This window comes from Topomyia yanbarensis, chromosome 2, assembly GCF_030247195.1.
Source record: "Topomyia yanbarensis strain Yona2022 chromosome 2, ASM3024719v1, whole genome shotgun sequence".
NCBI lineage: Eukaryota > Metazoa > Arthropoda > Insecta > Diptera > Culicidae > Topomyia > Topomyia yanbarensis.
Genome location: NC_080671.1, coordinates 412118685 through 412352584, shown reverse-complemented (window position 1 = coordinate 412352584; position 233900 = coordinate 412118685). Strand labels below are relative to the sequence as shown.

At 38.4% G+C, this 233900-nt stretch overlaps 2 protein-coding genes across 2 annotated transcripts; one reads left to right on the top strand and one right to left on the bottom strand.

The window, feature by feature from the left end:
- Window positions 1-17781: 17781 nt before the first annotated feature.
- On the bottom strand, window positions 17782-45867 carry LOC131685080 (septin-1). The gene is made up of 4 exons (XM_058968508.1): window positions 45361-45867; window positions 26768-27219; window positions 26345-26710; window positions 17782-18324 (listed from the first exon to the last, which is right to left on the bottom strand). Exons 1-4 carry the CDS (start codon window positions 45382-45384, stop codon window positions 18090-18092), a joined length of 1077 nt encoding a protein of 358 aa, XP_058824491.1. The 5' UTR covers window positions 45385-45867; the 3' UTR covers window positions 17782-18089.
- A 7473-nt stretch (window positions 45868-53340) lies between these two features.
- On the top strand, window positions 53341-223641 carry LOC131685079 (tyrosine-protein phosphatase non-receptor type 9). Its single transcript, XM_058968506.1, has 7 exons — window positions 53341-54256; window positions 137759-137992; window positions 142551-142781; window positions 204327-204535; window positions 215948-216493; window positions 220949-221339; window positions 221408-223641. Exons 1-7 carry the CDS (start codon window positions 54242-54244, stop codon window positions 221840-221842), a joined length of 2061 nt encoding a protein of 686 aa, XP_058824489.1. The 5' UTR covers window positions 53341-54241; the 3' UTR covers window positions 221843-223641.
- The last annotated feature ends 10259 nt before the right edge of the window (window positions 223642-233900 follow it).

Here is a 233900-nt window from a genome sequence, read left to right as displayed (position 1 = left end):
TATTGGGCTGATTATGGGTATCTGGGCTATAATCGTAAGGAAGTCCCATTTAGATAGGAAATCCCGTAGAACATAGGACTGACTTGCGATTATGGGCAGAGTAGGAATTATACAAAAATGTTCAAGTTTTATCATCTTGATTTAGAGTACTTTTTTCAAGCATTCACACTGCTTAATAGCTATCATTTGATGAAGAAAATGAGATGATTGGAATGGTTGACAAATACCCAGCAATCATTGAATGTAGAAGCTCAAAATAAAGTGTTGGAAGTAATAGTCTAGCACACGTTTACTACCATCTCACCGATACATCGGACAAATCCTCCATTGTGCTCAGCGATAAGTTTTGATATATAGATTTTTTTTCTTGTTTCTATTTCAGACGAATACATAGAACTTCCACCTTAACATACTATTGTAATATTTTTCCATTCATCTAGTAAAGTATTCACTCACAGAATAAATCAACGGAAAAATCACTCTACATAATTTTCGAAGTTCAAAGTATAATAACAATTACCATAATCGTGCCAAAGGTAACAATGTCATCAGTCGACTTTTTCAAATAGATGTAACTTACCATGAGATACACTTTTTTACTTTCGCTTTTGATTATTAAACACCGTTAAAAAACTTTTCAATTATTTTCTAATGCATGTCGTATAATGATTGTTTTGGCTAGCTTATCACGCAAAGAGTTGAGGGCCCAACGTATACTGACTAAATAATAAACAAAACCAAAAAGTAAACAATGAGAGTAAGGGAAATTGCGGCAATATGGACACCCTAAGGCTGACGGCTAATATCGTTGTAGCAAAACAAACGGTTAATCCCAAATGTCTTCCTGTTGATGGAACATATTCTTCACATTCAGTTATCGAACGTGCTGGAGAATTTTCAACAGCTTTGAAAATGATCATTGTACTTTTGGATCACTATTTTATCGTGTGCGGCTACAAGAGCAATCTTGAGTTGCAGAATGATCATGTCGCATCACAGTTGAATTTTACAACAAAATTTAAAATTAGCTTCACCTATTTTAGTATGAATCTCATTTGCTATTAATTTAGTGACATTTAGTGGCTAACGAAATTCATGTTATAGTAACAGTTTTTTCGGAAATATTAGATCCAAAATTCCATATTGTTTAACGTTTTGAGTACTTTCATCGAGCAAATACTATTATTCATTATACATAAACTTAATAGATTTTTCGTTGAGCTTATTTAGCAGCATGTTGTGGAGTAATTTTTGAACTTTTTTGTAGAAAGTACAAAGCCTTGTTTGTTTCCACGTTTGAAATAGTTAGAAAGAAGTGAAATATTCTACGAGAGTAGGCTTTTTCATGCGAATGCTAATTTCAAATGACTTGATTTGTATAACATTTTTTAGTTTTTTGACATCCCGTCAGATTTGTGAAATAATAAATAAAGTTTACTATAAAATACTTTTCTTCATGTAAAAAATCTGAAAAATGGATTGCTGGTATTTATAATGATCATGGTATGCTAATTCCTCATTTCGATTGAGTTTATCTTTAAAACTGAGTAAATAGACAATAGGAGAGAGGCTGACGAAAGTTAATATTTCTTTTAAAAAGAAGTGCACATAATCTATTGAACATAGAAAACCCACCGGAACGCATGAACCCGCTTTGCCCCAGTTCTACTTATAACTCAAGTTTGAAAGTAAACAGGGGCTCTACAGCTCGGAAAGACGCTAAATGCGGCTGATCAAAAGAAGTTCTTCGTATGTAAAAAGTTGAAGGTATCCATTACAGTCGGTTAAAAAGATCGTACGGACCCGTTTTACCCTAAATCATTCCGTAATTCGAGTTTTCAATTAGCCTCGTGTCCAAACTCGCACACAGGCACACGAAATTTACTGCGCGACCACCCCTGGCTGCTACACCGTTATTCATCGGGACTAGCAGAAATTGCACAGAGAATCAATAGATGATAATGTCTGGGACTAACAAATCATCCTTCAATGTACAAATCCTGGGGTGGCATTGCGCATCTCGAAACGAAAGGATTATTCTATGCAAGCTTGTATGAAAAAGTCGATTCGAAATGGTTCCATAATGTCACCCCTGGTAATCCCAAATTGTTTATTGATCAATACCGGCGCCAGTCAGGCCCGAACGTAGATCGCAATAGGAAAGCGAAGGAATGTTATTCCAACATTTGCTTTTACTAGAGGCCGTATATACTACTGCGCACTCCACAAGTGACACGGGACGAGGGGGATTGTTAGTAAAGATAATGGTGGGGCCAGGCATGGGAAAAATCATTTCACGAAACGATCAATTTGAAATCATCCACCAACGTGCTCTTACTGTGAAACCCGATCTCGGCAACCCTTCTTGTGCAGAGTTACGCGTTCAAGCGAAAGCAAGAAGCAAAACACAAAACTGAAAAAAGTGACAGCGCCCGGCTATGATTCATTCTCCATCACATACGTAGTGTTTTGAATGAAAGCAGAAAGGATCGCAAATGATTGCATTCTTTCATTCACAAAGATTCATTTCAAAACATTCTCCGGATCGTTCTAATAAAAAAAAACTTGTTCTTGTTTATAGACCTATAAAATTTGCACTTGGTGGTCTCTTATTGTTGAGTAAGTAGTTTTCAATGTGCTGGTGAAAAAATAACACCTTAAAACGATTCCGTGCATATCAGAATATCAATTTCAAGTGGATTGTGGTGCAATCTACTTCTCAACATTGATTATAGTGTACATTTGCACTATAAATTTGACCTAACCCAACCAGAGAATACAATGTCACATTCATTTGTGAACTAAAAGTTGATTCACTTGTGAATGTTTACAGTACAATCTTCCGATTCAATCCGCGAATGAAGGACACGATCTTCTTCATTCAACATAGTACGTATCATTCTTTTACCTGGCTCACATCTTCGGAAGTTCATCTCTACCTACGTTCAGTTGTGTTCTTTTGGAGAGTTTTCGTCGGATCGTGAATGAACGACTGGCTGCTGTCAAAGCAATGAACGGATTCGCCAATAATCATGCGAATGAATGATAATTCCCATCCCTGGGTGGGACTACAACTAAGAAATATCGATTATTTTCGAGACAAGGCTATGAAAAAATGTTGTGCGGTGCAAAATTAACTGGTAGGTGTTAAGTCAGATCGGACTAAGTAACATTGCATTGATTTCGATAAAAACGAGATCAAAGTTTGAATCGTAGCATCCTTTACGCAATAACTGCAAATAAATTCTTACCATTTTTTAAGATTTGTCGACTTAGTCCGGTCTGAACTGAAAACCTTACTTTATTATTATCCCAACTACTAGCGAGAGAAGCGAGTACGTTTATCACGACTAGAAAAGAAGAATGATCGGAATAAATCTACTAATTTACTACAAAAGCATAAGAGAGATCGCCCTTTCTGCCACTTCGTTACTGACGAGAACCAATTGAGACCGCAAAATGTTCAAATTACTAATTTACAATTTAAACTAAAAGTCTAAAAGGTTCAGGAGATGGAGTAGAGAGAGTCCTGTTTTTGTCACTTCTTACGACATGTAATTGAAACCACAATATACCAAAACCAGAAGATGCAAGAAATAAAGAGGCAATTCCCGATGTTATCAAATTTTAACACGAAAATTAGGGTACCCAGGGATGCCAACGGTACCGATAAACTACATTTTTTTCGGTATATTTACATTTGCACAAGCCGTACAACCCGCTACATCGACGCAGCACTACAGCTCTTGCCAGAACGGTATCCAAACCGAGTACATTTTCCCCAACCTTCCCGCAACTTGACGTTTGGCCTAAGTTGCATGAAACCACCGTGTTTTGAATGATGTCGCCACCATAGAACTCCGTCCACAAATTGCGATACAGTAAATTTCTATGCAAGAAAATAATTCCGTGACGTCTTTTACGAACTTGTTTTCTTTATTTACATTCGGAAGCGGTAATCAAGATGATAATTTCAAAACAGCGTAATAGTTTAATATAAATACAAACAAGTTAATTCGTAATTTTGGAGTTTCATAAAAGGATTACAAATTGTGCCGAATGTAAAATGCATGATTTGATTTGAGTGCGCTTCTAGTTAGAACTTTTTCTTCTCCCGTCGCCCTTGAAATATCTTTCGCATATTCTCGAAAGTTTGTCGTTAATCTTAAATACATTTAGTTTTGTGGTTATCATTTTTCACTTCGTGTTTAACAAAGGCGGGATTGACTTCGATTGTTTATTTCTGACAGCATGCGACATTTACGGTGCAAAGGTTTCCACAAAATTCAGAACTGATGACAGCTCATTTTCTATCGGAGAGGGAGAAAAACAGTCCAGTATCATTGTGTGTGTTGTTTACATTGCATTGCAAATATTTCTACCTAATATCTTAAAACCAAATGAATATGCTCACTCACTAGCATAAACGCCGCTTGTTTGTATGCTGATGATTCCAAAAAATCATGAATCATTTAAAAATAATGCATCGGAATAAAGATGCATTATTTTTATAATAAAACAACACCAAACCCAAAAAGTCTTCAAAAATGAATTATCGGAAGTAAAAAATCTGAACAAAAAAATTTTCAATTTGAACAAGTTTACGCTTTTTTTAGAAATTGCTCTTGAATAAAAATTGATCCGCCATTTTAGACCCACAGACCCAAAAAAGTTGTTTCAACGATTTGTATAGGAGCTGTCAAGTTGTTCCCCCTCTGATTTTCCCGTACAGCAGTAGAATACATTTTTGTTTTGCTGCTGTACTCCGACTGCTCGGTGAGAGTGTGGCGTAGTAAAGTTTGTTCTCTCGCTTTGTACATTTTTCTCTACATAGTCGAAGGGAGAGGTCCGCACACGAAAGCGTTGATGCCGGCCGTGGCGTAAATGAGCCGCATCACTTGTCGTCATTTTTAAATAAAAATATTAAAAAGATTGAAAATATTAAAAAATATAAAATAAGGAAAGAGAAGCTGTACCGCTCGCGTCTGGTGGCTGTACTGGGGACAGTAGTTTTTTGTCATGTTACTGCTTTGTACACAGGCAGCCGTACAGCGCTGGGCGTCCTGCACTAGCGAATGACAGCAGCATCGAGAGAAAAATGAGAATGTAGGCAGAAAAATTACAGCCGTGGAAAAGGTAGGCATTTTGCATCCTTGAGGGTACCTATAATATTATTATGCTCACGAAATACGGTAATCAATAAGGTAGTACATGTACTACTCAAACTATATTAAAATACTCAATACAACCGAGAAAATAAATGTAATGAACATGATTTAATGAACTGCAAGCAAATTAATGAACATGACAATAAAACATTTGTTCTTCATGCTGATATGACTGAAGGAAATTGGTAACTGGTTTTCGATCTATCTCGCGAAACCTTATACATGATTGAAGTCATCATTCCACTCAGGCAAGACCATGCGTTTTACCCACGCATATTGAATGCTCTGTGGATTAGTTCCCCAGTTGATCAAATAAAAACTAAACAAATATAAAAACTTGTTTGCGTAGTCTAAAGAAATGTCAGTTCGATTGGCATCTCCCGACGGATACGTGTTCCTTTAAAATGCTATCAAATCAACGAACATCTAAAATTACATACGACAAAAATTGCATGTGTATAAATGCGAAGAAGTGCCCGGATTGCGAATTCTCACGAAAGGCATTCTGACAGACCCTTGGGGAGAGTATCGCCAGACACGTTCGAGTGAGATGTAACGAATGCGTCTCTTAGATTGTCCTGGTTTCGCCTGATATGGTCACCCTAGTTTTGTTGAAAAGAGTACTCATGAGGTGTGAAGTAGATGATGAAGATGTAGTTGTCACACTACAACTGGAAGCAATGTAATTACTGTTTCTGAATCGAATCAGTGGGCCTTCTGTCCTTATCGCAGGATGGTTCAGTGTTGGATGTTGTAGTTGTTATTCTACCATAGTCGATCAATTGGATTATTGTTTAATTGTTGCCTTTAGGATTAGCTTCCCAGGAAGTAGAAATTTTACAGATTTTTGCACTGCTTTTATGCAAGAAACTTGTCTACAACTATATTATGATATATTTGTATTATCCTTAGATGTACACATGTTTAGCCATGGAGATCAAATGCGATAGCTCTACTGTACATCCAACTGCCCATTTCATGAGTTCCTGTTCATACACGTACATGCTGTTTGAGGCTAGTATTTATAATAAGGAAAATATTTCGGTTAAATATATAAGCGGTAAAAAACAGCTTAAAGCGATCTCACCAGTGTGTTGCTCTGAATAAATTATTTCATGGCATTTCTACGAAAAATTCTCTTCCATCGTCAATCCATGAAACCGTTGCTTCAACTAGTCATGTTCAGACAGCGCTGCAGGTGCTAAACGGAAAGACCGGGCGCATTTTTGGCGGCTTGATTAACACAAATGCATGGCAAAGTTATTAAAGTGTGACGATAAAACCAGTACGTAAAATCTCACCATTCTCACGATAATCTAACCTACTAACACATAACTCAACAAGGAAAACGAACGATTGACTTAGATTTCCTGTTAAGTATACTGTAAATCACTGGATAACTTTGAAAAATATTGGAAGAACACAACGATACGCCCGAGCTATTCAGCAGTGCTACCAGTTCCTAATCAAGATTTTAAAACTGGAACAAGATTCAGCTAATTCTTTCCGGGGATAGGCGTTTGTGCCCTTTTCCATCCGGCTTTCTACGTAGTCAGTTCAGGGGTTGAAGCAAGTTCCTTCTTGGGGCGGGATGAGTGATAGGTTACTCCAATTAGAAGAGCCCGCCAGATCTCCTTGACTGTATCACTTTGTTGACATATTGCTGGGGTCCTTGAAGGGACAAGCATTATCGCCTTTGTGCGTCAATTCCGGTGTGGATGTAGTGTCCGCGCTGACGGGGCCACGGCTGGCCCGAGAGATATATAATGACATGCTGCTTTGAATCTGTATTGGTAGATTGGTTTGATGGTTTTAGCGTTTCCCAAAACCTTGTTGTCTATCGAGGTATCTTTGTAGTTGTACAAGATAGAACAAAACTGAGCGAAGTGCTTTCGGGGATAGGTAAGTGGGCTCTTTTCCGTCCTGCTTCCCATGTATACCGTCTAGATGTTCAAACAAGTCACTCCTGGGCTCAGGAGTTACTTACCTTACCGTTCAGGCTGGAGCCTTGTTGTCTCTTGCTGTATGCAGTAGCCGTCTCCACTCCACTCGGTCCATTGCTGCTTGTCGCCAGCCTCGCAGTCTTCGAAGGGTCCACAGGTCGTCCTCTATCTGATCGATCCACCGTGCTCGCTGTGCGCCCCGTCTTCTTGTTCCTGTAGGGTCGCCCTCAAAAACCATCTTCACCGGGTCGTCGTCCGACATTCTTACGACGTGTCCAGCCCACCGCAAATGTCCTATTTTTGCGGTATGCGCGATGGACGGTTCTTCCATCAGCTGATGCAACTCGTGGTTCATTCGTTTGCGCCACATTCCATCTTCCATCTGCACACCACCATAGATGGTACGCAACACCTTTCGTTCGAAAACTCCAAGCGTACGTTGGTCCTCTACGAGCATAGTCCAGGTCTCGTGGCCGTAGAGGACCACCGGTCTAATCAGCGTCTTGTGGATAATCAACTTCGTGCGGCGGCGAATTTTGTTCGACCGGAGCGTCATCCGGAGTCCAAAGTAGGCACGATTTCCCGCCAAGATCCGTCTCTGAATTTCTCTGCTGGTATCATCGTCGGCGGTTACCAGTGAGCCCGAGCAAATACTCATGGGTTCAAACACCACATAGCCCCTTGAAAAGACCTTAAACATGGTCCGTGCCTAAATTCACAACCATCAAGACACCATAAAATGGTCTCAAAAACCCATAAATACACCAACATATGGTATTTTATGATCTACCGGACCATGGGTTGAACCCATTTCAAACATCCATGTCTAACCCCATGAGCATGGGTGCATTATGGGCTTTTTGTTTGCTCGGGAGCCCAAATACACGGATTCGTCGACCATCTCGATTTCGTCACCGGTAATCCGAATTCGGGATGGGAGGTTCACATGGGAGGTCTCTAGAACCTCTTCCTCTCATGTATTTTGTCTTCGAAACGTTGATGGCAAGTCCACTCCAGCTGACTTCAGCTTTCAGTCTGATGTACGTTTCCGACATCGTCTCAAAGTTCTGTGCCATTATGTCAATGTCGTCGGCGAAGCTAAGAAGCTGGACGGACTTCCTGGCTCAGGAGTTACTGGGAGCAATAAGTTGCACCACATCAGGGAGACCATGCAGTCTGCTGACACAGTTCTGATCAGTGGACAATGCGTCGCTGTTATGCTATCTTATGACAAACATCATTTTGGAGTAAACGAAGTTAGATATGCCACATTACTTGTCTGAAAAATCTCTACAAAGTTGCGTTTGCAGAATTTTAAAATTGTGCTTGGTTACAGAGATATAGACATAAACGTGATGAGAAATTGTGAGTTTTTTGTTTGAATCACTGCATCTTGGGATTGGCTCAAGTTATGTGGAAGTTTCAGATGTTTTAATGCGTAAACATGTCTGAGAAATACACTAGCATAATAATTTTCAAAAGAAAAATACACGTATAGCGAGAAAAATGCAAAAAATTACATTTAAACTGTAATAATTGCATGTTTGGTAACACTGGAAACAAGAATTACTATTTTTCTTGATGCCTTCACTAATTTCCTTTAAAATACATCTCTCCGATTCTTCCTAGACCAAATTAAGCCGAACATATGAATAAAAGTTAAAAATTGTTGCATCATTTGTGTAAAAAATTTGCCATGCGCAATCATGCCACGCCATACAAAATTTTTTCATCCATGCACACTTATAACACGTGTTAGTGCGACTTTTGTTTACATTTTAAGCAAAAACTCTCAATATAGTCAATCAATCTTCGTAATCAGTCTACTTTCTACTTCTGCCGCAGTCAGACGTACAATCGAGCCAAGTGAACAACAGGCCTTTCGATCTAGTGTGCATTGTCTCGAGAACAAAGGAAACATCGGATTATTCTTGTCATCATGAGTAAAGTTGACGAAAAAGCTCTACTCCGACCCAACGCTGCGGTCGTTGACTTTAAATTTTGTTTAAAACGACCGAGTTATAGTGAAGTGGAATACCTTCTGAAGGTAAAAATGCAACTTAGACTTACCGAAGTGTTGTACCTTCAGTATCATCATCTTCGCAGTGCAGTGTTAATACCATTCAACACGTTAGCACGTTGCAAACTACGCTATGCACCCATGAGGGGCAAACTCCTACGTGCAAGTATTGTAATCAGACAGCTCATCATGGACAACCTTGCGCGGAAGATGCAGAGGAAGATGCATTTCAACCGACTACCAACTCATCTACGGCAAACCAACCCAAAACAGAGTTTTCATACCAAAGCCTGAACCACAAACGGTGGCCAAATTTGTGGCAGCAGTTGCACAGACCATAATGACAAAACACAAAAGAAGCATCCAGTACCGCAAAATCAACTGTAAGCAATATTGGCAAGGATAACAGTAACAGTGACGGATTTACGCTGGTAAACAATAAGTGCAAGAAACAGGGAAAAACATCTGATCGCGGACACCAAGCCGGCTTCGACCTGGACGTGAAAACAAAAAAGAATTAAATGACCCCCCAGATGCAGATTGCCAGCATACCCCGCGAAAGAAGGTCTCCGCTCGCAATAAAAAGTTGCGCGCGAGATCCAATATTGTAATAATATTTGTTTATATTTTTATTTTTACATTTGTAAACATATAACAGATCCACGGCTCCATTAAGCTACCGCTATGAGCCGTGTCAAATAAACGAATTATAAAAAAAAATCTTCGTACAAAAAAAAATATTAATACAGAATAGATAGAAGCAGAAATTGTCTTCTCTGAATTGTTTCTATCATTTATAAGTTTCAAGACATTCAATCTCAAATTTTAAAAACCATTTTCTTCGAAATGTTGTGACATAAGGGGGAGGGGGAGTTAGCTAGATCGTTACGTAACATGTTTTCACCGAAGAAAAAAAAAATTCTGGGAATTTGTTACGTAATAGGGGAGGGGATGGAGAAATTTGTGACAATTTGTTACATGGGGGGAGGGGAGAGTCAATTTTGGGTAATTCTTGCGTTACGTAATTTATGAATGGTCCCTTGTTATAAGATGGTACAACAGTGACGGATCTTCATTGTGTACGGAACTACGAATTACGATCATTTCCGGAAAATTCTTAAAATTAATCGAAATATGAGATCATTTCCAAATTTCGTTTTCGATTTACATTACGATTTGGTCTCATCAATATATGCTTACTACCCATCCGAATACTTTTTCTAGGAGAAAAAAAAATCGTTAGACAAAATGGTTACAAACATATTTCAAAAATTTTCCCACTGTTATCATGTCATATCGATTCATCCTATGAGGAAGAAGAGAAACAAATTATATAGATGTCGAATTATTCTAACATGATTAAACAAAAACAAAATTTTAAAAATTCACAAGAAAAACCAAATCCGTTGATCCGAACATCGGGAAGGAGCATAAAACAATACAAAAAACACTGAATGTACATTTAGTATGTAAGTAAATTTTGCCTTTATTCATTACGAGACCTTGCTAAGCAAAGCGCATCCTAGCCATGTCGTTATACCAAACAATAAACCTACAAAATATATAAATCAAACGATAATAGTAATCAAAACGAGAGAATGTGCTCCTTGTGCGAAAAAAACATTAATCGGACGTTAATCGGACATCAATCGCCACATACGCAATCGGACCACCCAGAGCCACAGAAAAAGCTCGCGAAGTGCTATTTATTCGCTCTTATCAATCAACTGCACAACTACGACCTGAGGATATATAGCTTTCGCCATTTAATCGTCATCCTAGCAATATGGAATAAGGTATACCTGTTTTAACAAGCATAAAAATCATTTTGATTACTTCGTAACACAGAGAACAGGCTACCATATTTCGAGCGTTTGAGTTGGGCAGGAACGAACACAATTTAATTTTAATGTGGTTTGAGACTTGGCGCCAGGTGCGCTACTGAGTTTGACGCCATTTAAGACTAATCGAATAGACAATTGAATATTGCCAACATAGTTGAGGAGTTTAGTGCAAGAACGGTTCAACTTAAAAATTTCAAACTGATTTCATTATAGGATTTAATGTACTAACGTTTTTCATAGCCACTTGTGTTAAAAAATCTAATTTGGAAATTTCATTCCAAATATGTCTTCATTTCGAAAAAATAATACATCAAAAATAAGATGATTGTAAAACATGAATTCTTGGTCTAAAGTACATTGGTTCCGCACTAATATTCAAACAGTGCCTACAGATAAAATATTCCAGCGATGACACATAAAAAATGCTACTTTCGGTCGTTTTCGTTTTTTCCTTATATCTCAAAACAAGCCTTTTGGATTTGGACCGTTCTTGTATTGGACCCCTCAGTTATGCTTTTAGTTGGGGATGTTGCTGCAGTAGGTACCGGTATGACGGCGGTAGTGTTGTATCGATGATTTTACACTTATTTGTTCGAACATGGAAGCCTGTTCTGCTGCGGCCGTTATAACATCTCTATGTACATATTGGCTAACAAACTAAAAGCGAAGCTAATGTTACTTAATAACGAAAAGAAAATGGAGACTGGAAAATAAAATGAATAATAAAACGATGTTGTTAGAGTACATTGAAGTTTCTTATCCGAAGATCCTTATTGAACTTTGCCATGGAAATATTTGCCACTACTTCTTAAATGTTTTTTCCCCTGTTAGGGGAAACTTCGCCACTGCGACCACAATTCGGGTTATCCTCTGTGGTTGCCCCTGTTTGCTCTACATGTTACAAATTACCCGAATCCAATGTAGTTGGAAGCGAGTTGTTTTTTTTTCCAAATGTGTTGTCCCAACCGGGTGGCACATTTTTATTTTTTTTTATTTTGGTTATAGAGGTTTTAACCATCAGGTCATTCGCCTCTTCGGGTTAGAAAAATCTCTTAACCCATTATTGCCCAACTTATTTTTCACACGCAGCACAAATTGAGTTTTCCGATTGGAAAAAATGATGTGGTCATTCCAGTGAAATTAATTTCCTACTAAGAGTAGCTGATATAATAAGGAACAACCAGTGAAAATTTCAGATTGATCGATTAATTAATTCCTGAGATATCGTGGTCGCCGCGAATGAACTTTTCAACAAAATACAATTCCGAGATAATCGAGTTTTATTGTCGCTGCAGCGAGTCAACGGTCTAGCGTATCAAACACTACGCACCGCCTACGAGTGGTCAATGGGTAGCGGTCTATGAATCGCTGTAACTCAAGTTTTAGTATTCCGATCTTAATGAAATTTTGAGAAAATTTTCCTCAGCGTATATAGTTTGAGAATATTTAATTTACAAAAATTCGATTTTTTTCATCATGACAAAAATGTGTAACCCCTTAAGGGAAAATTGAATAAAAACAAAACATAAACACCGGTTTAACCACTCTAACTTCTCTAAACGTATTCTATAAGAGTATATGAACAATATTAACTCATTGATAATGCCTGTTCTGCGTTATTCCTTAAGTAATAGGAGTTATTCTTAGCACCTACTATATATAGTAGGTTGGGCAATAATGGGTTAAGAAAAATCTCTAACCCTATATGCGGGGTTGAGTTGGAAAGTGAACTGCCTAGCTGCCTTTCTAAGTGTTGCCAGATTTTCGGTCCACCAAGGAACATCATGACATACAGACATCGTTACAAGAGGGCAACTGCATTGTAGGCGGTTATGATCCTCTTTCGTAGGTCGTTTCCCGCATTATCCAGATCTGCTGGAGATTGAATCTTATTCCCCGTTTTTTCAACTGTTCTAGAGTTTAGCGAAATACACACTAATTTGTGTTCCTTACTTAGCTGTGTTTTATTGGCTTCTATGGCGAACATTATGTGTCTGTGATCGGACAGACTAGGTTCGCCAGAAACGAGCCAACTCTTTATCTTTTTCGTTATTTAAGCGCTGTATACCGTGAGGTCCAGCACTTCGCTCTTAACTGCGTTCATAAATGTAGGTACAACTCCCTTGTTACATACATTGACTTCATTTGGCGAAAGGTATTCTAGTAGGCACTTACCTCCGGTTTGGGTATCCGTATTTATATCCGTGCTACCCCACGTTGCGTGACGTGCATTAGCATCACATCCAACGGTAACGGGCTTATTTATGCTTCTGCAATACTTTATGGGGGCATCGACTTCAGAAGGTGATGCTGTATCCGCATTGTCGGGGTGTAGGCAGATGCGATCACAATCTCCTGCTTACTCCTAGCCGTCGGTGCTTTCACTGTTACGACGGTCTCGGTAAGTGAATCCTGTAATTGGAGAGAATTTCATTGCTCTGTTTATCAAAACTGCAGCTCTTGGAGTTGGCTGGTCGTTACAATATACTAACTTGTGAGTTGATGAATTTAAACCAAAGATTTTGTGTTTATTTGCCCACGGCTCCTGCAGAAGAGCGATGACTAGGCGCTCTTTGGTGAACCTCCCGAGGTGAGGACGCTTGTGGCACCTTTTACTTGATGAAGGCACACTTGAACGCAACGAATGCTGCTCATTTTTTGATGTTTCTTTGCCGTCGACGGGCTATGTGATTTTCGACGTTCCTGTAGCCCCTCGACTTGCTCAGTGGGTGGTTGGAGGGGGATCATGCTCTCTACTGCTGGTATACATTCAGGGTTTTAGTTGTACTCACCACGGAACTCATTCACTTCGGGAACAGGGGAAACCGGACCATCAATCGCTGCTGCAACCAAGGTGGACAACTAAAAAGGTAAAGCAATATTTTAATATGCTCAAAAGCGATACCGTGAATGCTCTTTCAGCGGAAACATCCTAGGACGAGGACTGACGACTCCTTTCGAGTCCGGAAACCGATTCAAAGTAGTGGTGTTATTGTACGGACAATGTTATATGAGAATATACAGATGGTACAGAAATTTGATTTATACATACAATTTATTACCATACCCTAACTAAACTTAATGCTATGTGACGTCACGATTTAGCTACTTGCGGATCTTTTTATCTGGTGCAGGTTTACAGTGGTTGTGCGGCTGACTATTCCAGCCATGGCAAATTCTGGTGGTTCTGGGTTCGCTGGTGGCAGGAAAACGGTCCGGAAATTTGAAGGCGACAAACCTGCCGACCTCGTACTTGTACACCGTCAATAACAATGGCGGAGTTAGCTCACTGGCGGAGTTGCCAAAAATGGCGGCGAATCTCCCAGCGCGTCGGATCTAGGGTTCTTCAGCAAGGACTCTCGGTTCTCTAATCGGTTCGCTTTGAAGATTTCTGTTTAGCGTGCTTCCTGCGAAGAAACCCTTCGGACGTAGTCCGAAGCCAGAGAAAAAAAGGCCCGCTGTGGACCTGTACAGCGCAAATTAGCATATACTAAGGTGTTTCGAAACCCTATCCCGCACCATCTTTTAACCTGTTTTATGTAGCAATTTTACCTTTTTAACTTGATTTTAATTTGTATGTGATTCGTGCTTTTCAATTTCTTCGTTTTTTCTTCGTTTTGTGACACTGTTAAAATACATACAAAAATTTACAATTTGTTTTATACTAGGACAATACGCTATCACTATTTACTAACCGTACTATAACCGTTTACTTTTACTTTTAATCTAATCTATCTATATCTAAAACAAAAAAAAGAACATTATTCACACAATACACCACTTAAACTGTACAAGAAAAATCACATTGAATAATGAGCAAAAACCGCGCGCACTTCTGACTTCCTCGAATGTCGAGAACCGAAAGAACTATCTCGGCGACCGCCGAGCCTAACTCAGCTCGGATGATACCGAAAAACCTCAATTTTTGCAATATCATCCGAACTGACATTTAAATTGTCAAAACCTTGGCAGCCCTTCCAATGGCTGCGACAGCGATGGATAGCATGTTGCGCTACGTTATGCTCACACCGTTGTGATGAGACACCTTGGGTGAGCGCCTGCAACCCTTCTGCGTGAGTGACCCACCCGTCTCAGATGACAACCTGGACTTGGAAGGCCATCACTCACACATTTTGATGTTTTACACAGAGTAGGAGTTAGGGATTGGGAAAGGGAATGAGCAAACCTAGCGACACTTATCAATTTGGCAAAGCCAACTAACAACTGTCGTAACCGGTGGTTACATTCCAGTGGCCCAGTATGTGCTTCGGTTCTTGCCGTTTGCGACCTTCGCCTACAGGGAGTTTTCGATCATCTCCTTGCGTATCTGTTCGTGCGGTACACGGTAGTGTGCTTTTGTGTACAGCTCGTAAGAATGACTGCCACCAATGCACTCGTTACCGTTTCTGCAGGCTTGCTATGATCAGAAGTCCGCCGTGAGGTGTTTCGTGTTGGGTCATCCACAGGACCTTTTTCATTCCATGCTTGCATAGAACTTCCACATTGAACGAAGACATGGGTACCCTTCAACTGGCGCATTCTAGCCTTTCCGAATACGTAGTTCAGCTGGTTGTGTTGGGAGGTTATCAGTTTCACTGAAGCCTCGTCTACCGCCAACAGGAGCTCTACCGTTTTGAGGACTGTGCTTCTCTTCACAACCCTCCAGCGTCCGGAGCAGAAATTGTCGTTCTCATTCTGCACCTGGCGAAGGATTTTCCCCTCGAACCTGTCGATGCTGTCGGGGAAATACCCGATGTAAAGGAATTTGTGACGCTTCAACGGCTTGATCGCAGCTGTGGCATCCTGCAGCCACTTAGCTGTATCTTTGCCTACATGGACGATTGTTTGTAGGTGTACTTCCTTAACTTGGGTCTTGTATTGCTTGAGCTCTGCTCCATGACGCTATCGATCAGCGCGCATCAAGTAGCATTCAGCTGCTCGTGGCTGAGCTTATTCGCAGGGCACCCAACCGGGATGATGGCCATCGAGTACGACTTGGCCATTTCGTTGAAGGTTGGGCGCTGCTCAGTTTTAAGTGTCTGTTTAGGATCCTGCCCCTTGATCTTTTTCGTTTCGTTTCCTGCACCCACTATTCTGCCGTGATACGCATAACAGTCCCACCTGCATAGGAAACCCATAGCAAATGGGACTGTTATGCGGAACACGGCCGTATTGTTCGGCGCATCCGTGCCCGTCGAACGCTATCGCTTGTTTAATGCCTTCCCTTTCGGGATTTTTGCAAACTCTAGTGCTTCAGCGAGTTTGTGGCCGTTTCTCAGCAGCCACACATAGCGTTTCTTCGCCGCTCCGTCTAAGTGACGAGTTCTTCGTATTCCTTGTTTTATTCTCGTGGCCCTTCGACCCACCGGTTGCTCCGCTGGATTGGTCTGTGTCCTCCCTGGTCACTGCCCGACGCTCGCCTCTATCTGGAGAGTAGAGAATGCATGAGGGGTAATCACTTTATGAAGACAATCTTTTGTCTAATGACAAAAAAATCAAATTCCATCCTTTGCGTCAACTTTGCATGTTACACAATAACGAGTTGGATGTTTTACCAACTATTCTAAGGCTTCACCTTGGCCAATACAGTCTCAACCATTAACTACCACAGTTCATTTCGTTTTACAGAATCGCACGCTGCCTTTAAATTCCTGAACAGATGAAGAGTCCGCAAATTGTATTACCGAAAATTATCCAGGGTTTGTCGCAGAGTGAACGTCGTTAGTCGTCCTTCTCTAAGCCTGCTGACAATGGATTTAACCAATATGCACTGGGTCTAAAAGGGAAATTAACAATATAAACACTCTTGCGCTTTGGGTATTACGCAGTATGTAGGTATCATCTGAGCCATATTCTGGAAACAACGACAGTGTCACAATCACCTTACAAAGTAACCGGACATCTATCTAGACGTTTAGTAACATGCAGAGACAGTTTAGCCTTGAGTTGACCTTATTGGAAAAAAGATTTTAGAAAGTGAGGTGATAGTAACTTAAATGAGGACATTTTTCTACAATTATAAACCTATATTTCGTTGAATAGTAAAATAGTTACAATAATCGAAAACCAAAAAATATATACTGTTTCTTTATTCTGGATTTCTTTTCATATGCATTATACGGACTTATCATTGTTATACACATAAATTTCTTGGCAGTCACTCATTTGTGGTCCTGGATCTGTCGATATACTCATTGAATCCATGCGAACAAACGATACACGTTTCAAGAATCTTGTTTTAAGTACTACTAACAACTAATGATGTATTTGCCTTTCCTTAGAAAAATTGATTATAATACGCACATTATGTGTATCAATAGCAAACAAGCAGTTTATGTGAATGTTTCAAAAATACTACTTAGATACACTATTATACCTTAAATTCGATAAAAAGCTATCAAAAAATAAAACTTTACTTCTTCCGTTTCGTTATTATTGCTCTCGTGGTACATACTCTAAAAGCAGAAAAAAGGTGTAATGTAATAATAAAGACGCATAGGATGGGACTTAAGAATGATTAAGTTTTCCTGTATTCCTGTTGTACCTAGAGGTACAGTACACTGAAATCTGACCGGTCAACGATTGCCTCCCGGCTGTACTAAAGCTTACGCTTGGAGATTCGTTTTATTCTTTCCTTTCTGTTCCCAACAAACAGGGATCAACAAAAACAATGTTCGAAGATGGCACTCAAACTTGACTATGTGTTTGCTTTTCAAGCTGCTGCCAAACCTAGGGGAGTTGTGAATAAACAGCGAAAGATTTTTTTTTTCGTTTTGGTTTACGACAAAATTGTGTTACGTGCTGGATGATTTTTGTACTTGTTTTTTTATTCATAGAACAAAAACGATCCCTTGCAATGCAGAGAATGTATGTAATATCTAAACGGCGAGTAGCTGTTCTGTCATGCTTTTGCTTCGCTTTTTTGTGCACTGTTGATGCATAATGTTGCAATCGTGCGCGGGTAGGTTTGCAGATACGTTTGCAAGTATACTAATGGTAGTGATTCGCCTCTAGTTACAATAAAAAAAATCACACTCTTTCTTCTTCACTTGCAACGGAGTAATGATTTTCGTTTCGATAAAATTTCCCGATTCCATTGCCCACGCGGAACCACCTATTTCTGTGCCTGTATTTTCGCCTGCATCTGGGCCAGTTTCTCCTGCATGCGCCGGATCTCTTCCTCCTTCTCGCGTAGAATTCGATCCTTGTCGGAGTGCACTTCGACGGAACCGTTCTCGTCCTTGATGATGGGGGTGACGTTTTTGCGCACCGATTTGGCCAACCGCTCCGAGCGGTAGTTTTCGTAGTGGACCTCCTGCGTTACCTCCTGCAGGTCCTGCATGTGGGTGCTGTAAGTGCAGAAGAGAAAGGTTTGGTTAATATGGATTCGACGGTTAACTGTTGATTTTGACATCAATCTAAGGACACAGTAGCAATAAGGTTCTTTTAGGAAATAACAATGCGTGAATTCAAGCAGGTGGAGGAAATGCGCATTGAAGAAACTAATTTCAGTATGGGGCACTCCATTTCTATATATTCAATGAAAGTATGAATTTTAGAATAAAAAGCTCTTATGACGCTTGTACCATACTCCTTTCAGAAATGGTGAACGTATATTGATGAACTCCAGTCACAAACTTGCATCCGTCGACTTCAAGATGGACAATTCGTGGCTTGCGGCGAGTTTGCAGGCTTAGCAGACTTCATTAGCCATGATGATGGGGCTGGAAGTGGCATTGCTAACGGACGCGGTGAAAGTATAGATTTTACAATACGTGTTACTAAATCACGTTCCGGTCAGCTACAGCCCAGCAAGATGAGCTGGAGGTCTCACGTCTGACGTCTTCGTTAGCGGGCGTCATCGATCACATCTGGTTGAATCATAACTTCGGTTGACAGGCGTGAGCGTGCGAAGATTATGTTATGGTCGCACTTTTCGTAGAATGGATAGAGCTCTTATTGAATCGGTACAAGTCGCTGTTTCGAAGATCGACGCATTAACGGTTCATCTGGTTGATCCTTTTGCAGGAACTCTCACTGCTATTCGTTCAATCCTCCTTGTTTAGCTGGCGACGCCGCTGTTACAGTGGTTACGGAATCTTCAGACGGCTTAAGACTTCAAGGGCCTAAAATAATATCAACCGGAATGGCCCGCTTTTCCTGGTCTAGTACATACTCTAGTACATATCGTTTTCAGAGCTGATTGCTGTATGAACGGATTATTGCCGTTGGTTGGCGTGATTCGCCTCTAGTTACGAGGCGAGAAAGATGCTCATCCTAATCTTCTACTGCTTGAATTTTCTTGACAGTCCTTTTGAACGTGTCGATAAAACGTTCCCCATGCCCATAACTTTGGGGTGGCATGGTGCTATTTGAAGATACATGATCCTATTTGCCTCCTCTTCGACTCGAAATGATAGTAGTAAGAATTAGGTGTCGTTGATAGGACCAGCAAGATGCTCGTGGTCAATAAATATAACTACTTCAATAAATATAACAACCCCATTAAATATTGGCCAAAAATATAACTACGTGCTAATGACCGCATCCGATCGATACCAGGGTTCCCTCTGTGTAGTTGTTCGAGGACTCTCTTTTGTAGCTTCTTCGAGATGACAATCTGGTCAGCGTAAATCAAAACGTTTTGGGCCAAGTACAGCGAACCCCGATACGCAAATAGCTGCTGGATATTCGGTGTTCCGGAGGGAGACTTTGCGCCACTTGGTCCCCGTTTATGTGCGAACTCCACGACTTTCTGCTATGTCAAATCCTTGCTGCTCTCGTCGGATATCAATTTGAACGACACAGGGAGAAGCTCGATGGACTAGCAGATGATGTTGCAGATAACAGTATCGATTTCAATCGATGCAATGTGTTTCTTATGTTTTAATGTGCGAGTTAATTACACGTGAGCGAATATCTGCTAAACTGAAAGCGTACATGGAAAGGCAGCGGGCCATTTGACATAAGACTTTAGCATAACGGACAATTACCATAATTTTGCGGTCACACTGAAGGTTATTTGGCACAACGGACATTTGGTATAATTACTTGTATCTTTAGGGGATGATCCTAATTTTCATTGTCTGTTTGCCCATTATCCACAAACATGTCGGCTTTTTCACAACCGCTTGCAATTGCATATTTAGCAACTTTCCCCAGCACCAAAATACACACAGGAAAGAATTGATCCAAAGAAACATACTGGTAACTAATAACTTTATCAATAAATATAATACCCATGTCGAACGACCATTATATTAAATTATTGTTTTCCTGAACATAAAAATAGTTATACCAAAATACGCTCAGCAGTAGCAAGGCTCAAAATTATGCCAAATGACCTTACTTCTCGTCAAGTTTGAAATTGTGCCAAATTACCTTCACTTTGCGCACAATTAGAAATTATTCCAAATGATCGTTATGCCAAATGTCCATTATCCTAAATAACCTCACGCCACGACTTGTCTAAGGGCATGTACTAAATGCGGAAATCGTACAGAAGATTGCTTTAGGCCCAACACTGGAAACGGTTTGCTGTGTACGGCGCAATACAACGCTTTGAAACGCCTTCTGTAGATCATTCTGTGGAATTTTGTTACACCAGACCTATGGCTTTCTTCTCAATCTGACTGTAGCGGGACTCGACTGGAGTTGAGCTTCAGTATGGTGGATTATTTTCTCTAATCCGCCCAGAAACCGCGGCTGATTCCCACGTTCGATGCATTTGCAAACACAAGTACCTGATGGCGGGAAGGAGGATTTCCTTAACAGTTATGTGTCCAACAAAAAAAACACCTTTAACAGGCCAACGAGGGTACCCGGGTACCCACAAATTGAAATGCTAATAACTATGGCTTCTTTTAACCGATTTGGACACTTTTAGATATTTTGGATTCAGGAACTCGTCTACTTTTTGATTCTGCACAATAGAACCGGAATAATGGATCTGATTTTTGGTAATCCGGATTTTCCGGAGTAATGTTCCAGAACTAGGAAATGATTTGTAAATTTTAATAAAGTACTAGCAATATGAGTATCAAAACTCTTCAAATTGTCTCGGAAGTCTGTTTTTTATTATTACGGGACCCTATGGCAATTTGAAAAATGGAATTGGAATGGAATGGCCACTCACGGCCCCACGGGAACCTGTTTCGAAATGTCCGTTCCGGGGTCAAATCACCAAATGGTTCCAAAACCACGAGATACAGCCTACTGATGCAATTCCAAAAATTTTGATACCCATATTGCTAGTATTCCATTGAAGTTCGCAAATAGTACCCCAGCACTGGAACCTGCTTCCGGAAACCCGGATTCCCGGGAACCGAATGAAGTAACACGATTCATTTTTACCAAGTCCAAAAGTGGATGAGTTCCTGAATCCAAAACGGCCAAAAGTATCGAAATCGGTTGGATATTACCTTAGTTACGGGCATTTTAGTTTTGTGGGTACCCGGGTGCCCACGTCAGCCTGTTACGTAGTAAAAAAATTTAGGAGCCCCTCCTCACTCCCACCCTTACTATATCAACAATATTGTTAACCCAAAAGCTTGACTTAGTGAAGTTCTAAGATGTCACAAAGTTTCAATTTCCAGCTATGGATAAAACATAGGAATTTCATTAATTGAAACTTAAACAGGTACCCGGGTACCGCGTCGGACACCCAACGGTTAAAGCGATCAAAAGAACGCTGGAAACCATCATGAATGTGGGCATTGCTAGGATATTCTTCCCATAATAGTTAATCGCACTACATCATTAGATGGAAGTATAGTCGGTTGACGATAAACTCTACCTTGTCAGGGTCAGGGCGGATACCGTCCGTATTAAAAGCTAACCCAGGTGCTTCACTGCCCATAATCGCAAGTCAGTCCCATATTCTATGGGATTCCCTATCTACATGAGACCGACTTGCGATTATAGGCAGTTCAGCTGGCGCAAAAAAACAACACTCCTTGAACTTGCCCGCGAACTCCGTACTCTTTTATTCGCAGAACACGATACAGATTCTGGTTGTGCTTCTCGGCAGTGCGACTACCGACCAGGATGTCGTCTAGGTACGGAGATGTATATGAATGTCCTCTCAGAATGGCATCCGTGATTTGCTGGAAAGCAGCGCTCTTGACCCCAGAAAGGAAAGCCGGTTGAAACGCTAGTCCATTGTTGGTTGTAATCGTGATCAGCTTCCTACTTTCCTTGTCGACCACGACTTCAAAGTACGCATCGAACAGATCGATATGGTTAAACATCGTACAATTTGCCATTCGATTTAGAATGTCTTCCGGAAGTGGAAGGGACTAGCTGTGTGATCGAGTGCCCTCTTCAATTCAGCATCGTAAATCTTTCGAGATGCGTACCGCCGCGATCCGCATAAGTCCCAGGAGGTATGATGCCCAAATCTTCCATTCACTTCTGTTCGTCTTCGTCAACGGCTTCCATGTAGCTTGAATACATACTGAGCGTACGTCTTGAGTTAGTCGCACTTGTGTTGAAGTGCACAGTCCCATACTCACATCCTGGGACCTGGCATTTCATTAAAATATCTGCTGATCTGGTTGTTGTCTATCGATCGGCTTGCAGATTAACGAAAATGGTACGTTCCAGAGCCCAAACTTAACCATTATGTTGGAACCTAAAACATTCAAAGAAATGTCAGCACAACAAATGTAACAGTTGCCTTTCTGTTGGGTTCTTCTGATAGTGTTCACTGCTCGGAACATGACGTTTATGCCCAATCTATCCCCTGACCCTATCTACAATCCGGTGAAGATGTCGTTGGGACCCCGACAGTTTAAACTGGATACGTTGAATATATTTGAGTCAGAGTCCAGCTTCAGTTCAATTAGTACTCCGTTATTCGCTGTCTCCACATAGCGCCGCCCACGCTTCGAATTTCTGTCGGTTACAGTCTTGGCTGTGTGGTTTTTGATGGTTTTGCTGCTGCCCATTGAACGGCTTTGAGCGTGATTTTGACGTGAAGCGGGAACAGTAGCACTACTTATGGCCTGTCCGGCGCACGTACATTCACAGCATTTGTGATCTTTAAAATTTATTGCCTAGAGAAATGCATGCCACCGCAGGCACAACGTGGTGTTTTCGGTGTGTTGGATTTGTCACCACAACAGTTCTCTGTCTAACGACGCTTGCCGTACGGAGAACTCGTTCGGACGGGTCATCTTGCAGCGGCGGTGGCAAATGAAATGGACTGACTTCACTCCTCCACTAACTTCTCCAGTATGATATCATGCGTCTCGTTGATTTCAAAAAGCAGGTCCCTTTCGTATGCCCGCGTCCTCGGACGACCTCAAACTGCACACAAAGAGTAAACTGGTTCGCCTTCAGCTCTTGCAGCTTAAAATCGACACAATCTCGGTTCATTTTGCAGGAGTATGTGATGGAATCTCCGTTCTCTTCTCCTGCCGCTAAATTGTACTGATATCGGCAATGAAAAGTAGAAACTGGTCTACCGGTTTCACATGTTTGAATTTGAGAAACGTTTGCTCAAACCCCATTGAGAACTTTGGAAGAATGAACGAAGAAAGTTTACTTTCCATGTGCCGCACGATTGAGCTTTCGAAGCAGCAACCCTACCTTAGCTTCATCATCCAGCTGAGTTGTGTCCTTTTCGAAAAGATCTGCATAACTTGAGAAACTGGAGAATAAGCATCTCGTCTCGGGATAGTAAGCGAGCTCGGTAATATTGCTCGCTAAAGAATCTAGAACCAACTAGTTCCAACTGGTGCTCTGGATGTTATCTTGGACGCTCATCAGTTGCTCCGGTAATTCGGCCATCAGCATCTGTTGGTTGTTCAGGATCTATAGGATCGTCTCTTTGAATGGATGATCCGTGCTGAGGCCTGTTAATGATGCCGACTGTAGTGGGTTTGATAGCCCCGTCATAGCAAGCACGAAGTTAGCAAGCGACTCAACGTGTTTTTTTTCCTCTGAATGATTGCGAAAAAGAAAACAACCGGCATCTTACCGTATCCGTCTGAATAATTGCCAAGTGAAACGGTTACAGAAGCAATGAATCTTAGACTTACGGAAGTCGTCTTTATCCAGTTCCATCATGTAAAGCATTCACTACTGAAAACGTTCAACAGATTGAAGTGGCCGCAAAATAAATTTGGCAACAACAATCCTGGTACAACTACACGATCTAGAACCGTGATCCTGCAACACGTTGGACTGGTGTATTTCTTCCTACCTAGCAAATAGTGTTTATAGCAATGAACGTGACTAGTGCAATCTTTTTGCTCAGCAGATCAACGCAGTGTTGAACGACATCTGTGCAGATGTTCTCTGTCACTCGCTAGCAAAGATTTTCAACCTCACGCTGCAGCAAAGCTATTTTCCCGCAAGATAGAAATTCTCTTCCCTTTTGCAATTCACAAAAAGGGAGATAAACGAAATGTGTTCAACTATCGCGGTATCACGTCCTTATGCGCCTGCTCGACATTGTTCCAGATCATATTAAACGACGCACCTTTCGCCTACTGTAAAAATTATATAGATACCGAACAGCATGGATTCTTCCCGAATTGATCAGTCTCAACAAATCTAATACTATTCACAGCCCAATGTCTGCGTAACATGGATTCCTGCACTCAAATCGATGCCTTCTACTTGGATTTGTAGGCTGCTTTCGATAGAGTTGACCACGTGATTCTACTCGAAAAATTAAACAGGTTAGGCTCGTCTTCTGTTATCGTCACATGATTCAGGCCATACTCAACGAACCGCACTGTCTGCGTAAAAATTGAGACATACACCTTCACCTTTAACGAATCTGTCTGAAGTTCCACAAGGCAGCAACTTGGGACCGCTTCTGTACTTAATCTTCATTAATGATGCTACTTTGTTACTGCCACCAAGCTGCCGTTTATTCTTTGTTTGCGATACATAATTATTCAAGGTCATTAACAAAATACTGCGCTGCTTGGAGCTTCAGCGTATTCTGGACATATTCGTTGAGTGGTGTTCGTCGAGCTTGCTGACGTTAAGCATGGACAGATGTCACTCTACCTCATACCCTCGAAACCCAAACAACTTTGATTATACTATCTCTGAATGCTTCCTCAGATGCGTACAACACATCAACGACCCAGGCGTTATCCTGGACAACGAACTCACGTTTAGGTTTCACTACGATGACATCATTGCCCGAGCTAATCGCCAGCTAGGGCTTATATTAAAAATGCTGATGAATTCCGTGATCCGCTGTGTCTTACATCGCTGAGTTGCTCTCTTGTGTGTTCTATTATTGAAACTAACGCTATCGTATGTTGTTTACTTAGTCTAGTTACATTTAAGGATAGATGAACTTTCTAGTTGAATTGAAGTCAATCCGCAATCTGATGAAAACTCACTGAAGCCCGGTAACACCGCTGTGGTGACCGTAGTTGGTTCTCCTGAAAGTTAGACACAGAAGAGAGCTATTGCGGAGTGCTCGAATGCGGGCTTGAAGATGGCTTCGAGAAATGTGGAGCAATTCACTCTGGTAGACTGTAAGTCCAAGACGATTTGGGCATCCTCGATTCTGTCAACCCCAATCTAGTAGTACGGTTTCCAAACAGCAAAACAATATTCTAATGTTAAGCGGACCAACGCCCACTATGTCCCTAAAGTATTTTGCTATACGAAAAATAAGCTCCAGCTGCCCTGGTGCCTTTTTCAAAGTGTATGAAATATATGGTTAGAAAGTTAATGTCGAATTCAAGATGGCTTCAAGATCCGTAACGTGAGAGTCATCAAATTCTCGAGTCAAACAAACCGTAGTTCAACTGGATTGGATGACGTTTCGCGCAAACGCGATGAGTAAGTATTTGCTAGGGTTTAGATCACACCACGTACTGAAGCAGTCCAGCCCCTTGTTGTTTGATATTGACATAGTGGAGAAATATTACTGGGCCAAGGTGGCTTCTTTGCAGGATGCCGGAAATAGCAAAAAAATGCTGATTTGGAGTTGCCTTCCATACAGAGAAGGACGATACTAATTGGCCACTGTTCAGGCTATAACTGCTCCCAGTTCCTCCGAATTCATAATCAGCGCCATCAGCCAAAAGAAAAATGCCAAAGATGACAAGCTCGTAAACGCAAAAACAGCGAACTACAAGACGACATTAATAGTAGCGACACGGACGTGTACAACGTGAGAGAAAGCCAACAGAATCGAATATCAAGTGGCATGTGCGTAATTTGTCGGACGTCTCAAATAAACAAATTAAATAAAAAGAAATGAAACCGTCAGGATCATCTTAGAATTGTTTCGTTTTTCTCTTTATCGAATATGACATGAATAACGAAACAGGAACATCGTATGCATCTGAATGGGATGAAACATTTATAAAACCACAACATTCTACTCACATCAACATCGTCCGCAGCTTAATGAAATCACAATGTTCCGGATTCTCAACCTCCACCACACCCCACGGGTACAGCCGACCTCGAACCTTACGTCCTTTTACCTCCAGCAGGGTAGTCGAACCGCACACGGCAAACGGTACCGCCTCCTTCAGTTGCCGCACCTGTTCCTTGTAATCTTCGTCCTCGTCACTATCGCAATCTGGCAGTGGATAGATTTTGATCCCGTTGTCTTCGATCTCCTGCAGGATGCGGCACTTGTGGCGCTGAATTTCTTTTTTGGTCAGTACGTCGGCCTTGGCAATGACGGGAACGATGTTCACTTTGCAGTGCAGTTTCTTCATGAACTCGATGTCCAGGGGTTTTAGACTAAAAAAGAGTTCAGACAACTATTAGAAATAAAATCTGTGCTCTATCAATGCTTACCCATGTCCAAACGGTGAAATGAAATAGAAACAACAGTGTATCCTATTGTCGATAATGTTCCTTCGGTTTAGTCCACTTTCGTCCCGTAGAAACCGCTCGTACTGCTCGTCGATGTACTCCAGGATGGCACTGAAGCTGTCGCTATTGTCAATAGCGTCACCAAATCCAGGCGTGTCGACTACCGTCAGCCGCAGCTTAACTCCTCGTTCTTCGATCTCCACTGTTGACGAGTCAAGTTTTACCGTCTGATGCTGTTTCTCCACTGCATCCGGAACGACCCGTTCCGGATAGAGGTCACTCAGGAAAAGGCTATTAACGAGGGTCGATTTTCCTAGTCCCGATTCACCCACCACCATCAACGTAAACTCGAAGCCCTTCTTGACCGATTTACGATGCACTTGGTTCGGTAGATTGGCAAAGCCCACGTAGCCCGGCGTTTCCACATTCGAGAACTGTGAATAAATTTAAAAAAACATCATGTTACATCATGTAAACTACATTTTTCACTACAATTTGCGCACCAATATGTTGCAAAACTTTTTGATATCTCTCATGTTCATTGAATTTCATTGAATTCGTCAGCCCAACTAAACGAGATCAACTTAGCTGAGTGCTATTAGTCAAGGAATTTCTCTCTGCTTGCTTCGTGTCCGACCTGCACACCTGTTAGCCCAAAGAAACAATAACTGATACTAACCATACCGCTTCGCTAACGGCTTTCGCTGAATGCCGATGGCGTGGAATTCGCCGCCAGACGGCGGACGTGCGAACCTTTTACGCATATAGCCCAAACTAAATTCGAAATCCGTAAAAGCTGGTTGTAAAATAACCATGCATCGTAGAAAAGGGAACTGCACAAGTGAATACAAAGTAACACCGGTTTCTCTTTTGAACATAAGTTCCTATAAGCAAACATCATACCGACGGGCCCGAAAGGGATGGTCATGGTTTTGTAGCTGGGTTCTGTGAAATTGTATCTCTTGAATAACAAATTATTTTAAAGTACATTTAGAAGGATCAGAAGAGACACCTCATATTTATCACCCCTAATTAAGCAGCGTGTTACGCATTCCTAGCACGAACGCATATACCAATCCATCACAGCTTAATTAAGCGAATGCACTTTCGAAGCGCCCATAGTTAGCAGTTGTTCGTGAAGGTAGGTCATCACGGAGCAGCAAACATAGAAAACCACCAAACATTCGCCTCGAAGGCAAATCCAATAATTTGCCTTGATCAAAAGTCGAACCGCTCAAACTGCTTTGCGGCAGTAACAGGATTTTCGGTAGTTAACCTTCTAATAATATTCCGAACACGTACCTCGCCATGTTATTTTTCGTAGTGCGACCAGGTGAAGGTACCTAAATTTGCGGTGCCGTATACTATTGCTCTATAAATAGAGACGCTGCTAACATGCCGAAAAAAAATATTAGGGAGCACCGATGAGTTGATAAACGGTTTAATAACCGAGGTTCGTTGCATCCTACGGCTCATCCAGGTGGAACCGCAAAGAGGAGGAAGCCGCAAACATCATCGCATGCTATAATATACTTAACATCCAATCGAAAACATCATTTCACGCGTATCATCGTCGGCTTTGCTTTCTGGTTAGTTATAGTACACCAAACTAGGCAGAGGAAAAAAGTGGCCCATCGGTGATTGGGTTTGCTAAAATGGAACGCTGAAAAAATGCTGTTGCATCGTTGGCGTTAGGTGCGAAGTTGGGTGGTTACATAAACTGAAGTCTGATATGGATAGTCATTCTGATCGTGGATTCAACTGTCTTCTTCGGTCTACGACTATTTTCAATTGAAGGGTTCGCAAGTCTAGGACGGTTAAAATAACTGCACTGGGTAATTCAAACGCATAGTTTGATATTAATTATTAGTCAACAGGACCACTGTCCTAATGATCATAGATTGATTATTCTACTTAAGCATGGCCTCGGCGCGACGGAGTCGTGGGAATATTCGTTTTTATTTTTCGTGGAGTGAGAGATGAGGCTATGTGGATCTTGGTTCGTCCTGCGCGACATTTTTATTGTTCAATATCGAGTGAAATGATGACTACCAAGTAGTCATTGGTCCTCTAGAGGATAACAACGTTTAACGTAGGTTTGTCATAAAGAATGTAATGTCGTATTGACTAGTTTGTCTAATATTATTGACCATTCGATGTTAAAGTTGGTTCATCGTTGGATAAACTGACCAGATGTAACTCCTGGCTCAGTGGAAGGATATCCCTTGTACTTTTGCGTGATTGACGTTGTCTTTCCTCAGCTGGAATCTCCTTCTGAACTGGAAGATCTGGCAATTCTTCTGGAAAATCTTGGAACGCACAATCCATTTCGATTGCTTCGTTCAATGGTTCGGTTACCTGTTTCGTTGAAGGACCTCCGCTTCCAGATCATACTGCTCAAATTTCTTTGGAGAAGTACTGTGAATAGCTTTCCTTCATAATGCAATGATTGGGAAATATTGCATCCCGTCTGATAGTGATTCTGCTGGTTATTGTGTTCAGGAAACGAAACTACTTTCAGTTTACTTCATATCCAACGAAAATTATCTTTTTCGCCTTCATGTCGCACATGCATCTCTTTTTAACTGGTACGTGCACCAATGCTTTGCTACCAAATCGTGTAGATGTTTGTAGCAAGGCAATCGTAAAATCCGCAGCGTGTGGGACGTTCTAGTAACTGCCGATGATGGTAGCCGATTCTGCAAGAAATTGGCCGGCTTGCCCCTAATACTTCGTCAGAAGTCCAGACTCTGCTAGCAGATACCGCCTCATATCCAATAGTGACTGATTTTTCCGATCTGCTACATCATTCTATTAGAGACTATACGGCACAGTTTGCCGTAGTACAATATCATTCTGTCTTGGGAATTTTTTAAGATGCTCGCTCGAGTATTCGCCGCCGTCGTCGGGTCTGATAATTTGTGGCGTTTTGCGGAACTGCCTTCCGCTTCTGATTTATTATTCAGCAAATAACGGGAGTAATCGTCGATCATTGTCAACAAAGAACGATTTCCTCCAGAGGTATGATCACCCCTTGGACCACAAAGATCGGTCAGCATCAGCACGCGATTCTGAAAATGGGAAGTGCACTATTCATTTTGGCTTCACTAAACAGATGGTGCAAACAGATCTGATTCCCACAATCGACCATGGAGCGATCCGTTCCCAATATCTCATTAACGATACACACTTCAACGCTTTGGGATCTCGGTGGCCCTGATGCCGATGCCAAAATACTGACAATTATCCCGATGTTGAATGACCGCCTTTGTCGCTGCTTCAGGTCGCTTTAGTTGATATAGGTATCCCCTTCGATCACCAACCACTACAACATGCCCGTCCTTTAGAATCTTGCATCCGGCACGACTGAATAGAACAGTATAGCCTTCATCAGACATTTTACTCATCGACACCGACCGAATTTGCTTCAACGTTACATTCCTTTGGTCACCGTTCCTATCCACCGCAACAGTTTTCCAGAACCAGTTCCTGGCGATAGGACCTTGTTACCAACGTTGTTGTTACCGTCAGCCAAGGTGATGCTACTGATTGCCTACTTTCGTCATTTGAAATAGGACGCCCGACTGTAAATAACACGTATTATCACCAGACTCCACCACCTTAGCTTGAGCTTGCGCGACTGCCCCGGACTGCTGCTACTCCGTTATCGATCTGGACTAGCTGAAGTTGCACAGGGAATCAGTAGATAATAATGCTTGGGAGTAGCGACACAACTTTCAATATACAACTCCTTGTAATCCTAAACTGTGTTATTAATCAATACCGGCGCCGGCCAAGCCCGAACATATATCGAGAAAGGAAAGGGAAGGAATGTTAGTCCGATGCTTGCTTTTGCTAGAGGTCGTATGTATATACTACTGCGCGCTCCACAAGTATCACGGGAGGAGGATATTTATTAGTAAGTATAGAAGTTGGATTCTACTTCTTCATTACCAACGCCAGAGAGGTGACTCCACTATCTGGACTAGATATCGATCCATCAACTCATGGACCGGGACCAATGGCCTTATTTCCCTTCCGAAGGAAGACTTGACCACAAATTTTTTCGCCTCAGAAAAATCTGAACGACCTCGGTTGGGATTGAACCCAGACCAACTGGAATGAGTGGTGGTCACGTTTACCATTCAACCACCAGCGCCGTATATCACCAGACTCTGCCACCTTAGTGGTGGAAAAGACATCTCCGAAATGTTCACTGTCATCTAGCACAATTTTTACTTTATGCTATTTTCAAGTGCCATCATGTCGGTCTGTCGATGCCAATTTTCTGCAATCCTGGCTGTAGTGTCCCTCCATGTGGCAGTAATGGCAGACATTTTTTAGCCTTTCTGCAGACTTTTTCGATCCACCGAACGTTCTCAGAGCTTTATCATTTTCCACACTCCCCGGAACGGCGCTGCTACTCATCCCATAGTTTCCTTTTTATAAATTGAGTTATTCGCCAGGCCGACTCTCGAAGGCAGCAATCAGGTTGTCACAGAAACTGTGTAGAATCGATAAGTGGCTACAATCCAGTGCTTGCCAAGTGACTCACCCAAGCCTTCCAATCTATTAACCAACTCCGTCACATGTTCGGCTATTGTACCGTCCTAGTTCAGCAGCAAGCGAATTATTTTACCGAAGTTCTAATTAATCTGATGAGAATTAAAACAATAAATCCGCCTCCGTGTCCACAAGGTTCCTAGAAATCTCAGCAGCCTTTGGAGAACACCTGGTGGCTGCTTGCCTTTGTACCCCGACAACATGATCCACAAATGTCGTAAACGATCCGGAAGATACTATCGCGGATCAACACCACCGTCCATAACCGGAAAATCTTGCACAATCGGTATGACTCTGGACTGCTTCGTTAGTGACTGTACCATCCCGAAAATACAACCACAACTCCCGCTTCCTCTTATTTTCAATTAACCGCAGCTAACAACATGGCTCTGGGAAAGCTAACTAACCAGTAGGTGCACTACTCTGAGCAGTTGTACCGTCCCAAGTACTCCTACTTCCAACATTAGTGGAATACACTGCAGCTGAACACCAACGGACTAAAAGCCAATGTTGGAAACCTGCAACGGGCTACCGCTCACTAAGCACCTATTTACCTGCCTCACAATTCAGGAGATACAGGTTCTACCACGTGATCGCCACAACTGAGAGCCTAGGCCTGCGGCCAATATATCAGACAGTTGGTCTCGGAACTAGGTCGGACCTGATAACACGGTACAACTCAACACCGACCGGACCGCCGTAGCACGCCGGAACACTTACTTCTTCAATTGCAGTGTTATTTGGATCGATGTACCCCAGGAAGCTAATGACATTGAACTCCCCACCGCACTAGGCACTGCACGATAAAAGTCAGCCATGATGTAGGCTACCGTATGCTTCAATATTTTCTACCAGAGGCCTTTTAATGCAGCTGCAACTGGCTGGGATGACGGTAGTTAGTCAAGCATTACCGGTAGGTCTCCACTTAGACCTTGTCATACTAGATACAGTTAACTCTCTATGTCGATATTGAAGAGACTATCGAGATAGGGAGAGATCGAGATATAGAACGCAATGGTATTTTTTTGGGACATCATAATCCAAGCCAGGAAACGAAGATAGATGCTCGTCTTAGATGGTAATACGACGTGAAACGTACGGCCGAAGCAAACAATATTTACCCCGCATTCTTATTTATACGCTCCATCCAGTTTATATTTGTATAAAATTGTAATCGAAATTAGGTTGACCACGAGAACTCCATTTTCGTACTGTTAAGGACAATATGATAAAAATTTCTCTGCTGTAGACACTTGATGATTCGAACGTTTCCGAAATATTCGAAAAAAAGGATTTGTCCATTTACGCAAATATTGGAGATGTTAGTTTGCGAAGCTGTACGCAGCAAGGAATTTGAAAAAATCATTCGAATACGGTATGCAAATTCGTAGGCGTCTCAGAATAAAAGATTGGTAACAATATTTTCACTGATTGATCGAAGATCTTTTCGGTACAGTATTACCTATATGTTTTCTATTTCGGAGATATTATATAGCCAAAACTTCTTCAAAATCGATTCAAGATGTCATGTTAGTAGTAACTGTTGATAATTCCTTTAATTAAATATTTGTTACGAGATCGCAACACATTAACGAAATCTTTTATTTTTTACCTTTTGGACGATCCATTCTAGAAGTTTGAATGATTCCTTTTTTTCAGAAGAGTCCCTGAAAAACGGCAGCTTCAAAAATCTATTTCACAAGATTAAAATTTACATGCTATTTTTTATATTTTCAATAAAATATCTTGAAATGTGTTTTGATTTCTGAATGCGAATTACTTCTTCTAGGATATTCATTAGAGTACCGTTCTGGAGATCAAATGTTATATTTCTCCATGAGGTGCTCTCTGCTCATCTACCACAAAATCGACCAATTTAATATAAATATTTAAAAGATGTTAGAAACAGTTATTAATAAACTTATTGTGTAGAATATTTCGTTGCAGTGTAAAATTTGATAAAAATGCACGTCAAGCCCCATGCGTATAGTATATCTTACAAGCAATATCGATCGGTACATCGAGATAGGGAGATATCGAGATAGAGAAAGTATCGAGATATGGAGGATACTGCACAACTAATTTGAAGGGACTTAAAATAATCGAGATAGAGAGGAATATCGACATAGGGAAAGTTAACTGTATAGCGAAAGCCTACAACACTGTATGGCGGGAGGTTGTACTCCGCCAGCTACATCAGTGGGGTATCCGCGGCAGCCTTGGTCGATTAATTCAAGAATTAACTCGCAACCGTAGATTCTCCATGCTTGCATTGGAGGCAGTCGGTCCCACATCTTTCATGAGTCAAATGGAGTCCCCAAGCATCAGAGTTAACTGCGACGCTGTTTTTAATCAGTACGAATTCTTTATTCACTGACCTCTCCGCGGTTGTGCACATCTTTGTATATGCAAAATGACATAATACTGGTTGTGATCGGGAAGACAACGGGCCGTGCAAAAATGAAATTGCAGGCAGCGGTCAGTGTTATAGAGCAATGCACAGTGGGACGAGCCCGGACTTAAGTCCATATATGAAGGTTATGTGATATTCTCACTAGTATTTTTCTCGCAGATTTTAGGTGATTTGAATTTTTCGCGAGATTTTAGGTGATTTGAACGCAAAATGAATTTTTGACAGCTTTTTGAAGGGCATAACTCAAGTGTTTTTTGCATTATTTGACCATAGGAACTACATACGGTTATTCTCGTTTTTCAAAGAAACGGTTGATTTTATGAATTGCATTACTTCACCAAAATTATCCGCGTGATAAAATTACATCGTTAAATCGCCAAAAATAAGTCACTAGTTGGTTTAGTTAGTGTTTAGATAACTGTTTGTCATGAATTATTATTAAATTCGAACTTCTAAAGCGATAACAACAACGACGCCCGTGAATGCCCGCGATCACACTATGCTCATTCGAAAGCTTTTCATTTTCTCTTTAAAATGAGCCTATGCTAGTTTTGCGAAAAATTGCGATAAGCAATCAAAATTTGAAAAAAAAACTGTGAATGGAGACGCATGGTTATTACTGATATTTAATTTGAATATTCACTTGATAACTAAAATAATGACACTAATTTATGCAAAACTTTCAAATAGCATTTAGAGCATGATCTACAAGGGTTTTGCTAGTGATCAAGAGTAAGGAGCCGAGTGGGAAGTATGGTTTTTAAGTGGTAAAGGAATTAAGAATGTTTAAAATTCAGTAAATATTTTCAACCATCTGAAATGTGTCATAAAATGTTTCATGAACTATTTTTGCTAACTTACGCAATAACTGTCAAATTGAGTGAACACAGTTGAGTTCTGGTCATTTGGTGAGACTATTTTATCCGAGTTTGCGTAGCACTGATATAGTTTAAGGGTATGCGATATTATCCAAATAAAGTAAGACCATTTTTAAATGAACCATATACGCGAAAAAAGGATTTTGGATTTATTTTTATTTAAGGTATGAAATAAGCAATATAATTAACTTAAAACACACCTGCGAAAAAACAAAATCGTTAAACATCTTGTTGATTAGTGAATGTAAATCAATATTCTACTAAGACGCTCGAAATGTTTGTTTTGAAAATGAAAGAAAATGTAGTTTTCATACCAAGTAACCCATCAATGAATTAAACATTCCTAAATTAATCGATCACATTTTATTTGATCCTTAAATATAATATAGTCATTTCTGAAGCCCCATAATGAGAAGCCCCATAAGCTCAACAGAAGGACATCACTGAACATAAGTTAGACTTCACTTCACAGCATGATATTCCATGGTATCGAATTGACCAGTCGAAACTTTGAAGGCTTGGCTACCACCCTCGCCCTTCTATCACAGCGTGATTCAACAAGTAATCAACTTTCTTCCCAGTATAGCCGCCGAGACCACTTGTATTCAGGCCGACGTCATCCATGTCGATGGACTGTAGTGAAAACCACCACGAAATGGGTGCTCAGCTTCCTTGGAAAACCGCCGGTGACGATAGTGTCCTTTTGGAAAGGACCAGGAGTGGTGACACAACCTTCCCCCAAGAATCACCGATCTTTATAGTCAGGCTCCATACGCGGGCGAAATCTTGGCACCAGCCTTTCCCGTACTATTAGAGTAGAGAATGACAATACGAGCCTAATTCAATCAGCTAGTGAACCTCGAGTATTTAAATAACTACATCAGAATCTACATTGACGGCTCAAACTGTATGAAAGCGTGGGGGTGGATGCGAGCGGAATAGGAGCAAGACTTGCCCTCCGTGTCCCATAAGCTTGTTCAGTCTTTTCAACCGAAGCTGCAGCGATCGCTCTGACAGTCTCCGTAAAAAACTCGAGGATATCTTAATCGCAATATTCCTAGATTCATACACCGTCATAAGCTTCCTGGAGTCCGGAGACTCCAAACACTCTATCGCCCTAGAAATGGAGGAGTATTGCGATACCCTCACGATGATATGCTGGATCCCAGGACACTGTGGGATTAGTGTAAACGAAGACGCCGACGAACTAGTTTCACTCGGCCGACATTCCTGTAACTTACTAACACGAGAAGTTCCGTCCCCCGATATTTGCAAGGTATTCAAGGGCGTCATGGCCGAATATTTTGTTGTTCACTGTGGAGGCTCTAGGAGCTACCCCTACTGATGGTTCCGAGATCGTTGACGTGAGAGTGTCTTGGGATGCTCGAGTCGAACAACTAGATAGGTTGGTATTTGCGCGCAAACTTGACAATTGAAAATTTGCTCGGGATTAGGAAAGAAATCGGCATCGGTTGAATCCCGTATCCATCGAAAAATCTTCATGTCGTCGACGACGGAAAGACGAGAAACTTGTAGTTTGTAGATATTTGTAGATCATTTAAATAGGGAAGAAATATTGCTGGACCAAGAGCGAGAAATGTTGCAGATAGATAGTCCTTAACTTCTTTTAGCCAACTCTCATACAAATCCAGAAAAATCATTAGTTATGACACTTTTAATACTCGTGTAAGAATTCCTCTTCCCGTTGAACATGGACATTGTATTGCAGCAACTCCTGGCATCCACTCATAAAGACCCTACCGAAAATAATCAAATTTTGTGGGATACGAGCCATACGCAGGAGAACCCGGGGCTGTTCGGACCTACTTAAGTAAATCGCCCTTTTAGGTGGATAGATGTGAAAAAATTTACAGGTCAAGGTTCCTAATTGTTAGTTTGAAGCCTCAGCTACACTTTGGTGTCATAAAAGGTTCATTTACACCACTCAATGCAGCGCTAGGAAACATCTAAATGTACTATGAACTATGACATATCACTATTGATGAGTGATTGTCTTCATTGAGATACAAACTCCCAGCTTCGGATGAAGTTTATTACCTGTTTGGGATTTGCAGTCCAAATATCAAAAGGCTCCAGTGTTCCTTTACCGAGGACTCTAAGTCTGCATTGCATCAGTGCACTGCATTCTCAGAGCAAATGCTGTGATGTTTCATTTTCCGATCCGCAGATGCGGCATGTATCGTTTGTAAGTTTACCAATCTTCATAAGATGATATTTACTCGGACAGTGTCCGGTAAGTAATCCTGTTATGATGCATAGTTCTTTTTTATTTAATCTAGGCAACTCCAGGCTCTTTTATCGTTAGGTGAAATAAATTTCTTTGATTGTCGCAGTCCAGTTATGATACTCCAATTGTTGTTTATAGCTGTGATCTCCCACTTTTTAGCCCCATTTTGAGGGCACACGATGAGACTCCACAGAATGGCTCTAGTCCGATGAAATTAGTGGAAGATCCTCTTCTTGCTAACCCATCGGCTTTTTCATTCCCTGCAACTCCACAATGTCCTGGAACCCAGTACAAATTGACCTGATTTTCCTCCGACAATTGTCAGAGTGCATGGATGCACTCCCATACTCGTTTTGAGCGACATGTAGGAGCCCTTAGGGAATTTAGTGCTGCTTGACTGTCTGAGAAAATGCAGATATTTGCATACCAGTATCCTCTCTTCAGGCATACATAGGTCCATTCTAGTATGGCATATATTTCGGCTTGAAAATCTGTCGGCCAGTATCCCATGGGAATACTAGCGTTTATTCCTGGTCCTGTAATACCGGATCCCGTCAAATGGTTTATTTTGGACCCATCTGTGTAGAAAATTACTAAGCCTGGACGGAGAATAGGGCCACCTTGTTCGCAGCTTGACCGTTCAGACTCATTAATTTTATAGGGAGTTTCAAAGTTCGGCATTACCTGTAGCCAATCTTCGTTTGCAGGTGTCCTGTTAAGTCTCCAGATGATAATTGTTCATGACGAGTTATTTTCAATGCGCTTTTTACTGCTTCTAATTTTATCGTCTGATGAAGCGGAAGGGGGTGCAGCATTGCATCTAATGCTTTCGATGGAGTACTTCGCATGGCACCGGTTATCGCTCCACAAGAAAGCCTTTGAAGTTTACCTAACTTTTTTGAGTTGATGTCTCTTTTGTTTTAGGCCGCCAAACTAGCGAGGCGGTTCTATCACATTCGCCCGAATGACATTCACCCGAAAGTCATTTACCCGAATGACGTTCGCCCGAAAACCATTTACCAGAATGGACCATTTACCCGAATGTCATTAACCCGAATGGACCATTTACCCGAATGCCATCAACCCGAATAGGCCACTCGCCCGAATGTCATTAACCCGAATACCACATTCACTCAAGCATAATATAAAATCGGTAATTGTCTAGTTTAGTGACTTTTGTGATAGAAGTCCGACTTTAATGCGGTTTTTTTGTCAAAAGGATGTATTTTAACCTAAATAAACCAAATCCGAACGGGAAATGTGAAATCTTTAACTAAAGTTTGATAAACTGAACAATAACAAGTGAGCTTATACAGCTGAGCTAGTGTGATGCGGCTTGGTCGCATATCCGAGGCCAAGGATCCGAAGCGGCGCAAAGCCGCTGAGGTTCCGTTGGACGAGGCGTTGATCCACCCGTCGCCGGAGTTATAAGCAAACCTGTGATCCTCTTGTTTGCCTGGTTTACTCAAACATAGGGGCTATAGCTAGTTTAAAGCCGACTGAGCGGCAGCGAAGTCGGACAGTGTACCAGAAAGCGATGTGGCGTAGCCACATTAGTCAACCGTACACTGACCAATGTGGCTATGCGACATCGCTTTTAGGTGTACTATCCGACGTCACTGAGGTTCTATTGCCAACGCCACAAATGCTCTTCAGGTGCAAACTGATGCATATAGGATGCAGTTGTCAGCGCGAGCGGTGAAATCTTGTGATAAACCGGACAAAATAATAAGAAATTTTTCGGAAACACGACCGATCGAGGTAAATATATATTAAGATGTTCCGTTAACGAATTGATTCAATTAAATTAGTAATTATATCTTGCATGGTGGGAGTCCATTTGGCACTACACCGTTAGTAAATAGTAGCTCATAAATGTTATGTGGCGAAGCTAGTGTGATGCGGCTTTGCCACAATTACCGAGGTCGAGAAACCGAAGCGGAGGTCCCTACTCGGCAAACCTGTGATCCATTGGTATGCTTGGTTTACTGAAATATAGGGGTAGATTCCTTCTTTAAATATGAGCAGTTCTTTGAGTTTGTATACCAAATAGCCCTCGCAATCAACCCGGTGATCCACTCGTTTGCCCGGTTTACTCACACTTGGGGATTGATTCCTTCTTTTAAACATGAGCAGCTCTTTTCCCATAATTAGGGGTTGATTGCTTCTTTCAAACATGTCAAATCCTTGGATCTGCATGCCAAATAAGTCTGCAAAGAAACTGTTGATCCACTCGTCTGCCCGGTATACATAAGGGTTATTCCTTCTTTCAAAACAAGAGCAATTTCTTGAATCTATATACCAAATAGCTATCTACGTAATATTGGATTTCGAGACAGTTCAAGTTTTTTCAGAAAAATAAAACAACTTGGTCGTCAGACAAAATATTCGGAAGATCACCGAATACAACGAATTTACAAACAAGTTGTTGCCTTGGCTTTCTTGCCCCATCAAGGTATTCCAATGGCACTCGAAGAATTGAGGAAAAGTTGCCCAAAGGCTTTCGACGATTTTTTGAATCACATTAGTAAAAATTGTATTTTTGGTAGGAAGGAAACTAATCAAAAAGTTTCTCGATAACCCTCCTTTGCCCCCCGCTCCGTGGTCAGTTTTCGAAAATGTATCGACAAAGTTTCCTAGAACCACCAATAATGTGGAAGACTAGCACAATAAATGGAACGGTTCGTTAAGCCGTGGAAATTCTATGATGTGTTGAAGCAGTTGCAGCTTGAAGAGAAAAACCCTACTACGTATGTTTTACGTACACTACAAGCGGTGCCAACAGCTAAAAAGTCTAAAAAGAACTCACGAAAGGACTTAAAACTGGAAACCCTAGTTAAATCATACAAACCAGGTGATTGGATTAACTATTTGACTGGTATAGCTTTAGTGTTAATTTCTTCATATCATCTAATGTAATAAAATTTGTATTTCATCTTAATAAATTAAATTTTTTCGATTGACATTTCGATGTTTTTCGGGTATATGGAATTCGGGCGAATGGCATTCGGGTTTATGTTGCATTCGGGCGAATGTCTTTCGGGTGTTCGTGGCATTCGGGTGAATGACATTCGGGTTTATGTGACATTCGGGCAAATGTCCTTCGGGTAAATGGCTTTCGGGCGAATGTCATTCGGGCGAACGTGACAGAATCAGCGAGGCATATGTTATTCTTGGTTTGACAATTGTGGAGTATAACCAGTAAACCGGTTCTATCACATTCGCCCGAATGACATTCGCCCGAATGACATTCGCCCGAAAGTCATTTACCCGAATGACGTTCGCCCGAAAACCATTTACCAGAATGGACCATTTACCCGAATATCATTAACCCGAATGGACCATTTACCCGAATGCCATAAACCTGAATGGACCACTCGCCCGAATGTGTTTAACCCGAATACCACATTCACTCAAGCATAATATAAAATCGGCAATTGTCTAGTATAGTAACTTTAGTGATAGAAGTCCGACTTTAATGCGGTTTTTTGCCAAAAGGATGTATTTTAACATAAATAAACCAAATTCGAGTGGGAAATGTGAAATCTTTAACCAAAATTTGATAAATTGAACAATAACAAGTGAGCTTATACAGCGGAGCTAGTGTGTTGCGGCTTGGCCGCATATCCGAAGCCAAGGACCCGAAGCGGTGCAAAGCCGCTGAGGTTACGTTGGACGAGGCGTTGATCCACCCGTTGCCGGAGTTATAAGCAAACCTGTGATCCTCTTGTTTGCCCGGTTTACTCAAACATAGGAGTTGATTCCTTCTTTGAATATGAGCCGTTCTTAGAGTTTGTATACCAAATAGCCCTAGCAATCAAACCGGTGATCTCCTCGTTTGCCCGGTTTACTCACACTTAGGGATTGATTCCTTCTTTTAAACATGAAACTCTTTTCCCACAATTAGGGGTTGATTGCTTCTTTCAAACATGAACAAATCCTTGGATCTGCATGCCAAATAAGTTTGCAAAAAAACTGTTGATCCACTCGTCTGCCCGGTTTACTCAAACAAAAGGGTTGATTCCTTCTTTCAAAACAAGAGCAATTTCTTGAATCTATATACCAAATAGCTCTCTACGTAATATTGGATTTCGAGACAGCTGCGATAAACGTTGCTAGAAGAGTTTTTTCCCGGTGCTGCCCTTCACGGATGATTCTTCCATCTAAACCAAAGTTTTTTCAGAAAAATAAAACATCTTGGTCTTCAGACAAAATATTCGAAAGATCACCAAATACAATTAATTTACAAACAAGTAGTTGCATTGGCTTTCTTGCCCCATCAAGGTATTTCAATGGCACTCGAAGAATTGAGGAAAAGTTGTCCAAAGGCTCTCGACGATTTTTTGGATTACATTAGTAAAAATTGTATTTTCGGTAGGAAGGAAACTAATCAAAAAGTTTCTCGGTAACCGTTCTTTGCTCCCCGCTTCGTTGTTAGTTTTCGAAAATGTATCGAGAAAGAATCCTAGGACCACCAATAATGTGGAAGACTAGCACAATAAATGGAACGGTTTGATAAGCCGTGGAAATTCTATGGTGCTTTGAAGCAGTTGCAGCTTGAAGAGAAAAACCCTAGTACGTATGTTTTACGTACACTACAAGCGGTACCAACAGCTAAAAAGTCAAAATGAACTCACGAAAGGACCTAAAACTGGAAATCTTAGTTAAATCATGCAAACCAGGTGATTGGATTAACTATTTGACTGGCATAGCTTTAGTGTTAATTTCTTCATAGCATCAAATGTAATAAAATTTGTATTTCATCTTAATAAATTAATTTTTTTCGATTGACATTTCGATGTTTTTCGGGCTTATGGAATTCGGGCGAATGGCATTCGGGTTTATGTTGCATTCGGGCGAATGTCTTTCGGGTGTTCGTGGCATTCGGGTGAATGACATTCGGGTTTATGTGACATTCGGGCACATGTCCTTCGGGTAAATGTCTTTCGGGCGAATGTCATTCGGGCGAACGTGACAGAATCCAGTAAACCATACTAGGTCTGAGACCCCAACGTTCTACTGCACACCCAAAGAGCATTTGTTGCCTTGCTTATAACCTGCTCAATGTGTGCATTGCAGTTTAGTTTTTTTTTATCTAATATCAATCCCAGATACTTCACCTCAGAGGACAATTCAATTACTGTGCCGTTGAGCAATAGTGTTGATAAATATTTTCTTTTTCGAGTAAATGCGATTATGATTGTTTTATGGTTGATTTCTTCACCCTCGCTTAGCGCTTAAGCCAGGTTTAAACGTACTGGTAAACCTGGTTTAAAAGTTAAGCGAGGGTGAAGAAATCGGCCCTTAGAGGGATTTATGTTTCGGCCCTCCTTTTTACACCACTTCAAAGTGAAGTTTAATGCAGATTGCATTCTATTGGAGATAACAGTGTCAAATTTTACCCTCACGAGGATTACAACATCATCTGCAAATCCAATCACTTCGTATCCCGTTTCAGTTAATAATTTCAATAGTTCGTCTACAACCAATGACCACAATAAGGGCGATAGAACTCCACCTTGACGGCATCCCTTATTTGTTTTCACAGCCAGTGTCGTGTTTCCAAGCGTGCTAGTTACTTAACGCTTTATAAGCATCGAGTTGATCCAATTTATTGTGTAGATATCGAACCCATGTTTCTTCATAGCATTCCGCATTGAGCTATGAGATGCATTGTCGAAAGCTCCCTCTATGTCTAGAAAGGCAGCCAGTGAAATTTCTTTTGTTACAATAGTATTCTCCAGTTTTCCGACCAGCATGTGTAACGCATCTACTGTTGATTTGTTATTTTTATATGCGAATTGAAACTTGCTCAGAGAAGATTGTTCCAAAAACTCTGATTTAACATGTAGGTCCATCATTTTCTCCATTATCTTTATCTTATCCATTATCTTTAGGAGGTCAAGCTGATTGGCCTAAAAGATTTTGGAAGTGATTTATCACGCTTCCCAGCTTTTGGCATGTCTCCAGCTCGTAGGTATATAGTTTAGTACTAGACTAAGCTAAAGATTTGCGTCAGGTGTGGAATAATATGCTATTTGCTTTTTTGTAGCATTATTGGCAGTACACCATCCATACCCGGAGATTTGAATGGTTCAAAGAAATCAATCGCCCATTCAACTTTTGCTTCTGTAAATATAGCACTGGCTATTATGTGAGCTTCGGTATCAGCTTCATTTGAGTCAGGCTCTGCTTCCATTTGATTTTTCTGCTTGTGTATTATTTATGGAAAATGAACCAGTAAAATGTTTCTCCATCATGATTCTGAGTGTCATTCGACGTTAATCTTCTTCATATTCCAAAATATGCACCTCGAGCCAGCGGATAGGCGACGTAAGAGCTAGTGCTACGTTCCTACTGACCACTTAAAATCCTTTCTGACGGGGACCTGACCATACGAGATATTGAAGAGACCAGCCCGTACCTTTTGAAGCGCTAGAGCAGGATTGATTTATTACTCATCCCTAGTTAAAACAAAGCATGAAATGCGAAATAATGTAAAATAATTCTTCGACGCTTTGAACGTCGGTCATTTACATTTTCGTCATTCCAAATTCCATATTTTTCTCGATTTTTTGATTGTCCGTCTTTTAATGCAAATCAATAAACGTTACTTTTCCTGAATGATGCCCAAAATTTTTAAGAATACCGATTTAAAAGCTAAAAATCCGGCCACCCACATCTGAAAAATCGTCTCAGCAGTAACAATACAACTTCCTGCCAGAAAAGCTAGCTGAACTCTAATGCCCTCATCATGCTCCAAAAATGTTGAAACAAGAATAAAGTCTATCCTCACATACCACTGGAAAAGAGCCGCCTCGAATGATAAACGCTGCTTCTTCCATATACCTAAAACAAGATAGGCGAACAAACAGACCGAAACATAAATAAACCAGCTGCATTTGTTTGTTCTTCTCTACTCTACGCACCGTCTGAATGACGGAGGATGCATTCACAGGCGCATTCAACCCAGAACAAGGAAAAACAAACGGTTACAAAAAAGACACATGGACTGCACTGATTACAACCAACAGCAGAGAGGTTTATCTACACAACCCATGACAGAACGCACGCTCTGCTCCAAAGAATTACGATAGAAAATGCAACCAATTCTAATTACAACAAAAAGTAGCACACCAAGTTCAGCTGGAATGCATGCTCTGGCTGCAAAGCGTCGCCAGTCGACGCAATCGAAGAAAAAATGCACTGCCTGGCTCGAGGCCAAGCACGGCTTAACCATTAATATCAATTTCGTCTTCTATTGGCCGTAACATTTTTGCGAGTTTGCGACATGCAGCAGCAATGTAAAAGTGCAGTGCAATCGGTTTTTCGCACATATATTTACGGCGAACAATTTTCTTTTTCATGCTAATCGTTGGCAAAATATGCAACTGGCCGTTTTGCTTTTGGCTGTGTATTTGGGGTCTCATGGAAATTTGTCGTAACATGGGTATACGTGGTATTTTGTGCAATGTTTATACGATGCTTCTTCGGACCGAAACATCACTATGTAGGTACACTCAGGTTTTTTTTTACGCGGGGGATACGAGCCGCGTAAATGAAAACCGCGTAAATGAAAACCGCGTAAATTTCAAAATCCGCGTAAATGAAAACCGCGTAAATTTCAAAATCCGCGTAAATGAAAACCGCGTAAATTTCAAAATCCGCGTAAATGAAAACCGCGTAAATTTCAAAATCCGCGTAAATGAAAACCGCGTAAATTTCAAAATCCGCGTAAATGAAGACCACTTAAATTTAAGAATCCGCGATAAAGGGAACCTCATTGATGGATACCGCGTAAATTTCAAAATCCGCGTAAATGAAAACCGCGTAAATTTCAAAAACCGCGTAAATGAAAACCGCGTAAATTTCAAAAACCGCGTAAATGAAAACCGCGTAAATTTCAAAATCCGCGTAAATGAAAACCGCGTAAATTTCAAAATCCGCGTAAAAAAAAACCGCGTAAAAAAATACCGCGCAAAAAAAACCGCGTAAAAAAAAACTTGAGTGTATAATTATTTTGTTAGTTCACTTTCACCAATGTTGTAAATCACTGATCGGCCCAGCGATTGCATTGCTTTTTATGACAGGTTCATGAAAAACGGCATTAAAGTTGGTTCTGTTAGTGACCGTACTACTGGAGAACGGAATGCAAGTAATGCAACTAAGACAACATAAAAGCAAAACCGTAAATGACTCATGCTCAGACACTGACAGTTTCTTTGAACCGACGAGATTTCATGCATCACGATCTGGACCCCACCCCAATCATTCCAGAACTAACTTTTTTTTCTTGAACCAACAGACCACGAGATGTTATTGATTCAATGCCGGAAGACTACAAACAGCATCGTCTTGTTGGTGCCAGAGTTTCAAGTTCATTATTCGTCTCCCCCAAGCTTTCTCATCCCGGTGCCTCTAGGTATGTATCAAGTAGCATAATTTTTTCCCGGCTCACCACCAAAGCACTCACATTTTTTCCGGAATCTGTCGACATTTTGTCGTAACTCTCCGCAGATTTCCTAGTTCCAGCAGTTACCGAAGAAAAAAACAAGTTTTGCGATCCGTTTGTTGATAACAGTAGCGATGACCTACAACAAACACTGTCCTCGTTCAGAAGTTTACGATTGTCAGCAAATCATCAGCGGCGGAAGCAGCGGGACGGATTGCGGAGTAATTCTCAAACAAGAGATCGATTTTTTTTGTTAGCTTCTACGCGGAGCGAACAAGCGCTTGTGTTCTGGATTCACGAAAGCTTCCGAAAACGAGAAAAATACCACGCTTATCGAATTTACGCTAATTACCCGAATTGGATTGAATTAATAGGGAAAATTATGAATAATAACTGCAGCCGAATCGGTCTTTTTTCCTTATTTTCTCCGGTTTTAATTTCTTCGCACGAATACACTCGCACTGTACACCGACCGAAGTATGAAATCAGACCAAAAGCACACACGGCACTAACGAAACGAACGACGACCGACGATGAACTGCTAGCGCGGCGAAGTGCGACGCGATGGTTGATGCATGATGCGGCGAAAAGCGAGCGAGATGCAGAGATGCCAGGTACTTTTTTCAAATGTCTGCAATAATAATTTTAAAAGTCTGGGAAGAACAAAAATGTGAGGCAAGCTAGTGTAACCAAAAGCCTTTATATTCAAAAATCTGCAAATATCTGCAACCAAACTAAAAAATCTGCAAATATCTGCAACCAAACGGAAAAATCTGCAAATATCTGCGTCATCGAAAAAATCTGCAGCTTAAATTAAAAGTCTGCGAATTTGCAGACTTGTCTGCAAATCTGGCATCTCTGGCGAGATGTTTTGGTTTTGTTCTGCGGCGAGTTCACCCATTGGCAGAGCTGCCATTTATACAGAATCTGTATTATATAGAACTGCAAGTGAAAAATTTAATGGGATAAGGAATACAGCATATTAAACACTGATTTAAAACACACAATCCTGGCTTCCTGAAGCATGCAGCGCCCCCATGTATATTTTCTGCGTAAAGATTTCAATTAAAAAAATTCAAATAACAACTTAAGTTTATAGATTGCCTCACCAGATATATTAAGATAGCCAACCTAGTTTTAACATACATATTTTTACCCTTTTCATAAAGTTATCTAATTTACTGCCACTTCTTCCAAATTCATTTGGTTTAAAGAAGGCAATTACATTATTTGGGTTGTTTGTTAAGTATCAGCATCGTTATAGTTCATCTCTAATTGCTCAAATCAATCAAAATTCACAGTTGAAAAAATGTCATCGAAAATGATTCATACTTCAACGCATACCAAGAGGAATCGGTACTAGTGATGATATATAATTCGATAGTTTTCCAATGATCCAATCATTGTATCTGTCTTTCTATTGTGTATTCTATGTGTTTGGAATTTTCCTTTGTAAAGTTTTACTTAGAAGAACAGAATAAATGGCGTCGAAAATATGTCGTAAAAATGGATTTTCATTTATTTTGGACATCGCTAGTTTTATTTCTTAATAGCAGTTTGTTTATTAAATTAGAATAATAGATATTTTACATCCTCGTTATTCTAATTTAATAAACAAACTGCTATTAAGAAATAAAACTAGCGATGTCCAAAATACATGAAACCCCATTTTTACGACATATTTTCGACGCCATTTATTCTGTTCTTCTAAGTAAAACTTTACAAAGGTAGGTTGGATGTCGATTTTATTCAGATTTTTTCTCAAAACAATAATAATTCAATGGAAATTAAGACAATGCAATATTTGTTTCTGTTTCTTTATTGTAGAGTGAAAAGTAACACAAGACTGTTCTTATAAAGAGTTCTTCCAGATCATGTCGTTACTTAGAAGTCGCTGCTAACTTTATAAAAGTAGTCCACTTGCAAGGTGGAGTTAATTCAAAACTATTAGTGTACAATCAGTAATATTGTGGCAACCAAAATCTGCCATCTGGAGCTGCTCCGGCACTAGCCCAAGCGAACGTACTTGAGCTTATTGGAAGAGTAAAGAAAATGTCCCGAAAAAACTGTTACTAAATACCGAATCATCAATCGGTTGAACCCTAGGAGCAGATCAATTGTGATGCATTTTTAAAAATCAACAAAATTAAAGTTCAACAAGATCCCTAATAAACAAAAAAAGTTCAACTGAGAATGATTTGAAAAGCGGCCATCTTTGAAAATGAAAAAGGCAGTTTTTTCACTGCCCTTTTGTACAACCTTCATGAAAATCAATCAGCGTATTCGGGGCGTTGGTAGAGTACTATTAACTAATTTGTATGAAGATGTAGTCAACGGTTTGAAAAAAAACCTGTGTTAATCCACCTACTGGTGAGATTGTGCCTTTCTCATTTATCCAAACTATGATTCATTAGCAAGTTCATTAGCTAGTTATGTACAATATAATTGTGGAAATGTCTATTACATCCTTATTCTAGAATGAAGCACATTGTAAGAATGGGAAAACTTATCAGCTTCCAAAGTTTAGGAATGCCGTCGTAAACATATCAAAGGGCACATAACCTTCGAGCCATGACATGATGTGGTACATATCGATGATTTATTTCAATTTAGTATATTTTTCCCCTTAATTTATATTGTTTGATCTAACTTAACTAACTGCGAAGATATCTAAATTCAATTTAGTATAGAATTGATGATAGTTTAAAAATGTATGTTCAAAACCATGTGCCTGTTTATAAGTGTAATCACAACAGAAATCTTTCAATTTAAGGGGTTATATACAAAGTTGTGGTGAAAAAGCGAAAGACAGTTCGTTAGTAGTACTGTCGAAGTTCGAAAAAACAGATTGAATTATAAAATATTCGAGTTTGGTGAAGTTATGGCCTATCCCCCGAAACGTGTTTTTTGGCAGAGGTTTGCGGTGAACGCTCTCCAAGCCGAACAGAAATCAAAGTAAAAAGATTATTGAAGAAAAATGGATTGTGGTGTACTTGAACGGATCGGTTTCCCAATAAAAAAATTTTCCGATGAAAAAAACATGTTGACCAAAAAATTGAGTTTTTTGGTGCTTAAAATTTTAAACAAAAATTCATAGCGAACAATCGAAAATTATTGGAGGAAAAAGGAACCGTTCAACTACACGAGAATATTAATACAATCAAATAAAAAAAATATGAAGATCGGATGAATAGTTTTTGAGATATCACGTTCACCGCAACGGTACTTTTCAAAAAAACATAGTTCCGAGATAATTGCATTTAAAGTTTTGTGTTAACTTCTATCGTGGAAGAACCTGCGCGCTGCGAACGGCTGTAGTTTGAAATCTGGTGCTCCGATCTGGATGAAATTTCGCACAGATATTTTCAAAAGTATGTACTTTCAGAATATTCAATAATTTTTTTTTCGGTTTTTTGAGTTCCAACTTTATTTATAACCCCTTAAGAACCACAAATATTAATTTCTATTACCCAACATCCAAATGGATCATACGACAAGCTTGCTGGAGCAAACTAACTCCCAAATCTTCTAAAGGCAGAAGTTCGAACCTAGAGCGTATGCCGCTCTGAAAAAAAATCAAACGGCGTATGTGTTAGAAAGACTATGAAACTAGGGACAAATCATTTGTGATACATTTTTTAAAAATCAGCGAAATTAAATGCATTTATTTCCACCAAAATAGAAATTCATAATGTATTTTGCGTTACGTGTAAGACGCCAAAAACCTACAAAAAGTTAAAGCATGTTCAGGAGTGTTTCAGTTCTAGATTCAAAATTTTAACAGTTCTATAATATAAAACTGAAAATTTTAAAACTAATTTTTGCTGTTCCCAGCAGCAGTTTTAGCGGGTGTTCTATTCAGTCGCCATGCCTTCAGCGTTACTGCATTCAAATTTATTTTTCCCCAGTCTATAGGGTCTAAGTGTCTGTGCCAAATACTATCCATGTATTTAAAACACAGTTCTAACCGTGTTTTAAAATAAGCCACAAATAGAACGGCGTCGTATAACAGTTATAAATTTTAAAACAAAACTGTTCGAAATTATAAAACAAAACGCTCTGCTAGGGATGTGAATGTTTCAATTTCAGTTCTACTTTGAAACTCTTATACAAAATAAAACGCTCCTGGACATGTCCTTAGCCTAACAAAGTTATGTTATAACCGTTATAAGGATGCTATTCCAATCTTAATCCCCGGATGCTCCGTTCAAAAGTTTTGGTTAATATCAAATTGTGTTTCATGACCGGAAACAATTTCTTGCTGGTGTTTAGTGACAGATATCGCCAGCCTTGCTCAATTCACCAAACTTCAGTTCACGGGGCATTCTATAGCAGTCCCAATTCCAGCCCCATATGGATGTGGTGAACATCAGTTGAGCTTATTTTAATTTATTCAGCACATATTATTGAACGCCAAAAAATACATAAAAATAATTCTGTTACAAATTCAATCTATGTGTAAAATCAATAGGCATAACGTTTACATTTTTTTAATTGCATGTTTCTGATGATACCATCTGAACTATATTTCCGTTTTACACAAATGGTATAACTGGTGACCACAACAAATATGTCCAAGGTTCACTTGATTGCAGGTTCAACTCGCCGGGTAGCCAGATACAACACTATTTTCATAACTTTCAGGGCAACGAGAGCTTAATTTTTCAATAACTCATGAACCAGTTGTCATAGCTATGAACTGTCTTCAGCAGAAGTTGTTCTACATGACTGATCTATAAAATGTAGCATACAATATATTTTGCAGAGGCACCACACGACATATTTATGAATTTAATGAAAATGCATTGTTTTCTCATAATAAACTCCATACGAACTTTGAATCGCTTGTGCGAAAACATGCTGGAACAGATTTGATTCAGATTTTACGTAGGAATTCGTTGATGAATTGTAAATTTTTTAAACTTGGTTCTGCGGTATTTAATTTGTTTCATACATTCTTGTGCTACCCTAATACCCATGTACTGTCTGCTTTAATGCTTGATATTCGTAGTGTCAATAAACGTTTACAAAGCTTGTTTAAATCTTATAGACATTCGCAAAGCTTGCATAGAGCCAATAAACACCGAAAAGCTGTAGTGAATATAACGCTTGCATTAGCGCTTAACATTAACTTATTACTCATAGTTTGCAAAATAATGATTGTTCACAAATTGTATTACTGTATGCAGATACATTAGCATAATTGAATATAGTTTATGTCATTTTAGCTTATCTTACATGAAAGGGTGCGCTTTTTCCGTATTATGAATATCTAATGGGAATAAACGTGAATCAAGAGCTTCTGTGTGACGACATAGATGACCACACCTGCCCTCTGGCAACGTTATACCAACATATGGAGTTTGACAGCACACTACATATACGGGGTGTTATAGTTATAAAGCCTTAAAGAAACAATTATCTTTGGCGCTATGTATTAGCATTCCAAACGACTTTTTGCATCTGGTGGGATGATTAGATACTCAATTTGATAGTTCAATCAACATTTTAACTTCATTCTGATTTTCATGGCAATGATTCTGGCTGATGTACAGAGATGCCTTCCGCGACAAGAGGCTGGTCCTAACTATAAAAAAACCGCATCCTAGTACATCACATTTTAGGAATGAGATTCGGAATGTGGGCTAATTTATGTGGGAATTCCAGCCCGAATACAACAACCCATTCTGGCTGAATCGGTTGTTACATTTGCACTGAAACTCTGAAAGAAAACATTCCGACTGCGATGAGTGGGGTTCAGTAGCGGAATCTTTTGCCGAAATAAGACAGAGTATCACTCTTGGGGCCGATATTTTCACCCTCGCTTAATCTTTAAACTATTTAACTAGTACGATTAAACCTAGCTTAAGCGTTAAGCGAGAGTGAAGAAATCGGCTCTTAGTAGCCTATGCACTTCATACATTCACTCTCGCCTGTGCCTGGCCGTTCGCGAGAAAGGCTACCTTGAATTACACTACATACTATAGGAAAGCTTGGGTTTATCGCGAGCATTTCCACTCAAGATTTCGCTTCATCCGTGTGCGCATGATGAAGAACGATAGGCATGCTACCCACATTACTTTTACAGTGAACGGCAAGTTACGGCGGGTAGCCTAGAACAAAGCTTCAATAGCCTACCGATCGCCAGCATGTAGTTTAACCCGCCAAGCCGCCTTTTCGTTTACTGGGTATTCGCACACGCCCGCGAACGAGGGGACTTAATGTACTTCACACTCATTCCGCAATACTGATTTATATTACCCATAACTATCTTTTATTGTAAAAATGTATTGCATGGTCATCAGCTCCATTACAAATTTTTTCCATTTTTCATACTAGGTTAGATCCCATCAAATGCAACACGAAATAATGTTTGAAAAATTTTGTAATCAAAACCCTACAAAAAACTAGCCCTATATTCAACACAACGTCGAACAAAATGGATCAGCGTAGCACGATTGTTAAACAAACTTTTGTGCGAGGGAGTGCAAAGATGAATGAAAAATGGAAATTAAATGCGTTTTTTTCTAATTTGATGCAAATTTGTTGTACATTCCTTAAGTGATCTGCCCCTGGACTTGCGCCTTTCGGTTTTTCTCCTATTTTTAGCTTGTGCAACTAAAGCGCAACTGGTGTAGATGATGCGCAAGTTGATTCTCTATCATTTACACAAGATACGCATTAGTTGCCCACTCTGCAAATAGGGAAAAAAGCGCAAGTTCAATATTTCGGTTTTCAACTGCAACAAGAATATAATCTTTATTGTTCAATTCTCGACAAACATATGATTACGCCTTAAAAGCCAACTGTTAAAATTCTCTTTAAAGGGAAATTCCGAACAAACCGTTACTGCCCACACACAGAAAAAAAAAGTTGGTAAAAATAAGAGTTTTTCACTCTTAGCAAAAAACAACCAACGTATACTCTTAGTGTAAAAATAAAGCTTTTGTTTTGAGTACTATTCTTCATTTGCTTAAAAGGAAAACTTTTACTTTGATTATTATTCTTGATTAATTTAAAAGTTTTACTTTCAACCTAATAGTTGGCGTTGGTTGTTTTTTGCTAAGAGCGGAACACTCTTACTTTTACCAATATTTTTTTTTGTGTGCAAACACAGTTCACACCCTCTAAGAACGGTTGGTTTCAAAATCGTCCAATGAAGGACGTTCGTTGGACCAATTTGGACAACGTCCAAATAACCGTTCAACGAACGTCCATCGTTGGACCCGTGTTGAACGATTTTGAAACAATTTTTTGGACGTCTCAGTGGGCAGTACTAAATGCTACACGGAAACGAAAAACTACCTAAAATTGAGTTCCTTTGACTCAATCTCGTGGTATCGTGGGGGAACTTAAAATTAAGTAAACCGTGTTGAAGGTAGTTTCCATTTAACCAAGGCAAAAATTACAACTCATTGATAGGTTTTTTATACTCAAATATAAGTTGAATTTACCTAATTTTGAGTTCACCCCAAACAACTCAAAAGTACCTTCCTCCACAGAAGACCTCGACTGAGTCGAATCTCTCTTTTTGTTTTTGACAACACTAATAAGTGCGAAAGCGACGCACAACTCAAAAGTAAGTTAAAAGAACTTATTCTGCAGGTTGTTTTATTTAACGTGTAGAGAAAACTTTTCTCTTTTGTTTACTACCAACATTTGTGACTGGCGAGGCATCGTTTGTCCGGAATCTTCATTCAAAGTGATTTTTGACAGTTGGCTTTTAAGCCGTAATCATATGTTTGTCAAGAATTTGGTATGTTCAGTTCCAAAAGCGTTTTTATCTACAAGTCTTTTAATTAGATTGTCTTTAATCTACATTGCTTCGAAAAAAAAATCTCAATCCCCTCGATTTTCGCCACAATTTCAATTTTGACAAGTCGTGAGTCACTTTGACAGCTTTTTCGCCCGCATCAAAAACTAAGTTTCCTAGAAGTCTTCTTTGTTTTGTCTGCGGATTCAGCTGTTGTTTTTGTGGCTGGTCATTGAAGCTTCGTAATACTGTCTGCTGATGATGTTGAAAATATCATCATCCTTTGTAATCTTTCGCGGTGCAGATGATGCTTACTCGCTCTAGCCTACAGGCAGCCATCAAGCGCAGCAAGGCTGTGTATGTGCAATCTTCGCCAGCAGTTCCAGCAAAAGTGTGTTTTGTTAACCACTCGCCTCGCCTGCTGCTTTCGTTTGTTCAACGACGAGTGTGATGAGAATATTCGTTCTATGTGCTCGAAAGTGAAGCCGTTCGTCGAGAACTTGGCGTAGAAAAGTTTTTAAAATCAGTTGCTATAGTGATATTTTGTTCGGAAATTCGGTCAGAACCTGCTGGATCCGGAAACGGTTCTCTTTAGATTCAAGTTTTGTTTTCCGTAAATTGCCTGTTGCAGCCTGTCGATGCAGTAATTTGAGACGAGCTCATTTCCGCTGACTGACTTGTTTCCACATCATGCTTGTGAAAGCCAACCCTTGAGAAGGTAGCAGAAATCCATTGAAAAATTGGATGCGTGGATTTTTTTTTCTTGAGCAGCCCGGTAGTGTTTTTGTTGTTTTCGTGGCAAACTGTTACGCGGTGCGAAGGAATTTCGTTGATTATAATACTGTCTTGTTCGACTGTCGTCAGCGAATCTCGGTAGGCGTGCGCAATTTGTTGTTATTTATTCCGAGTGGCTGCTGCGAAAAAAGAGCTGTTGTTTACTATTGATTAGAAAGGTTTTTGCTCTTATCGCCAGTGTTCTATCGGGCATTGTGGTCTGGCACTGGGTCTGGTTTAAAACTTTTAGTGTTAAGTGTTCTAAAGTTAGGAAACAAATTGTGTCGTTAAAAGTTCACTTGTTATATTATTGCGTTGTAAATTATTAAGGTGTAAAGTTGCCGATAAGACTCGGATCCAGAAAGCAGACTCAAAATGTCCCAGGAAACGGTAAGCAAACATTTTTTTTGCGATTTTCAATCAACCTTATTTACCATCTAGAGCGAAAAACTCTATTAGAGCCAACAGCAGCAACAAAGTAAAGCGAAATTCCCCGAATTTGGGATGAACACATTCTGGGAAGAGGCAATATTCTTCGTCTATCTGCGACGAACGCAAATTCCCCAGTATTGAATACCGTCAGTATTGCCTTCTGTTCTCCGGAAAGGCTGCTGATTGAATTAAATTCCAGAGATCGTTTATAACCACCACCAGGCAGATGAAGCAGCACCAGCCATCAGCACTCAGCAGACCGCTGTATGTGCGCCACCGGAGAGATGCTACGTGTAGCGCTGTCAAAAGTGTGTTGACCTTTCGGCTGGAGGGGCGATCGCGATTGCGGTTTATTATTCTAGAGATAGCAGAGATTTTTTGGTGGTAGGTAGCTACCCCGAAATAATTTGGCCTGTGAAAAATGTAATCTAACGGTGATGTTTGGGTAGATGGGAGCGATAAAGTGCTATCAAAAATGTCGTGATGTGTAAACACGGTTTGTGCCTGACACGGTGCGTTAAGCACTTCATAGTTAGGAATTTGTCGAAGACTCGATGTTAGTATTTCCAATAGTTGCTAGTGAATCTTTAAACTGCTACCCATTCTAGGCACAATCCGCAATTTTTACATATGATGCGCAACCCAACATCAGATTTCGAAATGCACTGTTTGGAAAGGCTTTAATACCTGTCCGAACATGGATTTTGTAGCTCTTCAAGCTATACACCGAGTTTACTGGTAACGATGAGTAACCATCGAATCATATGACACCAAGTCTGAACTCAAATTAGTCATTTGTGCTGTCTCCCTGTCTGAAAATATACCTCTCTCCTCACGTATTGTTGGTTTTCCGAGAGATTTGTCAATGCCAGCACAAGCGATTCAAGGTTTGTGATCTTACAGTAATTTGCGTCTTCTGGGTAAAGATGTGCAATCTATGCAACAGTGGGAGTGCACATTCAACACCTCGCCTCTGATAGTTCTACCCGAGCAACAACGACAGCCTTAATACCGGTAATGATTTCCTAACAAGCGTGCGCGCCGGTATGTAATAATTTGCTCATAGCAGATGCTGAATGATTGTTTCTGCTAAAAACAAGTTTCTATTTAGGTACTACGATTCCCTGAGTGGGGACTATCAACATACGGCTCAAGCGGTCACAGTGATGCGGGTGAAGGAGCTAACAATATTTCAAGTCGATACATTCAGGTGCGCGCTTAGTGAGTATCGAATCAGATTCTGGTCCTATCGGGTATACGCATGAAGAAAATTTCTCACAAATCTATTTCGCAAGAAACAAGTGGAATCAAGTTATATTTAATTTTATTTAATGAAGAACATTTTGACAAATTCAGATAATTGTTAACATTTCAGAGATATACTACATTTTCCTATACAGCGAGGACCCGATTATCTACCCCCTTTTATCAGCTTTTTGACCCGATTTTATCAGCTTCATATGAAAATTGATAGCTTGTAGTTTGATGGGCTCTAGCAGACGAACCAAGTCGAGTAAATCCTTTCTTGAGCATTTTTTTCTTATCTTAGAGATCGAAATATGCAAAAAAAAATCATTTTTTTTAATTTTGCGCTGTTAGACCCCCTTATGGGAAGTTTAAGCCAAATAATCAGATAAGGAATTCTGCAAATTAAGATTTCTGAATAGATTACTGTTTGACGATAACTAAACTTTTGAGTCACTGAAGTCATTGGTACCTGAATTCAAAGATTAAAGTTAACTGAATTGGTAGTGCCTTTGCTACATTCCTGAATAGGATGATTTCGTTTGCCCCTGAAATTTTCTTATTCCTAGGTTACCAATTCCAAAAATGGATTAGTTATTCGATTCTTTAATTCTTGAATTTGTGGGGGTTTAATGAACAATAGTGAGTCTATAGTTATGTACGGTGAGCCAACTAGGCTGGATAGAGGATCGAAGATCATGTACAACTGACAGTCTTCATGGCGCCACCCATGTTGTGGTTCGGTAAGGCCAAATCGTTGTAGGAGATCGCTCAAGACTGTTTTAACCAGGCCTCTGGCAAGGCTGTGGGGATTACAGGCTTTGACAGTAGTAAACATGGTGGGCCTTGCCCATGCTTTTACATTGGGCTGTTCAGATTTTTACATGGGCAAATGTTGGCTAGGAAAAAATCGCCGCCTAGCAGGGCCCTGCTAACGCATTCATCGTGCTGATTTATTATAATAGATATAATATAAAAAGTGACGATATCACAATAATTTCTATTTTCCGCTTCAGATAGTTAAGAACTATATGACATCGTGTGCTAGCCGGCGATTGAAAGATATCGCGTTAACAATCCTATTCATCGAGACCGTTGACCGACAGTATCGAAACACTGGAAGAAATAAGTTACGATAAGCCAGAGTTGGTCATACGGCTCAATTATAAATACGTCCAAGGTAGATGGAATCGTACTCAACACGATGCTGTTGAAAGGACCGGGTTTGATAAATACGTTGTACGTCGTTCTCGATGGATTCCGGGAGAAGTTGGTCGCTCTCAGTGCTTATCTGACGGAAATCATTCACCAGTTTCAAATTGAGCAAAAGGATCGACGCGCGCAAGGACGGCTTTGACTGAAAATCCAAAAGAGACCCCAAAAGTACATTTGATGGTGGTGCAACGCGTTCGTCATCTTTAGCCCAATTCGCGAAGAACTTGAATGCTGAGGAGTATTCGAGAGAGTATCCGAGCGTGGTCAATGGTATTATTCGGTAGCAATGCGTCAAACTAATCATTGGACAGCGCTGAATATATTGAAGAATTTCTCTGTGGTTTCCATCTGCAGAACTGACCTTCAAACTCCACTAACGTTCTCGAACGGGTCAGATAGAACGAGCTGTCTCGGAGAAGTGTCTTCAGTTCAACAAGAACAGTTCAGCGAAACGCGTGCTCAGACTGTACTAGAAGCCGGTCGAAGATGTCTCTTCACGTTTACCACGATGCTAGCGCTGTGTGTAGTCAATAGTCATGAGCCCATTCGACCCGGAAGGATCGTTGTTTCTTACTCATACGCGGCCCGATACTGAACCAGAAACTGTTGAGAGCAAAAGTGGCCTGAGATCAAATAATTCCGGAGAAGTTGCTTGGGAAATGGATGCGGTGGAAGAACTTGTTAGGTTATCTGGGTTAGGATTAGTTTTGTTTTATTCATGTTTATTTTCCGTCAGTCTCTGTCTGCACTGAGTGTCTATTACCGACGCTAGAGAGCTGACAAAACCATCTGGACCAATGGCTTTACTTCGACGTAATACACAGATATTTCACCTCAAACAATCTCATCGGCTGTGATTGAACCCAGACCCACTGGAGTGAGAAGCGATCATGCTCACCACTGAACAACTGGCGCCGTCTAGATCAGCTTAGTATTCCACGGGGCTACATCCCTCAGCATTCAGTGAGAGATATCAGGACACTGCAATTTCTTATACATGGACGTCAGCGAAGAAGCTTATGCGTGTCACTTGCTTTGTGACGATATCTTCGTATGGTAACTTTGTTGCACTAGTCGGTAGAAAACCGAAGGTAGCTCCAATAAAGACAAATTCCATCTCATAGTTGGAAGTGAAAGTAGTGGTAATCGGGGTACGGTTGATGAAGACCATCCTCACTGGGCTCTCGCTGGTGGTGGAAAAGATAGTATTACAGTGTGACGGTGCTGGTTTGGATACAATGAAAACATCTGAATTATCGCTAGTTCGTTGCCTGCCGAGTGCTGTGATTTTGGCCATGTCGGAGGCAGAGAAAAGACGAACGATGTTGCTGATGATGCGACATAGTTGGAGAGAGAGAGTGGTGTCTGTCCCCAGATGTCCATTGGATCCGTGCCGATAACGATTTTCCCGAAGATCAATAGAATGAATTCAGATCAAATCAGCGTGATAACAGATGAGGTCTTGTTTGGTGCCTAAGGAGGTCATCGTACCGCAACCTACTCCCACAAACATGAAAAAACCCCTGTAGCTAAGTGAACGTTCTGGCACTTAAATTTACAAACGCGGTCTCAAGAGTAAACTCAAATACGCCCGTGTTCGCGCGATCATGAATTGGTTACGTCCGGAAGCCCCTACTCGGCCCTAGCAGCATAGGTCCGTTGGATCAATAAAAAAATGACGCTCATATTCACTAGACAACACGTTCCTTGGCGACACGACTGGGAACATTATTGATATGGAAGAACTCGCTCTCTTTTTGCATCTGACCCGTACTTCAAAGAATAACTATCATAATCACGGTCCACGCACGATTATCCAAGGATACACAAAGTTGCATACACGCTAACACCGGCGACATACACTCACCAACACGATTGAAATATTTTTTTTTTCTATGCAAAGACGTGTAAGTATAATATAAGTTCTTACTTTGCTTTTCCACAGGTTATTGAAGTAACCAACCAAGGGGCAAAAATACAACAGAAAAATTAGATAAAGCTTCCGGTTGTATACCATTTGTATACCATTTCCCCGAAAGCCATTTCCCAAAAAGCCATTCCCCAGAATGTACCATTCCTCAGAAGGATATTTCCCAGAATGTGCCATGCCCTAGAGAGCCATTATCCAGAATGCCCCATTTCCCCGTAAGTCATTGCCTAGAATGCCCTTATTCCCCAGAATAGTTTAAGTTTTTATTCACTTTTTGTGGTGAAGCCAAAAATTTGCGCGTACCTAATTCAAGGAACTTATGCGGTGTTGAACTGCTGAAGATGTGCCGTCGAAAGTGGCGGTCTCGCAAGCAAACCTGCTATCCTCTCGTATAACCGGTTTACTCGAACACAGGACTTGGTTCCTTCTTTCAAACATGAGCAGTTCTTTCAATTTGTACGCCATGTAACTCTTGCACGCAAACTTATGATCTTTTCGTCTGCCTAGTTTATTCAAACATAGGTGTTGATTCCTTCTATGAATCTATATTAAAATCAAAATGAATGCATATTTTGATGGTTGGTGGGTTCTTAAAGCGTTTATCTTGCTTTTGCATTGGGAATGTTTCGTACGCAAATGTACGATCCACCCGATTGCTCGGTTTACTCAAAGATGTTGCACTAAATACATTCGAAAGTATTTTCATACCTTTCAAAAAGGGCAATTTGCTGGTTAAAGGGGGGCTATTTGCCAACTCGGACGCGCTACTTGCCCTTCAATTTGCTGGTAAAATGAGAGCAAATAGGGGGCAATCTCAATTGCAACATTTGGGCGATTTGCCGCCGTCATTTTTTTGCCGCCCTACTCGCCATATCGACTACAAATCGCTCACGGAAATCGCCATTTAATCGCCTTATTTTCGGATTCATTATCTACATAGATAAACTTATCAGCATACTAGATAATCACACCAAACTATAGGAAGAATCAATAGTGAAATTGGTATTGCACACCAAAACTTACCACAATCTGACATTCGTTAAAACTTTAGGTCAGGGATCTTGTTCTACTATACTTACACACGATTCCACAATTACCCACATTCGTTGGCTAAATGAAGTGCACTAGACAAACAAAATACAAGCAAAAACATGCGAATTGTTAAAAAAACAATTTTAATCTTAAGCCAAACATGAACCGCCATGTTAGAAAAAAAAACCTGTTTTAATCCACCTAGCTGTGCAATGGTGCTTTTCTCATTTATCAAAGCTATGGTTTAATAGCTGGTTACGTTCAATATAACATTGTGGGAATATCTATTACATTCTTATTACACTTGGTGAGTATAGATGAATGCGCGACTGCCACGAAACTGATGAGCAACATATCGATGCTAACACACTTGAAACACAAAAATAAAATATTTAATTAGCTTAATCAGCGTGAGTGCAATGTTATCTTCATGTTAGCATATTTTGAAAAGCGGTGAAGGGGGGGGGGAGTTGGGAACAATATTTTTGCTAGTAAGAGTATTGAAGTTGGATCTACTTCTTCTTTACCGACGCCAGAGAGGTTACTCCACTATCTGGACTAGATATCGATCCACCAAACTCATGGACCGGGGACCAACGGCTTTACTTCCCTTCCGAAGGGAGACGTTACCACAGATACTTTTCACCACAGGAAAATCTCAACGACCTCGGCTGGAATTGAACCGAGGCCAACTGGAATGAGTGGCAGTCACGCTTACCACTCAACCACCGTACGGAGGAGTAACTGGGGTCGAGCCCTGGCCAAAATTATTTACTGTTGTTATTGCTGTTATTATGCCTGAATGTGAACTTAAATTAGACAATAACTAATTTTTAGAACAATTTGGCATCTATCCACCTACCAGTGCAGAGGTCAATTTTCCATATCCTTTCGAATACTAGTAATCTTGAGGAGATCTTTGTGAATACATTAGTTTTTCTAGTTACATACACAGATAATCAGTGGCAAAGGGAGAGTCAAAAGGACGTCTGTGCGCGTATTCATAGAGCTACATTTTTCCAAACATAGTATTTGGCCCTACAGCTTTTCAGTGTACTTCAAATTAGTAAAAAATCAATATTTTCACATCGCTTGGAATTTATGGATCGAAGAAGTCCGGAAGAGTTCGAATGTTTTTTGGATAGCTGCAATCTTGTTTTGTAATACTACTTCAGAAACTTTGTCGGATCTCGCCGTTTTTTAGTCATTGATGTTTGGAATAAAATGTTTAAAAACGTATTTTTTTTAAAGTTGGTGCAATGCACAGCAACACTACTATTTTCAGTTAGTTTTAGGCTGAAGTTATACAAATGGTTGTGTTCAACTACGTTTGTAATAATACAGTAAAGACCCGTAAAGCCTTTTGGTGAATTTTAGGCTGATAAAACCGGGACATTGATAAAATCGGAACATATAGTGGACCTGACAGCGCAAAATTTAAAAAAAATGAAAAAAAATTTTTTGCATGCTTCGGATCTCTAAGGCAAGAAAAATATGCTCAAGAAAGGATGTGCTCGATTTCAATTTGGTTCGTCTACTAGAGCCCATCAAACTACCAACTATCAATTTTCATATGAAGCTGATAAAATCGGGTCAAAAAGCTGATAAAATCGGGGGCAGCTAAAATCGGTGGCTGATAAAATCGGGTCTTCACCGTATTATCTTATTTAATACGGTCATCATCTATTGGACAAATAGTAAAAATTGATATTGGACAAATAGTAAAAATTAATAAAAAAAAATCCCTTAAAATATCACCATTTTGCATCCATGCAAAAATTCTTCAATGATTTTTGACATATTCCTAATTTAGGTATGCAAAAAGATATAACGAAACAAAAGAACGAAACAAAAAAATATTTTGGGTATTGGCCAGGAATTTGTTCTAGTTACTCCTCTGTGCACCGACGACGTCCGTAATAACCTACCTGTAACTCTGGAGCCAAAAGTCAGTACTGAATGAAATTCAATAACAGTCAATAGAAGTATTATTTCTTTCATTTGAAATTTACTTTGTAAAAATCGGTTAAGAGTTCGCTGGAAAATAGGTGTAACATTAGCTTAGGAACTAGGGCGAGTTTCTCGGGGGCCTCAAGAACCGTCATAGGCGGCCAATTTGGTCAGAGCTACTATGAATCTAGACCCGCAAATTCAAGTAATGTTGAGCCTATTAGAATATGTATCGTTCGGACACCATGGTGTTACCAATTTATAAGGGATTTTGCTGTGTGACCGTACTCCCCTCCCCTAGGTTGAGGGGTTTTACGGTATTGCAAACATCATCAAGCATACTGTATGCATAAGTGCTACAGAACCTCTGACAGACAATTGCTTTAAGATGGTTATTGCATTACGCCTCGATAGTGGCGCATCGAGGAGACCTAAAGGGCTTATGGGTCTTTTTTTATGTTTCATGTTTTTTTTAACATTCTGCGCCAACCCATACTAACGCTCAACCACTAGCCTGTGCGCGCTGACGTGACCGGCTGGCGGGTCGACGTGCATTGACTTTTTCTGTGGGCTGTGTTTGATGCCACACATTCCATGATTCCACAGCTAAATGGTAGTATTGGTGGAGGGGCTCACATTGGGGGCCATTGTGTGTCCATTTATCGGCAGACTTCGTCATCGTGCACATGCTGATTAAATTAATTTAATTTATAAAATAATTTAATAAATACATCAATAGAAATCTATTAGTTGTCGTTTTGTACTATTGTAGTTTTTAGTACTAGTGTACAATTGTTATGTGCTAGTCGTGAATCTATCTGTGTATGTGTTCGTCTGAATATTTGTGATAGTTGGCTCAGGGAATGGATGCAAAACTGGCGTATATGATAGAATAGTGGGTAATCTTTCCGATATTCAATTTGTGCATTCGATTCCATTCATTCGGGATAATTGGATTGGATAAATTAAGGTACAATTAATTGACCAACGCACGTGGATCATCCATTCCCGGTCAGCATAGCATGATGAAAATCTAACAGAATACAATTGTCGTTAATAGCAAATAAACAACATTTGTGCGAGTTAAAGTAGTTTGATATTATGTCACATGTGTTTTTATATTCAACTTCATTAATCTGTTCCTTTGTACATCTATTAGTTTGCTTTTCCATTACTTGTGTATACCAAAATAGTATCGGTTAATTTATGCACTTTTAATCATACTCTTTGCATCTTTTTTTCTTTATTCGGCATGCTATGATTCTTTTTATTAGTATACTCTATACTATACTATACTATACTATACTATACTATACTATACTATACTATACTATACTATACTATACTATACTATATACTATACTATACTATATACTATACTATACTATATACTATACTATACTATATACTATACTATACTATATACTATACTATACTATACTATACTATACTATACTATACTATACTCTATATGTGCATATAGTCACAACCGTACAAATGTTCGTGTCCTTCGCGATAACACAAACCTGGTCACGAACACGACCATGCAATTGCAATCCTCTACACATACGGCCGCGATTTTTCCAACATTAGAACACCCCGGTAGTTAAGTAAACGTAACACCTATAAACTTACAAACGCGGTCTCAAACATTAACCCACCACTCGCGCGATCTTGAAACGGCCACGTCCGGAAGTCCAACCGCGGTCCTAGCAGCCTAGACTAATGTCTCCAGTAGAACCAACCAAAAATGACGCTCATGTTCACTAGACAACACGTTTCATGGCGACATGACCTGGAACGCTAGTGATATGGGGAAATTGATTCTCTTCTACCATCTGTACCATACACTAAAAATTAAGCATTAGATTAACGGTCCGTACGCGAGCATTCAAGAATACACGCTACATGATTATAAAATCGAAATTATACACGCGAAGTCACATACACGTGACAAGCACGTTAATATACAAATGCTTGAGCCCTTCGCGACCATCCACGGCACCTACACCCGCAATCTCGTAAACATGATAACATCCCGGTGATAAAGTGAATGTCTCAGCTCCTATAAATTTTCAAACGCGGTCTCAACCGTGAACCCAAAATCTCCCACTTTCAGTCACTTTCGGATGTTTCTATCCTTGATATCAGCAGACTAGGTCCATGCCTTCAATTGGACCAATTAAAAAAAAGCTCTCATCCACTAGACATCACGTTACATGGCGACATGACCGAGGACTCTAGTGATATGGGGTAACTTACTCCCTGCCAGAATGTGAATTGTACATCGAAAACTAACTATCAGAATGAAGGTCCGCGTAACCATCCAAGAACGCACGCGTATATAGGAATGGCCACACGGTTACAAAATCCAGCTTTCTACACGCGAAGTCACATGAACGCGAGCACACGGGACAAACGCGTTAACATACAAACGCTTAAGCCCTTCGTGATTAACAACGCACATCTACTTTCGCGATCGCGCAAACTTAATAAAACCCTGGTAATAAGGAGAACGTTTTAGCACTTACGAAATTTCAAACGCTGTCTCAAACGCGAACCTACAAACGTACGTTTTCGCGCGCTCATGAATCGGTCACGTCCGGAAACCATTACTCTCTGTCCTAATAACTTAGGTCCATACATTCAGTAGGACTAATCAAAAAATAAAGCACATATCCACTGGACAACACGTTCCATGGCGACATCACCGGGAACTCTAGTTATATGGAAGATCTCTCTCTCTTTTAGCATCTGAGCCGTACACCAAAAATAAAGTATAAAACACACGGTTATAAAATAGAATTTATACACGCGAAGTTACATACACGTTAACACATGCGACATACAAACGCACACGCGATCGAACACGTTAGCGTATAAATGCTCGAGCCCTTCGCGATGATACACGCGATCACGAGTCCCAACGCCCGCACATACCTGAACCGTACAATGAATATCACATTCAGAATCACGGCCCGCTACAATTGGCCTAAAGCAGTGCTTTAGTGGGCGCCATTGCCTGTCTCGTCTGCAAATTGTAGTATGTGATTCTGACGGGAAGCCCTTCCGAGAACCTAGCTCTACAGCTCCAGTAGGACAACTCTCGAAAAAAAGAACCAAATTTTCATTCCAATAATCAATAAAAAAGTAAAACTTTTCTGGGAAATGGTGCACTCTGGAGGAAGAAATTCTGGGGAGTAGTATATTCTTGGGGGGTGGAATTTTGGGGGATGGATTTCTGGAGAATTATTTTCGGAGGAATAGTATGCAATCGAGTTTCCCTATTTTTTGCAGCCAGAAAACGTTATGCCGATCAACACCTTGATCATAATCTGCGTGCAACAAACTTATAGTGCAACTGGAGAATGAAGGAGTTCCGTAACAATGCGAGAAATAACAACTAATATTGATCAAATTGCCGCAAGATTCAAGAAATAGGTACATCGACGCTACAGGCTATGATGAAACCCCGATCTCGTTTGTCAAACCGCAATGCACTTTCATTCTCCCAACTCTTTATCACTTATTGAACTCGATAATGGATACCAAATCCAACTGAAAGAAAGTTATAATTACTGCAAACCTTAAGCATACCAATCCCACCCAATCTAAGGACTTTCGATCAATAAGCATCCTTTCAACATTATCAAAAGCTCTGGAAGCAACTACAACCGGACGTTATGCGGCAATTACTGAATAATTTTACTGGACAATAGCGAAGATTATATTCGCAAGATAGATAGAAAGCAATCAAAATAGTTACTAGAAGGAAAACGACCAATTTTTCTAGTTTCCACTTGTAACCAAATTGTGAACACAGGTGTATTCGAGTAGCTAAAAAATGCTCCAGAAGCAGACAACATTCTTTGCGCAAAGTCGTTCGGATTCCGCAAGTGACTTCTCACAAACACGTGTGTATCGTATACGGTATACAAAATAATGGCAAACAAATGCGATGAATATGCATCTAGCATTATTTTTGTAGACAAGCAATGCGCTTTGTAACGCGTAAAAGTGAACAGTCTGGGTAAGATTTTATTTGAATATCCAATACCTCAGAAGATAGTTTGTTGGATCATAATCCTTTTATCAAATAGATAAATAGTTTTTCAAACTAGCGATCGAAAACTGACACGAATAATCCTTTTTAATCTACGCGCCACGCAAATGCATAAAATGCATGTCGAAGGTGTTAAGCTAGTGCAGTACGCAGACGACTTTTACATAATTTTCACAGAGAGATCGATGGAAATGCTTAAACCAGTAGGACAAACATATCTAAACCTCTATAGATAGATGCATATTACCATATACGATTTTCAGTCAGTTGCTTCTGGGACTCCACAGGGAAGTCATCTTGGCCCGATAATATTTTTACTGTTTTTCAATGGTGCGATTGAAAGGAGCTCGCCTGTCATTTGTGGATGATCTGAAAATGTATTTACCAATTTGTTTGATTACTAATGCACTTTTGCAAAATCAACTGTATAATCGCGTAGCTTGGTGCAATTTAAATCGAATGATCGTGAACCCCAATAAATACTGTATGATTTATTTCTCAAAGAAAAAGCAACCGATTCGCTTCAAATACACCTTGGTGGAATGTTGAAATCGATCTTGGAGTCATCTCAGGATAAACAATTAACTTTCAAGCAAAACGTCTTATTCATTGTCAATAACGCATCTCCTCAAACGCTGTGTCTCATCATGAGTATAGCTAAAGACTTCACTGCCCAGCAAACAATTTTGTAGTTATACCGACATTTCAACCGAGTTATATATGTAAATATACAGTACACCTAAATCGTATATAATGCGCAAATATACTATATACGGACAAAAGTGGAGGCAATATATCTACATTGAGATAAAATTGGGTTTCAATATACGATGTAAACTGTATATAAATGCGACTATGGTCGGTACTTAGTCTGATTCCATGTGGCAGGAAACAGACACCTTTTATACTCTCTTACGACTCGAAAAAGTACTATATACGATTATATTAGGCTTTCGGAAAATATTGATATAAAATAGAAGTTAAAAATAAGACACATCTTTCGACCGCCTGTTTTCAAGAATGAGGATTACTTTGAATTTTCGCATCCTAAAATTTCTAGCATTTTTTTTAATTACGAATGGTTTCACTCGGTCTCGAACCCTAAAGCATCAGCTTGCGTGCCTGCAACATACCCCATACACCATTTGATAGGTGTGGTTAGCTCGGGCCAAACTCATTGACTCTTGGGAAAATGCTTTTATTATACCACTCTGATATACGACTTTGTATATGCGAACGTGAGATAGCTATCTTGCATCTCATAACATACTCTTAATGATATCCAAAATGTGTTGTAGACAACTCATATATTGTAACATATTTGTTCGTATTAAAATGCACATATATGTCCATATGTACATATAATAATCCAATTAATGTCAAATTTGTATAAATTCTTAGAGGGCTCTAAGCTATATATCTTCGCAAAAAACATCGACGAGAATGCCACATTATATTTTAAATAAATTGTAATTTTTAAAATAATTTTTAAACTTTTGCTTCGCTCCTACGAAGCATGTATACAAGTTGGCGTAAGAAACCCCATTGATATTTTTTTAAATGAGTATTTTTCGTCAATGGATTTCCAATAAATTGATTGAAAAATTTATCAAATCATAAAAATAGCCAAAAGAGTGTCTGAATGAATCATATTACCTTTTCAAAGTTTACTTTAGGATATACTTTAGTTTCAACATATTTCGAGTTTTGTGAATGCCATCCACGCTTTTAATGTTTTTTGTGCTGTTAGCAGTACCTGCTGTTAAAAGTACCTGCACCAGTCTTGAAATTAACTAAAACTGTTTATAAACAATATATAGAAAAACTCATAATTTTAACTATTACCTAAAAATATTGTCCATATTTTTTCAGTTCTATAAGTTCCTATTTATGGTACGATGCAACCATGCTGGAATGGGAACGAATTGAAGACAATATCAACATATAGCTGAGACCCTTTTTTACAAAGTATCGATTAATTTATTCATTTGTAAAACCTAACAGAACTGATATTTTATTTTGGGGTTTGAATTAAAGTCGGTACCAAGTCAACATTTCATACGAAATTAGCCCCACCACCTTTTGCTTTAGGATTCTTGACGTGCAATACTTGGATTAATTTGGCTATTACCGACACATATTTGTGTAGTCGTAATTGTTGCTTATTACTGCACTAATAACGAGCCTTTTTATACATTATACGACTTAGTTTGCACTCGTAGACGAGAATCGTAAACGAGGCATTTTAACGTACTAGTTAAGATAAATTTTGTATAATGCGTTTACATACGGTGTACCATTATACGACTCCGATAAAAATTGTATGTTTATACGATTTCCGTTGGTCATCCTTTTACGACAGCTGGTTAACTGGGTGACGTATATTGCTTAAAGTTGCTGTACTGCGTTCAACTATTGAGTGCAGCTCTGAGTCCTATTTACTTAAACGGTGCACAAAGAATCCATACAACGGAGGGTTTTTCGACTTGCTTTGCGCAGATTACCGTTACTTGATCCGCTTCAATTACTCAGTTACGAAAGTCAGTATTTATTCATCGACCTGGAAACCCTAAGAACTCGACGAAATCTCTTGAAAGTGCTCTTCGTGACAGACGTTCTGCAGAATTGAATCAACTGCTCCAACGTTTTGCTGGAAATGTTCTCCACAGCGCTCTGAGAAACAGGGCTTTGCAGCACATGCAGTGTCATCGGACAAACAACGGGATGAACACAGCCTTCAACGGTATTCAGAGGACCTTCAATAGAGTTCCTTCGGCCTTCGACTATCACCTTCCGCGCACAACGCTCCGTCGTCTGTTTGTGAGAGTGCCGAATTCTGAAGAGAGGTGTTGTCTATATTCGGTACTGATTTAACCATGTAATTTGTATGTATTTTAATGTTATTTTAATCATTGGGGCTCCACGACAGCCTGTTAATGTATACAAACAATAAATAAATAAGGAAAAATTAGTTCTTACACAATACTTGGCTATATTTAATGCTTATATCATGTTTTTTTAATAGACTGTTTCGCAAGATAATCAAGTTAATCAAATAGTTGTATTAATCCAATAAAATCGAACATCACTATAGTTGTACAAAATTAGCAAATTCCAGTAACCACTTTGCTGGCTGTGATATTTCTCTGTAATCGTTGATGAGGCATCGTATCTTATTGAATAATCTTGCATGCATGCATATTGTATCAACATCAAACAGCAGGGCCCTTTATGATTTTTTGAAGGTACCATTCCTTTCACGTTTGACAACTCGACTCCGCACGTAAAAAAATCCAATATTTGTCAGCCAACAAAACAACTAACCCAAATTAGGCTAGTATCATTTCGCCGACAAACATATAGATTCAAACTAAGCATATCACTGCGTCGGAATGGTTCAAGATTTGGGAGAGCAAAAAAAAAAGCGGAAAACAAAATCGACGGAAGCGAACGACATCCGTTAGCCATTAAAGAACGCCCGGTGCGCAACGTGCAGGAATGACGGTCTAAACACCGGTAGTCTTGTGAATGGATCGTACAGTGGTTAACCTATAGCCGGGCCAAAAGTTTGTGTTTGGTCTGAGACCGGAGGGGTGTTTAAAAATGAAATATAAATAAATTATAAAATCTCCGGTTCTCGAAAAATACCGCGCGCGCACCGTACCGACCATGGATGGATCCCACCATGAAAGCGCCGTTAATTGAAGTTTGTGACCGTGTGACGTAATTATACCGTTGAAACTATCGCTTTGCCAACCTTGAACTGACCGGTAGACAGTTATGAAAAGTGGCAATCAGCGAGCGAGTTGGATCGGGAAATCAATTTCGAGCTCCAAAATTGAATCATAACTCAATTATATCTCGTCGCGAGAACGTCCCCCCCCATCGTTATGTATAGTTATTATTCAATTTTCGGAATCGCACCCCCTCCGCTAACCTGATTGCGGCTGTGCTCAAACTTCACCGACCGTCGACGGAGAGCGCCAATAAATGTTGTATCCATGCGAATTCCGCGAAACCATCTGCTACACCAAAGTGGTTGCTGCTCTGCGCTGGCAGAACCCACCTAAAACCTCTAGACCAGTTCCATCATCTTCTGCGCGCTTGCCTGAGGATTCGTCGAATCTGATCGTATCTTCTTTCGAGTAGCCGTCGTCGTCGTCGTTCTCCCCATCCTACTTACTTATTCTCTTTCTGCTGTACTGATGGATACCAGGAATCTAAACAACACGGTTTCGGGTGAATTGGTTATTGCGCAGGGTTTTTAGCAGAAACGACACATCTTCGCGTGAAGTACATTACGCGGAATGCTATTCACGCCCTGGTCGGGACGGGGTGGAAAAAATGGGCGCAGCTACGGTGTAGCAGATAGCGATGAAAATTAATAAATCGCAATTTTAAATGTGCTTTGGAAACCATGATCATCGACTAATTATCATTTCGTGCCGTTTTTTTAAAGATTGTTTCGTTTAATTATTAGAAATAAAATAATTATTTTAAAAAGCTCACTAAAACATCTAAATCGATTTGCCCAATATTGGAACCTCTTTCCTGGAATTAAGAGTTACACTTGGTATAGCTATTTTGTTCTTGGAAGTAAAGATCAGCGTTAGAGTTTCCTGTTCAATCTGGGAAGTAAATAAGTAAATAATTGTGCAACAGTACAGCAAATTTTTAGTACTACATTCCACAGCGGGGCTTGATCCATCTTCGAACATTGTGCATTGGGTTTTATACATAAGTTACAAAATATTCCAATTGTTTTTCGTCGATTGAGCTTTTTAGTAGTTTTGTTTTGGGTCAAAACGATAAATAAAAAATACAGCTTTCACAATTTTTCAAAATTTTAATTAATTTTGAGATTATTGTTATGAGTAATTTCACCAGGATTGATTCAATTTCGTTTAAAGATCGTGACCAGGACTATTTTAGATTCAAATGAAACTTATACGTTTCATTTGTTTGGAAGACTAACGCTGATTTCAGTTTTAGATTCGAGTCGCTCTAGGTTCGCTCCAATATTCACAAAATCCATATAAAAATGACAGTTTCGAACGAACCTCTAGCAACTCTGATCTAGAAACGATATCAACATAAGAATTTATCAAAGACATTAGGGTCCCTAATGTCATTACTGAGCAGTAATGTCACTTTTAATGATCGTGTAAGGTGAGTAATGACGAAATTCCCATACAATTTCAGTAATGTCATTACTTAGTAATAACACTTTTCTTGCGCGTGTAAGGCCCCTAAGGGTCATCCATAAATGACGTAGCATTTTTGAGCGATTTTTAACACCCCCCTCCCCCATCTTAGCATTTCGTCACAAACTTCTAAATACCCCCTGGTAATTACGTAGCTTGACTGTAACTCTAGCCCCCCCTCCCTTGTCCCCGTATTTTTTTTAAAGAAATAAATAACGATGTTAGTTACTCCCCTTTAAAAGAGCTACGTAGCATGACATGACCCCCTACTCCCCCCCCCCCTGTCGTCACACATCATCACAAAATACAAAACTCTCCCTCCCTCATACAATGCTACGTCACTTATGGATGGTCCCTAATCGGACCACTTGACTCCAAGAATTTTTTTGGCAGGGCATATGCACAACTTCAAAAAAAACAGTGTGAGAATTGTAATTTGTACAGCAAAACTATCCGACGATGAGTAACAGGTGAATCCTTCTTTGCGAAAAAAAATAAATCTGAATAAAATGTTGATTTTGCAAAAAATCCTGCTACCTAATGCTAATCATAAATATTTTGCAGTTTTTCTAATGTGAAAAAATCTCAGAAATCGAACGGAACCTTTTTGACCTTTGTCCGAATACGAGAAGTTTGGGTTATAGGGCCTTTTGCCATTCATATTAAATTTTATCATTTTCTCGTGCATATATCTGTATTATTCTTCACTCAATTTTAATAAATTGTACCTTGTTGAACGTGGAAAATCTTTAGGAAACAAAATAAAAATAGATTCGTTTTCGGTAAAATTCAGAAACATCACATTACCTGACATATAGTCTCGACTTCACATTTTTATCAAAAAATCGCACATATTAACTCTAACAACAATTTTTTTATTTCATTTACTACTTTTAGTGTAAAATACACTTCGGGATCACATGAGAAAAGTTTCATTCCTGGAAAAATAGGGAAAGTTGAAGTATTAGGACATTTAAAAAATGTGATTTGTAGAGTTAATGTAAAAAAATTGATGTTTCTGAATTTTACCGCTAACGAATCTATTTTTGGTGTGTTCCTTAGAATTTTATACGTTCAACAAGTTACATTTTAGGAAAATTGATCGAAGAATAATAGAGAAAATGATAAAATTTAATATGAATGACAAAAGGCCCTTTAACCCCACCTTCTCGTATTCGGACAAAGGTCAAAAAGGTTCCGTTCGATTTCTGAGATTTTTTCACATTAGAAAAACTGCAAAATATGTATGGTTTGCAACACGAAACAGAAAAATTATTCAAAATAGGGGATTTTGGGGCCAAAATGACCCAGTACCTCACTTTCCCTTATTTTTCTAGAGACAGAAATATCTTCATTCAAATATTAAGGTTATTTCCTTTAAAAAGAGGTATGTAATTTTCTGATTGGTACTTCAAAAGTTATAGCATTTAATATATTTTTCCTCCATATTTTCCCATAGCACACATTTCAAAAATTTCAAGCGAGTGGGCGGTAGTCTAGAATTGTCCAAATGATGTGAAATTTGGCATCTGAGCTTACTTTGACATTTGTCACAATATGAGAGGGGGGCCTTTAAGAATTAAAAAAAAAATTTGCTATGCCCTATTGATCATTTCTATTTCTAATTAAAAGTTGATTAAAAGTAGATAATGTTAACTAGCCGGGCCTCTGAGAACCTTTGTCTATTTTAAGGGTTAATAGACAGACTTCGCAGCTTTTCTGAATTCATATTTTTATCATTGTAGATTTTAGGAACGACAGATTTTTTTGCAAAAGAGGAATTCCAAGGAGATCCGTCAAAAAATCTCTAAAATCGTGACTGACCGTCTTAGATTCCGATGAAACTTTACACGTTTCACTGGCATGGAAGACTAAACATTTTCCACAGTCAGTAAGATTATTTGGAATCAAAAGCAATTTTTTTAAAAGGGCGTAGACGTGCATCTACGTGCATTAATTTCAAATATTTTTGTTCGATTACTGTATTAGCAAAAGTATCTGAGAACGAGTTACAGGGAATGTATACTTCTGTACGAAAAAACATACACTAAAAAAAATCTCCAAAATAAAAATTTGTTAAAAATTTAAATTGCAAAAAACCCATTTTTTAAATTTTTTATATTTTGTCAACAAAAACCTAAAGAGAAACGAAACATTTTGAAAGTGATTGCCTGATGAAGAACTTATCGATAAAAAAGTTTTTCCAACAACTTTATACATTTTTTTAAATGTCATACTAATTGACATACAAAACTGTAATTTTATCACAGAATAGAATTCTAAGTCCCTTCCCAATGTTGAGGGGTTTGACGCTATTGCAAACTTACTCAACCATATTGCGTGCATCAGTGCTACAGAACCTCTACCGGACAATTACTTTAAGATGGTTATTGCATTACGCCTCGATAGTGGTGCATCGAGGATACCGAGAGGGCTTATGCGCCTTATTTATGTTTGTTTTTTGTTTTTTCATACTCTGCACCTGCTCATACCAACGCTCAACCACTAGTCTGTGCGAGGTGACGTGGCCGACTGGCGGGTCGACGTGGATTGACTTGCTGTGTGCCGTGTTTGCAAACATTGTTCCACAATTTGATGGCGGTTTTCGTGGACGGGGCTCACAGTGGGAGCCAATGTGTGTCCATTTATCGGTCGACTTTGTCATCGTGCATAGGCTAATTAAATTAATTTAATAATTAAATAAATTTAATAAATACATAAGTAGAAACCTATTAGTTGTCGTTCTGTAATAATCGTAGTTTTTCGTACTAGTGTACAATTGTTATGTGCTAGTCGTATGTCTATCTGTGTATGTGTTCGTATGAGTATTTGTGACAGTTTGGTCAGAGAATGGATGCAGCACTGGTGTATATGATAGAATAGTGTCTAATACTTCCGGTGTTCAATTTGTGCATTTGGTTCTATTCATTCGGGAAGGTCGGATTGGATAAATTAGGGTACAATGAATTTACCGACGCACGTGAATCATCCATTCCCGGCCAGCATAGCATGATGAATGATGATCCAGTTAGACAAGTTTGATTGCATGCTACATGTGTTTTTTTCTATTCTACTTCATTAGTCTGTTTCTAGAACTCTAGTGATATGGGGAACCGGGCTCTCTTCTACTATCTGTACCATACATTTACAATTAAGCATCAGATTCACGGTCCGTACGCGATCATTCAAGAATTCACGCTACATGATTATAAAATCGAAATTATACACGCGAAGTCACATACACGTGACAAACACGTTAGTATAGAAATGCTTGAGCGCTTCGCGACCATCCACGGCACCTACACCCGCGATCTTGTAAACATGATAACATCCCGGTGATAAAGCAAATGTCTCAGCTCCTATAAATTTTCAAACGCGGTCTCAAGCGTGAACCTAAAAACTCCCGTACTCGCACGATCATGAATCGGTCACTTCCGGATGTTTCTATCCTTGGTATCACCAGACTAGGTCCATGCCTTCAAGTGGACAAATTAAAAAAGGAAAACTCTCATATCCACTGGACAACACGGCGACATGACCGCGGACTCTAGTGATATGGGGTAACTTACTCCCTGTCAGAATGTGAATTGTACACCGAAAACTATCAGAATGAAAGTCCGCGTAACCATCCAAGAACGCACGCGAATATGTGAATGGCCACACGGTTACAAAATCCAGTTTTGTACACGCGAAGTCACAAGCACGCGAGCACACGCGACAAACATGTTAATATACGAACGCTTAAGCCCTTCGCGATTAACAACGCACACCTACGCCCATGATCGCGCAAACTTGATAACACCCCGGTAATAAGGTGAACGTTTAGCACTTACGAAGTTTCAAATGCGAACCTACGAACGGCGCATTCGCGCGATCATGATTCGGTCACGTCCGGAAAACATTACCCTCCGTCCTAGCAACTTTGGTTCATACATCCAGTACGACCAATTAAAAAATAAACCTCATATCCACTAGACGACAACACCTTCCATGGCGACATGACCGGGAACTATAGTGATATGGAAGATCTCACTTTCTTTTAGCATCCAAGCCTCTAGGATTCACGCTCCGCGCGCGATCATCCAGGAACACACGCGAATATGCGAAAGGCACACGGTTATAAAATTGAATTTATGCACGCGAAGTTACATACACGTTAGCACACGCGACATACAAACCCACACGCGATTGAACACGTCGACGTCCAAATGCTCGAGCCCTTCGCGATGATACACGCTATCGCGAGTCCCTACGCCTGCACATACCTGAACCGTACAATGAATCTCACATTCAGAATCACGGCCCGCTACAATTGGTCTAAAGCAGTGTTTTAGTGGGCGCCATTCGCCTGTCTCGTCTGCAAATTGTAGTATGTGATTCTGACGGGAAGCCCTTCCGAGAACCTAGCACTATAGCTCTCAGTAGGACAACTCTCGAAAAAAAACTCCAGCAGATATTAAACCTCCTCATATTTTTTATCAACAGATAACAAACACCCAAATGATACATTTCGGAACTCATAATTAAAACTAGCAGCTTAATCTTAATAACTAGGAATTAGCACTAGACTACAGCTAACAATGAACTCAGAAACGATTCCTTGGCAGCATTACGGGACAAATGAAAGACGAAGACATTGAAATAGCGATTGAAAAGACGACATATACTGACGAAAGGTTCTTTATAATCAAAATTTGTTCTACGGCAACACAAGAGAACCTACAGTTATTTATTTAGCTTGGTAGGTTCAGCGGTTCCCTCCATGAATGTCGACGACGTGTGAATCGAACCAATTTGCGCTGAATAGCTTCAATGCGCAAATTGGTTCGATTCACATGCTTTTAAACAATTTACATTGGTAAAGTTCATAGTGACTCGAATAATGAATCCTAGCAGCTTAGAGACCTTAGAAAATGTGTACTCAATGTGGTGCTTCAAGTTGAGTTCGGGATCTAAATAGACTCCTATTTTTTTAACAGACTATTCCCGTTTGAAAACGATTTGAGAAATATTCTAATCAAAATTATCTTTCAAGTATTTAAAAGTAAACGATATATACGAACACTTGGAAGCATTTAACATCATCCTATTGGCATAGCACCAATTGGTGAATAAATCCAACTGGGACAGCAATGATCCTGCATCTTTGACATTCCTGATAAGGTGTTTAAATAGAGCAAAAATATGAATGGTCCGAGATGGCTACCCTGAGGACTAGAACCCTGTGGACCCCGATTACCATGAGAACTAGAAACCTGTGCTAGAAAATGATATCAAAATTTAATGGTTCGAATTAGAGGACAAAATTGTTTTTTTTCTGCCAACATTCAACAAGACAAGAAACATCAAACGAGTTTTAGTTTAAAACATTGCTTCAACCAATAAATCTAATCAATGCTTTTGAATAATTAATCTGAACATATCAATTCAAAAGTACTGTAGGAAACTCATCAACTAAAATGGCGAATCAAATATTTCATTCGCTTGATCAAACTTAATGTAATTGATTTCAAATATGCCATGGATTAAAACCAAGGACGTTTAAAGTAAAATTTAGGATGCTTTTGATAATCATCGAAATTCGCGTACGAACTTGAAGTCAGTTGGTCGATTTGGCTCAATACTGTTTCATGTTCAGTTACATACCTATCCCTCACATTTGCAACAAAATACTTATTGCAACGAAAATTAATACCTAGTAATATCAGAATGGTAGCAATAGTTGTATATTAAATTCCTTACACCCTACATCCTACCTAATCCATCGTCATCCTGAGGTTCCCAGAAGAGCACTAACCACTTTCAACATCGTTGTGAGTGGTTTGAAGAACAGTTCCGCTCTGAAGCGAGATTCGTATTTGCACACTTTTCCATAGAAATTCATCAGTGACCCCTCGAGGGATTTGAGCTTGCTTTTGCCTGACCGGCATCGAGGCTGATTGATGAGTTTCCATGGAATTCGACTCGCAGCACAGCAAGCCCAATTATGCATATGGCTACAGTAATCACTTCGTATTTGCGGTTTTCTTGTGTTCGCTTTATTTTGAAGAAGGGAGTAGCTTCTGTTTTTGCATTTTTAAAATTTATCATTTTTTACCGGCACTTCTTCCAAAAACTTTGGAATATACAGCAAACAATTGGAGAAAAAGACACGTAGATTTTATTATTAGATTTCATAAGAATCCTTTTATATACGCTTGAGTGACTTGTTTGATCCTTAAAATCGGAGAAAATTGCAAATTCATAGTTGTGATCAAGAGCTTCAATTTGGACTAGGAATCTACCTACCTCGTTGGTCTCAAAATATATGAAGCGATGTTGGTATACAAATTTAATTATATATGTATTCATATCTCGACTAGAACGATTTCTTATTGACGGTAGGATCATAGTATTAACCTGACATTATAGTGCAGACTGAGGACTGTTTCAAAGTTTGTTAACAGAAGGATAACTTTCACAAAAGGATAAGAGTACCGAAATTTTGGCATATTTTTTCGCTATATCAAAAGTTTTCTATCCCGTAAAATCATATCCGCTTGAACTATTTCATCTTCGTGTGTTTGTATGTTCATATAAAAAACCGATCTAGTACAATGTCGCTATTCAAATGTCTGGATTTCATTGTTAGAATGAGATTCTTGTAGTGCGCATAAGAACTTCTGCTTATGGATCCATCCCTTTTTGGTCCTTCATACAGGAATAAATTGAAAATCGTTCGCTAGAAATATTTGGCCACGGGCCTTGCACTGATGGTGGGTTCGCTAGATCACATCACACTACTTTTTCTGGTACAAAAGTTTGTCGCGTATCCATTTGTTTTCAAGTGTTTTGGTCTGTCTTTCATCGGAAAAAACATATTCTCAATAGAGGTGTGCGCCGATGCATTTTTAATCTGCGGCGGCGTAAGCGACATTTTTGGCCGGCGGCGTTGGCGGCGTCACGCCGTTGGACTCTATCGGCGGCGGCGCGCCGGCGTGTGTCGGCGTGACGAATATTGACGCTTATGTAACTAAAAGAAATTCTTGACAGTACAATTCCTTTCCCAAAATTTCGGTTTCTATTATAACAGACTTCACAGCACATACAAACAAACGTTACAGCTTAAAGAAAATCTAAAAAAAATCATCGCCCACGATGTACTAGCGACATCTATTGAACACATTGCACAAAATGTACTTCTCGCAACCATATCATTTTTTTTCAACTGAAGCTGCAATAATGCCCACCCTGCTTGCCAAATGCAAGATAATAAATGAAAGGTGGAACTATTTTTACAGTTGTAAAATTCGAAGAACGAAATAGAAAAATTGTCGATGTCGCATACTCATGCGAAGTCATGAAATAATGATTGCAATGGACAAATTTGAAGAATGCAGAGTAACGACTGTATTTCAATGACCCATAATAATTATTTATTGTTCTATATCTGGGAAATTAAGCAACGGTAAAACAGTTTTTGTTTTGTTTGAGGAAATTAATTGTTGTTGTCGCTTCATTGTTTTTTGTTTCTATTTAGTCATCTTTACCGTAAGCCCGGGGACAATTGACAGCTCCCATATATTGAATTCATAAGCAAATTTTGGGGTGATTTGGTGATGTCATGGCGGCTCGAATGGAGCAAAATTTGAAAAAGGCGCATCCCATTTATTAATTTCCATATCTGTGGAAAATAATCAATCAACACAACAAGAAAACCAAAACATGTTTAAGAAGGAAGAGAGCCGGTTGTTAAAAACAACGACTTCCAGCTAAATATATAATAAGATTTATGTAACTTTGCTGACGGTTTTCAGTTAGGGATAAATTTATTCTCTAATAATAGTTTTCTTAATTCATATTTTGGAATAAGCTTTTTCTAAATGTTGTTCTAGCCGCATTGACGGCGTTCATAACACACGTAACGAAACACGCTTTTCTCTTGAAACTTTTTCGTTTCGTTGTTCGTGGTACTCATACAGAGAAGGCATACTAGCGCCACCATCAAATCGGTGGTGCATATACGAAACAAGCACTATCTGTCAAGTTGTCCCTGAGTTGTTTACCGTCGCTCTTTTAGAATCCCGCAGATATCAGGTAGCCCAACACGAGGCGTTACTATTGGCATTACTGCGCAGAAATGTCACTTTTAATGATCGTGTAAGGACACCTTTCAATGTAGACACATTACTTCATTTTCCAGGCTGGTGTTTACTTTTACTTCTTGTAAGTACAAAATCGCCACGATGATAAGTAATACGATTCGCTGGCACTACATTTTCTTACAACGTACGATCTGCTTCTATCTTGAGTGCAAAGTATGCTCGATGTGCTGGAATCATACAGATCTACACCCTGACGAAACCTAAATATACAGTTACTATCAATCATAATCATTCCACGACTTGACGTGTTAGCTCCTGTTAGGTTGAAACTGATCACTAAACAAGTCTGATTGAAAATGGTCTGAGCGTATCTCTAGTTTTCGTAGCACCTGCACTCCGCTGATTTCTCCAGCACTTCCGGAGACCAACAAATTCTAATCCATTGCATACATTCGATACACCGAATCATTTATATTACTAACATCCTGTTATGTGCTTACTCACCGATCGGCATCGTGTTGTAACTTAAGAAATGGTTGTGAACAACTCCCACCTTGGGCACTTCGACAAGAATGAATTTCACATTTCCGGCCCATATTGTTTGTTTTGGTTTACATGAGATTAAAAAGACCGTAACGTTTCCGGGTGGGTGCGGAAATTAAGTAACGCATTTAGCTCTGTGTCAAAATCTCTTCACTAACGCCACCGATTTGTCATTGAAATCGACCGTTTTTTCTACGAGTGATGAAAATTCATCTCGTGTTACGTCTTATTTGTCTGTGATACCGGGCTGGTGCAACTGACACTGAAAATCTTTCTTGAGTGGGGCTAGATCACACGATGAATAATTTATGAGACTAGAAATCTTACCCTCTGCATCGCCACATCTGTGCACCAGCGTCGCGAAAAGTCACTTTTCTCAACTATTCTTCGAGAAATTTTTTTTAAAATAGGTCACGATTCAATCAATTATAAATAAACCTCGTATTGAAAATAATTTTTGTGTTTTCATAAAACTAGTTCACGCAAAAAAAAGATGACATTATACTCAAATGTGTAGTATGTGGTTGTGTCTGAATATGTTTAATATTTTTATGATTCTTATTCATAACTCGATGAAACATTGATTTGTATTAACTTTATTGACTAAAACAGTCAAGAATTCAACGACGTGCAACGATTTTCGTAAATTCTTGTCGTGTTATCGTGATATTTTAGTCTTGAGCTTACCATTGGATTTTTTGCACAGAGTCATGCGTCTTATAGTTTTCAAAATTATTTCACGGACATGAATTGTGGCTAGGTAATGTATTTTGCTCAGCGCAGTTTCATTTAATTCCGAACATTTCTCTGAATTTTAACAAAGGAATAACAGGGTTACAGGTCCTAGTAATGTCTTTGTATCTAATGCTCATGCCTATGAGATTGGTTGTTAGCAGTTGTCCACAATAGCTCACATGGAAACTTCAAAACCAAAAAGCAGAGCGAATAATCCATGAATAATAGTCTGAGTTCCTTGTAATTGTTTACGTAAGTATAATAAGATTATGTGGAAAATTAATTACTTCATGAATTACATCATGAACAGTTTCACGAGCTCAACTGATGAATCGTGTGTAGCATATTAGGAATTAAGAATCGGTTAAAAAATCAATGAATAATACACTGCGTTCCAGTGAAATTAATTACGTGCAAAGATTAGGATCAGGCACATAATCGTAAATTTCAGGCACATATATCTTGAAAGTGGAAGTTTTTTTTAATTTGTGGACCATTTCACGCACACGAATGGTTAATTGAAACTTATATGCTCACAATCATAACCAGTTGGCGAAGCAAGAATGGATCTTTGAATTACATAACGAGTGTCGTGTAATGGTTTTCGAGAAAATATCAAGATTATTTTAATTTTGTAATCCAATTGACGACCACTAATACCAAATAATGATCAAGATGTGATAAATCATGAATCAGTTAACGTCGTATATTCGGACCATAGCCTATGTTCCTAGATTTGTGGATAAAATTGAGTCAACAATTTTAGAGCGCGAATTTTCGGCGCGGGAAAAATTCATCGGCGGCGCGCCGCCGGTCTACCGTTCGGCGTCGGCGTACGTTAAAAATTACCGGCGGCGGCGGCGTGGCGCGGCGGCGCACAGGTCTAATTCTCAATCGAAACAATACAGCTGTTACCCACTGTAAATATCGATCCCTATCAAGAAGGGATTACTGTTTGTATTTCACTTATGGGCGACGTGTTTAGATAAAGGAAGCACCTTTCAGCGATGATTGTATAAATAGTAGGACCTGTCCGGTCGAACCATTCGGCATTTGATGGAGATTTTCTGGATTCCAGATGAACTGCCGATTCCGGCTCAAATCACCGTCACCGTACTATTGGAGTCTTGAGTGCACTTTATTTTGAGTCTCTAAATGTTACATTATTGCTTTGTTGGAATGCTCTCGCCACGCCTTCGGGGCCACCTGTTGAGTGATAGCAAACAGACGTATGCTTAGTTGCGTAGCTTAGCAACAGGTGGCTCAACATGATTAATGTTTATAGCTGTTTATTTCATACTAATGTTTTATTTAATTTTTTCATCTCGTTTACAGGTAAGCCGTGTCGTGATATTTGACATAATATATTGTCCCTGCAGTGCACAGTGGTCCAGATCGCTAATTTAGGAGGAATTTTTACTTTCTGACAAACCTGTATAATTTAGCCGTATCATGTCTTAGGATGAATTTGTGTACTTTAGAAGATGCTTCTTTTTATTGGAATAGTTATTAGGGTGGTTCTAATTTATCTAAAATACGAAAATAAACTTTTTACTGATGAAAGATAGAGCTCCACAGTCTTCCACAAAGTTGTAAAGTAACTTATTTTGAATAAATTTGTTGAACATATTAAAGCTCTATCTCTTTTAGTTTTTGTTATACAAGAAATTTAAAAAAAAAGATTAGGGTGTTCCTGAAAAAAACGTTTTTTTAGTATAACTTTCGTATCTTTTACTTTTTGTTAACACAACCTTTGAACAGCTTATTGAAAACTTCAAGCCGAGTATTTTTCTCCAAGACACCGAAGGTCTAACTTTTTTCTTTAAAAAGTTATGGACACTTTTCGTTAAAAAAATAGCCTATTTCAAGGCTCAATATCGCTGATGCGGGCACCTAAAATTGAATTCTGTTTCCACCACATGAAAGACCATACTTATTAGTATATTTGAGCAAAAATTGGCGAATACGATATTTTTTTAAAATTTGCAATTTAGATTTAAAGTTTGTAGTTTTGCAGGTTCAACGCATTAAAGCATTTACACACATATCGTTGTATTATGAAAAAAGCCACTTTCAAATATCATTCTCTCATCGCAGCAAGCTTTGCATAAGTGAAACGACTGTCAAAAAAGGTTTCTGATTTTATTCGTTTTAAATAAAACTAGTAAATATGGATATTAGTCGAAGAGAGTTGGCGAATTTGCTTATTGCTGGTAAAAAGACAGATGAACTGCTTAAGTTCATTACAAGTAGTAATCCAAATGTAAAATTGAGACTTGTTAATGTTCGAAAGAAATTTTATATTTTGTTAAAACAACCTTTGAACAGCTTTTAGAAAACTTCAATCCACGTTTTTTCATAACTCTGAAAGTCTAACTTTATACTTTCAAAAGTTATGGAAACTTTTCGCTCATAAATAGCCCTTTTTCAAATGTCATTATCTCTGATTGGGGCAAATAAAAGTAAGTTCGGTTTGAACCATAGAAAAGAACATACTTTTAAGTATATTTGAGCAAAAATTGGAAAATATTATTTTTTTTAAGCATGTAATTTTAAATTTACTAACCAAAGTTTTAAATTTTATCGCATAGCGACATAAAAGAAATTGCCTAAAGCCTTTGTATTTCCTTTTCTGTTTTGCTTACATATCAACAATACAGAATGTGTTCATTAAAAATAATTTGGCTATGACAACAATTTATGATTTATATAAGGAGAATTTATTCAATGCCAATTAATTCAAAAGTAGATGCATTGCATTTTCAGGTATATCCAGCGGTGCTCGTTGAATTCGACGTTTACATTTAAGAGAAATTATAGGATCTGATGAAACAAGAAGTCTCTTGAAAACGTCATCAAGATTGACGAGTCGATCGAATTTGCGTGCGTGGAATTCTCGGAATCTGCGAATACTTTTATTCCTGGTTTCTTGAACTTCTTCACTGCACATACCTACTGGCAGCATGTTATGTTGAATAATGCTTCCTCCATGGACCAGGAGTTTATGCACGGTTGGTGAGAGAGCGTACCAACCATACAGGCGTACATAAAGCAATCGTGTATCTTCGGCGTAACTCCGGTAAGCATCCGCGTTAATTCCCAATTTGCTGTTGATGATTGTTAATAGCACATACATACGTTCTAGCAACATTTCGTCCAACCCGGTTTCTTCTGCAACGACATCTCGGTTTCTGAAAAATTTTCGAGCTGTGTTACCATCGTTAGAATTTCCGCCACCTGGCAAAGGTTCGCTAATACGAAGACCTAAACGGTCACGTAACGCTTGTCGAATTTTTATTTGTCGTTCCTTAAGCTCGCTGGTATTTTTGCCTACGCGCCAACGCGGTTTTGCTAGAGCTAAACGGTAAGCAATATTCAATAGTAACTCCATTGCTCGTATTAATGCATGTAAAGGTGAAAAAACATATAAACTATCCGGTGGATCGCTGGCTTCCAGTAAAGGATCATTCAATCGCTTTCCGGAGCGTTTGCATATATAACACGCTTGAGACGGTGTGCCTGTTACGTCATTCACTACCTTCGTATCAACCATGGAAAATATGAAGCTTGAACTAATCGGAATCTTGCGCATATTAACATTTACTATAGTCGGGACTAATTCATCGATTTGCTTGTTCATCGCGGCAACTTCATCCTTTGTTAGTTCAGGATTTTCCTTCTTGAAAATTAATTTTACTGGTCGGCACAGGGATACTGAAGATGGAAAATCATTATTCCAAAGAATGCAATCTCTTGACTCATCTTTCCGGCGACTAACTACACGTAAAGGTACTATAGATAGAGCAAATATATGCGAATCGTTATACTCGAATAGTTCTCCATTTTCATCTTCGTCAACGCACATTTGCTTGTATCTATGTTCAAGTGGAAAAGAGACTGTCAGTCAAAGTTTAGAAGAAAAATAATGTTGCCTACCGGGAATGGTTGCTGCTTCCATCGCAGCCCCACTTAAAGATAACAAACGTATTATCCTCAGGATGCAGTGGTAGAACTCCAATATTCAGAAACGAGATGAGTCGTTCCACGGTATGGTTAACAAGAGCTTGAAGGGGAACATACGCACAAGAAGGCTGAACAGAAATTCCTGAAAAAAATTGTTGATTCAGGGACGAATCTTTGAGAATAGTACATACCGATCGGATAGCATAGTTTCTTTTCTTCTACTATTTTATTATACGCGGGATAAATGTCCAAACCCTTCTGCATAACTGAGCTGCGTATGTTTTGGTACTGCGCCTTAGAAAAATCATTTTCACAAATAAATCTAAGTGCCTCCTCCGCAGTAAACGCTTCTGCAATCGGGACAGCCATAGATCCTGAATTCTCTACGGTAGATCTGACGGGACTTTTCGACAATCGTTCGATTTGTCTGCCAACTAAACGGAAACCAGTAGAATTAGCGTTGACGGCTGACGCTAAACCAAGTTCTTCCGTGGAATACTTATCGCGCAACTTTCCTAATCTTTTTATTTTGGCTCTGCGACATATTTCGGAAAATGGTTTCCTCTTTCGGCCTTTACCTTTACCTTCGACTTCGAATCTTAGCTTTCCTTCAAGCCACACAAAATTTTCCAGCTCAAACCGAATTTGCGTGCGCTTACTCCGAATCCACAACCTTCTAAATTCCAACATGAAGATTTTTATTTTCTTCCGAGCACTAACAAGTCTCAATTTTACATTTGGATTACTACTTGTAATGAACTTAAGCAGTTCATCTGTCTTTTTACCAGCAATAAGCAAATTCGCCAACTCTCTTCGACTAATATCCATATTTACTAGTTTTATTTAAAACGAATAAAATCAGAAACCTTTTTTGACAGTCGTTTCACTTATGCAAAGCTTGCTGCGATGAGAGAATGATATTTGAAAGTGGCTTTTTTCATAATACAACGATATGTGTGTAAATGCTTTAATGCGTTGAACCTGCAAAACTACAAACTTTAAATCTAAATTGCAAATTTTAAAAAAATATCGTATTCGCCAATTTTTGCTCAAATATACTAATAAGTATGGTCTTTCATGTGGTGGAAACAGAATTCAATTTTAGGTGCCCGCATCAGCGATATTGAGCCTTGAAATAGGCTATTTTTTTAACGAAAAGTGTCCATAACTTTTTAAAGAAAAAAGTTAGACCTTCGGTGTCTTGGAGAAAAATACTCGGCTTGAAGTTTTCAATAGGCTGTTCAAAGGTTGTGTTAACAAAAAGTAAAAGATACGAAAGTTATACTAAAAAAACGTTTTTTTCAGGAACACCCTAATCTTTTTTTTTAAATTTCTTGTATAACAAAAACTAAAAGAGATAGAGCTTTAATATGTTCAACAAATTTATTCAAAATAAGTTACTTTACAACTTTGTGGAACACTGTGGAGCTCTATCTTTCATCAGTAAAAAGTTTATTTTCGTATTTTAGATAAATTAGAACCACCCTAATAACTATTCCAATAAAAAAGAAGCATCTTCTAAAGTACACAAATTCATCCTAAGACATGATACGGCTAAATTATACAGGTTTGTCAGAAAGTAAAAATTCCTCCTAAATTAGCGATCTGGACCACTGTGCAGTGTTGGCGTTCGAGAACCCATCAGCATATCAAGTGAGCAGAAATGTTTCAATGATAGTTTAGCATTAAGAGTCGGTTTAGGTTGCTCGATGGTAGTTACGCAAAGAATTCTACAAGTTTCAAATATTTGATGTGTAAATGATTCCATCTCAATGTTTAGAGAGAAGTGGAACGGAACTGAATCTGATAATATTCACGGATGATTTTATATTTTTGTCACTAGGAATCATCTATTATGAGTTATAAATTAATTAAAAGAAAAACAGTTATTTGACTATATAAAAATGTTCATTTTCAGAAATTAATCATGCCATATCTTTTTCGTGATTAAAATGCAAATTAGCAGATAAAATGGAAGCAATTAATTAGCGCACATTATTGAAAAATAGAGCCACAATAAGCAGGAAAACCCAACGCCCTCCACTGATTGGTCGTCTCTCTGCATTCTACTATTGCCCATTCAGGCATGTTCTCAATGTCGATCATATTTTTAAACACGTATCTGGTTTCAATTTCCCAACAAAAAAAATCAATACGTTCCAAGAATATCTACAGCCACTTAGATAGCGCAATCCACAGCCAGACGGTCATTCAAGCAGTCAGCCAGCATTCTCTGGTTTATTTCCGTTTCTTCCGTTGCATGTGCGTTCATTAGTGGTGAAGACACACTTTTACAAGTTGCGCTGAGCTTATTTGCTACTTTGTGAAAGACCATCCAGATCGCGTTGGCTGGTGGAAGCCAAGGCAAATTTGTGTAACTGATGGAAAAATGGTTTCAAGGCCGTTTTCCCGAGAAAAATAAATCTCGGGGATTTTATTTCGGGGGACTCTTTGTTTGCTGTGTTTACGATCTGGCGGTTTTAGCCGAGTTCCAGTGCGGTTTGAAGTTGGATGGCTCAATAACAGGTGTACTTAGATTGAAAGGTTACCCGTATAAATAAATACCATTCTAGAAATCATTAAATTACATCACTCCACGTGGAAAATCTGAAGGTGAATTCGTGAATATATATCATGCAAAAAGATCAAACAAACCGAAAATTTAGACTAAGCTCTTGATTTGAATCATCAGATATCGGATGTAGCCCAAACTACCTCAAGGTACAATATCATTCTATGCGAATGGTTCTAAAAAGAGTGAGCTGACTGGCTCGGGAGTTTTCGGACCAAGAATTAACAAGGCGATATCTATTGGAAAGTGATATCTTCCCTACGAAGCGCAACGTGGTTGTTATCATGAACGACAAGACGTTTCTAGCGCTCGAAAGCAATGATAAGCAGAGGACCGACTATTTCTCGTTCCCCAAGGACGCAGCGACGTAAAGTAAATTTTTCACACGAAGCTCCCTAGTGTGCCTGACTATTAGTAGGAAGGACATGTCGAAATGTAAATCCAAGTCGTGTCCAGTAACGCCACATCACGCAGTTGCGCCCAATTGAAATTTTCTGGGCGAACCGGAAGCGGACGATCTATTCGAACAATGTCGTGGTAATGACCAAAAAGACACTGACCAATAAGGCGACCAGAGAGCTGAAGAATATCCTGAGCAAATTCTCATGGGATCAAACACAATACAACCCCTTAAAAAGATCATAAATATGGTCCGCTATAAATTTTACAACTATAAAAATACCATAGAATGGTCTCAATAACTCATAGATACCATGGCGATGGTGTTTTCATGGGTTGATACCATTATAAACACTATCAAAATACCATATAACGGGGGAGGTGAATCTGGACCGTGAGCATGGGGGTATTACGGGTTTATCGTTTGCTGGTAATGCCAACATTGTTCTTTCGATGACTATGGCTAATGTTCCGGCCAACTGCCATAAGGCAAGCTGACAGGGAGTAGAGCCATTTTAGTTAAATCATGAATTAATGAACATTTGTTTTGGCACTTTTTATTGTTTATCTTTTTTTAATGCAAGTGTTATGAGACACATACCCCTACGACAAACGCAAGAAATTATGAAAAGCGTGATTAAGTTCTTTTTTTAAATTCGTTTTTTTTTTTGAAAAGGCTCAATGCGTTAGCTTAAAGGAGCCAGATAGTCTTTTGTATATTTACAATAAATAAATATAGAAAAAATAATCTATATATGTGTCGAATTCAGCGCACGCAGCTTTGCCCGAGCAGAAGAAAATAGCTGCGGAATACTAAATTTAGGTATCAATACCAACGACTGTTTACCATAATATGGTATTAATGAGTTCTACATAAGAGGTAAAATACCAAATAAAAATAACACAGACATGTTCTACAAATAACTATTTGATAATGAAACGAGTTATTATAATACCTGAATAATAATAAAACATTTTTCAACCTTCCAATAATAAAATTCACTCAATGGAGATATTCAAAAAGGTATTGGTTTGGTATTTCTAAAAATAACTGGAATACATAAATAATACTAAAATAAAGTATTATACCTCATTGAGGTATTAAGCAGGTATTGAAAAATGTTTCTTCAATACCTGCTTAATACCTCAATGAGGTATAATAATCAATTAATACTAAGTTTTGGTATGAATACCAAAAAAATAGTATGCTCGGGTTATTGCCCAGTTATTTTCTCCTCGTCGGGTAGGAGATCCTAATAGTATTTGAAGATATCATCGTTGTTTGTCAATGGCGGCTAGGGGTCATCGTGCGCATGGTTTGCGATGATTGCTCGATGTCGACGATCCGTCCTCTGATTTGCCATTATTGTTAGGTGCAATTTGCTGCCAGTAATCTGCTTCGATGGTAAATCTGTATGATGGTACGAAGTATCTGTACTTGAGATTCCAGAAATGAGAACAAAAGGTTTTTTGTCTATGCGATAGCTGCTGCTTGTCCATTGTGTTGTAACGTTAGTAAGTTTCGTGTAGTTTGTGTGGAGGTTGAGTCAAGAGTGATTATGTTTTTGATATCACGAACATCGCGATCAAATTCTAAAATCATAATCAAGGTTCATATTAGTCCAGGTGAAATTACGAAAATCGTTATTAGCCTCATGATCAAACTAATGAATACAATTGACGCTACTTCTTGAGAAAATCTGATAGAAAACTCAAGAATACACGATACACGGTAACACAAATAGAAATTACGAAAATCGTGACAAAGTTTCTAAACTCATGAACACGATTCATGTTACTTCTCAGGAAAAATCCTTTACTAAACACATGAATAAAATATTGAAACTCGTGAATACCTTCATCATGAACATCGTTTAATTCTCGGACCATTTAGTCGACATAATTAATACAAATCAGTTAATATCTCTGGAATGGAAAAATGCTTTTAATCTTTCATAATGTTGTAACCGTTACAGGGAAATAGCTCAGGAATGTAATCCAGATAAGAACGTGCCGTTAGTGCTCAAGGTTATTGAAATCTCAAAATTTTCCCGAAACTACGATCAATTGTAAAACTCTTTGGCAATCGTCAAATTTGCTTTATGTGTGAAGTACTGTAGCAGTTATTTTAGAAAAGTGCATTATAAAATTCAAGTTGGGGTTCCCTTTCCTCCTTTTCCATTAGCCATATGGTGCTGTCTCTCGTTGTGTACCTCAAGTTATGTTGTATACAGTTCCTAATGTGTTTATGTTGCATAACATTTTGTTTGGTTGAATTGGGGGATATTGCGTTTTCGAGCATACCAAGTACATTTGCTTAATTTTAAAAAGACCTTTCAACATCCTTAGAGATATTACAATAAAAAACTACAAACAATAGTTAATTTTGAAATGCTTTTTTTTGCTATATATTTTTTTTGCAGTGCAAAAATCTAAATCAAAGCGGTAAAAGAAAACAGAAAACACCGCCAAGTAACCTCGGTCTCCCCTACTCAATCTAAACTCTATCCTCTGCCTCCATAGAATACCTGTAAGGCTCAGTCGATGTTTTCGATTTTTTAACTATCACATGAGACGACCGATTTAAGACGAGTTATGCGAGGACCGGTTTAGAACACATTAAACTAATAATCAATTATAATGACAATGGCTGATTAAAATCAAGCAACATGACAGCGCCTGGAGGCGGGTCTGCGATCAAAAGTCGGACAATACCAAAAATGTGGCTTAATCTGGCATAATTAGATGTTAAGCTAATTTTGGGGTGCTGAGTTCATTTTTAATTTCAAATATTATTAAAAACGCGATATATTTTCCATACAGTGTTATCGAAACTTTCTTATTATATAGTGCCATTTTTATGATAGATCTTCTTTTACTGATTATTTGTATGAATAACAACATGATGATTCGATAAAATTACGTTAAATCTCTATTTATAGTGTTTAGTTAAAGTTCGCTTTAACTTATCTAAATTCACTTGTTAATTGTCGCTAATCACAATGCGACTCCATACCAGCAAAAATTCACAAATGTCATTTTCAAACCCTTTGGGCAAAAAGGGGTAAAACGAGATCTTGAATTTCGAAAAGTAGAAATGAGTAGAACACGTTAACTGTTCTGATTGCACAGAATGCATTTATGAACAAGAAAATTTGCTATTAGATTACTTAAAATATATTTGTAAATATAAATCACAGTTGCAATCAAATTTTGCGAACATGTTAAAATAAAATGGTAAACAAACTGCTCTAAACCCGATCAGAAACACATAACAGAAATATTTCAAAACTGTATCTCGAATTGTTACATGTTATAATTTTCTGTTATTTTAACTACTAACGAGACCAAATTTATAACACAATATGTTACAAAATTTGTGTTCTATTATAATCTTGTTATTTCATTCTGATCGGGAATTCCCTTAAAAATGAAACTAGTTGTGCTCATATTGGATCAAAGTTGGAAGAGTAACATGTGCTTGAAGTAAACATAGATAATGTGATTTCTAAAATGAAAATCATTAGAATTGTCTGACTCAGTGCATTTAAAATGCTAACAAAAATCTAATCCGCTTTCAAAACATTTGGAGAATATTTCATCAATACACAAGAAGAATAGAAAAGATCTATATTTGAATCCTAACATTATTAGATTTCGCCCGGCCTTCGGTCGCTTTGCGCCATCATAACATCCAACTAACTTGGTTTTCATATTAAAAGGATCGAAGCGTGCATGATATACAATAGGAAAACTATTTTGATGACCTAAATTGCTTACATCCATGTTCGTTTTTCGAATTAACTCCCAGGTGTCCTATTTCTCACTTTTTAGGGTATGTTTTCATATGCCTAGGCTACCGAACAGCTGCACGGATAGACAACTTCATCGAGGTACATAACCGGTCCTGCTGTAAATAATCAAAACAGAATGAAAAACATTTCTTTTGACAATGTTTCGTACGCTGTGCCGATATGCCTCGATACACTTCACACCAGTGTCCGGAAATTTAATCCACACAGTTTCGCTCATTTTCTCCTGGTTGTACGTCAGTCAGTAACATCATGAAATCGATGATAATTGCGGAAGCAGCGAATATCAGCTGTGTAAGTAGGCAATACGCATACACACCACTTGGACAGCAGTGGCCATGATCGGTTGGTCGGGTTCTCACTCTCCATCGTATCTTTCTCACTATCTGTAGCGGACCGAAGCCAACGAACCAGGTTTCTCGGAATCGGCCGTTGATCTGCGCCTGACTCAAGGACCTGTCTAGCGCTAACAGAGATATCCCTCTAGTGTTCGTGCGTTATGAAGAGAAAATAAATATATGGCGCAACTCCGATGATTCGAAAGATCAGTTCTTCTTTTCCCTATGGTTAAGTAGTGTTAAATTTTACGAGAGCAGAGCAGTGAGCGGGTTTGAGAAACACCAAGCTCATTATCAGCACCGTAGTCCATTACTGCAATCATCAGCAATTTCGTCCGCCTCACTACAAACAGCCCCTCTAGCCCACGGGCTCAGTCAATGGAGATCATCTTCTTTCTCTACTCTTCGGTTTCATCGTGAGGTGGAACTGAATGGAACCGGTCGGTCAATCGTTCGGTGATAGGGGAGCACGAGGTACGATGAGCACTGAATATGGGTGAACTAAGGAATCACCCTACAAGTTTTCTAAAATGAGCCATTTCCATGAAAATATCGATAAAGTTAACAAAGATGATCCTTTTTCCATTCGTTATATGATATCGGTGCCCCAAAATCCAAATTATTTATTTATTTCTTCATGAGCTGGATGTTTTTGCCTTAACACAATCCACCTGTAGTGTTGATCATAACATTCAGCCAGGTAGTCGTTGGACACTATCTCCCATGTCACAATAATATTTCTACATGGTCCGTGAGCACTTCTTTGTATATCTTCCTAGTTGGATGGAAAACTACAGAATATGGCAGTTTTTGAAAAATACTCATCTTGCTCTTCAGGGGTGCTCATCTTGTCCCCGGTAGTCTAGAAACATTTGGTACCTCAAGTTATTGAATAGAACCTGGAAAAGGGTCCGTTAAAATTTCCTCAAAAAAAATTACCTTATGGTGCTCACTTTGCCCAGTCCTACACTATTCAGCTGCTGCTCAACTAGTTATTTGTAGTTGTTGTTGCTCTCTTCTCGTGTATAAAATAAACTCATTATTAGTTTGCTTTATGGATCAGCTTTTCTCTGCTCATGTTTTGCACGGGGCACAACGCTCAGTTTTCTTTTTTTGCTCATAAAAGATTACCTTTCTCCGGCGGTGAAAGGTGTTGCACTAACGAAGTGGTACCGTCTGTAGGTCAGAGTAACGAATAATTTATTTATTGTTTCACTAATTTAGTAGTCTTGGAGCGTTTAATCAATGTAATTATATATATATATATATATATATATATATATATATATATATATATATATATATATATATATATATATATATATATATATATATATATATATATATATATATATATATATATATATATATATAAATATATATATATATATATATATATATATATATATATATATATATATATATATATATATATATATATATATATATATATATATATATATATATATATATATATATATATATATATATATATATATATATATATATATATATATATATATATATATATATATATATATATATATTACTTCTTTTATATTCTATTATAATCCGTACACAACCAGTAATGAAAAGCATCCTGAAAAACATTGCAACATTTTTTTATTGTTTTTCTTCTCACCATAATAATTACATCATATTTTTAAATGACATAGATGCTAAAACGGACTTGTATACTGTGTGTTATAAGATGATTCAACCACCGACTCATTTTCATTTTATTGGGTGTGACGTGGCTAAGAATGTTAATGTCACTCCTTTGGCCCTATCTTTTTTGACCAAAAAACAATAAAACAATGATTTCTCGACATCCCGCGATATCGTCCCATAGGAACGCATTGGTGATTAGTCAACCTATTGGAAATTACGAATTTATAAACGCTATCTCAAATGACAAATTTCGCGCCAACTCGAACAAATGTTGGCAGCATCCTCTCAGATTTTAATGAAACTTTCTGTACTTAAAGACTTTGTCTCAAAAAGCCACCTGGCACACTTTGTTTTTCCAAAAATGATCTAGACTGTCTTTTGAAAAGGGTCAAGCTTTTTTTACTAATATTTTTCAGATGGCTATAGTCTAAAAATGACAAATCCTACAAAAAATGTTGCATGAGTGATTTTCACAAAATTAGTCAAATTTTTGAATTAAAATATTGAAAAAAAATTCTTCGACTCCTACACTGAAAAAAATCGATTTTAAAAATTTTAAGTCGATTTACAAAAAGACCCAATCTTTGATATGGATGAAATTTTATTCCAGGATAGGTAAGTATGTTACCTACCTGCCGTCAAAAATTCAAGTAAGGCACTTACAAGGAAAAAAGTTATTTGAAGAAAACTTTTTGTTGCCCAAACTGATTGTTTTCCAGTGTATTTTTACCGAAAACTAAACCAATGAAAGTCATAATTATCTCAGAATCCAATTTCGCAACTGCTAGTTGCCTGATACATGCAATAAGTATCAGTAACGAATTTGGTATATATTCATACCAAACTTTAATGTAGACTGGAAGACAGAAAGACTGGAAGTTTGGAAGACTGGAAGTCTGGAAGACTGGAAGTTTGGAAGTTTGGAGGACTGGAAGTTTGGAAGACTGGAAGTCTGGAAGAATGGAAGAGTGAAAGACAGGAAGACTAGAAGACCTGATGACTGGAAGACCTGAAGACTGGAAGATTGGAAGACTGCAAGACAAGAAGATTAGAAAACTGGAAGATAGAAAACTGGAGGATTGGAAGACTGGAATAATGCAGTTCAGTTGTTCATCTCCAAAAAGCTAAATTTTATGAAACAATTGACCAATTAATTTTGTGTTTGATGGAGCACCAGCACAGTACAAAAATAAGAAAACTTTGTAAGCTTATGTAGATTGCAGTCAAAGTATGAATTGAGCGCAGAATGGCATTTTTTGCAACATCCCATGGAAAAGGACCCTGTGATGCTATTGGTGGCACTCTCAAGCGAATGGTAAAAAGAACCAGTCTTGCACTCGACTATAGAAATACTATAACGTCCAAAAATCTCCAAGAAAGTAGTAGAATCTCGGCCGTGCAAACATACAAACCTACACGTTCGCACGATCATGAATCCGGAAGTCCCTACCCTCGGTCCTAGCAGCCCAGGGCCATGCCTTCAGTTGGACTAAAAAAAATGACTTCACTAAACAACACGTGCCATGGCGACATGACCGGGAGCTCTAGTTGTATGAGGAAACTCACTATTCTTGCATTTAGCAAGTTAAAATACAAACGCTTGAGCTTTTCGCGATCATCCACGCATGGCTTCGCCCGCGATCTCGCAAGCATGAAAATATGTTGGCGATTAAACGATTGAATGGTTAAATGGTGATTTTTAAAACTTAAAAACCTTTGAAGGCGGTCTTGACCGGGAACTCGCGCGATAATGAATCGGTTACGTCCCAACCTCGGTCCATGCCTTCAGTTAGATTCATAAAAAATGACGCTCATATTCACTAGAACGTTCCATAGCGTCATGACCAGGAACTAGCGATATGGGCATCTGAACTGAACCGTACACTGAAAATTAAGTATCAGATTCACAGCCCGCGCAGTCATTCAAGAATACACGTGTATATATGAATGGCAACGCGGTTATAAAATCGCATTTAACGCAAGTTGAATTATGGTTAGGGACCCAGGTCAGTAAATGCCAAATTCTCGTCTTCACGCGGCTCCAAAGATGGCGGGGGGTATATTTTACCCCAGTGCAACGTTCGAGGGTTAAGAAAAAAATCTCAGAGGTAATTTTTGTTTATCTCATTTCATTTTAGTTTGATTATTGCGAATATTATTACTATTTGTAGCATTAAAAGTAAAACGGTCAGTGTAACCTATCAACCATTTTTAAAATAAGATCAGATAGACAAAGAAAATCTCAAATAAAACTGCCATCAGATAGATAAACAAAATCTCAAACACTTGATTGTTCTATCTCTTCTTATTTCGAAAATAATTTCCAGATCGTACAAACAATTAGAACCACCCTAATGTCACCCATCTCAAAAGATGCCTCAATTGACACAGATTATTTGTTCCGAAGACATGAAACCTCTAGAACTAGTAGTTTAGTCACAAATGTTTTTGTCATCCTAAATTTTGGATTCGGACCACTGTGGCATTGGGCACAGTTGCTGTCGAGTGAATAGTTGTTCCTGTTAGATTCGTAGATATTAATGAAGTGAGTCTAGTGTAGGGAGTCTAGTTATATACGGTATGCAAACTAGGCTGGATGGCGTATCCAAGACATGTTGTCGTGAATTACATACATTTCGCACAATGTTGCTTCAAGCTGTTCTCAACTGTTGTTCGACAGTTTTCGCGATGCCACCCGCGTTACGATTTGGTAAGGCCAAATTAGTGTCGAAGGGGGTCAATTGTGGTTTTTTGACGTTTCTTGATGGGCACATCATTAGCATTTCGGCTAAAAATCGACAGACAACGTCACTTGATTATTAGAATAGAATATTCATTGTCGTTTCAGATAATAGGATATTGCAAAAAATACGCTGGTAAATTATTCCCTGCTTAACACGGAGAAACACTGTTCTAGCTCTAAACAAATGTTTCAAGAAATAAAATCATTATATAATCGTAGAGAGCACTCGTAAGAAGGAGGGCAAGATAAGGAGAATAATAAAAGTGATAGTACGATCCACCCAATATAACAAATAAATACACCAAATACGCGTCGAATGCTTTGCTTCCATAAAGAATTGAAAGACTTTCTACAATGTTCAAAGCCATTTGATGCAAATATTTTATTAGGAAGGGGTTGGTTGATGTTACGATGGCTTAGGAACACGGTTTGCCCTGTAATCGAAATGGTTCATCGGAATTCAATCGAACTAACACCTACCCAAATCCTGGTTGGGATGGTTAACACACACGCGTTTGTGGTTTAGCCTAAGACTATTGTGTTCTGCCTTTGATGTGTAGGCGAACTATTTTTTCGCGGCTTATGCGCAAGAGTATCCGTGATGTAGTGTCTCATTACAGAATTGGCACGTTTGAATTTTCTCTCAATGGTTGACCAGCGTTCTCTGCTTAAAATTCGGTTGTGGTTGAATTGGTTTGATCGGATGCATTCTCACGACACGAACACCATTTGAAGCACCCCGGAAGAAGTTCATCCAAGTATTAACTGTGACGAAATCTCTAATTTCTCCTCCGTATCTTGACATGTATTTTTTAATTCAATGTCGGGTATGCGGGGCTAAATCATGTAAGCGAACATCTATAGGGTCATAGTCAATATATTCGGGAATGCTGATTTTTACGTTGCTGTATTCGGCGGTGTGCTTCATATTTTTTTCGATTATAGAGGCTTTAACCTTAAGGTCATTCGCCTCGTCGGATCAGAAAAATCTCTTATGAAAAATTTCTACCCTATGAGCAGGGTCGGGACTCGAACCCAGGTGCGCTGGGTACATGGCAATCGATTTACCAACTACGCTACGCCCACCCCCTGCTTCATATTGCTCTACGAAACGAATAATAATTCTACTTGGGTAACGTCCTTGAACATAATTATAGCACTTGATGTGAAATATGATGCAGTTGTAAGGTGTTAACTTCTGCCAGATTGAACTACATCTCCACTTTTAATAATTCTTCCCGAATAGTTGGTCTTACGGGACATTTTTAAAAGGTAATGGCGACACAATTAGTCCATTCATCACTATATAGATGCACGGTATATAGATGCAACGTGTTTGTACACTAAATGCAGAACATGCGATAGGTAAATTGTAAATGACTTGATTAGCAGTACCAGTTGTCTCTAAAATTTTGCTTTTCATCCCATATGGGTAAATCGCCTGCCAAACCAAGTATTTTTTTTGGAAACTGATAAATTTCACTCCTTAAACTTATCTTGAACCTTTCCTTTTCTAGTGGCCGTGTAAAATTCTTGACGTGAGAGTATGCTTGAAATTTACTTTGACGTATATTTCTTCGCGCTAGCCGTGGTGATTTGCTTATCATCTCTATAAGGTTTCACTGTAATTTTATACGTTAACAGCCCAACTCATTTCTTGGCTCTTTGCACTGTTATGTGTGATATCGCCATTTTGTTGCCTACATCTCTAATGGAAAGGTTAAAATTACGTTTGAAAGTGCCTCCCAGTTATCGCTTTATTCCTGATTTCGGTGTCATCCTGATCCTGGTTTGCTAACAGTCGTCAGACGTTCCCCGAACACTAATAAGGTTTAGCACAGTCGGTTTGGCATTTGTCAGTGTTTTGGTCGCATTCGCGTGGGATTTTTCCTATGCGTGTACAAATTTTGCTTTGACATTATTTTGGCAACTGAATGAAAAATAGTAAAAACATTACGTAAGCTCACATTATATCTTAACCCCTTGGTGCCCATGTTGTTTGTGGGCAGCAAGAGCTTGAGCTTGTGCGACCACCCCTGGCTGCTACTCCGTTACCGATCTGAACTAGCTGAAGTTGCACAGTGAATCAGTAGATAATTATGCTTGGATTAGCGAAACATCTTTCAATGTGCAACTCCTGGCAATCCTAAAGTGTTTCTGATTAATACCGGCGCCGGCCAGGCCCGAACGTAGATCGCGGAAGGAAAGGGAAGGAATTGTTAATCCGATACTTGCTTTTGCTAGAGGCCGTATATAATACTGCGCACTCCACAAGTATCACGGGAGGAGGATATTTTTGTTAGTAGAGTTGGATATACTTCTTCTTTACCGACGCTAGAGAGGTGATTCCACTACTTGGACTAGATTATCGATCCACCAATTTCATGGACCGGGGACCAACGGCTTTACTTCCCTTCCGAAGGAAGACGTGACCACAGATTTTTTCACCTCAGAAAAATCTCAAGGACCTCGGCTGGAATTGAACCCAGGCCAACTGGAATGAGTGGCGGTCACGCTTACCACTCAACCACCGGCGCCGTCATGTTGTTTGTGGGCAGCAAGAAAGGCAAAAGAAAGGCTAATAAATGTGACAATTGACTTTCATTTGAGTATTAACAATTACAAGGGTCAGCTCTAGAACTGAAGTTATTGCAGTGTACAACGTGCAACGAACACGAAATAATTGCGACACCAAAAATGTCATGCCAATTTTCTTATAATGTTTAAAATCAAACCAAAATATTAGGGTAGTTTTATACATATATTTACTTCAAAAATCAAAAGAAAAGTTAATCGATGGAGCCTTGAGTGTAAAATTGAACGCATTTTCGCTTGATGCCCTCCATCAAAGTCTTTACAGTGTCATCCGATACCAGTTTCTCAGTTTTTTTCCATTTTCGTAATATGTCCTTCTCGTCTTTGACTGTCTTCTTGCTCTTCCGAAGTTCCCGCTTCATCATTGCCCAGTACTGCTCCACCGGGCGCAGCTCCGGACAGTTTGGCGGATTCATGTCCTTTGGAACAAAATGGACAGAATTGGCTTCATACCACTCCAGGACACTTTCAGAATAGTGGCATGATGCCAAATCTGCCCAAAATAGCGGAGCTTCGTCGTACTGCTGCATGAACGCACAGTGGCACGACTTAGAACAAAAGGTGGACTAAAGTCCAAACTTTTCCGTATCGGTTCATATAGGACGTTTTTATGTAATTTTGGTACGCTGAATTCGTTTTCGATATTAAAACATTTCAAAAATGAACATTTACTATTCATTAGGGTGTCTCAAATTTTTTTTTTCTAAATCGTTCTTAAAATTTGTGTATATTAATGTTCGTGTGCTAAATTGTTTTTGACATTAACATTTGCAAAAAAAAATTCATTATACATTAGGGTGGCTCAAAAATATTTATTTTGTTGTGAAGGTTCAAGTTTTTTTTAAAGACATTTTTATGCGCTGAATTCCTATGTTGGTTATAGAAAATAGAAATTAACTTTACTACTCATTAGAGTGGCTCAAAAGTAAATATTTTGTCTTTTATAAAGATTTCTTTCAATTGTAATTTTGAAATTTGTTTTCCGTATTGAAACGAATTGATTGACATCTCATTAAGAGGCTTTAGAAATGACTATATTATTTTTAAGGATCAAATAAGATGTGATTGTCTAATTTTGGAACGTTTAATTCATTAGTATTGGTATGAAAACTACATTTTTTTCATTTTCAAAACAAACATTTTGAGCGTCTCAGTGGAATATTTATTTACATTCACTAATCAACATGATAGTTAACGACTTTGTTTTCGCAGGTGTGTTTTAAGTTGCTTAGATTGATTATTTCATACCTTAAATTAAAATAAATCCAAAATCCTTTTTTCGCGTATGTGGTTCATTTAAAAATGGTCTTATTTTATTTGGATAATATCGCATACCCTTAAGCTATATCAGTGCTATGCAAACTCGGAAAAAATAGTCCCACTAAATGACTAGAACTCAACTGTGTTCACTAAATTTGACAGTTATTGCGTAAGTTAGCAAAAAGAGTTCATGAAACATTTTATGACACATTTGAGATGGTTGAAAATATTTACTGAATTTTAAACATTCTTAATTCCTTTACCACTTAAAAACCATACTTCCCACTTCCTTACTCTTGATCACTAGTAAAACCCTTGTAGATTATGCTCTAAATGTTATTTGAAAGTTGTGCATAAATTACTGTCATTATTCTAGTCATAAAGTGAATATTCAAATTAAATATCAGTAATAACCATGCGTCTCCATTCAAAGTTTTTTCAAATTTTGACTGCTTATCGCAAGTTTTCGCAAAACTAGCATAGGCTCATTTTAAAGAGAAAATGAAAAGCTTTCGAATGAGCATAGTGTGATCGCGGGCATTCTCGGGCGACGTTATTGTTATCGCTTTAGAAGTTCGAATTCAATAAAAATTCATGACAAACAGTTATCTAAACACTAACTAAACCAAATAGTGACTTATTTTTGGCGATTTTACGATGTAATTTTATCACACGGATAATTTTGGTGAAGTAATGCAATTCATAAAATCAACCGTTTCTTTGAAAAATGAGAATAACCGTATATAGTTCATATGGTCAAATAATGCAAAAACACTTGAGTTATGCCCTTCAAACAGCTGTCAAAAATTCATCTTGCATTCAAATCACCTAAAATCTTCCGAAAATGATGGCTGATGGCTCAGCTGATACGAGAAAAATACTAGTGAGAATATCGCATAACCTTCATATATGGACTTAAGTCCGGGCTCGTCCCACTGTGGAACGGCAAAAGGCGCTTCTCGAGGCACTCAGATTTGTAGATCTCGCCATTTACTGTGCCCTTTGTTATGAAAGGCTCAGTCCGCAAGAGCAGATGGCCTGCCAAATGAGATATTTGGAGGCGAACTTCGACATTTTCTTCTTCTTAAATTTGTCGTCCACATAGAACTTGCTCTAACCGGTGAAAAACTCCAACTCCGGAATTTGCTTAAAATCGGCTTTTATATACGTTTCGTCGTCCATCACACAGCAGCCATATTTTGTCAGCATCTTCTCGTAGAGCTTCCGTGCCCAAGTTTTAGCCGTCGATTGTTGCCGCTCATCGCGGTTTGGGAAGTTCTGTACCTAGTATGTATGTAGTCCAGCTCTCTTCTTTGCATTCTGGACGTAGCTCTGCGACATGCCGATCTTTTTAGCCAAATCACGGCTTGACACGTTGGGATTCGCTTTAACCATCCGCTTCACCTTTCCCTCCGTCTTTTTGTTCTCCGGTCCCGGTTTTCTTCCAGCTCCTTTGCCGTGGTCCAACGTCAACCGCTCCTGGAACCGCTTCAACACCCTGGAGACGGTTGAATGGTGAATGTTCAACATTTTTCCCAACTGCCAGTGCGACAGGTCAGGAAATTCCAGGTGTTTGGAAAGAATTTGTTCTCTCGACTCGCGTTGGTTCACCTCCATTTTTGTTGAATCGAAAAACACGACTTCGAGTTTGACAGCATGTAAACAATACACATCAATGAGAAAGTGTGCAAAATTTGGTTGATTTTTACCCAATGGTAAAAAAGTTATGCCCTGTTGAATGTGCAATATGATTGAAAATTGATCAAACTTATTAATTCAGACTGTCTTTTGCTACGTTTTCCACGCAATTGGACTATTGTAAATATTCTAGTGGAATTGTATTGAGCATTGAAAGGTAAAAATTAAGCAGCTTCTAGCACTGCGAGGGAAGCACCTATATTGATAGAAAAAAGGCTTTTCGTGTTTTTTGATCCCACCTTTCAAAGCAAAATAGTTTTGAAATCCTACATGCACTAGAAAAAAGTTTGGTATGAAAGGGTTACAGTAACCTGCGTCAATTTTGCTTCTAATACCATTTTATACTAATCCAAACAGATTCTGCGATACACCCGATTGCATACATTCCGGTTCTAAATTGGCAGGGCTTTATTACAACCGTATGTAAAGGTTCTTTACAATAGAATTCGACAAGCAATCGAGGAAAAATCAAACACTCGAGTCTCAGTATGGTAACATGAACATCTATCACGTTGCAGTACGCTCCATCAGGACCAGCACGTCCCTGTTAGGTGGATCAGTCCCATCTGGTCTGGTACTGTTGTTTTTTGTGCATCCTCTCTCTCTCTCTTATTTTTTCCCTTTTCCGCTGCTGGCTGGCCGTTCATCATCATTGCCATCATCGAAGAAATTCGAAATACAGCGCGCAGGAAAACGGCTGGTAAGACACAGTAAAAACGAAGCAGAAACAAGAAATCATCATTGAAAGTGGTACTCCTGATAATATCGATGTTGGCGGGGGTGAGTAGGTGCGAGGAAGAAGAGAGCCGTATGTGCAGTTGTTACAGTGGAGAGCGCGCGGGCACTTGGTTTGGCTTAGGCCCGGTACTCCTCGCGTGCGTCGAGTATTGTTGAGGAGTTGAAGTTCAATCTCCATTGAAAGTCGGAACGAACCGCAGCGACGTGTTAGTGTTTGGTTTAGTCTGGCGTTGGAGCTGGGATGCTGCAACTTTCGAGTGCAGTGTTTTGGACCGGTGCAACAGCTCTGAACGCCTAGGGAAAAGAAAGCGTACGTTCATCGTCGTCGTCGTCGTCGGCGGCGGCAGTTGTTGATGGAAAAACAAGCGCAGATATCCACGGTGTGACGAGTCGGTCTCGGTCTGTAGGACATTGGTCGAATCGGGCCGTTTCGCGACAGCTTATTCAGTTCGTTCGTAGGCCCAGGAGGCTGTAAGCGAAACTACTTCCGTTGCCGCCGTATCCCGGAGGTTTGTGGTAGTGTGCATTTCCGTCGGTATCATAGCTACTAGTGGTTTCATCAGTCGTCACTGTTGTTTGTTTTTTTTTCTATGGAGAACGGTGAATGATCTCCAGCAGCTTGGTGAATGGTACTTGCTGTCTCATTACAGCTACCGTACCGACGAGTGTGTTTTGTGTGAAATGAGAATAAATTGTGATGGCTTCTTGTTAACCTGTCGGCCGCTGGAGAAGGTCACCGAAGTTCAAGTGGATGAGATGTGAAAAAAGTGCTATACCACTTCACAATGGTGTGTGTCGAAAGTGTGCCGTCACTGCTGATGATGAGGGCATGAATCATACTCTGGATAAGCAGAGAATTGTATCGCGCATTTATGTATTTGAAAAGCAATGGGAAAAAAGTGGTTCGCATAAAAAATGCGAAGCAATTGGTGATTACGGTGCATTGGGCTGCATGAAGTGAGACGATTAGTACGAGTGGTATTATTATGTCAGTCGTACGATAAAGCGTTTATAGTATTATCTAGTGGTGCAACTTCCAAAAGCTGCAAGAAATAATATTATTAGTCAAGGGCTGTATCCTCCACCAGGGGTTTTTGGGTGCTGAAGGCGAGCGGAAACGAGGATCACATAATGAAGAAAAAGTCCAGCGTTACTGTGATGGATATTGTGCTACTGTGGGCACTGAAGGTAGGGTAGATCACTAGAAGAATTCCCCGCATTTGCAAAATTTATTTCGAATTTTGATTGAAGTCGCCTCACAAAAAGGTTGATGACCGTCGTCGTTTTGTTAAAAATGCTCAGTAGTTACTATTGGCGTTAATATATATTTTTGTAGCGGGTAATCGAGCGAGGCTGACTGCCATATTTCATTAATTCTATAGTAAATTTTAATCAATTGAGGATAAATGATTTGTTACGAAGACAAAAAACTAACTGAATGCGCAACTAGTTGAAATGTTAAGAAAATACTATCGGAAAACTTAAAAACTAATTTTACATAATACGTCTGGTCCGCAAGGTTTAAATTTTGGAGTCAATTCTTGAATTTTGGAGTCAATTGAACTAGCAGGAATCGATAAAGGTAATCCCTGGACTCTTGGATCGGGATATTACCAAGAAGTAGTAGAGTACCGCTCGGAGGATTCGTCTGCGAGCGGGTTACCATCCATTCTGTGCCTTCAAACAATCAAAGCAAAATCTAGTGGTCAGAACTTGAGGCTGTAGGTTGTTTGACCGAGTTCTCACGAAGTACAGGGGACGTCTTCTCGTGAACAACGGAAACTATGTCTACAGGGATTTCAGACAGGTTCCCGGATAATAGTTTTACCAGATCACAGTACGTGGTTATGCCCCCAGTAATTTATGTTGTCGGTAAAGTCATCCGGAAACTTATCATCTGGCAAGAAATCTGCGGCGGTGGACTAAAAACAAAACCAAAACCAAATATTATGTTTACCAGTCCTGCTACCCGGTATATCCCGAAAACTTGACGAGGAATAACTGTTAGATTTACGCCCAAAGGTGGGCGCTCAAGCTGTGAAGAAGCCTAGAATTTTGGATTTAACAGCCTAAGCTATTTTCTTCTAAAAGCTTCGGAACGGATAATCAATCATCACATTAGAAACGTGAGCTTAATTGAGTATCCACTACACAAAATACAACCTGCATATAGCGCGGAAGATCCACGATCACTCTGCTTCGCAATCTTGTGTACGACACTGAAAAGGCCTTCTCGCTCAACCTATTTAACTTGAGCGTATTCCTAGATGTTGAGGTTGTTTTTGACAGTGTGTCTATCCAATTTATTGTGAAAGCTACACTCTGAAGTGCCTGGCTTGGATAAACGCAATGCTTAGTAACCGCATTCTTTTTTCATCCCTGATAAAGGTAGAGATAAGGAAGTTTAGTTTTTGCGGCTGTTCTCAGCGTGGCGTTTTATCACTTTTGTTATAGAACCTGTTTACTGCCGGATTGTTGGGGACATTCAATGAGCTTGAATTTTGGATCTACGTGTTTGCTGGCGACTGCCAAATACTAATTACCGGATTTTGCATCGAAGCAATCTTTGACTTCATGCAACAAGTATTAAAAGCTGTTGAACAATGGTGTCGACAAGTTGAATTATCGATTAATCCAAACAAAACGGTTTAACGGTTCTTTTCACGACAAGGCTAATTGTGACCAGAGCTCGTTTCTTTTAGTTCTTTGACTTTGAGTTGCTGTGTGAGGATCAAGTCATGTACGTTGGAGTTATATTGGATTCCAAACTCAATCGTTCTGCTCACATGTAACAGTTCAGAGTCAAGAAAGAGTACATGGCCTTCGGTCATTGCAGACAAACTTTCGGGAAATCTTGGGGTCTTAAACCCATAAACATCTATTAGATTTCTACGACAATTGTACGTCCAATACTGTCATACCTTGTATGGTGGTAGTGAAGAAGGTGGTATCGATCCAGTCGAAGCTCAAGCATCTGCATTAACGACAATTTCGACTACGGTTTTTGAGGCCCTTAAAAATATCAAACCTCTACAAAAATACCTGAAACAGGAATCACTATCATGTGCATACAGCCTGCAGATTACTGGTCTTTGGAACACGAATCCTATTGATCTTGCTATAAGTCACATGGGACATTCGTCACGATTGATTGCTCACGTGTAGTTTTCCTTACTCAGCGTTCGCAATACTATTAATCTCGTCTGGATGACTGGGTATTCATATCTTTCGGGAAGATTTTCCTGGAACGTTGAAATCAGCCTAGGGAGATTGATGAGAGTACAGCGATCTTGTCGATTTTGTCAGGATAGCGGACAAAGCGCAAACCTGATGCAATTCTTCTGTACCCGTTCATTACGATTATTGGGACGATGCGATACGGTGCCCAAATTGTAACTCCATATTCCCGAATACTGCGTACCGATGTAATGTATAGAGATTTTAGACAGTACACATCATTGAAATCACAATTGTTGTTGCAATTGATTAGTCCAAGTACATCGTAGACCTTAGCTATAACGGAAATGAAATGTTCTGTAAATTGGAGCTTGCAGTCGTTATAGTTATAGCTAGTTTCTTGACGGATGAAAGTAGTTATATACTGCATTTCTGAATCTTGACACTTATTCCGTTTTTGTCACACCAATCCATAACCCTTTCGATATCCATCTGCAATGCGCAATAATCCTACGTAGTTGTTATAACACGATACATGACTTTAGACGACGATAATTCATTGCAGAGGTCGTTCACAAAGAGTACAAAAAGATGAGGTTCGAGATGACTCCCTTGAGGATGTTAAGTGGAATGAATTTGAGAGTGTGATGCCAAGTCGCACGGAAGAACTACGATTTGTAAAGTGGAGGTTTGAGATTAAATTAGTCCGGAAATTCAGTCCGCCTTAGTTTGTTTACAGCAAGTTGATGAGGAATAAAATCGAAAGTTTTCGAAAAAACTACATACACCGCTTCGATTAGCTGTCGTTGTTCCACTATATCAATTAGCGTTGAAACGTTCCTTATCAGATTCGGAGGCACTTAATAAATCAATCTATTTAAATTAAATATTAAAATCCACCCGAAGCTTTGAAAACATAATTTTTATTATTTTGAATGCTTTTATAAACAAAATTGTGCTTCTTTCGCATATATGAAAACTCCGTTTTCATGGTTAACGAAATTTAAAAATGTCTGTTATACATGTTTTGGATTACACAAAATCATTACGATCCGAACCAGAATATGCAGATTAAAACAGATTGATATTACTTTTTTAATTTATTTATTTTTTTAAACAGATGTAGACTACAAAAGTGATTTTACAATGTTCACTTACATACTGTTCATTATTTCTACGGTTTAAAGATAGCTTTAATTTATTTCCGGGCATACTAAGGTATTTTTTTTATAATTGCGCATTATTCGATTGACCATGCCGTTTTTTTTTAATAATTTGTTTTATAAGGTATTTCCAAAACAATTTACGAATTCTTAAATGACGGCTCGGTTCAAAACATTTCATTTGCACTAGTAATAATGCAGATTGTACGCATTGAGAGAAACGGTTCTTAATGAGATAAGTCATTGCAAATCCGCAGTGTTCTTTAAGTGTTTGTATTTTAATGAGTATGCCGCGTGTCTCATATGATGGAAAAGGAAATGCAATCCAATTGTACTTACTAAGTGCATATAGGAGAAATTGTTTTTGGACTGATCAAATGCGTTCTTCATGCAGGATAGTGCATGAACTCCATATTACGCTGAAATATAGGGTGGGGGGAGTGATTCGTCGGAGATATCCAAAGTGGATTTGATTGGATATTAGTGGTCTATAACGGGAAATTCAAGCAATTTAATATCTATTTTAATTAGTTTAGCATCATTTTTACAGCATGATAGTTTCAGGTTGTAGTGAATTTCATATGTGATGGCAATCTTCAGCCCGTAAATCTGATCAAAAGAATCAACAACAGCCTACGGAAGCATCTATTCCGTTTGTAAAAATTGGTTCAGTCACTTCTGAGGAAAATTTTCCGATCTTTACGAACTGAGCCGAATGACATCGGCTAGCAAATCGTATTTTAGAGAGGTTGTGTAGTTCTTTTTTTATTTTTGATTATAGATGTTTTAGGGTCCTTCGCCTCTTTTTTCAGGTTAGAAAAATCTCTTTGGAAAAATTTTCAACCCTATGTACGGGGTAGGGAATCGAACCCAGGTGTGTTGCGTACAAGGCTATTGATTTACCAACTGCACTATGCCCGCCCTCTTGTCCAACTGTGTCTTTTTATGGGAATGGCAAACAGATCATGTATGTATAAAAATATTCCCATCGTCTACTTCGCTAAATCATTAAAGGGAACTTGTCCAACTCAGACCTAGTAAGGGTTTATGAACTATAAACCTGAAAGTGTTAACTGATTTGCAAGTACACTAAAATTTATTACACGGGGGATACGTAAGAATCCATGTAAAAAACCGCGTTACATTAAATGCAAAAGACGACGTTTTTAGGAAAAGTGATGATATCGGATTTTGCAATTTTGCAAACCGTGTTAGGTTTTACAAAAATATTCTAAGGCGAAAGACTTAGACGATTTTTGAACAAGTTTTTTTTGCGCGGATTTCGCAATTATCACGGTTGCTGCATTTATTTTTAATCCTTTTGAATGCTAATGACATAGATATTTTTTTGGAAAAGGTGGAAAAGACGGATCTTGAACATGTCCTTTGCCCCCATAATTCAAGAATATGGGTGTTTTAGTACAGGATGGACGATTAGACGTCAAGTATCGATGTCTGACGCCATTTTTAAGACCAATATGGCAACTTCCGGTTTTGTGGAATTCTCCAAAATCCATATGGGTACATAAATCGTATTTTTGGAACAAGCTTGGCGAGTAGATGCCAAACATCGAAGTCTGAGTCCATTTTAAAAACCAAGATGGCAACTTGCGGTTTAGTGGAATTCTCTAAAATCCAGCCAATATGGGTATTTGTGGAACGGGTTTGGCAAACCCTAATCAATATAGGTATTTTTGGAACAGACACCTAATGTGGATATCGGAGGTACCTGAGGTTTGACAAGTATACGCCAAATATCGATGTTTGACGCCTTTTTGGAAACCAAGATGGACCTAGCATGAATGCAGAAGCTGTGTTAATTGCGGAATCCAGGCAAAAAAAAACTTGGTCAAAAATCGTTTTTTGCCTTCGCCTTAGTGTACTTTTTTTTCCTAAAAGCCTTATCAGTTGCACACATTTTTTTCAGATGCCAATCTCTTACCATATTGTATATTCCGCAAAAAAATATTAAAGCTCCGAATTACCTCATGGTGTCGGGCCATTGGACCGAAAGTCGGTAGGCCGAACTACATCAGGCCGAGTAAATCATAATGCCGTATGGGTCATAAGGCCGAGAGCCATTAGGGCCAATGGGTCATAAGGCCGAATAAGATGAGAAATAAATCATCAGCTAGTGTGATACTGAGAGCTGCACCACAAATGTAATGCTTGTATCATGATTCATGTGGTTTACTGATGGCCTGGAAAAATCATTTTAGTATTTCTCCTTCTTTGAATCATGAGCTGTCCATTCCAATTTTTACAAAACGGGGATTGCTGCAACGGCTTATTCACAGATAGTGAGTCGCAAGAAGCGACAGCAACGTCAGAAAGATGTCCGTTCGAAGGTCATTAGGAGAGTGGGCCGAATTTACAGTAAACCGAACGCAATGAAGTCCAATAAAAAATAGGTCGAATGTTTAATAGAGGGGAAGAAAGAGAAGCGAAGCTTCCGGGACTTTTCGGTATGAGATACTTTTGCTAAGTTCGATTAGACAAATTTTTTTACTGTTTTATTACATGGATTATGCACATATTTTTAGTTCTTTCGAATTCATACAGCATGTTGAATATTCATAGCAATATATATGTAATTCAAATTACCTTTGACTGCAGCTGTGCCATTTATCAAACGTGCCTAACTTGTAATATAACCGCGAAAACTCGGCGATTTTTTTAATTTTATGTCCAATCGCAACCGCTGGCCTTGTACCCTACAAAGACCGCAGTTTTTCGGCTTCCTTGAGCCCCCTCTCACCACAACTGTAATATTATGCGGTTAAGTTTTCGCCAAAGTGCCCGGGAAAGTGTGTCGTTCACATTATTTACTGCTAAGACCTATAATTTAATGTTACAGTATGTCGAATTATGCCTTTAGTTTCTTTGGAAAACAAAAATAATTGGCAGCCCTAAGTTTGCGCCGCTAAAACAACAAAAATGATCCATAAAGAATTGAAAAACGATCCATAAAAAAGTTGTCCATGTTCCATAAAACAAAACTGAAAATCCATAAAACAGTGTGAATGATCCATAAAAAGGGGTGATTTGATCCATAGATTATGTAAAATTGAACCATAAAATGGTCGCAAAAGAGCACTAAAATAGTAATAAAAGAGCAATTAAAATCAACTAATGCCCCATAAAAATATTGGAAATGTTCCATAAAATGATACATTTTGCGCCATTAATTTCCTGACATTGATCCATAGAATATTGACAATGTACATTAAAACACGTCGATATGTTCCATAATATCGACAAAAATGCTCCACGGTATTACAAAATGGAGCAATAAAATGTCAGAAAAAGTTCCATAAATTTGATAAAAATGTTTGCTAAATAATTTTTCTTGCTCCATAGAAGATGTAGAAATGAACATTAGAAATGATTCATATATCGAACGTTAAATTATGGTTCATGGATATTTACAAAACGATCCATAGGAAAAGAAAATGTAAAACGATCCATTAATATGTGCTTATGCACCAGAAAAATTAAATTTAATGAATTCATGCGAAATTGTTGCTATTCGAACTAATAATAAAGTTTATTACATTTGGTTGTAATGTCAAAGTACAACAAATAATGCATACATTATAGTTAAACTTCAGCTTCCGTATCCCACTAGTCAGCTACCTGACCTTAGCTAACCTGAAATCATTATGGCAACTCTTTAAACGTCAGGGTATTTATGATATTAGAGCGCTGAGAGTTATTAGACCACTGATACATGCTGGCATGAGTCGCAAATACTATCTGAATAACTATCTGAAGCGAAAACGGACACTTTATACACGAACACTGACTAATGTGGCTACGCCACATCGCTTTCTAGTGCACTGTCCGACTTCGCTGCCGCTCAGTCGGCTTTTGACTAGCTATAGCCCCTATGTTTAAGTAAACCGGGCAAACGAGAGGACCACAGGTTTGCTTGCAATTCCAGCTACGGGTTAATCAATGCCTCGTCCAACGGATCCTTGGCCTCGGATATGCGCCCAAGCCGCATCACACTAGCTCCCAGTATAAGCTCACTTGTTAAAATACTGTCACTGTTATGAGAATTGTTAAGCACAACTTATTTTTTCAGTTTACCATAAAATTTCGCATGAATTCATTAAATTTATTTTTTCTAGTTCATAAGCACAAATTAATGGATCGTTTTACATTTTCTTTTCTTATGGATCGTTTTGTAAATATCCATGAACCATAATTTAACGTTCGATATATGAATCATTTCTAATGTTCTTTTGTACATCTTCTATGGACCAAGAAAAATTATTTAGCAAACATTTTCATCAAATTTATGGAACATTTTCTGACATTTTATTGCTCCATTTTGTAATACCATGGAGCATTTTTGTCGATATTATGGAACATATCGACGTGTTTTAATGTACATTGTTAATATTCTATGGATCAATGTCAGGAAATTAATGGCGCAAAATGTACCATTTTATGGAACATTTCCAATATTTTTATGGGGCATTAGTTGATTTTAATTGCTCTTTTATTACTATTTTAGTGCTCTTTTGCGACCATTTTATGGTTCAATTTTACATAATCTATGGATCAAATCACCCCTTTTTATGGATCATTCATACTGTTTTATGGATTTTCAGTTGTGTTTTATGGAACATGGACAACTTTTTTATGGATCGTTTTACAATTCTTTATGGATTATTTTAAATATTTTATATGCAAAAGTACATTTTCCCAAAATAATTGCAATACATATTTAAAATTATTTACTTGTCATCCTTCTTTGTATCATGAGCTGTACAGTACCATTGACCCCGACGATAATTTTTCCAATATTAAAAATTATTTACTTGTCATTCTTCTTTGTATTTGTATTCCGACGATAATTAACAGCTTTATCATTTCAGCAAGTTTCTGAAACGACAATTTGTTGGATGTATTTACACCTACTAAACCATCGGTTTCTATATTGCTCTAGCACAAGGGGCAAAATTTTTTCGCATAACCGAGACCAAGAATCCGAAACGGCGTAATACCGCTGAGGATTCGCCGGGGGAGGTCGACTTCGCCCTGCCTGTGGTCAGAAATTGACAAAAATAGGGAATAAACTCCTCCTGGTTACATTTTAGAAGTACAGTGTCTTCTGCAAAGTTGTTGCTTAACATCTAGGCCTTCATGTGGTTGCATCAAAGTAGTTAGAAGCTCGGCCGCTAGGGCGGTGCTTTACATAACTTTTTAATGAGGCATGATAGAAGGAGTTTTGGGCACTGTTATTCTCAGCAACTCTTCCGAACGTACTAACAATACAGATCTTAAAAAGATTTTTGAACAAAAAATATTCAATAGTTGATTTTTACCCATAACTCACTTAGCTGTAGTCTAAAATCATATCTTTATTCAAAATTTTCCTCCGTATATCCTAGAGTGTAATTTACTGTGCCACGCTTAAATCCGAATGAAGGCGACAAAAATCTTATTTTCTAACAGAACTTGTAGAAAAAGAAGAAGAAACTATCCTCAAGCGATTATAGCTAAGTTTAATCATAGATCTTCAGAATATTCATATTAAAAGAGTATAGGTTTACAAATTCATTTAATAGTAGTATTACGCACAATTCATGTCTTTGAATACGTTCCATTAATACTATTAATTGCACTCGGCCCAACGGGAACGCCAATGGTCGAACGGGTCATTAGGCTGATCAGGTCATTAAGCGGAATGACTAATGACCTATTCTGCCTAATGACCCGTTCGACCAAAAGGCTTGCGATCGAAGGACCCATTCAGACTAATGGTCTAACGGTATTCGACCAGACAATATTCGGTCCAACAGCTTTCAGCCTAATAACCTTTTTTGGAAAACCAAATTTGACCCGTGTTTGTAAAATGTCTACCTATTTATCCAAGTTGATTATCAATTTCCATTTTACCCCACTCCTGTTGAAGTAGGAACAAAGCCTATCTCATAACAAAACCTTAAAGTTTTATCAAAATCTGAGCACTTAAGTACGATCAGTGTCACATTGTTGAAAAACGGGCTGTTTAAACCTTAACTAAATTGTGGAAGAAGCTAACCACTCAACTCGTTTGATTATATTAAAGCTCCGACGGAGTTTCTGAATCCGATACGAGGGTTGATATTCCGCTGATAAATATTCAGTAACGGGTCCATGACCGCTATGGGAATGAAATTAAACGCTATCGCCTCAGCTGGTAAAATTTGCGTAATTAACTTGAACTTTTTATAAGTGATTAAGCAGATCACCGTTCACAGATGCATTGTCTATTCGCTGCAGACATACACGAAAAAATCGAAAGAAAGCATGATCATCATCCAGTGCAATGTACAAAGCAGGCTCTCTCTCTCTTTCTTAAAATGTTTCGAATGCACAGCTTACCGCAGCTTACAGCAGACAACAGGAGAGAAAGTTTTTTTTTCTATATCTGTCTGGCGATTGCCAATTTTATGCATATCTCAAGTTACGTTTCTCGAAAACTCTTCGTGTTCCTGTTGTTTTTCGGTAGTTGAAATGAAGGCTTCGGAACATCGAAAACACGACGAGAAGAAGATCGTATCAGATTTGTTCCCCACACAACTTTTACAAGCAGTCCAAATAAGCTAATGTCATTGTGAAAATCATCTTCCACGACCAAACCATTTTTTTTCCTTTTTGAGACAATTGCCTTATTAAATAATTCCGACCCAGTTCCGGACCGTTGGTTGAGAAGGGGAAGCGTCAAGTGGTAACTGTTGTTCCACGCGGCCACCAGACGCCCTGGAGTTCGTACTAAACTGTACTTCCTTTATCGCTGTGCGTACCTTCCGCTATTTCTCGCATTTATATCACACCGACCATGGTTAACCCCATCGTGACTGGAAGATGCTGTTGCTATTCTTCACTTCGATTCATAAATTTCAATCAATTTGACCTATTTCGGTGGATGCCCACGGCATGAGTGGGATATTCATCCGCCTCGTCGAGCACCGCACATTATAAAAACCAGTATTCAAATGAAAGGAAGCCACCGCTGGCAAAGCGCATAATGATATCTCTCATCTGCAACAGCCAAGATCTTCCCTGAATGTGTATAGTTAGTTACTTTTTCTTGCACTAGATTATACATATGTACCGCATGTATGCCATCGAACTTCAACGCGCACTGGTACAAGTTTTGGAATAGAAAGCATTTGCGGGCGGCAGGATGCATTTATAAAAAAAAGCAATCTCTTGCATCTACATGCTCCGACAATGTTCATTGACTTTGTGTGCAGAGAGATCCTCCTGCTTTTGAAACTCGTTCGGAAACATTGGTCTAACCGGTGCACTGGAGGATGTTATATCTACCTTCAACTTTGTTGCACTCAGTTTCGCTTTGGAGTTACTAATTCCTAAATGAGCTGAAGAAGTTTTCCGTAATTGTAATCAGTTGGCGAGTCTTCCCACACAAAGAAATCTTTTGATGTCATTTCGAATCATTTTAAATTGTAAACAAAAACTTTTCTGTCGTGTTTATGCTGTCGCTTTGTCCTAGGAAACTATTCCAGCCAGTTTGGTCGTGGAGCGTTACATTTGCTCTAACGACGGCGTTTTCCTCTTCCGAACGTGCTTCGGATATTATTATTTTCTTGTCGAACGAACAGGCGTGGAACGACCTACTGCACCAGTGTGCTGCATTTATCTGTCACATAGAGTGACAGCTGTGGAGCATACTGGAGTAGATCCCTGTTGGGTAGTGTAAATGACTTTTATTAGTTGCTTTTTGAGCTTTAGCTGATGACCTCATTTACAAAATATAACCGTTGAAGAACAAAACACAGCTAATTTGCACAAAAAATATAACTCTCGGGGGTCACATTACACAATCACATAGTGAAATATCTAAAATCTTCGAATTGCGGTTATTGATTCGATAGTTGGCATACTAGTCTTATTGAAACGCATCACATATTGTATCCATATACCACTGATGCCAAGTGCAGTTTTCAACAATTTTCTCGCCTCATTTAATTGACCTACAAAATGCTTAGGTTTATGTGCGGAATGTTCGCATTATCGAAAGCGCCGAAGCTTGTATCTGGGCTATGCATTGAAGGGTTGCCTCCGTAAACGAAGGTAGCCAAGTTTTCACTGGTGATGATGAATATGAGTGAACCAGTAACTGCAGTCGCTTTTAGTAGCAAAAGCAAATGCTTTTTAATTTATCGCTCTAAGTTGGAAAATGGTTTAGTTTGGCAAAGCTGTATTATTGTGCGACATGAAGCCACTATGTCGCCATTCACCCCTGCTACAGAACTTCTATCCCTTACCTCGTCGCGGTACAAACAGGAGTGCGAACCAGCTGGTGCCGTTTGTGCTAGAGCTGGGTAGGGTTTTGGCAGCAACAGCTGTCAGTTAATACATTTTGTTTAGTTTAGTTTCCTATTGTTGCTTTGGTTTGTTTACGAACTTCGATTATATTTTTCGCGACTATTTTATCTTTTCCCTATAAATGTCCGGAGTTCAAGTTGCTCGATAATTTTTTTTTGAAGATTCATCACACAATACGAACTTATAAGCTCGTATTGTCTACCAAGACATCTTCTGATCTTTTCCCCATCCCACTAACACAATTCCTTTCCTGTGATTGCTGTGATGGAGACGCAGAGGTATTCTCGGTCTCTACCAACAGCGAGTGTCGAACTAACATTTTTTCCTTCCCCGGTAGAACAGCTTTGGACGTGACCGGCGTCGTTATTGACCATTTTATGAATGTGTTGAATCAGTGAAATATGCACAGTGAGAATGATTTGCTCCTCACAAGCATAATTTTTGGTTGATTGTGCATTTTCACTCATTCGGTCAATCACGAAGTACGGGCAGTCTACCTAAGCTAAGCTAAGTAAAAAGGTTTCGGGTCGTCAAAAGGTAAGATAGCGTAGTGCTCACAATCTAGTTAATGTGACTAGTATTGATGATCACGGTCAAAATACATTGAAAATTCGCCACGTCTGCATTTGTGGGTCATACTTCAAATTCCGTTATTGCTATCAACACCATGCAATAGGTGATTATCACTAGTATACAATATGATAAACAGGAAATACCTTCGTTGATCTATAATATTTCACGCTATGATTACTATTTGTCCATATTTCCAACCCAATAAATACACGGTAGAGTTGAAATAATGAAATCTGTATAAATACTATCACAAAAAGTAGTGACGGTCAATTACTCAGATATGATTAGCTTTTCTGTGCAATGCTTCCGGCTGTTTGGAGTTCAAATTGCCTTTGTTCGGAAAACATAGGTAACTCTCGGTAGCCGGCTGCCTAGAGTTTTTCAAAATTCAAAAACTAAATAAGATCTTTCCCTTTTCGAGTGACCGTATACTCGAAGACTAACTAAACAACTAGATAAAAAAACTCTGCTTTACAGGTCGCATCGTTTGCTTGGAACGAATCCTTGACCTTAACCCTTCTAAATCTGCAATCCCGCGACACCAATGTAAGAGCCTGCTGAATCGTCGTCCTTCCGTTAAGTAGATGAATCATTAACACTTCCCGTCTACCCTATCATTTATCCCTTACCGTGAATGATGGAGATGGGGGCGGCATGCAATGGTAGCTATCATGCTGTTGAGGTTTTAATATGGGTTTAATTGGTATGAACTCCTAAGGCCCAAAGAGCAGGGCCGTCGAGAGCCGCGTCGGGCCTCAAGGCTTGTATTACTGCCGGGCCCCTTTAAACCTATGTCCTCTAGTGCAGTATGAGTTAGTATCTCTTCAGCCACGGGAAACTCATGAGTCCGTGATTTCTATTAGACTCCGGTTGACACATACTGCCACATCTACAGATAGCGTGCCAGACAGGCGAATTTCGACAGCTTCTTATTCCGTGGTATCAAAATAGCCATAGTTACAAGTTTTTAAATTTGTGTGTATTCAGGAATCAGCAGCGTCTGGCTCAAATGGCACATTCCCCATGTGGATCGGATATCTGTGCCTTGCCATGAATCGTTTTTTCATTATTTCCCTGATGGCAAGGATTGGGGAAGTAGTAAGGTTAGGGGTAAGGAAAACAGGATCTGCAGGTGCTACAATAGCGGGAATAATACTTCTAAACCACGGAGGGATTTAGAATTTGTATTTTAACAGTGAGCGGATATATTTTGTTTCGCGAAACAAACGCTTCTGTTCCATTGATGGTCTGGAACATAATCAGCACGCTATGTCTAACATGGTGAAATGGTATGGTGTAAACATTGGCCATCTTTAGCTCCATTTGTACTTTTAACAATAAATCTTAAGGAACGTCTCGAAAAGTAAATAGGAATATATTTTGACCGCAATAGGCCACTTTCTACTTGTAATCGTCACTCATTTTTTCGACACAGTAGCTTGGAACATAATATTTTGCTTCTACTGTGCAGACAAAGCGACACATGGATTGTTTTTTTTTTGCTGGTAGCGGTGGAGCAGTTTTTGGCTTTTGTTGTAAGAAAAATGAGAAGGTAGCAGATGCAGCTCAAAATTTTAGTTTAAAATTATCAAATCAAAAAGATTTTCTATTTACATAAGTAAACTGTGAGAATATGTGGGACGAGACAACAATATAAACACAGAACACAGTAATCAGACGCAAATAACACAACTGTGAGTACAGTAGGTAATTGAATACTGCTGCTGTTGGATTAGCTGAACTGATTTGATTTCTTTATTTTGCGCATCATAATTGGGTTCTTATAGACATCACACGCATCTTTGGTGAGGCCCAAAATCACCGTTCTATCTCAACACAATGCATTTTTAGAGGGAAAATACTAGTACGTTCTATAACAATACAAAAATATAAAAATTAACCTTTTATTCAACGGTTAGTTAAGGTCGGTCTACCTTCTCATCTTGCCCAGAGTAGAAACTGAAAATCGTCCCGCTATAGATACACGGTAAAAACGACTGCAGACTAATTGTGTTGATATTGATTTGGAAATGTCCTGTAAGATCAGCTACTTGGGAAGTGAAACAATTATTAAACGTATAGATTGTGAACAACGTTCAGCACACCAACGAAAGCTGCCACGTTAACAACATCATCCCAGTTTATATAGGCAAGGACTCTAGAGAGATACGCTTACATGAATTATCTCCACACGCCCCTGACATCGTGATTAACAAATTTATGTCAAGATACGGAGAAAAGCTTTTCATAACAGCTGAAACTTCGCATTTTCCCGGATGTCCCTAACGTTGTTCTTATGGTGAGAATGCTTCCGTACAAACCAACTCCTTCATACGTAACCATTTTATGCGGATCAACCGAAAATGGGACGTTTCATCAGGCAACACTGATTAATGATTATGCACCCATGGATGATTCCTATGAACGAATTCTGCAAAAAAACCACCACAGAATACTTTGTGCAAAAGAACAATAAGCCCATCTGCTATAACCGTAAACAGCACACCGTTATCTTATGCCAAACCACAAACGGCTACAAAATCAATATCTACAGCTCTGACAGGAACAAATATTCACTCAACAACAATCACGCCCAGTATTTCCACGCCAACAACCAGCACAACCAGCAAAGAAGCAAACGTAGAAGAGGACGGATGCGTTTGTCCGTGCGCTCGCATTCTTGTTTGATGTTTTATTGCTTTCTTCGAACATACTTTGAATTGGCTTCACAATATTTCGTAGTGTATTCCTCGATTCAAGTAATAAAACTCGCTTTTTAACTTGTACACAAAGTAGACAATTCCCTTAAGAACGTTTGTTTTAACAAATGTCAACTATCAAATAAAGTTTTCATTTTTTACGCCTCCATCATTTAATAATTTAATAAGACGAACGATTGCAAAGAAACTACTATTGATATTTTTATTTCTCTTCTATGAATACCGGACGTGTTCGCCCATCTACCGAGTAAAAACGCGGGCCCCCAAATACGACCCGGGCCCCAGGGCAATTGCCCTGGCTGACCCCCCCTCTCATCGGGCCTGCCAAAGAGTGTTAGAACCATAAGCAGAAATTCTAATTCGCCCTCCATAGGAACTGAAACTTTACTTTCAACAATAAAATCTAGTCGTTTTAATAGTGGCATTTTCCATACTCGTTGAGGCATTACTGCCTGATGGTTTGTGTGAGAAGAGCGTGTCAAGCTTACTGTGACGGTACAGATAACAATGTAAACAACGACATATTTTTTTACTTTTTAACGACTTTCAATTAGCTAGAGATTACTGACTGGGGAGAGTTATGAAAATTTAGAGTTATAGTACCTAAGTGAGAGCAAGGATGTCAAGTGAGAAATGGCAGGGTTATTAGAAACAGGCTTAAAACTTTACGGGCTAATCTTTTGTCCGCTGCTGGTAGGAGTCAAGCTTAGGCAGCATAACTACGAATCACTCAAGTCTACCAACATGTCTCCTGGCAAAGACAGATCAGTCCCTCTTTACCGTGAGAACCGACATCTACAACTACATAATGCCAAAGCATTATTAGGCAGAGTGCAAAATCGTGGGCTCAACTCATAAAAAATGTTTGTTTAAATTCTCATATATTTTTCAAAATAATCTTTATGCACGATTATTATTTGAGTAAAGCAATTATCAGTAAACATTATCTTTCGATTCGGAGACAGGGGGTCATATTGGAAGAAACAGACGTGTGAAGCTATTTTGTAGCCTAATTCGGTCGGAGCATAATACTTGTTTTTGAGGACCAGTGCAACACATGCAGTATACAAACACGCGTGTTCCCATGTTCAAATTGTGATGTAAAATGTAGTGTACTCGTTCTGATAAGTTTTTGCGGTTTCAGCTATATAATGAAATTGAATTTTTACATCACCGTTCACGAGAAAATAAATTTTATAAATTATTTCATTTATTTATTCAGACATTATTATCATCTGACTAGGGACAGGGGGTCTACGTACACTAATCCAAGACACATCTGGTATGATGCCCAAATTCACCGTCCACCCCAATACAATCCTTTATTAAATTTAAATATGTGATAAATTCTTTATTTGAAAAATAATTATATACTCCTTCTAATGGATGTAACAATTCTTTAATCTTTATGCTATATTTCTCTCTTAGAATCGATTTTGTCTCATCAGAACCCGACACTAACTTACAGCCAGACTAAGAAGTCGAAACGCAATTTTATAACTAATTTAGTTATATGTGTTATGTTCTTCACGCGAAAAACTTGGTTTACACAATTGGTTCTCACTCAAATTATTTCTTCTTAAAGAGAAATATAGCATAGTGAATTAATAATTGTTGCATCCATTAGAAAGGGTATATATTAGTGGAGAAAAACTTGTTTTCGCCCTAAAATTTTTCTCCTCAGGGAGAAAAATAGTCGTACTGGATTCCGTTTTTGGCAACATTATTTTTTTCAGTTGCCAAAACTGGAACCGTGCCAGAAATGAAACCTTTCTTTAAAAGCTTTTGTTTTCAATTTTCAACATTATAAATGTTACAAGAACATGAATTATATAAGAATATGTGAAATTGAATAAAATCAACAAATTTAATTTTCTTCGCTATGCCTGCCCCAATAAAATATAATAAATGTCTCTCATGTTTGGAAATAAAGTCAAAAGTGATTTCAATTATTACAACAAAATGTGTATTGAGCATTTTTTTTTTAAGATTTACTATGTACAACAGCAATGTTGCCAAAAACGGAACCTATTTGTTGCCGGAGCATGTCAAAAACGGAAGTGCCAAAAACGGAATCTTACTGTGGTAAAAATTTGCCTAACGGGCCACCCAAAATAGGTAAAATTACAATTTCAGTGGAAGATCAATTTGTCCGAAAATATTTAAAATCGTGACCGCCCATCTTAGATTCCTATGAAACTTTACACGTTTCTCTGGCATGGAAGACTTAACATTTTCCACAATCAGTAAGATTATTTTGACTCAGGAGTAATTTTTTAAAAGGGCGTAGATATTTCTACGTGAATCAATTTTAAATTTTGTTTTGTTCTATTGCTGTATTTTATATAGCAAAACTTACTGAGAACGAATTTCAGGGAATAAATATTTATGTGCGAGAACAATATACACTGAAAAAAATGTTGTATCATTTTTCACACAACCAAAAATTTGTGATAAAAATTTAAATTGCAAATTTCCCATTTTTTTAAATTTTTCATATTTTGTTAACAAAAACCTAAAGAGAAAAGCAACATTTTGAATGTGATTGTATGATGGATAACTTATCGGTAAAAAAGTTTTTCTAACAATAACTTTATGCATGTTTTTAAATTTCATACTAATTGACATACAAGCAGTAATAGTTATTTTAAATCAAAATGCATTTTACAAAAATCTTCCAAAATGCGATAGTTTTCGAGATATTTGGAATTTTGTTCCAACAAAAATAGTTAATTCGTGTGATTATGGAGAAGCTTTCAATAAAATAATTTTCCTAATAACAACTTTTGACATATTTTAATAATTCATACTATTTGCAGTCAAAAATACAATTTTCTTTTTGAGTATGATTCTAAACGCTATTTTAAATCAAAATGCTCTTAACAAAAATTTTCTGAAGTGTAGTAGTTTTCGAGATATTTTAAATTTTGTTTTAACAACACAATTCTTTTGTTTTATTACGACCTTTTTAGAAGTTGTTCGCGTTTCGCCATCAACAACAATATGTTTTTCCTTAGGCTCATAACATTTCCTGTAACTTTCTTTTTGACATCAAGGCGATATTGTAATCCATTTGAAAGCTATACGAAAACAACCAAAATACTATTCAATCATAGGGTCTTATGATTAAACTAAAGAGTTCGATCATATTTTGGTTGTTTTCATGTAGCTTTCAAATGGGTTATAATACTGCCTTGATATTTAAAAGAATTGTATTGTTAAAACAAAATTTAAAATACATTTCAGATTTTTTTTTGTTAAGAGCATTTTGTTTTAAAATGGCGTTCAGAATCATATTCCAAAAGAAAATTGCATTTTTGACTGCAAATAGTATGAATTATAAACATATGTAAAAAGTTGTTGTTAGGAAAACATTTTTATTGAAATCTCCTCCATGATCCAAATGCACTGAAAAAGTTTATTTTACGTCTTTAAAACGAAAAATATTTGATTTTTGACATTTTATGATGGGGTAACGTGAATAACTTTAAAAAAGGCATAATCACACGAATTAATTGTTTTTGTTGGAACAAAATTCCAAATATCTAGAAAACTACCGCATTTTGGAAGATTTTTGTCAAATCCTTTTTTATTTAAATTGATCCTTAGAATTATATTCTGTAGAAAAATTAGTTTTGTATGTCAATTAGTATGAAATTTAAAAACATGTATAAAGTTATTGTTAGAAAGACTTTTTTACCGATAAATTTTCTATCATACAATCACATTCATAATGTTTCTTTTCTCTTAAGGTTTTTGTTATCAAAATATGAAAAATTAGAAAAAATGGGTTTTTTGCAATTTAAATTTCTAACACAAATGTTTGTTTTTGTGAAAAATGACACAACATTTTTTTCAGTGTATTTTTTCATACAGAAATATTCATTCCCTGAAACTCGTTCTCAGAAAGTTTTGGTATATAAAATACAGCATTTGAACAAAAAAAAATTAAATTTATGCGCGTAGAAAAGTTTAAGGCCTTTTGAAGAGTCATAAACCGAACACAACTTCAAAGTTTCGATCGAATCAACGATGGTCATATGTTGTGGTCGGCCGGTTTCTCATGGAATCCCTCAATAGTATTTGCCATTGCAAAATCAAATTCAGATAGATTTTGCAAACAAAATTTTTTTAGCGAAAATATTACCGTTTAACCCGTTTAGTTTCAAAAATTTATTGCTGGCAACCCATTTGACTGATTTTAATAGTTGATCAGCAAGAAAATCATCAAGAGATATAGATTAATCGTAATTTTTTTCTTGTGCGGAATGTCTTATTTTAGTTATTTTATTCAAGAATTGTTTATTACAACGTGTAAAAAGTCTTCTGGACCTCCTTTTCATTAACAAAAATAACATATACTCCTTTTAGTACTTAAAAAGATGTCGCCAAGAAAAAACGGCCCGCCATTTTAACAAAAATTATTCCACGCAGAACTTCGTCGCGCACGGACTTCTAACAACAGATTGAAGGCCTTAGCAGCTTGCATTGCCACGAACCCGCATGGACCAGCATGACTGTTACAGGTTGTGGTCGTATTATCAAATGATAATTATTGGAAGCGCAGCAAGCAAGTGCGATAAACATTTATTCAAACGGAAACGGAGGCGTATGACCTTAAAGTTAAAACCTCTATAAACGAAATAAAAAAGAACTGATTACGCACATAGGCTTCATTCAATATTCTTTGACTTTGTCAACGCTCGAAACTTTGACACGAAGACACAATTTTTCACCAAGACATCGTTGCACAGTGGTCGGAAACGCCAAAATCGTGAACTTAATTCACTAGAGGCCAAACCATCGAATATATTCACAGGGTGTCTTTGGAGGAAACAATTTTTTGTTGAAGAACTTGAGCTTGTAGGATTAAAGGTTAACGATTTATAAGGCGTTTTCTATGGCAACCCCCTTAAATCTAGTTTTTTAATATAACTTTTTTCATTGTGACTTTTAGTGCAAACTATGTTCAAGACAAATGTGTAGGTATCAAAACTACATAATTTTGTCGAAGACTGTATGTAAAAATACTCATTCATTTCAAAGTTATTGAGAATTTTTACATTTTTTTACACCAACTTCAACTACGTATAAGAAAGAAAGGTGCAAACCAAAATGCACGAACAGGCATTTTTTAACTGTCTAAACTATGCACAATAAAGCTAAGAAGGTTTAGTGCATGTCACTCTATAACTTTATAAATAGGGTTAGCTTACTTTATCACTTTTTTTTTACTTTTTCCGTACAAAAATCAACAAAAAATTTTTTTATTTTTTTTCCGCACAATTTAGTAATTAATGGTATGACATCCTTTTGTAAGCGTTAAATTCGTTGTGACATGCCTATTTGAGTATATAGTAGTTTGGGATCTCCAATGATATTAAAAACTCCACATTTTTGCTCCCACGCTAATAAAATCTGAAATATTAAGGTATAAGTGAAAATAATACTTGCAATTGAATATTAAACCAAGAATTTCAAAAATTTGGGGCAAAAAAACAAATTTTTTTTTGTTGATTTTTGTATGGAAAAAGTAAAAAAAAAACATGATAAAGTAAGCTTACCCTATTCACAGGGTCATAGAGTGCCACGCACCAAACCTTCTTAGCTTTATTGTGCATAGTTTAGACAGTTAAAAAAGTGCCTGTTCGTGCATTTTGGTTTGCACCTTTCTTTCTTATACGTAGTTGAAAGTGGTGTAAACGCCTTATAAATCGATAACCTTTAATCCTACAAACTCACGTTCTTCAACAAAATTCTTCACTATGAGCATTTCTAAAACTTTGTCGAAGACACCAACTTTCTACCTCGTCAGTATAAAAAGTTATTTTTTTTAGTTTGATCATAGTAAGCCATGCCTAATTTCAATTATTATCAGATTGTGGGGAACATTCATAAGAACAATTCCTCCAAAGACACTCTGTGAATATATTCGATGGTTTTGCCTCTAGTGAATTAAGTTCACGTTTTTGGCGTTTCCGACCACTGTGCATTGGCATAGAGTGAATGCTCACTTATTCCTCTCATTATCAAGAATGCCACACTATTTTATTTATTATTTGGCCTACAATCAATGGATCGCTTCTTAATATGTATATGATCAATAGAGGGGTTGAGTCGAATTAGAGTACAGCCACCCTCCTACATTTCTTACGTCAGCTTGACGACTGCCGAAGAAAATCGAATTGCTAATATGTACCACCAGCATCAAAAATAGTGAAAGGCACGGGGCATCAGCTCCAATTAGTTTATAATTTTTCGGTTATCGCATCAAACTACTTATCGACTGCTCGCAAACTCACCTAACGCCGATTTTGTTTTCCACGAAGGTGCGATATAATTATCGATCGACTTTCCAAATGAAAGCCATAATTGTTATTTATTTATTTATTTATTTATTTTTCGACAATAGTGCAAAGTTGGGGATTTCCTTGTTTTTTAATGCGTGACCGTAAGGTATGCTGGCCAAACAAAGGCGGAAGTTCAATTATACTCACAAGTCGGGGCATACGAACAGCGTAGTCGAAATAAGATTTAAGTGTATACGTCACGTGTATCTCGATGGCATGATAGCTTGCATTCGGCACGGGCCAACATACGTCAATCGGTGAGGTTATTATCGACTGCCAGTCGTTCCAGTAGCTGCAGATTGCGCGCTTTGCGAAGCAAATGGTATTGCGCAGAAAATTGCAAATCTTTGTGGGTTATTGTGCTCATTCTCGTAATGAGAATATTGTTTTATATCTCCTTGAGGAGAAAATTGACCATTTTGTACAGTAGGGGCTTTATAGCAGATTTGCATCTCATCAGTATGCGGCAACCGATGTGAGTGGCTGGCGTTCTGTATTAATGAGATGAAATCGAAACGAGAACTATACCCTTCTGCACAAAATGTCAAGTTTGATTGTTTTGTCAGTTGCTACGAAAACATGTAGGTGTTATTACGGTCAATTTTAAGGCAGCGTTTTTTTAAATAAAAACCAACTATAATATCCTAATACTTATCTCTCACACAAAATCTAACATTTTGATATTAACATATGCGTGGAGCGTTGCGATGAATTTCATATTAGAATCAGGCCCGATGAGAGGGGGGGTCAGCCAGGGCAATTGCCCTGGGGCCCGGGTCGTATTTGGGGGCCCGCGTTTTTACTCGGTAGATGGGCGAACACGTCCGGTATTCATAGAAGAGAAATAAAAATATCAATAGTAGTTTCTTTGCAATCGTTCGTCTTATTAAATTATTAAATGATGGAGGCGTAAAAAATGAAAACTTTATTTGATAGTTGACATTTGTTAAAACAAACGTTCTTAAGGGAATTGTCTACTTTGTGTACAAGTTAAAAAGCGAGTTTTATTACTTGAATCGAGGAATACACTACGAAATATTGTGAAGCCAATTCAAAGTATGTTCGAAGAAAGCAATAAAACATCAAACAAGAATGCGAGCGCACGGACAAACGCATCCGTCCTCTTCTACGTTTGCTTCTTTGCTGGTTGTGCTGGTTGTTGGCGTGGAAATACTGGGCGTGATTGTTGTTGAGTGAATATTTGTTCCTGTCAGAGCTGTAGATATTGATTTTGTAGCCGTTTGTGGTTTGGCATAAGATAACGGTGTGCTGTTTACGGTTATAGCAGATGGGCTTATTGTTCTTTTGCACAAAGTATTCTGTGGTGGTTTTTTTGCAGAATTCGTTCATAGGAATCATCCATGGGTGCATAATCATTAATCAGTGTTGCCTGATGAAACGTCCCATTTTCGGTTGATCCGCATAAAATGGTTACGTATGAAGGAGTTGGTTTGTACGGAAGCATTCTCACCATAAGAACAACGTTAGGGACATCCGGGAAAATGCGAAGTTTCAGCTGTTATGAAAAGCTTTTCTCCGTATCTTGACATAAATTTGTTAATCACGATGTCAGGGGCGTGTGGAGATAATTCATGTAAGCGTATCTCTCTAGAGTCCTTGCCTATATAAACTGGGATGATGTTGTTAACGTGGCAGCTTTCGTTGGTGTGCTGAACGTTGTTCACAATCTATACGTTTAATAATTGTTTCACTTCCCAAGTAGCTGATCTTACAGGACATTTCCAAATCAATATCAACACAATTAGTCTGCAGTCGTTTTTACCGTGTATCTATAGCGGGACGATTTTCAGTTTCTACTCTGGGCAAGATGAGAAGGTAGACCGACCTTAACTAACCGTTGAATAAAAGGTTAATTTTTATATTTTTGTATTGTTATAGAACGTACTAGTATTTTCCCTCTAAAAATGCATTGTGTTGAGATAGAACGGTGATTTTGGGCCTCACCAAAGATGCGTGTGATGTCTATAAGAACCCAATTATGATGCGCAAAATAAAGAAATCAAATCAGTTCAGCTAATCCAACAGCAGCAGTATTCAATTACCTACTGTACTCACAGTTGTGTTATTTGCGTCTGATTACTGTGTTCTGTGTTTATATTGTTGTCTCGTCCCACATATTCTCACAGTTTACTTATGTAAATAGAAAATCTTTTTGATTTGATAATTTTAAACTAAAATTTTGAGCTGCATCTGCTACCTTCTCATTTTTCTTACAACAAAAGCCAAAAACTGCTCCACCGCTACCAGCAAAAAAAAAACAATCCATGTGTCGCTTTGTCTGCACAGTAGAAGCAAAATATTATGTTCCAAGCTACTGTGTCGAAAAAATGAGTGACGATTACAAGTAGAAAGTGGCCTATTGCGGTCAAAATATATTCCTATTTACTTTTCGAGACGTTCCTTAAGATTTATTGTTAAAAGTACAAATGGAGCTAAAGATGGCCAATGTTTACACCATACCATTTCACCATGTTAGACATAGCGTGCTGATTATGTTCCAGACCATCAATGGAACAGAAGCGTTTGTTTCGCGAAACAAAATATATCCGCTCACTGTTAAAATACAAATTCTAAATCCCTCCGTGGTTTAGAAGTATTATTCCCGCTATTGTAGCACCTGCAGATCCTGTTTTCCTTACCCCTAACCTTACTACTTCCCCAATCCTTGCCATCAGGGAAATAATGAAAAAACGATTCATGGCAAGGCACAGATATCCGATCCACATGGGGAATGTGCCATTTGAGCCAGACGCTGCTGATTCCTGAATACACACAAATTTAAAAACTTGTAACTATGGCTATTTTGATACCACGGAATAAGAAGCTGTCGAAATTCGCCTGTCTGGCACGCTATCTGTAGATGTGGCAGTATGTGTCAACCGGAGTCTAATAGAAATCACGGACTCATGAGTTTCCCGTGGCTGAAGAGATACTAACTCATACTGCACTAGAGGACATAGGTTTAAAGGGGCCCGGCAGTAATACAAGCCTTGAGGCCCGACGCGGCTCTCGACGGCCCTGATTAGAATGGAAAAGATTTTATGAATAATGTAATTTTGTGAATATTTTGCATGTGTTTGCGTTAATAACTATTTTAAATGTTCTACAGCCTTATCTAAAATTTTTGGTGGCATCCAACGAAAAAACAGAAGCAATTATTTAAAAAAAACTATAATACACATACGTCAAAACCCAAAAAATTAATTAATTAATTCGAACGGCGGGTTCATTCCCGTCATATTTCTGTTAATGTGGACAAGGGGCAGATATCGACAGTCTCCATTAGCTCAGTCTCCCACCGAAGTCCGATGAGTAATGAACTAAAAATCAGTGAAGTACCAGACGATAATAATCCTCGAGCCTAGGTATCTCAGGTGTGGGATCTCACTTTAGAAGTAGTGTTGCCAATGTGCTAATCATGTGTTCTTTCTGGGACGTGCATATTTCCCAGGGATAGTATAAAGGTTAGTGCAAAGGTTGTATGTTCTAATTATGTCCCTGGGGTGATTTTTTCATACAATTTTGTCCGTTCAATTTAATATTTCGATCTGTTTTTTTTTCGCTGAATACCACCAAAAAATCTTAAATAGGGTATTGACCTTTACGTCAAAATCGAAAATATGAATTAATTGTTTAATACGGATGGGTAATTATGATGAGTTTCAAATTTGAATAGAAATGATACCTTATCATTTTCAAATATAGTTTTCTTGCAATTGAAAAACTAAATCGTTATTTTTCGAAATCAGCATGTCAAAAACACTCCAAGAAACGCAGTATTCTCAGACCTTGTGCTTAAATGGCTGCTGATTAATGAAATTAAATAAATCAACAATACTTATTCAAAAGGTTCTAGGTGCTATTACGAATCTTTGTTTACTTTCTCTTTCGATAATTACGGTTCCATTATTAAACACTCTAGCCATTTTTCATCGTCTTTCAAAAGACTATGTGATCTCTCAGCATATTAAGTCAAGAGTTGATAAGCAAACATAAAAGACTTAACAGACGTGAAAATAAACACAGAGACTCTCATTTTCCCATTAGGCATTATGATTAGTTTTTGTAGAAATGTGACATGAAAGACCTACATCTCTAGTATCATGAATTGTCATATAACCTTTTCATTTCTTGATCTGGAGTTATTATCCCTCATCACCATTCGATCCAGAGTAGGTACTGTTTACCACAAAACGAACCAAATATACATACATCGAGTTACAAGTCGGTAATAATTTCCCCTACCCCACGTGTGTTCTTCTACAACCGCCAGACCATTTCGTGCTTTTATTGACCATATACTGCTAGCGTTTATCTAGGCAGGTAATTAGCAAGTTTTTTTTTCATTGTGTTATCCCCATACATATTTATTCACGCATTATTTTGCGCTTTCTGCAGGCGTTTCGTTTCGCTCCATTTTAATTTTGGCATTATAGTGGCACAATTTTTCGACGGTAATGTTTCTATTATGCTTAATCACGACGCGGTAGATTGTTGTGTTGGTGTGTGTGAGTGTGTTTTCAAGCTTGCGGGAGCTCGCGTTGTTTGCGGTCGACCAATTCAGGTGGGTGGCACAATTGGAAAGTGGACCAGATTATATTAATTGACGCGCCCGACCCTGTATAATTAGCTGTTAGATTGTTTTAAATAATGAGAAGGATTTATGAGGCGTAGTTTATACTTTTGGTATTTTGTTTGTTGGAGGTTTAAGACGGTTTAAGTTCATACATTTTCGAATCAGATCTGTAAAATAATGCTGTCCTATATTTGTGCCATTTTTGGATATAGCGTATAGCTGATGGTCAAGACAGTTTGTCAGTTACTGATGAGACGAAGTGGAAATACAAAAATCCGATTTATTAAGGTTGGGTATTATTTCCTTCATTCAGTCTAAAATGAGACGAATTCGTTTAATTCTAGAAGGTATTTCTTAAAATGTACATATGCACATTTTGTATACGTCTGGACAGCCTTTTGTGTGTCTGTTTGCTAAAGAAGTTGAAAAGATGTCGATGAAATGCGTATATGTCTTCATCATCATCGTTGTGGTCAAACATCCTGGGTGCTCGTAATAATGGCCGAACGTATTCCAGACCTCCAAGTTGCTCGATCTCTTCCGGCATTCGTGTCACTTGCCCAGTCCACTGCAGTTAGCCGTACTTTATCAGCTTGTTGATGTCAGTATGTTCATGGTCTTGGTTAATTTCGTGGTTCATGTGTTTGCACCATTCCCATTCCCTATTGTGCCGTTTTCTTTCAAACATACCGAGCAATCAATAGTCTGTCTCCGTCAACGACCACGCCTCATGACCGTACAGAGCAACAAGGAACATCAGAAATTTGTTTGCAGTTTTGTTGGCATCCCTTCTGTGGAACTTCAGCTGATTGCGCAAACCACAGAAAGTCGTACTCTTAGTCGCAACACACCTTTTCACTTCGCGACTAGCATCGTTATCACATGTCACTAGTGTCCGAAGATATATAAACTCGTCGACAATCTCTCAGTTCAACTTCGGAACCGACGCCGTTCAGATTGCTTCGTTCTCTACCAGGCCGACTTCCCATGAACATCGACAAGTTTTCACCTGTGTAAAAAATTTCGTGCACGCGTTCATCCTCAAACATGCTTCGTTTCGATGTACAGGTTCGTCTCGAACATCGAACCCAAGCGAACGATGTACAAACTCTAGTTCAAACATCCGAGTACGTACACCGGGTACGTACACGAGAACGATTTGCACAAGGTTGAGAATTGGTACCACGAACCTGTGTGTTCACCAGGTGTAAGTACACCATGTACGTACACCATGTACGTACATGGGGTTCGATTGTGCAGGCGAACATGTGCACGTGTTTTGGTACGAAATAGCTTGTACAAGTTCGTACACAAAATGTGAGTTTAACATGAGCACAGAACCAGTGCTAGAAATGTGTACGATGTTGATTTGGGAAGACTACTACCAGGCAGGCATGGCAAAAGCACCGAACGGTGCTGCACGGTGGGCACTTCTACCAATAAACACGCCACCAAGAGGATTGAAGTTGGCACGCCGTACCGGTGCTCAACAGCAGACACCGGTCGCCGATACCAAGGCACCGGTGTCGATGCCAGCGCATGATATTTAACCACCGTGCTCGTTGCTTCGGCAAAGCACCGACCCGAGTGTTTCTGACTTCGGTAGGCACCGTAACCGAGGTGCATCTCACATCGGCAGGCACCGCAACCGAGGTGTTTCTGACATCGGCAGGCACCGTACCGAGTGTTTTTAAATTCGTAAAACACGGCAGCTTATATTTCGGTAGCGATTATCGCCGCGCTATTGCTGTCGCTTGGTAAGTGGCTCAAAGCAATTTGTGCGTTCATATGCATGAACGAGCTTGGTACTTTATGAAGAATCTGTAATGCATTATACAGTAAGTAAGGATTAAGTAGGTATGCATGTAGGAATTATAAATAGATGAATGAATGGATTTAAATTGGCGTTGGTACTGAAGTCGAATTGTACATCTTAGCCAACTCTTACATCAAACAACCTCAGTCCGAGTATTACGTTTGAAGACCACAACTGACCTTTATTCAGTATCAAAATTAAAAAGATTCTTCTGCACTTCGAAATTTAAATATCGTCCGGTCATTTGTATTCTTTAAAAATAAGAGAAAATTCTCTTCTAAAAACTAAAAAAAATTAATATTGAGACTAACTATTTAACGATTAATAGAGATTAGATTGTAACCTTCACATTTGTATTACTAAAAGTATCATTGAAAGACTAAAGTGTCAAAGTTTTCCGCTACTTAGTACTAAATAGCTCAGTTTGAAAATTTTATTCAGGTATGGAAATACATATGCGCCTAAATTGAATTGAAAAGCAAATAGGAATGCGTGATAGAAAAAAATGTTGATTTTAAATATTTTTATTCGGTCAACACCTTTCATATGTTTTGCATAATTTTAAGACTTTTGACTCCAAATTGTTAAAATTATTATTACCGTTGCTAAATTTACATTAACAGAGGAAGTCAGAAGTGTTGCAAGTTCCCAGTTTGACGGTTGTATGTTTCATTTGTCTCGAAATGCTCAAAATAATGTCCCGTCATTATAAAATTAATAAAAATATGATTTCTGAAAAAGTAGTATAAGTCAAGGTCGTTAAGTATCCTCTAAAGTATTCAGCTTTAGTCATAACTTCGAAAAGAAATAATGTTTCCAGAAATCAGTCTGGAAAGTGAATATGTTACTGATTGAGAAAACATTTTAGTTTTTAACTCTAGGTAGAAAGATCAATATTTAAAATCTGTGGAAATTCTCTTTAGTTTCCGCATAGGTAAAATCAAACATGAAATTGTAGTATTTTAGTAAAATTTCTAAAGTTGCAGCTTCAGCTACCATCAAATGACTTCATGAGTGCCGTGTATGAATTAAACAAAAACTTTAGGACCAATATTTTCAGTCTACTTTTCGGGCAAATGGTAGTGGGTCCAACTAGTTTGTATTGCAATTTTTTAATCTTGGTTTTTGTTCAATACAAATCATCCTATTTTGTCATTCTAATAAATTCAATCAAATATACTGTTCATTTGTCAAAATTTACAGTAAAAGTAAAAAGAAACAACTTATCATATGATAATACGCAAGCGAATAAAGTCAACTCGCGTGGGAACATATCATTTACATACGCGTTTAAATTTCTATGACTTACACAAACCCAACACAAATTATACCGATGACGTCTATTGACGAACCAAGCCAATTTCAAGTATCATTTCTTAAGAACGTTGTTAACATCTTATAGATGCAAAGTTTTTTTGTTTTGCTATGGAAAAAGGGAAATTTATTCCAAATAATAAACAGATCAGATTCGAATATCCGGGGATTTAAAAAATCTTACCCCGGGTAATCGAATCTAAAATAAAGTATGTTAAATGTAAATGTATCAATTTGGCTCTATTCAATTTGTAAAATTCCAAGGTGTGATTTGTCTTTTCAGTTGCTTTTCATTTATATAATATATTGTTAATGGGTTCATGATATATTTCAGTTTTGTATAGCTATTTGTGCATGAATTCTCAAACAAACTTAAGGTGTATTTAATGCATTACAGGTCGCATTATCCTGGAAATCATTGGTCTGTTATTCGATTTTCTGGTGTAAGTCAATTAATTTTTCAACTACTAAAAAAATAAAGTAAATTAATGAGCTTTTCGTTGGTGTTGTGGTGTTACATGCTTTAACTAACTTCTCGACGTTTAAGTGAGAGGAGTCTCGTCCTGTGCGTAGTGCTTACACAAAGCATAACTTCATTGACCAATATTGTACTGGATGGTCTGGAGGTCAATATGCTTTTAGTTTTCACAAACTTTCCAACTCATGTTTGCCATCTCCGACGGACTATAAAAAGTTATGTCGATGATAGATGCCCGACCGTCTCAGCAAAAATCATCGCATATCCTTACATCGATCACTGTTTCCAGTACAGTTATACTCTCTATGACTGGTAAGTCTACACACCCACTATACTGTGCAAGAATTTAAATCTCTTTAGACAGTCGAATAAAATTTTATGTATCTAAAATGCATGCAGAAATTAAATTTTGCCGATCAAATTGTAAAAACCCATTTGAAGCTGGCTTTTTTATACCTTAAAGCAGAATAGATATAAAAAGGACAAGGTATCGGTTCAATTATTAAAAATGCAGAATATAGCAAGACAAAAATCTAGTCTTCAGATTTCAAACTGCATCACTTCAGAATGTGGTTTGGTTGATCACTTACCATCTTGTCAACTAAATTTGTCTTTGTTTTATTGAGTTTACATGCGGAATAATGAATATAGCTTATATAGTATAACTATCGAAGAACTGATAAGGACTAGGACACTAGCTAGCGATATTTATGATAACGTAGATTTTTTCTAGAATAATGCTCTATAAGTCTATAGTACAGCGAACCAAACGGCACGTCAACACACGGACGCCGTTGGATGTGCCAGAAAAGTAATGAAGTCCGGCCAAAATTCATTTCTATGCATTGTGCTGTGTTAAAAGTTTTGTAATGGCACTGGTAATGACGTATAAAGCGGAAATAAATCGTATGGGCGCACCTTGATTGTGCCCTAACGCCTTTACATACGATAACGTGTTTCAAGTAATTTTGAAAATTGAAGTTCTCTGCAGTAGGTAACTTGCTACAAATGATATGAACAATTCCAGTTCCATTAGAGTAAAGCGAAGCCTCCCTCCCTTTTAACTTACCAGGACGGGGTGCTTGGAATGAATATGAAATATTTGCGAAATATGATCACCTTATACATGACCTTGTAGAGTTTGCGACATGAAATGACTCAATACTTTATTATTACGACCAGCTATAGATAGAATGTCTAAAAATTGGTAAAAATTATCCAAATACTGTGAAATACTTGTGATTGATTGATCGAAAATTCGAAACGTGTGCCCCAAATGGCGGCAATAGGAATAGATTCAAATTGAGCTAAGCACCATATGTGCGTTATCCGTATAGATTGGGATCATAAAAAAAAAGATGTTTATCGATGGCAAAGTTCATATCTTTTGCTTTCAATTAGATATAAATTTGCATGCAGATAAAGAAATAGAATTTTCGTTGACTAGTATTTCCAAGACGCAAAATTAAAAAAAAATCCACCATCCGCGATCTATACTTGCATCGAGTTTGGATATTTCATAATTACATATCTAACTAAAAATCAAACTGCCGTGATAATAGAAGTATATTTGCTGTTATAGAAGTATATTTGCTGTTCTCTTTTATTCCGTTATTGCTAGCGGGCTTAAACATTCTCGCTTTGATACGGGTGCAAAGTCAAAGAGTTTCCGAGGTGTTATCCGAAGTTGAAAGCGCTCGGCTCCGGTGCTTCAGAAATTTTAAAGCACCCGGCCCGAGTGTTTTCCGAAGCATCCAAGCACCGGATCGAAAATTTAACACCGCCACCGACACAGGTGCTTCGTTTATCGTGTATCGGTGCTTCGCATCGAGCACTGGCTTGGGGTGCTCATTACAATACACTCGGTTGCGGTGGTAAAATGCAGCACGCGGTGCCGTGGCGTGTTTGGACATGCCTGCTACCAGGTACCATTTTATTTTCGAAGTGTATGGGTAGTCCGATTCTCGCAGTCTCCTTTTGGAAAGGCTCAAACGCTTCTTCAACTGCTCTGAGGTCGACTCCTATAACGTTGACGAAGCCAAGAAGCATTTTAGATCTCGTGAAGATAGTTTCGTTTCTTGGCACACCAGATCTTCGTATCGCACCTTCGAGCACCATGTTGAACAACAAGTTAGAAAGTGAATCGCCTTGCTACAAACCATATATCGTCGTCACGAACGAGTCGGATGTTTATCCGGCTGATTAAACGTTAAATCCAGCATAATACGAATCAGCTTAATCAGTCTTGTCGGAAAGTTACGTTTAAGCGTTATCTGTCACAGCTCGTTTTGTTTCTCTGAATCGGTCGCTGCCTTGAAATCTACAAACAGATGATGAGTCCCTAAGTAGTATGCCTAAAATTTGTCCAGAATTTGTTGCAGGGTAAACATCTGCTCCGGTTTTGATAGTCCTTCTCGAAATCCGCTTTAAAGATTTATTAAATAAGCGCATTCTGCTAAACATAACTATCGAGAGAATCTTATAGGTGGCATTAAAGATTGTAATGCTTCGATAGTTATTACTCTCGCGTTTGTGGTCCTTCTGAACTAGCTAAGAGCATATGAAGCCTTCCAACTAATCCGAAAGCATTTCTTTACTCACCCAGATCACCCCGATCACGCAGTGGATTGCATCATACAGGGGCTCACTCCCGACTTTTTGAAGATCGGCATGGATTCCGTCCTTTTCAACGGCCGTCATTTTTCAGCTAACGAATAGTCTTTTGCACTTCGTCTGGCGTAAGTGCGTACACAGCTTGTCCAGCATCCAGTTTGTCCAATATTGACCATTTCTTTCCGGTTCTTTGTTGTTTGAGAGGTCTTCTGGTACTCGTGCTACATGTCCAGCCAAGAATAATTTGCGTGTTTTATCAACGTAGATAGTTCTACTGTCAGCTTGTACTCGCAAAGAAACGCATCTAGAATTTTTGGAACAACGATCCAATGGTCTTCGATTTGTATTAAATAATAATAAATTATTCAAAACGTTCTTGAAATTTTTTTTCGCCATCTTAGCCGACGCACGTTCTCCCTATATACTATCATTTCAGCTTGTTGATCGATCTCTTGCTCTCGTACACGTCCATATCGTGTTCGTTACTGCCTTGGGTTTCACTGCCCTGTGTTTTCTGGTACTTTTTATGCCACTATAGTCTAGTCGTCATCTTTGTTGGTAGCACGTTGCTGGATGTGCTGGTTGTTGGTTTAGAAATACTAGGGACAGCAGTTATTGATTGAGGTTGTCAGTGCTTTGGCAACAAGCTGGTGGCTGATTGTTTGTATTTATTTTACTAGATCAGTTTTCTTTAGTTGCTTCGGCGCATGTTTTTCCGTAGGAGTCTGTTTTGGGTATATCATCTGCGCTGTTTGATTATACAGGATGGCTCTGAAAAGCTGTCACAAAAACAAAATCGGATAGTAACAAATCTAACTAACCGAATTATTCATTAATTTGTTTATTCCAAAAAACAATTCACATTGATTCAGTTAAAATCAGTCGCCTTTCTCTAACATAGCTGTAGGTAAACATTTTTTGAAATTGTCACAGGTAGCACGCACGTTTCTCTTCCGCACTCGTTTAATCGTCACCTTTGTTCCTACTACCCGTTTAGCACCTCAATTGTATAAAGTTTTTATCCTTCTTGTATCTTTGAACTGTTCCAAAAAGCGGAAGACAACGACTTACGAACTGCCAATTGCAGAACTCGTATAAATTTATGTAAATTCAATTTGTATGAGTTTTTGTAAGAGGCCCGTGACGTAAAAAATGGTGACAGTTATTCTGAGACACAGCCACTTATGTCTTGCATTCAAAAGTCAATAGGTTTAATCACCCGCATTCTAACAACAGAAACATAGTTGGAATCATCGGAAGAAAGCTTTTCCGAATGTCTTTCGTGGCGGTTTCCATTTTACCGTATTTTGACAAAGCTTTTTATTGTTTTCTAGTGCAGGGTGCTAGGTCGCGTAGACGAACTGAAATTTCATCATCGTCATTGAATGGGACATTTCCGCAAGAAAAATTTCTATTTTCACCTTCAGTAACTCTTCCACCTCGTACATTGTAGATCTAAAGAAAGTTTGTTTAAATTCAAACGTATTGTATTGTCCCTCGGTGCGTGCACTTTATTTTATAGTTCACTCAGTTCACTTACAATAATTGCAACGGAACACAGTTTCTACAGTTCGTAAGAAACAAAGCGGCGTATGTAGAATTCGGTGCTGTCGTCGGATTATAAGGGCGTAAAGGTTCACAATATTTTATCTTGTAGTATTATGCTGGAAGCTGACTAAACTCGATTGGCTTTTCATTCCGCTGTATAAACTTGAAGAAATCTTGCTCAAATAAAGGAAGCGAACGGAACGCTTCCAGCATGGGTAAACTCACTGGTATTTAGGTATGGAAAATACACATATGCAGTGGTCAGTGCTTACATGCATGTTTATAACAGTTGTCTTGAAGAACAGCTCATGTTTTGAAGAATGTTAAATATTTTTATTATTCAATTGCTCAAGTATTGCTCCTTCTACAATAATTTCCTTCCCATGTTCAATTTAATGATTAGCCCATCCATAATGTTGCAAGCTTTCATAGCTCCCAAAAAATTAACTTTGGTGTTAATTATTGTGATTAATATTTGGTTACAATTGTATCGGTAATTCATGTGTTTGAACCAAAACTGCTCATTAAAATCAAGCAGGCATCCAACCTTTCCTATGTAATAATACGGGAACCATAGGTAAGTCTACGCATTTATAGAATAAATAACTTGGGGGCCATTCATAAATTACGGTACTATGAATCATAACACACAAAAAATACTTCTATGTTCAATAACTGTTACAGTTCACCTATCAATTCGTCAAATCAAGCACTTGAGGGAGCGCGGATGTTTGCAAATACATATCACAAATATTGCACCAGGATTGTACAAGTGATATTTTCGGTAACGACAATCTAGGTCCGGTTCAGTTTAATAATGGAAGTGCCGTTGATTCTCGAGATAAGATTTCGTAGCTAAATTTATTCCAACATTGAACCTTTTTTTCTCACAATAATCTTCTACTATTTATAATTGCGACCATAAATAACCTTCCTTCTTTTTCTCCTTTTTGCTTTCGATTCCACACACAGGCGGTGAAGCAGTTCATAGACCTGATAAACAGTTCCAGCAGTGACCCGAACCGGAAAGCGGTCACACCGGCGATTGCGACCAAGTTCCTCCTAGCACGCAAGTTCGACATTCCCCGGGCGGTGGCGCTATTCGAGCAGCACGAGCAGATCCGGCAACGCGAAGGTCTGTACGGGTTTGACCCGCTAGTTGACCCTCTGCGGACAGAGCTCGAAACGGGGAAGTTTACGATATTGGTAAGGGCTGTTGTATTTCTTATCGATATAAATAAGCTCTATAGGCGTTTTTGGTCTTGATTATGAAGATAAGATGTTGACTAACAACATGAGCGATGTGGTGTATGAATGATATGTATCTCGACGTACAACGATTTTTGCCTTTCTCAATAAAGAATTCTCAGTAGAAAGGTATTGCAATTGCTCTGAAAACCGATTGTTTAACGGAGGCCCGGAGGGCCGAGTGACATATACCAATCGATTCAGTTCGTCTAATTCTTTATTTGTATTTTTCATTCGTTTCCATTTCTGTAAATGTCTTGTTTAGGCAGTTTTTAGGAATCACTAATGAATGATGTGATCAAAAACTACGTAAAATGACCCAACTCTCTCCCCAGCATATCACTTATTGATTAACAAATTGATTAAACGAAACAAACCCCCTCCCCGCTGATAATAAATGCATCCCATAGGCTGAATGGACCTGGTGGTAACCTCAAGCTATATTACATGTATCATTTTGACGAAATTTAGTGCATGATTTATCAACAATTAATGCTACTTTAATCGTAAATCTCCTTTTCATGTTAGCAAAAAAGCCCCTAATGTTCTATTGACTATAATTGTAGCTCTTCCTATTAACATCTAACAGATAGTTGCTTAAAGATGTTGATCGCAATATTCTTCATCAGTACATGCAGTACATTGTATTCCCATTACTCATATACACGCTAAAAAGCACACGGGAATATGCATACGACTACGCGGTTTTAGAGACGCATTGGTATATGGGTATTTACTAAAGCGCTAGCATATGCGACACACAAATAACCACGCTATAAAAAGACCGTGCAAAATAATACACAAACGCTCGAGCGTTTCGCGATAATACAAACGTTCTGGCAACAAAATATTTTACTGTCCAACAAAAAATATACAACAAATTAATATTAAATGTTACTGTATCCGCAAAAAATAATGAAAAAAAAATCATTTTTTTAATGTTAAGATGCATAACCACCCATTTTAATTGTAATAGTCAATAAAATTTGCTGAAATTGCTACCGAAATGTTAAATTTATTGTTGTTGCATTATAGCATAATATAAGATTTTACTGCAAATAATGGTAAAATGACTATACTGTTATACACTGAAAATTAGGGTTTTGTTGATGTACAAATCTATACTGGTTCTTAATTTTCGAAGGTCTGTGCCGTTACCGTTTACGATTCATCAAACCGATAACAGCATATATTGGAACTGTTCCCAGAGTCGTGCACCTTTTCGACTGTTGGGAATCGTTGCAAAATTATATATATAGTCAATATAATAGTATAATGAGCAGTGCACTCCCTAAATGGCATATAGCAATTTGATCCTCGTGTGTGCATAGAGTCGTCTGAGCGTGAAGAGTGCTTTAGATAAGAGTACTGAACGATGCGATAGGTCAAACTAGGTTCATTTCCATCATTGGAACACCGCTGTTTGAACAAGGGAAGCATTTTTTATAATCATCATCGTGGTAGAGGTGCGCGCCACGCCGACGATTGCATGTAAAAATAATAAGAGTGACGCCGGCACGCCGCCGATCTTTACCTGAAATCGGCGGTGCAGCGCACACCTCTACATCGTGGTCAAACAATCCGGGTGTTCCGCATCCTGATCGAATGTATTTCAGACTTCTGCTCCAAATAGGACAATTATAGTTACCGGACCAACGGAATTGAAGTTTATATGGATTTTTCGACCATTTACACGAAGAAAACCTAATAGCTTCACCGCTAGGTGACACTGTATACGTCAGATTATCACTGCAAATAGGAATAAGACATATTATTTTATGGGATACAACTTTGTCGAAGACTGAAAATCAATCTAGTGTCAATGTGTCCATTCCCACAAACTACATTTGCACTAAAATGGTTGAGTTTAAAGGAATACTATGTTTGAAAGGGTGTGCAGCCATCAGACCGAACGGACATTATACCGAATGGACATTAGGCCGAGGGGACATTAGGCCTAGTGGATATTAGGCCGAATAGATATTAAACCGTCCATGACCATGTCCGTTCGGTCTAATTTTCATTCGGTGTAATGTCCATTCGGTGTAATGTCTATTCGATTTAATGCCTTTTCGGTCTAATGTCCATTTGGTCTAATGTCCATTTAGTCCAATGACCATTCTCTCTAATGTCCATTCGGTCTAATGTCCATTCGGTCTAATATCCATTCGGTCTAATGTCCATTCGGCCGCATCTCGTCGGAATGACGAAATATGCAATTATAAAATTGTTTACACGCCGCTTGAAGAAATGTACCATTCGATTAAGGGGGTCTTTTTCTCTCGAGGCCCGAAATTGAGCTGTTATGTTAGGGAATAAATTGCAAAGTATCTATTGAATAGATTTTTAATTTTTATTTTGGAGTTACATGTTTTGACTTTTAAACTTTAATTTTGAAGCCAAGAAAAAAACAGTAACGACTTTGAAATATCATTGCATGTTTACATTGATGTTGAAACTGCTACCAATTTTCCATAAAAATTTTAGTCTAACTTCAATATTCAAATTATTCAGTAAACATACTGTTATGTTTTCCCGTGCATGATTTACAAAAGTTTATTTTGTTCCATTTTTAATATGTAGAAAAACTACGCAAAGTGACGAATCATTGCATATATTATACAATTTGTAAACGTAATTATGATCATGAAAAGTATCATTTTTGTAATCAAAAAAAGATTGCCCAACTGGCCACAACAGTTTCAACGCCAATGTAACCAATGACATTTCAGGATCTATGTTTTTTGGTCCTCAAAATTTAAATTTAAAGGTCAAAGCATGTAGCTTTAAAATAAAAAAAATAGAAAGTCAAGATCTATTCAGTAGATACGTTGCATTTTATTCCCCTAAAACTGCTCAATTTCAGGCCTCAAGAGTAGAGGATCGTCTTAAACGAAACACTCCCGACAGTCAGCTGTACGGAGCTTGAGTAGCGTATTTTACAAACTGAGAATTTTCGTGATAATTCAACAAATGATAAACCTATCAGAAAATCTTGGTAGTCAGCTGCCCAGAGCAATAAAACAGCGTAACACTTATGATCGTTGCATTATCAATTATAAAGGTGATTCCAGACTGATGTAACTTGCTATACCATCCCTCCAACAAAAATACCTTTCAGCGATAAACGTAGAGATGCAGAAGTACCTATACACGATGTACATGACAACTGCTGTCTCACTAACATTCCTCTCCTTCCCCGATGACTGCAAGGATGCGGCTGACGCTTTTATTGGCCTTTTATAAGTTAGTTTAGAACTCTCGAAACAGGCACATTGAGAATGAATCGGCTTCATTCGTTGATTCTTTGTGCAATTTCACTTGTTCTGGTCAATCGTGGAGTAGCAACTACGAATCGTGCTGTCATGCTTATGCTCACGTTCTATTTTCAGTATTGTTGAATACATGAACTAATAAGACATTCCTTTCAATCTATTACATCAGAAATTTGAGCATGCTTTAAATTGGACCATGAAGTTTTGCAGGATAATGAACTTGAAAAATGTATGTTAGTTACAGTTTTGTACGCATACCTGCCTATCTCTACTGAAGCAGTCGAGATCAAGCTAATAGGTTTGTAGCATCAGCTCAGCAATTGATGTGTACAGAGTCGGCTATGGAGTTTATCGAAGCAGGATTTGATTAGCGCTTAAATTTGCGTATAGCCCGCAAATGACCAACAAAGGTTAACCCGTGAATAAAGTACAACAACATATAAGTATAAAGCGCCAAAAACGACACCGACACTCAGTCAAAACAGGCGGGGCCCATATGAGCTTAATTGTAGAAACTCGTTCGAGGTCCGCGTGGCTTCATTGTGCGTAGATTCCGCGTAGTGAAAACTGCTGTTTTTCCTGATTGATTGGCTCATTACAATTGCAGCCAGACGGATTGTGCGAGTAGGCAAGGCAGCAATCAACAATGGTTGGCGGTACTCGATACCCGGAGAAAGTTAGCAATTTACACACCCGCTTCGAGCTCCATCGAGTGCCGTTTTATAAACTGTTAACTGCAGGTTGCGGCTGTAGACGTAACGAATGAGAAAGGTGTACTCCCCAGGATCTAAACGTCTACGACAGACATCGTCAGACCTTCGTCATTTCACAGTAAAATTAATGCTGTCCGGTGACTGGGAACCTTTTGTCTGAGCTGCCTCCGCAGCACAGTTTAGATGTTAGATTCCATAAATAACGAAGTACAAAACCGCTGGATGTGCCAGCTCTGAACGCATATTTCAGTATCCTGAAATTTTATTTATGCAGACACAATTCTTCTGTTTCGGCTAATTAGTTACACAACCATTGTTCTTTTCCCTATTTAAATTTTGGATGACAGTAACTTTAAGACTAACCACACCATTTCAAACATCCATAGAAATGATCCGTTGGAGAAATTTAACCGCTATGGTCCCATCTCGAGCGTAGGATACCATACACATTCAGCAGCCATCCGTTTGTTGTGTTGGCGTATTTTGTGCAGCTTTTAATTAATTCATCTTGTTTAACGATCTTTGCAGCCCGGACGAGATGCTAGTGGCGCCGCGATCGCACTGTTCACTGCCAACCTGCACTACCCGATGACGGTCACACACAAAAGCACCCTACAGGGGGTTGTGTACCAGCTGGACGTCGCCCTGCAGAGTGCCGAGACGCAAAAGGCCGGCCTGGTGTTCATCTACGACATGAGCACCTCTAAGTATTCCAACTTCGACTACGATCTGTCACAGAAAATACTCACACTGTTGAAGGTAAGTTGTAAATATTTACATATGATTTTTAGGTCGAAAGTACAATTCGATAAATAGGGTCGGATGTTTTTTCGTAAATCAGTTGTCCACTGGGAGTTATTGTTGTATGTTTTAGTTTCTATAAACTTGACAGTCGAATCTTCTAACGGTTGCCTGTTCGAAAAATTGTTTATTGCTCGACAGCCACAATAATGTCTTAGAGATACAAATCTTGTTGAACTAACAGAAGAGTTGAAGTAAAATAATGTTTCTCTTTGATCAAGACATTAAGACTAAACCATCCACCTTTATTTAATTATTTATCATGCTTCTACCCAAATCAATATCTAAATCATGAAGATTAATTTTGTTTACAACGGACTTTGTATTGTGTACAAAAACGTCCTTGAGTAAATAGGCGCCACAACTTTACAGCTTTATCGTCTCTAGTACGATTATTGCGTTTTGCTATGTGCTTGTAATTTAGTATCATACTAATACTTTTATTCTAGAAATAAAATAAAAGTAACAAATATAGATAAAATCGCGATATATGTTCCTTTATTCTAAAATTTATTATATCGTTTTTATAAAACGTACAATACAAAGTAAATCTGTAATGAGAATTGCACTCCGTCTAGCACGCATTATTCCGCACATCCGCTATGCTAGCTTCAGTCGCAAAACTGTCGAACACTTGTAAACACGAGAGTATCAAAGAGGCGCACATTCCAGGCCTCCCCTCCCTGCGTTAAAGTAGCATGCATGTTCTTCAGTTCAGTTTCGCTATTTTCCTAGAATATCAACTTCGCAATAGTATTTCCCATACTGGTCGCACTGCCTACGCATTGCTGATCTACAAAAACATCGAGCGCGCGTGTTTGGAAACATAGGTGACGTCTTCTTCGGTGCCTGTCTGTCAGCTAGACTGGCTACTTAAAGCATGGTGAAATGCCGATAGCAAATTGTACTCGGTGCTGTGCTGTTTACTCATCCACTCTGTCTTACAACGACGATGATGGTAGGATTGAATGGGCAGTGTTGTCAGCCGCTTTCATTATCTTAGTTTACGCTGTGTGTTATCCAATTTAGCGACGGTAGATCTACGACTTTTGCATTATCAATAAAGGGTGGAACGACGAGAAATTACTCAACGCTTTACGGAATTTTCTTTTGGTTCTATTTTTACAGTATTCAACAATGACGAAACTGTACAAATATATTGTTAAAGTTTCAATTAGATATTTCGGAACAAAATTAGGTGCTAAATAAAAGAATCGGGTTATGTCTACATACGAGGTTTTATTAACACCTAATCGAGACGACAAACAAAACTTCACGACCAAATTCGGAGCACAAAAGGTGACACAAGGTAACTCTGGTAGAACAATATTATCACAATAAATTGGTGTCGCTAAAAGACTCACTAAACGAGAGCTTAGATATTCCTGTTTCATATGGGACCAGCTTTGAAATGTTCTATCGTAGGGTCTAAATTTTTTTAAATATATGAATTTTTGTCTAACATAAACATATTCGTATGCCATTACTAATATATACGGGGATATAAGAACCTATGACATTTTTTTTATGAAAATGACTAATAATAAATCATCACTGTAGTGCTATTTTATGGCAAAAAACAAAACCAAAGTCACAGTGATACGTGTCATAAGTGTGCATTAGTCACGTAATAGGTATGACGTAATATAATTGTAAATATATGCAAATAATATGCAAATAAAACATCAGTTAATAACTTTTGCTCCAATATCCGGTATTATTTGGTCTAGAAACAATCGACGAGATGAGTTTTGAAGCAATCTAGAACAAATAGTAATTTTTGGTGGCAGTGTTGCCGAATCTGCAAAATGTCGAGTTTATATCTGAAACTGCATTTTTCTAGCAACTCACATGTTTTTTTTTAAATTTTAATGCAAATGTTTTTCTCAGACAGAGGCAGAGACAAACTTCTAAAACTTTGATACAACTTGAGCCAATCGCAAGATTCACCGATGTGAAGCCAAAAACTCGCTATTACTCATCGCTTTTCGCTGTATCTCAGTAACCAAGCAGAATTTCAAAATCTTGACAATGTCACTTTGTAGAGATAACTCAGTTTACCCCAAAATGGCATTTTCTTGAACTTGTGTACCGATTTTAATGAATCTTTCAACGTTGGTTTGTGGAAGTAAGGTGAATAAACCTACTAAGAATGGGCAAGATTTCAATACACTGCAAAATTATCATATTTTACCGCGAAATTTCCACAAAACAAGAAAACGCTATAACTCCTAATATATGTTCGAGAAAAAAGATCACAAAACTCGGAATATTATTCATGTATTCCTGAACGGGTTTATGATTTCTTAGATATTAGTCACTAGTCACAATTCGATCTAGTATGCATAGCTTAAATATCAAAGGCACCATTTCTCTCCCTATTGCCACCATGAGTGATAGTGATGAAATAGCATTGCTCCGGCCAGCGCCCGCTGGGCATCAAATTTTGTTTTTTTGTCTGGTACTAAAGGGAAAATATGGATTAATCCAAATTCGTGCATAATACCTAACTAAAAGATTTTGCATGTTGGATATTTCGCATCAGTAACTGGCACTGTTTTGGCAACCAATTAAACACGAAATCAAAAAAATCCCACGTCATCGTCATGTGTGAACATCTATCCAAACTGGCTGGTCCCGAGTGATATCTCGGGAAATGAGCACAGAAGCTCTGGTTTACTGGTGAGAAAGCGGAATCGACATTTTGTTATCGGCTTGCGAACCAAACGACTCCCGATCAGAATGCCATAACAATATTATAACAGGATGCAATTTTCACAGTAAGCTGTGTTATAAATCTGCTCTCGTTAGAAGTTGAAATAAAAGAAAAATTTTTACAAGTAACAGAGCAAGATCCAGTTTTGATATGTTTATGTTATGTGTTTCTGATCGGGCTGACACTATCGAAAGATTTGAATTACACAAAATTCGTGCACGAAGTGCATTTAACTTAAATACATAAACTTGAATTTTGCGTGTCACATTCTTCTCATCAGTAAGTTGTACTCTCTTCGCAGACAGTTAGACACCGAATTTAGAAATCCAGAATGTCATTTTGCAGAACAACAAGTGACTGCAAATGAGTGTGGTTCGTTAAATTATTGATTACCTTGTATATGAAAGACTACAAAATAGGTTTTCGACTGCACGTCCAAGCACCACGCATCCTCAGTGAACTAAGTGCAAAATACGTGCTGCAATACAGAGATGTGAAATCCGTTACACTTGATACTTGGAGAATCTTCTTCTCGGATCTTCCTAACATGAAGATACCTGTGGAAAAACCTATTTCTTCCTACGTTACCATACTATTCAAAATACATGGAACTACCGTTACACAAACCACACTATGTATCCATCAAGGACAGATTCCTTTGTACCAGTCTTATAATCGGACCGGAAAACTCTGCGTGAAAGCTAGTAAAGAACATGCATCACTCCAGTCAATTCTCACCTACAATAATCAGCATCTTCAGTTAAATCACAAAGGATCGTAGGGTTATTGTGCCCTAATTCATCTTAGCACCTCTATTCATCCCACCCATTTGAACACATTAGTTAGAGCAGTGCCTGCTATCTCTATTCAACGCATTAGCGAAAATGGTAGGATGAATAAGGGTGCGCTGTACTCGATTTTTCGCTTCGCTCAAACGGGAGTATTTTACATTTTCCAAGTCAGATTTTTAATGGTACTGCTTCTTAGGACCGAAGCAAAGATGTGGATACATATTTAAATGCAACCCAATCACTGTATGCTGAGTTATTAGCGAAATAGTGTGACATTTCGACTAATGAGATGAATAATGTCTCGTCTACGTAAAAACTATCGACGAGTAAGACTGCTCGATAGAAAGCGGACTAACTGACTCTGAAACCGGATCCTGTGAATGGATCCACTTCGAAAAAGATAATCTGTGAAATACCAAATCGCGTGCATAAGATGTAAGAAGCTTGATATTTTTTATAGTTATGTACTGTGAATATAAAACAGATCTACGGCTCAGTTAAGTTAATTCATCGAAACGTGTAAAAGCAAACAGCAAACTTATCTAAGAAACACTTAGATTGTTAAAAATATTTCTAGCAAATTAAAGTTATTAGATACTATATATTCATCTTATATCACCTAAAGGAAGAAACTTTATGTAATGTGTAATGAAATATTTCTAATGTCAAGATATTTGTTATAGAAAATAACACGTTTTAATTCTAAAAACCCTCATAACTTCCGACCGATATTAGACTCCATGCCCTAAAGTGGCAAACGTGAACTTGACGAAATACTCCCGTCCAAAGAGTTTTTTTATACTGCTCAATGCGTTTGCGATCTTATTATTATTGTTCATTGGAGCTTTAATCTCGATGGGTCATTCGCCTTTTCCATCCATGTGTAAAAATGAAACAGAAAATAACACCGTCGTCGGATCTTACTGGCACAGTTTGCTGTCTCATTGCAGAATTGGCACGCAGGAATCTGCTCTGGGTGCGTGACCAGCGTTGTCTGATGAAGTTTCCCAATTTCGGTTGATCCACATAAAATTGTTATGTATCAGCACGGATCCCATTAGGAACATCCGAGAAAAAATTTCTGCAAGTATCAGTTGTGGTGGAATCCACTTCTTTGTGTCTTGATTTTTTAATAACAGTGTCAGGGGTGCATGGAGATGAATCATTCAGGTGTACCACTATAGAGTCGTAGTCTATGTATATATACGGGGATGCTGATTTTAACGTTGCCGCATTCGACTCCGTGCTGCCTGTGGGCTGCGAAACGAATGACTCTGCTTGGTTAATATTCTTGAACATAATCAGCATGTTATGTTTGATGTGATGAAATTGCAGAGTGATTACTTCTGTCAGCTTGAGCTCCATTTGCACTTTTAGTATTTTGACAAAATTGCCAAAACTCTTGAATTTCTTTTGATTATATATCAGGTTTTATTTGCTCTAGAATTACACAGCGAGATGTTTTTCGACGAAAATTGTTCAAGAAGTCTAGAAAAAATTATTTTTGGCGTCAGTGCTGCCAGTTAAAACTAAAATGTTCATTTTACTCGCAGTAAGTATATACCAATTGTGAAAATTCTAATGCCTTAGTGTTCCGCACACATTTTACACAAAAAATACTCATAACCTTATTATAATTTAAACCTGTTCTGAGATACACCGTTTTGAGATAAAAAACCCAAACAAAAAGAAACCTACTTGAGCATACTGATTTCACACGTAGTGCACGGTGAGGAGTTGTGAACCATGGGGAGCTGTGAACATCGTCAATACCCGCTAAGTTATAAATTATAAAAATGTGGTAACTACTGTTAAATGTTTCTACTGCCATGACATCACTTTCTCATTGGCAAATGTTGCATTAGCTTATGCTATTAATCGCCCCGCACTTCAACCGCGAATTCAGGTGGCTTAGCGTGAATCTTGTTGTAACCTGCTAATTGCGAATCAGACAACTTTTCCATCTCACCATTAGTTTAGTAATATCTTAAAATTTATCTATTATAGCCCTAATAAAAATATACCACAAAAACATTCCATTTCTCCTAGCTTTTTCAATGGTCCAGAACTCCCCACTAAACTAAAAAATGCCGATTCCACGCTTTTCACGCAGTCTGCCTAGTATCGCAAACAGGATAACGATTACTTTAAATTGCTTCAGCCTGTGGATGTATTAACGCAGACTAACAGACATAACACTATGAGCAAATTCCCTTAAAAATATCGATCCGGCAATTTTCCCAGAACACTAGCTCCACCGTTTATTCACGGTCCCAAACACACATTTGCTGGTGGGTTATCCCTCATGCTTGCGAACAATTTGTCACTAGTGGTCTATCCCCCATGAGTTTTTACATATGTTAGTGGCGCCATATTTTCAAATGCGGCCACAGTTAAAATTACAAATATATGTAAAATGACCGTTGAAGCGGACGAAGCATTGTTTTCGAGTGTTGTGTCTGTTAGTCTGTGCTATTAAAGTGTCCTTTATAAATAACAGTTCACATATTGAAAATCGATCAATGTTTATGGTAGTTTATTGGTATGTTTTCCCAAATTTCCATAAAAATCCAAGCAATAGATCGAAAGTTACAGCTATTCAAAGTGCCTCGTCTACCGAGAGCAGTGGTATCTTGAAACTTTGAACTCGATTATCTTAAAATGTCGTTTTTCGAAAAATGGATTTTCCATTATCATGATTGCCGAAAAACTACTCAACCGATTTTCTTAGTTTCTTTTTCAACTGTTCGTAATTAATTTTTCTCGTACCTAAACGATTTTTTTTTATGAATAAATTTTTGTTTTCTAGATAAGAATTTTTTAGCACAATTTTTGGAGCCCAAAGCATCGCTATTTGGAAAAAAACGTTCCCGTATGCTGGAGAAAATATTTATTTAAGGGGGTTCTCTTATATAATTGTGCAAAAAGTACCTAATGTTTGATAATTTTTTTTTGAAGAAGTAAAATGACTTAGACATGTGTGCTATTCTGCAAAATGTTTATTAGGGTTTCAACTATAAAAAGAAAATTTTCGAGTTTAGGGTGTCAAAATTGGCGTCCAAAATGGTGGTTCCAGCAAAAGGTGTTTTGAAAATCGACCTCATCTGCGGGCACGATACAGGTCGCAATTCGACGTTTACAAGCAACAAACCAAAACGATTTTTTAGATTACATTCCGTAGAGGCGCCCCAACCTAAAACATGAAAAATTCGATATAGAAACAAAATGGCAGCCACTTGAAAATAAAGTATCGTTTTTCGCATGATTTTTCCACTTTGGCTTGGCGGCTGTAAAAAATGTTAATGATCAAAATATTGCGATTTTGTAGGTTACAGCGCCCGAGGATGTTGTATTCTTTTAGGCGGGTAAAACTCGAAGTTGATTGGTTGAATGGTTCAAAAACGAAAATGCCCGCAGACTCAAAAAATCTTGTTCCGAGAAAGCCGCCATTTTGGATGCCATTTTTGACACCTTACACTCGAAAATTTTGATTTTATAGATGAACCCTTAATGAATAGCAAACATGTCTAAGTCATTTTACTGCTTAAAAAAAAGAAATTAGCATTAAGTACTTTTTGCGATAATTATATAAGATGACCCCCTTAATTATCGTTAAGGTACGAGGAATACTCTTTTACTAATGGATTTTTGGGATTTAAGTTGATCTGTTGGGCTCCCATCGTGATCACCGCAATCCTCTTAAATAAAAATGGTTTCGGAAAAAAATCCCGAATTATCAATTTATTGATTTCATTGAGGAAATAAAATCAATGCTTCATTCAAAACTTACTTAATTTTTTTCTTGTAAAAAGGTATTCTTCTTGTAAAAAGGCCCTAGAATAACATTTCCTCCAAAAACTGGGTCAAATGCGTGAAAAACGATTTCAAATTCGCCTTTTTTCATCACTATGCGCGGACGATGACCCTTATACCCTTATACAGCTGAAGTGGCTGCCCAGGGAATTGACCAAAGTCGAATTTGACGTATGTTTTATCATCCATCATGATGCAACATGAATGCGTCACAACATCGTGTAAAGTTTCCTAGCGTGTATTTTTGATTATCTAGACCAAGCCATCTGACATCTTGCATTTGTCGCAACATTCAGGATTCTGTCAACACTGTTGAGTATATTTTTACTATCACTGTCCTAGTTTATGTTGAAAATAGCTCTTCTAATCATTCGAAACATGGTATCAGTGCTTCAAAGTTTCTTAGCTTCGATCAAGAAAAGCTTCTTGGTCTTCATTGTAAATGTACAAAATCTGTTCACAAATGATTTGCTGATTCGACAATATGAGAATTTTTCATAGACACCCGTACACAAATTCTGTAAATAATTGATCCATGATCATGATTGGACCACTTTTGCCATCAGTTCCCAATTAACACAATGAACTCAAATCTCGTATCTCAATTTAACACTCAATGAATCATTAGTGGACTGAAAACCTGATTCGAAATGAAACACACATTGATATAATCTGCCAACACTGGCAGCAGTCGCGTGTTTGTCGCGCATTTATTGGCCGTGACTGTTGGTATATTAATCCCCGGGACAGCGCGTGCGCGAGCGAGCGAGCGAGCAAGCAAGTCAGTAAGGGAGGGGTGGTCGCTTAGTTTGTCACTAAGCGAATTCCTATAAGGTTGCACCGCTGCCGTTGCTTAGTAGTGTAATTTCGCCGAAATATTCTAACGTAACGTGTGCTTCGCTGAAACCTGTTTCCGGCCGGCCGGAGTGGTAGCATTCAAGAAGCAGTCCGTACGCATTATATTTCATTGTGTGGGATCATCATCAGCTTCATTGCGGGGCTTTCGTGAACCCGCTTATCCAACAGTAAGTTGCGGATGGTACGAGAGCGCGCGTTTTCGGCTGAGTTTCGGAGAATGCGTAGTTGTCATAATTGAGCTGTCGAAGTGAAGAGTGTTTGAATTGAATACTTGCTCTGGAGATCGGCCACAATTGGGCTAGAGTTGAATAGATCAAAGCGCTATAGGCTGGGACTGATCTGCGTTAACTTGATCTTGATCTCTCCGTTTGTCCCCCAAAACTTGCGAGTGCGTAAATTTGTCATTAACATTTAGTGCTTCGCCATCATCGCAGCTGTTTGGTAGTTCGCGATGACTTACTTGATACGAACGGTTAGTGTTTAGCTCGTGCGGCGGTGGAACGAATGTGACTGTGTAAACAATCACTCCAAAGCTAGAAGTGTGTTTGTGCAACTACAATACAACTCGAGAGGAAACTGCAAATTCCTGCAAGAGGTGTGTTCCGCCCGATCGCGATTCGGTGATTAGATAACGAGGAAGAGTGTTTGCACGCGGCTTCGGAATCACCACTGTACAGTGCAGCCGAGGGGTTTGACGATTAAGTATTGGCTTGTTGTACTTCCTTAGTCTGACACAGCACTTGTTGCGGTTATATTTTTTATTCCAACGAATGATAGTTTGAGCAAAATAAAAAAAAAAATAATTGTCATTCATAAATCATTTTTAAGTTGATATCGGTTCACCCACGAAGTGTCCGTCATCTCTATCAAAGACATTCGTTCCGTTCCATTCGTTGCATTCTATCACGGCGGCTAGTAATGAGGTAGGCACCTGCTAGATCTTCGGCGTGTGCTGTGTTCTAAGCGTGAGTCAGCTTTATCCCGCACCAGATCGCTGCCATTGTTGTCCGTTGCATTCCGTCGTGCAGTTATTATTCAAACGGCTGCATTTGTGCAGTTTTCTACATATCCCACGATTACTGGCGGAAAGTGTCGTATTACAAAGACCGATTAAAAAAAGCTCATGATGTCATTAGGGTGATCCATGATCAACTTACCTGGTTAAGAGAGCTGCCTTCAGACAGTGAGGGAGTGCAAAGTGCTCTCACCGTGACGCAATGTGGTGATGTGGTTAATAATTAAAGCGAATCAAGTGAGAGTGAAACACAGAAACCTACATCCTCGAAAATTTGTTACTGCGGAAACATTTCCCATCGGGTTCCAGTTACAAGTCGGCAACACCGATGAGAAGATATATCATCGAATTCAGTCACCATTGACAAAGTTTGTGGTTTTTAGTGGGGTGAACGCTATATTGACTGAATACGTGTGTTAGTTGCGGTTGATTAATTCAAATCAGGTGACACTTGCCGAAAGCGCATTGACACTGTTCTGTTTCAGTGGTCATAGTTACGTTATCAGCTTCGTGACAGCTGACTAGCGAAACAAGTGAGTAATGGTGTGCTAAGTGAATCTTGTAATCATTTGCGATTTTTGGCGCAACGTAACCTTACGTTGATTCATACCAAAGAGCTCCCAAAAAGATAATTATCGGGTGACTAGTGCGGTGGATTTCTACACCATTCCTGTCGACAGGCTGCTTTTTGCTAATGGTGGTGAGTATGTTCATCAAGCCGTTTAAAAATTAACCTTGCAATTAAATATTTACGGCAACATGCACAGACATCTCTACTTTCACTTACTTTTGCTATGGAAGTTTTTCTATTGTTTTGTTTCTCAACAAGGGCGCTAATTTGGTATAACGGATTTGCGTGTAGAACTGTGAGGTAAATTGTGAAGAAAACGTTTAATTTATGTTACTTTTTTAAGAGTTGATGATTTAATGATGACATACCTCCCTTATTTGTTTTTAGTTTTATTACCACTATGTGATATAAATAAACTTCACATAATCTGCATGTACGTTTAATTACTGTTTTGCATTTAATTTATTGAAAAGTTGGATTTGAATATTTCGTATTCTACTCGACAGTAACTGACACCAACTTGCTGTCAGTTAGACTATATAGATCCAAACTAACACCAAATTGGCGCCAGTTACCCATTTAATCCAATGTATGTTTTCGCCAAATGAAAAACGATCGATATTCTAGAACCAATCGGTAATACACTTGAAACGGGGAACTAATCCAGGCACGCCTTGGTGGACTACAATATTCAGGGAATTGATGTGTATGTGTTGAATAATTTTATAGAACATTTCAAATCCGTGAAATTTCGAATAAGTTTAACGTACAATTTTTTTTTAATTTCTTCACAAAACAAGTTCAATATTTTAATAAAAAGAGGCAAAAACACTTAGTGTCTTCAGCAACGTCTTTTGGTCTAATATTTTCTAAAACTTTGTCGAAGACACCGGTCTTGAATATGAACTTTTAAAAAAAGTAGATTTCACCCTGAGGGATTCCGTGAGAAAGCGGCCGCTAATTCGAACAAAACTTTGCAGCTGTGCTCGGTTGATGTATCTCCATGATTTCCTCTGGCAATTAGAACATTTTGACACAAGAGTAATTTTTCAAAAGGGCGTAGAAGTTTTTGCATGCATGACTTTAAAAAAATGTTTCGTTAACGTATTTTGTACAGCAAAACTATCTGGGGAAAAGTTAAAGGGAAATTTTGCGTGAAAAAAGATCATATATTTTTTTACAAAAACAAAAAGTTGTGTTAAAAATTAAATCACAAAAAAACGTTTTTTAATTTTTTGGTTTTTTTTGTTACCAAAATCCGTAAAAGAAAGGTAACCTTTTAAGTGCCATTGCATCATGGAGAACTTACCAGTAAAAAAGTTTTGCAACAATAAGTTTATACCTGTTTTAAATATTGACAGGTAAAACAGTAATACTAATTGACAGGCAAAATAGTAACTTTGTTATTAAATATGATTCAAAATGTCATTTCAAAGAAAAATGCATTTGACGAAAATCTTCCACAATGTGATAATTTTCGAGATGTTTGGATATTTATTTCAACAAAAACAATTAATTGGAAAAATTATGAACAAATCAACAATTAAATGATTATTGTTTTAAACACGAAATTTTTAGTGTATTTGGATCATTTGAATATGCCATTTGAAATCAAAGTGCTCATTACAAAAAAATCGAAAATGTAGTAGTTTTCTAGATATTTTGAATTTTGTTTCAACAAAAACAATCATTTTGTTTTATTAAGATCTTCTCATAATTTATTCGCGTTTTTTGCCAACGTAAGATAAGAATTAGAAAAATGGGATTTTTTGCAATTTAATTTTTCAACATAAATTTTGTGAAAAATTGCGCAACTTTTTTTCTATGCATTTTTTTTCGAGCATATGTATCCATTTCCTGTAACTCTTTCTCAGATAGTTTTACTGTAAAACATTGCATGCAAAAACATCTACACCCTTTTAAAAAATTGCTATTCAGCCAAAATTATCTCACTGCCAGTGGAAAATGTTTAGTCGTCCATGCCGGCGAAACGTGAAAAGTTCCATCGGAATCGAAGATGCTCGGTCACAATTTCAAAGATTTTCTAGCGAATATTCGTGGAATTTCTCTTCTTTCTTGTACTGAAACTTTCTCAAAGACACCACATTACTGGAATACTAAAACTCATAAAAATTATTTTTGGTCAGCTTTTAACAATTAAGAACCATTGTGCGACGCACACTTTGTTCAATCACAGTTTTGGCAAGCGGATTCCTTCTTTATCTTCAGTTTCCGCTTCATTATTGCCCAATTCTACTGAACGAATAACCTCGGGACAATTTGGTGGATTCAGCTCATTCGAAATGAACTGCACCCCCTTTTCGTTGCATCATTGCAGCATGTCCTTGCTTTTCAGCTGGTTAGGTCGGGCCAAAATGGAAATGGATCATCAGTTAATAAGAAGTTAATAAAAACAAAAAATAGTGTTGTTGGTGCATTCCTTTTTGTATACTTCCGAATTCATACTCTTATCCGTGACAAAAATCTGGCTTTCTCTCTTTCTCTTTCTCTCTCTTTTGCCAAATCACAATTTTTTTCGCAAACATACCCACGAAAACTATCTTCAATCTGCCTACAACCTTGCCGCGAGAATTTCAGCACCGGGATTCGGTAGGTCGTTTTTCCTGTGGTGAAATTGTTGAAATTATGTGTCAGTCATTTTATCGTCACACCCTAACAACTTTACCATGGACATACGTGAATTAAGCCGCCGAAAAATACGCCCGTTCATTCCGCTTAGTGTCTACAGTGCCATCTAGACATGTAACGATTTCATGGATGATGGAGGAGAACTCTTCGCAGAAATGCCATGAATTAATTTATTCAGAGTACCGCGCTGAAGATCGTTTTATGGTATTGTTCAATTTTAATACATTTAATACATATGTTTTGCTTTTCGTAAATACATGTCAGTATCAAAAATATTATTTTTCATTCTGAAAGTGCGAATATATTGCAAATATCTTATTGATACAAGGATGTATTTACACGGGGCTTATTGTACATGAGGGCGTGTATGAACAGACAATCTTGAAATGGGTCGTTGGATGTACAGTAGAGCTATCACCTCTCGTCTCCAGCGATAAACATGTGTACAGTCGAATCTTGTCCTGCAGAGCACTAGGATCTTCTTGGTTTGTGCTAAATTTTCATATCTCAATTAGACGAATCTCTTAATGTTTCCCGAACCTTTCCACCAATGAGTTGTCGCATTTCAAGACAGCGTTTCGATCATTAAAATTGTTTGTTAATTATCCTTCTTTTGATCATGAGCTGCTCTTTCGAATTATTTATAATGTTTTCCCGGTTTATTTAAAACAATAATACCTAAAAACACGACATGGAAATACTCGTTTCGTAATCACAGTTGTTAACGATGTGTTCGTGTTATACAAATACATGCACAACCTGCTATATTGTGAGTACTTTAAGTGTTTCACACGAGTGATAAAATTTGAAGGTAGGCCGGGCATAACGTAGTTAGTTAGTCGATTATCTTAGGTGCATGTCATATGTTAATGATATAACTTTACCCCGGCTCTTAATCACCGATAGGTTCATAAGCCAATCAAATAAAGATTAAGTAACAAAAAATATATAAATCTGTTTCTTTTAAATTAAAAAAAAGATCAATAGTTGTTGGAGGGTCTCTCAAATCATTCAAAAACAGAAACAAACCTGCCTAATACGTTAAACAAATAATGAAAATGAAAACGTCCTTCAGTATTTTTGGTAGTACGTAAAATTTGCTCGACGACTCATGACTTTGTCAACGATGCATGAACCTGGCTATGAACAATTTTTAAAATAGGTCATTATAGGTTAAAGTAAACCACATCCATTAAATCAAGTGTTACCTCACCAACTGGAAATTAATTTTCAAAAAACATGATTCATCAGCTTCTATCTACATATAAGTAACAATTAAGTAACAAACATCCGCCAGTTGTTTGTCACGTTTTCCCAAAAATAAAACAATCGAAGCTATTTTCAGCACGCCATTTAGTCTGCTTCAAACATTACCGGTTTCGGATACTCCTTTCGAATAAAAAAACGAATCTAGCCGCACGCACTAAAGCTAATGCGTGACGCTATTCTTCTTCGCGTAGCAAATTATATCAACATTCAAAAAATTATTACGCATACTTTCCATCTTTGTTTAGCCCTGCATGTGATTGATGGGTTTAGATTTGGCGCTCCGCCCGGTCGATCCGACCGAACACGGTCGATTACAATTACCGCGTCGATATAGGCAGGTCTATCATTGTTCCAAACCAAAAACCTACGGGGTGACTGTTTTGTGAAGTTTGTCATCGTACCTGTCGCGCGCCTTTTGCGGCGATCGGTGTGTAGGTGGCGGGTTGTCTCCAATTACATATTCATTGTACGATTATTCATTTTTCAAAGTTTCATGTGTCTGCCGGCGTGCGAGACATTTTTTGTGAGTCTGGTAAGCTTGGCACCTCCTGGCGAACATAAAAAGAAACTTTTTAGCTCAAATTTAGTTTGTGCTTGCGCACAAAAATTAGAGTACAAGATATGCAACCCTTGAAATCTTCGATATCGTTAGTTTCAACCCGTCGTCATATTGACTATTGCAATCGGTTTATGATTCCAAACTACACCCTTCGGCTCGAACTTCGATTTGTCGCATATTTAAAATCGTCTGGAGTTGTCATCGTTTTCACTTAATCCATGACGCGAAAATGTAAAATACTATTTGCCATCTAAAATGATGAATTTTCCATTTGCAAAGTGTTTACGGTGAAGTGTACGGCACCAAATTGGTAATTTTTTCGAATTACTTAGCTGCATATTTTGAAGCTCGCTTGTGTTTCTGAGAAAATGTTTACCTTAAAAATACAGTGGACAGTTGAGTTTTAAATACCAAATAATCGTGCCAATTGGCGTGTTGACTGACCAACCTTGTTTTTGGCACGTGACAGCACATTTCTCTGTGTTCCGGCACTTCATTTTGGTGATGAGCGCATTTTTTTATTTTTCGGTTTTTTATCATCACGAAATTCCTTCAATACATTGAAAATAGTTGCTCGCGAGATTAGCTTGCCTTTGAACACTTGAAGAATTTCTTTTGTGCTGAATCGTCCAAACAGGTTGACGACAGATTTACTTGAATTAAGCTTAAACAATTTTATTTGCAGACAACTACGCAATTTGAGGCTAAAGTGCAGTAGGAGTACAGTTAAGTATGAGAAGTGCATTGGTTGCCATTTTTGAGTTTTTTTATCCAGTAGAATACACTCCTTAATTTTAGTCTAAAAACTTTCCTAACAGGTGTGTCGATTTAATAAAAAAACTGGTAGTTTTTAAAAGATTTTTGATATAAAATATTCTGAAATATACCTATTAAAGCTTCCCTATTAGTTAAAGCGGGTCACATGATCCAATGGCACAGAATGGGGCATGCATTTTAATTACTGAACAAACACTGGTATATTATGATGAAATATCATGCGAGTGCAAAACAGCTGCTCTGGTCGAAGCTTCGCAGTGCTTCCCACTGAAATAGGCCATACATAGCAAAAAGAGCTACAGTACATATGCGCCTGCACACATAAGTGACTGTAACATCGAAACATCTAGATCCGGTTGCATTACCGACCAACACAATACACCGGAATCTCTTTCTTCAAGGGGTCCAGTGAGAAAAAATTGTTTTTTTTTAGAAAACACGGTGAAGTAATCTGTGTTATTGTTTATTGGACAGTTTGTATTTTTTACTATTCATTTATTTTTAAAATCTTCTATTTCTTATTACCAACTATACCTATGCTGGAAAAGGTTAAAATCGTACTCAACAGATGTCGCCAAACAAAATTTGTCATTTTGATTATTATGGTCATACGCAGTACCGTGCCTGGGGATACACAACAGCAAGGGGTTAGGAAGAGTGATGTGGGTTATTTTAACATTATTGAGAATACCTGGGAAAACAACTTTCACTTATCCTCCTTGACGGAGAGAATTTCTTTATAATGCGACGTAATTATTTTAATAACAGCAGCTCCCAATCTACGCTTTTCAAACCGAAATGCTAGAGTCATACACCAAAACTACGTTGGAGATAATACAGGTGACTAAGACTGTACGATCTATCTCCAGAAACACCCGAGTTCCGGAGACAGATCGTGCATTCTTACTTCTACTGCATTATCTTCAACGTAGATTGGCAGCTTGACTCTAATGCCCAAAGAAGCATTTCATGTTGTCGCATAAAAGAAAGGTCTATGACGCCCAAACTATCGAATTCTATCAGGACAAAAATTTGTGTATATATTGGAACTAAATTGTATGAACGTTATATTCGCAATACATATTTTATCCTTAAAAAGTGCTCCACTTTCCGAAGAAGGAGTCTAATTTGGACGCCATTGAAATCCGCAACAAAAACACCGCAATCAAAATTTATCACAATCACTGACGGTAATTTCGGTCAATGCAATCCTCTGTTACTGTTGCTGTTACGGTTAAGTAAACCGTGCGGGAAAATCGATCAATTCGTCTTTACATAAAATTATTGTGATTCCCCCAGACGCGCATTGGATAATGCTTAATCGTTCGTCAAGTTAAGGTTTCTAGAGGACCTGATCTCTTCAGGATATGGGAATACTTTACCAAAGATCATTGAGCTCATACTGGTTCTGGCGAGAGCTAGGAAGTCGCATAGTATGTGTTTGGATGCTTTCTCGCTTGATGGTATTTTCTGCAAGCACTATCTTGAAAATTAAGTTGGATTTTAATGTTTCGAATTCATATCGTCAGTAACTAGCATAAACTTGGGGCAAAATTAGCCGATGTATCTATAGGTCATTGATTAGCTGAACTAAAGGTTTCAGGAATCAGGAATCAGAATATATTGCCTCAAATGGCACGTTCCCCGTACATAGTCGGGGATTTGTGCCTTGCCGTGTGTTTTCATCATTTCCTGAGTGGAAGGAAAGGACAAGGAGGAGTGGGGAAGTAGAATTGGAAGGGTGGGAAAAATAACAGCACAAAACAAAAATAAACAACAGGTAAGTTAAACTCACAAGTAGTTCAACTTGCCTGCGAATAATCCTAAAGCTCTTTACCACATTGGATAAGAAACTTTAGTATGTCTCTGAGTTTCAGTCGACCAAACATGGTTTCGTCTATATAAGGACGGCTGAAGACTCGAAATCGCAATTGCGCTACCGCTGGACAGTTGCATATCAGATGATATGAGGTTCCGTAGTCGGATTCACAAAGATCACATGAAAAAGACTCAGCGCGCTGAATAGTTGCCATGTGATAATTGAGTTTGCAGTGGCCGGTTAAAGCCCTGGTCAGCATGCCGCAGTGGAGCTTCGAAAAATGTAAGAGATTTTTCGAAACCACTGGGCATGGTTGTTCTAGAAACGCCTTTGTTTGGCGACACGTTTGTAGATTTCTCCAATAATTGCGGTGCTCGGACAAAGCCCAGGACCGTATTTTTTCCCTTATCCAACTTGTCGAAATTGGCAGGGCGGGCTCAGGACCAACGAAGTCAATCGCTGAACCTGCCCTGGCCAATTCGTCAGCCCATTCATTTCCAGTAATACCGCAATGTCCGGGCACCCAGACAAGGTAGATAGTGTTGACAATGCTTAGTTCTTCGATTTGGGTTCGGCACGCGATCACTAGCTTGGACCGGGATTTGTCTGAGCTAAGGGCCTTGATTGCAGCCTGACTATCGGAGCAGAAGTTTATAACTCTGCCGGACAAACTCAGTTGAAGGGCCGATTGCACCCCGCACATAATCGCAAAGATTTCTGCTTGGAATACAGTACAATATCTACCTAGTGAGTGAGATTGTTCCAATCTCATTTCACGACAGTAGACACCAGCACCAGCACGTCCCTCCATCAGAGAACCGTCAGTGTAACAGACTACTTGCGTTTGTTGTTGTCTTTCCATAAAGCCAGACAACCACTCCTCTCGAGAGGGAATCTTCACATGGAATGTCCTGTAAGGAAAACTACAAGTGAGTGTAATATCGCTGGGAGCAAGAATATCTTCACCCCATGTAACCATTTGTGACCACAATCGTATATGACTGGTAGCAAGATCAACATGATTACTGTTCCAAAGCCCAGTAACCTGCAGTCTGTATGCACATGATAGTGCTTCTTGTTTTAAGTGTATGTGTAATGGTTTGATATTTAGAAGTGCCTCAAGAGCAGCAGTCGGAGTCGTGGTGAAAGCACCAGTCAACGCCATGAGCGCCATTCTTTGCAGATGGTTTAGCTTTGACTGGACTGTCACCACCTCTCCCCTCTGCCACCACACAAGGCATCCGTATGACAGTATTGGACGTACAATTGTCGTGTAAATCCAATAGATGTATTTAGGTTTGAGACCCCAGGTCTTTCCAAAAGTTCGTCTGCACTGCCCGAAGGCCATGCACGCTTTCTTGACTCTGAACTCAATGTGAGCAGACCAATTCAGTTTGGAATCCAATATGACTCCAACGTATTTGACTTGATCCGCACACAGTAGCTCAGAATCAAAGAACTGCAAGGGACGAACCCCGGTTGTTATTCGCTTCTTCGTGAAAAGAACCATTGAAGTTTTGCTTGGGTTAACTGATAGTTTAACTTGTCGACACCACTGTTCGACAGCTCTTAATGCCTGTTGCATCAAGTCAAAGATTGTTCCGATGCAAAATCCAGTAATTAGTATTTGGTAATCGTCAGCAAACCCGTAGGTTGGAAATCCAAGCTCATTGAGTTTCTTCAACAAGCCGTCAGCTACTAAGTTCCATAACAAAGGTGACAGAACGCCGCCCTGAGGACAACCGCAAATACTCAACTTCCGTATCTCAGCCTGTCGCAGTGACGAGCAAAGCATGCGGTTACTAAGCATTGCGTTTATCCAACCTGAGATACATGCAGGTATCCCATGACCGCGCGTCGCTTCCAGAATAGACTGGAAGGACACATTGTCAAAAGCACCCTCAATATCTAGGAATACACCCAAGCTAGATTGCTTGAGCGAGAAGGCTTTCTCAATGTTGTAAACAACATCGTGAAGCAGAGTGATCGTGGATTTCCCACACTGATATGCATGTTGCATTTTGTGCAGTGGATATTCAACTAAACTAACGTTCCTGATGTGATGATCGATTATCCGTTCCAAAGCTTTCAGAAGAAAAGAACTTAAGCTGATTGGCCTAAAACTCTTGGCTTCTTCATAGCTTGAGCGCCCCCCTTTGGGAATAAATCTAACAGTTATTTCTCGCCATGCTTTCGGGATATACCCGGTAGCAAGACTGGAAAGCAAAATCTTTTTCAAGACATGTTTAAGAATATCAAATCCCTTTTGCAGTAGCACGGGAAGTATCCCATCTTTTCCGGGTGATTTGTATGGAGCAAAGCTGTCAACTGCCCACTTGACCGATTCAGTGGAAACCAATGTGCGTGCTAACGCCCACGAGTCCGAATCACCAGAATGAGATCTGTGAACGTTGATCAACTCCGGATCGATACAGCCTGGAAAGTGTGTGTCGAAGAGACAATTAAGAACATCTTTTTCGTCCGTCACATAAACACCATCTCTGGTTTTCAAGGAGTTCATCTGAAAATCATTCGATTTGGAGAGAATTTTATTTAATCTGCTAGCCTCGTTCAGACTAGAGACATTAGTGCATAGGCTTTGCCAGCCAGCCCGTTCTGCAGATCTAAGACATTTCTTATATGCACTACGAGCTGACCTGAAAGCCCTGGAGTCATCACGCTGACGCCGATTCCAAGCTCTTCTCATAACTTTCTTCATTCTTTCAAGCTCAGCCCTCCACCAAGGGGTTCCCCTAGTCGATTTAACAGTACGAAGTGGACAAGCTTCTTCGTAGGATGCTAATATGAATGAGTTTGTCGTATCCACGACGTCATCTAAGTCGTCTAGTTGACTAATTGTTGGAAAATATCCATGAAATTTAGTCGCCAAGTTTTCCAAAAAGAGGTCCCAGTTTGTAGATTTAGGATTACGATAGGTCACCACATTGAAGGTGACATCAAAATGCTCGAAAAATATATATTTATGATCGGATAGAGACGGTTCAGTTTCATTTGGAACCTGCCAATTTCCCAGTTCATGCAAAATTCTATCAGAGCAAAGTGTTATGTCTAACACCTCCTCCCTCCCAGACCTCGCAAAAGTTGGTCGGTTTCCCACATTCAGAATATGGAGATTTGTACTACTTATGTACTCCATCAGTTCAGAGCCTCTCAGATTGATGTCTGAGCTGCCCCAAATGATGTGATGAGCATTCGCATCACTGCCGATAATGAGCGGAAGCCCATTTCTGCTACAATATGATACAATGCTTTTGAAATCATCAGAAGGAGATGATTCGTTATGCGGTAGGTATGCTGAACAATATATATATTTTTTGTCTACGTTTTCGACAGTCAATGTAACTGTGACAACACAGATATCGCGAGTTGTGAGCTCCGATATGAGACACGCGTCAATAGCCTTATTTGCAAGAATGCAAGCACGAGGCATTTCACGTGGGTTAGTCATGCCTGTCTTGTTGTAAGCAATGAAGGCAGTGTTAAGTAACTTTCCAAAATAGAAGTTTCCTTTATGGAAATACGGTTCTTGAACCAATGCTATGGAAGCTTTACCTTCCTGCATGAGTCGAGATAAATTCATAGTTGCTGTACGTTTATGTTGGAGATTGACTTGTGCTATTCTAACCATTTTTGATTAGAGAACTGTACATTTCATCTCCAACACAAATTGCACAACAACTAGAGGACACCAAGCGAGTTGGGATGTTAACGCATTTAGCGAGCCATATCAGGTTTAAATGGGACATGATCATTTGATTCCCACGATTTGCGAAGAAAATAATGGTCCACTGTGTCAGAGATTCGCATAACACAGCAAGGGCAAAACCCAAAATGCTCCGTGCGCGACTGGCATATTTTAGACCCTCCAATCATTAAGTCCTCGGCACGGAACTACACCTTGACTTAGGGTCTCCTACTTTCAGTCGCCTCCTACGACATGGCAGCAGGACTCCAGTGGCTCAATTCTAGGCCGGATACCACACGGCCTCTGGGCAGGTTCATCTGTACACATCGAAATTTGATAATCGAAACTCAACAAAACTTCACCGAAGTACCATCAGCCGAGAGTCTCTGCAAACCCCCAGCCAACAAAAATTCGGCAAAATTAAGTGGATCATCGGTGAAAAAAATCGGTGTGTAGAGTGAACGTTCCGCTGCGTAATGCAGCATACTGGGGAGTTCGCCCGACTTTTCCCAGGCTCCGTTCGCCATTGAGAATGTTTTAAACCCCCTCAACAATTTTACCCATAGCACGGGTCGCATGACACTATGGAATTGGGGTTCCCTGTTTGGTAGATTTTTACCACTGAAACAGGTAGTCCGTAGTGTTATTCTTAGCCGGTTGAAACAACCACTACCGACACTACACGGCTTATCTAGGCTGTTCGGTGAAAGAAGCTGACATTGAAGAACAGCTTCCATATTTAGATGGGCGAACAGCCGCATAAGTTACGTAAAGCGAGGAATTCTTTAATTTTCCTCTTTGAGTATTGAATAAACAATCTTGATTGAGGATGGGCATCAAAGTGTTCCATACTGCCAGTCATCGCACTTTTCCTCAAGGTTGATAGGTCCAAATCCAAGCATGTGCTGCTCGTCAGCTTACTCGTTTGAATCGCCCTGCCACCTACATCACTATAAACTTGCGTAGCCAGATATATAAGAATCTGTAAGGCACCGTGTGCTGCCTCCTTATTCGTGGGGGCCGATTTCATCGCTATTGTCATTGCTAGACAAGCCACTCTGTGTACCTTTGTGTAGTTTGATAGAGAAAACTCTTCACCATCACACTATTGAAGCATAGACCAGCACTACAATTGACTTTTTTTTCGGAGCACTGCTCAAGCGAACGATGATTGGCTCCATAAGTCGGATGCCAAATATGAGTTTGGGTGGTTGCTTCTGGTTTACTAACAAGAATTTTTAAATTAGTATGTGAAAATATATGAAAAATCGGCAATAGAAACAATAAATTCAGAAAAAAATCCAGTATCATCTTGTGCGTTCCAAAATCCACAGATTTATAGTTTTAGGTGTAAGAGTCAGCATTACCAAAGGCTGCAGATTGATCCGATTATGTAGTAAAAAGATATTCTCATATAAAGTTATGTATTGCCTCTCTTTCTCGCACGTGCTTAGAATGGGAGATTTTCAAAAAAATCGTTGAAAATTTAATAACTTCGTCCAATAACCTCTAATCAATATGCAACCGTCAACAAAAGTGATCATTATGGAATTAACTACATGACCTCAAATACAGAAACTTCTCTTATGAGTGAACTAGAGTTGTCAGAATAAGCTCACATTTGATAACAAAAGTGCAAAGCCAGCGCATTTTTAGTTTAAAGTCCCATTTTTTCCAAAAGAGACTCCCATCATGTACTTTAAGGCTTTCATTTTAACATCTCTCTTGTAAATGGAATTGCGAATAGTTTTTGGAGATTTATATTAAGATTCTCCCTTTTACGCCATTGTCATGTCTCTTTTAGAGCTGCTTTAGTACAGTTCGAGATCGTAGAGTCATCTTTGCCTGTAAGAGTATCCGCCAATTTCAGAGCTTCTAGTTCATTTAGGAGTCCGTCTACTACCAGGGACCACGCAAGGGGTGACAGCAGTCCTTCTTAAGGACAGCCTCTAGTGGTTCTCATGATTATAGCGCCGCCTCCCAAGCGACGCTGGCACAGAGTTCAGTAACACAACATGTCAGTAATCTATTTTGCAGTCGAACGTTCTATCCTCTTTCATTCCGCACCCTCAATGTCGATGAAGAGCGATATTGCACAGCAAAATACTTCTATCGGCTTGAAGTTGCAACCATATAAAAACAAAGCAATGGAACTACAATTCCTTTGCAAAATTTTCACTTACTTGGCGTACTTAGTGTATCCTACTGGCACTGAGAATCCTACCTGGTCGGGGCTAAACATGTAATCGCATCTTTGAACGGCGTGATATGGCTCGCACACATATACACAACAGACAACAAAACATTTCTGTTTCATACATGGTATGTACTCTACCATGTATGAAATCATGGATACATCTACTTTTCAACAATTCGTTTTTGTAGACTATAGTTTTATGTAAAGTGCTAGTCAGTATGGTGCTTCGCATCAAAGACGATATAAATAAAAAAAATATTCATAGCGACTTGAATTTAGTAATGTCTATTAACATTGACATCCGATCCGTTCAGCTTACTTTTGAAGTCTACCGAAAAAAGTGCAAACTTGTAATCGACCTTAAGTTTTTGAACCAATTTTGGAGGTAGTATTCGTAAAAGGAAATAAATTACTCCTCCACTCCTAGTTTTTGTGTCGCATGACAGTGGGAAAAAACTGTCGAAAATGCGACTTTTTTTAGAGAACGCTGGGTAAAATTGGCCAAGAAACATGCTTTTTTATGCTAAATGCGGCTGACCAAAAATAGTATTTCTTATGTAGAAAAGTACAAGGAGTCTGTAGAACATAATTAAAAAGACCACATGAAACGCTTTAACACGATTTACCCCAACTTTTTTCGCATAGCACAAGTTTACAGTAGAACCTGGCTCTACCTTTTTAAAGGAGACTGTATGACGCTGAAGTAGCTGAAGTTTTTTGTTAAAAAGGTTCAGTGAATCGATTACCGATAGTTAGAAAGACTGCACGAAACGTGTGCTCTCATTTTACCCCGATTCTTCCCATAACTATAGTTTAAAATGAATCCTGGTTCTATATTTTAGAAAAAAGTTGAATACGGTCGATCACAATTTGAATTTCTTATGTAAAAGTCCAGGGAATCAAATGCAGAAAATAGGAAGAACCGAATGAAACGTTTTAGTCCGTTTTATCCTAATTCTACCCAACACTAAAGTTTGTAGTTAAACTTGGCTCACATCATGTTGGAACGCTGCTTAATGCTCCTGAAAAAATTAGTAATTTATCATGTTGAAAAGTGCAAAGGAATCGACTGCAGATAGTTAGAAAACCTGTGAACCTATTTTACCCCAATTCTAAATTGAATTAAAACGTTTCATTAGGTCCTTCTAATGATCTACTTCAGTTTCCTTGTATTTTCAACATAAGAAATACTATTTTTGGTCAGTCGCATTCTTTTTCAAGTTATATACTGCCCATGATCGAAAATCTGTCCCATAAAGATAGGAAATACCATAGAAAATAGGACAAATAAGCGATCATGGGCAGTATAGTCCACACTGAAAATAACCACTTCAAAAAAATGTAGTGTTGTCCTTTTGAATACCTGTATTTCGATTCCACACGCTTTTTTGCATAAGGAGAACCATTCTATCAAGCTATAAAATGCTATAAAGTCCGGACTTAAGTCCAAATGTGAAGGTACTGTGTGCAGGTTAATGGCACTACTGCCTAAAATCCTTAGCATCTCCCAGTTAATGTACCCTCCAGATTTAATAGTCGAGATGTTGCTCGTTTGACATTCGAGCAACGAATGATATAAACGGATACATATCCATGTTGATGTGCAATCTGCAGCCACTAATTTATGGTATGGGGGGCTACGAACGTCTGGCAACAGAGGATGAAAAGTCCTGACATATATTTAACAATTCACGGATGTCTTGTAAATTGGTTTTATCCCATCCAGCGTTCAAAGACTGATGCGTCTGCCACCGCTGATGCGATGGGACGGGCCCATATATTGGCTTAAATGCAGTTTACAATAAAAATATTCATTAACCACCATTCCTGATTTGATTAGAGAAAATTCAGTGTTCCAACAAACACATTTAATTTAACCCTTTTAAACTAAAATTCAAAGACGTAGAATTATAGAGTCTATGATCATTGATTTCGTGTAAGCCATATCTTGCAAACAATCCGCGCAACAAAAGATTTGGTTGTATAATGTCAGGGATTAAAGCAAAACAGAAACAGTATATAGTTTCAAACATACAGATATATGTAACCTAACTAAATACATATAAACTTCGTCCCGACTCTATTTGATGGTTCACTTGATAGCTTTCCTCGCGTGTAGTATAGGGGTGATCACGTTTTTGTATTGTTCATTACTATTTTTGCATGAATTGCGATTTATATTCGATTCAGTTAAAAAATCAATTATTTGATTGTTCTATTGACAGGTATGGGTTTTGTAACAGTAAAAAATAATCCACAATAATTTTTTTTTACAGTTTTAGAATAATTTATAAATTATATTACTAATAGTACAATTGATGAAAGCAAATGTCTGAAGAACAGAATGCTTTCGCAACCTCCGAATAAAAGTATGTACCTTGCGAAATGTACACACAATCCTATGTAATTATAGCCAATTATTCTATGGAATGTAGGTGTCAGTTTGGTTTTGTAATTGAACAACCACCCGAAGTTGTAGAACGAGGACGAACCGGGTCAACATTGATAAGGTCATATAATAGCATAACCCCGCTAACAGTCAACTTTTTCTCGAACAATACAGTCGAACGAGCTGCGATTGCTCGTATCCTCGCTATGGGTCTTGACCCTTTGTTGGTTTTCCAAGTTGCCCGGCTATATGTTCAAGAAACTACCAAACTCCGCACTACCACCCCCTAGCCAACATCTAAGCCACATTTTCGCACAATGCCGTCAATGAGTCAACGTTTCGTTCGCGTTTCGTTGCAATTGACGGTCCTAGACGACTCGGTTTCAACGAGACGTACATGGACGCAAGGTGGAATGCTTTTCTTTTGTTCCTAATTTCTTGTCACATGGAAAAAGTGCACCTTTGTACCGATTAGTATTTGTGTTTGTGTTTCGGTTCTTTCCAGTACAAGGATATATAAACGTTCAGGGAATATTAAACCGAACAGGCCAACACGTTCGGAAGTGCCAACAGCTTTTGGCGTGCAATTGTACACAGCTTATCAAAGCTTGCGTAACCAGGGGAAAGTTTTGTAATGGACGGTAGGGTTTGGTGATATGTTTTCACTTGTTAATTTGTTTTAGAAGCACTCATCCTCCGATGCTAAAGTTTTTGTCTAAATACGCCCATTCAAAAAAAAGTTGTGTTACTTACAACCCAAAAAAAAAGAAAATTAATTTTGAATACTCTCGTTGATAAACCATCGTGACACGGTTCAAAATTTTCAAATTGTTCCTCAGACAGAAAACTATGGAGAATAATCTCTGCCGTTGGAAAACCTACGATCCGCAGCATAGCGAGGAACTAACGAAGTTCCAAAGGAGAAATGCTTCCATAGCTTGGTTGAAGAACCATATTTTCATAAAAGAAATTTTTGCATTGGAAAGTTACCTAAGGGGTTACCTTTTTATTTTTCAAACTATCGGAATTTTTTTATTACTTTATCTGAAAGTACAACTCCTTGAGAATATTGTCTAACTATTATCGTTGAAAATTTATGACTACTTTTTCGCCAAAAATGGGATTCTTTGGAATACCAATATCACTCATTGGGGCAAACAAAGGATAATCCTTTTTCAACTACCTATAAGGTCATGATTCGAGTTATAATTGAGCAAAAAATGGCGATCACGATATTTTTCAGAATTTCTCAAAATTGATTGCAAAAATTCAATTTATGATTAAGTACTTGTATCTTTTGAATAATGGGAGCCAGAGTTTCTATGTATTAGAAGAAAATGCTTGTCTTGAAAAACTCCGAAAAACATCTAAAGGATATGTTAGAGAAAAAATGAAAACTGCAGAAGTTATCTTAAAAATTTGGATTTTCACTAAATTGCTTTCACTTATTAAAGATATACTATACAAGACTTTTCTATTAGTTAAAATTGTGGGTAGGATGGTTCTAAATGTATTAAAATCAGAAAATAAACTTTTTAATGGTTAGGAATATAGTTCCGCTGTCTTCCAGAAAATTGAAGAAAATTATATTAAAAATAAACTTTGTCAAAGACACTGGAACTGTATGTCTTGTACTTTTCATTTTACAAGAAATTTACCAAATAATTTGGGAGTTTTATTTATATTACTTTCGCAGTTTTGATTTTTCATTCAGATGACTTTAGAAATACTTTCAGATATTTTGAAGGAGAGAAGTTTGTCTCAACAATATACCGAACCTGCAGCTTCTTTCGTTAACTAAAAATAAACTGTTTTGCAAGGTATAAAAATATCATATTTGCTATTGTTTGGTTATCTATTCTACAAATCATGCTATTTAATATGACAGCAACAGTATTTAATCTTAAGTGCTCCTATTTGAAAAAGTTTTTTTTTATAAATGTTCTCATGACTTTGAAGCGAAAAAAAAATTTTAGCCGGTGTTTTAAAACAAATTATGCGCCCTAAAATAATTAAACTTGTCCAAAGGATACTTTAGCGTAAGATAAAAACTACAAAAGTTATAGAAATGAAGCCGTATTTTTAAGGATCACCCTAAAGACCACATTTGGATTTCTCGTGGAATGAAAAGTATGAAAGATCGAGCTTGTGTGTCTTCCGCAAATTTGTTTAATTTGTTGTTCTACAACTTCGTCGAAGACATTGAAGCTCTATCTTGAACCGTAAGTCCAATTTTAAATCTTGCCAAAATTCGAACCAATCTAACTTCTGTTTAAACGAAAAGAAGAGCTTTGTAAAGTATACCCAGTTTCCGAAACATATTGTAAAACTAAGTTATTTAGTTTTAACAAAAAGTGAAAATTCCTGATAAATTTATGCTCAAAGGTTGACGAGAATGGACGAGAATAAGTTCCCTGACGGTGAAATGCTGTCACCACTTTCAGGGGTCTCGTCGCAGATGGCTTATTGAGGATACTTAACGATAGGTGAGGAAACTTATGATGGGAATTTTTCATAGACCTTTCATTAGGGTGTCTTAAAACCGGAACCGTGCCAAAAATGGAACCTTATTTTTAAAGTTTGGATTTTCAATTTACGACTTCAAAAATGTTTCAAGGATTTTTTATCATATGTGAAATGAAATGAGATGAAAGAAAAAATAAACAAATTCAATTTTATTCATGATTTTATCAAATTCAGACGTCGTACAGTGGGGCAAGCTTTCGACGCTCAAAACCTCTACCGACCTGGGTATATATCCTGGAGGATTAGTGTCTTTAGCAAAGCATCTTAGATGGACATGATCATTATTTTGACAACTTTGGTTTTAATCTAGATAAGTAGAAACTGATCTAGATCAGTTTTGATAGAGGTGTTCTATCAAAAAACTTTCTTCGGCAAAGTTGTTTATTTTGATATTTTTAACACATGTAATGAAGACATTTATACTTTATAACCTATGTAGATGGCGCTACATGACATTGAAAAAAAAATACTCGAGAAAATGAATTTTGTTTATGAAAAATATATCTAGAAATAAATGTTTTATTCCTAAATCTTCGAAAATATACAATAATAAAAATGCTTAAAAGAGTGATAAATGTTATCATGACATTTTAAGGTTGTTTTCATCAAAAATATTTAAAAAATATGTTCCACAAAATTTGTAATAACCCACGAAGCGGCAGATGGCGGCAGCTGTAATTTTGTTTGTGACTAGTAAAAACCTTTAACTTTATAACCACGAAGAAAAAAAAGTGGGACAAGGTGGGCCTTTTGCAGACAAATGAAATGAGGAAAAAATATAATTCTAGTTAAATAGTTCCTACTTCGCTAGAGAATTTTTGAGTAAACTAAAATATATGCAAATATTTTCTTGTTTTCGAATTCAACTATAATATTTCGAACTGAGAATAAATTTATCAAGTAATTTATAAAGTAATCTTATTTAAATCACTGCTGTGTCTAGTCCTTTCTGCAGTTTTCCGAATTGTAGTTTAGTCATAAGGCTGTGCTTATTCTTTGCAAGAAACGTTTAGCAGTCAGTTGTCGGCACCCCTATGTAGCTTTTGACAGAAACCAGATATGGACATTCTGATAAATATTATTTGTGTTTTGTATTAGCGCGATCTTTTTGTGCCGATTGCTGAAGCAGACTCGAATGTTCTGTTCTACAACCAATATATTTTTTGAACAAGTGAAACTCTATTCAAAAGTTTTTTTTGATGATTTGCTTAGTGTTACAAAAAGAAGTAAATTGATCGAAAAAATATGCGCATTGAATATTTACGATGTGAATTCATTCTATTTTGTGATTCAACGTTGAATGGCGCCGATATGTTCGCCACAAGTTTTCTTTTGATCAGTTTTCAAAAAGGTTACTAAAATCGGTTGTCGGCCCCCAAACATGGTCGTTTGTCGGCACCCAATTTTTTGTGGCAAATACTCTCAATAACCTAATCAATATAGGTATTTTGGAACGGGCTTTACGAATAGATACCAGAGATCGATCTTTGGCACCATTCTGAAAACCAGGATGGCGACTTCCGGTTTAGCGTTTAACATTTACATGAAGAAAGCCCGCTAGGTTGCACCGTATATACCAGAATGTCACGACCAGATAATTTGGTGGGGGGGGCTCGGGGTTACCCTGTAGTCCCCCTCCCGTTTTGACTGACTTCTATCTGATCTGTCTGAAGCTTTGGTAAAAAACTGGAGTGCCTGAAAATAACTCAATGGCAGTGAATGCGATCCGTCAGTGCATTAGCAGTGCGTAATATTCGAACTAGTTTTTTACATACACATATTGTAGTGTATTGAACTGAATAAATTTCCTTTTCCCTTTGAATCGTGATGATCATCATTCATATTTTTCCATTTTTAGTAAATTTTTTTAGGGTGCCGACAACTGACCACATTTTTCAAAATGGTAAACAGTTATCATTTTACTAAATTGTTAATAACTTTTTTTAAGTTGACAAATGAAATTAAATTTTTCGATAAGTTATTAGCTAAGGCCTCTAGCTTTCTATTGGTATGATTATTCCCATATATTGTTAAATTGGAGTAATGTTGTGAGCCAAAAACAAAAGTGTTCCGACAACCGAACACATTCCCCTACATAAATAATGCATCTCTACACTTATTGTAATGATTAACTAAAACACGTGTAGTGTAAAATATAGGTAACCCTTAAATACATAACACTGTTTTAAAACAACATTGCGAAAAACATCTCAAAATTATCACAGTAATGTATTGAAGCTATGAGACAACTTTCACAATATAAAAAAAAATGATATTTGGGTTAATATGACTCCCATGTTTGGAAATGAAGTCAAATGTGATATAAATTGATACAAAAAATATCTTTTGCCCATTTCTAAAAGACTTGCTATGACCAACAAAAATGTTGCCAAAAACGGAACCCACTTGTTGCCAAAATCGGAGTGTGCCAAAAAGGGAGCATGCCAAAAACGGAATCTTACTGTATGATGTCATTTTGGGACACCCTACCGTTCATTACTTATTTTTTAAAATTCGTGATATAGAATTTTTCATTCACAAAAAAATTGATCAAAACATGCATATCATGCCATTTTTAATCCGTTTATGTATAAATGACTTAGAAATATTATTAGAAAACAGTTTTATTGCCTTGAATTTTGAGTAAGCTTGCGATACATTATGCAAAATTTATTAATTAGTGAAATGGGATACGATGCAGAATGAAAATTTATATTGCATTGATGTTTTACTTACTACTTCCATGTTTAGCATTAATTGTCATTTCTAAATTCCTTGCAATGTTGGAGATAAAACGACTGTTGTGCCAATCTGATCAGTGAATGGAGGCCGAGGGGCTGATGTTCACTTGAAGTTTAATATTACCATTGAGACTTTCTAATTTGTTGTACTAAATTATTAAATTAATTCTGTTCATTCTACTTAGCTCTTCGTGCTTGCTTCCCTTTCTAGTAGTTAAAATATCAACAAAGGACGCGCGTGAAATTGCCAGTATGTCTGTTAGAAGTAAGGTTTCCAATACAGTTAATGCTTGTTTTGGGCCGCTCAAAATTATTTCGTATTCTCGTCGTGAGACCAATCGATATTTTTTAGTTGTAACCCCAGATAATATTTTACACTTCCATTTTTTTTCGTTTTGAAAATGTGGTACTTTTCCTTTCGCTAATTTGTGTTCTGTAAAATCAAAATATGAATAAAGTATATTCTAGACATTTTCTCGCTATTCCCCGTCACGACACTCCAAAAACGTATATTAGGCACCCACTGAGTCTCCTGGTGACCGTGACTCTTTTGGAGGGCTTAGTAGTACATAGTAACCTAGCGAAAGCAAGTTTCGGACTAACATTCCTATCCTTTTCTACTTTCGGGTGTGGTCGGCCTCGATCTTGCGCAATATGTAAACCACTTAGAATTGCCAAGAATTGTACAGTGAAGGATGATTTGTTGTTCCCAGGCATTATCATCTATTAGTTTTCTGAGCAATATCAGCTAGCTCCGAGCAATAACGGAATAGTAATCAGGGGCGCCGCACAAGCTCAAGCTCAAAATGATCGGTGAATGTACTCTGCACGGTACTCGCAAATACAGTAGATTCAGTAGTCTAGTCTATATTTTGTGGTGCTAAAGAATCACATAACGTAATCTAGTAACCCAAAATGTACACAGTAAACTTTGAATGAAACTTCCCTATTTCAAAAACCTTACAAAACTATAGTCTTATAAATGTAAAAATATATATATTTAATAGTTTCAGCATCGGCTTCCCTGCGCTTCCCAAGTTTCATTTGATCAAACCTCGAACTACATAATGAAAAAAAAGGTAACAATTCATCACCATTTGGCACCCTCGAGGTTTCCTTCTTGTCATTTCCCGCTTCTACCGAATAGCGGCTGTTTCGTGCATCCGTACAACATCCCTTTTTCGCTATGCTACAATAACACACACACCGACCAGAATATACACACGTACAGGAAAGGTATGTAAACCCACTGCTACACACGCAGACACCGACCGCAAACGGATGAAAACAGAAACCGTTCTCAACAAAGTTCGGGGCCCCTTCCGACCGCGGTCCTCTATAAACATCGAAGGGGTGAAAATGTGCGCAGACTCGTGACGTGTGTGAGACGTGTTAATTCGCCGACGACGACGACGATTTGAATTCGCGTGTGGCTCCCTCAAATTTCGAAAAAATACGTATTCTCACTCTCACCGTCCGTCCGTCAGTTTAGCTTTAGAATCGCCCCAGTGCACAGGCAGCAGGCAAAACGGTAGTAGCCATTGAATCATCACCCCCCATTGCCGTGTGTGCACTTTGTTGGGTGGTAAACATACGCGGGTGAGACGAACTTATCGATCCATCGTGTGTCGAGTCGGTCACATTCTCCGGCGCGCAATTCGAGATTCTAATAATAGTTAGCTGCGCCAGTGGTCAGTGCCGAGTACCGCCCACGTACCGTAGAGCAGCACCTTAGCATTTCCATTCATTCGCACCTGGTGGTGATGGGATTTTTTTTGCGCCTGCAGTGTCGGTTCTATAGCATCGCAGTCTACCATCATCACAGTGTTTGGTGAGTCTGGTTACGTCTCATCGTGCGAGAGATCCTTGCTCGCCGTCGCGACACGGGAGAAGAATTTTTCTCACTGTGGCAAATTCAGCCAATATTGCACTGCACTAGTCGAACAGGAGAAATCAGTGCACGAAAGGCTGTGTAGTTCGACAAACGACAACGGTGCGGCTAAAGGAACAACCCCACAGCAACTATCATCAGAGATGGGAGGAATTTTCCCGACCGTTTGCTGCTGGTCCATTCATTATTGCAGAAGCAAACTAGCTTAGCAAGCGTAGCCGTTTTGTGGTTTTATCTGGAATAGGAGAAAAATCAAGAAAAAAAATTAAAGTGAGCTTTGGAAAATTTGCAGTCAATTCAAAAGGTCGAAGAAGTCAAATTAGTCAGTGTGTGCTGCAGCAAGCGAACCCCATTTTTGGTGTATTACGAAATTTGCTTTGGTGGAAAATTTCTACTCAGACAAAGCAAAGGGAAGGAAAATATGTGTTCTAGCGATTGGCTTCCTTTTGAGCTTGTGTGTGCGCGTGTGTCAGTGTTGCTGTGAGCAGGCAAATATCTGCGTAAATTTTCGTGGAAGCAAAAATCGAAGAGTTGAAGCGATTTTCGGAATTTTAATCTAATAAAGTATGTTCAACGCAGAGTGTCCGTTCAGCGCGTGAGAGATACTCAAACATCGTTACTTGGATTGGTTCAGATCTCAAAGTTGGGAAAATTGACGGAAAATATCTTTCGAAGTGTTTCGGTCCGTGATATCAGTAGGTAATTGTTCCTTGCAATTTATGAGTTTTTGTGCATTTTTGTTTTTTGGACTGAATAAATAAAGTTCATAACGGTCAAAAGCACCAGTCGGTTTGGGTGAATCTATTTTAGTATTTACCATTTTGTGTACACTGTGCTGTGCCCTCTCTAAATATATGTAGAAGAATTTGACCCCGTGCGGGAAAAAAATAAACTGTGTGTACAAGTGTGGTAGCCTCGGTGTCTACGTTGACGTGCCTGGCAGTGAACGAAGCAGTTGACATCCGAAACTCGTGAGTCCGAGCGAAGCGGTGCGGAACTAGGGGAGATCTGGCAAATGCTAATTGTTGCTGCGATTTCTTTTGTGTGAGAGGTGAGTTCGTTGTCGGGTGTTTTGGAGTTCTTTGGATCGGAATCGAAAAGGTAGAAATATATTTCAAATAATATATTCACAGTTTCAAGTGAGCGACGTATGCCGAATTAAATAGTTTTGTACATGATCAACTTCCGAATTATTTGTTGACCTGTTGGAGCTGATTTTTGTAATCAATAAGATTTTCTAAATAGTACAGGGAATCCGAGCAGATCCTCGTGGGTTTAAACTCCACACGAACTCCTTACGAAGACCGTAAATATGGCCCGTGTCAAATTTCACAACCATTAAAACACCACAGAATGGTCTTAATAACCCATAAATACGTCAACATATGGTTTTCATATAGGATCTACAAGACCATGGGTTGATTTTTTTTACGGTCTGTTTATTTGAGAAAGCACAATACAATTGCATTTTACATTTTAAATTTCTTTGAACTAGGAAATTACAATAAAGTATTTTTTAAAACAATTTTATGATTATATTACCCTCTCGCAGGTTGATGGGATTGACGGTATTGTAAACATCATCAAGCCACAATATATTCAATAGAGTTATGTAAATATAAGGACCTTCGCTCTTTTTAGTTTTTATTTGCACCAAGTTCTACTACTAGAGGTTAATTAGTTCTCATGTTAATAATCCACCAAACATTATGACTACTGAGGATTTGATTTATATAAGAAGCCCGCTTCAAGATGTTGATTACAATACGCCTCGATAGTGGTGTGTCGAGGAGGCCGGGAGGGCTGATATGAGCCTTTTGTCTGTTCTATACCTTTCCTCTATTCACCAGCTCATAACCAACAATCAACCAGTAACAAATAGATAATTGAGAAAGGATGTGCTATGTGTGGTGATTGGCTATTCAAGTATTAGTAGTGTTTGAAGTACTAATGTATGTCTCATGTGATGATCATAACTTCAGCTGTATCTTGTACCTATCTAATCTATTACGTCTCTCATATATTGTCTTTTATTTCTTCTTTTCGAGTCCTATACTGCCATTCTACACCCGCCTTCAGCTGAATCAACAACGATGGTGATAGTGAACGTCTTAACACTCACACATTCTCAAACGCGGTCTCAGCGGGAACCTACAAAAATGCCATCGTGCACGCGATTACGAATCGGTCACGTCCGAAAGTCTATCCTTGATCCTAGAAGCCTAGGTCCATGCCTTCAGCTGGACCAATTAAGACCGGGAACCCTATCGATATAAACGATCCCACTCTCTGCCAGAATTCAAACCGCGCACTGAAAATTTAATATCAGACTCACGGTTCGCGCAACCATTCAAGAACACACGTTACAAAATCACGTCAGCGCACAAACGTTAGAGCCCCTCGCGATTTTCCAAGCAGCCTACGAACTCGCAAACATGATTACACCCCGGTGATAAGGTGAAAATCTCAGCACTCATAAACTTACCAACACGATCTCAAGTGTCAACCTACAAACTCCCGCGCTCGCGCCATCATGAATCGGGATCGTCCGGAAGTATCTATCCTCGGTACAAACAATCTAGGTCCTTGTTAATTATTAAAAAAATAATAAAATTGAAAAATAACTACCATATCCACTAGACAAAACGTTCCATGGCGACATGACCGGAAACTCTAGTGATATGGGGTAACTCTCTCCCTGTCAGAATGTGATCCGTACACCGAAAACTAAAGATCAGAATGACGGTCCGTGAATATATAAATCGCCGCAGGGTTTCAAAATCCAATTTATACACGCGAAGTCACATACACGCGAGCACACGGGACAAACACGTCAACATACGAACGCTTAAGCCCTTCGCGATCATCTACGCACACCTATGCCCGCGATCGCGTAAACTTGATAACACTGCGGCAATTGTGTGAACGTTTTAGTACTTACGAAGTTACAAACGCGATCTCAAACGCAAACCCGCAAATGCGCGATCATGAATCGGTCACGTCTGGAAATCTTTAACCTTTATTCTAGCAATTTAGGTCCATACATTCAGTTGGACCAATCAAAAAAAAAATAAAGCTCATATCCACTAGACCACGCGTTCTACGACGACATGATTGGGATCTCTAATGATATGGAAGAGCCCACTTCCTTCTGGAATCTGAACCGTACACAAAAAATTAAGTATCAGATTCACGGTCCGCGCGCGATCATTCTAGAACACACGCGAATATGCGAAAGGCACACGGTTATGAAATAGAATTTATGCACGCGAAGTTACACGTTAGCACACGCGACATACAAACGCACACGCGATCGAGCACATTAACGTACAAATATTCGAGCCCTTCGCGATGATACACGCGATTCCGAGTCCCTACGCCCGCACATGCCTGAACCGTACAAAGAATATCACATTCAGAATCACGGCCCGCTACAATTGGCCTATTGCAGTGTTTTATTGGGCGACATTGCCTGTCTCGTCTGCAAATTGTAGTATGTGATTCTGACGGGGAGCCCTTCCGAGAACCTAGCTCTACAGCTCCAGTAGGACAACTCTCGAAAAAAAAAAAAAAAAAAAAAATTTATGATTATATTAAGATAAACGACATTTTTAACCTAAAACTAGAAATACAGTTCAAAGTACATGGGGGATCAGTTGTTACAGTTATTAGGGAAGACTAAGAGAAAGGGAAACGGATTCAAATTTGCTTGTAGTTAAATGGAAGCAGATTCAAATTCAGTTTTTTATCATGAAGGCCTATTTGCTTCAGAAAGACATTTTCAGAGGGGAGGGAGCGCGGGTTGATTTCAGCATCGGAGTAACAGCAATATCAGATACAGGGGAGAGGGGACAACGGTGGCAGAGAAAAGAAAAACATCAAGTTTGCAGTTTGTGGTAAAACATCAACGGCCTTAGACCGACAAGATAGCTCGCAGCGGGACGTTGGTTGGTTCTCGTCGAACCCGTACTTCGTGTCACAAAAGCATTACAGGGGACTTCTGAAAATGAGAAAAAGAAGGGCTAATTTCATATATTGATTGATGTTATGAAGAGATGAGGGACATATAAGGGAGAGCGGCTTGCCATAACATTTCCAACTGGGACGTTGGGTGGTATTCCTCGGGCCCGAAGAGTAACCATTACCTGAGATCTGACGAAACTATACTCGCTGCACGCCCAGACAATGTGTTCGATGTCGTGATCGCCGTCGCCACAAGCGCCGACACTACTACCCACGAGCCCAGTACGCCAAAAACGTGTATCCAGCATGTAGTGACATCACACGAATGAAGTCACGACTCACATTCATCCCCTTGAACACTTTGGTCGATACCTTCGGGACTATAGAATGTAGCCACCTTCCTAATTCACAATTGCTCCAAGAAGTCGAGGGTTCTCTGATGTGTAATTTTCAAAAATTCGTTGAAGCAAATTGGTCTTTCATGAATGTCACATTATAGAGCTCCCACCTTAGCTAAAGAGTCCGCCTTCTCATTGCCCGGGGACCTAAACCTGGATAATCTGGAAAGATATGATGGTTAAAACACTCAGTACTTCTTCCTCAAAAAATACGAGGAGTGTTTCCCATGCTTCATCGCGCGAATAGCGTCAATGGAACTGAGGCTATCCGAAACGGTGAAGTAAATAAATAGTCTGCGGGTAATTTGGCACTGACTCCAATGATATACTGAATAGCAGCTAGTTCTGCGGCGTAAACTGAACTCGGTGACCCAGTTTGTTGAATGCGGTGAACTTTTCATTGAAATGCCGAAACCAATGGACTCTTCAAGGTTCGATCCGTCAGTATAAAACATCTTAAAGCAGTCGACTTTTCGCAATTTATTATACTTGCTTCGGTTTGGTTGCAGCACCTCCAAGAGACTTTTGGATCCCCGTTAAGGGACACCTTCTGGCCTTTCCAAGGAGGATTGGAAGAGGAAATATTCCTCCTTTCTATAGCACCCTAGTAGATGTTCCCTCTTGTAGGTCATCAGCTTAACCCTAGTTAGGGGGCAAGACAACATAGAGGTTTGTTGAGAATAGTGGCCAAGCTTTTTTTAGCATTTCTGCGAAATAATGTTTGGAACGTCGCACAAGGGAACGTTTTATTTTATCCCCGCGTAGTTTGTACGCAAGACTATCTGCACAGTAAGAATACTTTTCAGCATTCATACTGCACGAATCATCTAGCTAGATGATACTCGCCGCATTCTACACAGCGGGCCACCCGAAAAGAGTTTATTTGGGATTGCAATCAAGTATTTCACCCGCTGAAGTAAGCGGTCTCTAAAACAGCCAACTCCGTACTGCTACAGATCCTCACTTGTCAAACTCATCGTTGACGACGCCATCCATCTCTACCCTTACCGATGGAATATATACATTATAATCCCGCGTAAAGTGCTCACAGCAAGCAATAAGGTTTGCCTGTTTTGAGTTGGCTAGCAAAATTCTTATCTAGTCCGAGCGAACCTTGGCAATTTCGGTCTCAGTCGAGAACCGGTCTGTCAGGTTTTTAGAAATCTGAAGAAGATTCTGTGATTTATTTACCCTAATTTTGCAATAATTAAAAGTATAGTTTAACCTTTCTATTGAGTCATGTGGTGATCAGAACAACAATTCTGGGCAACCATCGAGAGCAGCCATCGAATATCGAAGTGATGTAACATAATAATAGGTGCGCAGGCTGTGATCCTTGCGATACTAACGCCGTTTCAAAATATATAAACTAACAGCGGCTATGGTTGCAACCTTGTTGCAGTTTCGGAGTCAAGCAAATACAACGATAGATAAGATAGACGAGCTGTGTCATCTCATTAATAAGAAAGTTTCGTTGATCACTTTGCTTATAATGAATGTACTACGCTTAAATAGGTATTAATTTTATCGGTTCGTCCTTTATGGGTCAAAAAGAATACTCCATCAGCGTCAGATCCAATATGAAAAGTTTCAAAGCTGTCGCTTTGCTCGACCCAGAAGCCAATCCATAGTTTAGCTGACTTTTTAAACCGAGTTTTGACGTTTCGCCAATGGCAGATCATTCATGCTGGAGCGAAACTAACAGTTGAGTACTACGGACCCCTTTTCATCCTATCAATGCGTAGAACAAAGACACTGCTCTAACTTATGTCTTCAAACGAGTGTGATAAATATAGGTGCAAAGGTGAGTAGGGACACAGTAACCCTACCAAAGCTCTACGTGCCTGCACACAATAGCTCAGTTCATTATTTTCGTGTCCTCGACAATGTATTCCGAAAAGGAAACATCATCAGAGGTCATGCGACAGCGGTAATTTATGCCAGATGTTTATTCTATTCATGTGTGTTTTTGATGATAGATACAAATCATGCTTCTACGGATGGCACTGGAAGCAAACACGAATCCGCCGGGTGATACCAACTAGACTGACATTTCTTTGGATTGAGCAAACGAATTTCTTTGCTTCCTTAGTGTTTATTTGACCAACTTGGGAACTAATCCATTTGGCATTTATTGTGCGTGGGGAATACGTATGGTCTTGTCTGAGTGGAATGATGACTGTTGAGTCAAGTTTAAGGATTGAGATTTGTCAATTTGCGAGAAGAATGGAAAACCAGTTACCAAATTGCGGCAGTTATATCACCACGAAAAACAAATTCTCTTAGTTTCTTTTCATTCTTATTGTTTCCAATTTTGTTCTAGTAACTAGCCCCGATTGAATTTCTCTGATTGTATATTCTGTTCATTTATTATACACATAATTAGGAACCAAAATAGATAGATATTATCTTCTTGGACTACACTCTAGCACTGCGTGACATACGATACGCCCTTGGCGATCAAGTACGTTAACATACAAACGCTCGAATTCTTTGCATTCATCCACGCGCATCAACGCACACGATCTCGCAAACATCGAAAGCCCTGGTTAATCAACGTTTGAGCACTTATACATTTTTAAAGGAGGACTTAAGCGCGAATATATTTATAAACGCTGGTTCCCATGCAATCATGAAAGATCCGCATCTGAACTGTTCACTAAGGTGGCAGTCAATTTTGTCCATCGCCGGTCAAATAATGAATCAAAGTATCAAAATAAATTGGATAAAATTTTATGATTAACACATGCCCCAAGCTATGGGAGTTTTGAGATTGGAATTATTATTTTTCATATGTTTTATATGCAAATTCATAACTTTTTTCAAAATGATCGAAAATTTAAAAACTTGATAGAGCTCAAGCACGTGATGCAAGATTTCAAACGGATTGTTCGGATTTTTTTATGATCTATTTCTTTATAAAGGTTTATACTCATTCTTCGTGCCATTTGCTAAGAAAATCAGTAGCATCCGTTGTATGATTATCGAGTGAAGATATCTTTTCGTAATTTCTGGCTCTTCCTTCGTATTCTTTAAATTATCACTGTAGGCCTATTCAGTAATAAACTCTTTTCAAAAGAGCAAGCTGATAGTAAAATAAATATCGAACAAGATTGAATTTGGATAGACCATATCTGGTCTTCTTTCGAATCAAAGATAAACCACTAAATATTCTAAAGATATGGCAAGAACTGATGCAGAAATATTTAGCCGTGATATATATCTTGAAATTACGGTAAGATTAGTTTTAATATTAAGTCTAAAGCAAGTAAATGGCGTTACTGGCGACAAGTATTTTGTGAGGGACTGCCATGTCTACATACCCGCGTACAAAGTTGAGATGAACGGTGTAGTCAACGATTCAAGTTTATCTTAAGTGTATCTGTTGGAGTACGAGGTTGACTGTTTCAAAGACCCATTGTTCCAGTGAAAAAATTTTCTAAGACGAATTTAAATAAAATCTACCCCAGATGGTTGACAGTCAAATGAATGGTAACAGTCTCAGTTATTAGCCTTACTTGTTTTAACCTTACTTGTTTGTGATTATAAAACGGTTTTTTTCTGGAGTTCAGAAAAATTAAATCATATCTTATATGACTTGGTGCATATATAAGTGATTACAAACTGTTGAAATCTAATTAATTTCATATCTATTACTCTTGAGATCTGTAATACACCAAATTGAAACAGTTTTACAGTTCTCATTAAAATAGATTTCAAATGATTCCACAGAGTGTGTGTATGTTGCACTACATTTTCGAGCGAGTCCGAACATACCCAATATATGTCATTTCATTTCAATGTAATTTCAAACTCTCACGTAATATTAATTTAATTGTCATATAATATAAATAATTAGGATCACTTTCGATCAACTTTCTGGGAATTAAAAAAAATCTCGAATGAGAACAGGATAGGTAATAGTATGCTTAAAATTCAATAGTGATTTCTGTATCCAATTCGAATATTAATCCCGGCCCTATAGAAAAATTCTGCCGAATTTCACTGAACCGGGTTGAGCCGGCATCAATCGGAATCCAACGGAATTAAGCTGCCAACGACAAGGAAATCTACCAAAAATGAATACAATTGAAATAAAGTAGAATTACACCTGGTGGTTTTAGTAAGAGTTTCGGCTCAAATGCAACAATTTCGGATTAGATTTGCCCGAGTTCGGTTGCGCCTGAATACAGGCAGAAACCGACCCTCATGGTGAAATTCGGTCGAGTTTCATCTGTACAACAAACATTACTGTGCAGCAGGGATTTATTTATACCCATCGGAATAAGCCGACTAGCCGAATTCGAAACATTTCGATCTGAATTTGATTAAAAATCATCTGTTATCGGAATATAAACTGACTGAGTAGCTGGAGACATCTACAACAAATTGCTACAGTTCACAGTGGTTTTTTTTGCCAAAATCATGCGATCTATCAATACACCCAAATCGTTAAATTTGGGCCAAAGACGTTTTCGGGGGAAATTGTCGACACTATAAGCCCTTTTGTATGGTGTTGTTATTTTAATGACTAATGTCCCTAAAAGTGAGATATAATTTTCTTGCAAGTGCATATATTAAAATTATGGCATCGGCCAAGTTGTAAAACAAGATTTTGCCAACAACTTTGCTGAAGACACAAAGTCTATATCTTTAATATCTTCGAAATTATTGCTAGTTGTTTGTGGATGGTCCTTTTAAAGCTAATTCATTAATATAACTTTTGAAATATCATTCTAATAAGTTCGAGATGTTCAGTAAAAAGCTTTGAATGATCAAGATGAAAAACTTTCTATATCACAACAATGGCTAATCTCGTGTATTTTCAAAGTAATTTGGAAATTTTTTAAAAATAAATTGTTTAAAATGGCGATAGGTTGTTAACGGAGAAACGGGTGAGATTACGTCAATAGTGTTTTCGGACTACTTCAACAACTTTGCTGCTACAATTTACGTGATTAATCCACCTATAAGTGAGATCTTTCAACTAATTTTTTTATTTGGTAAAAGAAATGATATAACGTCTTTGGAAAAGTTGTGTAGACTGCATTCACGAATATCTTTTCTGAATACACGAAGTCTCTTCTTTGAATGTTTAAGAAACTACAGCTCGTTATATTTGGAAGACCCCCAAAAATATTTTTTTAAATATCTACTCAATCATCAATCCTACGGGTTTCATATATTCTACGAAGTTATTTCAATCGCCAAAATACATAATTTTTATCAACGCATATTTTTTTTCTCGAGTATTTTCGGAGATATTTAACATTTTCTGAAAAACAATAGTTAATTCTACTGGAGACTACGAGAGACAAGTAAACTCCATTGAGTTTTATAGTGTTGATACAGCATTTCTACTTGCAATAAGAGCTGGCTGCCGGGTTTTGGCCGTTCAAAGGTTATTGCTTTTTAAACTTTTGCTAATTTTACCAAAAACTACCCAATAACTTCTAAGTCGCAAGAGATTGACCGATGATATGTATCTTGATAAGACGAACAACTTTCTTGAACACACAGAAGCTGTATCTACGATATTAAAGAAGTTATGTTGAATAAAAGCTTTTAAGGGGTCATTCACAAACAACGGTCAATAACTTCTAGCGTACCATTGATTTTTGGTCTTCACTAATGATGCTCGTAAAAACAAGTTCTTTGACATTTCTGAATACTTTATCTTGTATTTCTTACTTTTAAAAAATTGTAGCAAATATCTCACTTCAAGAGGGATTAATCACTATTATTAATACAGGGTGTTTGGTTAAGATTAAGAATCTCTGGAGGGGTAATTCACCGTCATATTTGGAGAAAAAAATCGTTATGCACATCCCATAAATCTCAACCGTTACAGAGTTATTGAACTTTTTGTGTAAAAAACTTATTTATCCTAAAATACATCTAACTCAAAAAGTAAAACTTGTATTTTAAAACTTCTAGTCCCATTGGAAAGGCGAGAAAATTTCTTATTGAATGGTGTTCTCATATCTTTCAGTTAATTAATTTTAATTATCGTTTAGTTGTAAAGTAGTTAAAAGTTGGTGTTTTTGATAAGGTTTTTGTTAATTTTCTCAAAATAATGAATTATGATAATAGCAATATCTATTATCCAAAAGTTGGGTTTAGGAACGATTCATAATTTGTTCTTCAACACCATATTCCTATCTCTTCTCGTTTCTTTGTAATTTCATTACTAAACTTTTCCTGTAATCTATTTGCAAGTGCTTAAAAGACACTAATCTAAAAAATATGCTTTATGTTATTTCCTAGGCTTGATTGGAAAGCTGAGAAAATTTCCTTTCGATGTATGTACAAATATCCTTTAGTTAAGTGTACTAAATGACTTTTTACTAGTAAAATAACCCAAAATTAGCGATTTTTGGAAAGTTTTGTAATTGTTCTAATTTTTAATCAAATAAATGTATCGTTACTATTGTTCATTTGGTGCCGCTTAACATTCTCTATAACTTTTTTTTTGACACTTTATCCCTATCGCATTTCATTTCGCTGCCATTTAATAGTTAACACAGCATGACCTTAACACAAATGTAGTGGGTACGAAATCGTTGCTTTCGCATATGAAACGATGTGATAAAACTGATTTTGCTTCGAAACTAAAAGAGATAATTGAATGGAGTCAAAGAAAAAGTTGTAGAACTTGCTGAGATGCATTTATTCCATGATAATAATGGAGATGTTTATTATTCACTATTTTTAGAAAATAACGAAAATGCTAATAATATTACTAACTTTCAACCAATTAACTTATAAAAGCATACTAAATTCACTTAACTGAAAGATATTAATCCATTGTTCTCTGCAAAATTTTCCTAACTTTCGAATAAAAATAAGAAAAAAGTACAATAAGTGCCATACTTTTTCAATAAGAGCTCGTCGCTGTTGTGCTATCTTATGACAAGCGCCATTTAGCACTTTTCGAGAAAAACGATTTTTAAAGTTTGAGATTGAATATCTTGAAAATTATAAATGGTATAAGCAATTCAAAAAAGACAATTGATGCTTCTATCTATTCTGTATTAGTCTCTCAAATATTGGGAAGATCGGTTGACTATGTTGCGAGGTTTTACTATAAATGTAAACAAAAGTCGCGCTCACACGTGTCATAGGTATTGATGACAAAATTTATATGGCGTGTCATAATGGTGCATGGAAAATTTTCCATACAAAAAAGCATCATTTATTAACTTTTATTCATATCTTTGGCTTCATTTGGTCTAGAAACAATCTGTGAGATGCATTTTGAAGGAAATGAGTCAGGGAATCTAGAAACAATAGTTATTTTTGGAAACAGTGTTGCCAAATATACTATATTTTCAGTTTAAAACTTGAACTGCATTTTTCTCACAATTCGGGAATTTTCGTTTTGAAAAAGATTATGCCAGTGTGTTTCCCAAATAGTTTCACACATAAAAACTTGTTATACATCAAGATAACTTGAGCCAATCCCCAGACAAAGTCGTTTGAAGCAAAATATTTAAATTTTCTCAGCATGTTTCTCGCTATATTTCAATAACCAAGCAGAATGTCAAAATTCTGAAAACGCCATTTTGTAGAGAATTTTTAGTTTAGTAATGTGGCATATCTAACTCATTTTACCCCAAAATGGCGTTTGTCATAACACAACAGCGACGAGCTAGTATTAGTGAAAATGAGATAAAAATATCCAAGTTCAATAACCCAAACACATGAAAACAAGAAAAGATAGGTGTATCATGTCAAAGAACAAATTATACAGCTCTCTCTGAATTATTAAAATGGTGATGTTAACTATTAAGATTTTCGTGAAATGAACGAAAAATCGACCAAAATTGTTAAATTTTAAATAAATTACTGTGAAAATGTTACTTAACCTCATTAGCCTAAACATGTGAGGACATCATTCAAAAGAAAATTTTCTCACCTATCTAATGGATCTAGAAGATTTCAAATACAAAGCATACTTTCTGAGTTAGAGGTATTTTAAGTTAACTAAGTTTTGAACACCAAAAGTTCAATACCTTAATAACGATTGAGATTTGATGATATGCGTAGAATGATTTTTTTCTCCAAATATGACCTACAATCATCCCTCGAGAGGTTCTTTACCATGAACCAAACACCCTGTATATCATCAAAATAAAAGTCTTGAATCATCATAAAATTCCAGAGGATATGATTATACATGATATGGTTTACCGTTTCCGCGTGAATAATTTTCTGCACGTTTTTGGCAAAAAAAACCACTGTGGAGTTATAAGATACCATTATATGATGATTGTTCGCCGCATTCAACGTGCGTTTCATGATGAACAACATCCGGGAAGTGGATGTCCACAATCAGCTAACGTTAGTAAAATCGATCTCAGCTCAGCTAAAGTGTCGATCAAATAGATGGATGTAGCTTGTATAAAATTGTCTAGAGTTAGAGAACTGATAAAATGTTTTGTGAGATTGAAGCGTTTGTTGTTCTTACATAGAAGATCCAAATGTTGCTGGGGAACGATCAATTTTCCTAGTATGATTTGCTATCTTGATACGGCTTTGCGGTGCTAATTTATCGGCTTTAAAATTTAAAATGAATCCCTTGATTGTTTTGTACGGGTTATGGTTAATCCAGCGTTTGCCAATTTCAAAAACTTTTTAAACGCTTCATTGGTGGCTCTATGTTTCGTACCACCTTATTTTTGCCACAAACTCGCCTAATCACTTCCGAAAAAGGCAATACGAGCTATGATTCTCAATGTAACAAAAAACCGTTGTATAATCCGCAGCTACAAATTGCTTGCCACAAACTGATGTTTTTTTGTTGCATATCTTTCAGACTCACTATTTCAATCATAGTAGGTTTTGTCATCTATTCCGAGTAGTATCTTGTCTTAAATTTGTTTTGTACGTCTTTCTGCACATTACGGCATTATTTTCTTCTCATTAGTAACAACATTTTTGCGATGTCTATTATCTTTAGTTTTACCATCAGTTCAACCACGTTTCTAAAAGACGTGGAATGCAACTGTGAAGTCGAATCATTTCAACACGTGATATGAAATAGATTATTCCGCCCGGCATACACTTCAAACGCTGTAGTCAACCTCCAAAAACGAATGTATTGCACATCCTACAAATTATCAGTCACATGTGCGAAAATGTGCAAATACTTGCATTGTTACCGTAGACGGACTTTTGTGCACAACTTACGCTCCAGCTGATACAGTTATCTCGCTGACACTTGAACGGAAGGAAACGGAAGAAATCCGAACCTAGAAAAAAAATCGTGCAACGTGCCAATTTCCTGGCAATGGGAAATATTTCCTGTACCGAAAAATAAGCGATACCGCGTAACACTGAACGCGACCTTCGCAAGTGCCGCTATGGGAGTCACGGTCGGTTTACTTTGTGGATGCAAATGTCATCATCAGAATCGGTCACCGAGGCTCGGTAGGAGGAGATAGGGGACCTCAAGTGGCGCTTTGTTTATCAACAAAAACAAGTACTGGAACAAGATAACCCTGTTACTGTCAGGTCTCTCTACCAAAAGAAGTGTGACCCGGAGCATGTGCTGTGCTGATGTGGTTGTCTTGCACTTCTACCATATCACACATAACCCTCATCCACTCGTGGAGACCATCACAGGGTTAGCGTGGAGTAAATGCAATGGAAGGAATTATGGCTGCTTACATTCAATGCTATAAAAAACAACTAAATTGAGAGTAAAATTGTAATAGCAAAAAGATAGTAAATATGCTGATTAATTCTTTCATTGCAGAATGTTCACGAAACGGAAAGGCCGGTTTCTCCTGCGCTTACCTTTCTTACACCATCGAACCCAGCAAACGCAACTTCCGCTCAAAGTTAGCTTGCTGGAGTGTTTTTTTTATGCTGGATATGGTATCGCTCCTGGCAGAGAACGAGATGAGTCATCCCTATAGTCCTTTTACAGGGGTTGTTTTGTTTGGTGAAGGGTTCGTCGATGTGAGTGTGCGTTCGGATGGAAGAAGTGTTTTTGAAGGTTGTACATGTCGGAATGTGAGTTGAATGGTTTCTTCTTTTCGACCCCATTCAATAACGACTTGGCAGATGGTGAACGACGGCCTACCGAGGCAGCACAGATTTACAAACATGAGATGCGCAAACGATAAAATCGACATACACGCGCACGGGAGATAATAGAGAATTGCTTCACACGTACGGTTTGCATAGCAACCGATGCGATTGATTTGGTATGTAAGCATAACAAAATCAATCGAACGGCTTCGCCAAATCAGTTCATCACACTACAGTTTAGATACACCGAATGCATAATAACAATCAGCCAGAAAAAGTACCACTGATTGGTACGTGTGCCGGCAATAATAGGCATGTAAGGCATTAAAATTAAAAGAGATAGTGAAACCATACGCATAGGTGAAAGAAAATGCGGTCATTTGTAACAGAGAGTTTCTGCTGAATTATTTATAACGCAATGCTATCGCTACGGCGATTAAACCATGCAGTACAGTGAGATTGAATTAGTTATCATTACGTGTGAATGCATGTAAAACCGAATAATTGCCTGCATGGTATCCTTCAACGGCTTGAGATCGAATTTAATTACATGCTTGGAAAAATGAAAATAAATTTTATCGTATACGTCTGCTTCTGCATAATGAAAGGATATCACTGATTTGTATAACATGGTGAATAGACTAACAATACACCGCAAACTGTGTTGGATCAAAATCTTTTATTCGAGTATTCTGTTGTTTATATCCATACACCAAAATTACTAACAAACAGGGCTATTCTGATCGCATAAAAAGCTGAGTATTTCACGTTAGTAGTTCGTAATTGTGCCAAATAAACGGTTATGCACAATCAAAACATTTTTTACTCAATGAAATTTTATTGCAAGGTAAACGAAACACGTCGTTCGTGTGAATATTTCGGAACTTCAAGTTGCGAAATTTATGGCGCTTTTGAAAAAAAACAGTGCCTATTTTAGTAATACCTTTATTTACGATAAACCGGAACACTGGAGGCCAGCCAAGAAATCAGTTTTCTAACCCAATTCTCCAAACAACCAGCAATCAATACGAATGGCCTCAATTGGCGCAAAAAGCACGTATCCGGATCCAGCAGTGAAGGCTCACCAACGCACCACAACACAAGCGGAACGTCGTTGACCCAGAAAATGACTCCTGCAAACTGTGTGGCCCGTGGATAAATATTGCAGGATCAGCACTCCCGAGCGTCAAAACTAGGCCAATCAAGGTTGGCCCCGCTCTTGTGTGCATTTGACATTCCACACTGCAGTAGCGCACCAACGACGACGATGCTATCCAACATTGAAACTGTTGCCAAGTGACCATCGCCTCCATCGGCATCATCATCATCATCGCTATCACCATCAGCATCACCACACTGTGGTCTGTTTCAATCAGGATGGCACGATTCTAATTGGGCTATGCTAGAATATTGAATTAAATCTACCGAAATAACGGCGCATACCAATTTATGTCATTTTTGATGCATCCCCGGCGGTATGAATGGTATACTAGGCGATACAGTCGGTCCATTCAGTTCGCATATTTAATTGGTTTCAAATATTGAACATGCTCTTTGTTTGCATCCGAATTGGGAGTATCGAGGGGAATGATAATGATTTGCAAAATATCTCACCAGTTTATAGTTTATACCACAAAATTTTTCAGTTTATGTAACATCTCGAAGTACATTAAAAGTTTTAATTCTTGTCCATCACGTCACAGTTATGCTTTTAAGGTTTAACTTCCAACGCAGAAAACTTCACTCAAAATAACTAACTAAAGCACGTCGTCTAACAATATTTAAATACACGACGAAAGCAAAGGATGTGCACTTTCACCTCTCAATTCGTACCTCCTTTCATTATATTGAATCTTTCATAATGCAATGTGGTAATACGATTCCCACGAGAGAAAGAAACCAGAAATAACTACTTTCGTTGCATCGACAACGTTGATTGGCTTATGCGAAAGCGTTTAGTCAAACCAATTCCATTGTTCGTCATCTTTGTACAGGGCATGGTTTCATGCTCAGAAAACGCTATGCGCGTACGATTGTCAAACTGATATGTGTCAACGCTGTCTCCGAATTGTAAAGTGTGGGAAACCAAGTACTGTGTTTGAAGTCTTTCACGATCGACACTCTGAACGTATGAAGTTATGGTGTCTTCTACAACGTTGTTCGTTATGGATTCCCCTGAAGTTTTATTTGACATATCAGATGTTTAATAAAGAGCTTATGTACAACGTTGAGAGAAAAAAGTGTCGAACGTAGCTCACTTTTTTCTCTTTGGTTTTATGCAAATTTTATTTCAAAAAGCAAAAGACAATTTGTTGGAAGTACTAGCGAAGAAAAAATGAACATTGGTAAAAATTGTCGGAGTTATGATGCGTTTTTATGCACACTCTCCAACGCGAACCGCTAAAGTGAAAATTTAAAAAAATCAAGAAAAAATGTATTGTGGTGTACTTGAAAGGTTCGGTTTCCTAAACACATTTTTTCCAATAAAATGACCATAGTAATAAAAAATGATTCCTAAGATTTAAAAATTGATTGTAAGGGATGTAATTTTTGGATGGAAAGGTAACCGTTCAGTACACGAGATTGTAAGTACTAACAATTTAAATATATTATGAAAATCGGGTGAAACGATCACCGCCACAGTGCTTTTCATAAAATTTAGTTAAAAAACTCAATTTTTAGTTAACCGGTACAGTGTCGACCTATGTTAAAAATTACCGGCGGCGGCGGCGCACATGTTCTAACCGAAAGTCGTCTTCTTGGTTTTAAAAATGGCATCACTGGTCCATTTCTGTCTTCTACTGACTACCCCCTTTCAAATGACATCCATATTGATGATGGTTTTTATTGTTTTGTGGTAACCGAAAGTTTCGGTCGTCTACTGACATCTCCCTTTCAATTGACACCCATATTCATGATGGTTGTCACTGTTATGTGATAACCTGAAACCGCCATCTTGTGTTCCAAAATTGCATCAATAATCAATTTCGGCTTTCTACTGATCACTCTCAAATGACACCCGTATTGATGGTGGTTTTCACTGTTTTGTGGTAGTCGGAAACATCAATAATCAATTTCGGTCTTTTACTCACTGCAAAATTCACTTCACTTCAAATGACATCCATATTGATGATGGTTTTCACTAGAGTTGAGCAAACCGATCCAGTTTAGAGAGAGAATCGTGTCCGAGTCACACGAAAAAGAATCGACTCTTAATCGATTCAGTGATTGATTTGAGAAGATGAAGGAAATGTTCTGTTTGAATTTGATTTGGAGTAGATTTTTTGATTCCATTTATACAACTAAGTGATCATGTTTTCATCGTGCCTATTTTTTTAACAAATTCACATTAGGCTGCCCAGTTTACTCACTCGATTTGTTAGCACTTTAAGTCATCAATAATAAGAGCTCAGAATTATTGACAACCCCAGGTGAGCTTGAAAGAAGACCGAAATTCAGTTGTTTATCTAGTCTTTCATTCTATTGGTGCACCGCATTCATTCGGTTATTTTCGGCTCCAATTCAACTTCAGTAGCAAACTGAATTTTGTTTCTACGCTTGCTCTGAGTGGGATTATATAGCAGAAATGCACTAGATCTACATATAGATTACGCAGTTCACTTATGCTCCTAAATGTAAAAGTTACCACCTTCTGCTTCAATTTGTCCTCACAACACATAAATGATTTTGTTGGTGTCGGTAAATGCTCGCATACGCGGACAACTGAATATAAGATTTCGTACCACTGATAATCATCTATCACTCCATTAGCCTTAGAACGTTGCACTGGGGTACAAATGTACCCCACACAATTTTTGGAGTCGCGTGAAGACGAGAATTCGCCATTTATCGACCTGGGACCCTAACCATAATTCAGAGTTCCTAGTAAGAGTAGGAAAAGGTGGTTTAGCCAGCTTGCTTATAACCTTAGTGGAAGCTGGTGTCAAATTTGGCGTGGGGGTACATTTGTACCGCAGTTGCCGTTAGCGTTTCGTCAGGTTTCGTGTTGTCAGTGGAAATTGTGACTCGTGACAATCCCAGTTTAAATACTGGTTGTTTTAACTACATAAGTAACAACTTGTATTATATCATCGTTTTCAATCATTTATTCACATAATTTAATGTAATTTTGAAGTAGAAAAAATCGTTCTCATTTTTGCTGATTTTGATTGTTTTATTGTTTATTTTTTATAGTTTTTCAGAACAATGACTTGCAAATATAATTTGGCGCACAGTAACTGCTGCAACAGTAACGTTGCGTGTTACCAATGTATTACTGTTCAGAATTTTTTTTTTTTTCATTTCAATTTCCACCCTATTTCGCGGTATGTTCAAAACCTCGATTTTTAAACTTTCCCTCTTCCAAATAACTTCACCATTGGCGGATCCAGAGGAAGGGTCTTGGGGGTTCGGACCCCCCCCGTTCCGAAAATTTTGAGCTTCTTGAGAAATTTTTAAATAGTTTCTATTTTAAATTCGTTCTAAGTTCAAAATCATTCCAAACCAGATTCGATTACCAAAACTGATTTTAATTGAATGAGGGTATTACATATTACGTATTGTACAATGGACATTTCAAAGTCGAAATTTTGGACCCCTTCCTTGAATTTCTCTTTTTCAAAAATATCGAAATTCCATTGTATACTATTTCTAGACCATTCTTTCAACTTTTAGAATCATTTGATTTTTTTCAAATCGATTGAAAATTCGCAGTTATAGTATTTTTTTGTGAAAAAAGTGAAAACAGCGATTTTTTCGCTTGTTATTGTACAAACCGATTTATGTATCATTAATTCAATAAATTCCATACTTTCACTTACACAGCTGTTTTTGCAATTAAAAAACGAAGAAAATGACGTACTATACATTTCTTTTGTTTTGATTTTAACCTGCGAAAATTGTGATCAAATCATGGGGTACATTTGTACCCCAGTGCAACGTTCTAGGGTGGAAGACAGAAGTGCAACGTTCTAGGGTTAGTGAATAGCGACTACAACTTTTACAAAAAGTATTGTTGTAATTATTCCTACATATTACTAAGTCGATCACCCACATTTTTTTTTTCAAAAATATCGCATCCCTTCAAAAAGGAGTAGTGGCTCATTCATTCTTTTTGTAAAACCGATTTTTGATCGATTAGCGATTTATTCGCTCATCTCTAGGTTGCGCTGTTTTGTAGCTACTGGAAGCCGCCATCTTGATTTTTAAAATGGTGTCGAAAATCAATTGTTGTTTTTACTGACCATCCTCTTTCAAATGATACCCTAGTGATGATGGTTTTTACTGTTTTGTGGTAACCGGCACCCTAATGGCATCAATTACCTCTTCTGCTGACCACCCGCTTTACAACGATATCATTATTGATGATGGTTTGGTAACCGGAAGTCACCATCTTGGTTTTCAAAATTGCATAAAAAATCAGTTGCTATTTTCAACTGACCACCCCCTTTAAATGATACCCACATTAACGATGGTTTTCAATGTTTTGTGGATGCCACCAAGTTTTCAAAATAGTGTCAAAATCAATAGCTGTTTTCTACTGACCACCCCCTATAAAACGTTACCCATATTGATGATGGTTTTTACTGTTTTGTGGTAACCGTAAGCCGGCATCTTGGTTTTCGAAATGGCGTCAATCATCAATGTACTCCTTCTGCTGACCATCCGCTTGACAATTACACCATTATTGATGACGGTTTTCACTGTTTCGTGGTAACCTGAAACCGGCATCTTGGTTTTCAAAATAGCTTCAATCGCATGGTCAAAATTGCAATTATAATCAAATGGTTTTCAATATTGCAATAATTGGTTTTCAAAATTGCGTCAAAATCAATTTCTGTTTTCTAATACTCATATTGATGATAGTTTTCATTGTTCACCCCTGTCGAATGATATCCATATTGACAATGTTTTTCACTATTTTGTGCTAACCTCAATCGCCATGTTGGTTTTCAAAATGGTGTCAGTCACCAATTTCCGTCTTCTGCTGATCACCCGCTTCACAATGACACCATTATTGATGATGATTTTCACTGCTTCGTGGTAACCTGAAACCACCATCCTGGTTTTTAAGATGGCGTCAAATGTCCTTATTTGATTCCATCCGAAACTGGTGCCGGAATGGCCATACCAAAGTTGAGGGAGCTGTGGGAGTGTATGCTTTGAAGAACTTCACATTTTGTATATATCTATGAGTTCAAAAAGGTGGAATGATAGAAAAGTGTATACATTTTCCAAAGTTCAGTTTTCCGGTGGCCAAGATTGGTTCTATTCATGTCCATTGTGAAGGATCCATGAAAAATAGTCATATGATGTAGGCCATTTAAAAAAAATCTACTTAAATTTATGGATGTTTCATCCGTCACCCCACTTCGATGCCGGATAAATTCCGGAATCAGTTAACGGATTCGAACGCCGATAGAGACACAGAAAGTGGACTATATTCCAGATCATTTAAAACCGGTTCTATCCATTATCAGTCAAGAATGAACGAAATAAGAGCAAAATCAATTTTTTTTTTCAGAGATGTTGTAACCTGGTACCATAAAGGTTAAAGTTCTGCTCGCCAAGTACTTATTGATGGAATTTGCGCGCTGTTATTTGAAATCTAGTGCTACGATCTGGAGGATCTGGATGAAATGTCGCATGTTCATTCAGAATATGCAATAAAAAAATTTCGATGTTTTTACCCGGAACGTAATATATAAGAGCTCCTTAAATTGGTTGAAAAGATGATTTTTTCATTCCATTGCTCGGAGGAACAATCAGTGAACTTATAGTTAGATTTTTGTGTTTCGGATTCTCCTCATCAGTAACTGGCACCAACTTTGGGCCAGTTGGACGAGATCTCAAACCAGAAGACCATCAGTAAACGAAAACTTCTGAGCTTGGCTACCTGAGACATCATTCGCGCTCCTGAAATATGTATGACTTATTGATTTATCGTCTAACTGGCCCATGTTGGTGGCAGCTACTGATGAGAATCCGAAATGCAAAAATTTAATTTTAAGTTAAGTATAGTGCACTCTCGTATAAATTGGTTCCATAAAAAAGCTCATTTCAGGATTTTTCGCACTTTTTCGTGTCTAGAATATAATAAACATTCAAAATAAAAGTGGAACGTTAAGGTCCATTTTTACTACCACCACTAATAGCGTGCCAAAACAGGATTTTATTCACAATTTTCAATCAAAAAATAACCATCCGCTGGGAAAAGGTTGACAGTATTCCACCCTTTTTCTCAGCCGTTGAATTGCAGGTCGCCTTTACTTCTACTCGAGGGGTTTGCTTGAGCGATGGCATCACATCTGACCTACATACTGGCTCCTTTGGATGCTGCGAAAACTGTAATCAAACATAATGCAGTGCGGTCCTTGGCATTAATTTCCTCTCCTGATGGGTTCTTCCCTGTATAAATTAAGGAACTCGGTTGTTCATGCTAAAATTTTGCAGCGAAGCAAATAAGACACATGTTTCGTAGGATTCCGATCGATCGTCTATTGATCTGCTGCAACACGCCAGGATATTATGGAAATTCAATTAACTAACTATTCAAAAGCTCGCCTCGTGCCTGTTATTTGCGCTGTTACTAGCGCTGGAAAATGCCTCCCATACATACCTTGGCGAAGCCATCTCATTTGCGTATAAAAGCGAAATCCGCCACACAGACATTAACTTTGAATCTAATTAAAGGATAATCTCCTACTCGGTTATATGTAGCACGTTGTTTGTTTTTCCGTGCCACACTACTTCTTTCCATGCTTACTAGCTTTGTACATGCGCCTACTTTGTGTGCCTGTTGTGCATACTGTGACAAGGACTATGTGAGCTACGGGAAGCTTTGTACTAAAAGTGGCTCTCCTCTCGGCAAAAGTGCAATTAAGCCGATTGCCATTCAAATTGCTACTTGAGTGCATACGAGCAGCGTAGAGAGGGCTGAGCAACGAAAATTAACCTGCAAGATTAAACAATCCTTACTGCTTTTTTGTTGAGCTGCTGCTCAAGGAACCTTGCCCCGCTTTTTTTTCGCTGCCCGTTTAAGGAAAAAAAAACTATCAGAGGACATTAGCCGTTTGTACTCGACCTCATTTTGTTTGTTGACAAACGCTCTGTTGCATCGCAGAACACGAAATGCACGTGGATGACAGGGAGGAGTAAAATGTTATCTTTGAGTTTTTGTAATTTTGAAAATTACAAAGTGTTTCATATTGTTTCTTGTGAATTCCGATTATTTTAGAATAAAACGACTTTTTGTTCAGTTAAACCGTTCTGCACGATTAGTGATACTGGCTCAAAATATTATTTTGCCATATCAAAAAAGAAATAATTTACGCAAGTTCATATCATGACAAATATTATCAGCCCTGTTCTTTATTAATTGAAAAAATATGCTGACTGCACTTTTTTACTCCTTTGTCCCTGTACTACAAGATACGAGCACAGCACAATAATTCGCCTGTCCGAGTTGAAACAAGCAAATTTGTAGCCCTTCATTTGACGTTCAAATAAAAGCTATGTAACCCGTATGAAACTGACATTTCTGGGTTAGGAAAAATGCCGTTTCCTAAGGGTAAAGCAGGAACGAGGAATGAGCTTGTGTTTTTTATTTAGCGCATCCTTTTTAGAGCACATTCATATATTCTAGAGCAGTGGCGCTCAGCACGTGACTGCATGGCGGGCTATTTGTGTCAGGAGATAATCTTTTGGCGGCTGTCGTCGTTGATCACAAATTGAAAGAAAATGTTTACCGAATGGTGGTAGAAGGCACCGAAAAGGAAATTTCTTTGATGTGAATAAAATCGGCTGATCGTTGAATCATTGGCACTGTCTAGAATTAAAAGGTAAAGCAGCAACTCTTGAACATATCTTGTCCAGGACAGAAATATGTTTGGAAGCCCAGAGTTTTTCTTATTTCCGTAGTTTTCCGCTGGCGTTTCGTTAGGTGTTTAAAGATTCAACAAAAAATCACAGTCAGAGTTTCGAAACAACTGGCTATGGCTGTGATTCTATCATACTAACCACAAATTGCTTCCTTTTGACTACTCAATTGAGCCAGATTTACAAATGGAAGTCCTGCAACTGAACTTTATTCACTTTTTGCATCTATTCCAATAGAATCACAAACATGGTATTTATTGGTACTTAGAATTCAACGGGTTTTTATCTACTGAATAACTGGACACAGTCTACATTCGTTTTTTCGAAATGTTAACGAAGTTCTCTCTCCAAATATAGAAAGAGATATTCAATCAGTCATCAGTTGTCATTCTGCTCGGCGAATCGTTCCTCTATCGACAACTCACGGAGAAGTTATGCATCCTTCAAAGAAGAGGAAACAAAACGTTAACTAATGACACTGCTATCATTGTATACCGAACGCGTTTTTTTTTCTTCCGTCAAACGGCAAAATCGTTACCTTCAACTTTGAAAAGTAGATGCATTGGTAAATTGTATATTCATAACAATTAAATCGTATTTGAGTCAAATTTGTTGGTTTGTGTCGCTTAAAGTTATTTTTATCCAAGTGGTTGTGGCCATCATTTCAACACAATATAGTTCCCATAATTTATGGTGCCCCGGAACGATGGTCGTGAACTATTTAGTATTTATTTTTTCTTGTTTGATTTAACCTCGTTGCTTGAATGCTGTGTTTTTAAAGTAGGGGGATGTCTCCGGCTGTGAACTACTCATTATTTTTTAACAGTTATGTGCCCAACAAAAAAAAACACCTTTAACAGGCCAACGTGGGTACCCGGGTACCCACAATTTGAAATGCTCATAACTATGGCTTCCTTTAACCGATTGGGACACTTTTAGATGTTTTGGATTCAGAAACTCGTCCACTTTTTGATTCTGTGTTACTATGTTCTGTAAAGTTGAACCGGATCAATGGATCTGGTTCTTGGTAATCCGGATTTTCCGGGGTAATGTTCCAGAACTAGGGTATGATTTGTAAATTTTAATAATGTCCTAGCAATATTAGTATCAAAACTCTTCAAATTGTCTCGGAAGTCTGTTATTTATTGTTACGGGACCCTACGGCAATTTAAAAAATGGAATTGGAATGGAATGGCCACTCACGGCCCCACGGGAACCTGCTCCGGAATGTCCGTTCCGGGGTCAAATCACCAAATGGTTCCAAAACCACGAGATACAGCCTACTGATACAATTCCAAGAATTTTGATACCCATATTGCCAGTATTCCATTGAAGGTCACAAATAGTATCCCAGTACTGGAACCTGCTTCCGGAAATCCGGATTCCCGGAAACTGAATGAAGTAACCCGATTCATTTTTACCAAGTCCAAAAGCGGATGAGTTCCTGAATCCAAAACACCCAAAAGCATCAAAATCGGTTGGAAATTACCTTAGTTATTGGTATTTCAGTTATACCACGTCGGCCTGTTACGTAGTAAAAAAATTCAGGAGCCCCTCCTAACTCCCTCCCTTACTATATCAACAATATTATTAACCCAAAAGCTTGACTTAGTGAAGTTCTAAGATGTCGCAAAGTTTCGATTTCCAGCTATGGATAAAACATGGGAATTTTATTAATTGAAACCTAAAAAGGTACCCGGGTACCGCGTCGGATACACAACGGTTAAGTGTTTATTTGCCTAGCGATTTCTACGTTAAATCTATTCAAAAAAAGTTTTTTTAACAGAACCGGTAACACCTATTGCAATATTTCTTCAGAATGCTGTGAAAAATGGGGAGAAAATACCTTTTAATATCATTTATTAAGCGAATCGATTGAAATGTTAGAGTCTAATAATCTGTATTTAGCGTTGTATCGGCTCTGTGTTTTATCATTTATAAAATTTTGATGAAGTACTTGACTAGAAAAAGTTGGCAAACATGTCGCAAAATGATGTCAGGCGCGGTTGTGAAACACTCATTGTTTTTATATTTTTTATGGAATATCAACAATCATGTTAAATTAAGTATTTTAACAATGTATCTAATCGTTTCTGAAAATAAAATTCCTTGTATTTTCCAAATTTTGTTGGTCTTTTTAGAGATATCCCAAGCTCATCATGCAAAAAAATTAAAATCATATAAATTAGTTATGGAAGTTATGCTTCGAATTCGTCTCATCAGAATCCGATACCAACATAGTGACAGAACTAATTGGTTTTCACCCAAATTTTACTCCTTTGACGAAATATAGAATAGTAAAATCATATATTTTCATTGTTTATTGAACAACTAAACAAGGGAAATTTTGCTTGTTGAAATACATCACTTGTTCAATGAAAGAATCTTCTATAAGTTCACTTCTGCTCTTTTAATTAACATGCAATTCAAATATTATAAAACTCAAACAAAATTTTCCGTTTTCCAAAATTATTAAATTAAAATATGGCTTCAAGATCTCATCGTCTTCGGCTTGCGAATCCTGTACCAATACCTACACTTAGATCCTATTTCATGGTATTTATGAGGACGTTGTTGAGCCGGTGGCCTACCATTAAGTAAGTCCCGTTTTAACTTCATTAGGTTTTTTTTATTTATTGTTTTGTTTCTATCGGACTAAAGTCTAAATGTACAGATTGGGAAGAGCCCGTCGGAGATATATTTCAAACCATTCTCAAATGGGACTATCTTTTGAACATTACAGACTGAACTGAAACTGAACATATTTTGCGTGGCCGATCTCCCATGGCATAAATCCATGTTGATCGAATGAGATGTAATTGTTTGTACAGTCTACCACAACACCACTCACAATAATTTCAAAAAGTTTCGTGAAAACCGAAAGACGGGTGATTCCAGGATAATAAGCAACCATCCGTCGATCACCATCCTTGAAAATGGGGCACATGTATGGTCGCTTTCATAGGCGAGGGAATTTCGGTCCTGCCAAAACTGTAATACATCGAAGTAAAACAACTGCCGGCTGGCTGTCAAGTCCAGAAGCGAAAGGGCATTCAGTTTCTTTGACGCATTTTCAACCAATTTTAGTGTAACTACAAAAGCACTCAAATTAATTATACTGGTTGGAACGTTGAAAGCAGCATCTTCCGTCTTTTCTCTAGAAGTAAACCCGCTCGAAAATGCTTCAGCGAAATACCTTGCAAACAGCTCACATGACTCTGAAACTGACGTGGCGGCCATATTATCAAAAAAGACATTTCATTAGACGATGAGCTTTTTCTTTTAGAATTTATAAATCGCCAAAAACATCGAGGGTTTCGTCCTAGGTTACTTCCGTAGTGCATATGATCTGTATGAACTAGCATTTACAGATAAATATGCGTTGGCAAATCGTTGATGCTATAAATAAGCTTTGAAAATCAAGCTAAATCGTCTTTAAGCACTAGCGGCTGCTTATTCAGGAAGACATTTACGCGACTTCCGGATGGTTCTTATAGTAGCGGTTGATTGTAAATATTGTCGAATCCGTCCTTATATGTATTGAGAAGATGTTCTTGTGTATCTATTACCCTATAAGAGGCTGACGGGTACCCGCAAGACTGAAATACTCATATCATTGCCAATTTTAAGCATTCCTATGTGTCTTGAAATCAGCAATTCATCGACTTTGTGGACTTTACTATAAGCAAGCAACCGGATGCGTTCGTGCAGTACGTTCAGTACTATGGAAATATTTACAAACTTCAATTTCGTCGTAGCAAAACTCTTGGAATTACCTCTGAAGATTGCTTTTTATCGTTATGACACAATCTTATCTAGAACGGAATGGTTTCGAGTAATGTGATCCACTACTTTATTCGGTTTGCTGTAAGCGATTCTTAACTTCATTCGATTTGTTGATAAGTTTTTACCTACGCTACACAAACGCCGATACAGTAGCTGTTTTTTATATTTGGCTGGCGAACGGAGCAGACAGAAGTTTTCAGCTGAGTCCGAAGATCAGATGCAACCAACGTGCGCGAAGCAGTCGTGCGTTATCTAAGTTCACTGAGAGCTAACACTGTACACGAGAGCAACGATTTGCGCTGAGAATTCACTGGATAGCTGATAAACGAGAAAACCCAGATTAAAAAGGATGTGCAACTAATTGATTCCAATCTCCACAGTTAGCAACATAAGCCAAAACAGGCAGCCACATATCAAGTGTTCTGCCACAATATGAAATACTGTAATACGACCGTGCATAAGACTTATTTGGAGTCTACTTTCTACTTCTGCCTGAGTCAGATCTAGAATCCAGGCCAAGTGAACGGAAACTAGTAACCTTTCGATTTAGTGTGCATTGTCTCAAAAACAAAGGAGACATTCTATTCATTCTTTCTAACATATGTAAAGTTGACGAAAAATCTCTTCTCCGACCTAACACCGCGGTCTTTAACTTTAAATTTTGTTCAAAGTGACCGATTTTTCGTCGAGAAGATTCTGAAGGTAAAAATGCCATGTAGGCTTACGGAAGTCGCCTACGTTTAGTATCATCATCTTCTATCGTTCAACACGTTAGCGCAAATCGAACGATTTGTTTTGCAGAGCAACTTAACACACCGGATTGAAAGTGAAAACGTTGGAATTAAGATTCTTGTGTATATAGAAAATGACTATATAGAGGTAAGGTTGCATGATCTATCATCGCATACTCATCCTGAGAAGTCGAATCAGTTACATCTGATACTTGGAGAAACTTCATTCCGGGTATTCCTGACGGAGTTCTTGTGGTGAGGATACGGGTCAAAGACCTAATCCCTCCTACTAGACCATGAAACTCAAAACTCACGGAGCTATTATTAAACGTGCAAGAATTTTAGTCAGACAGCGCGCTATGGACAACGGAAAAGCAGTCCAAAACAAAATTTTCAATACCAATACCTGAACCACAAACGGTGGCCAAATTTGTGGCAGCTGTCCAGGCCATAATGACTACCACAAAAGAAAAATGCACCCAAAATCAGCTGAAAGCGACATCGGCGAGGAAGTTAATAACAATGACGACGGGTTTACAGTGGTCACCCGTAAGTACAAGAAGCACGGAAGAACATCTGATGGCGGGCACCAAGAAAGCTTGACATGAAAAACACGAGAGAACGGAAGGACCCGCTATGACGCAGAAGATCTCCGAGCGCAATAGAAAGTTACATGTGCACGAGATCCAACGAGTAATAAAGATTTGTTTTTATTTATGTATTTTACATATTGTAAATATATCAAAGATCCACGGCTCCGTTAAGCTACCGGCTACCAATGCCACTCAGTCCGATCTGACTTAACACCGACCAATTATTCTTACAAAAAGACTAGATTTATAACATAACTTAAATTTTGTTTCCAAACACTATCCAGGAACTATGAAATATTGGAACATATAAATTCACATTCGTATCGGAACCAATACTTCCGATATTTTCCGCACATCCACAGCAAATATGAAACAACAAATGCCAAATGCACGTATTTAGTATCCTTCATGTCAATTCCACATCACGCAAGTGTCGTTAGCGACCTACAACCGGAAGAAATCAATATTTACTTTCTACCCACGTGAACATAACCTTGCCACATATACAAGCAACCCATTTCACTTGTTGTCCTGTCGGCATCGACTAACGACACAACAGCGTCCATCGATTTACTTAGAACTGGAAAAAGTATCCTTCAACTGACTGACAGCCGGTACAGCAGTTGAACAATATCATGTCGCCTGTGTGTGCGTATTTAATGTGAGTGATAGTTCAGCGTCGTTGAATAATTCATATCGGAAGAGATGGAGCAATTTCACTGGAAATGTTTACCCCGGTTAATATTTTTTCTTCCTTCAATCCATGTTGTGTTACCTTTCTTGTTCGTTCACTAAATAATGTCTCTTTTTTTCTATCCTTCCTCTTTCAGGGCGGCTATCCAGCGAGACTGAAGAAAGTGCTAATCGTGACCGCCCCGCTATGGTTTAAGGCCCCGTTCAAAATCCTTCGATTGTTCGTGCGGGAAAAGCTACGGGAGCGGGTGTTCACCGTATCGATACCACAGCTGAGCCTTCATGTACCCCGGGACTCGCTACCAATACGGTTAGGCGGAACGTTGGAGATCGATCATTCCTCATGGTAGGTAGTGGGCTTACGGTCGGAGATTAAAATTATCTATTGTAAGTTCAAACGAGTTGGTGTCGTACGGGCTCGTACAGGCGTGGTTTTTGGTGTGATTAGGGCATGAATCGGATTTTCAGTCACATAGAAGAAACAGAACAAGTACCAAAAAGTATCTCTGAATATGATAATTTCAGTAGATGCTGCACATAGAGGTGTGCGCCACGCCGCCGATTTCAGGCGCTTATTATTTGTAAGCGCCGGCGTGACGCGGCGCACGCCTCTAGCTGCATAACGAATTAGAGTCCCTTTCAGTGACCGTTGGGGATATTAGCTTAAATCCGCTATTTGCTCATAGATGGCTTTTACGTGCCATAATGGCGGTCAATTTTATTGGCATTTTGCTGCTAAACTCAATAATCTACTGCGACATCTACAGATTAATAGCGTTAACAGAAAATACGGATTTTTGCTTTGCATATCTACGCTGTAAATGGTTTGATATAAGTTTTCCAAGTTTTTCCTTAAATACTCATCAATCATGGTGAATAATGGACTAGGAGGAGCAGAAAATCGAATTGGTACTAAATAGTAATAGTTTTAGTAGATAAACTGAGGTTAAAATAAATCTTTGAAAATGTGTACTGTACTTTTAGGTTAGAGTTCACAACCAGCTTTGAGAATATTTAAACAACTCATCTAAGCGCAACAAATATAAGTTCACTTTTATTTTTACACTTTTACACAACTTTTCACGAAGTGGTTTTATACATGTTCTGAAAGAAACATTTAAAAATATACTGCCTAATGCCATCTTGAAGAAAATTAGTTTTCTTTCGCTTTTCTTTCAGTTTTTTATTCGGATATGGTGAATTTCATAAAAAATGCAAGCAATTATATAAGCTTTTGAAAATTTTCTACCAATTTGACAGTTCCTATGCAAAACATCCACCTCAAGTATGTAGCGCTCCCTATATACCTTTTCTGCGTAAAGATGTCAATCTTTTTCGTATTTTGTAAGCAGTCCCTATTCTGGTAATAGTTGCTTACGTCAGCGTAACATGAACGTCCAACGCATTGGACTAACATAGGACTAATTCCTCTTGCTGGGCGGAAGGCGTAAACTGCTATTGTCAAAATAAGTGCTGTTAACATATTACAATTTACGAACAGGAGATGATCGGCATTATGGTACACTAAAGGCTGGATTGAACCTTCCCCGAGTCATGACAGATAAACGATGATTGAGCAACACTGAACCTGCAGCTCATGATCTTCAACATTTCTGGTTCGATTGCTGTCTTTGAATCGACGAAACGAATCTCTTTATGTTGTACCCGATAAAGTACTATTGCCAAAACCCTTTTGGAAATATTCGATGTGATTCGGCACCATAATTATTTGATTACATTAATGTGAGCACACAACGGATTTGAGCTAACACATCTAGCATGTGTCATATGAAATATTAAAAGTTTGACAGTGCATATTTAGAGAGTTATAAACATCAGTTTTTATAATTGATTTTTTAATTAGGCACTAGATTAGAATTTTATTGTTTTTCCTTTAAAAGCAATCAGAAAATATCAATAGTTTTGAAACATACTATTTGTAGCTGTTTTTTTACTATTATCAGTGCTGTAATCTAATATCCATTGTGGAAATTTGTCGCTTTCAGTTAAACCTTCCCATTTCCTATCAATCACGTAAGCGAATGTCGGTAACATAGTTTTAAAAAACTATTTCAAATATTCTTAAATATTTTGGTAATGCGAAGCTGTAGTTTCGTTGACCAAAGCAAAGTGTTACATAGTGTTTTTTATTAGTTATTTTTCCGAATCACAGTTGGACCAGAATGTCACTTGCTGCGTTCTTGGGTACTGATAAAATTTTCGCAAATTTTCTAAAGAACAGCTGATCAATAAACAGAGAGTGCAGTGTCATTCCGGTCGGATGGGGGCCGAAAAAGTAACGTTATGTAATATTGCTTGTTTTGATCAATATGCCAGGATTGTTACGCGCATGATAGCAGTGTGAGATGTACACTGCCGCTCTAAGCAAAATTGTCCCATGTGTATATGGAATCCTATAGCACATGGGACAGCAATGCTTATAGCGGCAGTACAGGTGTCCACAGTTTTTCTATGTGCATCGGCTGTCACTTTTTTCGAGCCAACAAAAAAAATGAAGGAGAAAACAAAAGCACGTGGTCCCTTACTTCCCTCTGATTGGTTAGTGATGTAAACATTCACCTTTTTGCGGTGCCGCCCACCATACTTATTTTCACCACGTTGCAAATGGAAATGCTTTTAGAGTTCTCCAAACCATTGACATCAAACAGAAGATTCTGAAAGTATTCTTACCATCGAACCGCAAGGACACAATATGCTTTGTACCAAACGTTCCTCTGGACTTCTAGGAAGAAGAAGTCGAGCGCCATGTGCAATATGAGCAACCGAGTAGAGTAGAGTATATCAAAAAGATGGGAAGGAACAAGGAATTTGTTGACACCACAAACCTGAATGTGACCGTACAAGGAAGAGTAGTTTCGCGGACAATGAAGATCTATGGGTGCTGTTTTAGGACCGAACTCTACATATTCCCTAACAAGTAGTACTCTAACTGCTGGAAGTATGGCCACATCAAAAAGTTCTGCCGAGATGAACCATCGTTCAAATATGTTATGCTGCAGAAACTGCAACAAAAACCATGAAACTGCCAACAGAGAAGGCCCGCAAAGGTCGAGAAGGAAGGATATAGTGAAGAAGATGGCAGAACAGTTAATGTCTTTCACAGAAGCGAATCCTAATTCATTCATCGGCAAGATCAGAAAGCTGTTCTTTCACCACCTACAATCAAAATTCTTGCTGGCCCCCTTGGGCAATTGCAAGATAGGAATACAAATAAACTAAAAGGAGCAATACTGCCCATATAACCATAAGAGTCCCATATGCATTTTTGTCGAAAATGAGATATCTGTTGGATTGTATTCTGCATCACCACTGAATCATAATGCACAAATAAGATTACCAGGTTTGTTCAGAAAATATCGAAAAAATACCAAAACATGGTTGTCCCATCCATAAGGCACAATGAAAAATATAAATCTTGAACAGCATTTTTCTCGGTTTGCGGTTTTTAATATGGGACTCTTATGCATATATGGGCAGAATATCGCCAATAGAAATAGATGGCCTCTTGATTAAAATCTGCACGGAGCTATCAACAATGAAACCAAAGACACCAACGAATCAAGAATAGCCCGCAACACCAGCAATGGTGACTAAAATTTTCAAAAGAGATATGGTTGAACGAACCCTTGAAAATGAAAAAGCACAACCTAAAAATAATGAAACAGGCCACGGAGGCGTTGGTATACTCTTGCACGAAAAATTTGAATATGAGGAACTAGATTTTTCGGATCTGTGACCACTGGAAGTGCTTGTAGTTAGAATAAAGAGCGATTTTGACTAAATAAACCTTATGATATAAGCTTACCTTTCTCCAGCAAATATTTTAAGCACGGGTTTGCAGTTTTCTTTAATGTCATCTTTAGAGTGCAAAATGAAACGATAATTGGTACGGTTCTGAACGCTCAACACGCGTCGTAGCATAGCATAGCATAGCAAAAACGACCGCACTCATCATGTGTGGCTGATACAGTGAAATCTTTTTATACAACCGTTCACTGCACACCTGGCCATGCCCTTACGATCGCTAATGGGATGGGAATGTTAGTTGAATACCTACTTAAGAGAATACGGGGAACCTACGCAATCTCCATAGTTATTACGGATATTAGAATTTGTTAGTAGGAAGGAAAATGGGATGTGGATTAGGAGTGATTTTATATATTCAACAGAATGGATAATAGAAATTATTATAAATCAGATTGATCTCACCAAATTTATTGGGGTGGCGGTAGGCATCAGGCACGACCGACAGACTACTTTCTCCGAGCGCTTCGCTTAGCTGGCTAACCACAGCAATGTAAAATCTGAGATGTAGTTGACATCTTCGTCAACATCGACGAGGACCCGGGTTACGATTCTGATTGCAAATCGGTGACAAACCGAAAACGATGCTGACGGTTGTACTAAACTGGCAATATCATTTAGCACACCCGAACAATAATATTTCACAGCTTTGAACGGTTAATTTCTTCAGTAATAAAAGGCAAATTCGCAGTACCAAACTACCAAGAACTGTTTTTACTGAACGCTCAACACGCGTCGTAGGTTACAAATTTTCCTGTCTGCATCAGAGGAAGGTATCTGAGGGAAATAATCGATCCCTGATTACGCGCTACCAAACGACGACGTGGCAACAACGGTACACGGTCCGGATGTTACCCTCGCCTCATTGAGCATCGCCAAAAAACAACCTGGGGGGGGGTATATCAAGAAGAATTTGGCTGTATGCTCTGTACGATAAGGATTTATGTCGGCAGCAATATACCGATTCTTCAAAAAAAACACCAAAGAAGTCAATAAAACGAAAGTTATCGCGATTCTAAGTGAGATACGTTCTCCGTTAATCTACCTTCCAGAGGAGATGGTAGATGTTTTAACGATGCAGTATAAAAAGCTTCATTTATGGTATCAAACAAAAAACAACTTCCTAAGGAAGTGGTAGAACACGGAGATCGGGACCCTATGCCAAGTTTTCGTGACAGTAACCATACCTTCAAGGTGGAAAATAACCGTAATAATGTCCTTACCTAGAAGAACGCTGACCTAGGCTTCCCGAACGCCAACAGGTCAATAGCAATGCTGAACGTTGAAATCGAACTGATCAATATTATGGAAAAGACCCAGCTTGCCGAAATAGCGGATACTGGTGAACTGATACCAGAACTCTCCTTCCGTTTGTTTCTGCAAGCATAGGTCCGCATCTTTGAGTGTGACCTACACAGTAAACGCCGTTCGTGGCATAAAGGAGAACGAAAAAGAAGCCCTATTATCTTTCCTTGACGTGAAAAAGGCTTATGACTCAGTAAACACAAATTACTACGGATCTTGGCTGATCTACAGATACCAAGAAACCTCTTTTCATGGCTGTACGAGTATCTGAGACATCGAATCATGCGGTATCACTTCCATTGGCAACACTGCCAGTACAAATCTTAAACAACTACAACTGAATTCTTACATCTGGACAGCAATGAAATACTTACGAAGCACTCGGTGTATGTCATTTTAGTGGAGATAGATAAACTGTCGATGAATCTTAGGATCAAATCGCTCACGAAAAAGGAACTGATCAGAAGTATATTCTACAGGAAATTAGAACTGTATTCTACAAGGAAACTTTGAACGGATCCTATTTATCTGAAATGGCAATCAAACATGTAAAAGTCATCTATTAAGTTCATCCGTATGACATGGACATAGCACGGGAAACGAGATTTGCAATATTTCTTCAATTTTGTTCTGAAGGACTTACTGCAACCCACTTTAGGTGAAGTGATACTAACGAAAAAATAACACTGCAACCTTGTAAGGCAGAACCTTTTACGGGATGTAGCCCACACGAAATACAAGTACCATAAAAAAGAGCAGTGCAAGTTCAATGAATCCCCAGTTCCATGGACATTCATGGCAAAGAAATATCGGACTAAGCAGCGGGGGCCAAATCAAGCGAAACACAAACGGCTCCATATAAGCATAACACTGGGAAGTGCGATAGTTTTAAATCAGAAACGACTGACCAAGAGAATACAGAAAGAATACAGATATCAAACAAAAAAGGACGGTGACACTACAAAATTCTGAAAAAGCCAGGCAGAAATTGCTGGTCTATGGATCTGATCCTGTTTTCAGCACAAAAAAGAATCTTGAACAGAATCCTATGCGGGTACACCTGCACTAAAGAAAAGGTTGCTCGGCCATTAGGTCACTAGGCTGAAGGTCATCCGGACGAATGGCTATTAGGCCGAATGGACATTAGAACGAATGAACATTAAACCGAATGGACATTAGGAATATCCTGCCTGGCTTTCGGGGATTCTTGGTTATTATTTGCATTGCTGGCTTCGCAATTATTTCTTTATACCCTTCTTTTTTTCATGAGCTGTTGAAATTTATATATAATGTGAAATATTCTAGCCAGCCCTATTAGCTAATTACCAGATTATTTCGGGATGTAACGAAGATTCGAAAGCGGTAACTTCTTGAATATGTGTACACGTACTATACCGTTGGTTTCTACACTGCTCCAGTTCCTGCGGCGAAGCCAGTGTAATGCGGTTTTCCCAAATAACCGAAGCATACAACATTCTACATTCTATTCAAGAAGTAAACGATTCGAAATTGAATGCACAATGGAGTAGCATATGGGGGTTTTATCGACGCAGATTAGGTTAGGACTCTGAATCGACGGCGCCGGTGTTTGAGTGGTAAGCGTGACCGCCACTCATTCCAGTTGGCCTGGGTTCAATTCCAGCCGAGGCCGTTGAGATTTTTCTAAGGTGAAAAAATCTGTGGTCACGTCTTCCTTCGGAAGGGAAGTAATACCTTTGGTCCCCGGTCCACGAAATTGGTGGATCGATATCTAGTCCAGGTAGTGGAATTACCTCTTTGGCGCCGGTAAAGAAGAAGTAGATCCAACTTCTATACTCTTATTAACAAAAATATCCTCCTCCCGTGATACTTGTGGAGTGCGCAGTAGTATATACGGCCTCTAGCAAAAGCAAGTATCGGACTAACCATTCCTTCCCTTTCCTTCCGCGATCTACGTTCTGGCCGGGCCGGAGCCGGTATTGATCAAAAATTATCTACTTATTCCCTGTGCAACTTCAGCGAGTCCCGATCGATAACGGAGTAGCAGTCAGGGGTGGTCGCACAAGCTCAAGCAGATTAGGTTAGGACTCTGAATCTTGCCTTCTAGCTGCCGCAAACAAACAGCTGCAACGCTGTCAACGCCAGAAGTAAACGCAACACAAGACGGCCTTGTGGTGGAAGGCATTTCGTTCGGGAATCTTCAGGTTCGGTTCGCTGGTTTTCTTTGATGTGGGATCTGTTTGCCTGAAGGGGAGATTGGTTACTCCCTCAGCAACACGCACATCAGCATCTGAGATATTGTTTCATAACGAAAAATGTTTAATAGGTAGCAATTCAACAGCTGCGCACCGGACCAAATTATTAGAATCAAATTCAGTAAAGGTTTTAGCCCCGTACCTATATTCGATGAATCTTAAGATTACCATGAGAACAATTTTTTATCTAGGAATGCTATGTTACCTTGTGACCAGTCTTCCCAAATGAACATCGTACACAATGTTCGCTCTGGTTCTGTGCTCATATTAAACCCACATTCTTTGTACGATCTCGAACACGCTATTTCGTACCTAAACACGTGCACATGTTCGCCTGCACAACCGAACCCCATGTCCGTACACGGTGTGCATACACATACGTTCGTGGCATCAGTATTCTTTTTCTCACTCATCATCACTAGCGTTGACTCTGTTTGCCTTGTGCGAATCGTTCTCGTGTACGCACCCGGTGTACGTACACGGATGCTTGAACTAGAGTTTGTACATCGTTCGCTTGGGTTCGATGTTCGAGGCGAGCCTAAACATCGCGACGAAGTATGTTTGAAGTTGGACGCGCGCACGAATTTTTGTACATAAGTACAAACTTGACGATGTGCATGGGAAGTCTGCTAGTGACTAATCCACCTTAGCCGTCGTTTTCTTTCCACCCATTTGAAAATATTAGTTGGAGTTTAAATATCTAAATGAACACTTATTTAAAATAACACAATGTTTACATGTCGTCCTTTAATAGTTTTCATTTTCAAATCTGAGTGTTATGCAACGGTTTAGAAAAACAGCTCATGTTAGAAGGAAGGAAAATATGTACAGAATGTTGCCTTCAATGAAACCATCACCAAGCGGTACCGAGGCTTACAGCTCACTAAGAGGTCCACTGAGGACTATGCTTCGTACTCTTGTCGAATAAACCAGACCTGTGCCAAATTCGAGAATTGGATAAAATGGCAAAGGAGATGTTTTGTGTGCAGATTGAGGGCCGAGATAGACGACAAGATCGCGACGAGGATACTCACTTGCATTAAAGAAAATACGAACACTCCAATAACTGCCATCAGAGTGCCAGCGGTTTTGACTCTCCGACACGACGCTGTCATGAGCGCTGAATCACAGAAGAGAAGACTCAGCAGCGGTCAAAAGAAACATCCGCCGCGTGAGCGTCAGCAGCGATTCCCGAGGTAACGGCAGCATTCTGACGATAACGAGTACCCAGGATAGTACCATTTTGCGAGGACAAATGCGATGTACTATACACACAATTTCCGTTTTGAGACCCATCAGTGTTCGGAGTACAACCGCTGCGGACTCGTCGAAGGCTACTGTCATAGCGCAAAATCGCCTCCGAAGAAAGGGCAAAATGAAACAAATACCCGGTGTTAACCCGTTTACGTCGTGTTTTATTTAATGGGCATTAGGTCACGATCACCCCCGCGGGATGCGACAAAACATTTAGATGTGAAGTAAAGATCTTAATTCCAATTTAGAAGCATTTCATATATTTTAGACCTGATAATCAATGACATAGTTTGACACTCATTATAATGAGATACTTAAGGGGGGGATCATTCACGTTATGTCCTAGTTTAAAAAAATAAAAGTAATTCAAATCAGCCGTCGTGTTTCCTTTGAGTGCTATCTCACTTGTGTTCATAAAAAAATTAAAGTTGGAATAGATGAAATGAGCGATGAGCAATAAAAAAAGAATATTAATATATGGAGATTTGGATTTGTTTCATGAAGATGATTTAACAATTTTCAATTTAGTATTTGTTCAGTCTACTTTCTACTTCTGCCGCAGTCAGACGTACAATCGAGCCAAGTGAACAACAGGCCTCTCGATCTAGTGTGCATTGTCTCGAGAACAAAGGAAACATCGGATTATTCTTGTCAGCATGAGTAAAGTTGACGAAAAAGCTCTACTCCGACCCAACGCTGCAGTCGTTGACTTTAAATTTTGTTTAAAAAGACCGAGTTTTAGTGAAGTGGAATACCTTCTGAAGGTAAAAATGCAACTTAGACTTACGGAAGTGTTGTACCTTCAGTATCATCATCTTCGCAGTGCAGTGTTAATATCATTCAACACGTTAGCACAAGCCGAGCGTTTTCGTTTTGAAGAACAACTTAAAACACGTGGTTGAAAGTGACAACGTTGGAATTAAGATTCCCGTATATATTGAGAATGTAAGATATAGATGTAAGGTTATATAACCTATCACCTCGTACCCCTCCTGAGCCAATTGGAAAATGCATGTCGCAATACGGAGAAGTAGAATCCGTTACACCTGATATTTGGAGAAACTTCTTCCCGGGTACTCCTAACGGCGTTTTTGTAGTGAGGATGCGGGTTGAAAGGCCTATACCCTCCTACTTGACAATAAAACTCAGAACTCACGGAACTACAATTATGCAAACTACGCTATGTACCCATGAGGGGCAAACTCCTACTTGCAAGTATTGTAATCAGACAGCTCATCATGGACAACCTTGCGCGGAAGATGCATCTCAACCGATTGTCAACTCATCTACGGCAAACCAACCCAAAACTGAGTTTTCAATACCAATGCCTGAACCACAAACGGTGGCCAAATTTGTGGCAGCAGTTGCACAGACCATAATGAAAACCACAAAAGGAGCATCCAGTACCGCAAAATCAACTGTAAGCAACATTGGCAAGGATAACAATAACAGTGACGGATTTACGCTGGTCCACAATAAGTGCAAGAAACAGGGAAAAACATCTGATCGCGGACACCAAGCCGGCTTCGACCTGGACGTGAAAAACAAAAAAGAATTAAATGATCCCCCAGATGCAGGTTGCCAGCAAACCCCGCGAAAGAAGGTCTCCGCACGCAATAAAAAGTTGCGCGCACGAGATCCAATATTATGATAATATTTGTTTATATTTTAATTTTACATTTGTAAACATATAAAAGATCCACGGCTACGTTAAGCTACCGCTATGAGCCGTGTCAAATAAACGAATTATAAAAAAAAATTAGTATTTGAGTCTGACAGTTATGTTGGTAATGTAATTAACATTATATGCTAATTTTCGTTTACATTTGCGACAAGATAGAGCCAAATTTGTACTTCCACTCTAATAATAGAATTAAATTATTTAGTCAACTACGTTAGATAAACAACCTTTCACAAGGAACAATAAATCTAAATTTTATTTGAACGATAAATATTTGTTATCGCTTCACAGGTACAGTTAACCGTATTGAACAAAACCCGATACATTTTAACAATATCCAGAAATTTTCGAGAATCCTTCAATGACATTATAACACCCGCGCATTTTCCTGCCCGATATTGGTTCATCGCACACCTTTTACAGCGCTATCAAACCCACCACCAGCGGTATCTAAACTAGACACCTTTCTATTTGCCTTATGTTCTCCCCCTGTTACTGGCTGTTACTATTATACGTCGAATAAAACCCACACACTTCCACTACCTGATGCGAGTCCTGGCCTCCCACACGAAATAGGATTAGTGGGTGGTGGACTTGCATGAACGCTGTACCTATTTCAAATCATTGATATCCTCTCAACTTACTTTTGCTCACTACCAACCAAACATTTACCGTGGAATAAAATGAATATAACTACCCACGCGAATCATCAGGATGCACAGATCATACAGTTTCTGGGTGTTGGACTGCGTCATTTGCTGTGCATGCCAAGTTTAAGGTAATCATATCAATTGGCCTAGTTCGCTCGTTCGTTCGTTCGTTCATCATCATGAGTAGAATGGTAGAATATAACGACCTAAAAACTTGTCGGCTGTTTGCTACAGATCTAGTTCCTGTTATTCAGCATCTGGAAGAGGGCAATTATTGTGTTCTACGCAGTCTATATTGCAAGCTACGTAATACGTTATACATTACTAGCTCAAGGTCGACCAATCGTTTAGTCGCGAAGAATAGTATCCATTAACATAATTGGCCTTTTTACTTGTTCCTTGCCCATCCCGCCGTGACCTTCGACATAGTTTTATAGCATTATTGCATGACCAAAGTAACGGGCTTTGATTGGAGCACTATATCATTACAATGCTTGGACCTATTGTTCGGTCAAACATTTTTCTTCATTTATCATTCACCCACATTCGGTTTCGTCATGTACAATCCTGCCCATTAACTCACCTGTTGTGGGAGATGGCAACATGCGTAGGTACTACATGTAGCAACATTTTCTAGTACATGCGCCTCTTAAGGACCAAAACAACCATAGCACCATTGTGACGATGTAGAGGCACAGCACATTCTACCCATCCGCATTATACATTTCGTGCGTAGTTTATCTGATTTAACGCATTTAAAAATACGGGCCTCATCTCGCAACTATTTAATCTTCACTAACTGATTGCAGGTTACTTCATTGCTACAAATCGATGACGAATCGTGAGGACGAAATTATCGCTGGAGTCGGACAACAGCAGCAATCCAACAGTGCATCCCAAGCCAACAACGTCGGCAGTACCATGGGCAGCGGTGGAACTACAACCGTTACCACGGCCATCCTGGATCCGCATCTGACCGGCGGGACAATAACTGGTGGTACTACCGACCTGTCGGAGTACGTCTCCGGTCATCACCGGTCACCAAGTAGCAACGTCGATCACATCGGTGTGGAGGACATCGCTGACCTGACGGCGGCCGCGGCCGGAGTTCACCATCATCATGTGCACCACAGTCACCACCATCACAATACCAGCAGTGAACTGTGGAGCGAAAATCCGCCGAGCAGTGCGTCGTCCGGTTTCAGCGACGACGACAGTTTAGCCGGTGCCGAGGGAGATCCAAAGACAATAGAGCAGATTGTACAAATGGTGCGGGAGCGGGGCAAGCAGGGACTGATACGGGAGTACGCCGAAATTAAGGCACGAGCTCCGGATGGTACCTTCACACATGCTAAGTGAGTATATATGGGTGTCTGTGTATTGATAGTGCAATGATTCACAGGAATTCGTTTTCTACTAACATGCAACTCAAAAAGTGATTAGGTATTTGTTCTTATGAATTGAGAAGTGGTTCATACTGTTTGCCAACTATTATAGTACCTTTCACGGGTAAATACTGCACGTGATTTCGGTATTCAGTTCAGCTAATGCTAGGGGAAGATTATTATTCTTGCTCCATATGTACTGAAGCCAAATAAATAAGTCCCCGATCCACCGACTCGATTATAGTTGGTTTCTCTGGTCGTAAGTCGGGCTATGACCAGGAAGCCATATAAACATGGGATTTCGTTGTCAAATCGCATGGAAGCAAGCAGCAAGTAGTCTTTTATTCTCTACTAATTGGTGGTAAATGGCTTTTCGTTAATGTGAAGCTACCAGCAGCCGGACGAGTGTTTTGTTGTGTCTTTATGTGACCTGTATTTACATGGTTCACTTCCAAACCCAAGTATATAGAAAATGAACTAGGTAGGTCATATCAGCCTAAACGAAATTCTTTTGAACTTTGATTGAATTTCTAGTCAAGGATGATTCATAAACATTTCGTAATTTTAAGTCATTACCCTATTCGCCTACCATCAACGCGATAGATTCTGCACATTTTTTTTGTTTGTCTATATGAATTTGATCCTCAATGTTACCTTGTTGCGCCGCAGAAGGGTATTAGACGATTCGCATTAAATAGAACATGATTCCCAGGGGGTCATTTTGTCAGATTTTGAGCTCCTGTTAGAATTATGACTCAATGCAATAACCAATTAAGGTACAGAGAAACTACATTTAATGCGGTCTGAACGATATATCTGAATGACTGAAATATAAACCTGCCGATGTTTCACTGAAAAATAATTTAATTTCGCCGTACCGGCTGAATTCTAACTGCATTGCGGCGCAACAAGTTTCTGTTGAAATTCAGCCGAACGTTGGTAATCAAATTTCATTTTCATTGGATTAAATTAAATGTAAATGCAAATATCTATCACTAATCCTAGATATGTCGTGTAGAAATGTCAAGTTTTCAAAATAAATATGAACATCCATGACATGTTCACTAAAAGCACAGTTAGTTGTTGTTGTTAGTTTTTAGTGAGAAAACTGCGAAAGCTGTATTCCTTAAAAAACTACAAGGGGCAGCCTATGGGGTTGCACAAACTGTAGACGTAGGACTATACTACTTAACGTAAAATATTTATTTTCTTAGTACATTTAAAGTAATAATAAATCAAATAAATATATTTCTTACGTATAGTTGAAGCACAACCAATCAACATCGAATGTTACATATTGAACCAAACCTTCTTAGTTATCAAGTCATTTCATTTGTAGTAGGTGATCGAATCCGATTAAACTTAAATGAGTTAAATGAGAAATGAGTGCACCACAAAATAAATTTCGCCCATTACGGGAAAACACAATCGCGATTGATTTTTCGCAGACTCGTCTTAGACCTTCAACTCCTTAGCCGAGGCAGAAAGATTCGTAGCAAAGAACAATATGCAACATGACGTTAAATATAAAAACGTCAAAACCAAGATCCCCATGTATATGGAGCTCGATCTGACTGAAATAAAACTCCATGATTTGGCACCTCGTACTAGTACGGATTGTATTTAAAGATTCATGTCGAAGTATCGAGAAGTGGACCGTCTTACTTGACTTTCGAGAGCAGATCATCCCAAGGTGTTAACTACATACAAAGAACCCTATGCACATATCTTGGGCAGACGCCTTCGGGCCAGTTCTGTAATCAGACGGCGTCAAAACAACTAAAGCAAACTCATCTACAACCACCACTACCAAACAGCCTTCAACATCTTATGATACACAACAGACAGCCGGCCTAAGAATGAATACCGAACAAGCAATATTCCACGGCATTTCAAAACCAACAGTTAACGTACGCAGGGAAGAAATAAACAAGACGGCTATATCAAAGTCATTTTAAAACACAAAAAGTACCAAAAATCTAACAGCGACAACGAGAGCCAATCTAGCGTTGACGATATGGACACAAACACGAGCGAGGGGAAAGGCAGACAGAATTATCAGCAAGCGGCAGAGGATACACCCGACCATCGCTCACCACCAAGAACGAAAATCAACACAAGAAGCGCCCAGGATAGTCGACAGAAATGATATTCGGTGGTTTATACTTTTTTTAAATTTATTTTGAATTAATTGAGCATGAGCATGATGACCGTACAATTCGTAGTTGCTACTCCGTGATTGACCAGAACAAGCGAAATTGCACAGAGAATCAACGAATGGGACCTGAGAGTAGCTATCCATTCTCAATGTGCACGTTTCGAGAGTTCTATACTTTGAAATGCCAATAACGGCGCCGGCCACGTCCTTACAGTCATCGGGAAAGGAAAGGAATGTTAGTGCAACAGACGTTGTTATGGAAACCGTGTATACCTCTGCATCTCCACGTTTGTCACGGGAAGGAGTTTTTGTTAGTAGGATGGGGTAAAGAGTTACATAAATTAAGATTCACCTTGATAGGTGATGCGATCTATGCCACACTCAGAAGTATTATCGTGTGTTCATTGCTCTGGGCAGCCGGCTGCCGAGAATTTTTGATAGATTTATCGTTTGTTGAATTAATTTGGAAATGCTCGGTTTGTTAAAAAAGCAACTTCAGTTCCGGATTACCGACTGTCGGGAGTGTTGCTTATGTTTAATTGAATCAAATGGTATGTGAACGATTTTATTATTCCGACGAAACACGACATTCCAAAAACAGTACAATATCATGTGAAGCGATTACCTTTAGCGTCTCGATACATTTGTCGAAATGGATATCGTAATAACTATGTAATTGAACATTTCGTAAAACAAGTATTATTTATCGTGTATAAACGTTGGTATTTTAGAGCAAATAAAACGACAATTATGTATTGGTTTCTTTCTCCGTGAACAACTGAATAAGGGGCCGATTATTTTGTTGTTTGCGTGCGTTTCTAAACTAACTAAAACGTATTTTAAACGGTATAAAATAAACACTACCAAGATACCTGAAACGACTAGCGTTGTATGTCGAATAGACAACCGATGACGCTAATTTTTACACTAATTACCAAAACCAGTAACTGGCTCATACATGATTCAACAGTCATCACTACACTCAGACAAGACCATGCGTATTCCCCACGCACGTAAATTGCCCAGTGGATTAATTTGCTAGTTGGTCAAATAAACACTAAATAAACAAAGAAATTAGTTTGATCAGTCCAAAGAAATATCAGCTCGATTGGCATCAACCGGCGGATACGTGTTCCCTTACAATACCTTCAAATCGAAGAATATATAAAATTACATGCGACAAAATATGAGTAATTCTGAATATAACAAAATGAAAACTACTTAATTATTTGCAATAAAATAGGATCGTAGAAATTAGTTGCTTAATCCAGGATCATTCTCAATGATAGCACTGTTGATGAATCACTTTATAAAATAGGTGATAAGGGACGCGGACGAAAATAGCTGTTTACCGCCCTTTTTTAAATCTATTTTGAATTAATTATTGAATTTTTCTGATTTGCATATTATTTTTAAAAAAGGCGAATGATCCTCGAGGTTGAAGCCTTAATAAATAATAATAATAACAATAAGTTATGCGCCATACAAAGTGCTGCAAACAAAATATGTACGGTAAATCAGTGTATGAAATGACAAATGAAAAACAATGATTTTTAGGGGTTATGTTTTCATCGTTCAATCTTTTATGGTAAAATTGACTGAGAAATAGTCAATTTGTGTAATCATGCTGAAATTCGCCGTCGCTACTATTGGATATCTGATACAGTCTACCGTAATCTAAATGTTAGCGTGAATTGAACTAATATAATAAATCGGCAAGAAAGTACTAAGTTTGTCGAAGACACCATATATCTAAAACCAACTGTTTAGGCGCAAACAGTTTTGTCTTACTAAATACAACGACATTGCGAAAGATAAAAAATGCACGAAAACTTGAGCAAATATTTCAGGAATTCGGAAAATGAAGTTATGCAATTTAAGGGAAGATCTGTAGGCTTCAAAAGTTCTGTGCATTCTAGGGAAGTACTTCTCCAAGGAACTTTCAGGAACTTTAGATAGAAAAGTTAAACGAATAGGGTGAAGTGCCTATTATGGCAGTAGAGCCTATTGTGACCCTATTTCATACCCCTTGGTTTCGAACCAAGCATATGAGATAATGACAATATCGATTTGGCTAAAACAGGTGTGCAAAAATAAGCACAAGTTATATTCTTTACTTGTTGTGCACATATGTATTTATAACTATCCTCTAAATCCAACTTTTAATTGAAACAAAATGACCTTAGAGGACTCTTTTCAGCTAATTTGTATTAGCTTAGAAAATAACAAATGCTCAGCCTAACAGAAAAATCATTTCTCTTCCCCAGACTAAGAAATAACCTGGCAAAAAACCGCTACACCGACGTACTGTGCTACGATCACAGCCGGGTTGTGCTGTCCCAGGAGGATGACGATCCAACGTCGGACTACATCAATGCAAACTTTGTCGATGGTTACAAGCAGAAGAACGCGTACATTTCCACGCAGGGTCCACTGCCGAAGACCTCGTACGACTTTTGGCGGATGGTCTGGGAGCAGCACTGTCTGGTGATAGTGATGACCACGCGGGTAATGGAGCGTGGCCGGGTCAAGTGCGGCCAGTACTGGGAACCGACCGAGGGCAGCTTCGTGGAGTACGGTTGCTTCCAAGTTCGAACCATAGCGGTTGAGTCGAATGAGGACTACACGGTGGCCGAGTTGGAGGTGAAGAATACTAAGGTAACGTTTCGACGAAACATTTCTCTTTTAAACATTTAACTAAACACATCTTCTTATCTATACTACAGACTGATGAAGTGCGCTGCGTGTCTCATTGGCAGTTCACCAGCTGGCCAGATTATGGTGTTCCGGCGTCGGCTCATGCTATGTTAAACTTTCTTCAACGTGCTCGTGAGAAGCAAGCAGAAATGGTAAAGTCGCTGGGAGATCTATGGGCTGGTCATCCCCGTGGACCGCCTATTGTGGTGCACTGTAGCGCCGGCATCGGTCGGACGGGAACGTTTATCACACTTGATATTTGCATATCGCGGCTGGAGGATGTCGGCAGTGCCGATATTAAGGGGACGGTGGAGAAGATTCGTTCGCAGCGGGCGTACTCGATCCAGATGCCAGACCAGTACGTATTCTGCCATTTGGCTCTGATCGAGTATGCTCTATCCCGATCGCTGCTGCAATCGGCTGACTTGTCTGGGTTTGACGATCGGGACGACGACTCCGATTAGGATGTGTGTACGTGGTGTATAGGCTATGTGCGGTTTTTGTTTCAATTATGTTCTGTTTTGCGTAGACTTTAAGTAGGGTGAGCATGTTAGACAGAGCGCGTTTTCCAAATTAAAGGACATATTTTTAAATCTTTAGATAAAAGATAGTGAGAGATGGAAACTATTTTAAAGCTTGTAGGAACAATGAGTAGGAAGTACTTTCAATATATAATGTGTCCTGCTATTATTTCGTTTACCTTGTCAAATTCAATATGTACATCGATTATTTGAACTGCTATAATAGATCATTAAGTGTATTGTTTTTCTATTACCATTTAGAACATTTATTTTTAATAAAACCTAAATCGTGATTCCTTTGGTCGGATCGAGATTCACCATACTTCGATACAGTTTTCTCTCAATTTCCCCGCTGAGAGGTTGTAAATATTATTCAGTTAGCATTCTACGAATCCTACTAAAATTTAATAGCCCATAAGCCGTTTCGTTGCTCATTCTCATCATCCTGTAAGTAGTACACTTTTGTTCCAAAAATAAACACCCAAATCGGCATAGCCCATCGTCTCAAGTCAGTCTCATGTTATATGTGATTTTTCTTTCGCATGGGATAAATATTATTCGACTTGCGACGGGGCCTCAAAAATTGACCAACATTGCATCTTATAGTCAAGTCATACAACAGTATATCACTTTGAATTTCTTTCTTTAACCGGAATGCATGAGAATAGAATACAAGATTTCATTTACCCATGAAAAACCAGTCATCAACTACCATTCGGAAGAAGCACGACAAACGCAGGAAACTAATATTCTCGCTTGAATAAAATGTTATGTTTTAGAAAGTAACCAGAACAAGTCCAGTGAAATACGTATGTGAACTAGAGAAAAATGAAGAGGAATGGTCATTTATTTTGTCTATTTATTTTTTTAAACCCTTAAATAGTAATAATAGGGTTGGTTCATGAACTAGTAACAAGAGTTTGAAAAGGAAAACAATGCAAAAAACAATAATTCAACGGAAAACAACAATTAAATCAGTGAAGTAATCCAACAAAAATTGATCAAGAGCATGCGCCAACTCATCAGCGAATAAATCTTGATACAAACATGTATTTTGCCATTTCGAAGGAAGTCACAAACTTTTGTGCGGAGGATATATACTTTTACCATCCTTTTACGATACAAATAAATAAAAGTAATTAAAGAAGTAATATTTAAAGTAATGAAAGAAACAAATAATTTTAGTAAATCTATCAATAATACAGATCAAAAACCAAGTAACTGATATTAAACAAAGTGTAAGTCTAACAAAAACAAAATATGTTGATTCCGAAACAGAAATAACCAGATCACTTTTCAAATCGAAAACCTTGTGCATCGGTAGCAACGTTACTTTTCAGTCACAGAAGCCGATAGGTAAAACAAACTCAAATAAATTTTAAACAGAACAACAATAAGCGCGGGACTTGATCCGCTACCGTTTCCCAACAAAATCAATGTAAGTGTAGACACAATCTCACAACACGTACACACAGCATAAATAAGTGATTTATAGTTTAGCTATTTATTGGAATAGAGACCATCGATAAATGCGGTATAAAACGACAATTGTGCCACTAGGCATCTGCGGTCGACGCTGAGCGGGTGAAAACCGGCGTATGTTGGCCCTGTTATAATACTGCTTTACCGCAAGGACCCATACCATGTGGGAGTCAAGAGAACTTGTCAAATTTGTTGTCAGAACAAACTACAAACGGGAAAAAATGCAACTAAATAAAAGCAAAAAATGTGAGAAAGTGAAACTGGATAATTATTTTTCCTAAACGCTAAAGATGACTGACCTGTTCTGAATTACTGATTTTTTTGTAGACATTTGCTCAAATCTGGTTGCTTCTAAATGCAAGAGCAGCATCCAGAGCGATTGTATACCATTCCCCAGAATTGCATCCTCCAGTATGTATCATTCCCCAGAAAGTCATTGTTCAGAATACCCCATTGCCCAGAAAAGTTAATCTTTTTATTTATTTTCTTGTGTTGAAGCCAAAGATTTGCGCATTACCTGATTCAAGGAACTGATGCGATGTAAAGTTTCTGTAGATGTGCCGTCAAAAGCAGTGGCTCCTCGCAAGCTCTGTTATCCACTGATATAATGAAAATATTGATGGATTTCTTGTTTCAAACATGAGCAGTTCTTTGAATTTGTATGCCAAATAACTCTTGCTCGCAAACTTGTGATCTTTTCGTCTGCCCGTTTTATTCAAATATACGTGTTGATTCCTTCTCTCGAGCTTTCCTTGAATCTATATTAAAATCGAAATGAATGCAAATTTTGACAAATGGTTTGGTGGGTTTTTAGAGCATTTATCCTTCTTTTGCATTGGGAATGTTTCGTACACAAACGTTCGATCCCCCCGATTGCTCGGTTTACTCAAACATATGTGTTATTATTTATTTATATGATGTTACATCAATTAATTTGATATAATCTGATCAACAATTCTTCTCCATAACACTCGGTTCGCGGCTGCCTCTCTCCACTCGCTGTTGCTTCCGATACCTTCCAGATCTTGCTGCACATTGCCCGCTGTGCTCCTCGTCGTCTTGTACCTGCCGGATTTGAGTAGAACACAATTTTAGCAGGGTTGTTGTCCGGCATTCTCACAACGTGCCCTGTCCATCGCATCTATCTGGCTTTGGCCACCTTCTGGATACTTGGTTCACCGTAGAGCCTGGCAAGCTCGTGGTTCATCCTTCGCCTCCCCACACCGTTCTCCTGCACGCTGCCAAAGATAGTCTTAACCATACAACGGTTTCGTGACTTTTTCTATACGTAAACGGTTTTATGGGGGTACATTCGTACCCCAGAACTAAAACCGCTCTAATATGCCTAGTTTTTATTAAATTTATAATTAAATTGGATGGTTTTATTCAAAAATAAGTCAAGCAAAGCAGCCTTTTTAAAAATATTCGTGTTTTGTACATTTTATTGTGCAATATTTAATTTTTTATAGAACAGGTCTTTAAAATACGTCAAAATCCTCTTTTTTCCTTAATATTGCTATAGCTTTGGAAGTTTCTAGCCGATTTTAACAATCTATACGGCGTTGTAAGGATTATTAAATTGCCTTTTGAACAAATAGTAAATAAATAAAAAAAAAGATTAAAAATTTATTTATTCCGATGCTTGTTTGAACAACAAACGCCAATATAAACAGTAAATATACAGCAAGATGCAGTAGCGAAGTTAAAACAGGAAGGTGTCGAAGGGACAGGCCAGTGCACTGTACGCTTCAGAGCCTGGGCTACAGAAAATGAGGAATTGAGTGGTGCGTGATACATATTATATACAAATCATATTCACGAATGTGTTTTGTCTCTTTGGTCCTCAAAACCAAAAATGTATGATAACGATCCATGCGCCTTTTCTAGTTACTTTGCTCTAGTAGCTTTATTATATCAAATAACAGATTCTATTGTTCAGCAATGTTGAAGCCTATACAATTTCAAACAAGTTTCTCGCTTACTATGTATCGATATTTTGCTTATAAAAAAAGATATTATAAATTTTCCGAATTATATACACATGACAAAACACTAACGTAAACGGTTTTGTGGGGTACATGTGTACCCCAGACAAACTTTAAGCGGGCACTGTTAGGTTGGTCAAGTGAAACAAATAGGTTGCACCTGCTTTAATGGAAGTTTAATATTTATTTTATGATTTATGATAAAGTTTGCTTGCAGTTATAATAAACCATAACAGAATAACAGAGATTGCAAATAGCTCTGGGGTACAAATGTACCCCATAAAACCGTTCTAGGGTTAAGCACACGGCGCTCGAAGACTCCGATTACTTGCAGGTCCTCCTCGAACATGGTACAGGTTTCCTGCCCGTAGATGACCACCGGTCTAATCAGCGTTCTGTACATGGTACATTTAGTGCGTGGGCGATTTTTTTTTGATCGCGATTTCTTTTGGAGCTCATAGTAGACCCGACTTGCATTGATGATGCGTCTTCGGATTTTTCGACTGTTATTATTATCAGCCGTTCACAGATATCCGAGGTATATAAATTTCTCCACTACCTCGAATACATCCCCGTCGATCGTAACACTGCTTCCTAGGCGGTATCTTTCCCGTTCAGTCCCTCCTATCAGCATGTACCTACTTTGTTTTAGACTCGTTCACCACTAATCCAACTTTTGATGCTGCTCGTTTCAGTCGGGTGTAAAGGTCAGTCATTGTTACAAATGTTCTCCCAATAAGGTCCATGTCATCCGCAAAGCATACAAATTGGCTGGATCGTGTAAAAATCGTGCCTCGGTTGTTAAGCCCGGCTCTCCGAATAACACCTTCTAGTGCAATGTTGAACAACAGGCACGAGAGACCATCACCTTATCCTAGTCCCCGGCCAAACATACGTGTATGTTTATACAATCCATCTTCCACTGACCGTTAGTGCTTTTAGAGAAGAAACTTGTCTGCATCTATTTATTGATAAACGTTGTATTATCCATAGATGTACACATTAGGGTGGGGCAAAATGATCGTTTTTTCAGCACAGCACTTTTTTGGTTCCTTTTGGGGTCCCAAACAACTGTGCAAAATTTGGGGTCGATTGGTGTTGACCCGGCGTAGCGCATTGCGTTTGAAATTTGTATGGAGATTAGTATGGGAAAACCTACATTTTTGCATTTTTAATTTTACAGACTACAATTCTTTCTTTAGTATGCAAACAAATAGATAGAAGTGTAGTCCAGGATATGCTGAACAACTTTGCCGAAGGATGTATGGTGTTATCTCTAAGCCAAGTTATAGCTGTTCAAAGTTCGATACATCAAATTAAATGCCAAAAATAATTTTTATTGCCAACACTGCCGGTGTACCATGGTATTTCATATAGCATTCCAAAATAACATTATATATTTTAGTTTTACCACATACCACATGGTATGTTTGGATGAATTATTCAAAAGCCTTAGCTCAATTTCATGCGCGTAGGTAGTTGAGCAATAGGGCGTAGAGAGTGGAGATGGGGGGGGGATTTTAATATGTATAAATTCGAACTGAAATGTTGTCGAGTTGGAATGTTCAGATGAATTATTTCAAAACAATCACACAATGTCCTACGCATAATAGTAACAATGAAATAAAACATACTGTATCCCTTTGCCTTGACTTTTATCAATAGAAGTTACGTTATAGACTGAATTAACTGACGTCGCGATGATATGTCAGAGGATTATATTTCGGTTTAACCGTTGTGTGTCCGACGCGGTACCTGGGTACCTTTTTAAGTTTCAATTAATTAAATTCCTATGTTTTATCCATAGCTGGAAATTGAAATTTTGTGACATCTTGGAACTTCACTAAGTCAAGCTTTTGGGTTAATAATATTGTTAATATAGTAAGGGTGGGAGTAAGGAGGGGCTCCTGATTTTTTTTTACTACGTAACAGGCCGACGTGGGTACCCGGGTACCCACAAAACTAAAATGCTCATAACTAAGGTAATATCCAACCGATTTCGATACTTTTGCCCGTTTTGGATTCAAGAACTCATCCACTTTTGGACTTGGTAAAAATGAATCGGGTTACTCCATTCGGTTCCCGGGAATCCGGGTTTCCGGAAGCAGGTTCCAGTGCGGGGGTACTATTTGCGAACTTCAATGGAATACTAGCAATATGGGCATCAAAATTCTTGGAATTGCATCAGTAGGCTGCATCTCGTAGTTTTGGAACCATTTGGTGATTTGACCCCGGAACGGACAATCCGGAGCAGGTTCCTGTGGGCCGTGAGTGGCCATTCCATTCCAATTCCATTTTTCAAATTGCCCCGTAACAATAAAAAACAGACCTCCGAGACAATTTGAAGAGTTTTGATACTCATATTGCTAGGACATTATTAAAATTTACAAATCATATCCTAGTACTGGAACATTACTCCGGAAAATCCGGATTACCAAAAACCAGATCCATTATTCCGGTTCTATTATACAGAATCAAAAAGTAGACGAGTTCCTGAATCCAAAACATCTAAAAGTGTCCAAATCGGTTAAAGGAAGCCATAGTTATGAGCATTTCAATTTGTGGGTACCCGGGTACCCTCGTTGGCCTGTTAAAGGTGTTTTTTGTTGGACACATAACTGTTAATACGCATTATGATTTGATAGCATGCTCATTTCTATGCTGTTTGATCACGAAGCGTGAAGCTAATTTCTGGATTTCAAAATGAAATCCACCAGATCCCTACAACAATTTTTGCTTCAGGTGATCGAACAGCGTCGAAATGAGCCTCTCATCAAATCATAGTGCCTATTAAACTGAAATATAATCAATGCAATTCTTTGACATATCAACTCGACATCAGTTGATTCAGTCTGTAACGTAACTTCTATTGATAAAAGTCAAGGTAAAGGGATACAGTATGTTTTATTTCATCGTTACTATTATGCGTAGGACATTGTGTAATTGTTTTGAAATAATTCATTTGAACATTCCACCTCGACAACATTTCAGTTCGAATTTCTACATATTAAAGTCCCCCCATCCCCCCTCACTACGCCCTATTGATCCACTACCCACGCTCATGAAATTGAGCTAAGGCTTTTGAATAATTCATCCAAACATACCAATGTGGTAAAACTAAAATATATAATGTTATTTTGGAATGCTATATAAAATACCATGGTACACCGGCAGCGTTGGCAATAAAAATGATTTTTGACATTTAATTCGATGTATCGAACTTTGAACAGCTATAACTTGGCTTAGAGATATTCTAACACCATACATCCTTCGGCAAAGTTGTTCAGCATATCCTGGACTACACTTCTATCTATTTGTTTGCATACTGAAGGAAGAATTGTAGTCTGTAAAATTAAAAATGCAAAAATGTAGGTTTTCCCATACTAATCTCTATACAAATTTCAAACGCAATGCGCTACGCCGGGTCAATACCAATCGACCCCAAATTTTGCACAGTTGTTTGGGACCCCAAAAGGAACCAAAAAAGTGCTGTGCTCGGTTGATGTGACTATGATTACGTTTTTCCATATAACAATGCCCCACCCTAGTACACATGTTTAGCCCTGGAGATGAAAGGCGATAGCTCTACTGTACATCCAACGACCCATTTCAAGAATGGTTGTTCATACACGCACATTCTGAGGCCGTCTTCATATATAAGCCCCGCGCGAATACATCCACGTAGCAATTGGATATGTGCAATAAATATTCCTGTATAAATAAATACCATTCCACAAATCTTCGGAACCATTTCCAAAGTATTCATATAATGCTCATTATATTGGGAATACTACTGATATATTCCACCATCATAATTCAACTATTATACTACCATACTCATTTTAGTTACCATCTCCAATAGCTTCCGTGTATCTTATATTGGAGATTTGAATACTACATTGTACTTTTGTGCCAGAGGTTAATATTGCTCTGGTGGTCTTTGTTACTCGTATATCTGTTTACGCTGCTACAAAAATCTGTAGGTTAACATGGTCAAAAATCCTCATCTCAATGTTACGGTGATAGCTCAATTGGATAAAGTCCACTCCGTGTCAACGAAGCTTTCTTCAGATGATGGCGTGTTACAAAATAAAACTTCACCAATCGATAGAAATAAAATGTGAAGAGAAACGTAATATTTTATGCATCGCTAAAATATGCATGTCACCATAAAATGTATGGTTCTTGAATGGTATGTTGTGAAAATGTATATGGATAGCACATTTTGGTCTGGTGACCGTTCTTAACAACTCGTTGTTTGTATGTCAAGCGATAATAGTTATGTTCGATATTACACCAGGCTATGGTTATTCTATCGTTGGACGGACCATTTCGGAAATGATTTTTAACATTAGATAAAATGGTTGGCATATTGTACACATTTATGCGGGTTCGCACTTCTAGAATGCAAAATCTTTTTGATTCTGGCGCGTATTTACGATAAGGTAAAATCAGGGGAGTGTCACTCCTGTCACCCTCTATGGAGATATACAGACTTTGACAGTAGTCAATATATGTGGGCTTAGCCACATCTAGGCCCATGTCGCCTGTGCAATAGCATTGGGTTGTTTTGATTTTAACAAAGGCAGATGTTGGCTAGGACAAAATGGCTGCCCAGCAGGGGGCCGGGTAAAATATATAAACACTGAAGAACAACACAAAATATCTCAACAGCGCGGTTGCTCTGAATTCGTTAATTGATGGCATTTCTGCACTGAAAAAACATAACACGTTATCTTCATGTGGAAATCTATTGAATTATTTCACAAACACATGAAATGCACACGGTGACCACTTGAATTCGAGTGTGGGGAATATGGTTTTCAAATGAAATTCATGCAAACATGGTGTGAAATACACATCAACATCATAATAAATACCATTGACAACCCGAATAGAAATGTACAATAACAAAACCATGATTTTCACTGTGACAGTACAGTAATTTTACAATAATTTACAGTTAATTCTAGTTTTATGCTACAATACAAAAACAATAAACTTTAACGTTTATACAGTAAATTTCAATGTAAAAGTAACTTTTACAGTAAAAAAGGAGGGTGGTTATGTATCTTAACATTAAAAAAATCGATATTTCTCCACACATTTTTCTCTCGAGAACAGTAAAATTTAGTGTGAATTTACTGTATCAGTTTTTTGCAGAACAGAAAAATTAATTGTTACTTGAAATTTTATTGTAAATCTACTGCGAGAACTCTGCGTCGAACATAGTTGAAACAGTAATAACTATAATATTTATTGTTTTATGATTGTTTGTAGGGAAAATGCTATTGTAAAATTCTATTCGGGTAAATTTTCCAAATGAATTACACGTGAATATCACTTTGTTTTACTTATCGATTTCATTGACAGAAGAATCGGTGAAATCAATTGTTTTACTCGTAGAAATGCACTACATGTTTTTCATGCGAAAGTCATGTGGAAAGTTCATACTTTACGACTCAATAGCAAGGCAATGAACATTCAATGGATAAATATGTCGTTTTCACGTGTAATTTGTTTGAATTTAATTTGAAACACCACATGAAATGCCTTTTAATGGATTTTCTTGTGAAATTCAAAAGGAAATCATTTCTTTTACTTTTTAACATGAGAACGCACATAAAAGTGATATTTAATTGCATATGGTTTTATCGTGTCGATTATTTTCAGTGTACGAAGAATTGTCTTATGGCATCTTTACGCAGAAAATATATATAGGGGCGCTACATGCTTGAGGTGGATGTTTTTCGAATAAACTGTCGAATCAGTAGAAAATTTTCAAAAGTTTACTCAATTTTTGCATTTGTTAAGAAAATTGCTCATATTTGTATAAAAAACTGCAAGTGAAGTGGAAAAAAACTAATTTCCTTCATGATGGCAATAGATTTATTATGCAAAAGAGGGATATTGTAGCATATCTTTTTTTTTTTCTTTCTTAATCGGTATAAAACCACTTCGTACAAAGTTGTGTATACTCGAAATGAGAGCTAATTCTTGCCAAAAGTGAACTTATGTTTGTTATGCATTGATGGGTTGTTTAAATATTCTTAAATCGGGCGGTTGTGAACCCTAACCTAGAAGAACAGAATACACATTTTCGAAGATGTTTTATGTTTAACTTAAGTGTATCTACTAAAACTATTATCATTAACTTCCAAATCGTTTTTCTTCCCCTCTGAAACCATTATTCGATGATGATTGATGCATATTTACGAAAAACACAAGCTTAAAATTGTTTTTTAAACGAATGGTGTGTTCTCGCTTGTATTTTGTTTGTCTAGTGCACTTCATTTAGCCAACGAATGTGGAAAATTGTGGAAACGTGTGTAAATATAGTGGAACAAGATATCTGACATAAACTCTTAATAAAAGTCAGATTGTGGTAAGTTTTAGCACAGATAACAGACGTTTAGGCTAAAACAAAACTTTTTCAAAAACCTGTGTAAACTTCCAAATTAATAAACGTTGGAAATCCGTGTTTCACTATTGCCATCTGCGCAACTGTTTGCTACACGTGTTTGACAGCTGCACTCTAACTGCATTGTATCGATCACTGCGCCATCTGCAAACGTTTGCCAACCATGTTTCAGACGTCTAATTTATTCGTAATTTCAGTAGCGGGTATTTACACACGATTCAAATCGAGCCTAAACGTCTGTTATCTGTGGTTTTAGTGTGCAATGCCAATTTTACCATTGATTCTTCCTATAGTTTGGTGGTGATTACCTAGTGTAGTGATAAGTTTATGTGAGTAGATAATGAATCCGAAAATAAGTGATACTTGTAATTTTCATATTAGGTAATTAAGGGCGATTAAATGGCGCGTTCCCTGGGCAATTGGGTCATTAAATGAGAAAAAAAAGTCGTTTTTTATTACTTACATCGATAAAGCTGATTTTCGTGATTGCAACAATATTTTTTTCCAACTCAGGAAACGTGAAAATAATATTAAAATTTAAAATAAAGAAATATGTTGACAGTCTGGATTTGACACTATAGGAAGGGTTTGACATATCGAATTTCACGACAAATGATGCCCTGTCAGAAAAAATAAGGCATGTTTTCTCGGTTTTTCCACAGGGTTATTTTTATTTGACATAAACACCATTGACTTATTTGACGTCTAGGACACCAACACAGTTGCAATGTGTATAGACAACATACATATAACGCTATGTTTTCAATTCGCCATCTGATTTAACCTCATTTGGCAAAAAAACTACCCGATTTAACCTCAATCTCGCACTAACACCACTCCACATAGATTAGTCAATACATTGCATATAGTTTTTTTTTTATTTTGGGTGTTGTCCTGATAGGCCAGATGTAAACAACCGCTGTTTTCCTATGTATGGTTGCCAAGTTTACATTAGATTTATTTTAAAAAACAAAAAAATCGTTTTTACGTATTACAACGAAATTTTTTTTGAAATCATGTTATATTATGTATATTGGACCTAAAATTTATCGAATGGAACGGAAAACTATATATAGCTTAATGACCCAATTTGGGAGCGATTTAAGGGCGGGTAGAGCGGCTAAAAAATGACGGCGGCAAATCGCCCAAATGTTGCATTTGAAATAGCCCCCTAATTTCCAGCAATTTGCTGGCAAATTGAAGGGCAATTAGCGCATCCGAATTGGCGAATAGCCCCCCGTTAGCCAGCAACTTGTCTTTTTTGACTGCGTTATGGGAGATCCGTGATGCCAGTTTACATTCATGGTTGCTAGTTTTACTGTTTTTCTCTCCGCTAGTCTGTTATATAAAGTGTCTGTACAAAATTTATTAATCTGTAGATGTCGTAGCGGGTAAATGAGCTTTGCAGCAAAATGCCAATCCACAATCAGAGTTATTGTTGCATTAACTAGTCAAGTTCAGGTGGCGCTGTGGATGCTAAGTGGGCGTATTTTTGCAATGTGTATAAAGGTCTGCCAAAAACGCTATCAATTGTAATTTGCTAAAATTTGAATTCACCTGTATTGTGTAATGATAATCTGTATTAAATCTGTAACCTGTATCAAGCCTGTATCTGTGCTTAGAAATCTGTATGATACAGATAAATCTGTTAAATGGCAGCTCTTCCTGGCTGTATATTTCCGCTCTACTTTTAAGCGGACCCTATAGAACTAAGTGTCAATAGCCAAACGATCGCAAGCATGCTACACGCAATTATAAAATAACCTACATAATAAGTTCTTTTAACTTAAATTTAGATATTTTTGAGCTGTGCGTCGCTTTCGCACTGTTGTCAAAAACAAAACGGGAGATTCGACTCAGTCGAGGTCTTCTGTGCAGTAAGGTACTTTTGAGTTGTTTGGAGTATACTCAAAATTAGGTAAATTCAACTTAAATTTAAGTACATTAAACTCAAGGTTATTTTTGCCTTCAACATGGTTTACCCACAGATAACAGACGTTTAGGCTAGAACAAAACTTTTTCAAAAACCTGTGTAAACTTTCAAATTAATAAACGTTGGAAATCCGTGTTTCACTATTGCCATCTGCGCAACTGTTTGCTACACGTGTTTGAC

Excerpts from the sequence above, each read along its gene's own strand:
- LOC131685080 (XM_058968508.1), bottom strand. The coding sequence starts at position 45,384 with ATGTCGACAGATTCCGGAAAAAAT. Across the intron at positions 27,220-45,360 it reads CGACAGATTCCGGAAAAAAT|TTCTCGAATGTGGAAACGCC; the intron begins GTGAGTGCTTTG and ends ATTTATTCACAG. Across the intron at positions 18,325-26,344 it reads AAGCTGCGGACGATGTTGAT|CACCCACATGCAGGACCTGC; the intron begins GTGAGTAGAATG and ends CTGCACTTACAG.
- LOC131685079 (XM_058968506.1), top strand. Across the intron at positions 137,993-142,550 it reads CGGGGAAGTTTACGATATTG|CCCGGACGAGATGCTAGTGG; the intron begins GTAAGGGCTGTT and ends CGATCTTTGCAG. Across the intron at positions 221,340-221,407 it reads TGGAGGTGAAGAATACTAAG|ACTGATGAAGTGCGCTGCGT; the intron begins GTAACGTTTCGA and ends TCTATACTACAG.